Source organism: Narcine bancroftii, unplaced genomic scaffold (assembly GCF_036971445.1).
Source record: "Narcine bancroftii isolate sNarBan1 unplaced genomic scaffold, sNarBan1.hap1 Scaffold_163, whole genome shotgun sequence".
Taxonomy (NCBI): Eukaryota; Metazoa; Chordata; class Chondrichthyes; order Torpediniformes; family Narcinidae; genus Narcine; species Narcine bancroftii.
The window spans coordinates 1,387,957-1,676,314 of NW_027211898.1; the positions used below are offsets into that span (position 1 = coordinate 1,387,957).

At 49.1% G+C, this 288,358-nt stretch overlaps 1 protein-coding gene across 3 annotated transcripts; it reads right to left on the reverse strand.

Annotated features, from left to right (window-relative positions):
* Nucleotides 1-40,134: 40,134 nt before the first annotated feature.
* On the reverse strand, nucleotides 40,135-235,505 carry LOC138750525 (uncharacterized). 3 transcript variants are annotated; one of them, XM_069912607.1, is made up of 4 exons: nucleotides 235,340-235,505; nucleotides 223,608-223,736; nucleotides 43,596-43,738; nucleotides 40,135-41,183 (listed from the first exon to the last, which is right to left on the reverse strand). In XM_069912607.1, exons 3-4 carry the CDS (start codon nucleotides 43,630-43,632, stop codon nucleotides 40,528-40,530), a joined length of 693 nt encoding a protein of 230 aa, XP_069768708.1. In that variant the 5' UTR covers nucleotides 43,633-43,738; nucleotides 223,608-223,736; nucleotides 235,340-235,505; the 3' UTR covers nucleotides 40,135-40,527. The 3 variants fall into 3 exon arrangements, with proteins under 3 accessions (XP_069768708.1, XP_069768707.1, XP_069768710.1); XM_069912606.1 differs by having other exon boundaries at nucleotides 235,258-235,505; XM_069912609.1 differs by lacking the exon at nucleotides 223,608-223,736 and having other exon boundaries at nucleotides 235,258-235,505.
* Between the last annotated feature and the right edge of the window lie 52,853 nt (nucleotides 235,506-288,358).

The following is a 288,358-nucleotide window of genomic DNA, read 5'->3' on the forward strand; positions in this document are numbered from 1 at the left end:
GGGGGGAGGTCGGGTGGGAAAGCGGTGGGGTGTGGGGCGGTGGGGTGGGGGGATGTGGGGTGGTGGGCGGTGGCTTGGGGTGGCGGTTGTGGCTTGGGGGGTCGGTGGGGTGGGGTGGCAGGACGATGGGGAGGTGGTGTGGTGTGGGGGGGAGTGGGGAGTTCATTGTGTATGGGGATTGTGTGGGGGGCGGTGGGGTGGGGTGTTGGTGGCTTGAGGGGGAGGTGTGGTGGGGGGAAGTGGGGTGGTGGGCGGTGGCTTGGGGGGAGGTGGGGTGGGGTTGTGGCTTGGGGGGTTGGTGGGGTGGGGGGAGGTTGGGTGGGGAGGCGGTGGGGTGGGGGGCGGTGGGGTGGCAGGGCGGTGGGGTGGCAGGGCGGTGGGGTGGCGGGGTGGGGAGGCGGAGGTGATGTCGTGGAATGTGTGGGCGGTGCCGGGGGCGGTGCCGGGGGCGGTGCCGGGGGCGGTGCCGGGGGCGGTGCCGGGGGCGGTGCCGGGGGCGGTGCCGGGGGCGGTGCCGGGGGGCAGTGGTGAGTGCGGTGGGGAGGTGGTAGGGTGGGAGGTGGTGGGGTGGCGGGGCGGTGGGGTTGGGGGGCGGTGGGTTGGGGAGGTGGTGTGGTGTTGGGGGGAGTGGGGAGTTCATTGTGTAAGGGGATTGTGTGGGGGGCGGTGGGGTGGGGGGTTGGTGGCTTGAGGGGGAGGTGTGGTGGGGGGAAGTGGGGTGGTGGGCGGTGGCTTGGGGGGGAGGTGGGGTGGGGTTTGTGGATTGGGGGGTTGGTGGGGTGGGGGGAGGTTGGGTGGGGAGGCGGTGGGGTGGGGGGCAGTGGGGTGGAAGGGCGGTGGGGTGGTGGGGTGGGGAGGCAGAGATGATGTGGTGAAGTGTGGGGACGGTGCCGGGGGAGGTGCCGGGGGCGGCGCCGGGTGCGGCGCCGGGGGCGGCGCCGGGGGCGGTGCGAGGAGCGGTGCCGAGGGCGGTGGGGAGGGCGGTGGGGAGGTGGGAGGGTGGGAGGTGGTGGGGTGGCGCGGCGGTGGTGTTGGGGGGCAGTGGGGTGGGGAGGTGGTGTGGTGTTGGGGGGAGTGGGGAGTTCATTGTGTAAGGGGATTGTGTGGGGGGTGGTGGGGTGGGGGGTTGATGGCTTGAGGGGGAGGTGTGGTGGGGGGAAGTGGGGTGGTGGGCGGTGGCTTGGAGGGGAGGTGGGGTGGGGGTTGTGGCTTGGGGGGTTGGTGGGGTGGGGGGAGGTTGGGTGGGGGGAGGTCGGGTGGGGAAGCGGTGGGGTGTGGGGTGGCGGGGCAGTGGGGTTGGGGGGTGGTGGGTGGGGGGCGTTGGCGAGGTGGTTGGGTGTGGGGGGCAGTGGGGAGGGTAGTCGGTGGGGAGGTGGTGGGGTGTGGTGGGGAGGTGGTTGGGTGTGGGGGTGATGGGATGGGGAGGTGGTGTGGAGGGCGGTGGGGAGGCGGTGGTACGGGGAGGTGGTGGGGTGTGGGCACGGTACGGTGGGGCGGTGTGGATGTGGTTGGGTGTGGGGGTGGTGGGGTGGGAGGCGGTGGGGGGATGGTGGGGTGGGTTGTCGGTGGCTTGAGGGGGAGGTGGCCTGGGGGGAGGTGGGGTGGGGGGAGGTCGGGTGGGGAAGCGGTGGGGTGTGGGGTGGCGGGGCAGTGGGGTTGGGGGGTGGTGGGTGGGGGGCGTTGGCGAGGTGGTTGGGTGTGGGGGGCAGTGGGGAGGGTAGTCGGTGGGGAGGTGGTGGGGTGTGGTGGGGAGGTGGTTGGGTGTGGGGGGTGATGGGATGGGGAGGTGGTGTGGAGGGCGGTGGGGAGGCGGTGGTACGGGGATGTGGTGGGGTGTGGGCACGGTACGGGGGGGCGGTGTGGATGTGGTTGGGTGTGGGGGTGGTGGGGTGGGTTGTCGGTGGCTTGAGGGGGAGGTGGCCTGGGGGGAGGTGGGGTGGGGGGAGGTAGGGTGGGGAAGCGGTGGGGTGTGGGGTGGTGGTGTGGGGGTTTGGTGGGAAGGTGGTGGGGTGTGGGGGGCAGTGGGGTGGGGAGTCGGTGGGGAGGTGGTGGGGAGGTGGTTGGGTGTCGGCGCGGTGCAGGGGTTTGTGGGGAGATGGTTGGGTGTGGTGGGTGATGGGATGGGGAGGTGGTGTGGAGGGCGGTGGGGAGGCAGTGGTACGGGGAGGTGGTGGGGTGTGGGCACGGTACGGGGGGCGGTGGGGATGTGGTTGGGTGTGGGGGTGATGGGGTGGGAGGCGGTGGGGGGATGGTGGGGTTGGTTGTCGGTGGCTTGAGGGGGAGGTGGCCTGGGGGAGGTGGGGTTGGGGGATGGTGGGGTGGGGGTTTGGTGGGGAGGTGGTGGGGTGTGGGGGGCAGTGGGTTGATTGTGTGTGGGGGCGGTTGGGAGGTGGTTGGGTGTGGGGTGCAGTGGGGTGGGGAGTCTGGGGAGGTGGTGGGTTGTGGGGTGGTGGCGGGGAGGTGGTTGGGTGTCGGGGCGGTGCAGGGGTGTGGTGGGGAGATGGTTGGGTGTGAGGGGTGATGGGATGGGGAGGTGGTGTGGAGGGCGGTGGGGAGGCGGTGGGGTGTGGGCACGGTACGGGGGGCGGTGGGGATGTGGTTGGGTGTGGGGGTGGTGGTGTGGGGGTGGTGGGGTGGGAGGCTGTGGGGGGTTGGTGGGGTGGGTTGTCGGTGGCTTGAGGGAGAGGTGGCCTGGGGGGAGGTGGGGTGGGGGGAGGTAGGGTGGGGAAGCGGTGGGGTGTGGGGTGGTGGGTGGCAGGGCGGTGGGGTTGGGGGATGGTGGGGTGGGGGTTTGGTGGGGAGGTGGTGGGGTGTGGGGGGCAGTGGGTTGATTGTGTGTGGGGGCGGTGGGGAGGTGGTTGGGTGAGGGGTGCAATGGGGTGGGGAGTCAGTGGGGAGGTGGTGGGGTGTGGGGTGGTAGTGGGGAGGTGGTTGGTTGTCGGGGCGGTGCGGGGGGGTGGTGGGGAGATGGTTGGGTGTGGGGGGCGATGGGGTGGGGAGGTGGTGTGGAGGGCGGTGGGGTGGCGGTGGGGTGTGGGGTGGTGGGGTGGCAGGGCGGTGGGGTGGGGAGGTGGTGTGGTGTGGAGGGCAGTGGGGAGTTCATTGTGTGTGGGGGTTGTGTGGGGGTCAGTGGGGAGGTGGTTGGTTGTGGGAGGGGGAGGTGGGGTGGGGGGTCGATGGGCAGGAGGTGGGGTGTAGGGGTGGTGTGGATGTGGTTGGGTGTGGGGGCAGTTGGGAGGTGGTTGGGTGTGGGTGGCGGTGGGGTTGGGAGGTGGTGGGGTGGGAGGTGGCGGGGCGGTGGGGTTTGGGGGCGGTGGGGAGGTGGTGTGGTGTGGGGGCGGTGCGGAGGGGAGGTGGTGGGTTGGGAGGTGGTGGGGTGGCGCGGCGGTGGAGTTGGGGGCGGTGGGTTGGGGAGGTGGTGTGGTGTGGGGGGCAGTGGGGAGTTCATTGTGTGTGGGGGTTGTGTGGGGGTCGGTGGGGAAGTGGTTGGTTGTGGGAGGGGGTGGTGGGGTAGGGGGAAGTGGGGTGGTGGGCGGTGGCTTGGGGGGAGGTGGGGTGGGGGTTGTGGCTTGGGGGGTCGGTGGGGTGGGGGGATGTCGGGTGGGGAGGCGTTGGGTTTGGGGGTGGTGGGGTTGGGGGTGGTGGGGTGGCAGGGCGGTGGGGTGGCAGGGCCGTGGGGTGGCAAGGCGGTGGGGTGGCAGGGTGGTGGGGTGGCAGGGTGGTGGGGTGGCAGGGTGGTGGGGTGGCAGGGCGGTGGGGTGGCAGGGCGGTGGGGTGGCAGGGCGGTGGGGTGGGGGTGTGGTGGGGTGGGGAGGCGGAGGTGACGTGTGGAGTGTGGGAGCGGTGCGGAGGTGGTTGGGTGTGGGGGGTGGTGGGGTGGGAGGCGGTGGGGGGATGGTGGGGTGGGTTGTCGGTGGCTTGAGGGGGAGGTGGCCTGGGGGGAGGTGGGGTGGGGGGAGGTCGGGTGGGAAAGCGGTGGGGTGTGGGGCGGTGGGGTGGCGGGGCGGTGGGGTGGTGGTTTGGTGGGGAGGTGGTGGGGTGTGGGGGGCAATGGGTTTATTGTGTGTGGGGGTGGTGTGGGGGGCGGTGGGGAGGTGGTTGGGTATCGGGTGCAGTGGGGTGGGGAGTCAGTGGGGAGGTGGTGGGGTATGGGGGGTGGTGGGGAGGTGGTTGGGTGTCGGGATGGTGCGGGGGGTGGTGGGGAGATGTTTGGGTGTGGGGGGGCGATGGGGTGGGGAGGTGGTGTGTAGGGCGGTGGTGGGGTGTGGTGACGTTACGGGGAGGCGGTGGGGTGTGGGGTCGATGGGCAGGATGTGGGGTGTAGGGGGTGGTGTGGGGGTAGTTGGGTGTGGGGGCAGTTGGGAGGTGGTTGGGTGTGGGGGGCGGTGGGGTGGGGAGGCGGTGGGGAGGTGGTGGGGTGTTGAGGCGGTACGGGGGGTGGTGGGGGGGTGGTTGGGTGTGGGGGGTGGTGGGGAGGTGGTTGGGTGTGGGGGCGTTGCAGGGGGTGGTGGGGAGATGGTTGGGTGTGAGGGTCGGTGGGATGGGGAGGTGATGGTGTGTCGAGGTGGGGTGGGGAGGCGGTGGGGAGGCAGTGGGGTGGGGGGTCAATGGGCAGGAGGTGGGGTGTAGGGGGTGGTGTGGAGGTGGTTGGGTGTGGTGGAGGTGCGGGGGGCGGTGGGGTGGGGAGGCGGTGGGGTGGGGAGGCGGTGGGGTGGGGAGGCGGTGGGGTGGGGAGGCGGTGGGGTGTTGGGGCAGTGCGGGGGGTGGTGGGGAGGTGGTGGGGTGTGGGGGCGGTGGGGAGGTGGTTGTGTGTGGGGGGCGGTGGGGTGGGGAGGTGGTGGGGTGGGGAGGCGGTGGGGTGGAGGCGGTTGGGTGTGGGGGCGTTGCGGCGGGTGGTGGGGAGATGGTTGGGTGTGGGGGTCGGTGGTGTGTCGAGGTGGGGTGGGGAGGCAGTTGGGAGGGCGGTGGGGAGGCGGAGGCGTGGGGGGGTCGATGGGCAGGAGGAGGGGTGTAGGGTGTGGGGCCTTGCGGGGGGCGGTGGGGAGGTGGTGGAGTGTCGGGGGCGGTAGGGTGGGGAGGTGGTGGGGTAGGGAGGAGGTGGGTAGGAGAAGAAGGTGTGGGTGGATGGGGAACGGAATAAGCTGGGGGGAGGATAAGGAGGGTGGAAAAGGTTGGGGTTGGTTGGCAGGGATAAAAGTTGTGGGGAAAATGGGGAGGGAAGAGGGTCAGTAGTAGAATGGGGAAGGTAAGAGTGTGGGGTGTGGAATGGTAGGGGGAAGAAGGTGGAGGTGGAATGGGGAGGGGTAGATGTTGGGAGAATGGGAAGGGAAGAGAGTGGGGTGGAATGGGGAAGGGAAGAGGGTTGGGGGTAGAATGGGAAGGGAAGAAGTTGGGGTTGGAATGGGAGGGTAGAAGGTGGGGAGGGGAAGAAGTTCGGGTGGGACGATAGTGGGGGATGCGTGGGAGGGAAGGGATGATGGTGGTGGATGGGTGGGGAGGGAAGATGGTGGCATTTGGTAGGTAGGGAAGAAGGGGGGGGCTGGGTGTCGATTTGAATAGTTGTGTGGGTGGGGAGGGGATAAAGGTGGGAATTAGATGGGGAGGGGAAGAAGTTGGGGGTAGGTTGGGAGTGAAGTTGATAGGGGGTAGGTGGGGAGGGAAGTAGATGGTGGTGGGTGGCGAGGGGAGTAGTTGTTGGGTGGATGTGGAGAAGAACGTGGGGGGTGGATGGGTAGATAAGAATGTGGGTGCTGTGTGGGGAGGGAAAAATGTGGGGGTGGGTGTGTTGGGGATGAGAATGGGGAGAATGGGAAGGGGAAGAGGGTGGGTTGTAATGGGAGGGGAAGAAGTTGGGGTTAGATCGGGACGGGAAGAGGGTGGTGGTGGTGGGGAGTGTAAGAAGGGGATTATGGGGAGGGGAAGAAGGTGGGGTTTGAATGGCGAGGTGATAAAGTTGGTTGAATGGGTCGGGAAGATGGTGGCAGGTGGGTGGGTTGGGAAGAAGGTGGGCGTTCGGTTGGGAGGTAAAGTATGTAAGTGGATGGGGGAAGGAGATTGGGGTGGATGGGGAGGGGAATATGGTGGGTGGTGGGAAGTAGGTCAGGGGTGAATGCAGTGGGAAGAATGTGGGGATGGGTGGGGAGTGGGAAAAGGTGGGTGGTGGGTGGGGAGGGGAAGAGGTTGGAGGTGGATGGGGAGTGGAAGAAGGTGGGGGTGGATAGGGAGTAGAAGAAAGTTGGGGGTTAATGGGGTGGGGAAGAAGGTGGGCAGTGGAATGTGAGGGGAAGGAGGTGGGGTTGGGGAGGGAAGAAGGTGTGGGGTGGGTGGAGATGGGAAGAATGTGGGTTTTGACTGGAGAGGGGAAGAAGGTGGGGGAGGATGGGGAGGGGAAGAAAGTGGGGGGGAGGATGAGGAGGGGTGAAATGAGGGGGTGGTTGTGGAGGGTGAGATGTAGGGGGAAGATTGGGGAGGGGAAGAAGTTGGGGAAGAATGGGGAGGGGAAGAAGTTGGGGGAAGAATGGGGAGGGGCTGGGTGGAATCAGAAGGGAAGAAGGTGTGGGTGGAATGGGGTGGGGAAGAAGGTGGGAGTTGGTTGGGAGAGAAGAAGGTGGGGCGTTGATGGCGAGGGGAATAGTTGGGGGCTGGATCGGAAGGGAAGAAGGTGGTGGGTGGGGAGGGAAGAAGGTGGTGGGTGGGGAGGGAAGAAGGTGGTAGGTGGGGAAGGAAGAAGGTGGTGGGTGGGGAGGGTGAAAATGTGGGGGTGGGTATGGAGGGGAAGTGGGTGGTGGTGGAATGGGGAGGGGAAGAAGGTGGTGGGTGGAATAGGAGGGAAAGAAGTTGGGGGTGGGTGTGGAGGGGAAGAAGTGTGGGAGAGAATGGTGAGGGGAAGAGTGTAGGGATGGAATGGGAGGGGAAGAAGTTGGGAGGTGGAATTGGATGACAAAAAGGGGGTTGGATAGGGAGGGGAAGAAGGTGGGGGGTGGAATTGGTGGACAAAAAGATTGGGGTTGGATATGTAGAGGAAGAAGGTGGTGTAAGGGATACTGGAAAGTGAGGAGTAAAGTAAGTGCTAATTAAGAATGAAGTATGATGGGTATATCAGGGAGAAGGGATCATGGAATGTGAGGAAGGTTTAAACAAGTTTAAACAAAACAGGTTTAAACAAAATAGGGGTCTTCCAAACAGGATAGCAAGTAGATAGATTTAGCAAATCTTGGTGGTTGATTAACAAAGACATGATATTTCCTGTGAAACAAGTTTGCAGGAAGACACATAAACTGATAAGAAGTTAGAATACACGTAGACAGAATTACCTAATGCTAAACCAATACAGGAGGAAGAAGAATGTTAAGGGGGAAGGTACCTCTGTACTGAAATGAAATGTATAAAAAGTTGGGTAAGCCCCAATATCAGTGTGTATTCCCAGGGTAAGGGGAAGCACCCAACTTTGCATTGTTGTAAAATTATAATAAATGTTTTTTGTTCTCAATTTTTGTCTAAATTAAATCTGTGAAGGCAGCTCTGCTTCTCAGAACTGGGGTGGGGGTTGTCCAGGATTGCACTCCCTCCACTGACAAAGTGCCTGACTATGGGGGTAGGTGCACCCCGGCTGATTCAGCTGGACTCCCGGACGACGGGTAGCTGGTCAGTGGACAAAGTGAGTGATACCCAAGAAGAGGCATTGAGAAGAAATGACGGGAGGACGTTAAGGAAGCGCGCTAGGAATAGCTACTGGATTCCGGTAAGAGGAATTTTATTTTCCTGTCAATATGGGAGGAGGAAGTAGCAAGGGAAAAAGTCCTGAAGAAGCAAAGTGGAATAAGATACAAAAATATAGTCCGTTAGGATTAATGTTATCCAATTGGGGTGCGGGGAAAACCCGTGAGAAGGATAAGCAGACCATGGTCAGATATTGTTGTCAGGAATGGGTTATGAATCCCATAAAGGGGAGTGCGGTATATTGGCCAAAGTTTGGATCCGACGAGGACTGGATGTGTCAGGCATTGAACATCTGGCTCTACCAAAATCAAGGAGATAATACCGAGACTAGAGAATATGCAACCTGTTGTCTGAGTGGATTGTCTGATCAGATGATTTTGAGCGAGAAGGAATTTAGAAATAAGAAGATAAGGAACCTTCTGCCCCCGAAATAAAATGATGGGATGCGTTACATTCCCTTCCTCCACCTTATGTTTCCCCTGTGCCGGCTCCCATTCCTTCCCCCTCCCCTACGCTTTACCCTTCTTCACCTTCCCCTCCTCCACAGTTAAAGAAAGAAGGAAAAAGTAGGAGTGGTATGATGACTCGCTCACAGAGTGCAAGATTACCGCCTCAATTGACACGAGAGGGAGGAGACTTTGATTGTGAGGGTCATTCAGAAGAACAGTGTGAGGCCCTTCGGGAGGAAGGGGCAGGACTCTGATTTGTCTCCCTGAGGGCAGGAACCTAACCATCATAGAGGAGGAGATAAGCCAGAAACAAACTGGATGAGACCTTTACGAGAGGTTCCCTTGGGAGGGGATGCAGGGGGTCTCAGATTTGTGAATGTGCCTTTGACTAGTACTGAGGTGCGCAATTTTAAGAAGGAAATGACCTCTCGGATAGAAGACCCTCAGGGATGTGCAGAACAATTAGATCAATTTTTTGGACCTAATATATACCTGGGATGAATTAATGTCTATTTTTAAGGCTCTATTTACTTTGGACGAGCGTGGAATTATCCGCCAGGCAGGGATCAGAGTCTGGGATAGGGAACACCGGGGGGGGTGGGGGGGGGCCAGAGGCGATACCTGGAGAAGTTAAATTTCCCCTAGTAAACCCAAATTGGGATAAAACTACTAATGATGGTCGCACACGAATGGATGAGTTCAGGGTTAATCTAATAAGAGGAATAAAGGAGTCTGTTCCAAAAGGACAGAACTTTAAGAAGGCATTTGAGGTTCCCCAAGGTCCCGAGGTGAGCCCCAAGGTCCCGAGGAGAGCCCTTCTGCATTTCTGACTAGATTACGTGTGGCCATACAGCAATATGGGGGGTTGGATATAGAATCCCCAGCAGGTGAACAGTTGGTATTGACGGGTTTTATTACAAATTCAGCCCCAGATATCAGGAAGAAATTACAAAAAACAGAGAATTGGCATGAACAGGGAATATCTCAGCTTTTGCAGATCGCACGAAGGACATATGTCCAGAGGTCTGAAGAAAAACAGAAAGGGAAGGCTAAGATTTTGATGCAGGCAGTAAAGGAAGTTGTGGATGGAAAGCAAGGAAGTGTTAGGAGCCGTGTGTCAGCTCCTGGATGTTGGGAGGAGCACCGGGTGTGGGGAAGTAGAGACCAGGGCAGAAGTAGGGGTAGAGGAGAATTCCGGGGATGGCTACCATTCCTGGGACCCCGTGGAGACCCTGGCAGAAATTGGGAGACAGGAGCATTAGTTTGCTATTATTGTAAAAAGGAGGGACACTTTAAGAGGGAATGCCCAATGCGGGCCAGGGAGACGCGATCTTACGCATTGATGGAGGCAGATAATGAATAGGCGGTCACGGTTCTCAGTCAATGCACACCATGGGGCTGCACGGAGAACCATTGGTAAATTTAAGCGTAGGACCCCACGGTGACAAAATGACTTTCCTAGTAGACTCCGGGGCAGCTCGCTCTAATAATGTATGATGGCCCGAGGGTGTTACTACAGAAGGGACGGTGATGATTTTGGGAGTGGAGGGGAGAGATTTTGTGGTCCCTAAATTAAAGATGTAAAGATACAAATGGGATGAAAAATTGTAACAGAGGATATCTTGTTAGTTCCCCAAGCTGGGGTTTGCTTGTTGGGACGTGATTTACAGGACCAATTGGCTATCGGTAACAGACCACAGGGATCAGGTATCGGGGTTTAATTTTATGTACTGACGGAGGAGGACCGGGGACTAATAAATCCTAGGGTATGGGCAAAAAGAGGCAATAGAGGAGGGTTAGATGTTCCTCCCCTGCAAGTTAGTCTAAAGGACCCTGACCAGGTAGTTCGACAAAAACGGTATCCAATTCCTATGGCTGGCCGAAAGGGGCCGCAGCCAGTAATTGACCAGTTGGTGAAAGATGGTATACTCGAACCTTGTATGTCACCTTTTAATACCCCAATTTTACCTGTCCAAAAACCAGACGGTACATATCGATTAGTGCAGGACTTGAGGGAGCTGAACAAAATTATTCTCACCCGTCACCCGGTTGTACCTAATCCCTATACAATAATGGGTAAAATCGATCCCCATAGTAAATGGTTTAGTGTGATTGACCTGAAAGATGCTTTCTGGACCTGTCCGTTAGCAACAGAGAGCAGAGACATGTTTGCCTTTGAATGGGAAAATCCTTTTACTGGACGCAAGAATCAATATCGGTGGACGGTCCTTCCCCAGGGCTTTACAGAATCACCAAATTTTTTGGCCATGTTTTAGAACAAGTACTAGATGAGGCCCCTCGGAGAGAGGATTGTCAATTAGTACAATATGTTGAAGATTTATTAATCATGGGGGAAATGTATGATTTGGTTAACTGTTGATTTATTGAATTTTCTAGGGAATAAGGGTCTTAGAGTGAGTGAATCGAAGTTGAAAATTGTTCAATCCGAGGTTAAATACTTAGGTCATTTGGTTAGTCAAGGAATTAGGAAGATAAGTCCAGAGAGAATACGCGGTATTTTGCAGGTCCCGCTTCAAAAGAATGCTCAAGAACTTAGGAAATTCCTTGGTTTGGTGGGATTCTGTAGAATTTGGATTGAGAATTATTCTATCCTGGTCAAATTTTTTTATGATAAACTTGCGACTCTAGGGGGCGAAACTGTTGTCTGGACGGAGGAGGAGATTAAAGATTTTACCTTGGTGAAACAGCGTCTTGCTAGTGCCCCGGTTTTGGCCATACCTGACCTAAATAAGCCATTTGAACCTATATACAAATGTGAAAGACGGTGTGGCCATGGGAGTATTAACACAAGAACTGGCAGGCTTAAGACAACTAGTTGCCTTTCTATCAAAGATTTTAGATCTTGTTTGTCGTGGTTGACCAGAATGTGTGCAAGCAATTGCAGCCACTACTATTTTAGTAGAGGAAGGACGAAAAATTACGTTTGGTGCCCCGATGATACTTCACACCCCTCACACAGTTCACACCATTCTCTTAAACGTGCCGGAAGGTGGCTTACTGATTCCAGAATTTTGAAGTATGACGCAATCCTTATGGATAGGGATGATTTGACACTGGTTACAAATAAAGATCAGAATCCAGCCGCCTTCTTGGTTTCTCCAGATTCTGATAAAGTCCCCAATAATTTAGAGCATGTATGCACAGAAGTGATTTGCAGACTAAAATTAGAGATGATTTAAGCGATGAACCTTTACGAGAGGGTGAAAGATGGTTCATTAATGGATCTTCCGGCTGCATTGATGGCATTCGTTATAGCTGGTATAGTGTAGTGGACGGGAATGAAGGAGTTGTGATTAAGGCCGGTCGTCTCTCCGGTACTTGGTTGGAACAATCCTGTGAATTGTATGCCCTCTGTAGAGCTCTTCAGGGTCTAGAGGGAAATGTGGGCACAATCTATACTGACTCCAAGTATGCTTTTGGTGTAGTACACACCTTCAGAAAGATTTGGAAAGAGCGGGGAATGATAACCGGGAAAGGACAAAATTTGATCCATGAGAACTTAATTGTTCAATCCTGAGATGCTCTTATGTTACCTGAGGAGATAGCTGTAGTTCATGTACAAGACCATCAAATTATTGATAGCCCTGAACCCCAGGTAACAGATGGGCAGATGAAGCTGCCAAACAGGCTGCACTATCAAAAATCATAGAGATGCAGCTGTTACACCCACCCCACATGAGATTCAAAAGACTCCCATCTTTTCACAGGAAGAGGAGGTTTATATGAGAATCAGGGAATGCGTCAAACTGCGGGTTATGGTGGACGGTAGAGGGACGCCAAGTCCTGAATAAGGCCTTGGCTCGTCAAATTAATGATCAGCTCCACCAGCAGACACACTGGGGAATGCAGGCACTTGTTGATGCCTTTGTACGGTCCTTTAATTGTTCTGGAATATATACCATAGCCAAACAAAGTACACGGGGATGTCCAATTTGTCAGCGAGTGAATAAGAAAGTAATGCGCCATGTAATGCCTGGGGTTCACGATATGCCCCTACGCCCATTTCAACGAATACAGATTGACTTCACGGAATTACCTAAGATAGGGGTTGATCAATATCTCCTGGTGATGGTGGATTATTTTACTCGATGTGTTGAGGCTTTCCCGACCCCTAATGATCGTGCTAACACCGTTATCCGTATATTACTAGAGGCTATTGTTCAGTGTTATGGCATTGTTCAAACCATTGACTAAGATCAAGGTACACATTTTACCTCTCAGGTACTCCAGGGTGTGTGTAAAATCTTGGGGATAGATTGGCAGTAACACACCCCATGACACCCCAGAGTTCAGGCCGTGTTGTGCGGATGAATCAGACCCTGAAAAATCAACTCACTCGACTTCATGAGGAAACTGGCCTCTCCTGGGTTAAATACTTAATCAGGATTCGCACAGATCCTCGTAAGGACCTTGCTGTCTCACCATCTGAGATGATGTTCGGTCTTCCCTACATGGGCTTCCACACCGATTCCCCTACTCCTGAGGCTAACGACCTCTAAATATTTACAGGGGCTTTCCACTTCTTTGTATGACTTAAAACAGAAGGGATTATTCGCTCAAACCCCACCCTTGGACTATCCCATTCATTCCATTAAAGCAGGCAACACCATGAACTCTAACCTATATGGGACGGCCCTTATTGTGTACTTTTGATTACAGACACTGAAGTACGAACAAAAGAAAAGGGATGGACTCTCGTGCAATGTGTTAAGCGTGCTAATCCACAGACTAAAGACGTTGACAATATCCCCTCTCCCTGGCATGCAGTCTCGCATCCTTCTGGACTGAAAGTCACGCTCCACCGAAAAAAATTGTTATAATGTTATTTTTACTATTTGTGGTATTGTTTTCTTGCAGGTTCCCAATTTTTGGGAAACTACCCAATTGTACACAATGTATTAAGTCCTCCTGGAATAGGGGCAGCAGAGGTGATAGTTACTTTGAAGAATGGATAAGTTTACCTTTAGAATGCAAACGGGGCACAAGTAGGAAGTGCATTCACAGTGGGGTACCTTATTTAATATGGTTTAATTTAGGATCCAAACATGGACCAGGGAAGCAAAACTGTCCTAGGGGAGTGGCTTGGGTCTGCATCCTGGCCTCGACGAGTATTAAAATATGGTACAGAGGAGATGGTGGGAGAATTATAAGGCAAAACATCAGTCAGGGCTATAAATGGAGTAGGATTAAAGGGGATATATATGCTGGTGCTCGCAGACAGGTTGCTATTCACTGTTAGGTGACAATAAGTGGGTAGATTTGAGTCAACAAACAGCTGACTTGCTGGCGTTGAAGAATTGTTGGATTTGTGGAGGCCCAACTAGAGATGGTACCTGGCCCTGGCAAGGTGAGCCTTTGGATATATGGGAACTTCTACGCTTTAATGATACAACTAATAAAATTGAACTCCCCTCCCAAGCTTGGCATCTTGCAAATCATCCATTGGGTGACGAATGCATCCGGAAGGCTGAAGGCCGTCACTATAAGGGGAATTCCAGTTGTAAACGACTTAAGCTGCTCAAGAATACTACAGCGCCTGCCTCGCTCGACCAGGGCCGGGGCCGCCGCGTCCCCCTTGCCTCAGTCCGGGCACAGGGGGAGCAGCGGCGGCGGCCCCAATCCGGGCAGGAGCAGGGAGGAGGCGGCGGCCCCGGCCTCGGTCGGGTGGGGCAGGCGGAGGCCCCGATCCGGGTGGAGAGTTGTGGGTGGCGGCCCCGGTCCGGGCACAGGGAGAGCGGCGGCAGCCTCGGCCCTGGTCCGGGCAGTATGGACCAACCTAAGAGGGGAGGCAGACCCCTCCAGCCCGGGTAAGAAACCTGCATAGGAGAAGGTCACTCCGATATAAAACCTACGACCCAAGGACCTCGCTGCCACGTCCCAGCTTGCTTGGCCACGGCACACGAACCATGGGTGTAAAGGGTGGGGCCAGTACTGCGCACACTGCACTCCACCTAAAAGCTCCTTTGCGCAGGCTTGAGGACAGGTCCACGTCCTCCCCCTCCACGTCCTCCCCCTCCACGTCCTCCCCCTCCACGTCCTTTAAATCTTCGTCCACGAAGCCAAGCCAAAGAAGAAAAAGAAAGAACAAAGACATGATATTTCCTGGTAAACAAGTTTGCATAAACTGATAAGAAGTTAGAATACACGTAGACAGAATTACCTAACGCTAAACCAATCCAGGAGGCAGAAGAATGTTAAGGGGGAAGGTATATCTGTCTTGAAATGAAATGTATAAAAAGTTGGGTAAGCCCCAGTATCAGTGTGTATTCCCAGGGTAAGGGGAAGCACCCAACTTTGCATTGTTGTAAAATTATAATAAATGTTCTTTGTTCTCAATTTTTGTCTCGAGTTAAATCTGTGAAGGCACCTCTGCTTCTAACAGTGGGGAGGGAAGAAGGTGGTAGGGGGTGGGTGGGTGGGGAGGTAAGTTGATGGGGTGTGGTGTGGGTGGGGAGGGAAGATGGTGGTTGGTGGGTGGGGAGGGAAGATGTTGGTGGGTGGTTGTGGATGGAAGATGGTGGGGGTTGGTGGTGAGGGGAATAGTTGAAGGGTGGGTGGGGATGGAAGAAGGCGGGTGTGGGTGGGGAGGGGAATAGTTGCTGGGTTGTTGGGGAGAGGAAGGTGGGGGGTGGGTGGGGGAGTGGAAAGTTGGGGTGAATCGGGAGGGAAAGAGGGTGGGGTGTGTGTTGTGAGGGAAGATGGTGAGGGTTGGTAGGGAGGGAAGAAGGTGGGGGTGTTAAGCATGGGGAATAGCTGAGGGGTGGATGGGGAGGTAAGATTGTGGGAGGTGAATGGGTAGGTAAGGACGTGGGGGCTTGATGGGGAAGAGAAAAAGTTGGGGGTGTGTGTTGAGGGGAAGAAGTTGGGGGGAGAATGGGGATGGGAAGAGGGTGGGGGTTGGAATGGGAGGAGAAAGTGGGGGTGAAATAAGAGGGAAGAAGGTGGGGGTTGGATAGGGAGGGGAAGAAGGTGTGGGTGGAATGGAAGTTGGTGGAGGGTGGATGGGGAGGGGAAGAAGGTGGGTGTGGAATTGGAGGAGAAAAAAATGAGTGTTCAATAGGGAGGGGATGAAGGTGGGGAGGGAAGAAGGTGGGGGAAGGTAGTGGGGTGGTGTGTGGGGAGGGTAGATGGTGGGATGGGGTGTGGGTGGGGAGGGAAGATAGTGGGGTTTGGTAGGGAGGGAAGAAGGTGGGGATGGGTGGTGAGGGAAATAGTTGGGTGGTGGGTGGGGAGAGAAGAAGGCGGGATGGGGGAGGGGAATGAACTTAAGGCATGGATGTCCACATGGAAATAGGATATCGTGGCCATCAGTGAAACGGTTGCAGGAAGAGTATATTTGGCAGTTAAATATACCAGTATTTTGTTTTCGGCATGATAGAATGGTTGGGAGGGGTGGGGGGGATAAAAGGTGGAGGAGTTGCATTGCTTATTAGAGAGGACATTATAGCAGTGCTGTGGCAGGATGGTTTGGTGGGATTGTCCAGCTGGTTTATTTGGGTAGAATTGAGGAATGGCAGAGTCATAAGGACATTAATGGGAGTGTATTATAGACGACCAAATGGGCTGAGAGAATTAGAGGAGCAAATGTGTAAGCAGTTTGCATATATGTGTCATAAACATAAGGTGGTAGTTATGGAAGACTACATTAACTGGGATGCCCATACAGTAAGAGGGCTGGATGGGGCAGGGTTTGTTAAGTGTGTTCAGGAAAGTTTTTTTAATCAATATGTCGGAGAACTGACTTGAGAGGGGGGAGTATTGGATCTCCTATTAGGGAATGAGATAGGTCAGGTGACAGAGGTTTGCGTTGGGGAACACTTTGGGTCTAGTGATCACAATACTATTAGTTTTAGGTTAGTAATGGAAAAGAATAGAGGTGGGTCAAAGATTGAGATTCTTGATTGAAAGAAAGCAAATTTCAAGGGGATGTGAAATGATTTGGAGGGTGTGGATTGGGATATTCTCAGGGAAGAATGTAAAAGATAATTGGGGGATCTCAAAGGAGAAATTCTGAAGGCACAGAGTCTGTCTGTCCCTGTGAGGATTAAAGGAAAGGTTAGAAACTGTAGGATGTCTTTGTTTTCTAAAGATATTGGGAACCTGGTTTGGAGGAAGAGGGATGTGTACAACAGATATAAACAGCAGGCAGCGGATGAACTGCTTGAGGAATATAAGAAGTGTAAAAAAAAACAAGAAATCAATGAGATCGGCTAAAAGGAGAAACGTGGCTGCTTTGGCAGGAAAAGTAAATATAAATCCAAAGGGTTTCTTTATGTACATTAAAAGTAAAATAATAGTGAAGGATAAAATTGGACCCCTTGAAGATCAGGGGGGTAGCTCTGTGAGAAGCCAGAGGAGATGGGAGAAATTTTTAATGATTTTTTAAATTCCGTATTCACTAAGGAAAATAATATTGACCCAGATGAAGCGAAGAAATATGGTCGGGAGCTCATGGATAATGTAAGGATTAATGATTAATGTTGGCTATAATGAAAAATATCAAGGTGGATAAATCTCCAGGTCCTGGCAAAATAATCCCTAAGTCCCCGAGGGAGGTTAGTGAACAAATAATGGGGATGTTGACAGAAATATTTATAATGTCACTGGCCTCGGGGGAAGTGCCAGAGGACTGGAGGGTGGCTCATGTTGTTCCGCTGTTCAAATAAGCATCCAAAAGTATACCTGCTAATTATAGGCCTGTAAATCTAACAATGGTGGTGGGTAAATTAATGGGAAGCGTTCTTAGAGATGTTATATGCAACTATTTAGAAAGACGGGATTTGTTTCGGAGTAGTCAGCATGGATTTGTACGCGGTAATTCATGTTTAACAAATCTTGTAGAGTTTTTCGAGGAGGTTACTAAAAAGGTTGATGAGGGGAAGGTGGTGGATGTTGTCTATCTGGACTTTAGTAAGGCTTTTGACAAGGTTTCCCATGAGAGGTTAGTAAGTAAGGTAGAAGCATTAGGTATTAATGAAGTAGAGAAATGGATTCAGAAATTGTGGAAAATTGTTTATAGAATTGGAGGCCGGTCATGAGTGGAGTGCCTCAGGGATCAGTACTGGGTCCACTGCTGTTATATATATTAACGATCTAGATGATAGGGTGGTAAATTGGATTAGTAATTTTGCAGATGATACAAAAGTTGGTGGTGTTGTGGACCGTGAGGATGATTATCAAAGTTTACAGGGTGATATAGGACAGTTGGAAGAATGGGCTGAAAGATGGCAGATGGAGTTTAATACTGATAAATGTGAGTGCTACATTTTGGTAGGAATAATCAAAACTGGCCATACATGTTAAATGGTGGACAATTGAGGAGTGCAGTGGAACAAAGAGATTTGGGCATCATGGTACATAATTCCCTGAAAGTTGAATCACATTGGATAGGGTGGTGAAGAAGGCATTTATAAATCAGAGTATAGAACACGGGAGTTGGGATGTTATGTTGAAATTGTATGGCATTGATGAGGCCAAATTTGGAATATTGTGTGCAGTTTTGGTCACCAAATTGCAGGAAAGATATAAACAGAACAGAGAAGAGGTTTACGAGAATGTTGCCAGGATTTCAGGGTTTGAGATACAGGGAAAGGTTGGGCAGGCTTGGGCTTTATTCCCTGGAGCATGGAAGGTTGAGGGGTGATTTGATAGAGGTATTCAAAAGTATAAGGGGAAGAAGTGAGATCGATGGTAATATTCAAGGAAATGTTGGATAGATATATGGACAGGATAGGTGTGGAGGGTTATGGGCTGAATGCAGTTTAGTGGGACTGGGTGGGAGAAGATGTTCAGCATGGACTAGTAGGGCCGAACTGGCCTGTTTCTGTGCTGTAAATGGTTATATAGTTACTGCATTCCCCTATCTAGCCTGCTTGTCACATCATCAAAGAATTCCAACAGCTTTATCAAGCAAGATTTTCCCATAAGGAAACCATGCTGGCTTTGGCCTGTCTTGTCATGTGTCTCCAAGTACTCCATCGCCTCATCTTTGACAATCGATCCAACATCTTCTCAACCACTGACGTCAGGCTATAATTTCCTTTCTGCTGCCTGTGTTCCTTCTTGAATAGTGAAGTGACATTTCCAATTTTCCAGACCTCTGGGACCAAACCCGAATTTATTGATTCCTGAAAGACAATTTCCAGAACCTTCACAATCTCTACTGCTTTTTTCAGAACCAAGGGTGTAATCCATCTGGTCCAGGAGACTAATCCATGGAAAGGTGCAGCCAGTCAGAATTTTAATTTCATGGGAGTCCACATTTCAGAAGTCTTTCGCTGAAGCCGGAAAATTGACCCAACTGTGAAGGAAGCACACCAACACATGAAGGTTGCGCATAGTGTCGAAGGTTGCCGTAGGTTACCACAGGATATAGACAGGATGCAGAGTTGGTCAGAGAAGTGGCAGATAGAATTCAATCCAGATAAGTGTGAAGTGATGCATTTTTGTAGGTTGATCATATAGGTGAAGTGTTTGGTTAAAGACAGGACTCTTAACAGTGTGGAATATGAGATGGACCTTGGGGTCCAAATTATAGATCGTTCAATATTGCCACACATGTTGATAGAGTAGTTAAGAAGGTTCTGGAATACTGGCCTTCATTGGTCGGAAGATTGAGTTCAAGAAATGTGCGGTAATGTTGCAGCTCTATAAAACTGTTGAGGCCACTTTGGAATAATATATTCAGTTCTGGTTGCCTCATTACACAAAAGATGTGGAAGCTTTGGAAAGGGTGCAGAGAAGATGAACCAAGATGTTGCCTAGATTGGAGAACATGCCTTATGAGGAAAGTTAACAGACAGAGTTTTTATCTTAGGAGTATAAAGGGATTAGAGTTGACAATAGAGGTCTACAAGATTATGAGAGGCATAGATCATGGACCTTTTTCCTGGGGCAATAATGGAAAATACCAGCAGTCATGTGAAGAAGGTAAGGGGAGGAAAGTTTAGAGGAGACACTAGGAGTTAGGTTTTTACACAGTGTTAGAAATAGAAGTACCTTAACAGAAATTGCTCGAGACAAAAATTGAGAACAAAGAACATTTATTACAACAACAATGCAAAGTTGGGTGCTTCCCCTTACCCTGGGAATACACACATACACTGGGGCTCACCCAACTTTTATACAGTGAATTTCAGTATCAGAATTCCCTCCCCCTTACATTCTTCTGCCCCCTGGATGGGTTTGGCATAGGCAATCTTTCCTGCCTACGTGCAGTTTTTGGAGGACCAGGGGGTATCCTGTCGGTGTCCTCTCATGTCATTATCCCATTGTCCTTATTCACAACCTTGCCCTTGTCCCCATTCACACCTTTCCAACTCTCAGAGCTACAGTCCCTTCATTTGCAGAGTTCGCTAATCCTGTCTAGGGTTTACTAATTTAATATGCAATACTTGATAAATCTGTGTATGGCTTACTAATTATATATGTAGAACTTGGTACTTCTGTCTAGGGCTAGGAGACCCTTATCTCATCCAGACTATCTCAACTTCCTACATTCTATTATTCCTTACCTTTCCTTATCTTATTCATACGGTGGGCTCACTGATCCTGTCCAAAAGACTAGAAGATTCTAATCTTACATAGGCTGACTCTGTTTCCTGCATTCTAATTTCCATGCTTAGCCTGTTCTTACTGGTTTAATCCATCACTCCACATGTCTGCACTAGTTTCCCCATCTTTCATATTTTTATGTCAAGTTTCCTCATCTCTCACAATCCTCACTTCTCTTTTAGATCAGTGTCACTGATCTGTCAAATAAAATGTGCTATTGCTAAAGTTGGTCTTTCTCCCAGCGGGTCAATAAACGAATTGTAGTGTCATAAGCATCCATTTGGGAAACACACACCCCTTGAGTTATAGAAATAAGGGTCCGCAAAATCATGAAATGAATACCAGCCTTTAGGTAGGGGAGCACCACACTGACCAGAACAGTGAGTCCTGCTGCTATCAGGGCTGTGAGTATCAGGCTCCAGTTCTCAGTAAAAAGTCAAGTCCATCCCACATCAGTCCAAGGTTGCCAAGTCTGAACATGGGCATGGGAAGATTTTTGTCGAAGTCCTGAAGCAGTGTCTTTAACCGCCTGACTGTTGTAAGCATTGTCAGTCCTGATTCTCGCACAAACGCTGCCTCCAGCACCCAACGAGCAATAGAGAGCCAGGTGGTTTCGTTGAATCATTGCTTGTAGCTGTAGTCATTCTTCAGCCCCTACATTCAGGGCCATCGCCGTCCGTTCGGCGACGATCTCCAAAGCCGCCTGGAGTCTGAACAAACGATTTAAATGCCCAGCACCTTTAGTATTCTGGAGCTGTTTACTTCGTTGATAATTGGAACTCCCCTTACAGTGGTGGGTGGCATTTAACAGTTGGACTGGCTGTCCAACTGTTGGACAGTTGGACAACTGTTTAACAGTTGGATGCTTTAGAATAGCACAGGTTGGGGAGGGGTGTTTCTTGTAACTTAATCTATGAGTTGTAGCCTGCCTGCGAACATTAGCATATGTATCAACTCTCTCTCTAACACATGTACAATCCTGACAATTATCCTGTCTGCCTTTGTGCCCACATCTGCCTTGTGCTAAACCATTAAAACTGATGTTGTAAATATCTGCAGAGTCCAAAAACCCATTAAAATCATATTGAGAGGTGTTCTGTGCCCCTGGTCCACATTTGAAATCTACATTAACCCCTACCTTCCTATGATCGTACCCTATATCTATGTCCCGTCTACATTGTAAAGTAAAATAATGGCCATCTATGCTGCCCCTACTCCAGGAGGACTTAATACATTTTGAAAATTTCAGTGATGTCCCAGAATTTGGGAGGCAACTATTAAATAGTACAATAAAAATTAAAAACAACATTACAAGGCTGTTTCTCGGCGTAGTGTGACTTTCAAGTCAGGATGAAGGACTGCACCCCAGGTGGAGGGTGGATTTTCAAGATCTGTAGTCTGTGGTTCAGCAACTCGTTTGATTCGTTGGACGTGGCTCCAACCCTTTTCTTTCGTTCGTACAGCGGTGTCTGTAATCAAAAGTACACAGTAGGGGCCATCCCAGACAGGTTTTAGTTGTTTATCTTGCCAAGCTTTAACAAATACCCAATCACCAGGTTTAATAGAATGAATTGGATACTCCAGGGGGGGAGTTTGAGAAGTAAACACTTCTGTTTTAATTCAAGGAGCGAAGTAGACAGTTCCTGTAAATATTTATTGATATATTGGTCATTAGCCTCAGGGATGGGAGTATCAGTGTGGAATCCCATGTAAGGAAGACCAAACATCATCTCATATGGTGAGACAGCAAGGTCTTTACGAGGAGCTGTGTGAATCCTGATTAAAGCTAAGGGCAAGCATTTAATCCAGGAGAGGCCAGTTTCCTCATGAAGTCGAGTGAGCTGGTATTTCAAAGTCTGATTCATTTGCTCAACCCGGCCCGAACTCTGGGGGTACCATGGGGTTTGGAGCTGCCAGTCAATGCCCAATCTTTTACAAACCCCCTGGAGTACCCGAGAAGTGAAGTGTGTACCACGATCCGAGTCAATGGTCTTGATCATCCCATACCGTGGAATTACAGAATCCAGCAGTACTCTGATAACGGTACTGGCACGATCATTCGGGGTCGGGAAAGCCTCAACCCATCGTGTGAAATGATCTACCATCACCAACAAGTACTTGTAAATAACTATCTTAGGTAACTCTGTGAAGTCCACTTGTATGCGTTGGAAAGGGCGTACAGCGATATCGCGACCGCCAGGCATTACCTGGCGCATGACCTTCTTATTAATCCTTTGACAAATTTGGCACCTCTGGGTACTCTGCTTGGCTAGAGTGTAAACGCCTGAACAATGAAAGGAGCGAACAAAAGTGTCGACAAGTGCCTGGGCTCCCCAGTGTGTCTGTTGATGGAGCTGGTCAAACAGTTGCCGTGCCAAAGCTTTATTCAGCACTTGGTGTCCTTCGGCTGTCCACCACAACCCATCACTTGTTTGACGCATCCCCTGATCCCTCATATAAACCTCCTCCTCTTTTGAAAGGATGGGAGTCTTTTTAAGCTCCTGTGGGATGGGGAGGAACAGCTGCATGTCCACTTTCGCAGTGAGCGCTGCCTGTTTAGCAGCTGCATCTGCCTGTCTGTTGCCCTGTGCTTCAGGGCTGTCACCAGTTTGATGGCCCCGTACATGGACCACAGCTATTTCCTCAGGTAAAGTCAGAGCCTCCAAAGATTGGACAATTAGGTTCTCATGCATCAATTTCTGTCCTTTTCCCGTTATCATTCCCCGTTCCTTCCAGATTCTCCCAAAGGTGTGCACTACCCCAAAAGCGTATTTTGAATCTGTGTAGATTGTGCCCACCTTATTTTCCAGACCTTGGAGAGCTCGACAGAGGGCATATAATTCACAAGACTGGGCTGACCAGTGACCGGGAAGGCGACCGTCTTCAATAACTACCCCCTCATTCCCATCCACTATACTATATCCGCTATAGCGAGTGCCAACAATACAGCGGGAAGAGCCATCAATAAACCACCGTTCTCCCTCCTGTAAAGGCTTATCACTCAAATCTTCTCTAATCTTAGTCTGCAGGTCTATAACTTCCAAACATATATGCTCTAACTCATTGATTGTGTTGGGAGAGGTTGGAGTGACTAAAAAGGCTGCTGGATTATGTTCTCTACTTGTAGTCAGAGTTGGATCATCCCTATCCATCAAGATCGCTTCGTATTTCAAGATTCTAGAATCTGTAAGCCACCTACCAGCACGCTGTAACAGAATATTGCGAACGGTGTGAGCAGTGTGTACTATCATCGGGGCACCAAATGTAATTTTTCATGCTTCTTCAACTAAAATAGCAGTGGCTGCGATAGCTTGAACACATTCTGGCCAACCACGACAAAAAGATTCCAAAACTTTTGAGAGAAAAGCAACTGGCTGCCTGCTGCCTGCCCTTTCTTGTGTTAAAACACCAGTTGCTACACCCCCTTTTGTGTTAGTATAAAGGTCAAAAGACTTATTAAGGTTGGGTAAAGTCAACACTGGGGCACTAATAAGGCGCTGTTTCACCAAGTTAAAATTATTAATCTCTTCTTCCGTCCAAACTAGCGCTTTTCCCCCTAGAATCGCGAGTTTATCGTAAAGGAATCGAACTAGATTAGAATAATTTTCTATCCAAATTCTACAGTATCCCACTAGACCAAGGAATTTCCTGAGTTCTTGGGCATTCTTAGGAGGTGGGATCTGTAGAATACCTTGTATCCTTTCTGGACTGATCTTTCTGGTTCCCTGACTTACCAAGTGACCCAGGTATTTAACCTCTGGTTGTACGAATTGTAATTTGGATTCACTCACCCTGAGACCCTTCTTTTCGAGAAAATTCAAAAGTGCAATGGTATATAGTTTAGCTGATTCATACGTCCTTCCCGTAAATAATAAATCGTCTACATATTGAATTAACTGACAACTCTCTTCCCGAGGAGCCTCCTCTAATATTTGTTCTAGGACCTGGCCAAATAATTTTGGTGATTCCGTAAAGCCCTGAGGGAGTACGGTCCACCTGTATTGATTTTTACGTCCCGTAAAAGGATTCTTCCATTCAAAAGGAAACATATCTCTGCTCTCTGCTGCTAACGGGCAGGTCCAGAAAGCATCCTTGAGGTCAATTACGCTAAACCATTTACTGTGGGGATTAGGTACGACAGGGTGACGGGTGAGAATAATTTTGTTTAGTTCCCTCAAGTCCTGTACTAATCTATAGGTACCGTCTGGTTTTTGGATGGGTAAGATTGGGGTATTAAAAGGTGACATACAATGTTCTAGAATGCCATCTTTCACCAATTGGTCAGGTACTGGCTGCAGCCCCTTTCGGCCAGCCATTGGAACGGGATACTGCTTTCGCCTACTAATCAGCTCAGGATCTTTTAAGGTAACTCGTAGGGGAGGGATATGTAACACTCCTCTATTGCCTCTTCCTGCCCATACTCCAGGATTTATGAGTTCCCGATCCTCCTCACTTAATACATATAGTTGAACCCCAATACCTGATTCTTGTGGTCTGGTGCCGATAGCCAATTGATCTTGTAAATCACATCCCAGCAAACAAACTCCAGCTTGGGGAACAAGTAAGAGATCCTCCGTTATAACCTTTTCTCCCATCTGTATCCTAACATCTCTTAATACAGGGACCGGGAAATCTCTTCCCCCTACCCCCGAAATCATTATTCTCCCTTCTATCCTCACACCCTCGGGTGGGTGTAATATACTAGACCGGGCTGCCCCGGAATATACTAAGAATATCATCCTATCACTGTGGGGTCCTATGTTTAAATTTACCAATGGTACTCCGTGCAGCCCCACAGTGTGGATTAACTGAGAACCGTGACTCCCCTATTCATAGTCTGTTTCCATCAGGGCATACGATCGCGTCTCCCTGGCTCACATGGGGCACTCTCTCTTGAAGTGTCCCTCCTTGTTACAATAGTAGCAGACCATTGTTCCCACTTCCCAATTCCTAGTTGGGTCTCCTCGGGGACCCGGGAATGGTTGGCGTCCCCGAAATCCTCCTCTACTCCTTCCTCTAATCTGGACCCTATTTCCCCACCCCTGGCTCTCCTCTCAATGCCCAGGAGCTGGCACAAAGTCCCTACCTTTTCCTTGCTGTCCCTTAAATGCCTGCATTAAAATCTTAGCCTTTCCCTTCTGCTTATCCTCAGATCTCTGTACAAAGGCTTTTTGCGCAATTTGTAGAAGCTGGGTTATTCCCTGCTCATGTCAATTCTCAGTTTTCTGTAATTTCCTCCTTATGTCTGGGGCTGAATTTGTAATGAAACTCGTTAATATTAATTGTTCCCCTGCTGGGGATTCTATATCCAGACCCCCATATTGCTGTATACCCGTACGCAATCTATTCAAAAATACCGAGGGGGTCTCGTCGGGTCCCTGAGGAACTTCGAATGCCTTTTTAAAGTTCTGTCCCTTCGGAACAGATTCCCTGATTCCTTTAATCAGATTAGCCCTATACTCTTCCATTAATACCCGACCATCATTGGTATTTTTATCCCAATTAGGTCTAGCCAAGGGGAATTTAGCTTCTCCAGGTCCCCCTTGGTGATCCCGATCCCAGACTCTAATCCCTGCCTGGCGAATCATTCCATGCTCATCCAGGGTAAACAGAGTCCTAAATATAGCCGTTAATTCATCCCATGTATATATATTCGGTCCTAACAATTGATCTAATTGTTCAGCGCATCCCTGGGGATCCTCTATCAGGGAAATCATTTCCCTCTTAAAATTAGGCACCTCCGTACTGGTCAAGGGCACATTTACAAAACCAAGACCCCCTCCCACGGGAACCTCCCGCAGGGGTCTCTTCCAGCTAATTTCTAGCTTATACACTCTGCTCAAAACTAACCTTGCCTCTGTCTCTCGTAGGCAATCTAATACTTTGCGAATGGGTTAACATGCCACCCCTATTCTCTTCTCCTTTCGTTAGTTGCGGGGGAGGAGGGGAAGGTGCGGAAGGGTAGAGCACAGGAGGGGGGGATAGATAGGAACTAGTAAAGGAGGGGCATAGGGTGGAGGAAAGGAATGTAACACATCCCATCCTTGCGTCTCAGGTACAAGGGTTTCCTCATCCCTCTTGTCCTCACTTCTCTTTTCGTTCAGGACCAGTTGGTCAACCGATCCCCTGAGCCAGCAGGCGGCATATTCCCTGCTTTCAATGTTATCCCTTTGATTCTTATACAGCCAGATGTTAAGTTCCTGACACATCCAGTCATCCTCGTATCCGAGCCTCGGCCAATATACCGAGCTCCCTTTAATAGGGCTTTTAACCCATTCCAGACAACAGTATTTAATCATGATAAGTTTGTCTTTTCCCCGGGTTCTCCCCGAACCCCAGTCAGATAACATTACTCCTAACGGATTCTGATTGGTTATCTGATCATCCAATCCTTCACTAGGATTCTCTTTCTTACTGCCCATACCTCCCATACTGACAGGTATAAAAATTTCTCTTACCAGATCCAGTAGCTTCTCTTATCGCGCTTCCTTAACGTTCTCCCGTCGTTTGTTCTCAATGCCTTTTCTCGGATATCACTCACTTTTCCACTGAGTAGCCACCCGTCGTCCATGAGTCCAGCTGAATCAGCTGGGGTGCACCTACCACCGTCGTCGGGCACTCTGTCAGTGGAGGGAGTGTGATCCCGGACGAGCCCCCATTTGTTAGAAAAAGAAGTACCTTAACAGAAATTGCTCGAGACAAAAATTGAAAACAAAGAACATTTATTATAACAACAATGCAAAGTTGGGTGCTTCCCCTTACCCTGGGAATACACACATACACTGGGGCTCACCCAACATTTATACAGTGAATTTCAGTATCAGAATACCCTCCCCCTTACATTCTTCTGCCTCCAGGATGGGTTTGGCATAGGCAATCCTTCCTGCCTATGTGCAGTTTTTGTGAACTTGGAGGACCAGGGGATATCCTGTCAGTGTCTTCTCATGTCATTATCCTCATTGTCCTTATTCACAACCTTGCCCTTGTCCCCATTCACACCTTTCCAACTCTCAGAACTACAGTCTCTTCATCTGCAGAGTTCGCTAATCCTGTCTAGGGTTTACTAACTTAATATGCCTAACTTGATAAATCTGTGTATGGCTTACTAATTATATATGTAGAACTTGGTACTTCTGTCTAGGGCTAGGAGACCCTTATCTCATCCAGACTATCTCAACTTCCTACATTCTATTATTCCTTACCTCTCCTTATCTTATTCATACGGTGGGCTCACTGATCCTGTCGAAAAGACTAGAAGATTCTTATCTTACATAGGCTAACTCTGCTTCCTGCATTCTAATTTCCATGCTTAGCCTGTTCTTACTGGTTTAATCCATCACTCCACATGTCTGCACTAGTTTCCCCATCTTTCATATTTTTATGTCAAGTTTCCTCATCTCTCACAGTATGGAGTTTGACTGTGTGACATTGTTATGTGTGCGATTCCCACCGTGTAAACTTGTTATGTAAGTGAGTTTCACAGTGTTACCTTGTAATTTCACTAAATTCAATATTGAAAATGTTATGTTAGTGAGTTCTTCAGTGTAACCTATTTAGGTGAGTGAGTTCCACAGTATAACCTTGTTATGTGAGTGAATTCCACAGTGTTACCATGTTATGTGAGTCAGTTCCACAGTGTAAACGTCATGTGAGAGAGATGCACAGTATAATTTGTTTACTTTGTGAAACCCATATTCTAAACTATATGTTAGTGTGTCCCACAGTGTAAACTTGTTCTGTAATTTACACAGTGTGACCTTGTTATGCGAGTGAATCCCACCGTTTGACCTTGTTATATGAGAGAGTTTGAAAGTGTGATGTTGTTATGGAAGTGAATTCCACAGTGTCAACCTGTCTAGTTAGTGAGCCTCAGAGTGTAACATTGGTAGAGAGTGAGTTTGACTGTGTGACATTGTTGTGTGTGAGATTCCCACAGTGTAAACTTGTTATGTGGGTGAGGTTCACAGTGTAACCTTGTAATTTTGCTAAATTCGATATTGAACATGTTATGTTAGTGAGTTCCTCAATGAAACACGTTTAGGTGAGTGTGTTCCACAGTGTAACCGTGTTATTTTGGAGAGTTCCACAGTATAATTTTGGGTACTTAGGGCATCCCATATTGTAAACTTTATGTTAGTGAGTCCCACAGTGTAAATTTGTTATGTGAGTAATTTTCACAGTGTGACCTTATTATGTGAGTCCCACAAATTGACCTTATTATGTGAGAAATTCCCACAGAGTAAACTTGTAATGTCAATGAGTTTGAAAGTGTGACATTGTTATGGAAGTGATTTCCACAGTGTCAACCTTTCTACTTAGTGAGTCTCAGGGTGTAACATTGGTATGGAGTGTGTTTGACAGTGTGACATTGTTATATGTGAGATTCCCACTGTGTAAACTTGTTGTGTGGGTGAGTTTCACAGTGTTACCTTGTATTTCGCTAAATTCGACATTTAAAATGTCATGTTAGTGAATTCCTCAGTGTAACCTTTTTACGTGAGTGAGTCCCACACTGTAAACTCGCCGCTGTACCATTTCACATCTGGCATCTGGCACGAATTCCATTCCACATCCAGTATCTGTCTAGAAGATCATTCTACTCTGACAGCTCGCCGCTGTACCATTACACACCCAGCATCTGTCATGAAGTCCATTCCACATCCGGATTCTCACAGAAGGACCATTTCACCTCCGGCATCTGGCAGGTGGACCATTCCAGATCTGGCATCTGGCAGGTGGACCATTCCACATCTGGCATCTGGCAGGCAGACCATTCCGCATTTGGGCTTTTGCAGGTGGACAATTCCACCACCGGGATCTGGCAAGCATACAATTCCACATCTGGCATCTGGCACGAATTATATTGTAAATCCAGAGTCTCACATGAGGAACATTCCATCTCCGGCATCTGGCAGATGTACCATTCCACATCCGGAATGTGTCAGAGGAACATTCCACATCCTGCATCTGCCAGGTGGACAATTCCACATCCATCATCTGTTAGGCTGAGCAGTCCAATTCCAGCAAATGGCAGGAAGATGATACCAGATTCAGCATCTTACAGGCAGGCCATTCCACATCCAGCATCTGGCAAGTAGTGAATTCTAACTGCATCTCGCTGGCAGACCAGTCCACATCTGGCATCTATCAGGCAGACTAGTCAATATCTGGCATCAAGTGGGTTGACAATGCCACATCTGGCATCAGGCAGGCCGACCACTCCACATCCTGCATCTGGGAAAAAAAAAACATTCTACATCTGGCATCTGGCAGCAAACCATTCCCCATCCTGCAACTGGCAGGTGGTCTATTCCACTCCAGCATCAGCCAGGCAGACCATTCCATATCCAACATCTGGCAGAGGTCCATTCCACACCCTGCAACTGACAAGCATACCATTTCACATCTGGCATCTGGCACGAATTTCATTCCACATCCGGCATCCGTCCAGAAGATCATTCTACATCCGGCATCTCGCCGCTGTACCATTACACGTCCAGCATCTGGTACAAAGTCCATTCCACATCCGGATTCTCACAGAACGACCATTCCACCTCCGGCATCTGGCAGGTGGAACATTCCATATCTGGCATCTCGCAGGTGGACAATTATACCTCCGACATCTTGCAGGTGAACAATTCCACATCTAGCATCTGGCACGAATTATATTGTACATTCACATTCTCACATGAGGACCATCTGGCAGATGTACCATTCCAAATCCGGAATGTGTCAGAGGAACATTCCACATCCAGCATCTTCCAGATGGACAATTCCACATCTGGCATCTGTTAGGCAGAGCAGTCCATGTCCAGCAAATGGCAGGAAGATGATACCAGATTCAGCATCTTACAGGCAGACCATTCCACATCTAGCATCTGGCAGGTAGTCAATGCTAAATCCGGCATCTCACTGGCAGACCAGTCCAAATCTGGCATCTGGCAGGCCAACCATTCCACATTTAGTATCTGGCAGGAGTACCATTCCACATCTGGCATTTGGCAGCAAACAAATCCACATCCGGCGATGGACAGTATAAATTTGTTATGTGAGTGAGTTCCCCAGTGTAACCGTGTTATGTGAGTCAGTTCCACAGTGTAAACTTGTCATATGAGAGAGTTGCACAGTATAATTTTGTTTACTTAGTGAAACCCATATTCTAAACTATATGTTAGTGTGTCCCACAGTTTAAACTTCTGTGAGTAATTTACACAGTGTGACCTTGTTATGTGAGTGATTTCCACCATGTAAACTTGTCATGTGTCTGAGTTTCACAGTGTTACCTTGTAATTTTGCTAAATTCGATATTATAAAAGTTATGTTAGTGAGTTCCTCAGTGCAAATTTTTTAGGTTAGTGTGTTCCACAGTGTGAGTGTGTCCCACCATTTGACCTTGTAATATGAGAGTTTCAAAGTGTGACGATGTTATGGAAGTGAATTCCACAGTGTCAGCCTGTCCAGTTACTGAGCCTCAGAGTGTAACATTGGTATGGAGTGAGTTTGATAGTGTGACATTGTTATGTGCGGGTTTCCCACCATCTAAACTTGTTATGTGGGTGAGTTTCACAGTGTTACCTTGTAATTTTGCTAAATTCGATATTGAACATGTTATGTTGTGAGTTCCTCAGTGCAACTTTTTTAGGTGAGTAAGTTACACAGTATAACCTTGTTATTTGAGTGAGTTCCACAGTGTAACCGTGTTATGTGAATCAGTTCCACAGTGTAAATGTCATGTGAGAGAGTTGCACAGTATAATTTTGTTAACTTAGTGAAACTCATATTCTAAACTATATGTTAGTGTGTCCCACAGTGTAAACTTGTTATGTAATTTACACAGTGTGACCTTGTTTTGTGAGTGATTCCCACCATGTAAACTTGTTATGTGTCTGAGTTTCACAGTGTAATCTTGTAATTTTGCTAAATTCGATATTGAAAATGTTTGTTCGTGATTTCCTCAGTGGAACTTTTTTAGGTGAGTGAGTTCCACCGTGTAAACTTGTTATGTGAGTGAGTTTGAAAGTGTGACATTGTTATCGAAGTGATTTCCATAGTGTCAACCTTTCTACTTAGTGAGTATCAGGGTGTAACATTGGTATGGAGTGTGTTCGACAGTGTGACATTGTTATGTGTGAGATTCCCACAGTGTAAACTTGTTATGTGGGTGAGTTTCACAGTGTAACCTTGTATTTTCGCTAAATTCAATATTGAAAATATTATGTTATTGAGTTCCTAAGTGTAACCTTTTTAGGTGAGTAATTTACACAGTGTGACCTTGTTATGTCAGTGATTCCCACCATATGAACTTGTTATGTGTCTGAGTTTCACTGTGTAACCTTGTAATTTTGCTAAATTCGATATTGAAAATTTTATGTCAGTGAGTTCCTCAGTGAAACTTTTTTAGGTGAGAGTGATCCACAGTGTGAGTGAGTCCCACCATTTGACCTTGTTATATGAGAGAATTTGAAAGTGTGACGTTGTTATGTAAGTGAATTCCACAGTGTCAACCCGTCTAGTTAGTGAGCCTCAGGGTGTAACAATGGTATAGAGTGAGTTTGACAGTGTGACATTGTTATGTGTGAGATTCCCACTGTGTCAACTTGTTATGTAGTAAGTGAGTTTCACAGTGTTACCGTTTAATTTCGCTAAATTCGATATTGAAAATGTTATGTTAGTGAGTTCTTCAGTGCAACTTTTTTAGGTGAGTGAATTTTGTTCACTTAGTGAATCCCATATTGTAAACTTCATGTTAGTGAGTCCCACAGTGTAAACTTGTTTTGTTAGTAAATTACACATTGTGACCTTGTTTTGTGAGTGATTCCCACCATGTAAACTTGTTATGTGTCTGAGTTTCACAGTGCAACCTTGTAATTTTGCTATATTTGATGTTGAAAATGTCATGTTAGTGAGTTCTTCAGTGCAACTTTTTTAGGTGAGTGAATTTTGTTCACTTAGTGAATCCCATATTGTAAACTTCATGTTAGTGAGTCCCACAGTGTAAACTTGTTGTGTGAGTAATTTACACAGTGTGACCTTGTTTTTAGAGTGATTCCCACCATGTAAACTTGTTATGTGTCTGAGTTTCACAGTGCAACCTTGTAATTTTGCTATATTTGATGTTGAAAATGTCATGTTAGTGAGTTCCTCAGTGTAACCTTTTTAGGTGAGTGAGTTCCATAGTGTAAACGTCTTGTTAGAGAGTTGCATAGTATAATTTTGTTTACTTTGTGAAACCCAAATTCTAAACTATATGTTACTGTGTCCCACAGTGTAAACTTGTTATGTAATTTACACAGTGTGACCTTGTTATGTGAGTGAGTCCCACCATTTGACCTTGTTATATGAGAGAGTTTGAAAGTGTGACGTTGTTATGGAAGTGAATTCCACAGTGTCAGCCTGTCTAGTTAGTGAGCCTCAGAGAGTAACATTGGTAGAGAGTGAGTTTGATTGTGTGACATTGTTGTGTGAGATTCCCACAGTGTAAACTTGTTATGTAGAATGAGAGTTTCACAGTGTTACCTTTTAATTTCGCTAAATTCAACATTGAAAATGTTATGTTAGTGTGTCCTTCAGTGTAACCTATTTAGGTGAGTGAGTTCCACAGTATAACTTGTTACGTGAGTGAGTTCCACAGTGTAACCGTCATGTGAGAGAGTTGCACAGTATAATTTTGTTTACTTAGTGAAACCCATATTCTAAACTATATGTTAGTGTGTCCCACAGTGTAAACTTGTTGTGTGAGTAATTTACACAGTGTGACCTTGTTATATCAGTGAGTCCCACCGTTTGACCTTGTTATATGAGAGAGTTTGAAAGTGTGACGTTGTTATGGAAGTGAATTCCACAGTGTCAGCCTGTCTAGTTAGTGAGCCTCAGAGTGTAACATTGGTATAGAGTGAGTTTGACAATGTGATATTGTTATGTGTCAGATTGCAACGTGTAAGCTTGTTCTGTAGTAAGTGAGTTTCACAATGTTACCTTTTAATTTCGCTAAATTTGATATTGAAAATGTGTTGTTAGTGAGTTCCTCAGTGTAACCTTTTTAGGTGAGTGTGTCCCACAGTGTAAACTTGTTGTGTGAGTAATTTACACAGTGTAACCTTGTTATGTGAGCGATTTTCACCATGTAAACTGGTTATGTGTCGGAGTTTCACAGTGTAACCTTGTAATTTCGCTAAATTCGATATTGAAAATCTTATGTCAGTGAGTTCCTCAGTGCAACTTTTTTAGGTGAGTGAGTTCCACAGTGTAAACTTGTCATGTGAGAGATTTGCACAGTATAATTTTGGGTTCTTGGGGAATCCCATATTGTAAACTTTATGTTAGTGAGTCCCACAGTGTAAATTTGTTATGTGAGTAATTTTCACAGTGTGACCTTATTCTGTGAGTCCCACAAATTCACCTTATTATGTGAGAGATTCCCACAGTGTAAACTTATTTTGTGAGCGAGTTTGAAAGTGTTACATTGTTATCGAAGTGATTTCCACAGTGTCAACCTTTCTACTTTGTGAGTCTCAGGGTCTAACATTGGTATGGAGTGTGTTCGACAGTGTAACATTGTTATGTGTGAGATTCCCACCGTGTAAAGTTGTTATGTGAGTGAGTTCCACAGTGTAAACTTGTCATGTGAGAGAGTTCCACAGTATAATTTTGGGTACTTAGGGAATCCCATATTGTAAACTTTATGTTAGTGAGTCCCACATTGTAAATTTGTTATGCCAGTAAATTACACAGTTTGACCTTTTTATGTGAGTCCCACAAATTGACCTTATTATGTGAGAGATTCCGACTGTGTAAACTTGTTATGTGAGTGAGTTTGAAAGTTTGACATTGTTGTGGAAGTGATTTCCAGTGTCAACATTTCTACTTGGTGAGACTCAGGATGTAATATTGGTATGGAATGTGTTCGACAGTGTCACATTGTTATGTGTGAGATTCCCACCATGTAAACTTGTTATGTGTCTGAGTTTTACAGTGTAACCTTGTAATTTCGCTAAATTCGATATTGAAAATGTGATGTTAGTGAGTTCCTCAGTGCAACATTTTTAGGTGAGTGAGTTCCACAGTGTAACATTGTCATGTGAGAGAGTTGCACAGTATAATTTTGTTCACTTAGTGAATCCCATATTGTAAACTTCATATTAGTGACTCCCACAGTGTAAACTTGTTTTGTGCGTCATTTACACAGTGTGACCTTATTATGTGAGTCTCAAAATTTGACCTAGTTTCCTTCGTGAATCCCATATTCTAAACTATATGTTAGTGTGTCCCACAGTGTAAACTTGTGTGAGTAAATTACACAGTGTGACGTTGTTATGTGAGTGAGTCCCACCATTTGACCTTGTCATGTCAGTGAGTTTGAAAGTGTGACATTGTTATGGAAGTGAATTCCACAGTGTCAACCTGTCTAGTTAGTGGTCCTCAGAGTGTAACATTGGTATGGAGTGAGTTTGACAGTGTGACATTGTTATGTGTGAGATTCCCACCATGTGAACTTGTTACGTGGGTGAGTTTCACTAAATTCGCTAAATTCGATATTCAAAATGTTACGTTAGTGAGTTACTCAGTGTAACATTTTTAGGTGAGTGAGTTCCACAGTGTAAACTTGTCATGTGAGCAATTTACACAGTATGACCTTATTATGTGAGCGAGTCCCACAGTTTAACCTTCTCATTGAGGACATTTCATTAATTTAACTTTGTATGGTGAATGAGTTCTACAGAATGAACTGGTTATGGCAGTGAGTTCTACATTGAAAACATTATGTTCGTGAGTTCCACAGTGTTACCTTGTTATTTGAGATATTTCCACAGTGTAAACTTGTTATGTGAGAGAGTTGCACAGTATAATTTTGTTTCTTAGTGAATCCCATATTGTAAACTTCATGTTAGTGAGTCCCACAGTGTAAACCTTTTTTTTTTAAAACTTTATTTAAGATTTTATAACATGAATAACATGTAGGATTACATTTAAAAAAATTAAGAATAAAATAATAAAATTACAATACAATCTTTCTTTTTTTTTCTTTGGCTTGGCTTCGCGGACGAAGATTTGTGGAGCGGGTAAATGTCCACGTCAGCTGCAGGCTCGTTTGTGGCAGACAAGTCCGATGCGGGACAGGCAGACATGGTTGCAGCGGTTCCAGGGGAAAAGTGGTTGGTTGGAGTTGGGTGTTGGGTTTTTCCTCCTTTGTCTTTTGTCAGTGAGGTGGGCTCAGCGGTCTTCTTCAAAGGAGGTTGCTGCCCGCCAAACTGTGAGGTGCCAAGATGCACGGATTGAGGCGATATCAGCCCACTGGCGGTGGTCAATGTGGCAGGCACCAAGAGATTTCTTTAGGCAGTCCTTGTACCTCTTCTTTGGTGCACCTCTGTCATGGTGGCCAGTGGAGAGCTCGCCATATAACACATGACCCACCCAATGCAGCTGGAACTTCAGCAGCATGGATTCGATGCTGTTGGCCTCTGCCATCTCGAGTACAATATCAGTAATCTAAATAAAGTATACCCTCCCCAATAATTATTACACATTAATAACCCAACTCAAATTAGTCCAACCCCCCCCTTTCCCCCCCAAAATAAAGAGTGAAGAATTAATAAAGTTAATAATATATGTGAGAAAAAAACCCATTAACAAAAAAAAACTAAAACATAACCAATTAAAATACTAACAAATAGAAAAATAATTAATACTAAGATATCAGACTTAAAAAACATATTTAAAACAAACTTAAATGCATATATTTAACAAACGGAGTTAAGATGAAACATATATTTAACTCAAACTTAATATAAAAAATTAGTAAAGTTAGTAATTATCTATACTGAATAAACTTTACCAAAAAAAACCTCAATTTTTAGTTTTTTAAACAATCAAATACTTTTGTATGCTTTTTTTATAAACAAAAAAAACCCTTCACTCTTTAATCTAATAATACAAAAAAAAGGAAAAAAAACGGGTAGGAGGTTAAAAATACCCCCTCCCGTCTAAACCATGCCATGCGATAACTCCCAAAAAAAAATGGGTGTGAGATAACTCACACACAGCAGATGACTTTCAGGAAATAGTGCCTATCCAGTTCTCTTCCCCAACTCTCACTTCATCTTAAATTAACATCATCATTATTTAATATCCCTTTTTTAAAAAAAAAATTAGAAAAAAAAAAGGACAACTCTTCTTTTAATCAGCTCCAACTGCCGAGTCACCATTACAACCATTCCTTCTTGGAGCACGGCTCTTTTCTTCTATCTCTTGTCTCCTTAGAGATCACGGCGGACTGTCTCTGTTGAAACTGAGTAATTGGCATCTCTTGAGAAAATGCTATAGCTTCCTTTGGAGAATCAAAGAACTTTGGTTGGCAACCATCTTGAAAAACCTTCAAAACAGCTGGATATCTAAAGGTTGCCTTGTAACCTTTCTTCCACAACAACTCTTTAGCAGGATTGAATTCCCATTGTTGGAACATAACTTCTTGACTCAAATCCGCATAGAAGAAAACTCGATTATTTTGAATCATCAAGGGTGATTTTCTCTGTTGTGCATTTCTAATAGCCACTTGTAAAATTATTTCTCTGTCGTAATAATTCAAGCAACGAACCAAAACAGGTCTTGGACTTTGACCTGAAATAGGTCTTCTACGCAAGGCTCTGTGAGCACGTTCCAGTATTATACCTTCCGGGAAATGTTCTTGACCCAGCACCTGCAGAATCCATTCAGTAAAAAATTTTCTTGGGTCTGATCCCTCCATACCTTCCGGCAAACCAATAATCTTTATATTGTTCCGTCTGGATTGGTTTTCCAAATTATCAATCTTTTTCACCAAATTTTTATTTTGAGTTTGTAAGTCTTCGAACATTTTGGTCACATCAAAAACTTGATCCCGTACTTCATCTATCTCTTCTTCACACGAATTAAATTTATCTCTCACTTCAAGCTTAAAAAGCTCCAAACTCAGCCATCTGTTGAGAATGTATTTTCACCAAAGTATTAAACCTAGTACCAAGTTCAGTCATAATCTTGGATAATCCCTGCATTGTATAAGATAATTTAGATTAAAGATTCACAGAAATCTTTTCAATTGGAAGAGATTTTGGCTCAACAGATTCCTGCTTCTTCTCCAAAGGATCTTCTATTCCTTCCTTCATTCTGGTTGCCTTCCTTGTAGTATGACTGCGTGGGGAAACCCCAGCCACAGCCTCTCCAGCAATGACTGGAGGATGCTGGCCGGGGTTCCCCAGTCCATAATGTATTAAATTCTCCCAGTACATCAAGTTGTATAGGTTCTTGTATCTCAAGAGATGCAGTTTGAGCGCCACCTCTACAGTTGACAAATGCCTTTGAGTATCTCTTTGTTCTAAAGGCTGTTTGGCGCCCTCTTTAGGGGGCTCTACCGATGTAACATAGAGCTCTACATCCGAACACTGTACCTCTCTCCTGTGATCCATTTCACGCTGAGTCCCAGTGTCTTTCCTGAAGGTAGGCTCCAAAACTTGAACTTTTGGAAAATGTAGTTTTTTGATGATCTGTTGTTGTTTTTGTTTGCTCTTTTCCACCAATTGTACCATCATAAGTTAAATTAACAGCACTGAAATTATCTAAACTTTTAAAGAATTTTAACGGGCATTTCTAGACAAAACAATAAGATAGAGCCAGGAGAGGACTGGAAGGCACGTCTGATCCTTACGCCATGCCCCAGCCCACAGTGTAAACTTGTTATGTGAGTGAGTTTGAAAGTTTAATCTTGTAAGTTCACTAAATTCAAAATTGAAAATGTTATGTTACTGAGTTCCTCAGTGCAACTTTTTTAGGTGAGTGAGTTCCACAGTATAAACTTGTCATGTGAGAGATTTTCACAGTATAATTTTGTTTTCTTTGTGAAACCCATATTCTAAATTATATGATAATGTGTCCCACTGTGTAAACTTGTGTGAGTAATTTACACAGTGTGACCTTGTTATGTGAGTGATTCCCACCATGTAAACTGGTTATGTGTCTGAATTTCACAGTGTAACCTTGTAATTTTGCTAAATTCGATATTGAAAATGTTATGTTAGTGAGTTCTACAGTGTTATCTTGTTATGTGAGATAGTTCAATGGTGTAAACTTGTTATGTGAGAGAGTGGCACAGTATAATTTTGTTTAGTTAGTGAATCCCACATTGTAAATGTTATGTGAGTGAGTCCCACAGTTTCACCTTCTTATGTCAGTGAGTTCGAGATTGAAAATGTAATGTGAGTGGTTTTCACAGTTTCACCTTTTGATATTAACGACCTTCACAATGTGGACTGGTCATGTGAGTGAGGTCCTCATTCCAGCCATGTGATGTTAATGAGTCTCACAGTGTAACCTTGTGAAGTAAAGTGGAGCACAGTGTGAGATTGTTATGTTGGTGACGTTCACAGTGTGACCTTGTTATGTGAGTCAGTTCCACAGTGTAACCTTGTTATTTGAGGGATTCCCATAGTGTTATCATGTTATGTGAGCGAGTTCTACTGTGTAAACATTAAAGTGAGTTAGTCAAACAGGGTGAACTTGTTCTGTGAGTGAGTCCCACAGTTTCACCTTGTTATGTCAGTGAGTTCGAGATTGAAAATGTAAAGTGAGTGGTTTTTACAGTGTGACCTTTTGATATGAACGATTTTCACAATGTGGATGGTTATGTGTGTGAATTCCACATTCCAGCCATGTTATGTTAATGAGTTGCACTGTGTAACCTTGTTAAGTAAAGTGTACCAAAGTGTGAGATTGTTATGTTGGTGACTTTCACAGTGTGACCTTGCTATTTGAGTTAGTTCCACAGTGTGATATTGATGTGCTAGTGAGTTCCACATTGCAAACTTATTATATGAGAGATTCCCACAGTTTAATTTTCTTATTGAGGGGGATTACACAACTTAACTTTGTTATTTGAATGAGTTCCGCAGAAGGAACGTGATGTAATTTTTACCCACCGTCCTACCTTGTTGTGTGAGTGAGTCCCACATTCTGACCTTGTTATATCACTGGGTTCGACATTGAAAATGTTTTGTTAGTGAGTTCCACAGTGTAACCTTGTTACGTGAGTGAGTTCCACTGTATAATCATGTTTTCTTTGTAAATCCCATATTGTACATTTTATGTTACTGAGTCCCACAGTGTAAGCTTGTTATGTGAGTAATTTTATCAGTGTGACCTGGAGATGTGATATTGTACTTTGAATTCAGCTTCAGATTTAGTAATAAAGTTTTGTATAAACTAAAGTACTCTCAGTGTGTGTGTCTGTTTTCTTTCAGAAGCTCAAACATTGTGACCAATCTAAAACGAACAAAGTGAGAGGTACTACTTTACCCATTGCCGAGAGCACTTCAGGATGCCGGATGTGGAATAGTCCATCTGCAAGATGCTGGATGTGGAATGGTCCGCCTGCCATATACCGGATGTGGAAAGGACCACCTGCCAGATGCTGGATGTGAAATGGTCAAACTGCCAGATGCTGGATGTGGAATGGTCCGCCTGCCAGATGCCAGATGTAGAATGGTCTTATGGCCAGATGCCAGGTTTGGAAAGTTCCGCCTGCCGGATGCCTTAAATGGAATAGTCCTCCTGCCAAATGCTAGATGTGGAATGGTCTTCCTTAAAGATGTCAGATGTCAAACAGTCCAACTGGCAGTTGCCGGATGTGGAATGGTCCACCTGCCAGATGCCTTAAATGGAATAGTCCTCCTGCCAAATGCTAGATGTGGAATGGTCTTCCTTAAAGATGTCAGATGTCAAACAGTCCAACTGGCAGTTGCCGGATGTGGAATGGTCCACCTGCCAGATGCCGGAAGTGGAATGGTCCACTTGCCAGATGCTAGATGTGGAAAGATCTTCTGGTCAGATGCCAGATTTGGAAAGGACCTCCTGCCAGATGGCATGTGGAATAGTCCTCCTGCCAGATGCCACATGTGGAATGTTCCGCATGCCAGTTGCTGGATGTGGAATGGTCCACCAGCCAGATGCCGGAGGTGGAATGGTCTTCCTGCCACATGCCAGATGTTGAATGGTCTGCCTACCAGATGCCAGATGTAGAATGGACTGCTTGAGAGATGCCAGATGTGTAATGGTCTGGTCCGCCTCCCAGTTGCTAGATGTGGAATGATGGACCTGACTGATGAAAGATATCGAATGGTCCGCCTGGCTGATGCTGGAGTGGAATAGACCACGTTGCCAGATGAGGAATAGTTTGCTGGAGTGGAATAGACCACAGTTGCCGGATGAGGAATGGTTTGCTGTCAGATGCCAGATGTGGAATGGTGTTTTTCCTAGATGCAGGATGTGGAGTAGTTGTCTGGCCAGATGCCAGATGTGGCATTGTCCACCCACTTGAGGTCAGATATTGACTAGTCTCCCTGACAGATGCCAGATGTGCAATGGTCTACCTGTGAGACGCCGGATTTGGAATGGACCACTTGTCAGATGCCGGATGCAGAATGGTCTGCATGTCAGATGTCAAATGTCATATCAGCTTCCTGCCATTTGCTGGATATGGAAACGTCCACCTAACAGATGGCAGATATGGAAAGGTCCCCCTGCAAAATGCCAGATGTGGAATTGTCCACTTGCCAGTTGCCAGATGTGTAATGGTTCACCGGCCATATGCCAAATGTAGAATTATCTTCTGGACAGATGCTGGATGTGGAATGGAATTCATGCCAGATGCCAGATGTGGAATGGTCTGCGTGGCTGATGCTGGTGTGGAATAGTCCACCTGCCAGATGCTGGAAGTGGAATGGTCCACTTGCCAGATGCTAGATGTGGAAAGATCTTCTGGTCAGATGCCAGATTTGGAAAGGACTTCCTGCCAGATGGCATGTGGAATAGTCCTCCTGCCAGATGCCACATGTGGAATGGTCTGCCTGTCAGATGCTGAATCTAGTATCATCTTACTGCCATTTGCCGGCTGTGGACTGATCAGCCTAACAGATGTCGGATGTGGAATTGTCCACCTGGAAGATGCTGGATGTGGAATGTTCCTCTGCCAGATTCCGGATGTGGAATGGTACACCTGCCAAATGTTGGAGGTGGAATGGTCCTCATGTGAGAATCCGGATGTGGAATGGACTTCGTGCCAGTTTCTGGATGTGGAATGGACTGCTAGCAACTTACAGAATGTGGAATGGTCCTTTGCCAGATGCCGTATGTGGAATGTTCCGCCTGTCAGATTCATGATGTGGAATGGCCTTCCTGGAAAATGTCCAATGTGGAATGGTCCATCTGACATATGCTGGATGAGGAATAGTCTGCCTGCCAGAAGCCCGAAGGGGAATGGTCTTCCTGCCAGTTGCTGGATCTGGAATGGTTCTTCTTCAATATGTCGGATTTCCAATGGTCCACCTGCCAGATGCCAGATGTAGAATGGTCTTCCTGCCAGATGCAGTGACTCCAATTTGACAGTTAGGAGATGGTTTAATAGTGATGTACTGTAAACTGAAGCAGATATTATGATACCAGGTACACAGTTTTGAGAGGGTTTAACAGTGATGTACAATAAACTGTGCCAAATACAGTAACATGGGTCTCATAGTGGGGAGAAAGATTAACGGTGATGTTCAGTAGAGTTAGACAGATCCTGTGAGAAAGGTTTCACAGTGTTGAGAAGTTTAAATAGTGACGTACGATAAACTTTGGTGGATATGGTGACCGAGTTTAAAGTGGAGAGATGGTTTAATGGTGATATACGGTAGACTCAGGCATATTTTGTGACACTGTGTTCACAGTAGTGAAATGGTTAAAAAGTGATGTACGATAAACTGTGTCAGATACTGTAACACCAGGTTCACAGTAAGGAGAAGGTTTAATGGTGATCTACGGCAGACTGAGGCAGAGACCGTTACACTGGGTTCACAGTGGGGAGAAAGTTTACAGTTTTGTACAATAAACTGTGGCAGAAACTCTGACAAGAGGTTTCCAGTTGGCATAAGGTTTAACGGTGCTGTAAGATAAACTGTGACAGATACTGAGACACCAAGTTCACAGACGTGAGAATGTTCAATGGTGGTATATGGTTGACTGAGGCAGGTACTCAGACACTGGACTCACAGTAGTGAGAAGGTTTAACGGTGATGCATGGCAGACATAGGCAAATAATGTTACACCGGGTTCACAGTGGGCAGAAGGTTTAACGGTGATATACGGAAGAATGAGGAAGATACTGTGAGACAGGGTTCACAGCAGCAGTGAGAAGGTTTAACAGTGATGTCCAATATAATGTAGCAAATACTGTGACACTGGATTCACATTTGAGAGATAAAACAACAGTGATGTATGGAAGACTGAGGCAGATACTGTGACACCAGTTACACAGTGGGGAGAATGTTTAATGAGGATGTATGGTACACTTTGACAGATACTGTTCACACCAGGTACACAGTAGTGAGTAGGTTTAACAGTGATGTATGATAAATTATGGCAGATGCAGAGACACCAGGTTCACAGTGAGGAGAAGGTTTTATGATGTTTGTTAGAGTGAGACAGATACTGTGACATTGAGTTCACAGTGGTGGAAGATTTAACAGTACGATAAACAGTCCCAGGTTCTGTGACACCTGATAACCATTTGTTAGTGGATTTAACAGTGTAGGATTATGTGTAGCAGATATTTTGACAGAAGGTTCAAAGGGGAAAGAGGTTTAATGGCGATGTACGATAATCTGTGGCAGATAGAGAGACAATGGGTTTACAGTGGGGAGAAGGATGAACAGTGATGTATGATAAACTGTGGCAATACTGTGACATGATGTTCACAATATTATGAAGTTTTAATGGTGATGTATAATAAACTCTGGCATATACTATGACCCCGGTTTCACAGTGGGGAGAAGGTTCAACATTGATGTACAATAAACTATGTCAGATACTGTGACACCGGGTTCACAGTAATGAGAATGTTTAACAGTGATACACGATAAACAGTTCCAGATATTATGACACCGGGTTCACTGTGGAGAAATGGTTTAATGGTGATGTACGGCAGACTGAGACAGATACTATAAACTCCATGAGATACTGTGACACCGGATTCACTGTGGGGAGTGGTTTAATGGTGATGAACAGAAGACAGAGGCAGATACTGTGAAACCGGATTCACAATGGGGAGAAGGTCAATCACTGCTGGACGATAAACTGTGCAAGATACTTTGATCTTAGGTTCACAGTGCGAGAAGCTGTCACAGTAATGAACGATGAACTGTGTCAAATACTGTGACCCCAGGTTCACAGTGGGGAGAAAGTTTAATGGTGATGTACGGTAAATTGAGATGGATACTGTGACACTAGTTGAATAGAGGGAATGAGTTTAAACAGTGATGAACGATAAACTGTGTCAAATATTGTGACACTGGGTTCACATCCGTCATACGGTTGAACAGTAATGTACGATAAACTGTGTTTGATACTGTGACACCAAGTTCACAATAGGGAGAATGTTAATGGGAATGTAGGTAGATGGAGGCCGATACTGTGACACAGATTTCAGAGTATGGAGTAGATATAACAGTGATGTACAATAAACAGCGGGAGATACCGCATTCACAGTGGGGAGAAGGTTAATGGGGATGGATGGTACATTAAGGGAGATACTGTGGCACCAGGTTCACAGTGGGGAGAAGGTTTAACGTGATGTACGGTAGACTGAGGTAGAGACTATGACACAAGGCTCATTGTATTGTTAATTTCTCTTCATTACAACATCTAATTTATATGCTCCATTTTTCTTGTGGCAACTTCCAAACTTTCCATAAAGTTAAATTCTAATCAGATTTAGTTCATTTAAATAGGTCACCATTAAAAGCCCAAATCATTTGGTCTCTAAAGTACGCCTCACAAAATTAAATTCTTTACTTGGGTTTGGTTGCAACAGCTCTTCAGTTTGCTTCATTATTTTTTCAGTCCCTCGTTTTGTGTTTTCTTTTTTGCCTGTGCAGCTTCACCAAATGGGCATCCAACTCTCTCTTCTCAGCTTGACCCAACGTCTCCTCTGTAAACTTAAGCAAACCAAGGAGACCAAAGTTAAAATTTTCATATTTGCATTTTCAAAAACAAAAATGGTGCTGTGACTTGCAGTTTCACATCTTAATCCCACTTGCTAAACTTGCAAGCAACTGCACCTCATCCTACAGCTGGAAAATTGCAAGAGAACTGCTGGGTTAAAGCAAAGATTCCTCCCAGTCACCTCATTAAAGGCCTCCAAGTTAACAACAGATAGCAACCTGAAAGATAAATACAAAGATCTGTATCAGGAATATTAACGGGCTTTTAAAAAAAATCATTTCCACTATTGAAAGAAAACTCAGGCTTTTGTTGAACAATTCCTGTTGTATTCCTCAAAATGGTTTGAATCTTGATTTCAAGCAGAGTCATTTGGTGAGATTGTTGGTCCAGAACAAACCCTGCCCACACACTCCCTTAAATACCTCCAAAGTCCTGGCTCAGCTCTGCTCCATGCTAAAGCTATCAGAGCTTTTCTGAAGAGATATCAGAATTCAGATGCAGATACGACGAGTCAGAAACACCCTAATACTTCCCTGAACAACACACCTCTCTCTGAAAACCAGCAAGAACCTTCCTGAACTGTAATGTTTTTTTTACCTTTCGAGCACCAAAGCCTGGTGAATTTTACATATGTTAAATTCTGTGCACAGTATAAGAATGGCCTGCAACCAGTGAACTTTGAGGAATGAGAAGTGAGATTGGACTGTGAACCAAAGAACTTTTCTGAACTTACACACACATTACACACACGTGCACTTAGAATTAGAAGGGGGGTAAGTTAAGTAAAGTAATTTAAAGTAGTAAAACAGTCATAAGTTGAAGTGTAATTCCATATTCATATTTAAAGATAATTAAAATCAATGGCGAATCTGTCTGCCTCACAGCAGGAAAAAAGCAATTTTGTGTGATAAGACACTTTTTAATTATATGACAGTAAATAGAGAGAGAGGTTCAAGTTTCAAACTATTACAAACTCCAGTCACCAGAGCTACCTGGATTATACCTCTTCCCACTTTATTTTTTTGCAAGGACACCACATTGTATATTGATATGTTTTTGAAAGAGATTATTGTAGGAGTCGTGGAGGCCACAAACAAACACAAACACTTCACAAAACAGCTCTTATTTAAAATGCAAGAGCTTTGCTGATAGAGAGTCATTCAGGTGCCAAGAGCCTTTGCAAAGACAAAACAAGGAGACTGCTTTGCTGAAGAATTTCAAAAGCAGGTGTAAATGGATTATTGATTTTAAATCAACTGATGAATGGACTCAGAAGTTTGGGTCCAGTGCAGTAATCTGGCTGGTTGCAGTTTGCTGTTCTAAGAAGGTCATGTGCTTTTGCAAGCATAGAGGAGAGACCAAATATGCTTTTTCTAATAGAGAGATGGCAAGCTGAAGACGGTTTGTGAGTTCTCAGTTCAGCCTGTTGAAAAACTTTTAATCCAAACTATAGGAAATGGCTGGCCTGAGTGTTTCACCTGAAATAAGGAAAACAAAAGGAACTCTATGGTGACCTGCAGAAGAGGTGATCATTTGGAAAACCGTGACGGGTTTCATTGACAAGACCCCAAAGTGGCTGATCAGAGGGAATCAGTTTTTGTGTGTCCAATGAGCAAGAAATCCCTCTCTGAAACCAACAAGAGCCTTCCAGGAGGGGTAACCATTCACTTTTAAGCACCAGAGCTTGGTGCAAATTCATAAATGTTGAATTCTTTGCACAGTATAAGAATTGATAGACACCAGTGAACATGGAGTTGTGTCAAAGAACTTTATGCACATTAAATACACCTGCACTGAGAATTAGAACGGGGCAATGTAAGGCTGTTAAGTTAATAGTGATAAGTTAAAGTTTGATCCTGTTTTTTTGTTTAAAGAAAATTAAAAATGACGTTTGTTTAAGTATCTTTTGTCTTGGTGATTTTCTATTGCTGCGAGGTTTTGGGTCCTCTGGGCTTATAAAAGTCCCAAGGAGGTTTTCTACTCCAGAACACCCAAAATGTCTTATTTCTTCAATAAATGCAGATTCCCCCATAAAGCCTGCACCCATATCTCCAATTTTCTTTCTGCCCTTACCCCACCTCCTCTCCGGCAGAACAAGGACAGAATCCTCAGATTTCTCGCTTACCACCCATCAGCTGCCACATCTGACACATTATCCTTGAACACTTCCAACTTCAGCACCATTCTCTAACCTGCTACATCTAACCCACTCCACTCAGATCCTCTTTTCACAGGGGCACGTCTTTCTGTGACTCCCTCAAGAGCACTTCCCTCTCCCTTGACAGCACTTCCCTCTCCACCCACCACCACCTGACGCACTCCCCTTTGGAATTGCAGAAATTTCCAAACTTGTCCCTCCATTTCCTGCCACCTCCATCCAAGGCCACAATCAGACCTTCCAGGTGAGGCACTGTTTCACATGCACCCCATCCAACCTAATCTACTACATTTGGTCGACTCAGTTGACCTCGATATCACCAAGACCAAATACAGACTGGGTAGCCATTTTGCTAAACACCTGTGCTCTGTGGATCTAACCTTGAGCTTCCTGTGGCCTACCATATCATTTCTCAAACCCTTCCAGCAACATGACTGTTGGCCCCATCCTTTGCCAGGCTGAGGGCACACAAACTTAAAGAAAACATATTATATTCCTCCTGGGCAGCCTTAAACTCTATAGCATGAATACGAATGTTTCTAATTTTAACCAATCACTCACCTCTGTCTGATTTCAGTTTCCATCTCTTGATCTACTGCCCATTTGAATAAAATTACTCCTTTAAGGTAGAAGAGTTGACAGTGGTGTTTTCCCCATGTCGCTTGCCATTGAACAACTGGCAAAATTAAGTTGCGCTTGTTGCAAAATGAATGGTGTTATTGTTCAAAATCTCCCTGAGATTGAAAGTATTCTTGGACTGAATAGACATCTGGGCCAAATGGCTATTTAAGGACATTCTGTACCTGATTGTACGCCCTGAAGTACAATGAGTAATTCTCTCCACTAAAGATTGTTACATCTATACAGAACATGTATTAATACACAAAACAATCACACCTCCTTATTGGTCAGGAAGTGCCTAAACCACACAAGGAGACTGAGGAGGTCAAGGCCAACGGCTCTCATCCTGAGATTTTACAGGAGCGCAGTTGAGTCTCCTGTCTGGCTGCATCATTGGATGGTCTAGTAGCTGTAAAGCATCAGACAGGAATGATGCAAAGAGTTGTGAGGATCACTGGGGTCTCCCTTTCTTCTGTAGATGACATTTACTGGAAGTGTTGTTTAAATAGGGCTCAAGGAATTGTAAAAAGACCATTTCCATCCAGTGCACAGCATCTTTAACCACGTCCATCATCAAAATCAGGACTGCCAGGCTGGGGAATAGCTTCTTCCCACAGGCTGTGAGATGGAAGAAAAGTATCCTGTAAGTGGGATAATCATCCCAAATATTTATATATGTAGCGGCTACTTCGATAGGGCTACTAAAGCAACACACCCACACACACACACCAGGTTAGTCAACACAAGACTGCTTTATTCAGACTTTACAGGCTTCTTTGATTTAGTGTGTCCTGGGCTCCATGGGACATCATTATGAGTTTGCTTCTGAACCACAGGACCGCAGATTTAAATGAAGCCGTGTGAGTGTCCCGTGCCATCCGGCAGGAGAATCCACAGATCAACGTGCCGTTCCTCGCCACGAAGCACCACGCGTGGACAGTCAATTAAATGGATGAGTTCCCAACTGTCTGTCTTATATTTTCACTCGCGTGCCAAAGAACCTTACCCGCTCGGCCCACTACACAGCTGCTAAACCACCCAGTTCCCCCCCAGAACCTTCACAGAAACTAAAACATCAGCTGCATGCACCTGAGGTGGACCCCCCTCGCCGTCTGGGCTGGGGGCACTGAAATAGGTGAAGCGGGCTTCACATGGGCAGGCTTGAGTCTACACTAAACAGCTGTGAATGTCCCCTTATGTCCAAAGTATACACAAGCCCATCCTTCTTCACCACATGGAAAGGGCCCTCATACGTTAATTGTAATGGCGCTCCTGGGACCTGTCCGCGCACAAAAACAAAATCAGCGTCCAGGAATGGTGGGGCACATTCTGTTTAGGTGATCCATGCCAGTGGGTAGGAAAAAGTTTGCTGATCATGACTCCATGTCAAAGCTGTGAAGGAAATTCAGGTCAGAGTTGGTTGTGAAATGAATGTCCCATGAAACTGTAAGAACTGTACCATCAACCATCTCTGTGGACAATGCGGACATATCTTCCTTTGAAGAGATGTGCACTCCGAATAGAATCCATGGCAACTCATCGACCTAATTGGGACTGGTGAGTCAGGCCTTAAGTGCGGACTTCAGTTGCCAGTAGAAACGTGCTCAATGATCTGAAGTAATGTGTGTCGGAAAACCAAATCTAGCCATCCGATCGACAGTGAATGCTCTTGCCCTTGACTCAGTGTCACTGGATGGCAACGGGACAGCCTCTGACCAGCGTGTGAAACGTTCTATGACTGTTAGAATGTATTTCAAAATTTGAGATAATGGCAATGATCCAAGCAGGTCCACATGCACGTGTTCCAACCGCCTGTGTACCACCGGGAAATGTTGAAGAGGTGCCTTATTGTGCCGCTGAATTTTGGCAGTCTGGCAGGAGGTACCTGTGCAGACCCATTATGCAACACCCTTTTTTAGTCCATGCCATACATATTTATTTGACATGAGCTTGACAGATGTTCTGATGGACGGATGAGACAAGGTGTGTATCTGGTCAAAAATGTGTTGCCTCCAAGATGCCGGAATCACTGGTCTAATGTAGCCCAAAGACATGTCACAAAGTAAGGTTGGCTGCCCAGTTGTGATGCCACCTGCAGTATGTCCAAGTTAGTCATGGTCGTACTATATGGCTGACCATCGGGGTCCATTGCCTGGACACTGGCTAATTCAGGAATATCAGTCTCATCCTGAATATGATATACAGTCGGTCTGGACAGAATATTCATGACGCCATTGTTTTTACCAGATGTTTTCCAAGTAGATTTAAGGGAATTCTAAATCTCTGCCCTAAGTGCCAATAAGCTGCTGGCAGGTTTGAATAGCATTCTTCAACCCAAGTGGCATCCTAAGAAATTCAAAAAGCCCAGAAGGGGTAATAATTGCCATTTAAGGAATGTAATACTTATGGGCTGGGATAAATGGGGAACAGTGGGGAACAGATGGGGCAAAGTGGGGAACATTGTGAAGAATGGGCAACAGGGTGGAACAGATGTGGTACACCTGTTCCCCACTATTCCCCAGCTGTTCCCCACCAGTTCCCCACTATTCACCACCGTTCCCCATGATTCCCCACTCTTCCCCTCATTTCCCAATCTGTTCCCCACTGTTCCTCCCATTTGTCTCTGTTCCCCACTGTTCTCCATTGTTCCTCAGCGATCCCCACTTTTCCTCATCTCTTCCTTTCATTCCTCAATTTTCACCTCTGTTGCCCACTATACACCACTTTTCCCCACTGTTCCCTCACTGTTCCCCACCGTTCCTAAAAGAAGTCTGTAAAGTCTGAATAAAGCAGTCTTGTGTTGACTAACTTGGTGTGTGTGTGTTTGTGTGTGTATTACTTTAGTAGCTCTACCGAAGTCGCCGCTACGATTGGGGACCCCAAATGCAAGATTCAGGGAAGCTTGAATCTCCAGTTACCATGGACACAAGGACGGCAGCAGCTGTTGCCATCACGGCTGCAGTTAATGTGGTGGAACTTCATTTGCCTCCTTTCTGGACACATCAACCTCGGGTATGGCTTAATCAGGCTGAAACCCAGATTTGTCTTGTGGCATAATGGCAGAGGACATGAAATTCTGCCATGTAATAGGTGCATCGGACACTGCTGCAGCGTCTCAAGTAATAGAATATGTTGCCAATCCCCTGGCAGAAAACCAGTAAACCAGGTTCCGCCAATTTTTCCTGGACTCGCTGGAATTGACTAGACATGAGCACGACTTTTAAATACGGAGGACCTAGGTAACAGGAATCTATCCGATTTAATGAATGAGATGCTCGCATTAGCAGATGGTTATTCTCATTGTTTACTTTTTGAGACTCTATTCCTGTCCAAACTCCCATGTCGTGTCACAATACCAATCATTAACATGGATTTCCACCATCCCCATGACGTAGTGCAGGAGACTGACAGGCTGGATCACACTCCAACGCTAGAGTCTGCTCACGTACAGACTGTTTTCGCAGCAGATCCATATCCCGTGTCCTATGAGCCAACTATATCTTCAGTTCAGTCAAAGAAGGATGAACGTGTTGACAGGCGGTGAGAATGGTGTTTTTACCATGGCTGTTGGTGGAAAAAATGCCCATAAATGTGTCCCGACATGTACCTATTACAGAAAAAAGGCAGGAAACGATAAGGCTGGCTACCATTTATGGCCATGCCAGCTGGCACAAGCACGTCCCATTGTATCTTCCAAGACTGCGCTGGTAAGCACAAGTTTCTTGTAGACACGAGTGCTGAGGTCCGTTTGCTCCCACCAACCTATTTTGAAATAAAACCCACATAAACAACACCACCTGACTCTTCAAACACAAATGGGATGAAAATTCCCTGCTTTGGCACAGGATAGGTCACGATTGGGATAGGAGGTGTGACATTCCATTGGAATTGCCTATTGGCTTCCATTGCACAGCCTATTTTGGGTGCAGATTTTTTAAGGTCCCATGACTTGCCAGTAGATGTGAAGTGGAGGAAATTGGTTCCTGCTACCACTTTTCAAACATACCCTCTGGGATGCAGCAAAGGGAGAGTTTCCCACCTCGGGGTGCATACCTTGAACAAATGTGCACATGCTGCTCTGCTCAACGAATTTCCCTGTACTCTCTCACCTAATTTCAATATCTCCTAAACAGCCCAGGGTGTGTCCCATTACATAGACACTTCAGGCCCACCAAATGACGTCAGGGTTCGTCATCTTCCACCTGATAAACTGCGCAGGCAAGGGCAGAGTGAACTGCAATTGAGGAATTAGGTATCATTCAGCACTCCAACAGTCCTTGGGCATCACTGTTAAACATGGTACCCAAGAAAACAGGTGGATGGAGACCCTGCAGTGATTACTGTAGGATCAATAACTACAGCCGACAGATACCCTATACCTCATATGCAAGATGTCGCTGCCCATCTGCACAATTTCTGTGCTTTCTCCAAGGTAGATCTTGTCATGAGATCAAGTGTGGGGAAAAGTAGGGAATGGTGTGGAACCGTGGTGATCACTGCAGTAAAATGGAGAACACGGGAATATTGGGGAGCAGGGTGGAACAATGAGGAAAGGGGAACAGATGGGAAAGAGTGGGGAACACTGCAGAACAGAGGGGAACAAAAGGGAGCAGGGGAACAGATGGGGAACTGATGGGAATCAGTGGGGAACTGTGGGTAATAGGTGGGATACTGCTAGAAAACAGTTGGGATTGGTGGAGAACAGTGGGGAAAGTTGGGGAAGAGGTGAAGAACAATGGGCTACAGTGCAGAACTGTGGGAAACAGATGTGAAACAGTAGAGAACTGTTCGGGAACAGCTGGAGAACAGAGGGGAACTGATGGGGAACAGTGGGGAACCATGGGGAAACAGGTGGGAAACTGGTAGGAAACAGTTGGGATTGGTGGAGAAGAGTAGGGAACATTTGGGAACAGGTGAAGAACAGTGGGGGAGAGTGATGAACTGTGGAGTAAAGAGGTGGAACAGTAGGGTACAGTGGAAAAATTGGTGAACAGCTGGAAAACAGAGGCGAACTGTGGGGAGCAGGGGAACAGTGTGGAAGAGATGGTGAATGGTGGAGAATGGGGGAAAAGTGGGGAATTGGTGGGAGACAGTTGAGGAACAGTGGTGAACAGGTGTGGAATAGCTGGGGAACAGTGGGAACAGGTTTGGAACAGTAGGAAAACGGTGGGGAACAGTGGGGAAAAGATGAGGGACAGTGGGAAACAGTTTAGAACAGATGGGGAACTGATGTGGAACATTAGTGAACAGTGGATAAATGTGGGGAACTATGGGGAACATGCGTCGAACAGCTGTGGAACTGTGAGCAACTCTGGGAAACTTTGGTGAAAACTGGGGAACTGTTGAGGACAGTGGGGAGCAGTGGGGAACAGATGGTGAACATTGGAGAACTGCGGGAAACAGTGTGGAAATTTAGGTCACAGATGGGAAAAAGAGGAGCATCTGATGGGCAACAATGGGAAACATGGGGTGCAGTGGGTAACAGTTGGGATCTGTGGGGAACAGTCGGGAACAGTGAGGAACAATAGGGAAAAGTGGGAGAAATGGGGAACAGTTGGGAACAGAGGGGAAAAGTAAAGCACAGAGGGGAACAGTGGTGAACAGAGTGGAAGAGTAGGGAACAGTTTAGAATAGATGGAGAGAAGTGGGGAACAGTGAGGAACTGTGGGAGATAGTGGGAAAGAGGGGAAGAATGAGTAACAGTTGGGTATACAGGGTAATGGGGAGAGCAGTGGGGAACAGAATGCGAACATTGGAGAATGTGGGGAACAGTGGTCAAAAGTGTGTGTCAGATGGAGAACTGTGAAGAACAGTGGGAAACACGGGGCACAATTAGGGAACAGTGGTGTATAGTGGGCAACAGTGGGAAAATTGAGGTACAGAAGGAAGAGATGGGGAAAAGTAGGGATCACTGAGGAACAGTGGAGAACAGTGGAACAGAGACAAATAGGGGGGAGCAATGGGGAACAGATATTGAATTGTGGAGAATGTGGGAACAGTGGGGAACAGATTGGGAAATGAGGGGAAAAGTGGGGAACCATGTGGAACAGTGGTGAAAAGTGGGGAAGTGGTGGGAAACAGCTGGATAACAGTGGGGAACAGATGGGGAACTGATGGGGAACAGTGGGGAACCATGGGAACTGGTGGGAAACTGAGGGGTCAAAGGGAAGAATGAGTAACAGTGGGTAATAGATAGCGAACTGTGGAGAACGGGAGAACAGTGGAGAAAAGTGGGTAACTGATGGGTAATGAGGGGAACAGTGTGAAAATTGGGGAATAGGAGGAACAGTGGGGAACAGATGGGGGACTGATGGGGAATATAGGGGAATAGTGGGGAACAGTCAGTAATGGTGGTGAACAGATGTGGAACAGAGACAAAAATGGGAAACAGTGGGGAAAAGTGAGGAACTAAAGGGAACAGTTGGGATCAGTAGGGAACAGGTGGGGAACCAAAGGGAGCAGGGGGAACAGATTGGAAAAAGTGGGGAATCGTGGGGCACACTGCAGAACAGAGGTGAACCAAAGGAAGAAGGGGGAACGGATTGGAAAAAGTGGGGAACAGTGTGGAAAAATGCAGAACAGAGGGCAACCAGAGGTAGCAGGGGAAACAGATTGGAAAAAGTGGGGAACCGTGGGGAACACTGCAGAACAGAGGGGCACCAAAGGGAGCAGAGGGAACGCATTGGAAAACTGGGGAACCGTGGGGAACACTGCACGACAGAGGGGAACCAAAGGAAGCAGGGGGAACGGATTGTAAAACGTTGGGCCGATGGGGAACACTGTAGGACAGAGGGGAATCAAAGGGAGCAGGGGGAACTGATTGGAAAAAGTGGGGAACTGTGGGGAACACTGCAGAACAGAGGGCAAACAAACGGAGCAGGGGGAATGGATTGCAAAAAGTTGGGAACCGTGGAGGACAATGCAGGACAGAGGTGAAACAACCAGAGCAGGGGGAATGGATTGCAAAAAGTTGGTAAGCGTGGAGGACACTGCAGAACAGAGGGGAACCAAAGGGAGCAGGGCGAACAGATTGTAAAAAAGTGGGGAACCGTGGGGAAAGCTGCAGAACAGTATGAAAACAAAGCAAGCCGGGGGTATGGTTTGGAAAATGTGGGGAACCGTGGGGAAAACTGCAGAACAGAGGGAAACCAAAGTGATCAGAGGGAACAGATTGGAAAATGTGAGGAACCGTGGGGAACACTGCAGAACAGAGGGGCACCAAAGGGAGCAGAGGGAATGCATTGGAAAAAGTGGGGAACAGTGGGGAACACTGCACGACAGAGGGGAAACAAAGGAAGCAGGGGGAACTGAATGTAAAAAGTTGTGCCGATGGGGAACACTGTAGGACAGAGGGGAATCAATGGGAGCAGGGGGAACTGATTGGAAAAAGTGGGGAACTGTGGGGAACAATGCAGAACAGAGGGCAAACAAACGGAGCAGGAGGAATGGATTGCAAAATGTTGGGAACCGTGGAAGACAATGCAGGACAGAGGGGAAACAAACAGAGCAGGGGGAATGGATTGCAAAAAGTTGGGAACCGTGGAGGACAATGCTGGACAGAGGGGAAACAAACAGAGCAGGGGGAATAGATTGCAAAAAGTTGGTAAGCGTGCAGGACACTGCAGATAGAGGGGATCCAAAGGGAGCAGGACGAACAGATTGTAAAAAAGTGGGGAACCGTGGGGAACGCGCCAGAACAGTATGAAAACAATGCGAGCCGGGGGAATGGTTTGGAAAATGTGGGGAAACGTGTGGAAAATTACAGAACAGAGTGGAGCCAAAGGAGCAGGGGGAACAGATTGGAAAAAGTTGGGAACCGTGGGGAACACTGCAGAACAGAGGGGAACCAAACGGAGCAGGGGGAACGGATTGCAAAAAGATGATAAATGTGGAGAACACGGCAGGACAGAGGGGAACCAAAGGGAACAAGGAGAACAGGTTGGAAAAATTGTGGTGCCATGGGTAACACTTCAATGCAGAGGGGAACCATAGGGATCCCGGGGTACAGGATGGAAAAAATTTGGAGAATCGTGGGGAACACTGTAGAATAGAGGGGAACCAAAGGGAGCAGGGGGAACGGATTGGAAAAAGTGGGGAAGCGTCGGGAACACTGCAGAACAGAGGATAACCAAAGGGAGCAGGGGGAACGGATTGGAAAAAGTGGGGAACCGATTGGAAAAAGAAGGGAACCGTGTGGAAAAATACAGAAAGGTGGGGAACCAAAGGGAGCAGGGGGAACGAATTGGAAATGGTGGAGAACTGTGGGGAACACTGCAGAACAGAGGGGAACCAAAGGGAGCAGAGGGAACGGATTGGAAAATGTGGGGAACAGTGTGGAAAAATGCAGAACAGAGGGCAACCAGAGGTAGCAGGGGAAACAGATTGGAAAAAGTGGGGAACCGTGAGGAACACTGCAGAACAGAGTGGAGCCAAAGGAGCAGGGGGAACAGATTGGAAAAAGTGGGGAACAGTGTGGAAAAATGCAGAACAGAGGGCAACCAGAGGTAGCAGGGGAAAGAGATTGGAAAAAGTGGGGAACCGTGGGGAACACTGCACGACAGAGGGGAACCAAAGGAAGCAGGGGGAACGGATTGTAAAACGTTGGGCCGATGGGGAACACTGTAGGACAGAGGGGAATCAAAGGGAGCAGGGGGAACTGATTGGAAAAAGTGGGGAACTGTGGGGAACACTGCAGAACAGAGGGCAAACAAACGGAGCAGGGGGAATGGATTGCAAAAAGTTGGGAACCGTGGAGGACAATGCAGGACAGAGGTGAAACAACCAGAGCAGGGGGAATGGATTGCAAAAAGTTGGTAAGCGTGGAGGACACTGCAGAACAGAGGGGAACCAAAGGGAGCAGGGCGAACAGATTGTAAAAAAGTGGGGAACCGTGGGGAAAGCTGCAGAACAGTATGAAAACAAAGCAAGCCGGGGGTATGGTTTGGAAAATGTGGGGAACCGTGGGGAAAACTGCAGAACAGAGGGAAACCAAAGTGATCAGAGGGAACAGATTGGAAAATGTGAGGAACCGTGGGGAACACTGCAGAACAGAGGGGCACCAAAGGGAGCAGAGGGAATGCATTGGAAAAAGTGGGGAACAGTGGGGAACACTGCACGACAGAGGGGAAACAAAGGAAGCAGGGGGAACTGAATGTAAAAAGTTGTGCCGATGGGGAACACTGTAGGACAGAGGGGAATCAATGGGAGCAGGGGGAACTGATTGGAAAAAGTGGGGAACTGTGGGGAACAATGCAGAACAGAGGGCAAACAAACGGAGCAGGAGGAATGGATTGCAAAATGTTGGGAACCGTGGAAGACAATGCAGGACAGAGGGGAAACAAACAGAGCAGGGGGAATGGATTGCAAAAAGTTGGGAACCGTGGAGGACAATGCTGGACAGAGGGGAAACAAACAGAGCAGGGGGAATAGATTGCAAAAAGTTGGTAAGCGTGCAGGACACTGCAGATAGAGGGGATCCAAAGGGAGCAGGACGAACAGATTGTAAAAAAGTGGGGAACCGTGGGGAACGCGCCAGAACAGTATGAAAACAATGCGAGCCGGGGGAATGGTTTGGAAAATGTGGGGAAACGTGTGGAAAATTACAGAACAGAGTGGAGCCAAAGGAGCAGGGGGAACAGATTGGAAAAAGTTGGGAACCGTGGGGAACACTGCAGAACAGAGGGGAACCAAACGGAGCAGGGGGAACGGATTGCAAAAAGATGATAACTGTGGAGAACACGGCAGGACAGAGGGGAACCAAAGGGAACAAGGAGAACAGGTTGGAAAAAGTGTGGTGCCATGGGTAGCACTTCAATGCAGAGGGGAACCATAGGGATCCGGGGGTACAGGATGGAAAAAATTTGGAGAATCGTGGGGAACACTGTAGAATAGAGGGGAACCAAAGGGAGCAGGGGGAACGGATTGGAAAAAGTGGGGAAGCGTCGGGAACACTGCAGAACAGAGGATAACCAAAGGGAGCAGGGGGAACGGATTGGAAAAAGTGGGGAACCGATTGGAAAAAGAAGGGAACCGTGTGGAAAAATACAGAAAGGTGGGGAACCAAAGGGAGCAGGGGGAACGAATTGGAAATGGTGGAGAACTGTGGGGAACACTGCAGAACAGAGGGGAACCAAAGGGAGCAGAGGGAACGGATTGGGAAATGTGGGGAACAGTGTTGAAAAATGCAGAACACAGGGCAACCAGAGGTAGCAGGGGAAACAGATTGGAAAAAGTGGGGAACCGTGAGGAACACTGCAGAACAGAGTGGAGCCAAAGGAGCAGGGGGAACAGATTGGAAAAAGTGGGGAACCGTGCGGAACACTGCAGAACAGAGGGGAACCAAACGGAGCAGGGGGAACGGTTTGCAAAAAGTTGATAACTGTGGAGAACACGGCAGGACAGAGGGGAACCAAAGAGAACAAGGGGAACAGGTTGGAAAAAGTGTGGTGCCATGGATAACACTTCTATGCAGAGGGGAACAATAGGGATCCAGGGGCACAGGATGGAAAAAAATGTGGAGAATCGTGAGGAACACTGTAGAATAGAGGGGAACCAAAGGGAGCAGGGGGAACGGATTGGAAAAAGTGGGGAAGCGTCGGAAACACTGCAGAACAGAGGAGAACCAAAGGGAGCAGGGGGAACAGATTGCAAAATGTGGGGAACAGTGTGGAAAAATACAGAAAGGTAGGTAACCAAAGGGAGCAGGGGGAACGAATTGGAAATGGTGGAGAACTGTGGGGAACACTGCAGAACAGAGGGGAACCAAAGGGAGCAGAGGGAACGGATAGGAAAATGTGGGGAACAGTGTGGAAAAATGCAGAACAGAGGGCAAACAGAGGTAGCAGGGGAAACAGATTGGAAAAAGTGGGGAACCGTGAGGAACACTGCAGAACAGAGGGGCACCAAAGGGAGCAGGAGGTACAGGTTGGAAAAAGTGGGGAACCGTGGGGAACACTGCACGACAGAGGGGAACCAAAGGAAGCAGGGGAAACGGATTGTAAAAAGTTTGGCCGATGGGGAACACTGTAGGACAAAGGGGAATCAAAGGGAGCAGGGGGAACTGATTGGAAAAAGTGGGGAACTGTTGGGAACACTGCAGAACAGAGGGCAAACAAACGGAGCAGGTGGAATAGATTGCAAAAAGTTGGTAAGCGTGGAGGACACTGCAGAACAGAGGGGAACCAAAGGGAGAAGGCGAACAGATTGTAAAAAAGTGGGGAACCGTGGGGAATGGATAGTATGAAAACAAAGCAAGCCGGGGGAATGGTTTGGAAAATGTGGGGAACCGTGGGGAAAACTGCAGAACAGAGTGGAGACAAAGGAGCAGGGGGAACAGATTGGAAAAAGTGGGGAACCGTGGGGAACACTGCAGAACAGAGCAGAACCAAAGGGAGCAGGGGCAACGGATTGCAAAAAGTTGGGAACCGTGGAGAACACGGAAGGACAGAGGGGAACGAAAGGGAACAAGGGGAACAGGTTGGAAAAAGTGGTGTCCCATGGGTAACACTGCAAGGCAGAGGGGAACCAAAGGAAGCAGGGGGAACGGATTGTAAAAAGTTGCACCGATGGGGAGCACTGTAGGAGAGAGGGGAATCAAAGGGAGCAGGGGGAACGGATTGGAAAAAGTGGGGAAGCGTCGGGAACACTGCAGAACAGAGGAGAACCAAAGGGAGCAGGGGGAACAGATTGAAAAAAGTGGGGAACCGATTGGAAAAAGAAGGGAACCGTGTGGAAAAATACAGAAAGGTGGGGAACCAAAGGGAGCAGGGGGAACGAATTGGAAATGGTGGAGAACTGTGGGGAACACTGCAGAACAGAGGGGAACCAAAGGGAGCAGAGGGAACGGATTGGAAAATGTGGGGAACCGTGGGGAACACTGCAGAACAGAGGTGAACCAAAGGAAGCAGGGGGAACGGATTGGAAAAAGTGGGGAACAGTGTGGAAAAATGCAGAACAGAGGGCAACCAGAGGTAGCAGGGGAAACAGATTGGAAAAAGTGGGGAACCGTGGGGAACACTGCAGAACAGAGGGGCACCAAAGGGAGCAGGGGGAACGGTTTGCAAAAAGTTGATAACTGTGGAGAACACGGCAGGACAGAGGGGAACCAAAGAGAACAAGGGGAACAGGTTGGAAAAAGTGTGGTGCCATGGGTAACACTTCTATGCAGAGGGGAACCATAGGGATCCAGGGGTAAAGGATGGAAAAAAATGTGGAGAATCGTGAGGAACACTGTAGAATAGAGGGGAACCAAAGGGAGCAGGGGGAACGGATTGGAAAAAGTGGGGAAGCGTCGGAAACACTGCAGAACAGAGGAGAACCAAAGGGAGCAGGGGGAACAGATTGTAAAATGTGGGGAACAGTGTGGAAAAATACAGAAAGGTGGGTAACCAAAGGGAGCAGGGGGAACGAATTGGAAATGGTGGAGAACTGTGGGGAACACTGCAGAAGAGAGGGGAACCAAAGGGAGCAGAGGGAACGGATTGGAAAATGTGGGGAACAGTGTGGAAAAATGCAGAACAGAGGGCAAACAGAGGTAGCAGGGGAAACAGATTGGAAAAAGTGGGGAACCATGAGGAACACTGCAGAACAGAGGGGCACCAAAGGGAGCAGGAGGTACAGGTTGGAAAAAGTGGGGAACCGTGGGGAACACTGCACGACAGAGGGGAACCAAAGGAAGCAGGGGAAACGGATTGTAAAAAGTTTGGCCGATGGGGAACACTGTAGGACAAAGGGGAATCAAAGGGAGCAGGGGGAACTGATTGGAAAAAGTGGGGAACTGTTGGGAACACTGCAGAACAGAGGGCAAACAAACGGAGCAGGTGGAATGGATTGCAAAAAGTTGGTAAGCGTGGAGGACACTGCAGAACAGAGGGGAACCAAAGGGAGAAGGCGAACAGATTGTAAAAAAGTGGGGAACCGTGGGGAATGCTGCAGAATAGTATGAAAACAAAGCAAGCCGGGGGAATAGTTTGGAAAATGTGGGGAACCGTGGGGAAAACTGCAGAACAGAGTGGAGACAAAGGAGCAGGGGGAACAGATTGGAAAAAGTGGGGAACCGTGGGGAACACTGCAGAACAGAGCAGAACCAAAGGGAGCAGGGGCAACGGATTGCAAAATGTTGGGAACCGTGGAGAACACGGAAGGACAGAGAGGAACGAAAGGGAACAAGGGGAACAGGTTGGAAAAAGTGGTGTCCCATGGGTAACACTGCAAGGCAGAGGGGAACCAAAGGAAGCAGGGGGAACGGATTGTAAAAAGTTGCACCGATGGGGAGCACTGTAGGAGAGAGGGGAATCAAAGGGAGCAGGGGGAACGGATTGGAAAAAGTGGGGAAGCGTCGGGAACACTGCAGAACAGAGGAGAACCAAAGGGAGCAGGGGGAACAGATTGGAAAAAGTGGGGAACCGATTGGAAAAAGAAGGGAACCGTGTGGAAAAATACAGAAAGGTGGGGAACCAAAGGGAGCAGGGGGAACGAATTGGAAATGGTGGAGAACTGTGGGGAACACTGCAGAACAGAGGGGAACCAAAGGGAGCAGAGGGAACGGATTGGAAAATGTGGGGAACCGTGGGGAACACTGCAGAACAGAGGTGAACCAAAGGAAGCAGGGGGAACGGATTGGAAAAACTGGGGAACAGTGTGGAAAAATGCAGAACAGAGGGCAACCAGAGGTAGCAGGGGAAACAGATTGGAAAAAGTGGGGAACCGTGGGGAACACTGCAGAACAGAGGGGCACCAAAGGGAGCAGAGGGAACGCAATGGAAAACTGGGGAACTGTGGGGAACACTGCACGACAGAGGGGAACCAAAGGAAGCAGGGGGAACGAATTGTAAAACGTTGGGCCGATGGGGAACACTGTAGGACAGAGGGGAATCAAAGGGAGCAGGGGGAACTGATTGGAAAAAGTGGGGAACTGTGGGGAACACTGCAGAACAGAGGGCAAAAAAACGGAGCAGGGGGAATGGATTGCAAAAAGTTGGGAACCGTGGAGGACAATGCAGGACAGAGGGGAAACAAACAGAGCAGGGGGAATGGATTGCAAAAAGTTGGTAAGCGTGGAGGACACTGCAGAACAGAGGGGAACCAAAGGGAGCAGGGCGAACAGATTGTAAAAAAGTGGGGAACCGTGGGGAACGCTGCAAAACAGTATGAAAACAAAGCAAGCCGGGGGAATGGTTTGGAAAATGTGGGGAACCGTGGGGAAAACTGCAGAACAGAGGGGAACCAAAGGGATCAGTGGGAACAGATTGGAAAAAGTGGGGAACCGTTGTGAACACTGCAGAACAGAGGGGCACCAAAGGGAGCAGATGGAATGCATTGGAAAAAGTGGGGAACCGTGGGGAACACTGCATGACAGAGGGGAACCAAAGGAAGCAGGGGGAACGGATTGTAAAAAGTTGCACCGATGGGGAGCACTGTAGGAGAGAGGGGAATCAAAGGTAGCAGGGGAAACAGATTGGAAAAAGTGGGGAACCGTGGGGAACACTGCAGAACAGAGGGGCACCAAAGGGAGCAGGGCTAACTTATCGGAAAAAGTGGGGAACTGTGGGGAACACTGCAGAACAGAGGGCAAACAAACGGAGCAGTAGGAATGGATTGCAAATTGTTGGGAACCGTGGAAGACAATGCAGGACAGAGGGGAAACAAACAGATCAGGGGGAATGGATTGCAAAAAGTTGGGAACCGTGGAGGACAATGCAGGATAGAGGGGAAACAAACAGAGCAAGGGGAATGGATTTTAAAAAGTTGGTAAGCGTGGAGGACACTGCAGATAGAGGGGATCCAAAGGGAGGAGGACGAACAGATTGTAAAAAAGTGGGGAACCGTGGGGAACGCTCCGGAACAGTATGAAAACAATGCGAGCCGGGGGAATGGTTTGGAAAATGTGGGGAAACGTGTGGAAAATTGCAGAACAGAGTGGAGCCAAAGGAGCAGGGGGAATAGATTGGAAAAAGTTGGGAACCGTGGGGAACACTGCAGAACAGAGGGGAACCAAACGGAGCAGGGCGAACGGATTGCAAAAAGATGATAACTGTGGAGAACACGTCAGGACAGAGGGGAACCAAAGGGAAAAAGGGGAACAGGTTGGAAAAAGTGTGGTGCCATGGGTAACATAGGGATCCGGGGATACAGGATCGAAAAAAATGTGGAGAATCGTGGGGAACACTGTAGAATAGAGGGGAACCAAAGGGAGCAGGGGGAACGGATTGGAAAAAGTGGGGAAGCGTCGGGAACACTGCAGAACAGAGGAGAACCAAAGGGAGCAGGGGGAACGGATTGGAAAAAGTGGGGAACCGATTGGAAAAAGTAGTGAACCGTGTGGAAAAATACAGAAAGGTGGGGAACCAAAGGGAGCAGGGGGAACGAATTGGAAATGGTGGAGAACTGTGGGGAACACTGCAGAACAGAGGGGAACCAAAGGGAGCAGAGGGAACGGATTGGAAAATGTGGGGAACAGTGTGGAAAAATGCAGAACAGAGGGCAACCAAAGGTAGCAGGGGAAACAGATTGGAAAAAGTGGGGAACCGTGAGGAATACTGCAGAACAGAGGGGCACCAAAGGGATTAGAGGGAACGCATTGGAAAACTGGGGAACCGTGGGGAACACTGCACGACAGAGGGGAACCAAAGGAAGCAGGGTAAACGGATTGTAAAAGGTTTGGACGATGGGGAACACTGTAGGACAAAGGGGAATCAAAGGGAGCAGGGGGAACTGATTGGAAAAAGTGGGGAACTGTGGGGAACACTGCAGAACAGAGGGCAAACAAACGGAGCAGGGGGAATGGATTGCAAAAAGTTGGTAAGCGTGGAGGACACTGCAGAACAGAGGGGAACCAAAGGGAGCAGGGCGAACAGATTGTAAAAAAGTGGGGAACCGTGGGGAATGCTGCAGAACAGTATGAAAACAAAGCAAGCCGGGGGAATGGTTTGGAAAATGTGGGGAACCGTGGGGAACACTGCAGAACAGAGGGCAAACAAACGGAGCAGGGGGAATGGATTGCAAAAAGTTGGTAAGCGTGGAGGACACTGCAGAGCAGAGTGGAGCCAAAAGAGCAGGGGGAACAGAATGGAAAAAGGGGGAACCGTGGGGAACACTGCAAACAGAGGGGAACCAAACGGAGCAGGGGCAACGGATTGCAAAAAGTTGGGAACCATGGAGAACACGGAAGGACAGAGGGGAACCAAAGGGAACAAGGGGAACAGGTTGGAAAAAGTGGTGTCCCATGGGTAACACTGCAAGGCAGAGGGGAACCATAGGCATCAGGGGTTACAGGATAGAAAAAAATGTGGAGTATCGTGGGGAACACTGTACAATAGAGGGGAACCAAAGGGAGCAGGGGGAACGGATTGGAAAAAGTGGGGAAGCGTCGGGAACACTGCAGAACAGAGGAGAACCAAAGGGAGCAGGGGGATCAGATTGGAAAAAGTGGGGAACCGATTGGAAAAAGAAGGGAACCGTGTGGAAAAATACAGAAAGGTGGGGAACCAAAGGGAGCAGGAGGAACGAATTGGAAATGGTGGAGAACTGTGGGGAACACTGCAGAACAGAGGGGAACCAAAGGGAGCAGAGGGAACGGATTGGAAAATGTGGGGAACCGTGGGGCACACTGCGGAACAGAGGTGAACCAAAGGGATCAGTGGGAACAGATTGGAAAAAGTTGGGAACCGTTGTGAACACTGCAGAACAGAGGGGCACCAAAGGGAGCAGATGGAATGCATTGGAAAAAGTGGGGAACCGTGGGGAACACTGCATGACAGAGGGGAACCAAAGGAAGCAGGGGGAACGGATTGTAAAAAGTTGCACCGATGGGGAGCACTGTAGGAGAGAGGGGAATCAAAGGTAGCAGGGGAAACAGATTGGAAAAAGTGGGGAACCGTGGGGAACACTGCAGAACAGAGGGCAAACAAACGGAGCAGTAGGAATGGATTGCAAATTGTTGGGAACCGTGGAAGACAATGCAGGACAGAGGGGAAAGAAACAGAGCAGGGGGAATGGATTGCAAAAAGTTGGGAACCGTGGAGGACAATGCAGGATAGAGGGGAAACAAACAGAGCAAGGGGAATGGATTTTAAAAAGTTGGTAAGCGTGGAGGACACTGCAGATAGAGGGGATCCAAAGGGAGGAGGACGAACAGATTGTAAAAAAGTGGGGAACCGTGGGGAACGCTCCGGAACAGTATGAAAACAATGCGAGCCGGGGGAATGGTTTGGAAAATGTGGGGAAACGTGTGGAAAATAACAGAACAGAGTGGAGCCAAAGGAGCAGGGGGAATAGATTGGAAAAAGTTGGGAACCGTGGGGAACACTGCAGAACAGAGGGGAACCAAACGGAGCAGGGCGAACGGATTGCAAAAAGATGATAACTGTGGAGAACACGTCAGGACAGAGGGGAACCAAAGGGAAAAAGGGGAACAGGTTGGAAAAAGTGTGGTGCCATGGGTAACATAGGGATCCGGGGATACAGGATCGAAAAAAATGTGGAGAATCGTGGGGAACACTGTAGAATAGAGGGGAACCAAAGGGAGCAGGGGGAACGGATTGGAAAAAGTGGGGAAGCGTCGGGAACACTGCAGAACAGAGGAGAACCAAAGGGAGCAGGGGGAACGGATTGGAAAAAGTGGGGAACCGATTGGAAAAAGTAGTGAACCGTGTGGAAAAATACAGAAAGGTGGGGAACCAAAGGGAGCAGGGGGAACGGATTGGAAAATGTGGGGAACAGTGTGGAAAAATGCAGAACAGAGGGCAACCAAAGGTAGCAGGGGAAACAGATTGGAAAAAGTGGGGAACCGTGAGGAATACTGCAGAACAGAGGGGCACCAAAGGGATTAGAGGGAACGCATTGGAAAACTGGGGAACCGTGGGGAACACTGCACGACAGAGGGGAACCAAAGGAAGCAGGGTAAACGGATTGCAAAAGGTTTGGACGATGGGGAACACTGTAGGACAAAGGGGAATCAAAGGGAGCAGGGGGAACTGATTGGAAAAAGTGGGGAACTGTGGGGAACACTGCAGAACAGAGGGCAAACAAACGGAGCAGGGGGAATGGATTGCAAAAAGTTGGTAAGCGTGGAGGACACTGCAGAACAGAGGGGAACCAAAGGGAGCAGGGCGAACAGATTGTAAAAAAGTGGGGAACCGTGGGGAATGCTGCAGAACAGTATGAAAACAAAGCAAGCCGGGGGAATGGTTTGGAAAATGTGGGGAACCGTGGGGAAAACTGCAGAACAGAGTGGAGCCAAAAGAGCAGGGGGAACAGAATGGAAAAAGGGGGAACCGTGGGGAACACTGCAAACAGAGGGGAACCAAACGGAGCAGGGGCAACGGATTGCAAAAAGTTGGGAACCATGGAGAACACGGAAGGACAGAGGGGAACCAAAGGGAACAAGGGGAACAGGTTGGAAAAAGTGGTGTCCCATGGGTAACACTGAAAGGCAGAGGGGAACCATAGGCATCAGGGGTTACAGGATAGAAAAAAATGTGGAGTATCGTGGGGAACACTGTACAATAGAGGGGAACCAAAGGGAGCAGGGGGAACGGATTGGAAAAAGTGGGGAAGCGTCGGGAACACTGCAGAACAGAGGAGAACCAAAGGGAGCAGGGGGATCAGATTGGAAAAAGTGGGGAACCGATTGGAAAAAGAAGGGAACCGTGTGGAAAAATACAGAAAGGTGGGGAACCAAAGGGAGCAGGAGGAACGAATTGGAAATGGTGGAGAACTGTGGGGAACACTGCAGAACAGAGGGGAACCAAAGGGAGCAGAGGGAACAGATTGGAAAATGTGGGGAACCGTGGGGAACACTGCAGAACAGAGGGGCACCAAAGGGAGCAGAGGGAACGCATTGGAAAACTGGGGAATCGTGGGGAACACTGCACGACAGAGGGGAACCAAAGGAAGCAGGGGGAACGGATTGTAAAACGTTGGGCCGATGGGGAACACTGTAGGACAGAGGGGAATCAAAGGGAGCAGGGGGAACTAATTGGAAAAAGTGGGGAACTGTGGGGAACACTGCAGAACAGAGGGCAAACAAACGGAGCAGGGGGAATGGATTGCAAAAAGTTGGTAAGCGTGGAGGACACTGCAGAACAGAGTGGAACCAAAGGGAGCAGGGGGATTGGATTGCAAAAAGCTGGTAAGCGTGGAGGACACTGCAGAACAGAGGGGAACCAAAGGAGCAGGGCGAACAGATTGTAAAAAAGTGGGGAACCGTGGGGAACGCTGCAGAACAGTATGAAAACAAAGCAAGCCTGGGGAACTGGTTTGGAAAATGTGGGGAACCGTGGGGAAAACTGCAGAACAGAGGGGCACCAAAGGGAGCAGAGGGAATGCATTGGAAAAAGTGGGGAACCGTGGGGAACACTGCATGACAGAGGGGAACCAAAGAAAGCAGGGGGAACGGATTGTAAAAAGTTGCGCCGATGGGGAACACTGTAGGACAGAGGGGAATCAAAAGGAGCAGGGGGAACTGATTGGAAAAAGTGGGGAACCGTGTGGAAAAATGCAGAACATAGGGGAAACAGAGGTAGCAGGGAAACAGATTGGAAAAAGTGGGGAACCGTGGGGAACACTGCAGAACAGAGGGGCACCAAAGGGAGCAGAGGGAACACATTGGAAAAAGTGGGGAACCGTTGGGAATACTGCACGACAGAGGGGAACCAAAGGAAGCAGGGGGAACGGATTGTAAAAAGTTGGGCCCATGGGGAACACTGTAGGACAGAGGGGAATCAAAGGGAGCAGGGGGAACTGATTGGAAAAAGTGGGGAACTGTGGGGAACACTTCAGAACAGAGGGGAAACAAACGGAGCAGGAGGAATGGATTGCAAAATGTTGGGAACCGTGGAAGACAATGCAGGACAGAGGGGAAACAAACAGAGCAGGGGGAATGGATTGCAAAAAGTTGGGAACCGTGGAGGACAATGCAGGATAGACGGGAAACAAACAGAGCAGGGGGAATGGATTGCAAAAAGTTGGTAAGCGTGGAGGACACTGCAGATAGAGGGGATCCAAAGGGAGCAGGACGAACAGATTGTAAAAAAGTGGGGAACCGTGGGGAACGCACCAGAAAAGTATGAAAAAAATGCGAGCCGGCCGAATGGTTTGGAAAATGTGGGGAAACGTGTGGAAAATTGCAGAACAGAGTGGAGCCAAAGGAGCAGGGGGAACAGATTGGAACAAGTGGGGATCCGTGGGGAACACTGCAGAACAGAGGGGAACCAAACGGAGCAGGGGGAACAGATTGTAAAAAGTTTGGCCGATGGGGAACACTGTAGGACAAAGGGGAATCAAAGGGAGCAGGGGGAACTGATTGGAAAAAGTGGGGAACTGTGGGGAACACTGCAGAACAGAGGGCAAACAAACGGAGCAGGGGGAATGGATTGCAAAAAGTTGGTAAGCGTGGAGGACACTGCAGAACAGAGGGGAACCAAAGGGAGCAGGGCGAACAGATTGTAAAAAAGTGGGGAACCGTGGGGAACGCTGCAGAACAGTATGAAAACAAAGCAAGCCGGGGGAATGGTTTCGAAAATGTGGGGAACCGTGGGGAAAACTGCAGAACAGAGGGGAACCAAAGGGAGCAGAGGGAACAGATTGGAAAAAGTGGGGAACCGTGGGGAACACTGCAGAACAGAGGGGAACCAAAGAGAGCAGGGGGAACAGATTGGAAAAAGTGGGGAACCGATTGGAAAAAGTAGGGAACCGTGTGGAAAAATACAGAAAGGTGGGGAACCAAAGGGAGCAGGGGGAACGAATTGGAAATGGTGGAGAACTGTGGGGAACACTGCAGAACAGAGGGGAACCAAAGGGAGCAGAGGGAACACATTGGAAAATGTGGGGAACCGTGGGGCACACAACAGAACAGAGGTGAACCAAAGGAAGCAGGGGGAACGGATTGGAAAAAGTGGGGAACAGTGTGGAAAAATGCAGAACAGAGGGCAACCAGAGGTAGCAGGGGAAACAGATTGGAAAAAGTGGGGAACCGTGAGGAACACTGCAGAACAGAGGGGCACCAAAGGGAGCAGAAGGAACGCATTGGAAAACTGGGGAACCGTGGGGAACACTGCACGACAGAGGAGAACCAAAGGAAGCAGGGGAAACAGATTGTAAAAAGTTTGGCCGATGGGGAACACTGTAGGACAAAGGGGAATCAAAGGGAGCAGGGGGAACTGATTGGAAAAAGTGGGGAACTGTGGGGAACACTGCAGAACAGAGGGCAAACAAACGGAGCAGGGGGAATGGATTGCAAAAAGTTGGTAAGCGTGGAGGACACTGCAGAACAGAGGGGAACCAAAGGGAGCAGGGCGAACAGATTGTAAAAAAGTGGGGAACCGTGGGGAACGCTGCAGAACAGTATGAAAACAAAGCAAGCCGGGGGAATGGTTTCGAAAATGTGGGGAACCGTGGGGAAAACTGCGGAACAGAGGGGAACCAAAGGGAGCAGAGGGAACAGATTGGAAAAAGTGGGGAACCGTGGGGAACACTGCAGAACAGAGGGGCACCAAAGGGAGCAGAGGGAAAGCATTGGAAAAAGTGGGGAACCGTGGGGAACATTGCACGACAGAGGGGAACCAAAGGAAGCAGGGGGAACGGATTGTAAAAAGTTGTGCCGATGGGGAACACTGTAGGACAGAGGGGAATCAATGGGAGCAGGGGGAACTGATTGGAAAAAGTGGGGAACCGTGTGGAAAAATGCAGAACAGAGGGGAACCAGAGGTATCAGGGGAAACAGATTGGAAAAAGTGGGGAACCGTGGGGAACACTGCAGAACAGAGGGGCACCAAAGGGAGCAGAGGGAACACATTGCAAAACTGGGGAACCGTGGGGAACACTGCACGACAGAGGGGAACCAAAGGAAGCAGGGGGAACGGATTGTAAAACGTTGGGCCGATGGGGAACACTGTAGGACAGAGGGGAATCAAAGGGAGCAGGGGGAACTGATTGAAAAAAGTGGGGAACTGTGGGGAACACTGCAGAACAGAGGGCAAACAAACGGAGCAGGGGGAATGGATTGCAAAAAGGTGGGAACCGTGGAGGACAATGCAGGACAGAGGGGAAACAAACAGAGCAGGGGGAATGGATTGCAAAAAGTTGGTAAGCGTGGAGGACACTGCAGAACAGAGGGGAACCAAAGGGAGCAGAGGGAACGGATTGGAAAAAGTGGGGAAACGTGGGGAACACTGCACGACAGAGCGGAACCAAAGGGATCAGGGGGAACAGATAGGAAAAAATTTGGGAACTGTTAAAATACTGCATGACAGAGGGGAACCAAAGGGAGCAGGAGGTACAGGTTCGAAAAAGTGGGGAACCGTGGAGGACACGGCAGGACAGAGGGGAACCAAAGGGAGCAGGGCGAACAGATTGTAAAAAAGTGGGGAACCGTGGGGAACACTGCAGAACAGTATGAAACCAAAGCGAGCAGGGGGAACAGTTTGGAAAATGTGGGGAACCGTGGGGTTCACCTCAGAACAGAGGGGAACCAAAGGGAGCAGGGGAACGCATTGGAAAAAGTGGGGAACACTGCAGAACAGTGAGGAACCAAAGGGAGGAGGGGGAACAGACTGGAAAAAGTGGGGAACCGTGTGGAAAAATGCAGAACAGTGGGGAAACAAAGGGTGCAGGAGGAACAGATTAGAAGAAGTGGGGTACCGTGTGCAAAAATGCACAACAGTGGGGAACCAAAGGGAGCAGGGGGTAAAGGAAGGAAAAAAATGTGGAGAATCGTGGGGAACACTGCAGAATAGAGGGGAACCAAAGGGAGCAGGGGGAACGGATTGGAAAAAGTGGGGAAGCGTCGGGAACACTGCAGAACAAAGGCGAACCAAAGGGAACAGGGGAACGGATTGGAAAAAGTGGGGAACCATGGGGGAAACTGCAGGGCAGAGGGGAACCATAGGGAGCAGGGGTAGAGGTTGGAAAAATGTGGAGAACCGTGAGGAAAACTGCAGAACAGTGAGGAACCAAAGGGAGCAGGGGGAACAGATTTGAAAAAGTGGGGAACCGTGTGCAAAAATGCAGAACAGTGGGGAACCAAAGGGAGCAGGAGGAACAGATTGGAAAAAGTTGAAAACAGTAGGCAACACTGCAGATCAGAGGTGAATCAAAGGGTGCAGGGGGAACAGTTCGGAAAAGTGGGGAACCGTGGGGAACAATGCAGAACAGAGGGGAACCAGAGGTAGCAGGGGATACAGATTGGAAAAAGTGGGGAACAGTGGGGAACACTGCAGAACAGAGGGGCACCAAAGGGAGCAGAGGGAATGTATTGGAAAAAGTGGGGAGCCATGGGGAACACTGCACGACAGAGGGGAACAAAAGGAAGCAGGGGGAACGGATTGTAAAAAGTTGGGCAGATGGGGAACACTGTAGGACAGAGGGGAATCAAAGGGAGCAGGGGGAACTAATTGGAAAAAGTGGGGAACAGTGGGGAACACTGCAGAACAGAGGGCAAACAAACGGAATAGGGGGAATGGATTGCAAAAAGTTTGGAACCGTGGAGGACAATGCAGAACAGGGGAAACCAAAAGGAGCAGGGCAAACAATTTGTAAAAAAGTGGGGAACCGTGGGTAACGCTGCAGAACAGTATGAAACCAAAGCGAGCCGGGGGAATGGTTTCGAAAATGTGAGGAACCGTGGGGAAAACTGCAGAACAGAGTGGAGACAAAGGAGCAGGGGGAACAGATTGGAAAAAGTGGGGAACCGTGGGGAACACTGCAGAACAGAGGGGAAGCAAACGGAGCAGGGGCAACGGATTGCAAAAAGTTAGAAACCGTGGAGAACACGGAAGGACAGAGGGGAATCGAAGGGAACAAGGGGAACAGGTTGGAAAAAATGGTGTCCCATGGTTAACACTGCAAGGCAGAGGGGAACCATAGGGAGCAGGGGGTACAGTGTGTAAAAAAATGTGGAGAATCGTGGGGAACACTGTAGAATAGAGGGGAACCAAAGGGAGCAGTGGGAATGGATTGGAAAAAGTGGGGAAGCGTCGGGAACAATGCAGAACAGAGGAGAACCAAAGGGAGCAGGGGGAACAGATTGGAAAAAGTGGGGAACCGATTGGAAAAAGTAGGGAACCGTGTGGAAAAATGCAGAAAGGTGGGGAACCAAAGGGAGCAGGGGGAACGAATTGGAAAAGGTGGAGAACTGTGGGGAACACTGCAGAACAGAGGGGAACCAAAGGGAGCAGAGGGAACGGATTGGAAAAAGTGGGGAACCGTGGGGCACACTGCAGAACAGAGGGAAACCAAAGGTAGCAGGGGGAACGGATTGGAAAAAGTGGGGAACCATGGGGGCCACTGCAGGGCAGACGGGAACCAAAGGGAGCATGGGAACAGATTGGAAAAAGTGGGGAATCGTGGGGACTTCTGCAGAACAGTGGGGACCCAAAGGGAGCAGGGGGAAAGGATTCGAAAAAGTGGACCGTGGGGAACTCTGCAGAAAACAGGTGGACCAAAGGAAGCAGGGGGAACGGATTGGAAAAAAATGGGGAACCGTGTGGAACAATGCAGAACAGAGGGGAACCAAAGGGAGCAGGGGGAACAGATTGGAAAAAGTGGGGAATCGTGGGGAGTTCTGCAGAACAGAGGTGAACGAAAGAAAGCAGGGGGATCGGATTGGAAAAAGTTAGAAACCGTGGAGAACACGGAAGGACAGAGGGGAATCGAAGGGAACAAGGGGAACAGGTTGGAAAAAATGGTGTCCCATGGTTAACACTGCAAGGCAGAGGGGAACCATAGGGAGCAGGGGGTACAGTGTGTAAAAAAATGTGGAGAATCGTGGGGAACACTGTAGAATAGAGGGGAACCAAAGGGAGCAGTGGGAATGGATTGGAAAAAGTGGGGAAGCGTCGGGAACAATGCAGAACAGAGGAGAACCAAAGGGAGCAGGGGGAACAGATTGGAAAAAGTGGGGAACCGATTGGAAAAAGTAGGGAACCGTGTGGAAAAATGCAGAAAGGTGGGGAACCAAAGGGAGCAGGGGGAACGAATTGGAAAAGGTGGAGAACTGTGGGGAACACTGCAGAACAGAGGGGAACCAAAGGGAGCAGAGGGAACGGATTGGAAAAAGTGGGGAACCGTGGGGCACACTGCAGAACAGAGGGAAACCAAAGGTAGCAGGGGGAACGGATTGGAAAAAGTGGGGAACCATGGGGGCCACTGCAGGGCAGACGGGAACCAAAGGGAGCATGGGAACAGATTGGAAAAAGTGGGGAATCGTGGGGACTTCTGCAGAACAGTGGGGACCCAAAGGGAGCAGGGGGAAAGGATTCGAAAAAGTGGACCGTGGGGAACTCTGCAGAAAACAGGTGGACCAAAGGAAGCAGGGGGAACGGATTGGAAAAAAATGGGGAACCGTGTGGAACAATGCAGAACAGAGGGGAACCAAAGGGAGCAGGGGGAACAGATTGGAAAAAGTGGGGAATCGTGGGGAGTTCTGCAGAACAGAGGTGAACGAAAGAAAGCAGGGGGATCGGATTGGAAAAAGTGGGGAACAGTGTAGAAAAAAGCAGAACAGAGGAGAACCAGAGGTAGCAGGGGAAACAGATTGGAAAAAGTGGGGAACAGTGGGGAACACTGCAAACAGAGGGGAACCAAACGGAAGAGGGGCAACTGATTGGAAAAAGTGGGGAACTGTGGGGAACACTGCAGAACAGAGGGCAAACAAACGCAGCAGGGGGAATGCATTGCAAAATGTTGGTAAGCGTGGAGGACACTGCAGAACAGAGGGGAACCAAAGGGAGCAGGGCGAACAGATTGTAAAAAAGTGGGGAACCGTGGGGAACGCTGCAGAACAGTATGAAAACAAAGCAAGCCGGGGGAATGGTTTCGAAAATGTGGGGAACCGTGGGGAAAACTGCAGAACAGAGGGGAACCAAAGGGATCAGAGGGAACAGATTGGAAAAAGTGGGGAACCGTGGGGAACACTGCAGAACAGAGGGGCACCAAAGGGAGCAGAGGGAAAGCATTGGAAAAAGTGGGGAACCGTGGGGAACACTGCACGACAGAGGGGAACCAAAGGAAGCAGGGGGAACGGATTGTAAAAAGTTGCGCCGATGGGGAACACTGTAGGACAGAGGGGAATCAATGGGAGCAGGGGGAACTGATTGGAAGAAGTGGGGAACCGTGTGGAAAAATGCAGAACAGAGGGGAACCAGAGGTATCAGGGGAAACAGATTGGAAAAAGTGGGGAACCGTGGGGAACACTGCAGAACAGAGGGGCACCAAAGGGAGCAGAGGGAACACATTGCAAACTGGGGAACCGTGGGGAACACTGCACGACAGAGGGGAACCAAAGGAAGCAGGGGGAACGGATTGTAAAACGTTGGGCCGATGGGGAACACTGTAGGACAGAGGGGAATCAAAGGGAGCAGGGGGAACTGATTGAAAAAAGTGGGGAACTGTGGGGAACACTACAGAACAGAGGGCAAACAAACGGAGCAGGGGGAATGGATTGCAAAAAGGTGGGAACCGTGGAGGACAATGCAGGACAGAGGGGAAACAAACAGAGCAGGGGGAATGGATTGCAAAAAGTTGGTAAGCGTGGAGGACACTGCAGAACAGAGGGGAACCAAAGGGAGCAGAGGGAACGGATTGGAAAAAGTGGGGAAACGTGGGGAACACTGCATGACAGAGCGGAACCAAAGGGATCAGGGGGAACAGATAGGAAAAAATTTGGGAACTGTGAAAACACTGCATGACAGAGGGGAACCAAAGGGAGCAGGAGGTACAGGTTCGAAAAAGTGGGGAACCGTGGAGGACACTGCAGGACAGAGGGGAACCAAAGGGAGCAGGGCGAACAGATTGTAAAAAAGTGGGGAACCGTGCGGAACACTGCACGACAGAGGGGAACCAAAGGAAGCAGGGGGAACGGATTGTAAAACGTTGGGCCGATGGGGAACACTGTAGGACAGAGGGGAATCAAAGGGAACAAGGGGAACAGGTTGGAAAAAGTGTGGTGCCATGGGTAACACTTCAATGCAGAGGGGAACCATAGGGATCCAGGGGTACAGGATGGAAAAAAATGTGGAGAATCGTGAGGAACACTGTAGAATAGAGGGGAACCAAAGGGAGCAGGGGGAACGGATTGGAAAAAGTGGGGAAGCGTCGGGAACACTGCAGAACAGAGGAGAACCAAAGGGAGCAGGGGGAACAGATTGGAAAAAGTGGGGAACCGATTGGAAAAAGTAGGGAACCGTGTGGAAAAATACAGAAAGGTGGGGAACCAAAGGGAGCAGGGGGAACGAATTGGAAATGGTGGAGAACTGTGGGGAACACTGCAGAACAGAGGGGAACCAAAGGGAGCAGAGGGAACGGATTGGAAAATGTGGGGAACCGTGGGGCACACAGCAGAACAGAGGTGAACCAAAGGAAGCAGGGGGAACGGATTGGAAAAAGTGGGGAACTGTGGGGAACACTGCAGAACAGAGGGCAAACAAACGGAGCAGGGGGAATGGATTGCAAAAAGTTGGTAAGCGTGGAGGACACTGCAGAACAGAGGGGAACCAAATGGAGCAGGGCGAACAGATTGTAAAAAAGTGGGGAACCGTGGGGAACGCTGCAGAACAGTATGAAAACAAAGCAAGCCGGGGGAATGGTTTCGAAAATGTGGGGAACCGTGGGGAAAACTGCAGAACAGAGGGGAACCAAAGGGAGCAGAGGGAACAGATTGGAAAAAGTGGGGAACCGTGGGGAACACTGCAGAACAGAGGGGCACCAAAGGGAGCAGAGGGAAAGCATTGGAAAAAGTGGGGAACCGTGGGGAACATTGCACGACAGAGGGGAACCAAAGGAAGCAGGGGGAACGGATTGTAAAAAGTTGTGCCGATGGGGAACACTGTAGGACAGAGGGGAATCAATGGGAGCAGGGGGAACTGATTGGAAAAAGTGGGGAACCGTGTGGAAAAATGCAGAACAGAGGGGAACCAGAGGTATCAGGGGAAACAGATTGGAAAAAGTGGGGAACCGTGGGGAACACTGCAGAACAGAGGGGCACCAAAGGGAGCAGAGGGAACACATTGCAAAACTGGGGAACCGTGGGGAACACTGCACGACAGAGGGGAACCAAAGGAAGCAGGGGGAACGGATTGTAAAACGTTGGGCCGATGGGGAACACTGTAGGACAGAGGGGAATCAAAGGGAGCAGGGGGAACTGATTGAAAAAAGTGGGGAACTGTGGGGAACACTGCAGAACAGAGGGCAAACAAACGGAGCAGGGGGAATGGATTGCAAAAAGGTGGGAACCGTGGAGGACAATGCAGGACAGAGGGGAAACAAACAGAGCAGGGGGAATGGATTGCAAAAAGTTGGTAAGCGTGGAGGACACTGCAGAACAGAGGGGAACCAAAGGGAGCAGAGGGAACGGATTGGAAAAAGTGGGGAAACGTGGGGAACACTGCACGACAGAGCGGAACCAAAGGGATCAGGGGGAACAGATAGGAAAAAATTTGGGAACTGTTAAAATACTGCATGACAGAGGGGAACCAAAGGGAGCAGGAGGTACAGGTTCGAAAAAGTGGGGAACCGTGGAGGACACGGCAGGACAGAGGGGAACCAAAGGGAGCAGGGCGAACAGATTGTAAAAAAGTGGGGAACCGTGGGGAACACTGCAGAACAGTATGAAACCAAAGCGAGCAGGGGGAACAGTTTGGAAAATGTGGGGAACCGTGGGGTTCACCTCAGAACAGAGGGGAACCAAAGGGAGCAGGGGAACGCATTGGAAAAAGTGGGGAACACTGCAGAACAGTGAGGAACCAAAGGGAGGAGGGGGAACAGACTGGAAAAAGTGGGGAACCGTGTGGAAAAATGCAGAACAGTGGGGAAACAAAGGGTGCAGGAGGAACAGATTAGAAGAAGTGGGGTACCGTGTGCAAAAATGCACAACAGTGGGGAACCAAAGGGAGCAGGGGGTAAAGGAAGGAAAAAAATGTGGAGAATCGTGGGGAACACTGCAGAATAGAGGGGAACCAAAGGGAGCAGGGGGAACGGATTGGAAAAAGTGGGGAAGCGTCGGGAACACTGCAGAACAAAGGCGAACCAAAGGGAACAGGGGAACGGATTGGAAAAAGTGGGGAACCATGGGGGAAACTGCAGGGCAGAGGGGAACCATAGGGAGCAGGGGTAGAGGTTGGAAAAATGTGGAGAACCGTGAGGAAAACTGCAGAACAGTGAGGAACCAAAGGGAGCAGGGGGAACAGATTTGAAAAAGTGGGGAACCGTGTGCAAAAATGCAGAACAGTGGGGAACCAAAGGGAGCAGGAGGAACAGATTGGAAAAAGTTGAAAACAGTAGGCAACACTGCAGATCAGAGGTGAATCAAAGGGTGCAGGGGGAACAGTTCGGAAAAGTGGGGAACCGTGGGGAACAATGCAGAACAGAGGGGAACCAGAGGTAGCAGGGGATACAGATTGGAAAAAGTGGGGAACAGTGGGGAACACTGCAGAACAGAGGGGCACCAAAGGGAGCAGAGGGAATGTATTGGAAAAAGTGGGGAGCCATGGGGAACACTGCACGACAGAGGGGAACAAAAGGAAGCAGGGGGAACGGATTGTAAAAAGTTGGGCAGATGGGGAACACTGTAGGACAGAGGGGAATCAAAGGGAGCAGGGGGAACTAATTGGAAAAAGTGGGGAACAGTGGGGAACACTGCAGAACAGAGGGCAAACAAACGGAATAGGGGGAATGGATTGCAAAAAGTTTGGAACCGTGGAGGACAATGCAGAACAGGGGAAACCAAAAGGAGCAGGGCAAACAATTTGTAAAAAAGTGGGGAACCGTGGGTAACGCTGCAGAACAGTATGAAACCAAAGCGAGCCGGGGGAATGGTTTCGAAAATGTGAGGAACCGTGGGGAAAACTGCAGAACAGAGTGGAGACAAAGGAGCAGGGGGAACAGATTGGAAAAAGTGGGGAACCGTGGGGAACACTGCAGAACAGAGGGGAAGCAAACGGAGCAGGGGCAACGGATTGCAAAAAGTTAGAAACCGTGGAGAACACGGAAGGACAGAGGGGAATCGAAGGGAACAAGGGGAACAGGTTGGAAAAAATGGTGTCCCATGGTTAACACTGCAAGGCAGAGGGGAACCATAGGGAGCAGGGGGTACAGTGTGTAAAAAAATGTGGAGAATCGTGGGGAACACTGTAGAATAGAGGGGAACCAAAGGGAGCAGTGGGAATGGATTGGAAAAAGTGGGGAAGCGTCGGGAACAATGCAGAACAGAGGAGAACCAAAGGGAGCAGGGGGAACAGATTGGAAAAAGTGGGGAACCGATTGGAAAAAGTAGGGAACCGTGTGGAAAAATGCAGAAAGGTGGGGAACCAAAGGGAGCAGGGGGAACGAATTGGAAAAGGTGGAGAACTGTGGGGAACACTGCAGAACAGAGGGGAACCAAAGGGAGCAGAGGGAACGGATTGGAAAAAGTGGGGAACCGTGGGGCACACTGCAGAACAGAGGGAAACCAAAGGTAGCAGGGGGAACGGATTGGAAAAAGTGGGGAACCATGGGGGCCACTGCAGGGCAGACGGGAACCAAAGGGAGCATGGGAACAGATTGGAAAAAGTGGGGAATCGTGGGGACTTCTGCAGAACAGTGGGGACCCAAAGGGAGCAGGGGGAAAGGATTCGAAAAAGTGGACCGTGGGGAACTCTGCAGAAAACAGGTGGACCAAAGGAAGCAGGGGGAACGGATTGGAAAAAAATGGGGAACCGTGTGGAACAATGCAGAACAGAGGGGAACCAAAGGGAGCAGGGGGAACAGATTGGAAAAAGTGGGGAATCGTGGGGAGTTCTGCAGAACAGAGGTGAACGAAAGAAAGCAGGGGGATCGGATTGGAAAAAGTTAGAAACCGTGGAGAACACGGAAGGACAGAGGGGAATCGAAGGGAACAAGGGGAACAGGTTGGAAAAAATGGTGTCCCATGGTTAACACTGCAAGGCAGAGGGGAACCATAGGGAGCAGGGGGTACAGTGTGTAAAAAAATGTGGAGAATCGTGGGGAACACTGTAGAATAGAGGGGAACCAAAGGGAGCAGTGGGAATGGATTGGAAAAAGTGGGGAAGCGTCGGGAACAATGCAGAACAGAGGAGAACCAAAGGGAGCAGGGGGAACAGATTGGAAAAAGTGGGGAACCGATTGGAAAAAGTAGGGAACCGTGTGGAAAAATGCAGAAAGGTGGGGAACCAAAGGGAGCAGGGGGAACGAATTGGAAAAGGTGGAGAACTGTGGGGAACACTGCAGAACAGAGGGGAACCAAAGGGAGCAGAGGGAACGGATTGGAAAAAGTGGGGAACCGTGGGGCACACTGCAGAACAGAGGGAAACCAAAGGTAGCAGGGGGAACGGATTGGAAAAAGTGGGGAACCATGGGGGCCACTGCAGGGCAGACGGGAACCAAAGGGAGCATGGGAACAGATTGGAAAAAGTGGGGAATCGTGGGGACTTCTGCAGAACAGTGGGGACCCAAAGGGAGCAGGGGGAAAGGATTCGAAAAAGTGGACCGTGGGGAACTCTGCAGAAAACAGGTGGACCAAAGGAAGCAGGGGGAACGGATTGGAAAAAAATGGGGAACCGTGTGGAACAATGCAGAACAGAGGGGAACCAAAGGGAGCAGGGGGAACAGATTGGAAAAAGTGGGGAATCGTGGGGAGTTCTGCAGAACAGAGGTGAACGAAAGAAAGCAGGGGGATCGGATTGGAAAAAGTGGGGAACAGTGTAGAAAAAAGCAGAACAGAGGAGAACCAGAGGTAGCAGGGGAAACAGATTGGAAAAAGTGGGGAACAGTGGGGAACACTGCAAACAGAGGGGAACCAAACGGAGCAGGGGCAACTGATTGGAAAAAGTGGGGAACTGTGGGGAACACTGCAGAACAGAGGGCAAACAAACGCAGCAGGGGGAATGCATTGCAAAATGTTGGTAAGCGTGGAGGACACTGCAGAACAGAGGGGAACCAAAGGGAGCAGGGCGAACAGATTGTAAAAAAGTGGGGAACCGTGGGGAACGCTGCAGAACAGTATGAAAACAAAGCAAGCCGGGGGAATGGTTTCGAAAATGTGGGGAACCGTGGGGAAAACTGCAGAACAGAGGGGAACCAAAGGGATCAGAGGGAACAGATTGGAAAAAGTGGGGAACCGTGGGGAACACTGCAGAACAGAGGGGCACCAAAGGGAGCAGAGGGAAAGCATTGGAAAAAGTGGGGAACCGTGGGGAACACTGCACGACAGAGGGGAACCAAAGGAAGCAGGGGGAACGGATTGTAAAAAGTTGCGCCGATGGGGAACACTGTAGGACAGAGGGGAATCAATGGGAGCAGGGGGAACTGATTGGAAGAAGTGGGGAACCGTGTGGAAAAATGCAGAACAGAGGGGAACCAGAGGTATCAGGGGAAACAGATTGGAAAAAGTGGGGAACCGTGGGGAACACTGCAGAACAGAGGGGCACCAAAGGGAGCAGAGGGAACACATTGCAAACTGGGGAACCGTGGGGAACACTGCACGACAGAGGGGAACCAAAGGAAGCAGGGGGAACGGATTGTAAAACGTTGGGCCGATGGGGAACACTGTAGGACAGAGGGGAATCAAAGGGAGCAGGGGGAACTGATTGAAAAAAGTGGGGAACTGTGGGGAACACTACAGAACAGAGGGCAAACAAACGGAGCAGGGGGAATGGATTGCAAAAAGGTGGGAACCGTGGAGGACAATGCAGGACAGAGGGGAAACAAACAGAGCAGGGGGAATGGATTGCAAAAAGTTGGTAAGCGTGGAGGACACTGCAGAACAGAGGGGAACCAAAGGGAGCAGAGGGAACGGATTGGAAAAAGTGGGGAAACGTGGGGAACACTGCATGACAGAGCGGAACCAAAGGGATCAGGGGGAACAGATAGGAAAAAATTTGGGAACTGTGAAAACACTGCATGACAGAGGGGAACCAAAGGGAGCAGGAGGTACAGGTTCGAAAAAGTGGGGAACCGTGGAGGACACTGCAGGACAGAGGGGAACCAAAGGGAGCAGGGCGAACAGATTGTAAAAAAGTGGGGAACCGTGCGGAACACTGCACGACAGAGGGGAACCAAAGGAAGCAGGGGGAACGGATTGTAAAACGTTGGGCCGATGGGGAACACTGTAGGACAGAGGGGAATCAAAGGGAACAAGGGGAACAGGTTGGAAAAAGTGTGGTGCCATGGGTAACACTTCAATGCAGAGGGGAACCATAGGGATCCAGGGGTACAGGATGGAAAAAAATGTGGAGAATCGTGAGGAACACTGTAGAATAGAGGGGAACCAAAGGGAGCAGGGGGAACGGATTGGAAAAAGTGGGGAAGCGTCGGGAACACTGCAGAACAGAGGAGAACCAAAGGGAGCAGGGGGAACAGATTGGAAAAAGTGGGGAACCGATTGGAAAAAGTAGGGAACCGTGTGGAAAAATACAGAAAGGTGGGGAACCAAAGGGAGCAGGGGGAACGAATTGGAAATGGTGGAGAACTGTGGGGAACACTGCAGAACAGAGGGGAACCAAAGGGAGCAGAGGGAACGGATTGGAAAATGTGGGGAACCGTGGGGCACACAGCAGAACAGAGGTGAACCAAAGGAAGCAGGGGGAACGGATTGGAAAAAGTGGGGAACTGTGGGGAACACTGCAGAACAGAGGGCAAACAAACGGAGCAGGGGGAATGGATTGCAAAAAGTTGGTAAGCGTGGAGGACACTGCAGAACAGAGGGGAACCAAATGGAGCAGGGCGAACAGATTGTAAAAAAGTGGGGAACCGTGGGGAACGCTGCAGAACAGTATGAAAACAAAGCAAGCCGGGGGAATGGTTTCGAAAATGTGGGGAACCGTGGGGAAAACTGCAGAACAGAGGGGAACCAAAGGGAGCAGAGGGAACAGATTGGAAAAAGTGGGGAACCGTGGGGAAAAATGCAGAACAGAGGGGAACCAGAGGTATCAGGGGAAACAGATTGGAAAAAGTGGGGAACCGTGGGGAACACTGCAGAACAGAGGGGCACCAAAGGGAGCAGAGGGAACACATTGCAAACTGGGGAACCGTGGGGAACACTGCACGACAGAGGGGAACCAAAGGAAGCAGGGGGAACGGATTGTAAAACGTTGGGTTGATGGGGAACACTGTAGGACAGAGGGGAATCAAAGGGAGCAGGGGGAACTGATTGAAAAAAGTGGGGAACTGTGGGGAACACTACAGAACAGAGGGCAAACAAACGGAGCAGGGGGAATGGATTGCAAAAAGGTGGGAACCGTGGAGGACAATGCAGGACAGAGGGGAAACAAACAGAGCAGGGGGAATGGATTGCAAAAAGTTGGTAAGCGTGGAGGACACTGCAGAACAGAGGGGAACCAAAGGGAGCAGAGGGAACGGATTGGAAAAAGTGGGGAAACGTGGGGAACACTGCATGACAGAGCGGAACCAAAGGGATCAGGGGGAACAGATAGGAAAAAATTTGGGAACTGTGAAAACACTGCATGACAGAGGGGAACCAAAGGGAGCAGGAGGTACAGGTTCGAAAAAGTGGGGAACCGTGGAGGACACTGCAGGACAGAGGGGAACCAAAGGGAGCAGGGCGAACAGATTGTAAAAAAGTGGGGAACCGTGGGGAACACTGCACGACAGAGGGGAACCAAAGGAAGCAGGGGGAACGGATTGTAAAACGTTGGGCCGATGGGGAACACTGTAGGACAGAGGGGAATCAAAGGGAACAAGGGGAACAGGTTGGAAAAAGTGTGGTGCCATGGGTAACACTTCAATGCAGAGGGGAACCATAGGGATCCAGGGGTACAGGATGGAAAAAAATGTGGAGAATCGTGAGGAACACTTTAGAATAGAGGGGAACCAAAGGGAGCAGGGGGAACGGATTGGAAAAAGTGGGGAAGCGTCGGGAACACTGCAGAACAGAGGAGAACCAAAGGGAGCAGGGGGAACAGATTGGAAAAAGTGGGGAACCGATTGGAAAAAGTAGGGAACCGTGTGGAAAAATACAGAAAGGTGGGGAACCAAAGGGAGCAGGGGGAACGAATTGGAAATGGTGGAGAACTGTGGGGAACACTGCAGAACAGAGGGGAACCAAAGGAAGCAGAGGGAACGGATTGGAAAATGTGGGGAACCGTGGGGCACACAGCAGAACAGAGGTGAACCAAAGGAAGCAGGGGGAACGGATTGGAAAAAGTGGGGAACTGTGGGGAACACTGCAGAACAGAGGGCAAACAAACGGAGCAGGGGGAATGGATTGCAAAAAGTTGGTAAGCGTGGAGGACACTGCAGAACAGAGGGGAACCAAATGGAGCAGGGCGAACAGATTGTAAAAAAGTGGGGAACCGTGGGGAACGCTGCAGAACAGTATGAAAACAAAGCAAGCCGGGGGAATGGTTTCGAAAATGTGGGGAACCGTGGGGAAAACTGCAGAACAGAGGGGAACCAAAGGGAGCAGAGGGAACAGATTGGAAAAAGTGGGGAACCGTGGGGAACACTGCAGAACTGAGGGGCACCAAAGGGAGCAGAGGGAAAGCATTGGAAAAAGTGGGGAACCGTGGGGAACACTGCACGACAGAGTGGAACCAAAGGAAGCAGGGGGAACGGATTGTAAAAAGTTGCGCCGATGGGGAACACTGTAGGACATAGGGGAATCAATGGGAGCAGGGGGAACTGATTGGAAAAAGTGGGGAACCGTGTGGAAAAATGCAGAACAGAGGGGAACCAGAGGTATCAGGGGAAACAGATTGGAAAAAGTGGGGAACCGTGGGGAACACTGCAGAACAGAGGGGCACCAAAGGGAGCAGAGGGAACACATTGCAAAACTGGGGAACCGTGGGGAACACTGCACGACAGAGGGGAACCAAAGGAAGCAGGGGGTACGGATTGTAAAACGTTGGGCCGATGGGGAACACTGTAGGACAGAGGGGAATCAAAGGGAGCAGGGGGAACTGATTGAAAAAAGTGGGGAACTGTGGGGAACACTGCAGAACAGAGGGCAAACAAACGGAGCAGGGGGAATGGATTGCAAAAAGGTGGGAACCGTGGAGGACAATGCAGGACAGAGGGGAAACAAACAGAGCAGGGGGAATGGATTGCAAAAAGTTGGTAAGCGTGGAGGACACTGCAGAACAGAGGGGAACCAAAGGGAGCAGAGGGAACGGATTGGAAAAAGTGGGGAAACGTGGGGAACACTGCATGACAGAGCGGAACCAAAGGGATAAGGGGCAACAGATAGGAAAACATTTGGGAACTGTGAAAACAGTGCATGACAGAGGGGAACCAAAGGGAGCAGGAGGTACAGGTTCGAAAAAGTGGGGAACCGTGGAGGACACTGCAGGACAGAGGGGAACCAAAGGGAGCAGGGCGAACAGATTCTAAAAAAGTGGGGAACCGTGGGGAACACTGCAGAACAGTATGAAACCAAAGCGAGCAGGGGGAACAGTTTGGAAAATGTGGGGAACCGTGGGGATCACTGCAGAACAGAGGGGAACCAAAGGGAGAAGGGAACGCATTGGAAAAAGTGGGGAACACTGCAGAACAGTGAGGAACCAAAGGGAGCAGGGGGAACAGATTGGAAAAAGTGGGGAACCGTGTGGAAAAATGCAGAACAGTGGGGAAACAAAGGGTGCAGGAGGAACAGATTAGAAGAAGTGGGGTACCATGTGCAAAAATGCACAACAGTGGGGAACCAAAGGGAGCAGGGGGTAAAGGAAGGAAAAAAATGTGGAGAATCGTGGGGAACACTGCAGAATAGAGGGGAACCAAAGGGAGCAGAGGGAACGGATTGGAAAAAGTGGGGAAGCGTCGGGAACACTGCAGAAGAAAGGAGAAACAAAGGGAACAGGGGGAACGGATTGGAAAAAGTGGGGAACCATGGGGGAAACTGCAGGGCAGAGGGGAACCATAGGGAGCAGGGGTAGAGGTTGGAAAAATGTGGAGAACCGTGAGGAAAACTGCAGAACAGTGAGGAACCAAAGGGAGCAGGGGGAACAGATTTGAAAAAGTGGGGAACCGTGTGCAAAAATGCAGAACAGTGGGGAACCAAAGGGAGCAGGAGGAACATATTGGAAAAAGTTGAAAACAGTGGGCAACACTGCAGAACAGAGGTGAATCAAAGGGTGCAGGGGGAACAGATTGGAAAAAGTGGGGAACCATGAGGAACACTGCAGAACAGAGGTGAACCAAAGGGAGCAGGGGGTACAGTTCGGAAAAGTGGGGAACCGTGGGGAACAATGCAGAACAGAGGGGAACCAAAGGGAGCAGGGGGATCGGATTGGAAAAAGTGGGGAACAGTGTGGAAAAATGCAGAACAGAGGGGAACCAGAGGTAGCAGGGGATACAGATTGGAAAAAGTGGGGAACCGTGGGGAACACTGCAGAAGAGAGGGGCACCAAAGGGAGCAGAGGGAATGTATTGGAAAAAGTGGGGAACCGTGGGGAACACTGCACGACAGAGGGGAACAAAAGGAAGCAGGTGGAACTGATTGTAAAAAGTTGGGCCGATGGGGAACACTGTAGGACAGAGGGGAATCAAAGGGAGCAGGGGGAACTGACTGGAAAAAGTAAGGAACAGTGGGGAACACTGCAGAACAGAGGGCAAACAAACGGAACAGGGGGAATGGATTGCAAAAAGTTTGGAACCGTGGAGGACAATGCAGAACAGGGGAAACCAAAGGGAGCAGGGCAAACAGTTTGTAAAAAAGTGGGGAACCGTGGGGAACGCTGCAGAACAGTATGAAACCAAAGCGAGCCGGGGGAATGGTTTGGAAAATGTGAGGAACCGTGGGGAAAACTGCAGAACAGAGTGGAGACAAAGGTGCAGGGGGAACAGATTGGAAAAAGTGGGGAACCGTGGGGAACACTGCAGAACAGAGGGGAACCAAACGGAGCAGGGGCAACGGATTGCAAAAAGTTGGGAACCGTGGAGAACACGGAAGGACAGAGGGGAATCGAAGGGAACAAGGGGAACAGGTTGGAAAAAATGGTGTCCCATGGGTAACACTGCAAGGCAGAGGGGAACGAAAGGGAGCAGGGGGTACAGTATGTTAAAAAATGTGGAGAATCCTGGGGAACACGGTAGAATAGAGGGGAACCAAAGGGAGCAGGGGGAACGGATTGGAAAAAGTGGGGAAGCGTCGGGAACAATGCAGAACAGAGGAGAACCAAAGGGAGCAGGGGGAACAGATTGGAAAAAGTGGGGAACCGATTGGAAAAAGTAGGGAACCGTGTGGAAAAATGCAGAAAGGTGGGGAACCAAAGGGAGCAGGGGGAACGAATTGGAAAAGGTGGAGAACTGTGGGGAACACTGCAGAACAGAGGGGAACCAAAGGGAGCAGAGGGAACGGATTGGAAAAAGTGGGGAACCGTGGGGCACACTGCAGAACAGAGGGAAACCAAAGGTAGCAGGGGGAATGGATTGGAAAAAGTGGGGAACCATGGGGGCCACTGCAGGGCAGACAGGAACCAAAGGGAGCATGGGAACAGATTAGAAAAAATTTGGAGAACCGTGGGGAAAACTGCAGAACAAAGCAGAACCAAAGGGAGCAGGGGGGACAGCTCGGAAAAGTGCGGACCCGTGGGGAACAATGCAGAACAGAGAGGAACCAAAGGGAGGAGGGGGAACAGATTGGAAAAAGTGGGGAATCGTGGAGACTTCTGCAGAACAGTGGGGACTCAAAGGGAGCAGGGGGAAAGGATTCGAATAAGTGGACGGTGGGGAACTCTGCAGAAAACAGGTGGACCAAAGGAAGCAGGGGGAACGGATTGGAAAAAATGGGGAACCGTGTGTAACAATGCAGAACAGAGGGGAACCAAAGGGAGCAGGGGGAACAGATTGGAAAAAGTGGGGAATCGTGGGGAGTTCTGCAGAACAGAGGTGAACGAAAGGAAGCAGGGGGTTCGGATTGGAAAAAGTGGGGAACAGTGTAGAAAAATGCAGAACAGAGGGGAACCAGAGGTAGCAGGGGAAACAGATTGGAAAAAGTGGGGAACCGTGGGGAAAAATACAGAAAGGTGGGGAACCAAAGGGAGCAGGGGGAACGGATTGGAAAAAGTTGAGAACAGTGGGCAACACTGCAGAACAGAGGTGAATCAAAGGGTGCAGGGGGAACAGATTGGAAAAAGTGGGGAACCGTGAGGAACACTGCAGAACAGAGGTGAACCAAAGGGAGCAGGGGGTACAGTTCGGAAAAGTGGGGAACCGTGGGGAACAATGCAGAACAGAGGGGAACCAAAGGGAGCAGGGGGAACAGATTGGAAAAAGTGGGGAACAGTGTAGAAAAATGCAGAACAGAGGGGAACCAGAGGTAGCAGGGGAAACAGATTGGAAAAAGTGGGGAACCGTGGGGAAAAATACAGAAAGGTGGGGAACCAAAGGGAGCAGGGGGAACGGATTGGAAAAAGTTGAGAACAGTGGGCAACACTGCAGAACAGAGGTGAATCAAAGGGTGCAGGGGGAACAGATTGGAAAAAGTGGGGAACCGTGAGGAACACTGCAGAACAGAGGTGAACCAAAGGGAGCAGGGGGTACAGTTCGGAAAAGTGGGGAACCGTGGGGAACAATGCAGAACAGAGGGGAACCAAAGGGAGCAGGGGGAACAGATTGGAAAAAGTGGGGAATCGTGGGGAGTTCTGCAGAACAGAGGTGAACCAAAGGAAGCAGGGGGAATACATTGGAAAAAGTTTGGAACCGTGGAGGACAATGCAGAACAGGGGAAACCAAAGGGAGCAGGGCAAACAGTTTGTAAAAAAGTGGGGAACTGTGGGGAACGCTGCAGAACAGTATGAAACCAAAGCGAGCCGGGGGAATGGTTTGGAAAATGTGGGGAACCGTGGGGAAAACTGCAGAACAGAGTTGAGACAAAGGAGCAGGGGGAACAGATTGGAAAAAGTGGGGAACCGTGGGGAACACTGCAGAACAGAGGGGAACCAAACGAAGCAGGGGAAACGGATTGCAAAAAGTTGGGAACCGTGGAGAACACGGAAGGACAGAGGGGAACCAAAGGGAACAAGGGGAACAGGTTGGAAAAAGTGGTGTCCCATGGGTAACACTGCAAGGCAGAGGGGAACCATAGGGAGCAGGGGGTACAGTATGTAAAAAAATGTGGAGAATCGTGGGGAACACTGTAGAATAGAGGGGAACCAAAGGGAGCAGGGGGAACGGATTGGAAAAAGTTGAGAACAGTGGGCAACACTGCAGAACAGAGGTGAATCAAAGGGTGCAGGGGGAACAGATTGGAAAAAGTGGGGAACCGTGAGGAACACTTCAGAACAGAGGTGAACCAAAGGGAGCAGGGGGTACAGTTCGGAAAAGTGGGGAACCGTGGGGAAAAATGCAGAACAGAGGGGAACCAAAGGGAGCAGGGGGAACAGATTGGAAAAAGTGGGGAATCGTGGGGAGTTCTGCAGAACAGAGATGAACCAAAGGAAGCAGGGGGAATGCATTGGAAAAAGTGGGGAAACGTGGGGAACACTGCACGACAGAGGGGAACCAAAGGAAGCAGGGGGAACGGATTGTAAAATGTTGCGCCTATGGGGAACACTGTAGGACAGAGGGGAATCAAAGGGAGCAGGGGGAACTGATTGGAAAAAGTGGGGAACAGTGCAGAACAGAGGGCAAACAAACGGAACATGGGGAATGGATTGCAAAAAGTTTGGAACCGTGGAGGACAATGCAGAACAGGGGAAACCAAAGGGAGCAGGGCAAACAGTTTGTAAAAAAGTGGGGAACCGTGGTTAACGCTGCAGAACAGTATGAAACCAAAGCGAGCCGGGGGAATGGTTTGGAAAATGTGGGAAACCGTGGGCAAAACTGCAGAACAGAGTTGAGACAAAGGAGCAGGGGGAACAGATTGGAAAAAGTGGGGAACCGTGGGGAACACTGCAGAACAGAGGGAAACCAAACGGAGCAGGGGCAACGGATTGCAAAAAGTTGGGAACCGTGGAGAACACGGAAGGACAGAGGGGAACCAAAGGGAACAAGGGGAACAGGTTGGAAAAAGTGGTGTCCCATGGGTAACACTGCAAGGCAGAGGGGAACCATAGGGAGCAGGGGGTACAGTATGTAAAAAAATGTGGAGAATCGTGGGGAACACTGTAGAATAGAGGGGAACAAAAGGGAGTAGGGGGAACGGATTGGAAAAAGTGGGGAAGCGTCGGGAACACTGCAGAACAGAGGAGAACCAAAGGGAGCAGGGGGAACAGATTGGAAAAAGTGGGGAACCGATTGGAAAAAGTAGGGAACCGTGTGGAAAAATACAGAAAGGTGGGGAACCAAAGGGAGCAGGGGGAACGGATTGGAAAAAGTTGAGAACAGTGGGCAACACTGCAGAACAGAGGTGAATCAAAGGGTGCAGGGGGAACAGATTGGAAAAAGTGGGGAACCGTGAGGAACACTGCAGAACAGAGGTGAACCAAAGGGAGCAGGGGGTACAGTTCGGAAAAGTGGGGAACCGTGGGGAACAATGCAGAACAGAGGGGAACCAAAGGGAGCAGGGCGAACAGATTGTAAAAAAGTGGGGAACCGTGGGGAACACTGCAGAAGAGTATGAAACCAAAGCGAGCCGGGGGAACAGTTTGGAAAATGTGGGGAACCGTGGGGATCACTGCAGAACAGAGGGGAACCAAAGGGAGCAGGGGAACGGATTGGAAAAAGTGGGGAACCGTGGGGAACACTGAACAATAGAGGGGAACCAAATGGAGCAGGGGAAATGGATTGGAAAAAGTGGGGAACCGTGGGAAACACTGCAGAACCAAAGGGAGCAGGTGGAACAGTTTGGAAAAAATGTGGAGAACCATGGGGAAAACTGCAGAACAGAGTGGAGCGAAAGGAGCAGGGGGAACAGATTGGAAAAAGTGGGGTCCCATGGAAAACACTGCAAAGCAGAGGGGAACCATAGGGAGCAGGGTGTACAGGATGGAAAAAAATGTGGAGAAACGTGGGTAACAATGCAAAACAGAGGCAAACAAAAGGGAACAGGGGGAACGGATTGGAAAAAGTGGGGAACCATGGGGGACACTGCAGGGCAGAGGGGAACCATAGAGAGCAGGGGTTGCAGATTGGAAAAAATGTGGAGAACAGTGAGGAATCAAAGGGAGCAGGGGGAACATATTGGAAAAAGTGGGGAACCGTGTGGAAAAATGCAGAAAAGTAGGGAACCAAAGGGAGCAGGGGGAAAGAATTGGAAAAGGTGGAGAACTGTGGGGAACACTGCAGAACAGAGGGGAACCAAAGGGAGCAGAGGGAACAGATTGGAAAAAGTGGGGAACCGTGGGGCACACTGCATGACAGAGGGGAACCAAATGGATCAGGGGGAACAGATAGGAAAAAATTGGGGAACTGTGAAAACACTGCATGACAGTGGGGAACCAAAGGGAACAGGAGGTACAGGTTGAAAAAAGTGGGGAACCGTGGAGGACACTGCAGGACAGAGGGGAACCAAAGGAAGCAGGGGGAACGGATTGGAAAAAATGGGGAACCGTGTGGAACAATGCAGAACAGAGGGGAAACAAAGGGAGAATGTGGAACAGATTGGAAAAAGTGGGGAATCGTGGGGAGTTCTGCAGAACAGAGGTGAACGAAAGGAAGCAGGGGGATCGGATTGGAAAAACTGGGGAACAGTGTAGAAAAATGCAGAACAGAGGGGAAGCAGAGGTAGCAGGGGAAACAGATTGGAAAAAGTGGGGAACCGTGGGGAACACTGCACGACAGAGGGGAACCAAAGGAAGCAGGTGGAACGGATTGTAAAAAGTTGCACCGATGGGGCACATTGTCGGACAGAGGGGAATCAAAGGGAGCTGGGGGAAGTGATTGGAAAAAGTGGGGAACAGTGGGGGACACTGCAGAACAGAGGGCAAACAAACGGAACAGGGGGAATGGATTGCAAAAAGTTTGGAACCGTGGAGGACAATGCAGAACAGGGAAAACCAAAGGGAGCAGGGCAAACAGTTTGTAAAAAAGTGGGGAACCGTGGGGAATGCTGCAGAACAGTATGAAACCAAAGCGAGCCGGGGGAATGGTTTGGAAAATGTGGGGAACCGTGGGGAAAACTTCAGAACAGGGTGGAGACAAAGTAGCAGGGGGAACAGATTAGAAAAAGTGGGGAACCGTGGGGAACACTGCAGAACAGAGGGGAACCAAAGGAAGCAGGGGGAACCGATTGGCAAAAGTGGGGAACAGTGTGGAAAAATGCAGAACAGAGGGGAACCAGAGGTAGCAGGGGAAACAGATTGGAAAAAGTGGGGAACCGTGGGCAACACTGCAGAACAGAGGGGCACCAAAGGGAGCAGGAGGTACATGTTGGAAAAAGTGGGGAACCGTGGGGAACACTGCATGACAGAGGGGAACCAAAGGTAGCAGGAGGGACAGGTTGGAAAAAGTGGGGAACCGTGGAGAACACTGAAGCACAGATGGGAACAAAAGTGAGCAGGGGAAACGGATTGCAAAAAGTGGGGCCCATGGCGAACACTGCATGACAGAGGGTAATCAAAGGGAGCAGGGGGAACCGATTGGAAAAAGTTGGGAACTGTGGGGAACACTGCAGAACAGAGGGAAACCAAAGGTAGCAGGGGGAACGGATTGGAAAAAGTGGGGAACCATGGGGGCCACTGCAGGGCAGACGGGAACCAAAGGGAGCATGGGAACAGATTAGAAAAAATTTGGAGAACCGTGGGGAAAACTGCAGAACAAAGCAGAACCAAAGGGAGCAGGGGGAACAGCTCGGAAAAGTGCGGACCCGTGGGGAACAATGCAGAACAGAGAGGAACCAAAGGGAGAAGGGGGAACAGATTGGAAAAAGTGGGGAATCGTGGGGAGTTCTGCAGAACAGTGGGGACCCAAAGGGAGCAGGGGGAAAGGATTCGAAAAAGTGGACCGTGGGGAACTCTGCAGAAAACAGGTGGACCAAAGGAAGCAGGGGGATCGGATTGGAAAAAGTGGGGAACAGTGTAGAAAAATGCAGAACAGAGGGGAACCAGAGGTAGCAGGGGAAACAGATTGGAAAAAGTAGTGAACCGTGGGAAACGCTGCAGAACAGTATGAAACGAAAGCGAGCCGAGGGAATGATTTGGAAAATGTGGCGAACCGTGGGGAAAACTGCAGAACAGAGTGGAGCCAAAGGAGCAGGGGGAACAGATTGGAAAAAGTGGGGAACCATGGGGGCCACTGCAGGGCAGACGGGAACCAAAGGGAGCATGGGAACAGATTAGAAAAAATTTGGAGAACCGTGGGGAAAACTGCAGAACAAAGCACAACCAAAGGGAGCAGGGGGAACAGCTCGGAAAAGTGCGGACCCGTGGGCAACACTGCAGAACAGTGGTGAATCAAAGGGAGCAGGGGGTACAGTTCGGAAAAGTGGTGAACCGTGGGGAACAATGCAGAACAGAGGGGAACCAAAGGGAGCAGGGGGAACAGATTGGAAAAAGTGGGGAATAGTGGGGAGTTCTGCAGAACAGAGGTGAACCAAAGGAAGCAGGGGGATCGGATTGGAAAAAGTGGGGAACAGTGTTGAAAAATGCAGAACAGAGGGGAACCAGAGGTAGCAGGGGAAACGGATTGGAAAACGTGGGGAACCGTGGGGAACACTGCAGAACTGACGGGCACCAAAGGGAACAGTGGGAATGCATTGGAAAAAGTGGCGAAACGTGGGGAACACTGCACGACAGAGGGGAACCAAAGGAAGCAGGGGGGACGGATTGTAAAATGTTGCGCCGATGGGGAACACTGTAGGACAGAGGGGAATTAAAGGGAGCAGGGGGAACTGATTGGAAAAAGTGGGGAACAGTGGGGAACACTGCAGAACAGAGGGCAAACAAACGGAACAGGGGGAATGGATTGCAAAAAGTTTGGAACCGTGGAGGAAAATGCAGAACAGGGGAAGCCAAAGGGAGCAGGGCAAACAGTTTGTAAAAAAGTGGGGAACCGTGGGGAACGCTGCAGAACAGTATGAAACCAAAGCGAGCCGGGGGAATGGTTTGGAAAATGTGGGGAACCGTGGGGAAAACTGCAGAACAGAGTGGAGACAAAGGAGCAGGGGGAACAGATTGGAAAAAGTGGGGAACAGTGGGGAACACTGCAGAACAGAGGGGAACCAAACGGAGCAGGGGCAACGGATTGCAAAAAGTTGGGAACCGTGGAGAACACGGAAGGACAGAGGGGAACCAAAGGGAACAAGAGGAACAGGTTGGAAAAAGTGGGGAACCGTGGGGCACACTGCATGATAGAGGGGAACCAAAGGGATCAGGGGGAACAGATAGGAAAAAATTGGGGAACTGTGAAAACACTGCATGACAGAGGGGAACCAAAGGGAACAGGAGGAACAGGTTGGAAAAAGTGGGGAACCGTGGAGGACACTGCAGGACAGAGGAGAACCAAAGGGAGCAGGGCGAACAGATTGTAAAAAAGTGGGGAACCGTGGGGAACACTGCAGAAGAGTATGAAACCAAAGCGAGCCGGGGGAATGGTTTGGAAAATGTGGGGAACCGTGGGGAAAACTGCAGAACAGGGTGGAGACAAAGTAGCAGGGGGAACAGATTAGAAAAAGTGGGGAACCGTGGGGAACACTGCAGAACAGAGGGGAACCAAAGGAAGCAGGGGGAACGGATTGGCAAAAGTGGGGAACAGTGTGGAAAAATGCAGAACAGAGGGGAACCAGAGGTAGCAGGGGAAACAGATTGGAAAAAGTGGGGAACCGTGGGCAACACTGCAGAACAGAGGGGCACCAAAGGGAGCAGGAGGTACATGTTGGAAAAAGTGGGGAACCGTGGGGAACACTGCATGACAGAGGGGAACCAAAGGTAGCAGGAGGGACAGGTTGGAAAAAGTGGGGAACCGTGGAGAACACTGCAGCACAGATGGGAACAAAAGTGAGCAGGGGAAACGGATTGCAAAAAGTGGGGCCCATGGCGAACACTGCATGACAGAGGGTAATCAAAGGGAGCAGGGGGAACCGATTGGAAAAAGTTGGGAACTGTGGGGAACACTGCAGAACAGAGGGAAACCAAAGGTAGCAGGGGGAACGGATTGGAAAAAGTGGGGAACCATGGGGGCCACTGCAGGGCAGACGGGAACCAAAGGGAGCATGGGAACAGATTAGAAAAAATTTGGAGAACCGTGGGGAAAACTGCAGAACAAAGCAGAACCAAAGGGAGCAGGGGGAACAGCTCGGAAAAGTGCGGACCCGTGGGGAACAATGCAGAACAGAGAGGAACCAAAGGGAGAAGGGGGAACAGATTGGAAAAAGCGGGGAATCGTGGGGAGTTCTGCAGAACAGTGGGGACCCAAAGGGAGCAGGGGGAAAGGATTCGAAAAAGTGGACCGTGGGGAACTCTGCAGAAAACAGGTGGACCAAAGGAAGCAGGGGGATCGGATTGGAAAAAGTGGGGAACAGTGTAGAAAAATGCAGAACAGAGGGGAACCAGAGGTAGCAGGGGAAACAGATTGGAAAAAGTAGTGAACCGTGGGAAACGCTGCAGAACAGTATGAAACGAAAGCGAGCCGAGGGAATGATTTGGAAAATGTGGCGAACCGTGGGGAAAACTGCAGAACAGAGTGGAGCCAAAGGAGCAGGGGGAACAGATTGGAAAAAGTGGGGAACCATGGGGGCCACTGCAGGGCAGACGGGAACCAAAGGGAGCATGGGAACAGATTAGAAAAAATTTGGAGAACCGTGGGGAAAACTGCAGAACAAAGCAGAACCAAAGGGAGCAGGGGGAACAGCTCGGAAAAGTGCGGACCCGTGGGCAACACTGCAGAACAGTGGTGAATCAAAGGGAGCAGGGGGTACAGTTCGGAAAAGTGGTGAACCGTGGGGAACAATGCAGAACAGAGGGGAACCAAAGGGAGCAGGGGGAACAGATTGGAAAAAGTGGGGAATAGTGGGGAGTTCTGCAGAACAGAGGTGAACCAAAGGAAGCAGGGGGATCGGATTGGAAAAAGTGGGGAACAGTGTTGAAAAATGCAGAACAGAGGGGAACCAGAGGTAGCAGGGGAAACGGATTGGAAAACGTGGGGAACCGTGGGGAACACTGCAGAACTGAGGGGCACCAAAGGGAACAGTGGGAATGCATTGGAAAAAGTGGCGAAACGTGGGGAACACTGCACGACAGAGGGGAACCAAAGGAAGCAGGGGGGACGGATTGTAAAATGTTGCGCCGATGGGGAACACTGTAGGACAGAGGGGAATTAAAGGGAGCAGGGGGAACTGATTGGAAAAAGTGGGGAACAGTGGGGAACACTGCAGAACAGAGGGCAAACAAACGGAACAGGGGGAATGGATTGCAAAAAGTTTGGAACCGTGGAGGACAATGCAGAACAGGGGAAGCCAAAGGGAGCAGGGCAAACAGTTTGTAAAAAAGTGGGGAACCGTGGGGAACGCTGCAGAACAGTATGAAACCAAAGCGAGCCGGGGGAATGGTTTGGAAAATGTGGGGAACCGTGGGGAAAACTGCAGAACAGAGTGGAGACAAAGGAGCAGGGGGAACAGATTGGAAAAAGTGGGGAACAGTGGGGAACACTGCAGAACAGAGGGGAACCAAACGGAGCAGGGGCAACGGATTGCAAAAAGTTGGGAACCGTGGAGAACACGGAAGGACAGAGGGGAACCAAAGGGAACAAGAGGAACAGGTTGGAAAAAGTGGGGAACCGTGGGGCACACTGCATGATAGAGGGGAACCAAAGGGATCAGGGGGAACAGATAGGAAAAAATTGGGGAACTGTGAAAACACTGCATGACAGAGGGGAACCAAAGGGAACAGGAGGAACAGGTTGGAAAAAGTGGGGAACCGTGGAGGACACTGCAGGACAGAGGAGAACCAAAGGGAGCAGGGCGAACAGATTGTAAAAAAGTGGGGAACCGTGGGGAACACTGCAGAAGAGTATGAAACCAAAGCGAGCCGGGGGAACAGTTTGGAAAATGTGGGGAACCGTGGGGATCACTGCAGAACAGAGGGGAACCAAAGGGAGCAGGGAAACGGATTGGAAAAAGTTGGGAACCGTGGGGAACACTGCAGAACAGAGGGGAACCAAAGGTAGCAGGGGGAAAGGATTGGAAAAAGTGGGGAACCATGGGGGACACTGCATGGCAGACGGGAACCAAAGGGAGCATGGGAACAGATTAGAAAAAATTTGGAGAACCGTGGGGAAAACTGCAGAACAGAGCGGAACCAAAGGGAGCAGGGGGAACAGCTCGGAAAAGTGCGGACCCGTGGGGAACAATGCAGAACAGAGAGGAACCAAAGGGAGAAGGGGGAACAGAATGGAAAAAGTGGGGAATCGTGGGGAGTTCTGCAGAACAGTGGGGACCCAAAGGGAGCAGGGGGAAAGGATTCGAAAAAGTGGACCGTGGGGAACTCTGCAGAAAACAGGTGGACCAAAGGAAGCAGGGGGAACGGATTGGAAAAAATGGGGAATCTTGTGGAAAAATGTAGAACAGAGGCGAACCAGAGATAGAAGGGGGAACAGATTAGAAAAAATTTGGAGAACCGTGGGGAACACTGCAGAACAGTGAGGAACCAAAGGGAGCAGGGGGAATGGATTGGAAAAGATATAGAACTCTGGGGAACAATGCAGAACAGAGGGGAAGCAAAGGGAGCAGCGGGTAACAGATTGGAAAAAGTGGGGAACCGTGTGGAAAAATGCAGAACAGTGGGGAACCAAAGGGAGCAGGAAGAACAGATTGGAAAAAGTGGGGAACCATGAGGAACACTGCAGAACAGAGGGACACGAAAGGGAGCAGGGGGTACAGTTTGGAAAAGTGGGGAACCGTGGGGATCACTACAGAACAGAGGGGAACCAAAGGGAGCAGGGGAACACATTGGAAAAAGTGGGCAACCGTGGGGAACACTGCAGAACAGTGAGGAACCAAAGGGAGCAGGGGGAACAGATTGGAAAAAGTGGGGAACCGTGTGGAAAAATGCAGAACAGTGGGGAAACAAAGGGTGCAGGAGGAACAGATTTGAAGAAGTGGGGTACCGTGTGCAAAAATGCACAACAGTGGGGAACCAAAGGGAGCAGGGGGTACAGGAAGGAAAAGAATGTGGAGAATCGTGGGGAACACTGCAGAATAGAGGCGAACCAAAGGGAGCAGGGGGAATGGATTGGAAAAAGTGTGGAAGCGTCGGGAACACTGCAGAACAGAGGCGAACCAAAGGGAACACGGGGAACGGATTGGAATAAGTGGGGAACAATGGGGGACACTGCAGGGCAGAGGGGAACCATAGGGAGCAGGGGGTACAGGTTGGAAAAATGTGGGGAACAGTGGGGAACACTGCAGAACAGTATGAAACCAAAGCGAGCAGGGGGAACAGTTTGGAAAATGTGGGGAACCGTGTGGAAAAATGCAGAACAGTGGGGAACCAAAGGGAGCAGGAAGAACAGATTGGAAAAAGTGGGGAACCGTGAGGAACACTGCAGAACAGAGGGACACTAAAGGGAGCAGGGGGTACAGTTTGGAAAAGTGGGGAACCGTGGGGAACAATGCAGAACAGAGGGGAACCAAAGGGAGCAGGGGGAACAGAGTGGAAAAAGTGGGGCCAATGGGGAACACTGCAGGACAGAGTGGAATCAAAGGGAGCAGGGGGTAATGATTGGAAAAAGTGGGGAACTGTGGGTAACACTGCAGAACAGAGGGGAAACAAACGGAGCAGGGGGAATGGATTGCAAAATGTGGGGAACCATGGGGAAAACTGCAGAACAGAGTGGAGCCAAAGGAGCAGGGGGAACGGATTGCAAAAAGTGAGGCCCATGGGGAACACTGGAGGACAGAGCGGAATCAAAGGGAGCAGGGGGAACTGATTGGAAAAAGTGGGGAACGTGCAGAACACTGCAGGACAGAGGGGAACCAAAGGGAACAGGGGGAACGGATTGGAAAAAGTGGGGAAGCATGGGGAATACTGCAGGGCAGAGGGGAACCATAGGGAGCATGGGCTACAGGTTGGAAAAAATGTGGAGAACCGTGAGGAAGACTGCAGAACAGTGAGGAACCAAAGGGAGCAGGGGGAACAGATTGGAATAAGTGGGGAACCGTGTGGAAAAATGCAGAACAGTGGGGAAACAAACAGAGCAGGGGGAATGGATTGCAAAAATTTGGGACGCGTGGAGGACACTGCAGAACAGAGGGGAACCAAAGGGAGCAGGGCGAATAGATTGTAAAATAGTGGGGAACCGTGGGGAACGCTGCAGAACAGTATGAAACAAAAGCGAGCCGAGGGAATGGTTTGGAAAATGTGGGGAACCGTGGGGAAAACTGCAGAACAGAGTGGAGCCAAAGGAGCAGGGGGAACAGATTGGAAAAAGTGGGGAACTGTGGGGAACACTGCAGAACAGAGCAGAACCAAAGTGAGCAGGGGGAACAGATTGGAAAAAGTGGGGAACCGATTGGAAAAAGTAGGGAACCGTGTGGAAAAATGCAGAAAGGTGGGGAACCAAAGGGAGCAGGGGGAACGAATTGGAAAAGGTGGAGAACTGTGGGGAACACTGCAGAAAAGCGGGGAACCAAAGGGAGCAGAGGGAACGGATTGGAAAAAGTGGGGAACCGTGGGGAACACTGCACGACAGAGGGTAACCAAAGGGATCAGGGGGAACAGATAGGAAAAAATTGGGGAACTGTGAAAACACTGCATGACAGAGGGGAACCAAAGGGAGCAGGAGGTACAGGTTGGAAAAAGTGGGGAACCGTGGAGGACACTGCAGGACAGAGGGGAACCAAAGGGAGCAGGGCGAACAGATTGTAAAAAAGTGGGGAATTGTGGGGAACACTGCAGAACAGTATGAAACCAAAGCGAGCAGGGGGAACAGTTTGGAAAATGTGGGGAAACGTGGGGATCACTACAGAACAGAGGGGAACCAAAGGGAGCAGGGGAACACATTGGAAAAAGTGGGCAACCGTGGGGAACACTGCAGAACAGTGAGGAACCAAAGGGAGCAGGGGGAACAGATTGGAAAAAGTGGGGAACCGTGTGGAAAAATGCAGAACAGTGGGGAAACAAAGGGTGCAGGAGGAACAGATTTGAAGAAGTGGGGTACCGTGTGCAAAAATGCACAACAGTGGGGAACCAAAGGGAGCAGGGGGTACAGGAAGGAAAAGAATGTGGAGAATCGTGGGGAACACTGCAGAATAGAGGGGAACCAAAGGGAGCAGGGGGAATGGATTGGAAAAAGTGTGGAAGCGTCGGGAACACTGCAGAACAGAGGCGAACCAAAGGGAACACGGGGAACGGATTGGAATAAGTGGGGAACAATGGGGGACACTGCAGGGCAGAGGGGAACCATAGGGAGCAGGGGGTACAGGTTGGAAAAATTTGGGGAACTGTGGGGAACACTGCAGAACAGTATGAAACCAAAGCGAGCAGGGGGAACAGTTTGGAAAATGTGGGGAAACGTGGGGATCACTACAGAACAGAGGGGAACCAAAGGGAGCAGGGGAACACATTGGAAAAAGTGGGGTACCGTGTGCAAAAATGCACAACATTGGGGAACCAAAGGGAGCAGGGGGTACAGGAAGGAAAAGAATGTGGAGAATCGTGGGGAACACTGCAGAATAGAGGGGAACCAAAGGGAGCAGGGGGAATGGATTGGAAAAAGTGTGGAAGCGTCGGGAACACTGCAGAACAGAGGCGAACCAAAGGGAACAGGGGGAACGGATTGGAATAAGTGGGGAACAATGGGGGACACTGCAGGGCAGAGGGGAACCATAGGGAGCAGGGGGTACAGGTTGGAAAAATGTGGAGAACCGTGAGGAAAACTGCAGAACAGTGAGGAACCAAAGGGAGCAGGGGGAACAGTTTTGAAAAAGTGGGGAACCGTGTGCAAAAATGCAGAACAGTGGGGAACCAAAGGGTTCAGGGGGAACAGATTGGAAAAAGTGGGGAACCGTGAGGAACACTGCAGAACAGAGGTGAACCAAAGGGAGCAGGGGGTACAGTTCGGAAAAGTGGTGAACCGTGGGGAACAATGCAGAACAGAGGGGAACCAAAGGGAGCAGGGGGAACAGATTGGAAAAAGTGGGGAATCGTGGGGAGTTCTGCAGAACAGAGGTGAACCAAAGGAAGCAGGGGGATCGGATTGGAAAAAGTGGGGAACAGTGTAGAAAAATGCAGAACAGAGATGACCCGGAGGTAGCAGGGGAAACAGATTGGAAAAAGTGGGGAACCGTGGGGAACACTGCAGAACAGAGGGGCACCAAAGGGAGCAGTGGGAATGCATTGGAAAAAGTGGGGAAACGTGGGGAACACTACACGACAGAGGGGAACCAAAGGAAACAGGGGGAACGGATTGTAAAATGTTGCGCCAATGGGGAACACTGTAGGAGCGAGGGGAACCAAAGGAAGCAGGGGGAACGGATTGTAAAATGTTGCGCCAATGGGGAACACTGTAGTACAGAGGGGAATCAAAGGGAGCAGGGGGAACTGATTGGAAAAAGTGGGGAACAGTGGGGAACACTGCAGAACAGAGGGCAAACAATGGAACAGGGGGAATGGATTGCAAAAAGTTTGGAACTGTGGAGGACAATGCAGAACAGGGGAAGCCAAAGGGAGCAGGGCAAACAGTTTGTAAAAAAGTGGGGAACCGTGGGGAACGCTGCAGAACAGTATGAAACCAAAGCGAACCGGGGGAATGGTTTGGAAAATGTGGGGAACCGTGGGGAAACCTGCAGAACAGAGTTGAGACAAAGGAGCAGGGGGAACAGATTGGAAAAAGTGGGGAACCGTGGGGAACACTGCAGAACAGAGGGGAACCAAACGGAGCAGGGGCAACGGATTGCAAAAAGTTGGGAACCGTGGAGAACACGGAAGGACAGAGGGGAACCAAAGGGAACAAGGGGAACAGGTTGGAAAAAGTGGTGTCCCATGGGTAACACTGCAAGGCAGAGGGGAACCATAGGGAGCAGGGGGTACAGTATGTAAAAAAATGTGGAGAATCGTGGGGAACACTGTAGAATAGAGGGGAACCAAAGGGAGCAGGGGGAACGGATTGGAAAAAGTGGGGAAGCGTCGGGAACACTGCAGAACAGAGGAGAACCAAAGGGAGCAGGGGGAACAGATTGGAAAAAGTGGGGAACCGATTGGAAAAAGTAGGGAACCATGTGGAAAAATGCAGAAAGGTGGGGACTAAAGGGAGCAGGGGGAACGAATTGGAAAAGGTGGAGAACTGTGGGGCACACTGCATGATAGAGGGGAACCAAAGGGATCAGGGGGAACAGATAGGAAAAAATTGGGGAACTGTGAAAACACTGCATGACAGAGGGGAACCAAACGGAACAGGAGGTACAGGTTGGAAAAAGTGGGGAACCGTGGAGGACACTGCAGGACAGAGGGGAACCAAAGGGAGCAGGGCGAACAGATTGTAAAAAAAGTGGGGAACCGTGGGGAACACTGCAGAAGAGTATGAAACCAAAGCGAGCCGGGGGAACAGTTTGGAAAATGTTGGGAAACGTGGGGTTCACTGCAGAACAGAGGGGAACCAAAGGGAGCAGGGAAACGGATTGGAAAAAGTGGGGAACCGTGGGGAACACTGAACAATAGCGGGGAACCAAAGGGAGCAGGGGAAATGGATTGGAAAAAGTGGGGAACCGTGGGAAGCACTGCAGAACCAAAGGGAGCAGGTGGAACAGTTTGGAAAAAATGTGGAGAACCATGGGGAAAACTGCTGAACAGAGTGGAGCGAAAGGACCAGGGGGAACAGATTGGAAAAAGTGGGGTCCCATTGGGAACACTGCAAGGCAGAGGGGATTCATAGGGAGCAGGGGGTACAGGATGGAAAAAATGTGGAGAAATGTGGGTAACAATGCAGAATAGAGGGGAACCAAAGGGAGCAGGGGGAACGGATTGGAAAAAGTGGGGAAGCGTCCGGAACACTGCAGAACAGAGGCAAACAAAAGGGAACAGGGGGAACGGATTGGAAAAAGTGGGGAACCATGGGGGACACTGCAGGGCAGAGGGGAACCATAGAGAGCAGGGGGTGCAGGTTGGAAAAAATGTGGAGAACAGTGAGGAATCAAAGGGAGCAGGAGGAACATATTGGAAAAAGTGGGGAACTGTGTGGAAAAATGCAGAACAGTGGGGAACCAAAGGGAGCAGGGGGAACAGATTGGAAAAAGTGGGGAATCGTGGGGAATTCTGCAGAACAGAGGTGAACCAAAGGAAGCAGGGGAAACAGATTGGAAAAAGTGGGGAACACTGCAGAAAAGAGGGGCACCAAAGGGAGCACAGGGAACACATTGGAATAAGTGGGGAACCGTGGGGAATATTGCACGACAGAGGGGAACCAAAGGAAGCAGGGGGAACGGATTGTAAAAAGTTGGGCCCATGGGGAACACTGTAGGACAGAGGCGAATCAGAGGGAGCAGGGGAATATGATTCCAAAAAGTTGGGAACCGTGGTGGACAATGCAGGACAGAGGGGAAACAAACAGAGCAGGGGGAATGGATTGCAAAAAGTTGGTAAGCGTGGAGGACACTGCAGAACAGAGGGGAACCAAAGGGAGCAGGGTGAACAGATTGTAAAAAAGTAGGGAAACGTGGGGAACGCTGCAGAACAGTATGAAACCAAAGCGAGCCGGGGGAATGGTTTGGAAAATGTGGGGAAACGTGTGGAAAACTGCAGAACAGAGTGGAGCCAAAGGAGCAGGGGGACAGATTGGAAAAAGTGGGGAACCGTGGGGAACACTGCAGAACAGAGGGGAACCAAACGGAGCAGGGGGAACGGATTGCAAAAAGTTGATAACTGTGGAGAACACGGCAGGACAGAGGGGAACCAAAGGGAACAAGGGGAAAAGGTTGGAAAAAGTGTGGTCCCATGGGTAACATTGGAATGCAGAGGGAAATCATAGGGAGCCGGGGGTACAGGATGGAAAAAAATGTGGAGAATCGTGGGGAATACTGCAGAATAGAGGGGAACCAAAGGGAGCAGGGGGAACGGATTGGAAAAAGTGGGGAAGCGTCGGGAACACTGCAGAACAGAGGAGAACCAAAGGGAGCAGGGGAAACAGATTGGAAAAAGTGGGGAACCGATTGGAAAAAGTAGGGAAACGTGTGAAAAAATGCAGAAAGGTGGGGAACCAAAGGGAGCAGTGGGAACGAATTGGAAAAGGTGGAGAACTGTGGGGAACACTGCAGAACAGAGGGGAACCAAAGGGAGCAGAGAGAACGGATTGGAAAAAGTGGGGAACCGTGGGGATCACTGTAGGACAGAGGGGAATCAAAGGGAGCAGGGGGAACTGATTGGAAAAAGTGGGGAACTGTGGGGAACACTGCAGAACAGAGGGCAAACAAACGGAGCAGGAGGAATGGATTGCAAAATGTTTGGAACCGTGGAAGACAATGCAGGACAGAGGGGAAACAAACAGAGCAGGGGGAATGGATTGCAAAAAGTTGGGAACCGTGGAGGACAATGCAGGACAGAGGGGAAACAAACAGAGCAGGGGGAATGGATTGCAAAAAGTGGGGAACCATGGGGAATGCTGCAGAACAGTATGAAAACAAAGCAAGCCGGGGGAATGGTTTGGAAAATGTGGGGAACCGTGGGAAAAACTGCAGAACAGAGTGGAGCCAAAAGAGCAGGGGAAAGAGAATGGAAAAAGGGGGAACCGTGGGGAACACTGCAGAACAGAGGGGAACCATACGGAGCAGGGGCAATGGATTGCAAAAAGTTGGGAACCGTGGAGAACACGGAAGGACAGAGGGGAGCCAAAGGGAACAGGGGGTACAGGATGGAAAAAATGTGGAGAAATGTGGGTAACAATGCAGAATAGAGGGGAACCAAAGGGAGCAGGGGGAACGGATTGGAAAAAGTGGGGAAGCGTCGGGAACACTGCAGAACAGAGGCAAACAAAAGGGAACAGGGGGAACGGATTGGAAAAAGTGGGGAACCATGGGGGACACTGCAGGGCAGAGGGGAACCATAGAGAGCAGGGGGTGCAGGTTGGAAAAAATGTGGAGAACAGTGAGGAATCAAAGGGAGCAGGAGGAACATATTGGAAAAAGTGGGGAACTGTGTGGAAAAATGCAGAACAGTGGGGAACCAAAGGGAGCAGGGGGAACAGATTGGAAAAAGTGGGGAATCGTGGGGAATTCTGCAGAACAGAGGTGAACCAAAGGAAGCAGGGGAAACAGATTGGAAAAAGTGGGGAACACTGCAGAAAAGAGGGGCACCAAAGGGAGCACAGGGAACACATTGGAATAAGTGGGGAACCGTGGGGAATATTGCACGACAGAGGGGAACCAAAGGAAGCAGGGGGAACGGATTGTAAAAAGTTGGGCCCATGGGGAACACTGTAGGACAGAGGCGAATCAAAGGGAGCAGGGGAATATGATTCCAAAAAGTTGGGAACCGTGGTGGACAATGCAGGACAGAGGGGAAACAAACTGAGCAGGGGGAATGGATTGCAAAAAGTTGGTAAGCGTGGAGGACACTGCAGAACAGAGGGGAACCAAAGGGAGCAGGGTGAACAGATTGTAAAAAAGTAGGGAAACGTGGGGAACGCTGCAGAACAGTATGAAACCAAAGCGAGCCGGGGGAATGGTTTGGAAAATGTGGGGAAACGTGTGGAAAACTGCAGAACAGAGTGGAGCCAAAGGAGCAGGGGGACAGATTGGAAAAAGTGGGGAACCGTGGGGAACACTGCAGAACAGAGGGGAACCAAACGGAGCAGGGGGAACGGATTGAAAAAGTTGATAACTGTGGAGAACACGGCAGGACAGAGGGGAACCAAAGGGAACAAGGGGAAAAGGTTGGAAAAAGTGTGGTCCCATGGGTAACATTGGAATGCAGAGGGAAATCATAGGGAGCCGGGGGTACAGGATGGAAAAAAATGTGGAGAATCGTGGGGAATACTGCAGAATAGAGGGGAACCAAAGGGAGCAGTGGGAACGGATTGGAAAAAGTGGGGAAGCGTCGGGAACACTGCAGAACAGAGGAGAACAAAAGGGAGCAGGGGAAACAGATTGGAAAAAGTGGGGAACCGATTGGAAAAAGTAGGGAAACGTGTGAAAAAATGCAGAAAGGTGGGGAACCAAAGGGAGCAGTGGGAACGAATTGGAAAAGGTGGAGAACTGTGGGGAACACTGCAGAACAGAGGGGAACCAAAGGGAGCAGAGAGAACGGATTGGAAAAAGTGGGGAACCGTGGGGAACACTGTAGGACAGAGGGGAATCAAAGGGAGCAGGGGGAACTGATTGGAAAAAGTGGGGAACTGCGGGGAACACTGCAGAACAGAGGGCAAACAAACGGAGCAGGAGGAATGGATTGCAAAATGTTTGGAACCGTGGAAGACAATGCAGGACAGAGGGGAAACAAACAGAGCAGGGGGAATGGATTGCAAAAAGTTGGGAACCGTGGAGGACAATGCAGGACAGAGGGGAAACAAACAGAGCAGGGGGAATGGATTGCAAAAAGTGGGGAACCGTGGGGAATGCTGCAGAACAGTATGAAAACAAAGCAAGCCGGGGGAATGGTTTGGAAAATGTGGGGAACCGTGGGAAAAACTGCAGAACAGAGTGGAGCCAAAAGAGCAGGGGAAAGAGAATGGAAAAAGGGGGAACCGTGGGGAACACTGCAGAACAGAGGGGAACCATACGGAGCAGGGGCAATGGATTGCAAAAAGTTGGGAACCGTGGAGAACACGGAAGGACAGAGGGGAACCAAAGGGAACAGGGGGAACGGATTGGAAAAAATGTGGAGAACCATGAGGAACACTGCAGGGCAGAGGGGAACCATAGGGAGCAGGGGGAACAGATTGGAAAAAGTGGGGAACCGTGTGGAAAAATGCAGAACAGTGGGGAAACAAACAGAGCAGGGGGAATGGATGGCAAAAAGTTGGGAAGCGTGGAGGACACTGCAGAACACAGGGGAACCAAAGGGAGCAGGGCGAATAGATTGTAAAATAGTGGGGAACCGTGGGGAACGCTGCAGAACAGTATGAAACCAAAGCGAGCCGTGGGGATGGTTTGGAAAATGTGGGGAACCGTGGGGAAAACTGCAGAACGGAGTGGAGCTAAAGGAGCAGGGGGAACAGATTGGAAAAAGTGGGGAACTGTGGGGAACACTGCAGAACAGAGCAGAACCAAAGGGAGCAGGGGGAACAGATTGGAAAAAGTGGGGAACCGATTGGAAAAAGTAGGGAACCGTGTGGAAAAATGCAGAAAGGTGGGGAACCAAAGGGAGCAGGGGGAACGAATTGGAAAAGGTGGAGAACTGTGGGGAACACTGCAGAACAGAGGGGAACCAAAGGGAGCAGAGGGAACGGATTGGAAAAAGTGGGGAAACGTGGGGAACACTGCACGACAGAGGGGAACCAAAGGAAGCAGGGAGAACAGATTGTAAAAAAGTGGGGAACCCTGGGGAACACTGCAGAACAGTTTGAAACCAAAGCGAGCAGGGGGAACAGTTTGGAAAATGTGGGGAACCGTGGGGATCACTGCAGAACAGAGGGGAACCAAAGGGAGCAGGGGAACGATTTGGAAAAAGTGGGGAACCGTGGGGAACACTGCAGAACAGTGAGGAACCAAAGGGAGCAGGGGGAATAGATTGGAAAAAGTGGGGAACCGTGTGGAAAAATGCAGAACAGTGGGGAAACAAAGGGTGCAGGAGGAACAGATTAGAAGAAGTGGGGTACCGTGTACAAAAATGCACAACAGTGGGGAACCAAAGGGAGCAGGGGGTACAGGAAGGAAAAAAATGAGCAGAATCGTGGGGAACACTGCAGAATAGAGGGGAACCAGAGGGAGCAGGGGGAACGGATTGGAAAAAGTGGGGAAGCGTCGGGAAAACTGCAGAACAAAGGCGAACCAAAGGGAACAGGGTTAACGGATTGGAAAAAGTGGGGAACCATGGGGGAAACTGCAGGGCAGAGGGGATCCATAGGGAGCAGGGGGTAGAGGTTCGAAATATGTGGAGAACCGTGAGGAAAACTGCAGAACTGTGAGGAACCAAAGGGAGCAGAGGGAACAGTTTTGAAAAAGTGGGGAACCGTGTGCAAAAATGCAGAACAGTGGGGAACCAAAGGGAGCAGGAGGAACAGATTGGAAAAAGTTGAGAACAGTGGGCAACACTGCAGAACAGAGGTGAATCAAAGAGTGCAGGTGGAACAGATTGGAAAAAGTGGGGAACCGTGAGGAACACTGCAGAACAGAGGTGAACCAAAGGGAGCAGGGGGTAGAGTTCGGAAAAGTGGGGAACCATGGGGAACAATGCAGAACAGAGGGGAACCAAAGGGAGCAGGGGGAACAGATTGGAAAAAGTGGGGAATCGTGGGGAATTCTGCAGAACAGAGGTGAACCAGAGGTAGAGGGGATACAGATTGGAAAAAGTGGGGAACCGTGTGGAAAAATGCAGAACAGTGGGGAAACAAACAGAGCAGGGGGAATGGATGGCAAAAAGTTGGGAAGCGTGGAGGACACTGCAGAACACAGGGGAACCAAAGGGAGCAGGGCGAATAGATTGTAAAATAGTGGGGAACCGTGGGGAACGCTGCAGAACAGTATGAAACCAAAGCGAGCCGTGGGGATGGTTTGGAAAATGTGGGGAACCGTGGGGAAAACTGCAGAATGGAGTGGAGCTAAAGGAGCAGGGGGAACAGATTGGAAAAAGTGGGGAACTGTGGGGAACACTGCAGAACAGAGCAGAACCAAAGGGAGCAGGGGGAACAGATTGGAAAAAGTGGGGAACCGATTGGAAAAAGTAGGGAACCGTGTGGAAAAATGCAGAAAGGTGGGGAACCAAAGGGAGCAGGGGGAACGAATTGGAAAAGGTGGAGAACTGTGGGGAACACTGCAGAACAGAGGGGAACCAAAGGGAGCAGAGGGAACGGATTGGAAAAGGTGGGGAACCGTGGGGAACACTGCACGACAGAGGGGAACCAAAGGGATCAGGGCGAATAGATAGGAAAAAATTTGGGAACTGTGAAAACACTGCATGACAGAGGGGAACCAAAGGGAGCAGGAGGTACAGGTTGGAAAAAGTGGGGAACCGTGGAGGACACTGCAGGACAGAGGGGAACCAAAGGGAGCAGGGCGAACAGATTGTAAAAAAGTGGGGAACCCTGGGGAACACTGCAGAACAGTTTGAAACCAAAGCGAGCAGGGGGAACAGTTTGGAAAATGTGGGGAACCGTGGGGATCACTGCAGAACAGAGGGGAACCAAAGGGAGCAGGGGAACGATTTGGAAAAAGTGGGGAACCGTGGGGAACACTGCAGAACAGTGAGGAACCAAAGGGAGCAGGGGGAATAGATTGGAAAAAGTGGGGAACCGTGTGGAAAAATGCAGAACAGAGGGGAAACAAAGGGTGCAGGAGGAACAGATTAGAAGAAGTGGGGTACCGTGTACAAAAATGCACAACAGTGGGGAACCAAAGGGAGCAGGGGGTACAGGAAGGAAAAAAATGAGCAGAATCGTGGGGAACACTGCAGAATAGAGGGGAACCAGAGGGAGCAGGGGGAACGGATTGGAAAAAGTGGGGAAGCGTCGGGAACACTGCAGAACAAAGGCGAACCAAAGGGAACAGGGTTAACGGATTGGAAAAAGTGGGGAACCATGGGGGAAACTGCAGGGCAGAGGGGATCCATAGGGAGCAGGGGGTAGAGGTTCGAAATATGTGGAGAACCGTGAGGAAAACTGCAGAACTGTGAGGAACCAAAGGGAGCAGAGGGAACAGTTTTGAAAAAGTGGGGAACCGTGTGCAAAAATGCAGAACAGTGGGGAACCAAAGGGAGCAGGAGGAACAGATTGGAAAAAGTTGAGAACAGTGGGCAACACTGCAGAACAGAGGTGAATCAAAGGGTGCAGGTGGAACAGATTGGAAAAAGTGGGGAACCGTGAGGAACACTGCAGAACAGAGGTGAACCAAAGGGAGCAGGGGATAGAGTTCGGAAAAGTGGGGAACCATGGGGAACAATGCAGAACAGAGGGGAACCAAAGGGAGCAGGGGGAACAGATTGGAAAAAGTGGGGAATCGTGGGGAATTCTGCAGAACAGAGGTGAACCAGAGGTAGAGGGGATACAGATTGGAAAAAGTGGGGAACCGTGGGGAACACTGCAGAACAGAGGGACACCAAAGGGAGCAGAGGGAACGGATTGGAAAAAGTGGGGAACCGTGGGGCACACTGAATGGCAGAGGGGAACCAAAGGGATCAGGGGGAACAGACAGGAAAAAATTGGGGAACTGTGAAAACACTGCATGACAGAGGGGAACCAAAGGGAGCAGGGCGAACAGATTGTAAAAAAGTGGGGAACCGTGGGGAACACTGCAGAAGAGTATGAAACCAAAGCGAGCCGGGCGAACAGTTTGGAAAATGTGGGGAACCGTGAGGATCACTGCAGAACAGAGGGGAACCAAAGGGTGCAGGGAAACGGATTGGAAAAAGTGGGGAACCGTGGGGAACACTTAACAATAGAGGGGAACCAAAGAGAGCAGGGGAAATGGATTGGAAAAAGTGGGGAACCGTGGGAAACACTGCAGAACCAAAGGGAGCAGGTGGAACAGTTTGGAAAAAATGTGGAGATCCATGGGGAAAACTGCAGAACAGAGTGGAGCGAAAGGGCCAGGGGGAACGGATTGGAAAAAGTGGGGAAGCGTCGGGAACACTGCAGAACAGAGGGAAACTAAAGGGAACAGGGGGAACAGATTTGAAAAAGTGGGGAACCATGGGGAACACTGCAGGGCAAAGGGGAACCATAGAGAGCAGGGGGTGCAGGTTGGAAAAAATGTGGAGAACAGTGAGGAATCAAAGGGAGCAGGAGGAACATATTGGAAAAAGTGGGGAACTGTGTGGAAAAATGCAGAACAGTGGGGAACCAAACGGAGCAGGGGGAACAGATTTGAAAAAGTGGGGATTCGTGGAGAGATCTGCAGAACAGAGGTGAACCAGAGGACGCAGGGGGAACAGACTGGAAAAATTGGGGAACCGTGGGGAACACTGCAGAACAGAGGGGAACCAAACGGAGCAGGGGGAACGGATTGAAAAAGTTGATAACTGTGGAGAACACGGCAGGACAGAGGGGAACCAAAGGGAACAAGGGGAAGAGGTTGGAAAAAATGTGGTCCCATGGGTAACACTGGAATGCAGAAGGGAATCATAGGGAGCCGGGGGTACAGGACGGAAAAAAATGTGGAGAATCGTGGGGAACACTGCAGAATAGAGGGGAACCAAAGGGAGCAGGGGGAACGGATTGGAAAAAGTGGGGAAGTGTCGGGAACACTGCAGAACAGAGGAGAACCAAAGGGAGCAGGGGAAACAGATTGGAAAAAGTGGGGAACAGATTGGAAAAAGTAGGGAAACGTGTGGAAAAATGCAGAAAGGTGGGGAACCAAAGGGAGCAGGCGGAACGAATTGGAAAATGTGGAGAATTGTGGGGAACACTGCAGAACAGAGGGGAACCAAAGGGAGCAGAGGGAACGGATTGGAAAAAGTGGGGAACCGTGGGGAACACTGCATGACAGAGGGGAAACAAAGGGAGCAGGAGGTACAGGTTGGAAAAAGTGGGGAACCGTGGAGAAAACTGCAGCACAGAGGGGAACCAAAGGGAGCAGGGGGAACAGATTTGAAAAAGTGGGGATTCGTGGAGAGATCTGCAGAACAGAGGTGAACCAGAGGATGCAGGGGGAACGGATTGGCAAAAGTGGGGAAAAGTGTGGAAAAATGCAGAACAGAGGGCAACCAGAGGTAGCAGGGGAAACAGATTGGAAAAAGTGGGGAACCGTGGGGAACACTGCAGAACAGAGGGGCACCAAAGGGAGCAGAGGGAACGCATTGGAAAACAGGGGAACCGTGGGGAACACTGCACGACAGAGGGGAACCAAAGGAAGCAGGGGGAACGGATTGTAAAAAGTTGGGCCGATGGGGAACACTGTAGGGCAGAGGGGAATCAAAGGGAGCAGGAGGTACAGGTTGGAAAAAGTGGGGAACCGTGGTGGACACTGCAGGACAGAGGGGAACCAAAGGGAGCAGGGCGAACAGATTGGAAAAAGTGGGGAACCGTGGGGAACACTGCAGAACAGAGGGGCACCAAAGGGAGCAGAGGGAATGCATTGGAAAAAGTGGGGAACCGTGGGGAACACTGCAGAAAAGAGGTGGACCAAAGGAAGCAGGGGGAACGGATTGTAAAAAGTTGCGCCGATGGGGAACACTGTAGAACAGAGGGGAATCAAAGGGAGCAGGGGGAACTGATTGGAAAAAGTGGGGAACTGTGGGGAACACTGCAGAACAGAGGGCAAACAAAAGGAACAGGGGGAATGGATTCCAAAAAGTTGGGACCATGGAGGACAATGCAGAACAGGGGGGAACCAAAAGGAGCAGGGCAAACAGCTTGTAAAAATGTGGGGATCCGTGGGGAACGCTGCAGAACAGTATGAAACCAAAGCGAGCCGGGGGAATGTTTTGGAAAATGTGGGGAACCGTGGGGAAAACTGCAGAACAGAGTGGAGACAAAGGAGCAGGGGGAACAGATTGGAAAAAGTGGGGAACCGTGGGGAACACTACAAAACAGAGGGGAACCAAACGGAGCAGGAGCAACGGATTGCAAAAAGTTGGGATCCTGGAAAATACGGAAGGACAGAGGGGAACCAAAGGGAACAAGCGGAACAGGTTGGAAAAAGTGGTGTCCCATGGGTAACACTGCAAGGCAGAGGGGTACCATAGGGAGCGGGGGTACAGTATGTAAAAAAATGTGGAGAATCGTGGGGAACACTGTAGAATAGAGGGGAACCAAAGGGAGCAGGGGGAACGGATTGGAAAAAGTGGGGAAGCGTCGGGAACACTGCAGAAGAGAGGAGAACCAAAGGGAGCAGGGGGAACATATTTGAAAAATTGGGGAACCGATTGGAATAAAGTAGGGAATCGTGTGGAAAAATGCAGAAAGGTGGGGAACCAAAGGGAGCAGGGGGAACGAATTGGAAAAGGTGGAGAACTGTGGGGAACACTGCAGAACTGAGGGGAACCAAGGGGATCAGAGGGAACGGATTGGAAAAAGTGGGGAACCTTGGGGCACACTGCACGTCAGAGGGGAACCAAAGGGATCAGGGGGAACAGATAGGAAAAAAATTGGGGAACTGTGAAAATGCTGCATGACAGAGGGATACCAAAGGGAACAGGAGGTACATGTTGGAAAAAGTGGGGAACCGTGAAGGATACTGCAGGACAGAGGGGAACCAAAGGGAGCAGGGCGAACAGATTGTAAAAAAGTGGGGAACCGTGGGGAACACTGCAGAACAGTATGAAACCAAAGCGAGCCGGGGGAACAGTTTGCAAAATGTGGGGAACCGTGGGGATCACTGCAGAACAGAGGGGAACCAAAGGGAGCAGGGGAACGGATTGTAAAAAGTGGGGAACCGTGGGGAACACTGAACAATAGAGGGGAACCAAAGGGAGCAGGGGAAATGGATTGGAAAAAGTGGGGAACCGTGGGAAACACTACAGAACCAAAGGGTGCAGGTGGAACAGATTGGAAAAAATCTGGAGAACCATGGGGAAAACTGCAGAACAGAGTGGAGCCAAAGGAGCAGGGGGAACAGATTGCAAAAAGTGGGGTCCCATGGGGAACACTGCAAGGCAGAGGGGAACTATAGGGAGCAGTGGGTGCAGGTTGGAAAAAATGTGGAGACAGTGAGGAATCAAAGGGAGCAGGGGAACAGATTGGAAAAAGTGGGGAACCGTGGGGAACACTGCAGAACAGAGGGGCACCAAAGGGAGCAGAGGGAACACATTAGAAAAAGTGGGGAACCGTGGGGAATACTGCACGACAGAGGGGAACCAAAGGAAGAAGGGGGGACGGATTGTAAAAAGTTGGGCCCATGGGGAACACTGTAGGACAGAGGGGAATCAAAGGGAGCAGGGGGTACTGATTGGAAAAAGTGGGGAAGTGTGGGTAACACTGCAGAACAGAGGGCAAACAAACGGAGCAGGTGGAATGCATTGCAAAAAGCTGGGAACCGTGGAGGACAATGCAGGACAGAGGAGAAACAAACAGAGCAGGGGGAATGGATTGCAAAAAGTTGGTAAGCATGGAGGACACTGCAGATAGAGGGGAACCAAAGGGAGCAGGACGAACAGATTGTCAAAAAGTGGGGAACCGTTGGGAACGCGCCAGAACAGTATGAAAACAATGCGAGCCGGGGGAATGGTTTGGAAAATATGGGGAAACGTGTGGAAAACTGCAGAACAGAGTGGAGCCAAAGGAGCAGGGGGAACAGATTGGAAAAAGTGCGGAACCGTGGGGAACACTGCAGAACAGCGGGGAACCAGACGGAGCAGGGGGAATGGATTGCAAAAAGTTGATAACTGTGGAGAATATGGCAGGACAGAGGGGAACCAAAGGGAACAAGGGGAACAGGTTGGTAAAAGTGTGGTCCCATGGGTAGCACTTCAATGCAGAGGGGAACCATAGGGAGCCGGGGGTACAGGATGGAAAAAAATGTGGAGAATCGTGGGGAACACTGCAGAACAGAGGGGAACCAAAGGGAGCAGGGTGAACAGATTGTAAAAAAGTAGGGAAACGTGGGGAACGCTGCAGAACAGTATGAAACCAAAGCGAGCCGGGGGAATGGTTTGGAAAATGTGGGGAAACGTGTGGAAAACTGCAGAACAGAGTGGAGCCAAAGGAGCAGGGGGACAGATTGGAAAAAGTGGGGAACCGTGGGGAACACTGCAGAACAGAGGGGAACCAAACGGAGCAGGGGGAACGGATTGCAAAAAGTTGATAACTGTGGAGAACACGGCAGGACAGAGGGGAACCAAAGGGAACAAGGGGAAAAGGTTGGAAAAAGTGTGGTCCCATGGGTAACATTGGAATGCAGAGGGAAATCATAGGGAGCCGGGGGTACAGGATGGAAAAAAATGTGGAGAATCGTGGGGAATACTGCAGAATAGAGGGGAACCAAAGGGAGCAGGGGGAACGGATTGGAAAAAGGGTGGAAGCGTCAGGAACACTGCAGAACAGAGGCAAACAAAAGGGAACAGGGGGAACGGATTGGAAAAAGTGGGGAACCATGGGGGACTCTGCAGGGCAGAGGGGAACCATAGAGAGCAGGGGGTGCAGGTTGGAAAAAATGTGGAGAACAGTGAGGAATCAAAGGGAGCAGGAGGAACATATTGGAAAAAAGTGGGGAACTGTGTGGAAAAATGCAGAACAGTGGGGAACCAAAGGGAGCAGGGGGTACAGATTGGAAAAAGTGGGGAATCGTGGGGAATTCTGCAGAACAGAGGTGAACCAAAGGAAGCAGGGGAAACTGATTGGAAAAAGTGGGGAACACTGCAGAACAGAGGGGAACCAAAGGGAGCACAGGGAACACATTAGAATAAGTGGGGAACCGTGGGGAATATTGCACGACAGAGGGGAACCAAAGGAAGCAGGGGGAACGTATTGTAAAATGTTGGGCCCATGGGGAACACTGTAGGACAGAGGGGAATCAAAGGGAGCAGGGGAATATGATTCCAAAAAGTTGGGAACCGTGGTGGACAATGCAGGACAGAGGGGAAACAAACAGAGCAGGGGGAATGGATTGCAAAAAGTTGGTACGCGTGGAGGACACTGCAGAACAGAGGGGAACCAAAGGGAGCAGGGTGAACAGATTGTAAAAAAGTAGGGAAACGTGGGGAACGCTGCAGAACAGTATGAAACCAAAGCGAGCCGGGGGAATGGTTTGGAAAATGTGGGGAAACGTGTGGAAAACTGCAGAACAGAGTGGAGCCAAAGGAGCAGGGGGACAGATTGGAAAAAGTGGGGAACCGTGGGGAACACTGCAGAACAGAGGGGAACCAAACGGAGCAGGGGGAACGGATTGCAAAAAGTTGATAACTGTGGAGAACACGGCAGGACAGAGGGGAACCAAAGGGAACAAGGGGAAAAGGTTGGAAAAAGTGTGGTCCCATGGGTAACATTGGAATGCAGAGGGAAATCATAGGGAGCCGGGGGTACAGGATGGAAAAAAATGTGGAGAATCGTGGGGAATACTGCAGAATAGAGGGGAACCAAAGGGAGCAGGGGGAACGGATTGGAAAAAGTGGGGAAGCGTCAGGAACACTGCAGAACAGAGGAGAACCAAAGGGAGCAGGGGAAACAGATTGGAAAAAGTGGGGAACCGATTGGAAAAAGTAGGGAAACGTGTGAAAAAATGCAGAAAGGTGGGGAACCAAAGGGAGCAGTGGGAACGAATTGGAAAAGGTGGAGAACTGTGGGGAACACTGCAGAACAGAGGGGAACCAAAGGGAGCAGAGAGAACGGATTGGAAAAAGTGGAGAACCGTGGGGAACACTGTAGGACAGAGGGGAATCAAAGGGAGCAGGGGGAACTGATTGGAAAAAGTGGGGAACTGTGGGGAACACTGCAGAACAGAGGGCAAACAAACGGAGCAGGAGGAATGGATTGCAAAATGTTTGGAACCGTGGAAGACAATGCAGGACAGAGGGGAAACAAACAGAGCAGGGGGAATGGATTGCAAAAAGTTGGGAACCGTGGAGGACAATGCAGGACAGAGGGGAAACAAACAGAGCAGGGGGAATGGATTGCAAAAAGTGGGGAACCGTGGGGAATGCTGCAGAACAGTATGAAAACAAAGCAAGCCGGGGGAATGGTTTGGAAAATGTGGGGAACCGTGGGAAAAACTGCAGAACAGAGTGGAGCCAAAAGAGCAGGGGAAAGAGAATGGAAAAAGGGGGAACCGTGGGGAACACTGCAGAACAGAGGGGAACCATACGGAGCAGGGGCAATGGATTGCAAAAAGTTGGGAACCGTGGAGAACACGGAAGGACAGAGGGGAACCAAAGGGAACAGGGGGTACAGGATGGAAAAAATGTGGAGAAATGTGGGTAACAATGCAGAATAGAGGGGAACCAAAGGGAGCAGGGGGAACGGATTGGAAAAAGTGGGGAGGCGTCGGGAACACTGCAGAACAGAGGCAAACAAAAGGGAACAGGGGGAACGGATTGGAAAAAGTGGGGAACCATGGGGGACACTGCAGGGCAGAGGGGAACCATAGAGAGCAGGGGGTGCAGGTTGGAAAAAATGTGGAGAACAGTGAGGAATCAAAGGGAGCAGGAGGAACATATTGGAAAAAGTGGGGAACTGTGTGGAAAAATGCAGAACAGTGGGGAACCAAAGGGAGCAGGGGGAACAGATTGGAAAAAGTGGGGAATCGTGGGGAATTCTGCAGAACAGAGGTGAACCAAAGGAAGCAGGGGAAAGAGATTGGAAAAAGTGGGGAACACTGCAGAAAAGAGGGGCACCAAAGGGAGCACAGGGAACACATTGGAATAAGTGGGGAACCGTGGGGAATATTGCACGACAGAGGGGAACCAAAGGAAGCAGGGGGAACGGATTGTAAAAAGTTGGGCCCATGGAGAACACTGTAGGACAGAGGCGAATCAAAGGGAGCAGGGGAATATGATTCCAAAAAGTTGGGAAACGTGGTGGACAATGCAGGACAGAGGGGAAACAAACAGAGCAGGGGGAATGGATTGCAAAAAGTTGGTAAGCGTGGAGGACACTGCAGAACAGAGGGGAACCAAAGGGAGCAGGGTGAACAGATTGTAAAAAAGTAGGGAAACGTGGGGAACGCTGCAGAACAGTATGAAACCAAAGCGAGCCGGGGGAATGGTTTGGAAAATGTGGGGAAACGTGTGGAAAACAGCAGAACAGAGTGGAGCCAAAGGAGCAGGGGGACAGATTGGAAAAAGTGGGGAACCGTGGGGCACACTGAATGGCAGAGGGGAACCAAAGGGATCAGGGGGAACAGACAGGAAAAAATTGGGGAACTGTGAAAACACTGCATGACAGAGGGGAACCAAAGGGAACAGGAAGTCCAGGTTGGAAAAAGTGGGGAACCGTGGAGGACACTGCAGGACAGAGGGGAACCAAAGGGAGCAGGGCGAACAGATTGTAAAAAAGTGGGGAACCGTGGGGAACACTGCAGAAGAGTATGAAACCAAAGCGAGCCGGGCGAACAGTTTGGAAAATGTGGGGAACCGTGAGGATCACTGCAGAACAGAGGGGAACCAAAGGGTGCAGGGAAACGGATTGGAAAAAGTGGGGAACCGTGGGGAACACTTAACAATAGAGGGGAACCAAAGAGAGCAGGGGAAATGGATTGGAAAAAGTGGGGAACCGTGGGAAACACTGCAGAACCAAAGGGAGCAGGTGGAACAGTTTGGAAAAAATGTGGAGATCCATGGGGAAAACTGCAGAACAGAGTGGAGCGAAAGGACCAGGGGGAACGGATTGGAAAAAGTGGGGAAGCGTCGGGAACACTGCATGACAGAAGGGAAACAAAGGGAGCAGGAGGTACAGGTTGGAAAAAGTGGGGAACCGTGGAGAAAACTGCAGCACAGAGGGGAACCAAAGGGAGCAGGGGGAACAGATTTGAAAAAGTGGGGATTCGTGGAGAGATCTGCAGAACAGAGGTGAACCAGAGGACGCAGGGGGAACGGATTGGCAAAAGTGGGGAAAAGTGTGGAAAAATGCAGAACAGAGGGCAACCAGAGGTAGCAGGGGAAACAGATTGGAAAAAGTGGGGAACCGTGGGGAACACTGCAGAACAGAGGGGCACCAAAGGGAGCAGAGGGAACGCATTGGAAAACTGGGGAACCGTGGGGAACACTGCACGACAGAGGGGAACCAAAGGAAGCAGGGGGAACGGATTGTAAAAAGTTGGGCCGATGGGGAACACTGTAGGGCAGAGGGGTATCAAAGGGAGCAGGAGGTACAGGTTGGAAAAAGTGGGGAACCGTGGTGGACACTGCAGGACAGAGGGGAACCAAAGGGAGCAGGGCGAACAGATTGGAAAAAGTGGGGAACCGTGGGGAACACTGCAGAACAGAGGGGCACCAAAGGGAGCAGAGGGAATGCATTGGAAAAAGTGGGGAACCGTGGGGAACACTGCAGAAAAGAGGTGGACCAAAGGAAGCAGGGGGAACGGATTGTAAAAAGTTGCGCCGATGGGGAACACTGTAGAACAGAGGGGAATCAAAGGGAGCAGGGGGAACTGATTGGAAAAAGTGGGGAACTGTGGGGAACACTGCAGAACAGAGGGCAAACAAAAGGAACAGGGGGAATGGATTCCAAAAAGTTGGGACCATGGAGGACAATGCAGAACAGGGGGGAACCAAAAGGAGCAGGGCAAACAGCTTGTAAAAAAGTGGGGAACCGTGGGGAACGCTGCAGAACAGTATGAAACCAAAGCGAGCCGGGGGAATGTTTTGGAAAATGTGGGGAACCGTGGGGAAAACTGCAGAACAGAGTGGAGACAAAGGAGCAGGGGGAACAGATTGGAAAAAGTGGGGAACCGTGGGGAACACTACAAAACAGAGGGGAACCAAACGGAGCAGGAGCAACGGATTGCAAAAAGTTGGGACCCTGGAAAATACGGAAGGACAGAGGGGAACCAAAGGGAACAAGCGGAACAGGTTGGAAAAAGTGGTGTCCCATGGGTAACACTGCAAGGCAGAGGGGTACCATAGGGAGCGGGGGTACAGCATGTAAAAAAATGTGGAGAAACGTGGGGAACACTGTAGAATAGAGGGGAACCAAAGGGAGCAGGGGGAACGGATTGGAAAAAGTGGGGAAGCGTCGGGAACACTGCAGAAGAGAGGAGAACCAAAGGGAGCAGGGGGAACATATTTGAAAAATTGGGGAACCGATTGGAATAAAGTAGGGAATCGTGTGGAAAAATGCAGAAAGGTGGGGAACCAAAGGGAGCAGGGGGAACGAATTGGAAAAGGTGGAGAACTGTGGGGAACACTGCAGAACTGAGGGGAACCAAGGGGATCAGAGGGAACGGATTGGAAAAAGTGGGGAACCTTGGGGCACACTGCACGTCAGAGGGGAACCAAAGGGATCAGGGGGAACAGATAGGAAAAAAATTGGGGAACTGTGAAAATGCTGCATGACAGAGGGATACCAAAGGGAACAGGAGGTACATGTTGGAAAAAGTGGGGAACCGTGAAGGATACTGCAGGACAGAGGGGAACCAAAGGGAGCAGGGCGAACAGATTGTAAAAAAGTGGGGAACCGTGGGGAACACTGCAGAACAGTATGAAACCAAAGCGAGCCGGGGGAACAGTTTGCAAAATGTGGGGAACCGTGGGGATCACTGCAGAACAGAGGGGAACCAAAGGGAGCAGGGGAACGGATTGTAAAAAGTGGGGAACCGTGGGGAACACTGAACAATAGAGGGGAACCAAAGGGAGCAGGGGAAATGGATTGGAAAAAGTGGGGAACCGTGGGAAACACTACAGAACCAAAGGGTGCAGGTGGAACAGATTGGAAAAAATCTGGAGAACCATGGGGAAAACTGCAGAACAGAGTGGAGCCAAAGGAGCAGGGGGAACAGATTGCAAAAAGTGGGGTCCCATGGGGAACACTGCAAGGCAGAGGGGAACTATAGGGAGCAGTGGGTGCAGGTTGGAAAAAATGTGGAGACAGTGAGGAATCAAAGGGAGCAGGGGAACAGATTGGAAAAAGTGGGGAACAGTGTGGAAAAATGCAGAACAGAGGGGAAACAGAGGTAGCAGGGGAAACAGATTGGAAAAAGTGGGGAACCGTGGGGAACACTGCAGAACAGAGGGGCACCAAAGGGAGCATAGGGAACACATTAGAAAAAGTGGGGAACCGTGGGGAATACTGCACGACAGAGGGGAACCAAAGGAAGCAGGGGGGACGGATTGTAAAAAGTTGGGCCCATGGGGAACACTGTAGGACAGAGGGGAATCAAAGGGAGCAGGGGGTACTGATTGGAAAAAGTGGGGAACTGTGGGTAACACTGCAGAACAGAGGGCAAACAAACGGAGCAGGTGGAATGCATTGCAAAAAGTTGGGAACCGTGGAGGACAATGCAGGACAGAGGAGAAACAAACAGAGCAGGGGGAATGGATTGCAAAAAGTTGGTAAGCGTGGAGGACACTGCAGATAGAGGGGAACCAAAGGGAGCAGGACGAACAGATTGTCAAAAAGTGGGGAACCGTTGGGAACGCGCCAGAACAGTATGAAAACAATGCGAGCCGGGGGAATGGTTTGGAAAATATGGGGAAACGTGTGGAAAACTGCAGAACAGAGTGGAGCCAAAGGAGCAGGGGGAACAGATTGGAAAAAGTGCGGAACCGTGGGGAACACTGCAGAACAGCGGGGAACCAAACGGAGCAGGGGGAATGGATTGCAAAAAGTTGATAACTGTGGAGAATATAGCAGGACAGAGGGGAACCAAAGGGAACAAGGGGAACAGGTTGGTAAAAGTGTGGTCCCATGGGTAACACTTCAATGCAGAGGGGAACCATAGGGAGCCGGGGGTACAGGATGGAAAAAAATGTGGAGAATCGTGGGGAACACTGCAGAACAGAGGGGAACCAAAGGGAGCAGGGTGAACAGATTGTAAAAAAGTAGGGAAACGTGGGGAACGCTGCAGAACAGTATGAAACCAAAGCGAGCCGGGGTAATGGTTTGGAAAATGTGGGGAAACGTGTGGAAAACTGCAGAACAGAGTGGAGCCAAAGGAGCAGGGGGACAGATTGGAAAAAGTGGGGAACCGTGGGGAACACTGCAGGACAGAGGGGAACCAAACGGAGCAGGGGGAACGGATTGCAAAAAGTTGATAACTGTGGAGAACACGGCAGGACAGAGGGGAACCAAAGGGAACAAGGGGAAAAGGTTGGAAAAAGTGTGGTCCCATGGGTAACATTGGAATGCAGAGGGAAATCATAGGGAGCCGGGGGTACAGGATGGAAAAAAATGTGGAGAATCGTGGGGAATACTGCAGAATAGAGGGGAACCAAAGGGAGCAGGGGGAACGGATTGGAAAAAGTGGGGAAGCGTCAGGAACACTGCAGAACAGAGGAGAACCAAAGGGAGCAGGGGAAACAGATTGGAAAAAGTGGGGAACCGATTGGAAAAAGTAGGGAAACGTGTGAAAAAATGCAGAAAGGTGGGGAACCAAAGGGAGCAGTGGGAACGAATTGGAAAAGGTGGAGAACTGTGGGGAACACTGCAGAACAGAGGGGAACCAAAGGGAGCAGAGAGAACGGATTGGAAAAAGTGGAGAACCGTGGGGAACACTGTTGGACAGAGGGGAATCAAAGGGAGCAGGGGGAACTGATTGGAAAAAGTGGGGAACTGTGGTGAAAACTGCAGAACAGAGGGCAAACAAACGGAGCAGGAGGAATGGATTGCAAAATGTTTGGAACCGTGGAAGACAATGCAGGACAGAGGGGAAACAAACAGAGCAGGGGGAATGGATTGCAAAAAGTTGGGAACCGTGGAGGACAATGCAGGACAGAGGGGAAACAAACAGAGCAGGGGGAATGGATTGCAAAAAGTGGGGAACCGTGGGGAATGCTGCAGAACAGTATGAAAACAAAGCAAGCCGGGGGAATGGTTTGGAAAATGTGGGGAACCGTGGGAAAAACTGCAGAACAGAGTGGAGCCAAAAGAGCAGGGGAAAGAGAATGGAAAAAGGGGGAACCGTGGGGAACACTGCAGAACAGAGGGGAACCATACGGAGCAGGGGCAATGGATTGCAAAAAGTTGGGAACCGTGGAGAACACGGAAGGACAGAGGGGAACCAAAGGGAACAGGGGGTACAGGATGGAAAAAATGTGGAGAAATGTGGGTAACAATGCAGAATAGAGGGGAACCAAAGGGAGCAGGGGGAACGGAATGGAAAAAGTGGGGAAGCGTCCGGAACACTGCAGAACAGAGGCAAACAAAAGGGAACAGGGGGAACGGATTGGAAAAAGTGGGGAACCATGGGGGACACTGCAGGGCAGAGGGGAACCATAGAGAGCAGGGGGTGCAGGTTGGAAAAAATGTGGAGAACAGTGAGGAATCAAAGGGAGCAGGAGGAACATATTGGAAAAAGTGGGGAACTGTGTGGAAAAATGCAGAACAGTGGGGAACCAAAGGGAGCAGGGGGAACAGATTGGAAAAAGTGGGGAATCGTGGGGAATTCTGCAGAACAGAGGTGAACCAAAGGAAGCAGGGGAAACAGATTGGAAAAAGTGGGGAACACTGCAGAAAAGAGGGGCACCAAAGGGAGCACAGGGAACACATTGGAATAAGTGGGGAACCGTGGGGAATATTGCACGACAGAGGGGAACCAAAGGAAGCAGGGGGAACGGATTGTAAAAAGTTGGGCCCATGGGGAACACTGTAGGACAGAGGCGAATCAAAGGGAGCAGGGGAATATGATTCCAAAAAGTTGGGAAACGTGGTGGACAATGCAGGACAGAGGGGAAACAAACAGAGCAGGGGGAATGGATTGCAAAAAGTTGGTAAGCGTGGAGGACACTGCAGAACAGAGGGGAACCAAAGGGAGCAGGGTGAACAGATTGTAAAAAAGTAGGGAAACGTGGGGAACGCTGCAGAACAGTATGAAACCAAAGCGAGCCGGGGGAATGGTTTGGAAAATGTGGGGAAACGTGTGGAAAACTGCAGAACAGAGTGGAGCCAAAGGAGCAGGGGGACAGATTGGAAAAAGTGGGGAACCGTGGGGCACACTGAATGGCAGAGGGGAACCAAAGGGATCAGGGGGAACAGACAGGAAAAAATTGGGGAACTGTGAAAACACTGCATGACAGAGGGGAACCAAAGGGAACAGGAAGTCCAGGTTGGAAAAAGTGGGGAACCGTGGAGGACACTGCAGGACAGAGGGGAACCAAAGGGAGCAGGGCGAACAGATTGTAAAAAAGTGGGGAACCGTGGGGAACACTGCAGAAGAGTATGAAACCAAAGCGAGCCGGGCGAACAGTTTGGAAAATGTGGGGAACCGTGAGGATCACTGCAGAACAGAGGGGAACCAAAGGGTGCAGGGAAACGGATTGGAAAAAGTGGGGAACCGTGGGGAACACTTAACAATAGAGGGGAACCAAAGAGAGCAGGGGAAATGGATTGGAAAAAGTGGGGAACCGTGGGAAACACTGCAGAACCAAAGGGAGCAGGTGGAACAGTTTGGAAAAAATGTGGAGATCCATGGGGAAAACTGCAGAACAGAGTGGAGCGAAAGGACCAGGGGGAACGGATTGGAAAAAGTGGGGAAGCGTCGGGAACACTGTAGAACAGAGGGAAACTAAAGGGAACAGGGGGAACAGATTTGAAAAAGTGGGGAACCATGGGGAACACTGCAGGGCAAAGGGGAACCATAGAGAGCAGGGGGTGCAGGTTGGAAAAAAATGTGGAGAACAGTGAGGAATCAAAGGGAGCAGGAGGAACATATTGGAAAAAGTGGGGAACTGTGTGGAAAAATGCAGAACAGTGGGGAACCAAACGGAGCAGGGGGAACAGATTTGAACAAGTGGGGATTCGTGGAGAGATCTGCAGAACAGAGGTGAACCAGAGGACGCAGGGGGAACAGACTGGAAAAAGTGGGGAACCGTGGGGAACACTGCAGAACAGAGGGGAACCAAACGGAGCAGGGGGAACGGATTGAAAAAGTTGATAACTGTGGAGAACACGGCAGGACAGAGGGGAACCAAAGGGAACAAGGGGAACAGGTTGGAAAAAATGTGGTCCCATGGGTAACACTGGAATGCAGAAGGGAATCATAGGGAGCCGGGGGTACAGGACGGAAAAAAATGTGGAGAATCGTGGGGAACACTGCAGAATAGAGGGGAACCAAAGGGAGCAGGGGGAACGGATTGGAAAAAGTGGGGAAGTGTCGGGAACACTGCAGAACAGAGGAGAACCAAAGGGAGCAGGGGAAACAGATTGGAAAAAGTGGGGAACAGATTGGAAAAAGTAGGGAAACGTGTGGAAAAATGCAGAAAGGTGGGGAACCAAAGGGAGCAGGCGGAACGAATTGGAAAATGTGGAGAACTGTGGGGAACACTGCAGAACAGAGGGGAACCAAAGGGAGCAGAGGGAACGGATTGGAAAAAGTGGGGAACCGTGGGGAACACTGCATGACAGAAGGGAAACAAAGGGAGCAGGAGGTACAGGTTGGAAAAAGTGGGGAACCGTGGAGAAAACTGCAGCACAGAGGGGAACCAAAGGGAGCAGGGGGAACAGATTTGAAAAAGTGGGGATTCGTGGAGAGATCTGCAGAACAGAGGTGAACCAGAGGACGCAGGGGGAACGGATTGGCAAAAGTGGGGAAAAGTGTGGAAAAATGCAGAACAGAGGGCAACCAGAGGTAGCAGGGGAAACAGATTGGAAAAAGTGGGGAACCGTGGGGAACACTGCAGAACAGAGGGGCACCAAAGGGAGCAGAGGGAACGCATTGGAAAACTGGGGAACCGTGGGGAACACTGCACGACAGAGGGGAACCAAAGGAAGCAGGGGGAACAGATTGTAAAAAGTTGGGCCGATGGGGAACACTGTAGGGCAGAGGGGAATCAAAGGGAGCAGGAGGTACAGGTTGGAAAAAGTGGGGAACCGTGGTGGACACTGCAGGACAGAGGGGAACCAAAGGGAGCAGGGCGAACAGATTGGAAAAAGTGGGGAACCGTGGGGAACACTGCAGAACAGAGGGGCACCAAAGGGAGCAGAGGGAATGCATTGGAAAAAGTGGGGAACCGTGGGGAACACTGCAGAAAAGAGGTGGACCAAAGGAAGCAGGGGGAACGGATTGTAAAAAGTTGCGCCGATGGGGAACACTGTAGAACAGAGGGGAATCAAAGGGAGCAGGGGGAACTGATTGGAAAAAGTGGGGAACTGTGGGGAACACTGCAGAACAGAGGGCAAACAAAAGGAACAGGGGGAATGGATTCCAAAAAGTTGGGACCATGGAGGACAATGCAGAACAGGGGGGAACCAAAAGGAGCAGGGCAAACAGCTTGTAAAAAAGTGGGGAACCGTGGGGAACGCTGCAGAACAGTATGAAACCAAAGCGAGCCGGGGGAATGTTTTGGAAAATGTGGGGAACCGTGGGGAAAACTGCAGAACAGAGTGGAGACAAAGGAGCAGGGGGAACAGATTGGAAAAAGTGGGGAACCGTGGGGAACACTACAAAATAGAGGGGAACCAAACGGAGCAGGAGCAACGGATTGCAAAAAGTTGGGACCCTGGAAAATACGGAAGGACAGAGGGGAACCAAAGGGAACAAGCGGAACAGGTTGGAAAAAGTGGTGTCCCATGGGTAACACTGCAAGGCAGAGGGGTACCATAGGGAGCGGGGGTACAGCATGTAAAAAAATGTGGAGAAACGTGGGGAACACTGTAGAATAGAGGGGAACCAAAGGGAGCAGGGGGAACGGATTGGAAAAAGTGGGGAAGCGTCGGGAACACTGCAGAAGAGAGGAGAACCAAAGGGAGCAGGGGGAACATATTTGAAATATTGGGGAACCGATTGGAATAAAGTAGGGAATCGTGTGGAAAAATGCAGAAAGGTGGGGAACCAAAGGGAGCAGGGGGAACGAATTGGAAAAGGTGGAGAACTGTGGGGAACACTGCAGAACTGAGGGGAACCAAGGGGATCAGAGGGAACGGATTGGAAAAAGTGGGGAACCTTGGGGCACACTGCACGTCAGAGGGGAACCAAAGGGATCAGGGGGAACAGATAGGAAAAAAATTGGGGAACTGTGAAAATGCTGCATGACAGAGGGATACCAAAGGGAACAGGAGGTACATGTTGGAAAAAGTGGGGAACCGTGAAGGATACTGCAGGACAGAGGGGAACCAAAGGGAGCAGGGCGAACAGATTGTAAAAAAGTGGGGAACCGTGGGGAACACTGCAGAACAGTATGAAACCAAAGCGAGCCGGGGGAACAGTTTGCAAAATGTGGGGAACCGTGGGGATCACTGCAGAACAGAGGGGAACCAAAGGGAGCAGGGGAACGGATTGTAAAAAGTGGGGAACCGTGGGGAACACTGAACAATAGAGGGGAACCAAAGGGAGCAGGGGAAATGGATTGGAAAAAGTGGGGAACCGTGGGAAACACTACAGAACCAAAGGGTGCAGGTGGAACAGATTGGAAAAAATCTGGAGAACCATGGGGAAAACTGCAGAACAGAGTGGAGCCAAAGGAGCAGGGGGAACAGATTGCAAAAAGTGGGGTCCCATGGGGAACACTGCAAGGCAGAGGGGAACTATAGGGAGCAGTGGGTGCAGGTTGGAAAAAATGTGGAGACAGTGAGGAATCAAAGGGAGCAGGGGAACAGATTGGAAAAAGTGGGGAACAGTGTGGAAAAATGCAGAACAGAGGGGAAACAGAGGTAGCAGGGGAAACAGATTGGAAAAAGTGGGGAACCGTGGGGAACACTGCAGAACAGAGGGGCACCAAAGGGAGCAGAGGGAACACATTAGAAAAAGTGGGGAACCGTGGGGAATACTGCACGACAGAGGGGAACCAAAGGAAGCAGGGGGGACGGATTGTAAAAAGTTGGGCCCATGGGGAACACTGTAGGACAGAGGGGAATCAAAGGGAGCAGGGGGTACTGATTGGAAAAAGTGGGGAACTGTGGGTAACACTGCAGAACAGAGGGCAAACAAACGGAGCAGGTGGAATGCATTGCAAAAAGTTGGGAACCGTGGAGGACAATGCAGGACAGAGGAGAAACAAACAGAGCAGGGGGAATGGATTGCAAAAAGTTGGTAAGCGTGGAGGACACTGCAGATAGAGGGGAACCAAAGGGAGCAGGACGAACAGATTGTCAAAAAGTGGGGAACCGTTGGGAACGCGCCAGAACAGTATGAAAACAATGCGAGCCGGGGGAATGGTTTGGAAAATATGGGGAAACGTGTGGAAAACTGCAGAACAGAGTGGAGCCAAAGGAGCAGGGGGAACAGATTGGAAAAAGTGCGGAACCGTGGGGAACACTGCAGAACAGCGGGGAACCAAATGGAGCAGGGGGAATGGATTGCAAAAAGTTGATAACTGTGGAGAATATAGCAGGACAGAGGGGAACCAAAGGGAACAAGGGGAACAGGTTGGTAAAAGTGTGGTCCCATGGGTAACACTTCAATGCAGAGGGGAACCATAGGGAGCCGGGGGTACAGGATGGAAAAAAATGTGGAGAATCGTGGGGAACACTGCAGAACAGAGGGGAACCAAAGGGAGCAAGGTGAACAGATTGTAAAAAAGTAGGGAAACGTGGGGAACGCTGCAGAACAGTATGAAACCAAAGCGAGCCGGGGGAATGGTTTGGAAAATGTGGGGAAACGTGTGGAAAACTGCAGAACAGAGTGGAGCCAAAGGAGCAGGGGGACAGATTGGAAAAAGTGGGGAACCGTGGGGAACACTGCAGAACAGAGGGGAACCAAACGGAGCAGGGGGAACGGATTGCAAAAAGTTGATAACTGTGGAGAACATGGCAGGACAGAGGGGAACCAAAGGGAACAAGGGGAAAAGGTTGGAAAAAATGTGGTCCCATGGGTAACATTGGAATGCAGAGGGAAATCATAGGGAGCCGGGGGTACAGGATGGAAAAAAATGTGGAGAATCGTGGGGAATACTGCAGAATAGAGGGGAACCAAAGGGAGCAGGGGGAACGGATTGGAAAAAGTGGGGAAGCGTCGGGAACACTGCAGAACAGAGGAGAACCAAAGGGAGCAGGGGAAACAGATTGGAAAAAGTGGGGAACCGATTGGAAAAAGTAGGGAAACGTGTGAAAAAATGCAGAAAGGTGGGGAACCAAAGGGAGCAGTGGGAACGAATTGGAAAAGGTGGAGAACTGTGGGGAACACTGCAGAACAGAGGGGAACCAAAGGGAGCAGAGAGAACGGATTGGAAAAAGTGGGGAACCGTGGGGAACACTGTAGGACAGAGGGAAATCAAAGGGAGCAGGGGGAACTGATTGGAAAAAGTGGGGAACTGTGGGGAACACTGCAGAACAGAGGGCAAACAAACGGAGCAGGAGGAATGGATTGCAAAATGTTTGGAACCGTGGAAGACAATGCAGGACAGAGGGGAAACAAACAGAGCAGGGGGAATGGATTGCAAAAAGTTGGGAACCGTGGAGGACAATGCAGGACAGAGGGGAAACAAACAGAGCAGGGGGAATGGATTGCAAAAAGTGGGGAACAGTGGAGAATGCTGCAGAACAGTATGAAAACAAAGCAAGCCGGGGGAATGGTTTGGAAAATGTGGGGAACCGTGGGAAAAACTGCAGAACAGAGTGGAGCCAAAAGAGCAGGGGAAACAGAATGGAAAAAGGGGGAACCGTGGGGAACACTGCAGAACAGAGGGGAACCATACGGAGCAGGGGCAATGGATTGCAAAAAGTTGGGAACCGTGGAGAACACGGAAGGACAGAGGGGAACCAAATGGAACAGGGGGAACGGATTGAAAAAAATGTGGAGAACCATGAGGAACACTGCAGGGCAGAGGGGAACCATAGGGAGCAGGTGGAACAGATTGGAAAAAGTGGGGAACTGTGTGGAAAAGTGCAGAACAGTGGGGAAACAAACAGAGCAGGGGGAATGGATAGCAAAAAGTTGGGAAGCGTGGAGGACACTGCAGAACAGAGGGGAACCAAAGGGAGCAGAGCGAATAGATTGTAAAATAGTGGGGAACCGTGGGGAACGCTGCAGAACAGTATGAAACCAAAGCGAGCCGTGGGAATGGTTTGGAAAATGTGGGGAACCGTGGGGAAAACTGCAGAACGGAGTGGAGCTAAAGGAGCAGGGGGAACAGATTGGAAAAAGTGGGGAACTGTGGGGAACACTGCAGAACAGAGCAGAACCAAAGGGAGCAGGGGGAACAGATTGGAAAAAGTGGGGAACCGATTGGAAAAAGTAGGGAACCGTGTGGAAAAATGCAGAAAGGTGGGGAACCAAAGGGAGCAGGGGGAACGAATTGGAAAAGGTGGAGAACTGTGGGGAACACTGCAGAACAGAGGGGAACCAAAGGGAGCAGAGGGAACGGATTGGAAAAAGTGGGGAACCGTGGGGAACACTGCACGACAGAGGGGAACCAAAGGGATCAGGGCGAATAGATAGGAAAAAATTTGGGAACTGTGAAAACACTGCATGACAGAGGGGAACCAAAGGGAGCAGGAGGTACAGGTTGGAAAAAGTGGGGAACCGTGGAGGACACTGCAGGACAGAGGGGAACCAAAGGGAGCAGGGCGAACAGATTGTAAAAAAGTGGGGAACCCTGGGGAACACTGCAGAACAGTATGAAACAAAAGCGAGCAGGGGGAACAGTTTGGAAAATGTGGGGAACCGTGGGGATCACTGCAGAACAGTGAGGAACCAAAGGGAGCAGGGGGAATAGATTGGAAAAAGTGGGGAACCGTGTGGAAAAATGCAGAACAGTGGGGAAACAAAGGGTGCAGGAGGAACAGATTAGAAGAAGTGGGGTACCGTGTACAAAAATGCACAACAGTGGGGAACCAAAGGGAGCAGGGGGTACAGGAAGGAAAAAAATGTGCAGAATCGTGGGGAACACTGCAGAATAGAGGGGAACCAGAGGGAGCAGAGGGAACGGATTGGAAAAAGTGGGGAAGCGTCGGGAACACTGCAGAACAAAGGCGAACCAAAGGGAACAGGGGGAACGGATTGGAAAAAGTGGGGAACCATGGGGGAAACTGCAGGGCAGAGGGGATCCATAGGGAGCAGGGGGTAGAGGTTCGAAATATGTGGAGAACCGTGAGGAAAACTGCAGAACAGTGAGGAACCAAAGGGAGCAGAGGGAACAGTTTTGAAAAAGTGGGGAACCGTGTGCAAAAATGCAGAACAGTGGGGAACCAAAGGGAGCAGGAGGAACAGATTGGAAAAAGTTGAGAACAGTGGGCAACACTGCAGAACAGAGGTGAATCAAAGGGTGCAGGTGGAACAGATTGGAAAAATGGGGAACCGTGAGGAACACTGCAGAACAGAGGTGAACCAAAGGGAGCAGGGGGTACAGTTCGGAAAAGTGGGGAACCATGGGGAACAATGCAGGACAGAGGGGAACCAAAGGGAGCAGGGGGAACAGATTGGAAAAAGTGGGGAATCGTGGGGAATTCTGCAGAACAGAGGTGAACCAGAGGTAGCAGGGGATACAGATTGGAAAAAGTGGGGAACCGTGGGGAACACTGCAGCACAGAGGGACACCAAAGGGAGCAGAGGGAACGGATTGGAAAAAGTGGGGAACCGTGGGGCACACTGAATGGCAGAGGGGAACCAAAGGGATCAGGGGGAACAGACAGGAAAAAATTGGGGAACTGTGAAAACACTGCATGACAGAGGGGAACTAAAGGGAACAGGAGGTACAGGTTGGAAAAAGTGGGGAACCGTGGAGGACACTGCAGGACAGAGGGGAACCAAAGGGAGCAGGGCGAACAGATTGTAAAAAAGTGGGGAACCGTGGGGAACACTGCAGAAGAGTATGAAACCAAAGCGAGCCGGGCGAACAGTTTGGAAAATGTGGGGAACCGTGAGGATCACTGCAGAACAGAGGGGAACCAAAGGGTGCAGGGAAACGGATTGGAAAAAGTGGGGAACCGTGGGGAACACTTAACAATAGAGGGGAACCAAAGAGAGCAGGGGAAATGGATTGGAAAATGTGGGGAACCGTGGGAAACACGGCAGAACCAAAGGGAGCAGGTGGAACAGTTTGGAAAAAATGTGGAGATCCATGGGGAAAACTGCAGAACAGAGTGGAGCGAAAGGACCAGGGGGAACAGATTTGAAAAAGTGGGGAACCATGAGGAACACTGCAGGGCAAAGGGGAACCATAGAGAGCAGGGGGTGCAGGTTGGAAAAAATGTGGAGAACAGTGAGGAATCAAAGGGAGCAGGAGGAACATATTGGAAAAAGTGGGGAACTGTGTGGAAAAATGCAGAACAGTGGGGAACCAAAGGGAGCAGGGGGAACAGATTGGAAAAAGTGGGGAATCGTGGGGAATTCTGCAGAACAGATGTGAACCAAAGGAAGCAGGGGGGACGGAATGTAAAAAGTTGGGCCCATGGGGGACACTGTAGGACAGAGGGGAATCAAAGGGAGCAGGGGAATATGATTGCAAAAAGTTGGGAACCGTGGAGGACAATGCAGGACAGAGGGGAAACAAACAGAGCAGGGGGAATGGATTGCAAAAAGTTGGTAAGCGTGGAGGACACTGCAGAACAGAGTGGAACCAAAGGGAGCAGGGTGAACAGATTGTAAAAAAGTAGGGAAACGTGGGGAACGCTGCAGAACAGTATGAAAACTGCAGAACAGAGTGGAGCCAAAGGAGCAGGGGGAACAGACTGGAAAAAGTGGGGAACCGTGGGGAACACTGCAGAACAGAGGGGAACCAAACGGAGCAGGGGGAACGGATTGAAAAAGTTGATAACTGTGGAGAACACGGCAGGACAGAGGGGAACCAAAGGGAACAAGGGGAACAGGTTGGAAAAAATGTGGTCCCATGGGTAACACTGGAATGCAGAAGGGAATCATAGGGAGCCGGGGGTACAGGACGGAAAAAAATGTGGAGAATCGTGGGGAACACTGCAGAATAGAGGGGAACCAAAGGGAGCAGGGGAAACAGATTGGAAAAAGTGGGGAACAGATTGGAAAAAGTAGGGAAACGTGTGGAAAAATGCAGAAAGGTGGGGAACCAAAGGGAGCAGGCGGAACGAATTGGAAAAGGTGGAGAACTGTGGGGAACACTGCAGAACAGAGGGGAACCAAAGGGAGCAGAGGGAACGGATTGGAAAAAGTGGGGAACTGTGGGGAACACTGCATGACAGAGGGGAAACAAAGGGAGCAGGAGGTACAGGTTGGAAAAAGTGGGGAACCGTGGAGAAAACTGCAGCACAGAGGGGAACCAAAGGGAGCAGGGGGAACAGATTTGAAAAAGTGGGGATTCGTGGAGAGATCTGCAGAACAGAGGTGAACCAAAGGACGCAGGGGGAACGGATTGGCAAAAGTGGGGAAAAGTGTGGAAAAATGCAGAACAGAGGGCAACCAGAGGTAGCAGGGGAAACAGATTGGAAGAAGTGGGGAACCGTGGGGAACACTGCAGAACAGAGGGGCACCAAAGGGAGCAGAGGGAACGCATTGGAAAACTGGGGAACCGTGGGGAACACTGCACGACAGAGGGGAACCAAAGGAAGCAGGGGGAACGGATTGTAAAAAGTTGGGCCGATGGGGAACACTGTAGGACAGAGGGGAATCAAAGGGAGCAGGAGGTACAGGTTGGAAAAAGTGGGGAACCGTGGAGGACACTGCAGGACAGAGGGGAACCAAAGGGAGCAGGGCGAACAGATTGGAAAAAGTGGGGAACCGTGGGGAACACTGCAGAACAGAGGGGCACCAAAGGGAGCAGAGGGAATGCATTGGAAAAAGTGGGGAACCGTGGGGAACACTGCAGAAAAGAGGTGGACCAAAGGAATCAGGGGGAACGGATTGTAAAAAGTTGCGCCGATGGGGAACACTGTAGAACAGAGGGGAATCAAAGGGAGCAGGGGGAACTGATTGGAAAAAGTGGGGAACTGTGGGGAACACTGCAGAACAGAGGGCAAACAAACGGAACAGGGGGAATGGATTCCAAAAAGTTGGGACCATGGAGGACAATGCAGAACAGGGGGGAACCAAAAGGAGCAGGGCAAACAGCTTGTAAAAAAGTGGGGACCGTGGGGAACGCTACAGAACAGTATGAAACCAAAGCGAGCCGGGGGAATGGTTTGGAAAATGTGGGGAACCGTGGGGAAAACTGCAGAACAGAGTGGAGACAAAGGAGCAGGGGGAACAGATTGGAAAAAGTGGGGAACCGTGGGGAACACTACAAAACAGAGGGGAACCAAACGGAGCAGGGGCAACAGATTGCAAAAAGTTGGGACCCTGGAAAATACGGAAGGACAGAGGGGAACCAAAGGGAACAAGCGGAACAGGTTGGAAAAAGTGGTGTCCCATGGGTAACACTGCAAGGCAGAGGGGTACCATAGGGAGCGGGGGTACAGTATGTAAAAAATGTGGAGAATCGTGGGGAACACTGTAGAATAGAGGGGAACCAAAGGGAGCAGGGGGAACGGATTGGAAAAAGTGGGGAAGCGTCGGGAACACTGCAGAGGAGAGGAGAACCAAAGGGAGCAGGGGGAACATATTTGAAAAATTGGGGCACCGATTGGAAAAAAGTAGGGAATCGTGTGGAAAAATGCAGAAAGGTGGGGAACCAAAGGGAGCAGGGGGAACGAATTGGAAAAGGTGGAGAACTGTGGGGAACACTGCAGAACTGAGGGGAACCAAAGGGATCAGAGGGAACGGATTGGAAAAAGTGGGGAACCTTGGGGCACACTGCACGTCAGAGGGGAACCAAAGGGATCAGGGGGAACAGATAGGAAAAAATTGGGGAACTGTGAAAATGCTGCATGACAGAGGGATACCAAAGGGAACAGGAGGTACATGTTGGAAAAAGTGGGGAACCGTGAAGGATACTGCAGGACAGAGGGGAACCAAAGGGAGCAGGGCGAACAGATTGTAAAAAAGTGGGGAACCGTGGGGAACACTGCAGAACAGTATGAAACCAAAGCGAGCCGGGGGAACAGTTTGCAAAATGTGGGGAACCGTGGGGATCACTGCAGAACAGAGGGGAACCAAAGGGAGCAGGGGAACGGATTGGAAAAAGTGGGGAACCGTGGGGAACACTGAACAATAGAGGGGAACCAAAGGGAGCAGGGGAAATGGATTGGAAAAAGTGGGGAACCGTGGGAAACACTACAGAACCAAAGGGTGCAGGTGGAACAGATTGGAAAAAATCTGGAGAACCATGGGGAAAACTGCAGAACAGAGTGGAGCCAAAGGAGCAGGGGGAACAGATTGCAAAAAGTGGGGTCCCATGGGGAACACTGCAAGGCAGAGGGGAACTATAGGGAGCAGTGGGTGCAGGTGGGAAAAAATGTGGAGACAGTGAGGAATCAAAGGGAGCAGGGGAACAGATTGGAAAAAGTGGGGAACCGTGTGGAAAAATGCAGAACAGTGGGGAACCAAAGGGAGCAGGGGGAACAAATTGGCAAAAGTGGGGAATCGTGGGGAGTTCTGCATAACAGAGGTGAACCAAAGGAAGAAGGGGGACGGATTGGAAAAAGTGGGGAACAGTGTGGAAAAATGCAGAACAGAGGGGAAACAGAGGTAGCAGGGGAAACAGATTGGAAAAAGTGGGGAACCGTGGGGAACACTGCAGAACAGAGGGGCACCAAAGGGAGTAGAGGGAACACATTAGAAAAAGTGGGGAACCGTGGGGAATACTGCACGACAGAGGGGAACCAAAGGAAGCAGGGGGGACGGATTGTAAAAAGTTGGGCCCATGGGGAACACTGTAGGACAGAGGGGAATCAAAGGGAGCAGGGGGTACTGATTGGAAAAAGTGGGGAACTGTGGGTAACACTGCAGAACAGAGGGCAAACAAAAGGAGCAGGTGGAATGCATTGCAAAAAGTTGGGAACCGTGGAGGACAATGCAGGACAGAGGAGAAACAAACAGAGCAGGGGGAATGGATTGCAAAAAGTTGGTAAGCGTGGAGGACACTGCAGATAGAGGGGAACCAAAGGGAGCAGGACGAACAGATTGTCAAAAAGTGGGGAACCGTTGGGAACGCGCCAGAACAGTATGAAAACAATGCGAGCCGGGGGAATGGTTTCGAAAATGTGGGGAAACGTGTGGAAAACTGCAGAACAGAGTGGAGCCAAAGGAGCAGGGGGAACAGATTGGAAAATGTGGGGAACCGTGGGGAACACTGCAGAACAGCGGGGAACCAAACGGAACAGGGGGAATGGATTGCAAAAAGTTGATAACTGTGGAGAATATGGCAGGACAGAGGGGAACCAAAGGGAACAAGGGGAACAGGTTGGGAAAAGTGTGGTCCCATGGGTAACACTTCAATGCAGAGGGGAACCATAGGGAGCCGGGGATACAGGAAGGAAAAAAATGTGGAGAATCGTGGGGAACACTGCAGAATAGAGGGTAACCAAAGGGAGCAGGGGGAACGAATTGGAAAAGGTGGAGAACTGTGGGGCACACTACAGAACAGAGGGGAACCAAAGGGAGCAGAGGGAACGGATTGGAAAAAGTGGGGAACCGTGGGGAACACTGCATGACAGAGGGGAAGCAAAGGGAGCAGGAGGTACAGGTTGTAAAAAGTGGGGAACCGTGGTGAACACTGCAGCACAGAGGGGAACCAAAGGAAGCAGGGGAAACGGATTGCAAAAAGTGGGGCCCATGGCGAACACTGCATGACAGAGTGTAATCAAAGGGAGCAGGGGGAACCGATTGGAAAAAGTGGGGAACTGTGGGGAACACTGCAGAACAGAGGGGAACCAAAGGTAGCAGGGGGAACGGATTGGAAAAAGTAAGGAACCATGGGGGACACTGCAGGGCAGAGGGGAACCAAAGGGAGCATGGGAACAGATTAGAAAAAATTTGGAGAACCGTGGGGAAAACTGCAGAACAGAGAGGAACCAAAGGGAGAAGGGGGAACAGATTGGAAAAAGTGGGGAACCGTGTGGAAAAAGGCAGAACAGTGGGGATGCAAAGGAAGCAGGGGGAACAGATTGGAAAAAGTGGGGAACCGTGTGGAAAAATGCAGAACAGTGGGGAACCAAAGGGAGCAGGAAGAACAGATTGGAAAAAGTGGGGAACCGCGAGGAACACTGCAGAACAGAGGGGAACCAAAGAGAGCAGGGGGTACAGTTTGGAGAAGTGGGGAACCGTGGGGAACAATGCAGAACAGAGGGGAACCAAAGGGAGCAGGGGGAACAGATTGGAAAAAGTGGGGATTCTTGGAGAGATCTGCAGAACAGAGGTGAACCAAAGGAAGCAGGGGGAACGGATGGGCAAAAGTGGGAGAACAGTGTGGAAAAATGCAGAACAGAGGGCAACAAGAGGTAGCAGGGGAAACAGATTGGAAAAAATGGGGAAACGTGGGGAACACTGCAGAACAGAGGGGCACCAAAGGGAGCAGAGGGAACGCATTAGAAAACTGGGGAACCGTGGGGAACACTGCACGACAGAGGGGAACCAAAGGAAGCAGGGGGAACGGATTGTAAAAAGGTTGGCCGATGGGGAACACTGTAGGACAAAGGGGAATCAAAGGGAGCAGGGGCAACGGATTGCCCCACGGAAGGACAGAGGGGAACCAAAGGGAACAAGGGGAACAGGTTAGAAAAAGTGGTGTCCCATGGGTAACACTGCAAGGCAGAGGGGAACCATAGGGATCAGGGGTTACAGAATGGAAAAAAATGTGGAGTATCGTGGGGAACACTGCAGAACAGAGGAGAACCAAAGGGAGCAGGGGGAACAGATTGGAAAAAGTGGGGAACCGATTGGAAAAAGTAGGGAACAGTATGTAAAAATACAGAAAGGTGGGGAACCAAAGGGAGCAGGGGGAACAAATTGGAAATGGTGGAGAACTGTGGGGAACACTGCAGAACCGAGGGGAACCAAAGGGAGCAGAGGGAACGGATTGGAAAATGTGGGGAACCGTTGGGGCATACTGCAGAACAGAGGTGAACCAAAGGAAGCAGGGGGAACGGATTGGAAAAAGCGGGGAACAGTGTGGAAAAATGCAGAACAGTGGGGAAGCAAAGAAAGCAGGGGGAACAGATTGGAAAAAAGTGGGGAACCGTGTGGAAAAATGCAGAACAGTGGGGAACCAAAGGGAGCAGGAAGAACAGATTGGAAAAAGTGGGGAACCGTGAGGAACACTGCAGAACAGAGGGGAACCAAAGGAAGCAGGGGTACAGTTTGGAGAAGTGGGGAACCGTGGGGAACAATGCAGAACAGAGGGGAACCAAAGGGAGCAGGGGGAACAGATTGTAAAATGTGGGGAGTCGTGGAGAGATCTGCAGAACAGAGGGGAACCAAAGGAAGCAGGGGGAACGCATTGTAAAATATTTGGCCGATGGGAAACACTGTAGGACAAAGGGGAATCAAAGGGAGCAGGGGGAACTGATTGGAAAAAGTGGGGAACTGTGGGGAACACTGCAGAACAGAGGGCAAACAAACGGAGCAGGGGGAATGGATTGCAAAAAGTTGGTAAGCGTGGAGGACGCTGCAGAACAGAGGGGAACCAAAGGGAGCAGGGCGAACAGATTGTAAAAAAGTGGGGAACCGTGGGGAACGCTGCTGAACAGTATGAAAACAAAGCAAGCTGGGGGAATGGTTTGGAAAATGTGGGGAACCGTGGGGAAAACTGCAGAACAGAGTGGAGCCAAAGGAACAGGGGGAACAGATTGGAAAAAGTGGGGAACCGTGGGGAACACTACAAAACAGAGGGGAACCAAACGGAGCAGGGGCAACGGATTGCAAAAAGTTGGGAACACTGGAGAACACGGAAGGACAGAGGGGAACCAAAGGGAACAAGGGGAACAGGTTGGAAAAAGTGGTGTCCCATGGGTAACACTGCAAGGCAGAGGGGAACCTAAGGGAGAAGGGAGTACAGTATGTAAAAAAATGTGGAGAATCGTGGGGAACACTGTAGAATAGAGGGGAACCAAAGGGAGCAGGGGGAACGGAATCGGAAAAAGTGGGGAAGCGTCGGGAACACTGCAGAAGAGATGAGAACCAAAGGGAGCAGGGGGAACAGATTTGAAAAAGTGGGGAACCGATTGGACAAAAGTAGGGAACCGTGTGGAAAAATGCTGAGAGGTGGGGAACCAAAGGGAGCAGGGGGAACGAATTGGAAAAGGTGGAGAACTGTGGGGAACACTGCAGAACAGAGGGGAACCAAAGGGAGCAGAGGGAACGGATTGGAAAAAGTGGGGAACCTTGGGGCACACTGCACAACAGAGGGGAACCAAAGGGATCAGGGGGAACTGATAGGAAAAAATTGGGGAACTGTGAAAACACTGCATGACAGAGGGGAACCAAAGGGGACAGGAGGTACATGTTGGAAAAAGTTGGGAACCGTGAAGGACACTGCAGGACAGAGGGGAACCAAAGGGAGCAGGGCGAACAAATTGTAAAAAAGTGGGGAATCATGGGGAACACTGCAGAACAGTATGAAACCAAAGCGAGCCTGGGGAACAGTTTGGAAAATGTGGGGAACCGTGGGGATCCTGCAGAACAGAGGGGAACCAAAGTGAGCAGGGGAACGGATTGGAAAAAGTGGGGGACCGTGGGGAACACTGAACAATAGAGGGGAACAAAAGGGAGCAGGGGAAATGGATTGGAAAAAGTGGGGAACCGTGGGAAACACTGCAGAACCAAAGGGAGCAGGTGGAATAGATTGGAAAAAATGTGGAGAACCATGGGGAAAACTGCAGAACAGAGTGGAGCCAAAGGAGCAGGGGGAACAGATTGGAAAAAGTAGGGTCCCATGGGGAACACTGCAAGGCAGAGGGGAACCATAGGGAGCAGGGGCTGCAGGTTGGAAAAAATGTGGAGAACAGTGAGGAATCAAAGGGAGCAGGGGGAACAGAATGGAAAAAGTGGGGAACCGTGTGGAAAAATGCAGAACAGTGGGGAACCAAAGGGAGCAGGGGGAACAAATTGGAAAAAGTGGGGAATCGTGGGGAGTTCTGCAGAACAGAGGTGAACCAAAGGAAGAAGGAAGAACTGATTGGAAAAAGTGGGGAACAGTGTGGAAAAATACAGAACAGAGGGGAACCAGAGGAAGCAGGGGAAAGAGATTGGAAAAAGTGGGGAACCGTCGGGAACACTGCAGAACAGAGGGGCAGCATAGGGAGCAGAGGGAACACATTAGAAAAAGTGGGGAACCGTTGGGAACGCGCCAGAACAGTATGAAAACAATGCGAGCCGGGGGAATGGTTTCGAAAATGTGGGGAAACGTGTGGAAAACTGCAGAACAGAGTGGAGCCAAAGGAGCAGGGGGAACAGATTGGAAAATGTGGGGAACCGTGGGGAACACTGCAGAACAGCGGGGAACCAAACGGAACAGGGGGAATGGATTGCAAAAAGTTGATAACTGTGGAGAATATGGCAGGACAGAGGGGAACCAAAGGGAACAAGGGGAACAGGTTGGGAAAAGTGTGGTCCCATGGGTAACACTTCAATGCAGAGGGGAACCATAGGGAGCCGGGGATACAGGAAGGAAAAAAATGTGGAGAATCGTGGGGAACACTGCAGAATAGAGGGTAACCAAAGGGAGCAGGGGGAACGAATTGGAAAAGGTGGAGAACTGTGGGGCACACTACAGAACAGAGGGGAACCAAAGGGAGCAGAGGGAACGGATTGGAAAAAGTGGGGAACCGTGGGGAACACTGCATGACAGAGGGGAAGCAAAGGGAGCAGGAGGTACAGGTTGTAAAAAGTGGGGAACCGTGGTGAACACTGCAGCACAGAGGGGAACCAAAGGAAGCAGGGGAAACGGATTGCAAAAAGTGGGGCCCATGGCGAACACTGCATGACAGAGTGTAATCAAAGGGAGCAGGGGGAACCGATTGGAAAAAGTGGGGAACTGTGGGGAACACTGCAGAACAGAGGGGAACCAAAGGTAGCAGGGGGAACGGATTGGAAAAAGTAAGGAACCATGGGGGACACTGCAGGGCAGAGGGGAACCAAAGGGAGCATGGGAACAGATTAGAAAAAATTTGGAGAACCGTGGGGAAAACTGCAGAACAGAGAGGAACCAAAGGGAGAAGGGGGAACAGATTGGAAAAAGTGGGGAACCGTGTGGAAAAAGGCAGAACAGTGGGGATGCAAAGGAAGCAGGGGGAACAGATTGGAAAAAGTGGGGAACCGTGTGGAAAAATGCAGAACAGTGGGGAACCAAAGGGAGCAGGAAGAACAGATTGGAAAAAGTGGGGAACCGCGAGGAACACTGCAGAACAGAGGGGAACCAAAGAGAGCAGGGGGTACAGTTTGGAGAAGTGGGGAACCGTGGGGAACAATGCAGAACAGAGGGGAACCAAAGGGAGCAGGGGGAACAGATTGGAAAAAGTGGGGATTCTTGGAGAGATCTGCAGAACAGAGGTGAACCAAAGGAAGCAGGGGGAACGGATGGGCAAAAGTGGGAGAACAGTGTGGAAAAATGCAGAACAGAGGGCAACAAGAGGTAGCAGGGGAAACAGATTGGAAAAAATGGGGAAACGTGGGGAACACTGCAGAACAGAGGGGCACCAAAGGGAGCAGAGGGAACGCATTAGAAAACTGGGGAACCGTGGGGAACACTGCACGACAGAGGGGAACCAAAGGAAGCAGGGGGAACGGATTGTAAAAAGGTTGGCCGATGGGGAACACTGTAGGACAAAGGGGAATCAAAGGGAGCAGGGGCAACGGATTGCCCCACGGAAGGACAGAGGGGAACCAAAGGGAACAAGGGGAACAGGTTAGAAAAAGTGGTGTCCCATGGGTAACACTGCAAGGCAGAGGGGAACCATAGGGATCAGGGGTTACAGAATGGAAAAAAATGTGGAGTATCGTGGGGAACACTGCAGAACAGAGGAGAACCAAAGGGAGCAGGGGGAACAGATTGGAAAAAGTGGGGAACCGATTGGAAAAAGTAGGGAACAGTATGTAAAAATACAGAAAGGTGGGGAACCAAAGGGAGCAGGGGGAACAAATTGGAAATGGTGGAGAACTGTGGGGAACACTGCAGAACCGAGGGGAACCAAAGGGAGCAGAGGGAACGGATTGGAAAATGTGGGGAACCGTTGGGGCATACTGCAGAACAGAGGTGAACCAAAGGAAGCAGGGGGAACGGATTGGAAAAAGCGGGGAACAGTGTGGAAAAATGCAGAACAGTGGGGAAGCAAAGAAAGCAGGGGGAACAGATTGGAAAAAAGTGGGGAACCGTGTGGAAAAATGCAGAACAGTGGGGAACCAAAGGGAGCAGGAAGAACAGATTGGAAAAAGTGGGGAACCGTGGGGAACGCTGCTGAACAGTATGAAAACAAAGCAAGCTGGGGGAATGGTTTGGAAAATGTGGGGAACCGTGAGGAACACTGCAGAACAGAGGGGAACCAAAGGAAGCAGGGGTACAGTTTGGAGAAGTGGGGAACCGTGGGGAACAATGCAGAACAGAGGGGAACCAAAGGGAGCAGGGGGAACAGATTGTAAAATGTGGGGAGTCGTGGAGAGATCTGCAGAACAGAGGGGAACCAAAGGAAGCAGGGGGAACGCATTGTAAAATATTTGGCCGATGGGAAACACTGTAGGACAAAGGGGAATCAAAGGGAGCAGGGGGAACTGATTGGAAAAAGTGGGGAACTGTGGGGAACACTGCAGAACAGAGGGCAAACAAACGGAGCAGGGGGAATGGATTGCAAAAAGTTGGTAAGCGTGGAGGACGCTGCAGAACAGAGGGGAACCAAAGGGAGCAGGGCGAACAGATTGTAAAAAAGTGGGGAACCGTGGGGAACGCTGCTGAACAGTATGAAAACAAAGCAAGCTGGGGGAATGGTTTGGAAAATGTGGGGAACCGTGGGGAAAACTGCAGAACAGAGTGGAGCCAAAGGAACAGGGGGAACAGATTGGAAAAAGTGGGGAACCGTGGGGAACACTACAAAACAGAGGGGAACCAAACGGAGCAGGGGCAACGGATTGCAAAAAGTTGGGAACACTGGAGAACACGGAAGGACAGAGGGGAACCAAAGGGAACAAGGGGAACAGGTTGGAAAAAGTGGTGTCCCATGGGTAACACTGCAAGGCAGAGGGGAACCTAAGGGAGAAGGGAGTACAGTATGTAAAAAAATGTGGAGAATCGTGGGGAACACTGTAGAATAGAGGGGAACCAAAGGGAGCAGGGGGAACGGAATCGGAAAAAGTGGGGAAGCGTCGGGAACACTGCAGAAGAGATGAGAACCAAAGGGAGCAGGGGGAACAGATTTGAAAAAGTGGGGAACCGATTGGACAAAAGTAGGGAACCGTGTGGAAAAATGCTGAGAGGTGGGGAACCAAAGGGAGCAGGGGGAACGAATTGGAAAAGGTGGAGAACTGTGGGGAACACTGCAGAACAGAGGGGAACCAAAGGGAGCAGAGGGAACGGATTGGAAAAAGTGGGGAACCTTGGGGCACACTGCACAACAGAGGGGAACCAAAGGGATCAGGGGGAACTGATAGGAAAAAATTGGGGAACTGTGAAAACACTGCATGACAGAGGGGAACCAAAGGGGACAGGAGGTACATGTTGGAAAAAGTTGGGAACCGTGAAGGACACTGCAGGACAGAGGGGAACCAAAGGGAGCAGGGCGAACAAATTGTAAAAAAGTGGGGAATCATGGGGAACACTGCAGAACAGTATGAAACCAAAGCGAGCCTGGGGAACAGTTTGGAAAATGTGGGGAACCGTGGGGATCCTGCAGAACAGAGGGGAACCAAAGTGAGCAGGGGAACGGATTGGAAAAAGTGGGGGACCGTGGGGAACACTGAACAATAGAGGGGAACAAAAGGGAGCAGGGGAAATGGATTGGAAAAAGTGGGGAACCGTGGGAAACACTGCAGAACCAAAGGGAGCAGGTGGAATAGATTGGAAAAAATGTGGAGAACCATGGGGAAAACTGCAGAACAGAGTGGAGCCAAAGGAGCAGGGGGAACAGATTGGAAAAAGTAGGGTCCCATGGGGAACACTGCAAGGCAGAGGGGAACCATAGGGAGCAGGGGCTGCAGGTTGGAAAAAATGTGGAGAACAGTGAGGAATCAAAGGGAGCAGGGGGAACAGAATGGAAAAAGTGGGGAACCGTGTGGAAAAATGCAGAACAGTGGGGAACCAAAGGGAGCAGGGGGAACAAATTGGAAAAAGTGGGGAATCGTGGGGAGTTCTGCAGAACAGAGGTGAACCAAAGGAAGAAGGGGGAACTGATTGGAAAAAGTGGGGAACAGTGTGGAAAAATACAGAACAGAGGGGAACCAGAGGAAGCAGGGGAAAGAGATTGGAAAAAGTGGGGAACCGTCGGGAACACTGCAGAACAGAGGGGCAGCATAGGGAGCAGAGGGAACACATTAGAAAAAGTGGGGAACCGTGGGGAATACTGCACGACAGAGGGGAACCAAAGGAAGCAGGGGGAACTGATTGTAAAAAGGTGGGCCCATGGGGAACACTGTAGGACAGAGGGGAATCAAAGGGAGCAGGGGGAACTGATTGGAAAAAGTGGGGAACTGTGGGGAACACTGCAGAACAGAGGGCAAACAAACAGAGCAGGGGGAATGGATTGCAAAAAGTTGGGAACCGTGGAGGACAATGCAGGACAGAGGAGAAACAAACAGAGCAGGGGGAATGGATTGCAAAAAGTTGGTAAGCGTGGAGGACACTGCAGATAGAGGGGAACCAAAGGGAGCAGGACGAACAGATTGTCAAAAAGTGGGGAAGCGTGGGGAACGCGCCAGAACAGTATGAAAACAATGCGAGCCGGGGGAATGGTTTGGCAAATGTGGGGAAACGTGTTGAACACTGCAGAACAGAGTGGAGCCAAAGGAGCAGGGGGACAGATTGGAAAAAGTGGGGAACCGTGGGGAACACTGCAGAACAGAGGGGAACCAAACGGAGCAGGGGGAATGGATTGCAAAAAGTTGATAATTGTGGAGAACATGGCAGGACAGAGGGGAACCAAAGGGAACAAGTGGAACAGGTTGGGAAAAGTGTGGTCCCATGGGTAACACTTCAATGCAGAGGGGAACCATAGGGAGCCGGGGATACAGGATGGAAAAAAATGTGCAGAATCGTGGGGAACACTGCAGAATAGAGGGGAACCAAAGGGAACAGGGGGAACGGATTGGAAAAAGTGGGGAAGCGTCGGGAACATTGCAGAACAGAGGAGATGCAAAGGGAGCAGGGTGAACAGATTGGAAAAAGTGGGGAACCGATTGGAAAAAGTAGGGAAGCGTCGGGAACACTGCAGAACTGAGGAGAACCAAAGGGAACAGGGGGAACGGATTGGAATAAGTGGGGAACCGTGGTGAACACTGCAGCACAGAGGGGAACCAAAGGGAGCAGGGGAAACGGATTGCAAAAAGTGGGGCCCAAGGCGAACACTGCATGACAGAGGGTAATCAAAGGGAGCAGGGGGAACCGATTGGAAAAAGTGGGTAACTGTGGGGAACACTGCAGAACAGAGGGGAACCAAAGGTTGCAGGGGGAACGGATTGGAAAAAGTAAGGAACCATGGGGGATACTGCAGGGCAGAGGGGAACCAAAGGGAGCATGGGAACAGAATAGAAAAAATTTGTAGAACCGTGGGGAAAACTGCAGAACAGAGCGGAACCAAAGGGAGAAGGGGGAACAGCTCGGAAAAGTGGAGACCCGTGGGGAACAATGCAGAACAGAGAGGAACCAAAGGGAGAAGGGGGAACGGATTGGAAAAAGTGGGGAATCGTGGGGAGTTCTGCAGAACAGTGGGGACCCAAATGAAGCAGGGGGAACGGATTGGAAAAAGTGGGGAACCGTGTGGAAAAATGTTGAACAGAGGCGAACCAGAGGGAGAAGGGGGAAAAGATTAGAAAAAATTTGGAGAACCGTGAGGAACACTGCAGAACAGTGAGGAACCAAAGGGAGCAGGTGGAACAGATTGGAAAAAGTGGGGAACCATGTGGAAAAATGCAGAACAGTGGGGAAGCAAAGAAAGCAGGGGGAACAGATTGGAAAAATGTGGGGAACCGTGTGGAAAAATGCAGAACAGTGGGGAACCAAAGGGAGCAGGAAGAACAGATTGGAAAAAGTGGGGAACCGTGAGGAACACTGCAGAACAGAGGGGAACCAAAGGGAGCAGGGGTACAGTTTGGAGAAGTGGGGAACCGTGGGGAACAATGCAGAACAGAGGGGAACCAAAGGGAGCAGGGGGAACAGATTGTAAAATGTGGGGAGTCGTGGAGAGATCTGCAGAACAGAGGGGAACCAAAGGAAGCAGGGGGAACGCATTGTAAAATATTTGGCCGATGGGAAACACTGTAGGACAAAGGGGAATCAAAGGGAGCAGGGGGAACTGATTGGAAAAAGTGGGGAACTGTGGGGAACACTGCAGAACAGAGGGCAAACAAACGGAGCAGGGGGAATGGATTGCAAAAAGTTGGTAAGCGTGGAGGACGCTGCAGAACAGAGGGGAACCAAAGGGAGCAGGGCGAACAGATTGTAAAAAAGTGGGGAACCGTGGGGAACGCTGCTGAACAGTATGAAAACAAAGCAAGCTGGGGGAATGGTTTGGAAAATGTGGGGAACCGTGGGGAAAACTGCAGAACAGAGTGGAGCCAAAGGAACAGGGGGAACAGATTGGAAAAAGTGGGGAACTGTGGGGAACAGTGCAGAACAGAGCAGAACCAAAGGGAGCAGGTGGAACAGATTGGAAAAAGTGGGGAACCGATTGGAAAAAGTAGGGAACCGTGTGGAAAAATGCAGAAAGGTGGGGAACCAAAGGGAGCAGGGGGAACGAATTGGAAAAGGTGGAGAACTGTGGGGAACACTGCAGAACAGAGGGGAACCTAAGGGAGCAGAGGGACCGGATTGGAAAAAGTGGGGAACCATGGGGAACACTGCAGGGCAAAGGGGAACCATAGAGAGCAGGGGGTGCAGGTTGGAAAAAATGTGGAGAACAGTGAGGAATCAAAGGGAGCAGGAGGAACATATTGGAAAAAGTGGGGAACCTTGGGGCACACTGCACGTCAGAGGGGAACCAAAGGGATCAGGGGGAACAGATAGGAAAAAATTGGGAAACTGTTAAAACGCTGCATGACAGAGGGATACCAAAGGGAACAGGAGGTACATGTTGGAAAAAGTGGGGAACCGTGAAGGATACTGCAGGACAGAGGGGAACCAAAGGGAGCAGGGCGAACAGATTGTAAAAAAGTGGGGAATCGTGGGGAACACTGCAGAACAGTATGAAACCAAAGCGAGACGGGGGAACAGTTTGCAAAACGTGGGGAACCGTGGGGATCACTGCAGAACAGAGGGGAACCAAAGGGAGCAGGGGAACGGATTGGAAAAAGTTGGGAACCGTGGGGAACACTGAACAATAGAGGGGAACCAAAGGGAGCAGGGGAAATGGATTGGAAAAAGTGGGGAACCGTGGGAAACACTGCAGAACCAAAGGGAGCAGGAGGAACAGATTGGAAAAAATCTGGAGAACCATGGGGAAAACTGCAGAACAGAGTGGAGCCAAAGGAGCAGGGGGAACAGATTGCAAAAAGTGGGGTCCCATGGGGAACACTGCAAGGCAGAGGGGAACTATAGGGAGCAGTGGGTGCAGGTTGGAAAAAATGTGGAGACAGTGAGGAATCAAAGGGAGCAGGGGAACAGATTGGAAAAAGTGGGGAACCGTGTGGAAAAATGCAGAACAGTGGGGAACCAAAGGGAGCAGGGGGAACAAATTGGCAAAAGTGGGGAATCGTGGGGAGTTCTGCATAACAGAGGTGAACCAAAGGAAGAAGGGGGACGGATTGGAAAAAGTGGGGAACAGTGTGGAAAAATGCAGAACAGAGGGGAACCGGAGGTAGCAGAGGAAACAGATTGGAAAAAGTGGGGAACCGTGGGCAACACTGCAGAACAGAGGGGCACCAAAGGGAGCAGGAGGTACAGGTTGGAAAAAGTGGGGAACCGTGGGGAACACTGCATAACAGAGGGGAACCAAAGGGAGCAGGAGCTACAGGTTGTAAAAAGTGGGGAACCGTGGAGAACACGGAAGGACAGAGGGGAACCAAAGGGAACAAGGGGAACAGGTTGGAAAAAGTGGTGTCCCATGGGTAACACTGCAAGGTAGAGGGGAACCATAGGGAGCAGGGGGTACAGTATGAAAAAAAATGTGGAGAAACGTGGGGAACACTGTAGAATAGAGGGGAACCAAAGGGAGCAGGGGGAACGGATTGGAAAAAGTGGGGAAGGTCGGGAACACTGCAGAACAGAGGAGAACCAAAGGGAGCAGGGGGAACAGATTGGAAAAAGTGGGGAACCGATTGGAAAAATTAGGGAACCATGTGGAAAAATGCAGAAAGGTGGGGACCAAAGGGAGCAGGGGGAACGAATTGGAAAAGGTGGAGAACTGTGGGGAACACTGCAGAACAGAGGGGAACCAAAGGGAGCAGAGGGAACGGATTGGAAAAAGTGGGGAACCGTGGGAAACACTGCATGATAGAGGGGAACCAAAGGGATCAGGGGGAACAGATAGGAAAAAATTGGGGAACTTTGAAAACACTGCATGACAGAGGGGAACCAAAGGGAACAGGAAGTACAGGTTGGAAAAAGTGGGGAACCGTGGAGGACACTGCAGGACAGAGGGGAACCAAAGGGAGCAGGGCGAACAGATTGTAAAAAATTGGGGAACCGTGGGGAACACTGCAGAAGAGTATGAAACCAAAGCGAGCCGGGGGAACAGTTTGGAAAATGTTGGGAACCGTGGGGATCACTGCAGAACAGAGGGGAACCAAAGGGAGCAGGGAAACGGATTGGAAAAAGTGGGGAACCGTGGGGAACACTGAACAATAGAGGGGAACCAAAGGGAGCAGGGGAAATGCATTGGAAAAAGTGGGGAACCATGGGAATCACTGCAGAACAAAAGGGAGCAGGTGGAACAGTTTGGAAAAAATGTGGAGAACCATGGGGAAAACTGCAGAACAGAGTGGAGCGAAAGGACCAGGGGGAACAGATTGGAAAAAGTGGGGTCCCATTGGGAACACTGCAAGGCAGAGGGGATTCACAGGGAGCAGGGGGTACAGGATGGAAAAAATGTGGAGAAATGTGGGTAACAATGCAGAATAGAGGGGAACCAAAGGGAGCAGGGGGAACGGATTGGAAAAAGTGGGGAAGCGTCGGGAACACTGCAGAACAGAGGCAAACAAAAGGGAACAGGGGGAACGGATTGGAAAAAGTGGGGAACCATGGGGGACTCTGCAGGGCAGAGGGGAACCATAGAGAGCAGGGGGTGCAGGTTGGAAAAAATGTGGAGAACAGTGAGGAATCAAAGGGAGCAGGAGGAACATATTGGAAAAAAGTGGGGAACTGTGTGGAAAAATGCAGAACAGTGGGGAACCAAAGGGAGCAGGGGGTACAGATTGGAAAAAGTGGGGAATCGTGGGGAATTCTGCAGAACAGAGGTGAACCAAAGGAAGCAGGGGAAACAGATTGGAAAAAGTGGGGAACACTGCAGAACAGAGGGGAACCAAAGGGAGCACAGGGAACACATTAGAATAAGTGGGGAACCGTGGGGAATATTGCACGACAGAGGGGAACCAAAGGAAGCAGGGGGAACGTATTGTAAAAAGTTGGGCCCATGGGGAACACTGTAGGACAGAGGGGAATCAAAGGGAGCAGGGGAATATGATTCCAAAAAGTTGGGAACCGTGGTGGACAATGCAGGACAGAGGGGAAACAAACAGAGCAGGGGGAATGGATTGCAAAAAGTTGGTACGCGTGGAGGACACTGCAGAACAGAGGGGAACCAAAGGGAGCAGGGTGAACAGATTGTAAAAAAGTAGGGAAACGTGGGGAACGCTGCAGAACAGTATGAAACCAAAGCGAGCCGGGGGAATGGTTTGGAAAATGTGGGGAAACGTGTGGAAAACTGCAGAACAGAGTGGAGCCAAAGGAGCAGGGGGAACAGATTGGAAAAAGTGGGGAACCGATTGGAAAAAGTAGGGAACTGTGGGGAACACTGCAGAACAGAGGGGAACCAAAGGGAGCAGAGGGAACGGATTGGAAAAAGTGGGGAACCGTGGGGAACACTGCACGACAGAGGGGAACCAAAGGGATCAGGGCGAACAGATAGGAAAAAATTTGGGAACTGTGAAAACACTGTATGACAGAGGGGAACCAAAGGGAGCAGGAGGTACAGGTTGGAAAAAGTGGGGAACCGTGGAGGACACTGCAGGACAGAGGGGAACCAAAGGGAGCAGGGCGAACAGATTGTAAAAAAGTGGGGAACCGTGGGGAACACTGCAGAACAGTATGAAACCAAAGCGAGCAGGGAGAACAGTTTGGAAAATGTGGGGAACCGTGGGGATCACTGCAGAACAGAGCGGAACCAAAGGGAGCAGGGGAACGATTTGGAAAAAGTGGGGAACCGTGGGGAACACTGCAGAACAGTGAGGAACCAAAGGGAGCAGGGGGAATAGATTGGAAAAAGTGGGGAACCGTGTGGAAAAATGCAGAACAGTGGGGAAACAAAGTGTGCAGGAGGAACAGATTAGAAGAAGTGGGGTACCGTGTACAAAAATGCTCAACAGTGGGGAACCAAAGGGAGCAGGGGGTACAGGAAGGAAAAAAATGTGGAGAATCGTGGGGAACACTTCAGAATAGAGGGGAACCAGAGGGAGCACGGGGAACGGATTGGAAAAAGTGGGGAAGCGTCGGGAACACTGCAGAACAGAGGGGCACCAAAGGGAACAGGGGGAACGGATTGGAAAAAGTGGGGAACCGATTGGAAAAAGTAGGGAACCATGTGGAAAAATGCAGAAAGGTGGGGACCAAAGGGAGCAGGGGGAACGAATTGGAAAAGGTGGAGAACTGTGGGGAACACTGCAGAACAGAGGGGAACCAAAGGGAGCAGAGGGAACGGATTGGAAAAAGTGGGGAACCGTGGGGCACACTGCATGATAGAGGGGAACCAAAGGGATCAGGGGGAACAGATAGGAAAAAATTGGGGAACTTTGAAAACACTGCATGACAGAGGGGAACCAAAGGGAACAGGAAGTACAGGTTGGAAAAAGTGGGGAACCGTGGAGGACACTGCAGGACAGAGGGGAACCAAAGGGAGCAGGGCGAACAGATTGTAAAAAATTGGGGAACCGTGGGGAACACTGCAGAAGAGTATGAAACCAAAGCGAGCCGGGGGAACAGTTTGGAAAATGTTGGGAACCGTGGGGATCACTGCAGAACAGAGGGGAACCAAAGGGAGCAGGGAAACGGATTGGAAAAAGTGGGGAACCGTGGGGAACACTGAACAATAGAGGGGAACCAAAGGGAGCAGGGGAAATGCATTGGAAAAAGTGGGGAACCATGGGAATCACTGCAGAACAAAAGGGAGCAGGTGGAACAGTTTGGAAAAAATGTGGAGAACCATGGGGAAAACTGCAGAACAGAGTGGAGCGAAAGGACCAGGGGGAACAGATTGGAAAAAGTGGGGTCCCATTGGGAACACTGCAAGGCAGAGGGGATTCACAGGGAGCAGGGGGTACAGGATGGAAAAAATGTGGAGAAATGTGGGTAACAATGCAGAATAGAGGGGAACCAAAGGGAGCAGGGGGAACGGATTGGAAAAAGTGGGGAAGCGTCGGGAACACTGCAGAACAGAGGCAAACAAAAGGGAACAGGGGGAACGGATTGGAAAAAGTGGGGAACCATGGGGGACTCTGCAGGGCAGAGGGGAACCATAGAGAGCAGGGGGTGCAGGTTGGAAAAAATGTGGAGAACAGTGAGGAATCAAAGGGAGCAGGAGGAACATATTGGAAAAAAGTGGGGAACTGTGTGGAAAAATGCAGAACAGTGGGGAACCAAAGGGAGCAGGGGGTACAGATTGGAAAAAGTGGGGAATCGTGGGGAATTCTGCAGAACAGAGGTGAACCAAAGGAAGCAGGGGAAACAGATTGGAAAAAGTGGGGAACACTGCAGAACAGAGGGGAACCAAAGGGAGCACAGGGAACACATTAGAATAAGTGGGGAACCGTGGGGAATATTGCACGACAGAGGGGAACCAAAGGAAGCAGGGGGAACGGATTGTAAAAAGGTTGGCCGATGGGGAACACTGTAGGACAAAGGGGAATCAAAGGGAGCAGGGGCAACGGATTGCCCCACGGAAGGACAGAGGGGAACCAAAGGGAACAAGGGGAACAGGTTAGAAAAAGTGGTGTCCCATGGGTAACACTGCAAGGCAGAGGGGAACCATAGGGATCAGGGGTTACAGAATGGAAAAAAATGTGGAGTATCGTGGGGAACACTGCAGAACAGAGGAGAACCAAAGGGAGCAGGGGGAACAGATTGGAAAAAGTGGGGAACCGATTGGAAAAAGTAGGGAACAGTATGTAAAAATACAGAAAGGTGGGGAACCAAAGGGAGCAGGGGGAACAAATTGGAAATGGTGGAGAACTGTGGGGAACACTGCAGAACCGAGGGGAACCAAAGGGAGCAGAGGGAACGGATTGGAAAATGTGGGGAACCGTTGGGGCATACTGCAGAACAGAGGTGAACCAAAGGAAGCAGGGGGAACGGATTGGAAAAAGCGGGGAACAGTGTGGAAAAATGCAGAACAGTGGGGAAGCAAAGAAAGCAGGGGGAACAGATTGGAAAAAAGTGGGGAACCGTGTGGAAAAATGCAGAACAGTGGGGAACCAAAGGGAGCAGGAAGAACAGATTGGAAAAAGTGGGGAACCGTGAGGAACACTGCAGAACAGAGGGGAACCAAAGGAAGCAGGGGTACAGTTTGGAGAAGTGGGGAACCGTGGGGAACAATGCAGAACAGAGGGGAACCAAAGGGAGCAGGGGGAACAGATTGTAAAATGTGGGGAGTCGTGGAGAGATCTGCAGAACAGAGGGGAACCAAAGGAAGCAGGGGGAACGCATTGTAAAATATTTGGCCGATGGGAAACACTGTAGGACAAAGGGGAATCAAAGGGAGCAGGGGGAACTGATTGGAAAAAGTGGGGAACTGTGGGGAACACTGCAGAACAGAGGGCAAACAAACGGAGCAGGGGGAATGGATTGCAAAAAGTTGGTAAGCGTGGAGGACGCTGCAGAACAGAGGGGAACCAAAGGGAGCAGGGCGAACAGATTGTAAAAAAGTGGGGAACCGTGGGGAACGCTGCTGAACAGTATGAAAACAAAGCAAGCTGGGGGAATGGTTTGGAAAATGTGGGGAACCGTGGGGAAAACTGCAGAACAGAGTGGAGCCAAAGGAACAGGGGGAACAGATTGGAAAAAGTGGGGAACCGTGGGGAACACTACAAAACAGAGGGGAACCAAACGGAGCAGGGGCAACGGATTGCAAAATGTTGGGAACACTGGAGAACACGGAAGGACAGAGGGGAACCAAAGGGAACAAGGGGAACAGGTTGGAAAAAGTGGTGTCCCATGGGTAACACTGCAAGGCAGAGGGGAACCTAAGGGAGAAGGGAGTACAGTATGTAAAAAAATGTGGAGAATCGTGGGGAACACTGTAGAATAGAGGGGAACCAAAGGGAGCAGGGGGAACGGAATCGGAAAAAGTGGGGAAGCGTCGGGAACACTGCAGAAGAGATGAGAACCAAAGGGAGCAGGGGGAACAGATTTGAAAAAGTGGGGAACCGATTGGACAAAAGTAGGGAACCGTGTGGAAAAATGCTGAGAGGTGGGGAACCAAAGGGAGCAGGGGGAACGAATTGGAAAAGGTGGAGAACTGTGGGGAACACTGCAGAACAGAGGGGAACCAAAGGGAGCAGAGGGAACGGATTGGAAAAAGTGGGGAACCTTGGGGCACACTGCACAACAGAGGGGAACCAAAGGGATCAGGGGGAACTGATAGGAAAAAATTGGGGAACTGTGAAAACACTGCATGACAGAGGGGAACCAAAGGGGACAGGAGGTACATGTTGGAAAAAGTTGGGAACCGTGAAGGACACTGCAGGACAGAGGGGAACCAAAGGGAGCAGGGCGAACAAATTGTAAAAAAGTGGGGAATCATGGGGAACACTGCAGAACAGTATGAAACCAAAGCGAGCCTGGGGAACAGTTTGGAAAATGTGGGGAACCGTGGGGATCCTGCAGAACAGAGGGGAACCAAAGTGAGCAGGGGAACGGATTGGAAAAAGTGGGGGACCGTGGGGAACACTGAACAATAGAGGGGAACAAAAGGGAGCAGGGGAAATGGATTGGAAAAAGTGGGGAACCGTGGGAAACACTGCAGAACCAAAGGGAGCAGGTGGAATAGATTGGAAAAAATGTGGAGAACCATGGGGAAAACTGCAGAACAGAGTGGAGCCAAAGGAGCAGGGGGAACAGATTGGAAAAAGTAGGGTCCCATGGGGAACACTGCAAGGCAGAGGGGAACCATAGGGAGCAGGGGCTGCAGGTTGGAAAAAATGTGGAGAACAGTGAGGAATCAAAGGGAGCAGGGGGAACAGAATGGAAAAAGTGGGGAACCGTGTGGAAAAATGCAGAACAGTGGGGAACCAAAGGGAGCAGGGGGAACAAATTGGAAAAAGTGGGGAATCGTGGGGAGTTCTGCAGAACAGAGGTGAACCAAAGGAAGAAGGGGGAACTGATTGGAAAAAGTGGGGAACAGTGTGGAAAAATACAGAACAGAGGGGAACCAGAGGTAGCAGGGGAAAGAGATTGGAAAAAGTGGGGAACCGTCGGGAACACTGCAGAACAGAGGGGCAGCATAGGGAGCAGAGGGAACACATTAGAAAAAGTGGGGAACCGTGGGGAATACTGCACGACAGAGGGGAACCAAAGGAAGCAGGGGGAACTGATTGTAAAAAGGTGGGCCCATGGGGAACACTGTAGGACAGAGGGGAATCAAAGGGAGCAGGGGGAACTGATTGGAAAAAGTGGGGAACTGTGGGGAACACTGCAGAACAGAGGGCAAACAAACAGAGCAGGGGGAATGGATTGCAAAAAGTTGGGAACCGTGGAGGACAATGCAGGACAGAGGAGAAACAAACAGAGCAGGGGGAATGGATTGCAAAAAGTTGGTAAGCGTGGAGGAACTGCAGATAGAGGGGAACCAAAGGGAGCAGGACGAACAGATTGTCAAAAAGTGGGGAAGCGTGGGGAACGCGCCAGAACAGTATGAAAACAATGCGAGCCGGGGGAATGGTTTGGCAAATGTGGGGAAACGTGTTGAACACTGCAGAACAGAGTGGAGCCAAAGGAGCAGGGGGACAGATTGGAAAAAGTGGGGAACCGTGGGGAACACTGCAGAACAGAGGGGAACCAAACGGAGCAGGGGGAATGGATTGCAAAAAGTTGATAATTGTGGAGAACATGGCAGGACAGAGGGGAACCAAAGGGAACAAGTGGAACAGGTTGGGAAAAGTGTGGTCCCATGGGTAACACTTCAATGCAGAGGGGAACCATAGGGAGCCGGGGATACAGGATGGAAAAAAATGTGCAGAATCGTGGGGAACACTGCAGAATAGAGGGGAACCAAAGGGAACAGGGGGAACGGATTGGAAAAAGTGGGGAAGCGTCGGGAACATTGCAGAACAGAGGAGATGCAAAGGGAGCAGGGTGAACAGATTGGAAAAAGTGGGGAACCGATTGGAAAAAGTAGGGAAGCGTCGGGAACACTGCAGAACTGAGGAGAACCAAAGGGAACAGGGGGAACGGATTGGAATAAGTGGGGAACCGTGGTGAACACTGCAGCACAGAGGGGAACCAAAGGGAGCAGGGGAAACGGATTGCAAAAAGTGGGGCCCAAGGCGAACACTGCATGACAGAGGGTAATCAAAGGGAGCAGGGGGAACCGATTGGAAAAAGTGGGTAACTGTGGGGAACACTGCAGAACAGAGGGGAACCAAAGGTTGCAGGGGGAACGGATTGGAAAAAGTAAGGAACCATGGGGGATACTGCAGGGCAGAGGGGAACCAAAGGGAGCATGGGAACAGAATAGAAAAAATTTGTAGAACCGTGGGGAAAACTGCAGAACAGAGCGGAACCAAAGGGAGAAGGGGGAACGGATTGGAAAAAGTGGGGAATCGTGGGGAGTTCTGCAGAACAGTGGGGACCCAAATGAAGCAGGGGGAACGGATTGGAAAAAGTGGGGAACCGTGTGGAAAAATGTTGAACAGAGGCGAACCAGAGGGAGAAGGGGGAACAGATTAGAAAAAATTTGGAGAACCGTGAGGAACACTGCAGAACAGTGAGGAACCAAAGGGAGCAGGTGGAACAGATTGGAAAAAGTGGGGAACCATGTGGAAAAATGCAGAACAGTGGGGAAGCAAAGAAAGCAGGGGGAACAGATTGGAAAAAAGTGGGGAACCGTGTGGAAAAATGCAGAACAGTGGGGAACCAAAGGGAGCAGGAAGAACAGATTGGAAAAAGTGGGGAACCGTGAGGAACACTGCAGAACAGAGGGGAACCAAAGGGAGAAGGGGGAACGGATTGGAAAAAGTGGGGAATCGTGGGGAGTTCTGCAGAACAGTGGGGACCCAAATGAAGCAGGGGGAACGGATTGGAAAAAGTGGGGAACCGTGTGGAAAAATGTTGAACAGAGGCGAACCAGAGGGAGAAGGGGGAACAGATTAGAAAAAATTTGGAGAACCGTGAGGAACACTGCAGAACAGTGAGGAACCAAAGGGAGCAGGTGGAACAGATTGGAAAAAGTGGGGAACCATGTGGAAAAATGCAGAACAGTGGGGAAGCAAAGAAAGCAGGGGGAACAGATTGGAAAAAAGTGGGGAACCGTGTGGAAAAATGCAGAACAGTGGGGAACCAAAGGGAGCAGGAAGAACAGATTGGAAAAAGTGGGGAACCGTGAGGAACACTGCAGAACAGAGGGGAACCAAAGGGAGCAGGGGTACAGTTTGGAGAAGTGGGGAACCGTGGGGAACAATGCAGAACAGAGGGGAACCAAAGGGAGCAGGGGGAACAGATTGTAAAATGTGGGGAGTCGTGGAGAGATCTGCAGAACAGAGGGGAACCAAAGGAAGCAGGGGGAACGCATTGTAAAATATTTGGCCGATGGGAAACACTGTAGGACAAAGGGGAATCAAAGGGAGCAGGGGGAACTGATTGGAAAAAGTGGGGAACTGTGGGGAACACTGCAGAACAGAGGGCAAACAAACGGAGCAGGGGGAATGGATTGCAAAAAGTTGGTAAGCGTGGAGGACGCTGCAGAACAGAGGGGAACCAAAGGGAGCAGGGCGAACAGATTGTAAAAAAGTGGGGAACCGTGGGGAACGCTGCTGAACAGTATGAAAACAAAGCAAGCTGGGGGAATGGTTTGGAAAATGTGGGGAACCGTGGGGAAAACTGCAGAACAGAGTGGAGCCAAAGGAACAGGGGGAACAGATTGGAAAAAGTGGGGAACTGTGGGGAACAGTGCAGAACAGAGCAGAACCAAAGGGAGCAGGTGGAACAGATTGGAAAAAGTGGGGAACCGATTGGAAAAAGTAGGGAACCGTGTGGAAAAATGCAGAAAGGTGGGGAACCAAAGGGAGCAGGGGGAACGAATTGGAAAAGGTGGAGAACTGTGGGGAACACTGCAGAACAGAGGGGAACCTAAGGGAGCAGAGGGACCGGATTGGAAAAAGTGGGGAACCATGGGGAACACTGCAGGGCAAAGGGGAACCATAGAGAGCAGGGGGTGCAGGTTGGAAAAAATGTGGAGAACAGTGAGGAATCAAAGGGAGCAGGAGGAACATATTGGAAAAAGTGGGGAACCTTGGGGCACACTGCACGTCAGAGGGGAACCAAAGGGATCAGGGGGAACAGATAGGAAAAAATTGGGAAACTGTTAAAACGCTGCATGACAGAGGGATACCAAAGGGAACAGGAGGTACATGTTGGAAAAAGTGGGGAACCGTGAAGGATACTGCAGGACAGAGGGGAACCAAAGGGAGCAGGGCGAACAGATTGTAAAAAAGTGGGGAATCGTGGGGAACACTGCAGAACAGTATGAAACCAAAGCGAGACGGGGGAACAGTTTGCAAAACGTGGGGAACCGTGGGGATCACTGCAGAACAGAGGGGAACCAAAGGGAGCAGGGGAACGGATTGGAAAAAGTTGGGAACCGTGGGGAACACTGAACAATAGAGGGGAACCAAAGGGAGCAGGGGAAATGGATTGGAAAAAGTGGGGAACCGTGGGAAACACTGCAGAACCAAAGGGAGCAGGAGGAACAGATTGGAAAAAATCTGGAGAACCATGGGGAAAACTGCAGAACAGAGTGGAGCCAAAGGAGCAGGGGGAACAGATTGCAAAAAGTGGGGTCCCATGGGGAACACTGCAAGGCAGAGGGGAACTATAGGGAGCAGTGGGTGCAGGTTGGAAAAAATGTGGAGACAGTGAGGAATCAAAGGGAGCAGGGGAACAGATTGGAAAAAGTGGGGAACCGTGTGGAAAAATGCAGAACAGTGGGGAACCAAAGGGAGCAGGGGGAACAAATTGGCAAAAGTGGGGAATCGTGGGGAGTTCTGCATAACAGAGGTGAACCAAAGGAAGAAGGGGGACGGATTGGAAAAAGTGGGGAACAGTGTGGAAAAATGCAGAACAGAGGGGAACCGGAGGTAGCAGAGGAAACAGATTGGAAAAAGTGGGGAACCGTGGGCAACACTGCAGAACAGAGGGGCACCAAAGGGAGCAGGAGGTACAGGTTGGAAAAAGTGGGGAACCGTGGGGAACACTGCATAACAGAGGGGAACCAAAGGGAGCAGGAGCTACAGGTTGTAAAAAGTGGGGAACCGTGGAGAACACGGAAGGACAGAGGGGAACCAAAGGGAACAAGGGGAACAGGTTGGAAAAAGTGGTGTCCCATGGGTAACACTGCAAGGTAGAGGGGAACCATAGGGAGCAGGGGGTACAGTATGAAAAAAAATGTGGAGAAACGTGGGGAACACTGTAGAATAGAGGGGAACCAAAGGGAGCAGGGGGAACGGATTGGAAAAAGTGGGGAAGGTCGGGAACACTGCAGAACAGAGGAGAACCAAAGGGAGCAGGGGGAACAGATTGGAAAAAGTGGGGAACCGATTGGAAAAAGTAGGGAACCATGTGGAAAAATGCAGAAAGGTGGGGACCAAAGGGAGCAGGGGGAACGAATTGGAAAAGGTGGAGAACTGTGGGGAACACTGCAGAACAGAGGGGAACCAAAGGGAGCAGAGGGAACGGATTGGAAAAAGTGGGGAACCGTGGGAAACACTGCATGATAGAGGGGAACCAAAGGGATCAGGGGGAACAGATAGGAAAAAATTGGGGAACTTTGAAAACACTGCATGACAGAGGGGAACCAAAGGGAACAGGAAGTACAGGTTGGAAAAAGTGGGGAACCGTGGAGGACACTGCAGGACAGAGGGGAACCAAAGGGAGCAGGGCGAACAGATTGTAAAAAATTGGGGAACCGTGGGGAACACTGCAGAAGAGTATGAAACCAAAGCGAGCCGGGGGAACAGTTTGGAAAATGTTGGGAACCGTGGGGATCACTGCAGAACAGAGGGGAACCAAAGGGAGCAGGGAAACGGATTGGAAAAAGTGGGGAACCGTGGGGAACACTGAACAATAGAGGGGAACCAAAGGGAGCAGGGGAAATGCATTGGAAAAAGTGGGGAACCATGGGAATCACTGCAGAACAAAAGGGAGCAGGTGGAACAGTTTGGAAAAAATGTGGAGAACCATGGGGAAAACTGCAGAACAGAGTGGAGCGAAAGGACCAGGGGGAACAGATTGGAAAAAGTGGGGTCCCATTGGGAACACTGCAAGGCAGAGGGGATTCACAGGGAGCAGGGGGTACAGGATGGAAAAAATGTGGAGAAATGTGGGTAACAATGCAGAATAGAGGGGAACCAAAGGGAGCAGGGGGAACGGATTGGAAAAAGTGGGGAAGCGTCGGGAACACTGCAGAACAGAGGCAAACAAAAGGGAACAGGGGGAACGGATTGGAAAATGTTGGGAACACTGGAGAACACGGAAGGACAGAGGGGAACCAAAGGGAACAAGGGGAACAGGTTGGAAAAAGTGGTGTCCCATGGGTAACACTGCAAGGCAGAGGGGAACCTAAGGGAGAAGGGAGTACAGTATGTAAAAAAATGTGGAGAATCGTGGGGAACACTGTAGAATAGAGGGGAACCAAAGGGAGCAGGGGGAACGGAATCGGAAAAAGTGGGGAAGCGTCGGGAACACTGCAGAAGAGATGAGAACCAAAGGGAGCAGGGGGAACAGATTTGAAAAAGTGGGGAACCGATTGGACAAAAGTAGGGAACCGTGTGGAAAAATGCTGAGAGGTGGGGAACCAAAGGGAGCAGGGGGAACGAATTGGAAAAGGTGGAGAACTGTGGGGAACACTGCAGAACAGAGGGGAACCAAAGGGAGCAGAGGGAACGGATTGGAAAAAGTGGGGAACCTTGGGGCACACTGCACAACAGAGGGGAACCAAAGGGATCAGGGGGAACTGATAGGAAAAAATTGGGGAACTGTGAAAACACTGCATGACAGAGGGGAACCAAAGGGGACAGGAGGTACATGTTGGAAAAAGTTGGGAACCGTGAAGGACACTGCAGGACAGAGGGGAACCAAAGGGAGCAGGGCGAACAAATTGTAAAAAAGTGGGGAATCATGGGGAACACTGCAGAACAGTATGAAACCAAAGCGAGCCTGGGGAACAGTTTGGAAAATGTGGGGAACCGTGGGGATCCTGCAGAACAGAGGGGAACCAAAGTGAGCAGGGGAACGGATTGGAAAAAGTGGGGGACCGTGGGGAACACTGAACAATAGAGGGGAACAAAAGGGAGCAGGGGAAATGGATTGGAAAAAGTGGGGAACCGTGGGAAACACTGCAGAACCAAAGGGAGCAGGTGGAATAGATTGGAAAAAATGTGGAGAACCATGGGGAAAACTGCAGAACAGAGTGGAGCCAAAGGAGCAGGGGGAACAGATTGGAAAAAGTAGGGTCCCATGGGGAACACTGCAAGGCAGAGGGGAACCATAGGGAGCAGGGGCTGCAGGTTGGAAAAAATGTGGAGAACAGTGAGGAATCAAAGGGAGCAGGGGGAACAGAATGGAAAAAGTGGGGAACCGTGTGGAAAAATGCAGAACAGTGGGGAACCAAAGGGAGCAGGGGGAACAAATTGGAAAAAGTGGGGAATCGTGGGGAGTTCTGCAGAACAGAGGTGAACCAAAGGAAGAAGGGGGAACTGATTGGAAAAAGTGGGGAACAGTGTGGAAAAATACAGAACAGAGGGGAACCAGAGGTAGCAGGGGAAAGAGATTGGAAAAAGTGGGGAACCGTCGGGAACACTGCAGAACAGAGGGGCAGCATAGGGAGCAGAGGGAACACATTAGAAAAAGTGGGGAACCGTGGGGAATACTGCACGACAGAGGGGAACCAAAGGAAGCAGGGGGAACTGATTGTAAAAAGGTGGGCCCATGGGGAACACTGTAGGACAGAGGGGAATCAAAGGGAGCAGGGGGAACTGATTGGAAAAAGTGGGGAACTGTGGGGAACACTGCAGAACAGAGGGCAAACAAACAGAGCAGGGGGAATGGATTGCAAAAAGTTGGGAACCGTGGAGGACAATGCAGGACAGAGGAGAAACAAACAGAGCAGGGGGAATGGATTGCAAAAAGTTGGTAAGCGTGGAGGAACTGCAGATAGAGGGGAACCAAAGGGAGCAGGACGAACAGATTGTCAAAAAGTGGGGAAGCGTGGGGAACGCGCCAGAACAGTATGAAAACAATGCGAGCCGGGGGAATGGTTTGGCAAATGTGGGGAAACGTGTTGAACACTGCAGAACAGAGTGGAGCCAAAGGAGCAGGGGGACAGATTGGAAAAAGTGGGGAACCGTGGGGAACACTGCAGAACAGAGGGGAACCAAACGGAGCAGGGGGAATGGATTGCAAAAAGTTGATAATTGTGGAGAACATGGCAGGACAGAGGGGAACCAAAGGGAACAAGTGGAACAGGTTGGGAAAAGTGTGGTCCCATGGGTAACACTTCAATGCAGAGGGGAACCATAGGGAGCCGGGGATACAGGATGGAAAAAAATGTGCAGAATCGTGGGGAACACTGCAGAATAGAGGGGAACCAAAGGGAACAGGGGGAACGGATTGGAAAAAGTGGGGAAGCGTCGGGAACATTGCAGAACAGAGGAGATGCAAAGGGAGCAGGGTGAACAGATTGGAAAAAGTGGGGAACCGATTGGAAAAAGTAGGGAAGCGTCGGGAACACTGCAGAACTGAGGAGAACCAAAGGGAACAGGGGGAACGGATTGGAATAAGTGGGGAACCGTGGTGAACACTGCAGCACAGAGGGGAACCAAAGGGAGCAGGGGAAACGGATTGCAAAAAGTGGGGCCCAAGGCGAACACTGCATGACAGAGGGTAATCAAAGGGAGCAGGGGGAACCGATTGGAAAAAGTGGGTAACTGTGGGGAACACTGCAGAACAGAGGGGAACCAAAGGTTGCAGGGGGAACGGATTGGAAAAAGTAAGGAACCATGGGGGATACTGCAGGGCAGAGGGGAACCAAAGGGAGCATGGGAACAGAATAGAAAAAATTTGTAGAACCGTGGGGAAAACTGCAGAACAGAGCGGAACCAAAGGGAGAAGGGGGAACGGATTGGAAAAAGTGGGGAATCGTGGGGAGTTCTGCAGAACAGTGGGGACCCAAATGAAGCAGGGGGAACGGATTGGAAAAAGTGGGGAACCGTGTGGAAAAATGTTGAACAGAGGCGAACCAGAGGGAGAAGGGGGAACAGATTAGAAAAAATTTGGAGAACCGTGAGGAACACTGCAGAACAGTGAGGAACCAAAGGGAGCAGGTGGAACAGATTGGAAAAAGTGGGGAACCATGTGGAAAAATGCAGAACAGTGGGGAAGCAAAGAAAGCAGGGGGAACAGATTGGAAAAAAGTGGGGAACCGTGTGGAAAAATGCAGAACAGTGGGGAACCAAAGGGAGCAGGAAGAACAGATTGGAAAAAGTGGGGAACCGTGAGGAACACTGCAGAACAGAGGGGAACCAAAGGGAGAAGGGGGAACGGATTGGAAAAAGTGGGGAATCGTGGGGAGTTCTGCAGAACAGTGGGGACCCAAATGAAGCAGGGGGAACGGATTGGAAAAAGTGGGGAACCGTGTGGAAAAATGTTGAACAGAGGCGAACCAGAGGGAGAAGGGGGAACAGATTAGAAAAAATTTGGAGAACCGTGAGGAACACTGCAGAACAGTGAGGAACCAAAGGGAGCAGGTGGAACAGATTGGAAAAAGTGGGGAACCATGTGGAAAAATGCAGAACAGTGGGGAAGCAAAGAAAGCAGGGGGAACAGATTGGAAAAAAGTGGGGAACCGTGTGGAAAAATGCAGAACAGTGGGGAACCAAAGGGAGCAGGAAGAACAGATTGGAAAAAGTGGGGAACCGTGAGGAACACTGCAGAACAGAGGGGAACCAAAGGGAGCAGGGGTACAGTTTGGAGAAGTGGGGAACCGTGGGGAACAATGCAGAACAGAGGGGAACCAAAGGGAGCAGGGGGAACAGATTGTAAAATGTGGGGAGTCGTGGAGAGATCTGCAGAACAGAGGGGAACCAAAGGAAGCAGGGGGAACGCATTGTAAAATATTTGGCCGATGGGAAACACTGTAGGACAAAGGGGAATCAAAGGGAGCAGGGGGAACTGATTGGAAAAAGTGGGGAACTGTGGGGAACACTGCAGAACAGAGGGCAAACAAACGGAGCAGGGGGAATGGATTGCAAAAAGTTGGTAAGCGTGGAGGACGCTGCAGAACAGAGGGGAACCAAAGGGAGCAGGGCGAACAGATTGTAAAAAAGTGGGGAACCGTGGGGAACGCTGCTGAACAGTATGAAAACAAAGCAAGCTGGGGGAATGGTTTGGAAAATGTGGGGAACCGTGGGGAAAACTGCAGAACAGAGTGGAGCCAAAGGAACAGGGGGAACAGATTGGAAAAAGTGGGGAACTGTGGGGAACAGTGCAGAACAGAGCAGAACCAAAGGGAGCAGGTGGAACAGATTGGAAAAAGTGGGGAACCGATTGGAAAAAGTAGGGAACCGTGTGGAAAAATGCAGAAAGGTGGGGAACCAAAGGGAGCAGGGGGAACGAATTGGAAAAGGTGGAGAACTGTGGGGAACACTGCAGAACAGAGGGGAACCTAAGGGAGCAGAGGGACCGGATTGGAAAAAGTGGGGAACCATGGGGAACACTGCAGGGCAAAGGGGAACCATAGAGAGCAGGGGGTGCAGGTTGGAAAAAATGTGGAGAACAGTGAGGAATCAAAGGGAGCAGGAGGAACATATTGGAAAAAGTGGGGAACCTTGGGGCACACTGCACGTCAGAGGGGAACCAAAGGGATCAGGGGGAACAGATAGGAAAAAATTGGGAAACTGTTAAAACGCTGCATGACAGAGGGATACCAAAGGGAACAGGAGGTACATGTTGGAAAAAGTGGGGAACCGTGAAGGATACTGCAGGACAGAGGGGAACCAAAGGGAGCAGGGCGAACAGATTGTAAAAAAGTGGGGAATCGTGGGGAACACTGCAGAACAGTATGAAACCAAAGCGAGACGGGGGAACAGTTTGCAAAACGTGGGGAACCGTGGGGATCACTGCAGAACAGAGGGGAACCAAAGGGAGCAGGGGAACGGATTGGAAAAAGTTGGGAACCGTGGGGAACACTGAACAATAGAGGGGAACCAAAGGGAGCAGGGGAAATGGATTGGAAAAAGTGGGGAACCGTGGGAAACACTGCAGAACCAAAGGGAGCAGGAGGAACAGATTGGAAAAAATCTGGAGAACCATGGGGAAAACTGCAGAACAGAGTGGAGCCAAAGGAGCAGGGGGAACAGATTGCAAAAAGTGGGGTCCCATGGGGAACACTGCAAGGCAGAGGGGAACTCTAGGGAGCAGTGGGTGCAGGTTGGAAAAAATGTGGAGACAGTGAGGAATCAAAGGGAGCAGGGGAACAGATTGGAAAAAGTGGGGAACCGTGTGGAAAAATGCAGAACAGTGGGGAACCAAAGGGAGCAGGGGGAACAAATTGGCAAAAGTGGGGAATCGTGGGGAGTTCTGCATAACAGAGGTGAACCAAAGGAAGAAGGGGGACGGATTGGAAAAAGTGGGGAACAGTGTGGAAAAATGCAGAACAGAGGGGAACCGGAGGTAGCAGAGGAAACAGATTGGAAAAAGTGGGGAACCGTGGGCAACACTGCAGAACAGAGGGGCACCAAAGGGAGCAGGAGGTACAGGTTGGAAAAAGTGGGGAACCGTGGGGAACACTGCATAACAGAGGGGAACCAAAGGGAGCAGGAGCTACAGGTTGTAAAAAGTGGGGAACCGTGGAGAACACGGAAGGACAGAGGGGAACCAAAGGGAACAAGGGGAACAGGTTGGAAAAAGTGGTGTCCCATGGGTAACACTGCAAGGTAGAGGGGAACCATAGGGAGCAGGGGGTACAGTATGAAAAAAAATGTGGAGAAACGTGGGGAACACTGTAGAATAGAGGGGAACCAAAGGGAGCAGGGGGAACGGATTGGAAAAAGTGGGGAAGGTCGGGAACACTGCAGAACAGAGGAGAACCAAAGGGAGCAGGGGGAACAGATTGGAAAAAGTGGGGAACCGATTGGAAAAATTAGGGAACCATGTGGAAAAATGCAGAAAGGTGGGGACCAAAGGGAGCAGGGGGAACGAATTGGAAAAGGTGGAGAACTGTGGGGAACACTGCAGAACAGAGGGGAACCAAAGGGAGCAGAGGGAACGGATTGGAAAAAGTGGGGAACCGTGGGAAACACTGCATGATAGAGGGGAACCAAAGGGATCAGGGGGAACAGATAGGAAAAAATTGGGGAACTTTGAAAACACTGCATGACAGAGGGGAACCAAAGGGAACAGGAAGTACAGGTTGGAAAAAGTGGGGAACCGTGGAGGACACTGCAGGACAGAGGGGAACCAAAGGGAGCAGGGCGAACAGATTGTAAAAAATTGGGGAACCGTGGGGAACACTGCAGAAGAGTATGAAACCAAAGCGAGCCGGGGGAACAGTTTGGAAAATGTTGGGAACCGTGGGGATCACTGCAGAACAGAGGGGAACCAAAGGGAGCAGGGAAACGGATTGGAAAAAGTGGGGAACCGTGGGGAACACTGAACAATAGAGGGGAACCAAAGGGAGCAGGGGAAATGCATTGGAAAAAGTGGGGAACCATGGGAATCACTGCAGAACAAAAGGGAGCAGGTGGAACAGTTTGGAAAAAATGTGGAGAACCATGGGGAAAACTGCAGAACAGAGTGGAGCGAAAGGACCAGGGGGAACAGATTGGAAAAAGTGGGGTCCCATTGGGAACACTGCAAGGCAGAGGGGATTCACAGGGAGCAGGGGGTACAGGATGGAAAAAATGTGGAGAAATGTGGGTAACAATGCAGAATAGAGGGGAACCAAAGGGAGCAGGGGGAACGGATTGGAAAAAGTGGGGAAGCGTCGGGAACACTGCAGAACAGAGGCAAACAAAAGGGAACAGGGGGAACGGATTGGAAAAAGTGGGGAACCATGGGGGACTCTGCAGGGCAGAGGGGAACCATAGAGAGCAGGGGGTGCAGGTTGGAAAAAATGTGGAGAACAGTGAGGAATCAAAGGGAGCAGGAGGAACATATTGGAAAAAAGTGGGGAACTGTGTGGAAAAATGCAGAACAGTGGGGAACCAAAGGGAGCAGGGGGTACAGATTGGAAAAAGTGGGGAATCGTGGGGAATTCTGCAGAACAGAGGTGAACCAAAGGAAGCAGGGGAAACAGATTGGAAAAAGTGGGGAACACTGCAGAACAGAGGGGAACCAAAGGGAGCACAGGGAACACATTAGAATAAGTGGGGAACCGTGGGGAATATTGCACGACAGAGGGGAACCAAAGGAAGCAGGGGGAACGTATTGTAAAAAGTTGGGCCCATGGGGAACACTGTAGGACAGAGGGGAATCAAAGGGAGCAGGGGAATATGATTCCAAAAAGTTGGGAACCGTGGTGGACAATGCAGGACAGAGGGGAAACAAACAGAGCAGGGGGAATGGATTGCAAAAAGTTGGTACGCGTGGAGGACACTGCAGAACAGAGGGGAACCAAAGGGAGCAGGGTGAACAGATTGTAAAAAAGTAGGGAAACGTGGGGAACGCTGCAGAACAGTATGAAACCAAAGCGAGCCGGGGGAATGGTTTGGAAAATGTGGGGAAACGTGTGGAAAACTGCAGAACAGAGTGGAGCCAAAGGAGCAGGGGGAACAGATTGGAAAAAGTGGGGAACCGATTGGAAAAAGTAGGGAACTGTGGGGAACACTGCAGAACAGAGGGGAACCAAAGGGAGCAGAGGGAACGGATTGGAAAAAGTGGGGAACCGTGGGGAACACTGCACGACAGAGGGGAACCAAAGGGATCAGGGCGAACAGATAGGAAAAAATTTGGGAACTGTGAAAACACTGTATGACAGAGGGGAACCAAAGGGAGCAGGAGGTACAGGTTGGAAAAAGTGGGGAACCGTGGAGGACACTGCAGGACAGAGGGGAACCAAAGGGAGCAGGGCGAACAGATTGTAAAAAAGTGGGGAACCGTGGGGAACACTGCAGAACAGTATGAAACCAAAGCGAGCAGGGAGAACAGTTTGGAAAATGTGGGGAACCGTGGGGATCACTGCAGAACAGAGCGGAACCAAAGGGAGCAGGGGAACGATTTGGAAAAAGTGGGGAACCGTGGGGAACACTGCAGAACAGTGAGGAACCAAAGGGAGCAGGGGGAATAGATTGGAAAAAGTGGGGAACCGTGTGGAAAAATGCAGAACAGTGGGGAAACAAAGTGTGCAGGAGGAACAGATTAGAAGAAGTGGGGTACCGTGTACAAAAATGCTCAACAGTGGGGAACCAAAGGGAGCAGGGGGTACAGGAAGGAAAAAAATGTGGAGAATCGTGGGGAACACTTCAGAATAGAGGGGAACCAGAGGGAGCACGGGGAACGGATTGGAAAAAGTGGGGAAGCGTCGGGAACACTGCAGAACAGAGGGGCACCAAAGGGAACAGGGGGAACGGATTGGAAAAAGTGGGGAACCGATTGGAAAAAGTAGGGAACCATGTGGAAAAATGCAGAAAGGTGGGGACCAAAGGGAGCAGGGGGAACGAATTGGAAAAGGTGGAGAACTGTGGGGAACACTGCAGAACAGAGGGGAACCAAAGGGAGCAGAGGGAACGGATTGGAAAAAGTGGGGAACCGTGGGGCACACTGCATGATAGAGGGGAACCAAAGGGATCAGGGGGAACAGATAGGAAAAAATTGGGGAACTTTGAAAACACTGCATGACAGAGGGGAACCAAAGGGAACAGGAAGTACAGGTTGGAAAAAGTGGGGAACCGTGGAGGACACTGCAGGACAGAGGGGAACCAAAGGGAGCAGGGCGAACAGATTGTAAAAAATTGGGGAACCGTGGGGAACACTGCAGAAGAGTATGAAACCAAAGCGAGCCGGGGGAACAGTTTGGAAAATGTTGGGAACCGTGGGGATCACTGCAGAACAGAGGGGAACCAAAGGGAGCAGGGAAACGGATTGGAAAAAGTGGGGAACCGTGGGGAACACTGAACAATAGAGGGGAACCAAAGGGAGCAGGGGAAATGCATTGGAAAAAGTGGGGAACCATGGGAATCACTGCAGAACAAAAGGGAGCAGGTGGAACAGTTTGGAAAAAATGTGGAGAACCATGGGGAAAACTGCAGAACAGAGTGGAGCGAAAGGACCAGGGGGAACAGATTGGAAAAAGTGGGGTCCCATTGGGAACACTGCAAGGCAGAGGGGATTCACAGGGAGCAGGGGGTACAGGATGGAAAAAATGTGGAGAAATGTGGGTAACAATGCAGAATAGAGGGGAACCAAAGGGAGCAGGGGGAACGGATTGGAAAAAGTGGGGAAGCGTCGGGAACACTGCAGAACAGAGGCAAACAAAAGGGAACAGGGGGAACGGATTGGAAAAAGTGGGGAACCATGGGGGACTCTGCAGGGCAGAGGGGAACCATAGAGAGCAGGGGGTGCAGGTTGGAAAAAATGTGGAGAACAGTGAGGAATCAAAGGGAGCAGGAGGAACATATTGGAAAAAAGTGGGGAACTGTGTGGAAAAATGCAGAACAGTGGGGAACCAAAGGGAGCAGGGGGTACAGATTGGAAAAAGTGGGGAATCGTGGGGAATTCTGCAGAACAGAGGTGAACCAAAGGAAGCAGGGGAAACAGATTGGAAAAAGTGGGGAACACTGCAGAACAGAGGGGAACCAAAGGGAGCACAGGGAACACATTAGAATAAGTGGGGAACCGTGGGGAATATTGCACGACAGAGGGGAACCAAAGGAAGCAGGGGGAACGGATTGTAAAAAGGTTGGCCGATGGGGAACACTGTAGGACAAAGGGGAATCAAAGGGAGCAGGGGCAACGGATTGCCCCACGGAAGGACAGAGGGGAACCAAAGGGAACAAGGGGAACAGGTTAGAAAAAGTGGTGTCCCATGGGTAACACTGCAAGGCAGAGGGGAACCATAGGGATCAGGGGTTACAGAATGGAAAAAAATGTGGAGTATCGTGGGGAACACTGCAGAACAGAGGAGAACCAAAGGGAGCAGGGGGAACAGATTGGAAAAAGTGGGGAACCGATTGGAAAAAGTAGGGAACAGTATGTAAAAATACAGAAAGGTGGGGAACCAAAGGGAGCAGGGGGAACAAATTGGAAATGGTGGAGAACTGTGGGGAACACTGCAGAACCGAGGGGAACCAAAGGGAGCAGAGGGAACGGATTGGAAAATGTGGGGAACCGTTGGGGCATACTGCAGAACAGAGGTGAACCAAAGGAAGCAGGGGGAACGGATTGGAAAAAGCGGGGAACAGTGTGGAAAAATGCAGAACAGTGGGGAAGCAAAGAAAGCAGGGGGAACAGATTGGAAAAAAGTGGGGAACCGTGTGGAAAAATGCAGAACAGTGGGGAACCAAAGGGAGCAGGAAGAACAGATTGGAAAAAGTGGGGAACCGTGAGGAACACTGCAGAACAGAGGGGAACCAAAGGAAGCAGGGGTACAGTTTGGAGAAGTGGGGAACCGTGGGGAACAATGCAGAACAGAGGGGAACCAAAGGGAGCAGGGGGAACAGATTGTAAAATGTGGGGAGTCGTGGAGAGATCTGCAGAACAGAGGGGAACCAAAGGAAGCAGGGGGAACGCATTGTAAAATATTTGGCCGATGGGAAACACTGTAGGACAAAGGGGAATCAAAGGGAGCAGGGGGAACTGATTGGAAAAAGTGGGGAACTGTGGGGAACACTGCAGAACAGAGGGCAAACAAACGGAGCAGGGGGAATGGATTGCAAAAAGTTGGTAAGCGTGGAGGACGCTGCAGAACAGAGGGGAACCAAAGGGAGCAGGGCGAACAGATTGTAAAAAAGTGGGGAACCGTGGGGAACGCTGCTGAACAGTATGAAAACAAAGCAAGCTGGGGGAATGGTTTGGAAAATGTGGGGAACCGTGGGGAAAACTGCAGAACAGAGTGGAGCCAAAGGAACAGGGGGAACAGATTGGAAAAAGTGGGGAACCGTGGGGAACACTACAAAACAGAGGGGAACCAAACGGAGCAGGGGCAACGGATTGCAAAATGTTGGGAACACTGGAGAACACGGAAGGACAGAGGGGAACCAAAGGGAACAAGGGGAACAGGTTGGAAAAAGTGGTGTCCCATGGGTAACACTGCAAGGCAGAGGGGAACCTAAGGGAGAAGGGAGTACAGTATGTAAAAAAATGTGGAGAATCGTGGGGAACACTGTAGAATAGAGGGGAACCAAAGGGAGCAGGGGGAACGGAATCGGAAAAAGTGGGGAAGCGTCGGGAACACTGCAGAAGAGATGAGAACCAAAGGGAGCAGGGGGAACAGATTTGAAAAAGTGGGGAACCGATTGGACAAAAGTAGGGAACCGTGTGGAAAAATGCTGAGAGGTGGGGAACCAAAGGGAGCAGGGGGAACGAATTGGAAAAGGTGGAGAACTGTGGGGAACACTGCAGAACAGAGGGGAACCAAAGGGAGCAGAGGGAACGGATTGGAAAAAGTGGGGAACCTTGGGGCACACTGCACAACAGAGGGGAACCAAAGGGATCAGGGGGAACTGATAGGAAAAAATTGGGGAACTGTGAAAACACTGCATGACAGAGGGGAACCAAAGGGGACAGGAGGTACATGTTGGAAAAAGTTGGGAACCGTGAAGGACACTGCAGGACAGAGGGGAACCAAAGGGAGCAGGGCGAACAAATTGTAAAAAAGTGGGGAATCATGGGGAACACTGCAGAACAGTATGAAACCAAAGCGAGCCTGGGGAACAGTTTGGAAAATGTGGGGAACCGTGGGGATCCTGCAGAACAGAGGGGAACCAAAGTGAGCAGGGGAACGGATTGGAAAAAGTGGGGGACCGTGGGGAACACTGAACAATAGAGGGGAACAAAAGGGAGCAGGGGAAATGGATTGGAAAAAGTGGGGAACCGTGGGAAACACTGCAGAACCAAAGGGAGCAGGTGGAATAGATTGGAAAAAATGTGGAGAACCATGGGGAAAACTGCAGAACAGAGTGGAGCCAAAGGAGCAGGGGGAACAGATTGGAAAAAGTAGGGTCCCATGGGGAACACTGCAAGGCAGAGGGGAACCATAGGGAGCAGGGGCTGCAGGTTGGAAAAAATGTGGAGAACAGTGAGGAATCAAAGGGAGCAGGGGGAACAGAATGGAAAAAGTGGGGAACCGTGTGGAAAAATGCAGAACAGTGGGGAACCAAAGGGAGCAGGGGGAACAAATTGGAAAAAGTGGGGAATCGTGGGGAGTTCTGCAGAACAGAGGTGAACCAAAGGAAGAAGGGGGAACTGATTGGAAAAAGTGGGGAACAGTGTGGAAAAATACAGAACAGAGGGGAACCAGAGGTAGCAGGGGAAAGAGATTGGAAAAAGTGGGGAACCGTCGGGAACACTGCAGAACAGAGGGGCAGCATAGGGAGCAGAGGGAACACATTAGAAAAAGTGGGGAACCGTGGGGAATACTGCACGACAGAGGGGAACCAAAGGAAGCAGGGGGAACTGATTGTAAAAAGGTGGGCCCATGGGGAACACTGTAGGACAGAGGGGAATCAAAGGGAGCAGGGGGAACTGATTGGAAAAAGTGGGGAACTGTGGGGAACACTGCAGAACAGAGGGCAAACAAACAGAGCAGGGGGAATGGATTGCAAAAAGTTGGGAACCGTGGAGGACAATGCAGGACAGAGGAGAAACAAACAGAGCAGGGGGAATGGATTGCAAAAAGTTGGTAAGCGTGGAGGAACTGCAGATAGAGGGGAACCAAAGGGAGCAGGACGAACAGATTGTCAAAAAGTGGGGAAGCGTGGGGAACGCGCCAGAACAGTATGAAAACAATGCGAGCCGGGGGAATGGTTTGGCAAATGTGGGGAAACGTGTTGAACACTGCAGAACAGAGTGGAGCCAAAGGAGCAGGGGGACAGATTGGAAAAAGTGGGGAACCGTGGGGAACACTGCAGAACAGAGGGGAACCAAACGGAGCAGGGGGAATGGATTGCAAAAAGTTGATAATTGTGGAGAACATGGCAGGACAGAGGGGAACCAAAGGGAACAAGTGGAACAGGTTGGGAAAAGTGTGGTCCCATGGGTAACACTTCAATGCAGAGGGGAACCATAGGGAGCCGGGGATACAGGATGGAAAAAAATGTGCAGAATCGTGGGGAACACTGCAGAATAGAGGGGAACCAAAGGGAACAGGGGGAACGGATTGGAAAAAGTGGGGAAGCGTCGGGAACATTGCAGAACAGAGGAGATGCAAAGGGAGCAGGGTGAACAGATTGGAAAAAGTGGGGAACCGATTGGAAAAAGTAGGGAAGCGTCGGGAACACTGCAGAACTGAGGAGAACCAAAGGGAACAGGGGGAACGGATTGGAATAAGTGGGGAACCGTGGTGAACACTGCAGCACAGAGGGGAACCAAAGGGAGCAGGGGAAACGGATTGCAAAAAGTGGGGCCCAAGGCGAACACTGCATGACAGAGGGTAATCAAAGGGAGCAGGGGGAACCGATTGGAAAAAGTGGGTAACTGTGGGGAACACTGCAGAACAGAGGGGAACCAAAGGTTGCAGGGGGAACGGATTGGAAAAAGTAAGGAACCATGGGGGATACTGCAGGGCAGAGGGGAACCAAAGGGAGCATGGGAACAGAATAGAAAAAATTTGTAGAACCGTGGGGAAAACTGCAGAACAGAGCGGAACCAAAGGGAGAAGGGGGAACGGATTGGAAAAAGTGGGGAATCGTGGGGAGTTCTGCAGAACAGTGGGGACCCAAATGAAGCAGGGGGAACGGATTGGAAAAAGTGGGGAACCGTGTGGAAAAATGTTGAACAGAGGCGAACCAGAGGGAGAAGGGGGAACAGATTAGAAAAAATTTGGAGAACCGTGAGGAACACTGCAGAACAGTGAGGAACCAAAGGGAGCAGGTGGAACAGATTGGAAAAAGTGGGGAACCATGTGGAAAAATGCAGAACAGTGGGGAAGCAAAGAAAGCAGGGGGAACAGATTGGAAAAAAGTGGGGAACCGTGTGGAAAAATGCAGAACAGTGGGGAACCAAAGGGAGCAGGAAGAACAGATTGGAAAAAGTGGGGAACCGTGAGGAACACTGCAGAACAGAGGGGAACCAAAGGGAGAAGGGGGAACGGATTGGAAAAAGTGGGGAATCGTGGGGAGTTCTGCAGAACAGTGGGGACCCAAATGAAGCAGGGGGAACGGATTGGAAAAAGTGGGGAACCGTGTGGAAAAATGTTGAACAGAGGCGAACCAGAGGGAGAAGGGGGAACAGATTAGAAAAAATTTGGAGAACCGTGAGGAACACTGCAGAACAGTGAGGAACCAAAGGGAGCAGGTGGAACAGATTGGAAAAAGTGGGGAACCATGTGGAAAAATGCAGAACAGTGGGGAAGCAAAGAAAGCAGGGGGAACAGATTGGAAAAAAGTGGGGAACCGTGTGGAAAAATGCAGAACAGTGGGGAACCAAAGGGAGCAGGAAGAACAGATTGGAAAAAGTGGGGAACCGTGAGGAACACTGCAGAACAGAGGGGAACCAAAGGGAGCAGGGGTACAGTTTGGAGAAGTGGGGAACCGTGGGGAACAATGCAGAACAGAGGGGAACCAAAGGGAGCAGGGGGAACAGATTGTAAAATGTGGGGAGTCGTGGAGAGATCTGCAGAACAGAGGGGAACCAAAGGAAGCAGGGGGAACGCATTGTAAAATATTTGGCCGATGGGAAACACTGTAGGACAAAGGGGAATCAAAGGGAGCAGGGGGAACTGATTGGAAAAAGTGGGGAACTGTGGGGAACACTGCAGAACAGAGGGCAAACAAACGGAGCAGGGGGAATGGATTGCAAAAAGTTGGTAAGCGTGGAGGACGCTGCAGAACAGAGGGGAACCAAAGGGAGCAGGGCGAACAGATTGTAAAAAAGTGGGGAACCGTGGGGAACGCTGCTGAACAGTATGAAAACAAAGCAAGCTGGGGGAATGGTTTGGAAAATGTGGGGAACCGTGGGGAAAACTGCAGAACAGAGTGGAGCCAAAGGAACAGGGGGAACAGATTGGAAAAAGTGGGGAACTGTGGGGAACAGTGCAGAACAGAGCAGAACCAAAGGGAGCAGGTGGAACAGATTGGAAAAAGTGGGGAACCGATTGGAAAAAGTAGGGAACCGTGTGGAAAAATGCAGAAAGGTGGGGAACCAAAGGGAGCAGGGGGAACGAATTGGAAAAGGTGGAGAACTGTGGGGAACACTGCAGAACAGAGGGGAACCTAAGGGAGCAGAGGGACCGGATTGGAAAAAGTGGGGAACCATGGGGAACACTGCAGGGCAAAGGGGAACCATAGAGAGCAGGGGGTGCAGGTTGGAAAAAATGTGGAGAACAGTGAGGAATCAAAGGGAGCAGGAGGAACATATTGGAAAAAGTGGGGAACCTTGGGGCACACTGCACGTCAGAGGGGAACCAAAGGGATCAGGGGGAACAGATAGGAAAAAATTGGGAAACTGTTAAAACGCTGCATGACAGAGGGATACCAAAGGGAACAGGAGGTACATGTTGGAAAAAGTGGGGAACCGTGAAGGATACTGCAGGACAGAGGGGAACCAAAGGGAGCAGGGCGAACAGATTGTAAAAAAGTGGGGAATCGTGGGGAACACTGCAGAACAGTATGAAACCAAAGCGAGACGGGGGAACAGTTTGCAAAACGTGGGGAACCGTGGGGATCACTGCAGAACAGAGGGGAACCAAAGGGAGCAGGGGAACGGATTGGAAAAAGTTGGGAACCGTGGGGAACACTGAACAATAGAGGGGAACCAAAGGGAGCAGGGGAAATGGATTGGAAAAAGTGGGGAACCGTGGGAAACACTGCAGAACCAAAGGGAGCAGGAGGAACAGATTGGAAAAAATCTGGAGAACCATGGGGAAAACTGCAGAACAGAGTGGAGCCAAAGGAGCAGGGGGAACAGATTGCAAAAAGTGGGGTCCCATGGGGAACACTGCAAGGCAGAGGGGAACTATAGGGAGCAGTGGGTGCAGGTTGGAAAAAATGTGGAGACAGTGAGGAATCAAAGGGAGCAGGGGAACAGATTGGAAAAAGTGGGGAACCGTGTGGAAAAATGCAGAACAGTGGGGAACCAAAGGGAGCAGGGGGAACAAATTGGCAAAAGTGGGGAATCGTGGGGAGTTCTGCATAACAGAGGTGAACCAAAGGAAGAAGGGGGACGGATTGGAAAAAGTGGGGAACAGTGTGGAAAAATGCAGAACAGAGGGGAACCGGAGGTAGCAGAGGAAACAGATTGGAAAAAGTGGGGAACCGTGGGCAACACTGCAGAACAGAGGGGCACCAAAGGGAGCAGGAGGTACAGGTTGGAAAAAGTGGGGAACCGTGGGGAACACTGCATAACAGAGGGGAACCAAAGGGAGCAGGAGCTACAGGTTGTAAAAAGTGGGGAACCGTGGAGAACACGGAAGGACAGAGGGGAACCAAAGGGAACAAGGGGAACAGGTTGGAAAAAGTGGTGTCCCATGGGTAACACTGCAAGGTAGAGGGGAACCATAGGGAGCAGGGGGTACAGTATGAAAAAAAATGTGGAGAAACGTGGGGAACACTGTAGAATAGAGGGGAACCAAAGGGAGCAGGGGGAACGGATTGGAAAAAGTGGGGAAGGTCGGGAACACTGCAGAACAGAGGAGAACCAAAGGGAGCAGGGGGAACAGATTGGAAAAAGTGGGGAACCGATTGGAAAAAGTAGGGAACCATGTGGAAAAATGCAGAAAGGTGGGGACCAAAGGGAGCAGGGGGAACGAATTGGAAAAGGTGGAGAACTGTGGGGAACACTGCAGAACAGAGGGGAACCAAAGGGAGCAGAGGGAACGGATTGGAAAAAGTGGGGAACCGTGGGAAACACTGCATGATAGAGGGGAACCAAAGGGATCAGGGGGAACAGATAGGAAAAAATTGGGGAACTTTGAAAACACTGCATGACAGAGGGGAACCAAAGGGAACAGGAAGTACAGGTTGGAAAAAGTGGGGAACCGTGGAGGACACTGCAGGACAGAGGGGAACCAAAGGGAGCAGGGCGAACAGATTGTAAAAAATTGGGGAACCGTGGGGAACACTGCAGAAGAGTATGAAACCAAAGCGAGCCGGGGGAACAGTTTGGAAAATGTTGGGAACCGTGGGGATCACTGCAGAACAGAGGGGAACCAAAGGGAGCAGGGAAACGGATTGGAAAAAGTGGGGAACCGTGGGGAACACTGAACAATAGAGGGGAACCAAAGGGAGCAGGGGAAATGCATTGGAAAAAGTGGGGAACCATGGGAATCACTGCAGAACAAAAGGGAGCAGGTGGAACAGTTTGGAAAAAATGTGGAGAACCATGGGGAAAACTGCAGAACAGAGTGGAGCGAAAGGACCAGGGGGAACAGATTGGAAAAAGTGGGGTCCCATTGGGAACACTGCAAGGCAGAGGGGATTCACAGGGAGCAGGGGGTACAGGATGGAAAAAATGTGGAGAAATGTGGGTAACAATGCAGAATAGAGGGGAACCAAAGGGAGCAGGGGGAACGGATTGGAAAAAGTGGGGAAGCGTCGGGAACACTGCAGAACAGAGGCAAACAAAAGGGAACAGGGGGAACGGATTGGAAAAAGTGGGGAACCATGGGGGACTCTGCAGGGCAGAGGGGAACCATAGAGAGCAGGGGGTGCAGGTTGGAAAAAATGTGGAGAACAGTGAGGAATCAAAGGGAGCAGGAGGAACATATTGGAAAAAAGTGGGGAACTGTGTGGAAAAATGCAGAACAGTGGGGAACCAAAGGGAGCAGGGGGTACAGATTGGAAAAAGTGGGGAATCGTGGGGAATTCTGCAGAACAGAGGTGAACCAAAGGAAGCAGGGGAAACAGATTGGAAAAAGTGGGGAACACTGCAGAACAGAGGGGAACCAAAGGGAGCACAGCGAACACATTAGAATAAGTGGGGAACCGTGGGGAATATTGCACGACAGAGGGGAACCAAAGGAAGCAGGGGGAACGTATTGTAAAAAGTTGGGCCCATGGGGAACACTGTAGGACAGAGGGGAATCAAAGGGAGCAGGGGAATATGATTCCAAAAAGTTGGGAACCGTGGTGGACAATGCAGGACAGAGGGGAAACAAACAGAGCAGGGGGAATGGATTGCAAAAAGTTGGTACGCGTGGAGGACACTGCAGAACAGAGGGGAACCAAAGGGAGCAGGGTGAACAGATTGTAAAAAAGTAGGGAAACGTGGGGAACGCTGCAGAACAGTATGAAACCAAAGCGAGCCGGGGGAATGGTTTGGAAAATGTGGGGAAACGTGTGGAAAACTGCAGAACAGAGTGGAGCCAAAGGAGCAGGGGGAACAGATTGGAAAAAGTAGGGAACTGTGGGGAACACTGCAGAACAGAGGGGAACCAAAGGGAGCAGAGGGAACGGATTGGAAAAAGTGGGGAACCGTGGGGAACACTGCACGACAGAGGGGAACCAAAGGGATCAGGGCGAACAGATAGGAAAAAATTTGGGAACTGTGAAAACACTGTATGACAGAGGGGAACCAAAGGGAGCAGGAGGTACAGGTTGGAAAAAGTGGGGAACCGTGGAGGACACTGCAGGACAGAGGGGAACCAAAGGGAGCAGGGCGAACAGATTGTAAAAAAGTGGGGAACCGTGGGGAACACTGCAGAACAGTATGAATCCAAAGCGAGCAGGGAGAACAGTTTGGAAAATGTGGGGAACCGTGGGGATCACTGCAGAACAGAGCGGAACCAAAGGGAGCAGGGGAACGATTTGGAAAAAGTGGGGAACCGTGGGGAACACTGCAGAACAGTGAGGAACCAAAGGGAGCAGGGGGAATAGATTGGAAAAAGTGGGGAACCGTGTGGAAAAATGCAGAACAGTGGGGAAACAAAGTGTGCAGGAGGAACAGATTAGAAGAAGTGGGGTACCGTGTACAAAAATGCTCAACAGTGGGGAACCAAAGGGAGCAGGGGGTACAGGAAGGAAAAAAATGTGGAGAATCGTGGGGAACACTTCAGAATAGAGGGGAACCAGAGGGAGCACGGGGAACGGATTGGAAAAAGTGGGGAAGCGTCGGGAACACTACAGAACAGAGGGGCACCAAAGGGAACAGGGGGAACGGATTGGAAAAAGTGGGGAACCGATTGGAAAAAGTAGGGAACCATGTGGAAAAATGCAGAAAGGTGGGGACCAAAGGGAGCAGGGGGAACGAATTGGAAAAGGTGGAGAACTGTGGGGAACACTGCAGAACAGAGGGGAACCAAAGGGAGCAGAGGGAACGGATTGGAAAAAGTGGGGAACCGTGGGGCACACTGCATGATAGAGGGGAACCAAAGGGATCAGGGGGAACAGATAGGAAAAAATTGGGGAACTTTGAAAACACTGCATGACAGAGGGGAACCAAAGGGAACAGGAAGTACAGGTTGGAAAAAGTGGGGAACCGTGGAGGACACTGCAGGACAGAGGGGAACCAAAGGGAGCAGGGCGAACAGATTGTAAAAAATTGGGGAACCGTGGGGAACACTGCAGAAGAGTATGAAACCAAAGCGAGCCGGGGGAACAGTTTGGAAAATGTTGGGAACCGTGGGGATCACTGCAGAACAGAGGGGAACCAAAGGGAGCAGGGAAACGGATTGGAAAAAGTGGGGAACCGTGGGGAACACTGAACAATAGAGGGGAACCAAAGGGAGCAGGGGAAATGCATTGGAAAAAGTGGGGAACCATGGGAATCACTGCAGAACAAAAGGGAGCAGGTGGAACAGTTTGAAAAAAATGTGGAGAACCATGGGGAAAACTGCAGAACAGAGTGGAGCGAAAGGACCAGGGGGAACAGATTGGAAAAAGTGGGGTCCCATTGGGAACACTGCAAGGCAGAGGGGATTCACAGGGAGCAGGGGGTACAGGATGGAAAAAATGTGGAGAAATGTGGGTAACAATGCAGAATAGAGGGGAACCAAAGGGAGCAGGGGGAACGGATTGGAAAAAGTGGGGAAGCGTCGGGAACACTGCAGAACAGAGGCAAACAAAAGGGAACAGGGGGAACGGATTGGAAAAAGTGGGGAACCATGGGGGACTCTGCAGGGCAGAGGGGAACCATAGAGAGCAGGGGGTGCAGGTTGGAAAAAATGTGGAGAACAGTGAGGAATCAAAGGGAGCAGGAGGAACATATTGGAAAAAAGTGGGGAACTGTGTGGAAAAATGCAGAACAGTGGGGAACCAAAGGGAGCAGGGGGTACAGATTGGAAAAAGTGGGGAATCGTGGGGAATTCTGCAGAACAGAGGTGAACCAAAGGAAGCAGGGGAAACAGATTGGAAAAAGTGGGGAACACTGCAGAACAGAGGGGAACCAAAGGGAGCACAGGGAACACATTAGAATAAGTGGGGAACCGTGGGGAATATTGCACGACAGAGGGGAACCAAAGGAAGCAGGGGGAACGTATTGTAAAAAGTTGGGCCCATGGGGAACACTGTAGGACAGAGGGGAATCAAAGGGAGCAGGGGAATATGATTCCAAAAAGTTGGGAACCGTGGTGGACAATGCAGGACAGAGGGGAAACAAACAGAGCAGGGGGAATGGATTGCAAAAAGTTGGTACGCGTGGAGGACACTGCAGAACAGAGGGGAACCAAAGGGAGCAGGGTGAACAGATTGTAAGAAAGTAGGGAAACGTGGGGAACGCTGCAGAACAGTATGAAACCAAAGCGAGCCGGGGGAATGGTTTGGAAAATGTGGGGAAACGTGTGGAAAACTGCAGAACAGAGTGGAGCCAAAGGAGCAGGGGGAACAGATTGGAAAAAGTGGGGAACCGATTGGAAAAAGTAGGGAACTGTGGGGAACACTGCAGAACAGAGGGGAACCAAAGGGAGCAGAGGGAACGGATTGGAAAAAGTGGGGAACCGTGGGGAACACTGCACGACAGAGGGGAACCAAAGGGATCAGGGCGAACAGATAGGAAAAAATTTGGGAACTGTGAAAACACTGTATGACAGAGGGGAACCAAAGGGAGCAGGAGGTACAGGTTGGAAAAAGTGGGGAACCGTGGAGGACACTGCAGGACAGAGGGGAACCAAAGGGAGCAGGGCGAACAGATTGTAAAAAAGTGGGGAACCGTGGGGAACACTGCAGAACAGTATGAAACCAAAGCGAGCAGGAAGAACAGTTTGGAAAATGTGGGGAACCGTAGGGATCACTGCAGAACAGAGCGGAACCAAAGGGAGCAGGGGAACGATTTGGAAAAAGTGGGGAACCGTGGGGAACACTGCAGAACAGTGAGGAACCAAAGGGAGCAGGGGGAATAGATTGGAAAAAGTGGGGAACCGTGTGGAAAAATGCAGAACAGTGGGGAAACAAAGTGTGCAGGAGGAACAGATTAGAAGAAGTGGGGTACCGTGTACAAAAATGCTCAACAGTGGGGAACCAAAGGGAGCAGGGGGTACAGGAAGGAAAAAAATGTGGAGAATCGTGGGGAACACTTCAGAATAGAGGGGAACCAGAGGGAGCACGGGGAACGGATTGGAAAAAGTGGGGAAGCGTCGGGAACACTGCAGAACAGACGGGCACCAAAGGGAACAGGGGGAACGGATTGGAAAAAGTGGGGAACCGATTGGAAAAAGTAGGGAACCATGTGGAAAAATGCAGAAAGGTGGGGACCAAAGGGAGCAGGGGGAACGAATTGGAAAAGGTGGAGAACTGTGGGGAACACTGCAGAACAGAGGGGAACCAAAGGGAGCAGAGGGAACGGATTGGAAAAAGTGGGGAACCGTGGGGCACACTGCATGATAGAGGGGAACCAAAGGGATCAGGGGGAACAGATAGGAAAAAATTGGGGAACTTTGAAAAGACTGCATGACAGAGGGGAACCAAAGGGAACAGGAAGTACAGGTTGGAAAAAGTGGGGAACCGTGGAGGACACTGCAGGACAGAGGGGAACCAAAGGGAGCAGGGCGAACAGATTGTAAAAAATTGGGGAACCGTGGGGAACACTGCAGAAGAGTATGAAACCAAAGCGAGCCGGGGGAACAGTTTGGAAAATGTTGGGAACCGTGGGGATCACTGCAGAACAGAGGGGAACCAAAGGGAGCAGGGAAACGGATTGGAAAAAGTGGGGAACCGTGGGGAACACTGAACAATAGAGGGGAACCAAAGGGAGCAGGGGAAATGCATTGGAAAAAGTGGGGAACCATGGGAATCACTGCAGAACAAAAGGGAGCAGGTGGAACAGTTTGGAAAAAATGTGGAGAACCATGGGGAAAACTGCAGAACAGAGTGGAGCGAAAGGACCAGGGGGAACAGATTGGAAAAAGTGGGGTCCCATTGGGAACACTGCAAGGCAGAGGGGATTCATAGGGAGCAGGGGGTACAGGATGGAAAAAATGTGGAGAAATGTGGGTAACAATGCAGAATAGAGGGGAACCAAAGGGAGCAGGGGGAACGGATTGGAAAAAGTGGGGAAGCGTCGGGAACACTGCAGAACAGAGGACAACAAAAGGGAACAGGGGGAACGGATTGGAAAAAGTGGGGAACCATGGGGGACTCTGCAGGGCAGAGGGGAACCATAGAGAGCAGGGGGTGCAGGTTGGAAAAAATGTGGAGAACAGTGAGGAATCAAAGGGAGCAGGAGGAACATATTGGAAAAAAGTGGGAAACTGTCTGGAAAAATGCAGAACAGTGGGGAACCAAAGGGAGCAGGGGGTACAGATTGGAAAAAGTGGGGAATCGTGGGGAATTCTGCAGAACAGAGGTGAACCAAAGGAAGCAGGGGAAACAGATTGGAAAAAGTGGGGAACACTGCAGAACAGAGGGGAACCAAAGGGAGCACAGGGAACACATTAGAATAAGTGGGGAACCGTGGGGAATATTGCACGACAGAGGGGAACCAAAGGAAGCAGGGGGAACGTATTGTAAAAAGTTGGGCCCATGGGGAACACTGTAGGACAGAGGGGAATCAAAGGGAGCAGGGGAATATGATTCCAAAAAGTTGGGAACCGTGGTGGACAATGCAGGACAGAGGGGAAACAAACAGAGCAGGGGGAATGGATTGCAAAAAGTTGGTACGCGTGGAGGACACTGCAGAACAGAGGGGAACCAAAGGGAGCAGGGTGAACAGATTGTAAGAAAGTAGGGAAACGTGGGGAACGCTGCAGAACAGTATGAAACCAAAGCGAGCCGGGGGAATGGTTTGGAAAATGTGGGGAAACGTGTGGCAAACTGCAGAACAGAGTGGAGCCAAAGGAGCAGGGGGAACAGATTGGAAAAAGTGGGGAACCGATTGGAAAAAGTAGGGAACTGTGGGGAACACTGCAGAACAGAGGGGAACCAAAGGGAGCAGAGGGAACGGATTGGAAAAAGTGGGGAACCGTGGGGAACACTGCACGACAGAGGGGAACCAAAGGGATCAGGGCGAACAGATAGGAAAAAATTTGGGAACTGTGAAAACACTGTATGACAGAGGGGAACCAAAGGGAGCAGGAGGTACAGGTTGGAAAAAGTGGGGAACCGTGGAGGACACTGCAGGACAGAGGGGAACCAAAGGGAGCAGGGCGAACAGATTGTAAAAAGTGGGGAACCATGGGGGACTCTGCAGGGCAGAGGGGAACCATAGAGAGCAGGGGGTGCAGGTTGGAAAAAATGTGGAGAACAGTGAGGAATCAAAGGGAGCAGGAGGAACATATTGGAAAAAAGTGGGGAACTGTGTGGAAAAATGCAGAACAGTGGGGAACCAAAGGGAGCAGGGGGTACAGATTGGAAAAAGTGGGGAATCGTGGGGAATTCTGCAGAACAGAGGTGAACCAAAGGAAGCAGGGGAAACAGATTGGAAAAAGTGGGGAACACTGCAGAACAGAGGGGAACCAAAGGGAGCACAGCGAACACATTAGAATAAGTGGGGAACCGTGGGGAATATTGCACGACAGAGGGGAACCAAAGGAAGCAGGGGGAACGTATTGTAAAAAGTTGGGCCCATGGGGAACACTGTAGGACAGAGGGGAATCAAAGGGAGCAGGGGAATATGATTCCAAAAAGTTGGGAACCGTGGTGGACAATGCAGGACAGAGGGGAAACAAACAGAGCAGGGGGAATGGATTGCAAAAAGTTGGTACGCGTGGAGGACACTGCAGAACAGAGGGGAACCAAAGGGAGCAGGGTGAACAGATTGTAAGAAAGTAGGGAAACGTGGGGAACGCTGCAGAACAGTATGAAACCAAAGCGAGCCGGGGGAATGGTTTGGAAAATGTGGGGAAACGTGTGGAAAACTGCAGAACAGAGTGGAGCCAAAGGAGCAGGGGGAACAGATTGGAAAAAGTGGGGAACCGATTGGAAAAAGTAGGGAACTGTGGGGAACACTGCAGAACAGAGGGGAACCAAAGGGAGCAGAGGGAACGGATTGGAAAAAGTGGGGAACCGTGGGGAACACTGCACGACAGAGGGGAACCAAAGGGATCAGGGCGAACAGATAGGAAAAAATTTGGGAACTGTGAAAACACTGTATGACAGAGGGGAACCAAAGGGAGCAGGAGGTACAGGTTGGAAAAAGTGGGGAACCGTGGAGGACACTGCAGGACAGAGGGGAACCAAAGGGAGCAGGGCGAACAGATTGTAAAAAAGTGGGGAACCGTGGGGAACACTGCAGAACAGTATGAAACCAAAGCGAGCAGGGAGAACAGTTTGGAAAATGTGGGGAACCGTGGGGATCACTGCAGAACAGAGCGGAACCAAAGGGAGCAGGGGAACGATTTGGAAAAAGTGGGGAACCGTGGGGAACACTGCAGAACAGTGAGGAACCAAAGGGAGCAGGGGGAATAGATTGGAAAAAGTGGGGAACCGTGTGGAAAAATGCAGAACAGTGGGGAAACAAAGTGTGCAGGAGGAACAGATTAGAAGAAGTGGGGTACCGTGTACAAAAATGCTCAACAGTGGGGAACCAAAGGGAGCAGGGGGTACAGGAAGGAAAAAAATGTGGAGAATCGTGGGGAACACTTCAGAATAGAGGGGAACCAGAGGGAGCACGGGGAACGGATTGGAAAAAGTGGGGAAGCGTCGGGAACACTGCAGAACAGAGGGGCACCAAAGGGAACAGGGGGAACGGATTGGAAAAAGTGGGGAACCGATTGGAAAAAGTAGGGAACCATGTGGAAAAATGCAGAAAGGTGGGGACCAAAGGGAGCAGGGGGAACGAATTGGAAAAGGTGGAGAACTGTGGGGAACACTGCAGAACAGAGGGGAACCAAAGGGAGCAGAGGGAACGGATTGGAAAAAGTGGGGAACCGTGGGGCACACTGCATGATAGAGGGGAACCAAAGGGATCAGGGGGAACAGATAGGAAAAAATTGGGGAACTTTGAAAACACTGCATGACAGAGGGGAACCAAAGGGAACAGGAAGTACAGGTTGGAAAAAGTGGGGAACCGTGGAGGACACTGCAGGACAGAGGGGAACCAAAGGGAGCAGGGCGAACAGATTGTAAAAAATTGGGGAACCGTGGGGAACACTGCAGAAGAGTATGAAACCAAAGCGAGCCGGGGGAACAGTTTGGAAAATGTTGGGAACCGTGGGGATCACTGCAGAACAGAGGGGAACCAAAGGGAGCAGGGAAACGGATTGGAAAAAGTGGGGAACCGTGGGGAACACTGAACAATAGAGGGGAACCAAAGGGAGCAGGGGAAATGCATTGGAAAAAGTGGGGAACCATGGGAATCACTGCAGAACAAAAGGGAGCAGGTGGAACAGTTTGGAAAAAATGTGGAGAACCATGGGGAAAACTGCAGAACAGAGTGGAGCGAAAGGACCAGGGGGAACAGATTGGAAAAAGTGGGGTCCCATTGGGAACACTGCAAGGCAGAGGGGATTCATAGGGAGCAGGGGGTACAGGATGGAAAAAATGTGGAGAAACGTGGGTAACAATGCAGAATAGAGGGGAACCAAAGGGAGCAGGGGGAACGGATTGGAAAAAGTGGGGAAGCGTCGGGAACACTGCAGAACAGAGGCAAACAAAAGGGAACAGGGGGAACGGATTGGAAAAAGTGGGGAACCATGGGGGACTCTGCAGGGCAGAGGGGAACCATAGAGAGCAGGGGGTGCAGGTTGGAAAAAATGTGGAGAACAGTGAGGAATCAAAGGGAGCAGGAGGAACATATTGGAAAAAAGTGGGAAACTGTCTGGAAAAATGCAGAACAGTGGGGAACCAAAGGGAGCAGGGGGTACAGATTGGAAAAAGTGGGGAATCGTGGGGAATTCTGCAGAACAGAGGTGAACCAAAGGAAGCAGGGGAAACAGATTGGAAAAAGTGGGGAACACTGCAGAACAGAGGGGAACCAAAGGGAGCACAGGGAACACATTAGAATAAGTGGGGAACCGTGGGGAATATTGCACGACAGAGGGGAACCAAAGGAAGCAGGGGGAACGTATTGTAAAAAGTTGGGCCCATGGGGAACACTGTAGGACAGAGGGGAATCAAAGGGAGCAGGGGAATATGATTCCAAAAAGTTGGGAACCGTGGTGGACAATGCAGGACAGAGGGGAAACAAACAGAGCAGGGGGAATGGATTGCAAAAAGTTGGTACGCGTGGAGGACACTGCAGAACAGAGGGGAACCAAAGGGAGCAGGGTGAACAGATTGTAAGAAAGTAGGGAAACGTGGGGAACGCTGCAGAACAGTATGAAACCAAAGCGAGCCGGGGGAATGGTTTGGAAAATGTGGGGAAACGTGTGGAAAACTGCAGAACAGAGTGGAGCCAAAGGAGCAGGGGGAACAGATTGGAAAAAGTGGGGAACCGATTGGAAAAAGTAGGGAACTGTGGGGAACACTGCAGAACAGAGGGGAACCAAAGGGAGCAGAGGGAACGGATTGGAAAAAGTGGGGAACCGTGGGGAACACTGCACGACAGAGGGGAACCAAAGGGATCAGGGCGAACAGATAGGAAAAAATTTGGGAACTGTGAAAACACTGTATGACAGAGGGGAACCAAAGGGAGCAGGAGGTACAGGTTGGAAAAAGTGGGGAACCGTGGAGGACACTGCAGGACAGAGGGGAACCAAAGGGAGCAGGGCGAACAGATTGTAAAAAAGTGGGGAACCGTGGGGAACACTGCAGAACAGTATGAAACCAAAGCGAGCAGGGAGAACAGTTTGGAAAATGTGGGGAACCGTGGGGATCACTGCAGAACAGAGCGGAACCAAAGGGAGCAGGGGAACGATTTGGAAAAAGTGGGGAACCGTGGGGAACACTGCAGAACAGTGAGGAACCAAAGGGAGCAGGGGGAATAGATTGGAAAAAGTGGGGAACCGTGTGGAAAAATGCAGAACAGTGGGGAAACAAAGTGTGCAGGAGGAACAGATTAGAAGAAGTGGGGTACCGTGTACAAAAATGCTCAACAGTGGGGAACCAAAGGGAGCAGGGGGTACAGGAAGGAAAAAAATGTGGAGAATCGTGGGGAACACTTCAGAATAGAGGGGAACCAGAGGGAGCACGGGGAACGGATTGGAAAAAGTGGGGAAGCGTCGGGAACACTGCAGAACAGAGGGGCACCAAAGGGAACAGGGGGAACGGATTGGAAAAAGTGGGGAACCGATTGGAAAAAGTAGGGAACCATGTGGAAAAATGCAGAAAGGTGGGGACCAAAGGGAGCAGGGGGAACGAATTGGAAAAGGTGGAGAACTGTGGGGAACACTGCAGAACAGAGGGGAACCAAAGGGAGCAGAGGGAACGGATTGGAAAAAGTGGGGAACCGTGGGGCACACTGCATGATAGAGGGGAACCAAAGGGATCAGGGGGAACAGATAGGAAAAAATTGGGGAACTTTGAAAACACTGCATGACAGAGGGGAACCAAAGGGAACAGGAAGTACAGGTTGGAAAAAGTGGGGAACCGTGGAGGACACTGCAGGACAGAGGGGAACCAAAGGGAGCAGGGCGAACAGATTGTAAAAAATTGGGGAACCGTGGGGAACACTGCAGAAGAGTATGAAACCAAAGCGAGCCGGGGGAACAGTTTGGAAAATGTTGGGAACCGTGGGGATCACTGCAGAACAGAGGGGAACCAAAGGGAGCAGGGAAACGGATTGGAAAAAGTGGGGAACCGTGGGGAACACTGAACAATAGAGGGGAACCAAAGGGAGCAGGGGAAATGCATTGGAAAAAGTGGGGAACCATGGGAATCACTGCAGAACAAAAGGGAGCAGGTGGAACAGTTTGGAAAAAATGTGGAGAACCATGGGGAAAACTGCAGAACAGAGTGGAGCGAAAGGACCAGGGGGAACAGATTGGAAAAAGTGGGGTCCCATTGGGAACACTGCAAGGCAGAGGGGATTCATAGGGAGCAGGGGGTACAGGATGGAAAAAATGTGGAGAAATGTGGGTAACAATGCAGAATAGAGGGGAACCAAAGGGAGCAGGGGGAACGGATTGGAAAAAGTGGGGAAGCGTCGGGAACACTGCAGAACAGAGGCAAACAAAAGGGAACAGGGGGAACGGATTGGAAAAAGTGGGGAACCATGGGGGACTCTGCAGGGCAGAGGGGAACCATAGAGAGCAGGGGGTGCAGGTTGGAAAAAATGTGGAGAACAGTGAGGAATCAAAGGGAGCAGGAGGAACATATTGGAAAAAAGTGGGAAACTGTCTGGAAAAATGCAGAACAGTGGGGAACCAAAGGGAGCAGGGGGTACAGATTGGAAAAAGTGGGGAATCGTGGGGAATTCTGCAGAACAGAGGTGAACCAAAGGAAGCAGGGGAAACAGATTGGAAAAAGTGGGGAACACTGCAGAACAGAGGGGAACCAAAGGGAGCACAGGGAACACATTAGAATAAGTGGGGAACCGTGGGGAATATTGCACGACAGAGGGGAACCAAAGGAAGCAGGGGGAACGTATTGTAAAAAGTTGGGCCCATGGGGAACACTGTAGGACAGAGGGGAATCAAAGGGAGCAGGGGAATATGATTCCAAAAAGTTGGGAACCGTGGTGGACAATGCAGGACAGAGGGGAAACAAACAGAGCAGGGGGAATGGATTGCAAAAAGTTGGTACGCGTGGAGGACACTGCAGAACAGAGGGGAACCAAAGGGAGCAGGGTGAACAGATTGTAAGAAAGTAGGGAAACGTGGGGAACGCTGCAGAACAGTATGAAACCAAAGCGAGCCGGGGGAATGGTTTGGAAAATGTGGGGAAACGTGTGGAAAACTGCAGAACAGAGTGGAGCCAAAGGAGCAGGGGGAACAGATTGGAAAAAGTGGGGAACCGATTGGAAAAAGTAGGGAACTGTGGGGAACACTGCAGAACAGAGGGGAACCAAAGGGAGCAGAGGGAACGGATTGGAAAAAGTGGGGAACCGTGGGGAACACTGCACGACAGAGGGGAACCAAAGGGATCAGGGCGAACAGATAGGAAAAAATTTGGGAACTGTGAAAACACTGTATGACAGAGGGGAACCAAAGGGAGCAGGAGGTACAGGTTGGAAAAAGTGGGGAACCGTGGAGGACACTGCAGGACAGAGGGGAACCAAAGGGAGCAGGGCGAACAGATTGTAAAAAAGTGGGGAACCGTGGGGAACACTGCAGAACAGTATGAAACCAAAGCGAGCAGGGAGAACAGTTTGGAAAATGTGGGGAACCGTGGGGATCACTGCAGAACAGAGCGGAACCAAAGGGAGCAGGGGAACGATTTGGAAAAAGTGGGGAACCGTGGGGAACACTGCAGAACAGTGAGGAACCAAAGGGAGCAGGGGGAATAGATTGGAAAAAGTGGGGAACCGTGTGGAAAAATGCAGAACAGTGGGGAAACAAAGTGTGCAGGAGGAACAGATTAGAAGAAGTGGGGTACCGTGTACAAAAATGCTCAACAGTGGGGAACCAAAGGGAGCAGGGGGTACAGGAAGGAAAAAAATGTGGAGAATCGTGGGGAACACTTCAGAATAGAGGGGAACCAGAGGGAGCACGGGGAACGGATTGGAAAAAGTGGGGAAGCGTCGGGAACACTGCAGAACAGAGGGGCACCAAAGGGAACAGGGGGAACGGATTGGAAAAAGTGGGGAACCATGGGGGAAACTGCAGGGCAGAGGGGCACCAAAGGGAGCAGATGGAACACATTGGAATAAGTGGGGAACCGTGGGGAATATTGCACGACAGAGGTGAACCAAAGGAAGCAGGGGGAACGGATTGTAAAAAGTTGGGCCCATGGGGGACACTGCATGATAGAGGGGAACCAAAGGGATCAGGGGGAACTGATAGGAAAAAATTGGGGAACTTTGAAAACACTGCATGACAGAGGGGAACCAAAGGGAACAGGAAGTACAGGTTGGAAAAAGTGGGGAACCGTGGAGGACACTGCAGGACAGAGGGGAACCAAAGGGAGCAGGGCGAACAGATTGTAAAAAATTGGGGAACCGTGGGGAACACTGCAGAAGAGTATGAAACCAAAGCGAGCCGGGGGAACAGTTTGGAAAATGTTGGGAACCGTGGGGATCACTGCAGAACAGAGGGGAACCAAAGGGAGCAGGGAAACGGATTGGAAAAAGTGGGGAACCGTGGGGAACACTGAACAATAGAGGGGAACCAAAGGGAGCAGGGGAAATGCATTGGAAAAAGTGGGGAACCATGGGAATCACTGCAGAACAAAAGGGAGCAGGTGGAACAGTTTGGAAAAAATGTGGAGAACCATGGGGAAAACTGCAGAACAGAGTGGAGCGAAAGGACCAGGGGGAACAGATTGGAAAAAGTGGGGTCCCATTGGGAACACTGCAAGGCAGAGGGGATTCATAGGGAGCAGGGGGTACAGGATGGAAAAAATGTGGAGAAATGTGGGTAACAATGCAGAATAGAGGGGAACCAAAGGGAGCAGGGGGAACGGATTGGAAAAAGTGGGGAAGCGTCGGGAACACTGCAGAACAGAGGCAAACAAAAGGGAACAGGGGGAACGGATTGGAAAAAGTGGGGAACCATGGGGGACTCTGCAGGGCAGAGGGGAACCATAGAGAGCAGGGGGTGCAGGTTGGAAAAAATGTGGAGAACAGTGAGGAATCAAAGGGAGCAGGAGGAACATATTGGAAAAAAGTGGGAAACTGTCTGGAAAAATGCAGAACAGTGGGGAACCAAAGGGAGCAGGGGGTACAGATTGGAAAAAGTGGGGAATCGTGGGGAATTCTGCAGAACAGAGGTGAACCAAAGGAAGCAGGGGAAACAGATTGGAAAAAGTGGGGAACACTGCAGAACAGAGGGGAACCAAAGGGAGCACAGGGAACACATTAGAATAAGTGGGGAACCGTGGGGAATATTGCACGACAGAGGGGAACCAAAGGAAGCAGGGGGAACGTATTGTAAAAAGTTGGGCCCATGGGGAACACTGTAGGACAGAGGGGAATCAAAGGGAGCAGGGGAATATGATTCCAAAAAGTTGGGAACCGTGGTGGACAATGCAGGACAGAGGGGAAACAAACAGAGCAGGGGGAATGGATTGCAAAAAGTTGGTACGCGTGGAGGACACTGCAGAACAGAGGGGAACCAAAGGGAGCAGGGTGAACAGATTGTAAAAAAGTAGGGAAACGTGGGGAACGCTGCAGAACAGTATGAAACCAAAGCGAGCCGGGGGAATGGTTTGGAAAATGTGGGGAAACGTGTGGAAAACTGCAGAACAGAGTGGAGCCAAAGGAGCAGGGGGAACAGATTGGAAAAAGTGGGGAACCGATTGGAAAAAGTAGGGAACTGTGGGGAACACTGCAGGACAGAGGGGAACCAAAGGGAGCAGGGCGAACAGATTGTAAAAAAGTGGGGAACCGTGGGGAACACTGCAGAACAGTATGAAACCAAAGCGAGCAGGGAGAACAGTTTGGAAAATGTGGGGAACCGTGGGGATCACTGCAGAACAGAGCGGAACCAAAGGGAGCAGGGGAACGATTTGGAAAAAGTGGGGAACCGTGGGGAACACTGCAGAACAGTGAGGAACCAAAGGGAGCAGGGGGAATAGATTGGAAAAAGTGGGGAACCGTGTGGAAAAATGCAGAACAGTGGGGAAACAAAGTGTGCAGGAGGAACAGATTAGAAGAAGTGGGGTACCGTGTACAAAAATGCTCAACAGTGGGGAACCAAAGGGAGCAGGGGGTACAGGAAGGAAAAAAATGTGGAGAATCGTGGGGAACACTTCAGAATAGAGGGGAACCAGAGGGAGCACGGGGAACGGATTGGAAAAAGTGGGGAAGCGTCGGGAACACTGCAGAACAGAGGGGCACCAAAGGGAACAGGGGGAACGGATTGGAAAAAGTGGGGAACCATGGGGGAAACTGCAGGGCAGAGGGGCACCAAAGGGAGCAGATGGAACACATTGGAATAAGTGGGGAACCGTGGGGAATATTGCACGACAGAGGTGAACCAAAGGAAGCAGGGGGAACGGATTGTAAAAAGTTGGGCCCATGGGGGACACTGCATGATAGAGGGGAACCAAAGGGATCAGGGGGAACAGATAGGAAAAAATTGGGGAACTTTGAAAACACTGCATGACAGAGGGGAACCAAAGGGAACAGGAAGTACAGGTTGGAAAAAGTGGGGAACCGTGGAGGACACTGCAGGACAGAGGGGAACCAAAGGGAGCAGGGCGAACAGATTGTAAAAAATTGGGGAACCGTGGGGAACACTGCAGAAGAGTATGAAACCAAAGCGAGCCGGGGGAACAGTTTGGAAAATGTTGGGAACCGTGGGGATCACTGCAGAACAGAGGGGAACCAAAGGGAGCAGGGAAACGGATTGGAAAAAGTGGGGAACCGTGGGGAACACTGAACAATAGAGGGGAACCAAAGGGAGCAGGGGAAATGCATTGGAAAAAGTGGGGAACCATGGGAATCACTGCAGAACAAAAGGGAGCAGGTGGAACAGTTTGGAAAAAATGTGGAGAACCATGGGGAAAACTGCAGAACAGAGTGGAGCGAAAGGACCAGGGGGAACAGATTGGAAAAAGTGGGGTCCCATTGGGAACACTGCAAGGCAGAGGGGATTCATAGGGAGCAGGGGGTACAGGATGGAAAAAATGTGGAGAAATGTGGGTAACAATGCAGAATAGAGGGGAACCAAAGGGAGCAGGGGGAACGGATTGGAAAAAGTGGGGAAGCGTCGGGAACACTGCAGAACAGAGGCAAACAAAAGGGAACAGGGGGAACGGATTGGAAAAAGTGGGGAACCATGGGGGACTCTGCAGGGCAGAGGGGAACCATAGAGAGCAGGGGGTGCAGGTTGGAAAAAATGTGGAGAACAGTGAGGAATCAAAGGGAGCAGGAGGAACATATTGGAAAAAAGTGGGAAACTGTCTGGAAAAATGCAGAACAGTGGGGAACCAAAGGGAGCAGGGGGTACAGATTGGAAAAAGTGGGGAATCGTGGGGAATTCTGCAGAACAGAGGTGAACCAAAGGAAGCAGGGGAAACAGATTGGAAAAAGTGGGGAACACTGCAGAACAGAGGGGAACCAAAGGGAGCACAGGGAACACATTAGAATAAGTGGGGAACCGTGGGGAATATTGCACGACAGAGGGGAACCAAAGGAAGCAGGGGGAACGTATTGTAAAAAGTTGGGCCCATGGGGAACACTGTAGGACAGAGGGGAATCAAAGGGAGCAGGGGAATATGATTCCAAAAAGTTGGGAACCGTGGTGGACAATGCAGGACAGAGGGGAAACAAACAGAGCAGGGGGAATGGATTGCAAAAAGTTGGTACGCGTGGAGGACACTGCAGAACAGAGGGGAACCAAAGGGAGCAGGGTGAACAGATTGTAAAAAAGTAGGGAAACGTGGGGAACGCTGCAGAACAGTATGAAACCAAAGCGAGCCGGGGGAATGGTTTGGAAAATGTGGGGAAACGTGTGGAAAACTGCAGAACAGAGTGGAGCCAAAGGAGCAGGGGGAACAGATTGGAAAAAGTGGGGAACCGATTGGAAAAAGTAGGGAACTGTGGGGAACACTGCAGGACAGAGGGGAACCAAAGGGAGCAGGGCGAACAGATTGTAAAAAAGTGGGGAACCGTGGGGAACACTGCAGAACAGTATGAAACCAAAGCGAGCAGGGAGAACAGTTTGGAAAATGTGGGGAACCGTGGGGATCACTGCAGAACAGAGCGGAACCAAAGGGAGCAGGGGGAATAGATTGGAAAAAGTGGGGAACCGTGTGGAAAAATGCAGAACAGTGGGGAAACAAAGTGTGCAGGAGGAACAGATTAGAAGAAGTGGGGTACCGTGTACAAAAATGCTCAACAGTGGGGAACCAAAGGGAGCAGGGGGTACAGGAAGGAAAAAAATGTGGAGAATCGTGGGGAACACTTCAGAATAGAGGGGAACCAGAGGGAGCACGGGGAACGGATTGGAAAAAGTGGGGAAGCGTCGGGAACACTGCAGAACAGAGGGGCACCAAAGGGAACAGGGGGAACGGATTGGAAAAAGTGGGGAACCATGGGGGAAACTGCAGGGCAGAGGGGCACCAAAGGGAGCAGATGGAACACATTGGAATAAGTGGGGAACCGTGGGGAATATTGCACGACAGAGGTGAACCAAAGGAAGCAGGGGGAACGGATTGTAAAAAGTTGGGCCCATGGGGGACACTGTAGGACAGAGGGGAATCAAAGGGAGCAGGGGAATATGATTGCAAAAAGTTGGGAACCGTGGAGGACAATGCAGGACAGAGGGGAAACAAACAGAGCAGGGGGAATGGATTGCAAAAAGTTGGTAAGCGTGGAGGACACTGCAGAACAGAGGGGAACCAAAGGGAGCAGGGTGAACAGATTGTAAAAAAGTAGGGAAACGTGGGGAACGCTGCAGAACAGTATGAAAACTGCAGAACAGAGTGGAGCCAAAGGAGCAGGGGGAACAGACTGGAAAAAGTGGGGAACCGTGGGGAACACTGCAGAACAGAGGGGAACCAAACGGAGCATGGGGAACGGATTGAGAAAGTTGATAACTGTGGAGAACACGGCAGGACAGAGGGGAAACAAAGGGAACAAGGGGAACTGGTTGGAAAAAATGTGGTCCCATGGGTAACACTGGAATGCAGAAGGGAATCATAGGGAGCCGGGGGTACAGGATGGAAAAAAATGTGGAGAATCGTGGGGAACACTGCAGAATAGAGGGGAACCAAAGGGAGCAGGGGGAACGGATTGGAAAAAGTGGGGAAGTGTCGGGAACACTGCAGAACAGAGGGGAACCAAAGGGAGCAGGGGAAACAGATTGGAAAAAGTGGGGAACAGATTGGAAAAAGTAGGGAAACGTGTGGAAAAATGCAGAAAGGTGGGGAACCAAAGGGAGCAGGCGGAACGAATTGGAAAAGGTGGAGAACTGTGGGGAACACTGCAGAACAGAGGGGAACCAAAGGGAGCAGAGGGAACGGATTGGAAAAAGTGGGGAACCGTGGGGAACACTTCATGACAGAGGGGAACCAAAGGAAGCAGGAGGTACAGGTTGGAAAAAGTGGGGAACAGTGGAGAAAACTGCAGCACAGAGGGGAACCAAAGGGAGCAGGGGGAACAGATTTGAAAAAGTGGGGATTCGTGGAGAGATCTGCAGAACAGAGGTGAACCAAAGGACGCAGGGGGAACGGATTGGCAAAAGTGGGCAAAAGTGTGGAAAAATGCAGAACAGAGGGCAACCAGAGGTAGCAGGGGAAACAGATTGGAAAAAGTGGGGAACCGTGGGGAACACTGCAGAACAGAGGGGCACCAAAGGGAGCAGAGGGAACGCATTGGAAAACTGGGGAACCGTGGGGAACACTGCACGACAGAGGGGAACCAAAGGAAGCAGGGGGAACGAATTGTAAAAAGTTGGGCCGATGGGGAACACTGTAGGACAGAGGGGAATCAAAGGGAGCAGGAGGTACAGGTTGGAAAAAGTGGGGAACAGTGGAGGACACTGCAGGACAGAGGGGAACCAAAGGGAGCAGGGCGAACAGATTGGAAAAAGTGGGGAACCGTGGGGAACACTGCAGAACAGAGGGGCACCAAAGGGAGCAGAGGGAATGCATTGAAAAAAGTGGGGAACCGTGGGGAACACAGCAGAAAAGAGGTGGACCAAAGGAAGCAGGGGGAACGGATTGTAAAAAGTTGCGCCGATGGGGAACACTGTAGAACAGAGGGGAATCAAAGGGAGCAGGGGGAAGTGATTGGAAAAAGTGGGGAACTGTGGGGAACACTGCAGAACAGAGGGCAAACAAACGGAACAGGGGGAATGGATTCCAAAAAGTTGGGACCGTGGAGGACAATGCAGAACAGGGGGGAACCAAAAGGAGCAGGGCAAACAGCTTGTAAATAAGTGGGGAACCGTGGGGAACGCTGCAGAACAGTATGAAACAAAGCGAGCCGGGGGAATGGTTTGGAAAATGTGGGGAACCGTGGGGAAAACTGCAGAACAGAGTGGAGACAAAGGAGCAGGGGGAACAGATTGGAAAAAGTGGGGAACCGTGGGGAACACTACAAAACAGAGGGGAACCAAACGGAGCAGGGGCAACGGATTGCAAAAAGTTGGGAACCCTGGAAAATACGGAAGGACAGAGGGGAACCAAAGGGAACAAGCGGAACAGGTTGGAAAAAGTGGTGTCCCATGGATAACACTGCAAGGCAGAGGGGAACCATAGGGAGCGGGGGTACAGTAGGTAAAAAAATGTGGAGAATCGTGGGGAACACTGTAGAATAGAGGGGAACCAAAGGGAGCAGGGGGAACGGATTGGAAAAAGTGGGGAAGCGTCGGGAACACTGCAGAAGAGAGGAGGACCAAAGGGAGCAGGGGGAACAGATTTGAAAAATTGGGGAACCGATTGGAAAAAAGTAGGGAATCGTGTGGAAAAATGCAGAAAGGTGGGGAACCAAAGGGAGCAGGGGGAACGAATTGGAAAAGGTGGAGAACTGTGGGGAACACTGCAGAACAGAGGGGAACCAAAGGGAGCGGAGGGAACGGATTGGAAAAAGTGGGGAACCTTGGGGCACACTGCACATCAGAGGGGAACCAAAGGGAACAGGGGGAAAAGATAGGAAAAAATTGGGGAACTGTGAAAACGCTGCATGACAGAGGGATACCAAAGGGAACAGGAGGTACATGTTGGAAAAAGTGGGGAACCGTGAAGGATACTGCAGGACAGAGGGGAACCAAAGGGAGCAGGGCGAACAGATTGTAAAAAAGTGGGGAACCGTGGGGAACACTGCAGAACAGTATGAAACCAAAGCGAGCCGGGGGAACAGTTTGCAAAATGTGGGGAACCGTGGGGATCACTGCAGAACAGAGGGGAACCAAAGGGAGCAGGGGAACGGATTGGAAAAAGTGGGGAACCGTGGGGAACACTGAACAATAGAGGGGAACCAAAGGGAGCAGGGGAAATGGATTGGAAAAAGTGGGGAACCGTGGGAAACACTGCAGAACCAAAGGGAGCAGGTGGAACAGATTGGAAAAAATCTGGAGAACCATGGGGAAAACTGCAGAACAGAGTGGGGCCAAAGGAGCAGGGGGAACAGATTGCAAAAAGTGGGGTCCCATGGGGAACACTGCAAGGCAGAGGGGAACTATAGGGAGCAGTGGGTGCAGGTTGGAAAAAATGTGGAGACAGTGAGGAATCAAAGGAGCAGAGGAACAGATTGGAAAAAGTGGGGAACCGTGTGGATAAATGCAGAACAGTGGGGAACCAAAGGGAGCAGTGGGAACAAATTTGCAAAAGTGGGGAATCGTGGGGAGTTCTGCATAACTGAGGTGAACCAAAGGAAGAAGGGGGACGGATTGGAAAAAGTGGGGAACAGTGTGGAAAAATGCAGAACAGAGGGGAACCAGAGGTAGCAGGGGAAACAGATTGGAAAAAGTGGGGAACCGTGGGCAACACTGCAGAACAGAGGGGCACCAAAGGGAGCAGAGGGAACACATTAGAAAAAGTGGGGAACCGTGGGGAATACTGCACGACAGAGGGGAACCAAAGGAAGCAGGGGGGACGGATTGTAAAAAGTTGGGCCCATGGGGAACACTGTAGGACAGAGGGGAATCAAAGGGAGCAGGGGGAACTGATTGGAAAAAGTGGGGAACTGTGGGTAACACTGCAGAACAGAGGGCAAACAAACGGAGCAGGTGGAATGCATTACAAAAAGTTGGGAACCGTGGAGGACAATGCAGGACAGAGGAGAAACAAACAGAGCAGGTGGAATGGATTGCAAAAAGTTGGTAAGCGTGGAGGACACTGCAGATAGAGGGGAACCAAAGGGAGCAGGACGAACAGATTGTCAAAAAGTGGGGAACCGTTGGGAACGCGCCAGAACAGTATGAAAACAATGCGAGCCGGGGGAATGGTTTGGAAAATGTGGGGAAACGTGTGGAAAACTGCAGAACAGAGTGGAGCCAAAGGAGCAGGGGGAACAGATTGCAAAAAGTGGGGTCCCATGGGGAACACTGCAAGGCAGAGGGGAACTATAGGGAGCAGTGGGTGCAGGTTGGAAAAAATGTGGAGACAGTGAGGAATCAAAGGGAGCAGGGGAACAGATTGGAAAAAGTGGGGAACCGTGTGGAAAAATGCAGAACAGTGGGGAACCAAAGGGAGCAGGGGGAACAAATTGGCAAAAGTGGGGAATCGTGGGGAGTTCTGCATAACAGAGGTGAACCAGAGGTAGCAGGGGAAACAGATTGGAAAAAGTGGGTAACAGTGTGGAAAAATGCAGAACAGAGGGGAACCAGAGGTAGCAGGGGAAACAGATTGGAAAAAGTGGGGAACCGTGGGCAACACTGCAGAACAGAGGGGCACCAAAGGGAGCAGAGGGAACGGATTGGAAAAAGTGGGGAACCGTGGGGCACACTGCAGAACAGAGGTGAACCAAAGGAAGCAGGGGGAACGGATTGGAAAAAGTGGGGAACAGTGTGGAAAAACTCAGAACAGTGGGGAACCAAAGGGAGCAGGAGGAACAGATTGGAAAAAGTTGAGAACAGTGGGGAAAACTGCAGAACAGAGCGGAACCAAAGGGAGCAGGGGGAACAGCTCGGAAAAGTGGGGACCCGTGGGGAACAATGCAGAACAGAGAGGAACCAAAGGGAGCAGGGGGAAGAGATTGGAAAATGTGGGGAACCGTGTGGAAAAATGCAGAACAAAGGGGAACCAAAGGGAGCAGGGAGAACAGATTGGAAAATGTGGGGATTCGTGGAGAGATCTGCAGAACACAGGTGAACCAAAGGAAGCAGGGGGAACGGATTGGAAAAAGTGGGGAACAGTGTGGAAAAATGCAGAACAGAGGGGAAACAGAGGTAGCAGGGGAAACAGATTGGAAAAAGTGGGTAACAGTGTGGAAAAATGCAGAACAGAGGGGAACCAGAGGTAGCAGGGGAAACAGATTGGAAAAAGTGGGGAACCGTGGGCAACACTGCAGAACAGAGGGGCACCAAAGGGAGCAGAGGGAACGGATTGGAAAAAGTGGGGAACCGTGGGGCACACTGCAGAACAGAGGTGAACCAAAGGAAGCAGGGGGAACGGATTGGAAAAAGTGGGGAACAGTGTGGAAAAACTCAGAACAGTGGGGAACCAAAGGGAGCAGGGGGAACAAATTGGAAAAAGTGGGGAATCGTGGGGAGTTCTGCAGAACAGAGGTGAACCAAAGGAAGAAGGGGGAACTGATTGGAAAAAGTGGGGAACAGTGTGGAAAAATACAAAACAGAGGGGAACCAGAGGTAGCAGGGGAAACAGATTGGAAAAAGTGGGGAACCGTCGGGAACACTGCAGAACAGAGGGGCAGCAAAGGGAGCAGAGGGAACACATTGGAAAAAGTGGGGAACCGTGGGGAATACTGCACGACAGAAGGGAACCAAAGGAAGCAGGGGGAACGGATTGTAAAAAGGTGGGCCCATGGGGAACACTGTAGGACAGAGGGGAATCAAAGGGAGCAGGGGAAACAGATTGGAAAAAGTGGGGAACCGTCGGGAACACTGCAGAACAGAGGGGCAGCAAAGGGAGCAGAGGGAACACATTGCAAAAAGTGGGGAACCGTGGGGAATACTGCACGACAGAAGGGAACCAAAGGAAGCAGGGGGAACGGATTGTAAAAAGGTGGGCCCATGGGGAACACTGTAGGACAGAGGGCAAACAAACAGAGCAGGGGGAATGGATTGCAAAAAGTTGGGAACCGTGGAGGACAATGCAGGACAGAGGAGAAACAAACAGAGCAGGGGGAATGGATTGCAAAAAGTTGGTGAGCGTGGAGGACACTGCAGATAGAGGGGAACCAAAGGGAGCAGGACAAACAGATTGTCAAAAAGTGGGGAAGCGTGGGGAACGCGCCAGAACAGTATGAAAACAATGCGAGCCGGGGGAATGGTTTGGCAAATGTGGGGAAACGTGTTGAAAACTGCAGAACAGAGTGGAGCCAAAGCAGCAGGGGGAACAGATTGGAAAAAGTGGGGAACCGTGGGGAACACTGCAGAACAGAGGGGAACCAAACGGAGCAGGGGGAATGGATTGCAAAAAGTTGATAATTGTGGAGAACATGGCAGGACAGAGGGGAACCAAAGGGAACAAGCGCAACCGGTTGGGAAAAGTATGGTCCCATGGGTAACACTTCAATGCAGAGGGGAACCATAGGGAGCCGGGGATACAGGATGGAAAAAAATGTGGAGTATCGTGGGGAACACTGCAGAATAGAGGGGAACCAAAGGGAACGGGGGAACGGATTGGAAAAAGTGGGGAAGCGTCGGGAACATTGCAGAACAGAGGAGATGCAAAGGGAGCAGTGTGAACAGATTGGAAAAAGTGGGGAACCGATTGGAAAAAGTAGGGAAGCGTCGGGAACACTGCAGAACAGAGGAGAACCAAAGGGAACAGGGGGAACGGATTGGAATAAGTGGGGAACCATGGGGGACACTGCATTTTCAGAGGGGAACCAAAGGGAGCAGGAGGTACAGGTTGTAAAAAGTGGGGAACCGTGGTGAACACTGCAGCACAGAGGGGAACCAAAGGGAGCAGGGGAAACGGATTGCAAAAAGTGGGGCCCAAGGCGAACACTGCATGACAGAGGGTAATCAAAGGGAGCAGGGGGAACCGATTGGAAAAAGTGGGTAACTGTGGGGAACACTGCAGAACAGAGGGGAACCAAAGGTAGCAGGGGGAACGGATTGGAAAAAGTAAGGAACCATGGGGGATACTGCAGGGCAGAGGGGAACCAAAGGGAGGATGGGAACAGAATAGAAAAAATTTGTAGAACCGTGGGGAAAACTGCAGAACAGAGAGGAAACAAAGGGAGAAGGGGGAACAACTCGGAAAAGTGGCGACCCGTGGGGAACAATGCAGAACAGAGAGGAACCAAAGGGAGAAGGGGGAACAGATTGGAAAAAGTGGGGAATCGTGGGGAGTTCTGCAGAACAGTGGGGACCCAAATGAAGCAGGGGGAACGGATTGGAAAAAGTGGGGAACCGTGTGGAAAAATGTTGAACAGAGGCGAACCAGAGGGAGAAGGGGGAACAGATTAGAAAAAATTTGGAGAACCGTGAGGAACACTGCAGAACAGTGACGAACCAAAGGGAGCAGGTGGAACAGATTGGAAAAAGTGGGGAACCGTGTGGAAAAATGCAGAACAGTGGGGAATCAAAGGAAGCAGGGGGAACAGATTGGAAAAAAGTGGGGAACCGTGTGGAAAAATGCAGAACAGTGGGGAACCAAAGGGAGCAGGAAGAACAGATTGGAAAAAGTGGGGAACCGTGAGGAACACTGCAGAACAGAGGGGAACCAAAGGGAGCAGGGGGTACAGTTTGGAGAAGTGGGGAACCGTGGGGAACAATGCAGAACAGAGGGGAACCAAAGGGAGCAGGGGGAACAGATTGTAAAAAGTGGGGAGTCGTGGAGAGATCTGCAGAACAGAGGTGAACCAAAGGAAGCAGTGGGAACGGATTGGCAAAAGTGGGGAACAGTGTGGAAAAATGCAGAACAGAGGGCAACCAGAGGTAGCAGGGGAAACAGATTGGAAAAAGTGGGGAACCGTGGGGAACACTGCAGAACAGAGGGGCACCAAAGGGAGCAGAGGGAAAGCATTGGAAAACTGGGGAACCGTGGGGAACACTGCACGACAGAGGGGAACCAAAGGAAGCAGGGGGAACGCATTGTAAAATGTTTGGCCGATGGGAAACACTGTAGGACAAAGTGGAATCAAAGGGAGCAGGGGGAACTGAGTGGAAAAAGTGGGGAACTGTGGGGAACACTGCAGAACAGAGGGCAAACAAACGGAGCAGGGGGAATGGATTGCAAAAAGTTGGTAAGCGTGGAGGACGCTGCAGAACAGAGGGGAACCAAAGGGAGCAGGGCGAACAGATTGTAAAAAAGTGGGGAACCGTGGGGAACGCTGCTGAACAGTATGAAAACAAAGCAAGCTGGGGGAATGGTTTGGAAAATGTGGGGAACCGTGGGGAAAACTGCAGAACAGAGTGGAGCCAAAGAAACAGGGGGAACAGATTGGAAAAAGTGGGTAACTGTGGGGAACAGTGCAGAACAGAGCAGAACCAAAGGGAGCAGGTGGAACAGATTGGAAAAAGTGGGGAACCGATTGGAAAAAGTAAGGAACCGTGTGGAAAAATGCAGAAAGGTGGGGAACCAAAGGGAGCAGGGGGAACGAATTGGAAAAGGTGGAGAACTGTGGGGAACACTGCAGAACAGAGGGGAACCAAAGGGAGCAGAGGGACCGGATTGGAAAAAGTGGGGAACTGTGGGGAACACTGCACGACAGAGGAGAACCAAAGGTTTCAGGGGGAACAGATAGGAAAAAATTGGGGAACTGTGAAAACACTGCATGACAGAGGGGAACCAAAGGGATCAGGGGGAACAGATAGGAAAAAATTGGGGAACTGTGAAAACACTGCATGACAGAGGGCAACCAAAGGGAGCAGGAGGTACAGGTTGGAAAAAGTGGGGAACCGTGGAGGACACTGCAGGACAGAGGGGAACCAAAGGGAGCAGGGCGAACAGATTGTAAAAAAGTGGGGAACACTGCAGAACAGTATGAAACCAAAGCGAGCAGGGGGAACAGTTTGGAAAATGTGGGGAACCGTGAGGATCACTGCAGAACAGAGGGGAACCAAAGGGAGCAGGGGAATGCATTGGAAAAAGTGGGGAACCGTGGGGAACACTGCAGAACAGTGAGAAACCAAAGGGAGCAGGGGGAACAGATTGGAAAAAGTGGGGAACCGTGTGGAAAAATGCAGAACAGTGGGGAAACAAAGGGTGCAGGAGGAACACATTGGAAAAAGTTGAGAAGAGTGGGGAAAACTGCAGAACAGAGCGGAACCAAAGGGAGCAGGGGGAACAGCTCGGAAAATGGGGACCCGTGGGGAACAATGCAGAAAAGAGAGGAACCAAAGGGAGCAGGGGGAAGAGATTGGAAAATGTGGGGAACCGTGTGGAAAAATGCAGAACAAAGGGGAACCAAAGGGAGCAGGGAGAACAGATTGGAAAATGTGGGGATTCGTGGAGAGATCTGCAGAACAGAGGTGAACCAAAGGAAACAGGGGGAACGGATTGGAAAAAGTGGGGAACAGTGTGGAAAAATGCAGAACAGAGGGGAAACAGAGGTAGCAGGGGAAACAGATTGGAAAAAGTGGGGAACAGTGTGGAAAAATGCAGAACAGAGGGGAACCAGAGGTAGCAGGGGAAACAGATTGGAAAAAGTGGGGAACCGTGTGCAACACTGCAGAACAGAGGGGCACCAAAGGGAGCAGACGGAACGGATTGGAAAAAGTGGGGAACCGTGGGGCACACTGCAGAACAGAGGTGAACCAAAGGAAGCAGGGGGAACGGATTGGAAAAAGTGGGGAACAGTGTGGAAAAATGCAGAACAGAGGGCAACCAGAGGTAGCAGGGGAAACAGATTGGAAAAAGTGGGGAACCGTGGGGAACACTGCAGAACAGAGGGGCACCAAAGGGAGCAGAGGGAAGGCATTGGAAAACCGGGGAACCGTGGGGAATACTGCACGACAGAGGGGAACCAAAGGAAGCAGGGGGAACGGATTGTAAAAGGTTGGGCCGATGGGGAACACTGTAGGACAGAGGGGAATCAAAGGGAGCAGGGGGAACTGATTGGAAAAAGTGGGGAACTGTGGGGAACACTGCAGAACAGAGGGGAACCAAAGGGAGCAGGGGGAACTGATTGGAAAAAGTTGGGAATCGTGCAGAACACTGCGGGACAGAGGGGAACCAAAGGGAACAGGGGGAACGGATTGGAAAAAGTGGGGAACCATGGGGAATACTGCAGGGCATAGGGGAACCATAGGGAGCAGGGGCTACAGGTTGGAAAAAATGTGAACAACCGTGAGGAACACTGCAGAACAGTGAGGAACCAAAGGGAGCAGGGGGAACAGATTGGAAAAAGTGGGGAACCGTGTGGAAAAATGTAGAACAGTGGGGAAACAAACAGAGCAGGGGGAATGGATTGCAAAAAGTTGGGAAGCGTGGAGGACACTGCAGAACAGAGGGGAACTAAAGGGAGCAGGGCGAACAGATTATAAAATAGTGGGGAACCGTGGGGAACGCTGCAGAACAGTATGAAACCAAAGCGAGCCGGGGAAATGGTTTGGAAAATGTGGGGAACCGTGGGGGAAACTGCAGAATAGAGTGGAGCAAAAGGACAGGGGGAACAGATTGGAAAAAGTGGGGAACTGTGGGGAACACTGCAGAACAGAGCAGAACCAAAGGGAGCAGGGGGAACAGATTGGAAAAAGTGGGGAACCGAGGGGAACACTGCACGACAGAGGAGAACCAAAGGTTTCAGGGGGAACAGATAGGAAAAAATTGTGGAACTGTGAAAAAACTGCATGACAGAGGGGAACCAAAGGGAACAAGGGGAACAGGTTGGAAAAAGTGGGGTCCCATGGGTAACACTGCAAGGCAGAGGGGAACTATAGGGAGCAGGGGGTACAGGATGGAAAAAAATGTGGAGAATCGTGGGGAACACTGCAGAATAGAGGGGAACCAAAGGGAGCAGGGGGAATGGATTGAAAAAGTGGGGAAGCGTCGGGAACACGGCAGAACAGAGGAGATCCAAAGGGAGCAGGGGGAACAGATTGCAAAAAGTGGGAAACCGATTGGAAAAAGTAGGGAACCGTGTGGAAAAATGCAGAAAGGTGGGGAACCAAAGGGAGCAGGGGGAACGAATTGGAAAAGGTGGAGAACTGTGGGGAACACAGCAGAACAGAGGGGAACCAAAGGGAGCAGAGGGAACGGATTGGAAAAAGTGGGGAACCGTGGGGAACACTGCATGACAGAGGGGAACCAAAGGGAGCAGGAGGTACAGGTTGGAAAAAGTGGTGAACCGTGGAGAACACTGCAGCACAGAGGGGAACAAAAGTGAGCACGGGAAACGGATTGCAAAAAGTGGGGCCCATGGCGAACACTGAATGACAGAGGGTAATCAAAGGGAGCAGGGGGAACCGATTGGAAAAAGTGGGGAACAGTGGGGAACACTGCAGAACAGAGGGGAACCAAAGGGAGCATGGGAACAGATTACAAAAAATTTGGAGAACCGTGGGGAAAACTGCAGAACAGAGCGGAACCAAAGGGACCAGGGTGAACAGCTCGGAAAAGTGCAGACCCATGGGGAACAATGCAGAACAGAGAGGAACCAAAGGGAGAAGGGGGAACAGATTGGAAAAAGTGGGGAATCGTGGTGAGTCCTGCAGAACAGTGGGGACCCAAAGGGAGCAGGGGGAAAGGATTCGAAAAAGTGGACCGTGGGGAACTCTGCAGAAAAGAGGTGGACCAAAGGAAGCAGGGGGAACGGATTGGAAAAAATGGGGAACCGAGGGAAAAATGTAGAACAGAGGCGAACCAGAGGGAGAAGGGGGAACAGATAAGAAAAAATTTGGAGTTCCGTGGGGAACACTGCAGAACAGTGAGGAACCAAAAGGAGCAGGGGGAACGGATTGGAAATAGTAGGGAACAGTGTGGAAAAATGCAGAACAGAGGGGAAACCAGAGGGAGCAGGGGAAACGGATTGGAAAAAGTGGGGAAGCGTCGGGAACACTGCAGAACAGAGGCGAACCAAAGGTAACAGGGGGAACGGATTGGAAAAAGTGGGGAACCATGGGGGACACTGCAGGGCAGAGGGGAACCATAGGGGGCAGGGGGTACAGGTTGGAAAAATGTGGAGAACCGTGAGGAAAACAGCAGAACAGTGAAGAACCAAAGGGAGCAGGGGGAACAGTTTTGAAAAAGTGGGGAACCGTGTGCAAAAATGCAGAACAGTGGGGAAACAAAGGGAGCAAGAGGAAAAAATTGGAAAAAGTTGAGAACATTGGGGAAAACTGCAGAACAGAGCGGAACCAAAGGGAGCAGGGGGAACAGATCGGAAAAGTGCGGACCCGTGGGGAACAATGCAGAACAGAGAGGAACCAAAGGGAGAAGGGGGAACAGATTGGAAAAAGTGGGGAATCGTGGGGAGTTCTGCAGAACAGTGGGGACCCAAAGGGAGCAGGGGAAAAGGATTCGAAAAAGTGGACCGTGGGTAACTCTGCAGAAAAGAGGTGGACCAAAGGAAGTAGGGGGAACAGATTGGAAAATATGGGGAACCGTGTGGAAAAATGTAGAACAGAGGCGAACCAGAGGGAGAAGGGGGAACAGATTAGAAAAAATTTGGAGAACCGTGGGGAACACTGCAGAACAGTGAGGAACCAAAAGGAGCAGGGGGAACGGATTGGAAAAGGTAGAGAACTCTGGGGAACACTGCAGAACAGAGGGAAAGCAAAGGGAGCAGGGGGTACAGGTTGGAAAAAATGTGGAGAACCGTGAGGAACACTGCAGAACAGTGAGGAACCAAAAGGAGCAGGGGGAACAGCTTGGAAAAAGTGGGGAACCGTGTGGAAAAATGCAGAACAGTGGGGAACCAAAGGGAGCAGGGGGAATGGATTGGAAAAAGTGGGGAACACTGTGGAAAAATGCAGAACAGAGGGGAAACCAGAGGGAGCAGGAGGAACAGATTGCAAAAAGTGGGGAACCGTTTGGAACACTGCACGACAGAGGGGAACCAAAGGAAGCAGGGGGAACGGATTGTAAAAAGTGGGGAACCGTGGAGGACACTGCAGGACAGAGGAGAACCAAAGGGAGCAGGGCGAACAGATTGTAAAAAAGTTGGGAACCGTGGGGAACACTGCAGAACAGTATGAAACCAAAGCGAGCAGGGGGAACAGCTTGGAAAATGTGGGGAACCGTGGGGATCACTGCAGAATAGAGGGGAACCAAAGGGAGCAGGGGGTACAGTTTGAAAAAGTGGGGAACCGTGAGGAACAATGCAGAACAGAGGGGAACCAAAGGGAGCAGGGGGAACACTTTGAAAAAGTGGGGAACCGTGAGGAACAATGCAGAACAGAGGGGAACCAAAGGGAGCAGAGGGAACGCATTGGAAAATGTGGGGAACCGTTTGGAACACTACACGACAGAGGGGAACCAAAGGAAGCAGGGGGAACGGATTGTAAAAAGTGGGGCCCATGGGGAACACTGCAGGACAGAGGGGAATCAAAGGGAGCAGGGGGAACAGATTGGAAAAAGTGGGGAACTGTTGGGAACACTGCAGAGTAGAGGGGAACCAAAGGGAGCAGGGGGTACAGTTTGAAAAAGTGGGGAACCGTGAGGAACAATGCAGAACAGAGGGGAACCAAAGGGAGCAGGGGGAACACTTTGAAAAAGTGGGGAACCGTGAGGAACAATGCAGAACAGAGGGGAACCAAAGGGAGCAGGGGGAACAGATTGGAAAAAGTGGGGAACCGTGGGGAACACTGCAGAACAGAGGGGCACCAAAGGGAGCAGAGGGAACGCATTGGAAAATGTGGGGAACCGTTTGGAATACTACACGACAGAGGGGAACCAAAGGAAGCAGGGGGAACGGATTGTAAAAAGTGGGGCCCATGGGTAACACTGCAGGACAGAGGGGAATTAAAGGGAGCAGGGGGAACAGATTGGAAAAAGTGGGGAACACTGCAGAACAGAGGGGAAACAAATGGAGCAGGGGAAATGGATTGCAAAATGTGGGGAACCATGGGGAAAACTGCAGAACAGAGTGGAGCCAAAGGAGCAGGGGGAACGGATTGCAAAAAGTGGGGCCCATGGGGAACACTGCAGGACAGAGCGGAATCAAAATGAGCAGGGGGAACTGATTGGAAAAAGTGGGGATTAGTGCAGAACACAGCGGGACAGAGGGGAACCAAAGGGAACAGGGGGAACGGATTGGAAAAAGTGGGGAACCATGGGGAATACTGCAGGGCATAGGGGAATCATAGGGAGCAGGGGCTACAGGTTGGAAAAAATGTGGAGAATCGTGGGGAACACTGCAGAATAGAGGGGAACCAAAGGGAGCAGGGGGAATGGATTGGAAAAAGTGGGGAAGCGTCGGGAACACTGCAGAACAGAGGAGAACCAAAGGGAGCAGGGGGAACAGATTGCAAAATGTGGGAAACCGATTGGAAAAAGTAGGTAACCGTGTGGAAAAATGCAGAAAGGTGGGGAACCAAAGGGAGCAGGGGGAACGAATTGGAAAACGTGGAGAACTGTGGAGAAAACAGCAGAACAGAGGGGAACCAAAGGGAGCAGAGGGAACAGATTGGAAAAAGTGGGGAACCGTGGGGAACACTGCATGAGAGAGGGGAACCAAAGGGAGCAGGAGGTACAGGTTGGAAAAAGTGGTGAACCGTGGAGAACACTGCAGCACAGAGGGGAACAAAAGTGAGCACGGGAAACGGATTGCAAAAAGTGGGGCCCATGGCGAACACTGAATGACAGAAGGGTAATCAAAGGGAGCAGGGGGAACCGATTGGAAAAAGTGGGGAACTGTGGGGAACACTGCAGAGTAGAGGGGAACCAAAGGGAGCATGGGAACAGATTACAAAAAATTTGGAGAACCGTGGGGAAAACTGCAGTGCAGAGCGGAACGAAAGGGAGCAGGGGGTACAGCTCGGTAAAGTGCGGACCCATGGGGAGCAATGCAGAACAAAGAAGAACCAAAGGGAGAAGGGGGAACAGATTGGAAAAAGTGGGGAATCGTGGGGAGTTCTGCAGAACAGTGGGGACCCAAAGGGAGCAGGGGGAACGGATTGCAAAAAATGGGGCCCATGGGGAACACTGGAGGACAGAGCGGAATCAAAGGCAGCAGGGGGAACTGATTAGAAAAAGTGGGGAATCGTGCAGAACACTACGGGACAGAGGGGAACCAAAGGGAACAGGGGGAACGGATTGGAAAGAGTGGGGAACCATGGGGAATACTGCAGGGCAGAGGGGAACCATAGGGAGCAGGGGCTACAGGTTGGAAAAAATGTGGAGAACCGTGAGGAACACTGCAGAACAGTGAGGAACCAAAGGGAGCTGGGGGAACAGATTGGAAAAAGTGGGGAACCGTGTGGAAAATACAGAACAGTGGGGAAACAAACAGAGCAGGGGGAATGGATTGCAAATAGTTGGGAAGCGTGGAGGACACTGCAGAACAGAGGGGAACCAAAGGGAGCAGGACGAACAGATTGTAAAATAGTGGGGAACCGTGGGGAATGCTGAAGAACAGTATGAAACCAAAGCGAGCCGGGGGAATGGTTTGGAAAATGTGGGGAACCGTGGGGAAAACTGTAGAACAGAGTGGAGCCAAAGGAGCAGGGGGAACAGATTGGAAAAAGTGGGGAACTTGGGGAACACTGCAGAACAGAGCAGAACCAAAGGGAGCAGGGGGAACAGATTGGAAAAAGTGGGGAACCGATTGGAAAAAGTAGGGAACCGTGTGGAAAAATGCAGAAAGGTGGGGAACCAAAGGGAGCAGGGGGAACGAATTGGAAAAGGTGGAGAACTGTGGGGAACAATGTAGAACGGAGGGGAACCAAAGGGAGCAGAGGGAACGGTTTGGAAAAAGTGGGGAACCGTGGGGAACACTGCACGACAGAGGAGAACCAAAGGGATCAGGGGGAACAGATAGAAAAAAATTGGGGAACTGTGAAAACACTGCATGACAGAGGGGAACCAAAGGGAGCAGGAGGTACAGGTTGGAAAAAGTGGGGAACCGTGGAGGACACTGCAGGACAGAGGGGAACCAAAGGGAGCAGGGGGTACAGGATTTAAAAAAATGAGGAGAATCGTGGGGAACACTGCAGAATAAAGGGGAACCAAAGGGAGCAAGGGGAACTGTTTTGAAAAAGTGGGGAACCGTGTGCAAAAATGCGGAACAGTTGGTAACCAAAGGGAGCAGGAGGAACAGATTGGAAAAAGTTGAGAACAGTGGACAACACTGCAGAACAGAGGGGAATCAAAGGGTGCAGGGGGAACAGATTGAAAAAAGTGGGGAACCGTGTGGAACACTGCAGAACAGAGGTGAACCAAAGGGAGCAGGGGGTACAGTTCGGAAAAGTGGGGAACCGTGGGGAACAATGCAGAACAGAGGGGAACCAAAGGGAACAGGGGTAACAGATTGGAAAAAGTGGGGAATTGTGGGGAGTTCTGCAGAACAGAGGTGAACCAAAGGAAGCAGGGGGATCGGATTGGAAAAAGTGGGGAACATTGTGGAAAAATGCAGAACAGAGGGGAACCAGAGGTAGCAGGGGAAACAGATTGGAAAAAGTGGGGAACCGTGGGGAACACTGCAGAACAGAGGGGCACCAAAGGGAGCGGAGGGAATGCATTGGAAAAAGTGGGGAACCGTGGGGAACACTGCACGACAGAGGGGAACCAAAGGAAGCAGGGGGAACGGATTGGAAAAAGTTGCGCCGGTGGGGAACACTGTAGGACAGAGGGGAATCAAAGGGAGCAGGGGGAACTGATTGGAAAAAGTGGGGAACTGTGGGGAACACTGCAGAACAGAGGGCAAACAAACGGAACAAGGGGAATCAATTGCAAAAAGTTGGGAACCGTGGAGGACAATGCAGAACAGGGGAAACCAAAGGAAGCAGGGCAAACAGTTTGTAAAAAAGTGGGGAACCGTGGGGAATGCTGCAGAACAGTATGAAACCAAAGCGAGCCGGGGGAATGGTTTGGAAAATGTGGGGAACCGTGGGGAAAACTGCAGAACAGAGTGGAGACAAAGGAGCAGGGGGAACAGATTGGAAAAAGTGGGGAACCGTGGGGAACACTGCAGAACAGAGGGGAACCAAACGGAGCAGGGGCAACGGAATGCAAAAAGTTGGGAACTGTGGAGAACACGGAAGGACAGAGGGGAACCAAAGGGAACAAGGGGAACAGGTTGGAAAAAGTGGTGTCCCATGGGTAACACTGCAAGGCAGAGGGGAACGATAGGGAGCAGGGGGTACAGTATGTAAAAAAATGTGGAGAATCGTGAGGAACACTAGAATAGAGGGGAACCAAAGGGAGCAGGGGGAACGGATTGGAAAAAGTGGGGAAGCGTCGGGAACACTGCAGAACAGAGGAGAACCAAAGGGAGCAGCGGGAACAGATTGGAAAATGTGGGGAACCGATTGGAAAACGTAGGGAACCGTGTGGAAAAATGCAGAAATGTGGGGAACAAAAGGGAGCAAGGGGAACGAATTGGAAAAGGTGGAGAACTGTGGCGAACACTGCAGAACAGAGGGGAACCAAAGAGAGCAGAGGGAACGGATTGGAAAAAGTGGGGAACCGTGGTGCATGACAGAGGGGAACCAAAGGGATCAGGGGGAACAGATAAGAAAAAATTGGTGGAGCTGTGAAAACACTGCATGACAGAGGGGAACCAAAGGGAACAGGAGGTACAGGTTGGAAAAAGTGGGGAACCGTGGGGAACACTGCAGAACAGTATGAAACCAAAGCGAGCCGGGGGAACAGTTTGGAAAATGTGGGGAACCGTGGAGATCACTGCAGAACAGAGGGGACCCAAAGGGAGCAGGGGAACAGATTGGAAAAAGTGGGGAACCGTGGGGAACACTGAACAATAGAGGGGAACCAAAGGGAGCAGGGGAAATGGATTGGAAAAAGTGGGGAATCGTGGGAAACACTGCAGAACCAAAGGGAGCAGGTGGAACAGTTTGGAAAAAATGTGGAGAACCATGGGGAAAACTGCAGAACAGAGTGGAGCGAAAGGAGCAGGGGGAACAGATTGGAAAAAGTGGGGTCCCATGCGGAACACTGCAAGGCAGAGGGGAACCATAGGGAGCAGGGGGTACAGGATGGAAAAAAAAGGGAGAAATGTAGGGAACAATGCAGAATAGAGGGGAACCAAAGGGAGCAGGGGGAACGGATTGGAAAAAGTGGGGAAGCGTCGGGAACACTGCAGAACAGAGGGGAATCAAAGGGTGCAGGGGGAACAGATTGGAAAAAGTGGGGAACCGTGAGGAACACTGCAGAACAGAGGTGAACCAAAGGGAGCAGGGGGTACAGTTCGGAAAAGTGGGGAACCGTGGGGAACAATGCAGAACAGAGGGGAACCAAAGGGAACAGGGGTAACAGATTGGAAAAAGTGGGGAATCGTGGGGAGTTCTGCAGAACAGAGGTGAACCAAAGGAAGCAGGGGGATCGGATTGGAAAAAGTGGGGAACAGTGTGGAAAAATGCAGAACAGAGGGGAACCAGAGGTAGCAGGGGAAACAGATTGGAAAAAGTGGGGAATCGTGGGGAACACTGCACGACAGAGGGGAACCAAAGGGATCAGGAGGAACAGATAGGAAAAAATTGGGATCTGTGAAAACACTGCATGACAGAGGGGAACCAAAGGGAGCAGGAGGTACAGGTTGGAAAAAGTGGGGAACCGTGGAGGACACTGCAGGACAGAGGGGAACCAAAGGGAGCATGGCGAACAGATTGTAAAAAAGTGGGGAACCGTGGGGAACACTGCAGAACAGTATGAAACCAAAGCGAGCCGGGGGAACAGTTTGGAAAATGTGGGGAACCGTGGGGAACACTGCAGAATAGAGGGGAACCAAAGGGTGCAGGGGGAACGGATTGGAAAAAGTGGGGAACCGTGTGGAAAAATGCAGAACAAAGCGGAACCAAAGGGAGCAGGGGGAACAGATTGGAAAAAGTGGGGATTCGTGGAGAGATCTGCAGAACAGAGGTGAACCAAAGGAAGCAGGGGGAACGGATTGGAAAAATTGGGGAAAAGTGTGGAAAAATGCGGAATAGAGGGGAACCAAAGGGAGCAGGGGGTACAGGATGGAAAAAAATGTGGAGAATCGTGGGGAACACTGCGGGACAGAGGGGAACCAAAAAGAACAGCGGGAACGGATTGCAAAAAGTTGGGAACCGTGGAGAACACTGCTGAACAGTGAGGAACCAAAGGGAGCAGGGGGAACAGATTGGAAAAAGTGGGGAACCGTGTGGAAAAATGCAGAACAGTGGGGAAACAAAGGGTGCAGGAGGAACAGATTAGAAGAAGTGGGGTACCGTGTGGAAAAATGCACAACAGTGGGGAACCAAAGGGAGCAGGGGGTACAGGATGGAAAAAAATGTGGAGAATCGTGGGGAACACTGCAGAATAGAGGGGAACCAAATGGAGCAGGGGGAACGGATTGGAAAAAGTGGGGAAGCGTCGGGAACACTGCAGAACAGAGGCAAACCAAAGGGAACAGGGGGAACGGATTGGAAAAAGTGGGGAACCATGGGGGACACTGCAGGGCAGAGGGGATCCATAGGAAGCAGGGGGAACAGTTTTGAAAAAGTGGGGAACCGTGTGCAAAAATGCAAAACAGTGGGGAACCAAAGGGAGCAGGAGGAACAGATTGGAAAAAGTTGAGAACAGTGGGCAACACTGCAGAACAGAGGGGAACCAAAGGGAGCAGGGGAACGCATTGGAAAAAGTGGGGAAGTGTCGGGAACACTGCAGAACAGAGGAGAACCAAAGGGAGCAGGGGGAACGGATTGGAAAAAGTGGGGAACCGTGTGGAAAAATGCAGAACAGTGGGGAAACAAAGGGTGCAGGAGGAACAGATTAGAAGAAGTGGGGTACCGTGTGCAAAAATGCACAACAGTGGGGAACCAAAGGGAGCAGGGGGTACAGGATGGAAAAAAATGTGGAGAATCGTGGGGAACACTGCAGAATAGAGAGGCACCAAAGGGAGCAGGGGGAACGGATTGGAAAAAGTGGGGAAGCGTCGGGAACGCTGCAGAACAGAGGTGAACCAAAGTGAACAGGGGGAACGGTTTGGAAAAAGTGGGGAACCGTGTGGATCACTGCAGAACAGAGGGGAACCAAAGGGAGCAGGGGAACGCATTGGAAAAAGTGGGGAAGCGTCAGGAACACTGCAGAACAGAGGAGAACCAAAGGGAGCAGGGGGAACAGATTGGAAAAAGTGGGGAACCGTTTGGAAAAAGTAGGGAACCGTGTGGAAAAATGCAGAATAGTGGGGAACCAAAGGGAGCAGGGGGAACGAATTGGAAAAGGTGGAGAACTGTGGGGAACACTGCAGAACAGAGGGGAACCAAAGGGAGAAGGGGAAACGGATTGAAAAAGTGGGGCCCATGGCAAACACTGCATTCCAGAGGGGAATCAAAGGGAGCAGGGGGAACAGATTGGAAAAAGTGGGGAACCGTGGGGAACACTGCAGAACAGAGGGGAACCAAACGGAGCAGGGGCAACGGATTGCAAAAAGTTGGGAACTGTGGAGAACACGGAAGGACAGAGGGGAACCAAAGGGAACAAGGGGAACAGGTTGGAAAAAGTGGTGTCCCATGGTTAACACTGCAAGGCAGAGGGGAACGATAGGGAGCAGGGGGTACAGTATGTAAAAAAATGTGGTGAATCGTGAGGAACACTAGAATAGAGGGGAACCAAAGGGAGCAGGGGGAACGGATTGGAAAAAGTGGGGAAGCGTCGGGAACACTGCAGAACAGAGGAGAACCAAAGGGAGCAGCGGGAACAGATTGGAAAATGTGGGGAACCGATTGGAAAACGTAGGGAACCGTGTGGAAAAATGCAGAAATGTGGGGAACAAAAGGGAGCAAGGGGAACGAATTGGAAAAGGTGGAGAACTGTGGCGAACACTGCAGAACAGAGGGGAACCAAAGAGAGCAGAGGGAACGGATTGGAAAAAGTGGGGAACCGTGGTGCATGACAGAGGGGAACCAAAGGGATCAGGGGGAACAGATAAGAAAAAATTGGTGGAGCTGTGAAAACACTGCATGACAGAGGGGAACCAAAGGGAACAGGAGGTACAGGTTGGAAAAAGTGGGGAACCGTGGGGAACACTGCAGAACAGTATGAAACCAAAGCGAGCCGGGGGAACAGTTTGGAAAATGTGGGGAACCGTGGAGATCACTGCAGAACATAGGGGACCCAAAGGGAGCAGGGGAACAGATTGGAAAAAGTGGGGAACCGTGGGGAACACTGAACAATAGAGGGGAACCAAAGGGAGCAGGGGAAATGGATTGGAAAAAGTGGGGAATCGTGGGAAACACTGCAGAACCAAAGGGTGCAGGTGGAACAGTTTGGAAAAAATGTGGAGAACCATGGGGAAAACTGCAGAACAGAGTGGAGCGAAAGGAGCAGGGGGAACAGATTGGAAAAAGTGGGGTCCCATGCGGAACACTGCAAGGCAGAGGGGAACCATAGGGAGCAGGGGGTACAGGATGGAAAAAAAAGGGAGAAATGTAGGGAACAATGCAGAATAGAGGGGAACCAAAGGGAGCAGGGGGAACGGATTGGAAAAAGTGGGGAAGCGTCGGGAACACTGCAGAACAGAGGGGAATCAAAGGGTGCAGGGGGAACAGATTGGAAAAAGTGGGGAACCGTGAGGAACACTGCAGAACAGAGGTGAACCAAAGGGAGCAGGGGGTACAGTTCGGAAAAGTGGGGAACCGTGGGGAACAATGCAGAACAGAGGGTAACCAAAGGGAACAGGGGTAACAGATTGGAAAAAGTGGGGAATCGTGGGGAGTTCTGCAGAACAGAGGTGAACCAAAGGAAGCAGGGGGATCGGATTGGAAAAAGTGGGGAACAGTGTGGAAAAATGCAGAACAGAGGGGAACCAGAGGTAGCAGGGGAAACAGATTGGAAAAAGTGGGGAACCGTGGGGAACACTGCTGAACAGAGGGGAACCAAAGGGAGCAGGGGGTACAGATAGGAAAAAGTGGGGAATCGTGGGGAACACTGCACGACAGAGGGGAACCAAAGGGATCAGGAGGAACAGATAGGAAAAAATTGGGATCTGTGAAAACACTGCATGACAGAGGGGTACCAAAGGGAGCAGGAGGTACAGGTTGGAAAAAGTGGGGAACCGTGGAGGACACTGCAGGACAGAGGGGAACCAAAGGGAGCATGGCGAACAGATTGTAAAAAAGTGGGGAACCGTGGGGAACACTGCAGAACAGTATGAAACCAAAGCGAGCCGGGGGAACAGTTTGGAAAATGTGGGGAACCGTGGGGAACACTGCAGAATAGAGGGGAACCAAAGGGTGCAGGGGGAACGGATTGGAAAAAGTGGGGAACCGTGTGGAAAAATGCAGAACAAAGCGGAACCAAAGGGAGCAGGGGGAAGAGATTGGAAAAAGTGGGGATTCGTGGAGAGATCTGCAGAACAGAGGTGAACCAAAGGAAGCAGGGGGAGCGGATTGGAAAAATTGGGGAAAAGTGTGGAAAAATGCGGAATAGAGGGGAACCAAAGGGAGCAGGGGGTACAGGATGGAAAAAAATGTGGAGAATCGTGGGGAACACTGCGGGACAGAGGGGAACCAAAAAGAACAGCGGGAACGGATTGCAAAAAGTTGGGAACCATGGAGAACACTGCTGAACAGTGAGGAACCAAAGGGAGCAGGGGGAACAGATTGGAAAAAGTGGGGAACCGTGTGGAAAAATGCAGAACAGTGGGGAAACAAAGGGTGCAGGAGGAACAGATTAGAAGAAGTGGGGTACCGTGTGCAAAAATGCACAACAGTGGGGAACCAAAGGGAGCAGGGGGTACAGGATGGAAAAAAATGTGGAGAATCGTGGGGAACACTGCAGAATAGAGGGGAACCAAAGGGAGCAGGGGGAACGGATTGGAAAAAGTGGGGAAGCGTCGGGAACACTGCAGAACAGAGGCGAACCAAAGGGAACAGGGGGAACGGATTGGAAAAAGTGGGGAACCATGGGGGACACTGCAGGGCAGAGGGGATCCATAGGGAGCAGGGGGAACAGTTTTGAAAAAGTGGGGAACCGTGTGCAAAAATGCAAAACAGTGGGGAACCAAAGGGAGCAGGAGGAACAGATTGGAAAAAGTTGTGAACAGTGGGCAACACTGCAGAACAGAGGGGAACCAAAGGGAGCAGGGGAACGCATTGGAAAAAGTGGGGAAGCGTCGGGAACACTGCAGAACAGAGGAGAACCAAAGGGAGCAGGGGGAACGGATTGGAAAAAGTGGGGAACCGTGTGGAAAAATGCAGAACAGTGGGGAAACAAAGGGTGCAGGAGGAACAGATTAGAAGAAGTGGGGTACCGTGTGCAAAAATGCACAACAGTGGGGAACCAAAGGGAGCAGGGGGTACAGGATGGAAAAAAATGTGGAGAATCGTGGGGAACACTGCAGAATAGAGAGGCACCAAAGGGAGCAGGGGGAACGGATTGGAAAAAGTGGGGAAGCGTCGGGAACGCTGCAGAACAGAGGTGAACCAAAGTGAACAGGGGGAACGGTTTGGAAAAAGTGGGGAACCGTGTGGATCACTGCAGAACAGAGGGGAACCAAAGGGAGCAGGGGAACGCATTGGAAAAAGTGGGGAAGCGTCAGGAACACTGCAGAACAGAGGAGAACCAAAGGGAGCAGGGGGAACAGATTGGAAAAAGTGGGGAACCGTTTGGAAAAAGAAGGGAACCGTGTGGAAAAATGCAGAATAGTGGGGAACCAAAGGGAGCAGGGGGAACGAATTGGAAAAGGTGGAGAACTGTGGGGAACACTGAGAACAGAGGGGAACCAAAGGGAGAAGGGGAAACGGATTGAAAAAGTGGGGCCCATGGCAAACACTGCATTCCAGAGGGGAATCAAAGGGAGCAGGGGGAACAGATTGGAAAAATTGGGGAACTGTGGGGAACACTGCAGTACAGAAGGGAAACAAACGGAGCAGGGGGAACGGATTGCAAAAAGTTGATAACTGTGGAGAACACGGCAGGACAGAGGGGAACCAAAGGGAACAAGGGGAACAGGTTGGAAAAAGTGGGGTCCTATGGGTAACACTGCAAGGCAGAGGGGAACCATAGGGAGCAGGGGGTACAGGATGGAAAAAAATGTGGAGAATCGTGGGGAACACTGCAGAATAGAGGGGAACCAAAGGGAGCAGGGGGAATGGATTGGAAAAAGTGGGGAAGCGTCGGGAACACTGCAGAACAGAGGAGAACCAAAGAGAGCAGGGGGAACAGATTGCATAAAGAGGGGATCCGATTGGAAAAAGTAGGGAACCGTGTGGAAAATTGGAGAAAGGTGGGGAACCAAAGGGAGCAGGGGGATCGAATTGGAAAAGGTGGAGAACTGTGGGGAACACAGCAGAACAGAGGGGAACCAAAGGGAGCAGAGGGAACGGATTGGAAAAAGTGGGGACTGTGGGGAACACTGCATGACAGTGGGGAACCAAAGGGAGCAGGAGGTACAGGTTGGAAAAAGTGGGGAACCGTGGAGAACACTGCAGCACAGAGGGGAACAAAAGTGAGCAGGGGGTACAGGATGGAAAAAAATGTGGAGAATCGTGGGGAACACTGCAGAATAGAGGGGAACCAAAGGGAGCAGGGGGAACGGATTGGAAAAAGTGGGGAAGCGTCGGGAACACTGCAGAACAGAGGCGAACCAAAGGGAACAGGGGGAACGGATTGGAAAAAGTGGGGAACCATGGGGGACACTGCAGGGCAGAGGGGATCCATAGGGAGCAGGGGGAACAGTTTTGAAAAAGTGGGGAACCGTGTGCAAAAATGCAAAACAGTGGGGAACCAAAGGGAGCAGGAGGAACAGATTGGAAAAAGTTGTGAACAGTGGGCAACACTGCAGAACAGAGGGGAACCAAAGGGAGCAGGGGAACGCATTGGAAAAAGTGGGGAAGCGTCGGGAACACTGCAGAACAGAGGAGAACCAAAGGGAGCAGGGGGAACGGATTGGAAAAAGTGGGGAACCGTGTGGAAAAATGCAGAACAGTGGGGAAACAAAGGGTGCAGGAGGAACAGATTAGAAGAAGTGGGGTACCGTGTGCAAAAATGCACAACAGTGGGGAACCAAAGGGAGCAGGGGGTACAGGATGGAAAAAAATGTGGAGAATCGTGGGGAACACTGCAGAATATAGAGGCACCAAAGGGAGCAGGGGGAACGGATTGGAAAAAGTGGGGAAGCGTCGGGAACGCTGCAGAACAGAGGTGAACCAAAGTGAACAGGGGGAACGGTTTGGAAAAAGTGGGGAACCGTGTGGATCACTGCAGAACAGAGGGGAACCAAAGGGAGCAGGGGAACGCATTGGAAAAAGTGGGGAAGCGTCAGGAACACTGCAGAACAGAGGAGAACCAAAGGGAGCAGGGGGAACAGATTGGAAAAAGTGGGGAACCGTTTGGAAAAAGAAGGGAACCGTGTGGAAAAATGCAGAATAGTGGGGAACCAAAGGGAGCAGGGGGAACGAATTGGAAAAGGTGGAGAACTGTGGGGAACACTGCAGAACAGAGGGGAACCAAAGGGAGAAGGGGAAACGGATTGAAAAAGTGGGGCCCATGGCAAACACTGCATTCCAGAGGGGAATCAAAGGGAGCAGGGGGAACAGATTGGAAAAATTGGGGAACTGTGGGGAACACTGCAGTACAGAAGGGAAACAAACGGAGCAGGGGGAACGGATTGCAAAAAGTTGATAACTGTGGAGAACACGGCAGGACAGAGGGGAACCAAAGGGAACAAGGGGAACAGGTTGGAAAAAGTGGGGTCCTATGGGTAATACTGCAAGGCAGAGGGGAACCATAGGGAACAGGGGGTACAGGATGGAAAAAAATGTGGAGAATCGTGGGGAACACTGCAGAATAGAGGGGAACCAAAGGGAGCAGGGGGAATGGATTGGAAAAAGTGGGGAAGCGTCGGGAACACTGCAGAACAGAGGAGAACCAAAGAGAGCAGGGGGAACAGATTGCATAAAGAGGGGATCCGATTGGAAAAAGTAGGGAACCGTGTGGAAAATTGGAGAAAGGTGGGGAACCAAAGGGAGCAGGGGGATCGAATTGGAAAAGGTGGAGAACTGTGGGGAACACAGCAGAACAGAGGGGAACCAAAGGGAGCAGAGGGAACGGATTGGAAAAAGTGGGGACTGTGGGGAACACTGCATGACAGTGGGGAACCAAAGGGAGCAGGAGGTACAGGTTGGAAAAAGTGGGGAACCGTGGAGAACACTGCAGCACAGAGGGGAACAAAAGTGAGCAGGGGAAACGGATTGCAAAAAGTGGGGCCCATGGCGAACACTGCATGACAGAGGGTAATCAAAGGGAGCAGGGGGAACCGATTGGAAAAAGTGGGGAACTGTGGGAAACACTGCAGAACAGAGGGGAACCAAAGGTAGCAGGGGGAACGGATTGGAAAAGGTGGGGAACCATGGGGGACACTGCAGGGCAGAGGGAAACCAAAGGGAGCATGGGAACAGATTAGAAAAAATTTGGAGAACCGTGGGGAAAACTGCAGAACAGAGCGGAACCAAAGGGAGCAGGGGGAACAGATCGGAAAAGTGCGGACCCGTGGGGAACAATGCAGAACAGAGAGGAACCAAAGGGAGAAGGGGGAACAGATTGGAAAAAGTGGGGAATCGTGGGGAGTTCTGCAGAACAGTGGGGACCCAAAGAGAGCAGGGGAAAGGATTCGAAAAAGTGGACCGTGGGGAACTCTGCAGAAAAGAGGTGGACCAAAGGAAGCAGGGGGAACGGATTGGAAAAAATGGGGAACAGTGTGGAAAAATGTAGAACAGAGGCGAACCAGAGGGAGAAGGGGGAACAGATTAGAAAAAATTTGGAGAACCGTGGGGAACACTGCAGAACAGTGAGGAACCAAAGGGAGCAGGGGGAACGAATTGGAAAAGGTGGAGAACTGTGGGGAACAATGTAGAACAGAGGGGAACCAAAGGGAGCAGAGGGAACGGTTTGGAAAAAGTGGGGAACTGTGGGGAACACTGCACGACAGAGGAGAACCAAAGGGATCAGGGGGAACAGATAGAAAAAAATTGGGGAACTGTGAAAACACTGCATGACAGAGGGGAACCAAAGGGAGCAGGAGGTACAGGTTGGAAAAAGTGGGGAACCGTGGAGGACACTGCAGGACAGAGGGGAACCAAAGGGAGCAGGGGGTACAGGATTTAAAAAAATGAGGAGAATCGTGGGGAACACTGCAGAATAAAGGGGAACCAAAGGGAGCAAGGGGAACTGTTTTGAAAAAGTGGGGAACCGTGTGCAAAAATGCGGAACAGTTGGTAACCAAAGGGAGCAGGAGGAACAGATTGGAAAAAGTTGAGAACAGTGGACAACACTGCAGAACAGAGGGGAATCAAAGGGTGCAGGGGGAACAGATTGAAAAAAGTGGGGAACCGTGTGGAACACTGCAGAACAGAGGTGAACCAAAGGGAGCAGGGGGTACAGTTCGGAAAAGTGGGGAACCGTGGGGAACAATGCAGAACAGAGGGGAACCAAAGGGAACAGGGGTAACAGATTGGAAAAAGTGGGGAATTGTGGGGAGTTCTGCAGAACAGAGGTGAACCAAAGGAAGCAGGGGGATCGGATTGGAAAAAGTGGGGAACATTGTGGAAAAATGCAGAACAGAGGGGAACCAGAGGTAGCAGGGGAAACAGATTGGAAAAAGTGGGGAACCGTGGGGAACACTGCAGAACAGAGGGGCACCAAAGGGAGCAGAGGGAATGCATTGGAAAAAGTGGGGAACCGTGGGGAACACTGCACGACAGAGGGGAACCAAAGGAAGCAGGGGGAACGGATTGGAAAAAGTTGCGCCGGTGGGGAACACTGTAGGACAGAGGGGAATCAAAGGGAGCAGGGGGAACTGATTGGAAAAAGTGGGGAACTGTGGGGAACACTGCAGAACAGAGGACAAACAAACGGAACAAGGGGAATCAATTGCAAAAAGTTGGGAACCGTGGAGGACAATGCAGAACAGGGGAAACCAAAGGAAGCAGGGCAAACAGTTTGTAAAAAAGTGGGGAACCGTGGGGAATGCTGCAGAACAGTATGAAACCAAAGCGAGCCGGGGGAATGGTTTGGAAAATGTGGGGAACCGTGGGGAAAACTGCAGAACAGAGTGGAGACAAAGGAGCAGGGGGAACAGATTGGAAAAAGTGGGGAACCGTGGGGAACACTGCAGAACAGAGGGGAACCAAACGGAGCAGGGGCAACGGATTGCAAAAAGTTGGGAACTGTGGAGAACACGGAAGGACAGAGGGGAACCAAAGGGAACAAGGGGAACAGGTTGGAAAAAGTGGTGTCCCATGGGTAACACTGCAAGGCAGAGGGGAACGATAGGGAGCAGGGGGTACAGTATGTAAAAAAATGTGGAGAATCGTGAGGACCACTAGAATAGAGGGGAACCAAAGGGAGCAGGGGGAACGGATTGGAAAAAGTGGGGAAGCGTCGGGAACACTGCAGAACAGAGGAGAACCAAAGGGAGCAGCGGGAACAGATTGGAAAATGTGGGGAACCGATTGGAAAACGTAGGGAACCGTGTGGAAAAATGCAGAAATGTGGGGAACAAAAGGGAGCAAGGGGAACGAATTGGAAAAGGTGGAGAACTGTGGCGAACACTGCAGAACAGAGGGGAACCAAAGAGAGCAGAGGGAACGGATTGGAAAAAGTGGGGAACCGTGGTGCATGACAGAGGGGAACCAAAGGGATCAGGGGGAACAGATAAGAAAAAATTGGTGGAGCTGTGAAAACACTGCATGACAGAGGGGAACCAAAGGGAACAGGAGGTACAGGTTGGAAAAAGTGGGGAACCGTGGGGAACACTGCAGAACAGTATGAAACCAAAGCGAGCCGGGGGAACAGTTTGGAAAATGTGGGGAACCGTGGAGATCACTGCAGAACAGAGGGGACCCAAAGGGAGCAGGGGAACAGATTGGAAAAAGTGGGGAACCGTGGGGAACACTGAACAATAGAGGGGAACCAAAGGGAGCAGGGGAAATGGATTGGAAAAAGTGGGGAATCGTGGGAAACACTGCAGAACCAAAGGGAGCAGGTGGAACAGTTTGGAAAAAATGTGGAGAACCATGGGGAAAACTGCAGAACAGAGTGGAGCGAAAGGAGCAGGGGGAACAGATTGGAAAAAGTGGGGTCCCATGCGGAACACTGCAAGGCAGAGGGGAACCATAGGGAGCAGGGGGTACAGGATGGAAAAAAAAGGGAGAAATGTAGGGAACAATGCAGAATAGAGGGGAACCAAAGGGAGCAGGGGGAACGGATTGGAAAAAGTGGGGAAGCGTCGGGAACACTGCAGAACAGAGGGGAATCAAAGGGTGCAGGGGGAACAGATTGGAAAAAGTGGGGAACCGTGAGGAACACTGCAGAACAGAGGTGAACCAAAGGGAGCAGGGGGTACAGTTCGGAAAAGTGGGGAACCGTGGGGAACAATGCAGAACAGAGGGGAACCAAAGGGAACAGGAAGAACAGATTGGAAAAAGTTGAGAACAGTGGGCAACACTGCAGAACAGAGGGGAATCAAAGGGTGCAGGGGGAACAGATTGGAAAAAGTGGGGAACCGTGAGGAACACTGCAGAACAGAGGTGAACCAAAGGGAGCAGGGGGTACAGTTCGGAAAAGTGGGGAACCGTGGGGAACAATGCAGAACAGAGGTGAACCAAAGGAAGCAGGGGGAACGGATTGGAAAAAGTGGGGAACAGTGTGGAAAAATGCAGAACAGAGGGGAACCAGAGGTAGCAGGGGAAACAGATTGGAAAAAGTGGGGAACCGTTGGGAACACTGCAGAACAGAGGGGCACCAAAGGGAGCAAAGGGAACGCATTGGAAAAAGTGGGGAACCGTGGGGAACACTGCAGAACAGAGGGGAACCAAACGGAGCAGGGGGAACGGATTGCAAAAAGTTGGGAACCGTGGAGAACACGGCAGGACAGGGGGGAACCAAAGGGAACAAGGGGAACAGGTTGGAAAAAGTGGGGTCCCATGGGTAACACTGCAAGGCAGAGGGGAACCATAGGGAGCAGGGGGTACAGGATGGAAAAAAATGTATAGAATCATGGGGAACACTGTAGAATAGAGGGGAACTAAAGGGAGCAGGAGGAATGGTTTGGAAAAAGTGGGGAACCGATTGGAAAAAGTTGGGAACCATGTGGAAAAATGCAGAAAGGTGGGGAACCAAAGGGAGCAGGGGGAACGAATTGGAAAAGGTGGAGAACTGTGGGGAACACTGCAGAACACAGGGGAACCAAAGGGAGCAGAGGGAACGGATTGGAAAAAGTGGGGAACCGTGGAGAACACTGCAGAACAGTATGAAACCAAAGAGAGCCGGGGGAACAGTTTGGAAAATGTGGGGAGCCGTGGGGATCACTGCAGAACAGAGGGGAACCAAAGGGAGCAGGGGAACACATTGGAAAAAGTGGGGAACCGTAGAGAACACTGCAGCTCAGAGGGGAACCAAATAGAGCAGGGGGTAATGTGGGTAATAATTGGGGAACAGTGAGGAACAATGGGGAACAGTTGGGGATCAGTGGGGAACAGAGGGAAAAAGTCGGGAACAGTTGTGGAACAGTGGAGAACAAATGGGAAACAGTGGGATAAATGGGGAACAGTACGGAGCATTGGGAAAAATGGGGAACAGGTTGGAACAGATGCAGAACAGTGGGGAACTGTGGAGAAAAGTAGGGTACAGTGTGGAACCCAGGGGTACACTGCAGAATAATGGGGAATGGAGGGATTATTGGGAAGTGGGGGGAACAATGAGGAAAAGGGAACAGTGGGGAACACTGCAGAACAGACGGGAACAAAGGGGAACAGTGGGGAACAGATGGGTAACAGTGGGGAACAGATGGGTAACAGCTTGAGAATAATGGGGAACATATGGGGAACTAACGGTGAATAGTGGGGAACCTTGTAGACCAGGTGTGAAAATGCTGGGAAACAGATGGGATTGATGGGGAACAGGTGAAGAATAGTGGGGAACAGTGAAGAACTGTGGGGACCAGATGTGGAATATTAGGGTACAGTGGGAAAAATGGGGGAAAGTGGGGAACAAAGGGGTACAGTGCAGAACAGTTCAGGAACAGCTGGAAAATAGAGAGGAACATTGGGGAGCAGGAGTAATAGTGTGGAACAGACGGTAAACAGTGGAGAAAGGGGGTAACAGTGAGGTACAGATGGAAAAGAGATGGGGAAGTGATGGGGAACAGTGAAGATCCATGGGGACCAGGTGGGTAACTGCTGGGAAACAGTGAGGAACAGTGGAGAACCATTTGGGAACAATGAAGAACTGTGGGGAACTGTGAAGGACAGTGGGGAATAGTGGGGAACAGTTAGTACAGTGGGGAACATAGAGTCACATTGGGGAAGAGTGGGGAACACTGGGGAAATGTTGAAGACTGTGGGGAGCTGTGGATAATTCTGGGGGGCAGTGGGAAACAAATGGTGAACAGTGGAGATCTGTGGAAAACAGTGTGGAAAAGTGGGGCACAGATGGGAAAGAGTTGAACATTTTGTGGGCAAAAATGTGGTACAGTGGGTTACGGTGGGGGGATTGTTGGAGAACAGTGCAGAACATTGGGGAATATGGGGAACATTGGGGAACAGATGGTGACTGATGTGGAATATAGGGGAACAGTTGGGAACATTGTTGAACAGTAGGGAATAGTGGGAAAATGGGGAAAAGTGGGGAAAAGGAGGAACTGTGGGGAACAGTCTGGGAATTGAGGGTAACAGGTGTGAAACAGTAGAGAACAGTGGGAAAAATGGGAAACAGTGTGGAACAGAGGGAGAAGAGTGTGGAATAATGGGGTATACTGCAGAACAATGGGCAATGGAGGGGAATATTGGGGAGAAGGGGGGAACAATGAGGAAAGGGGAGCAGATGGGAACAGTGGGGAACACTGCAGGAGAGATGAGAACAGAGAAAACAAAAGGGAGCAGGGGGAACAATGGGGAACGGATGGGGAACAGTGGGGAACCATGGGGAATAGGTGGGAAACTGCTGGGAAACACTTGGGATTGGTGGGGAACAGTGGGAAAAAGTTGGGGAACAGGTGAAGAACAGTGGGGAACAGAGGTGAACTGTGGAGAACAGATGTGGAAGAGTGGGGATTAGTAGGAAAAATGGGGAACAGTTGGAGAACAGTGGGACACTGATGGGGAACAGTAGGGAAACATGGGGAAGAGGTGGGAAACTGCTGGGAAACAGTTGAGATTGGTAGAAACATTGGGGAACAGGTAAGGAACAGTGGGGAACAGTGAAGAGTTGTGGTGAACAGATGTGGAACAATAGGGTACAGTGGGAAAATGGGGTACAGTGAGGAAAATTGGGATAAATGGGCAAGAGTGGGGAACAGTTTGGAAACAGCTGGAAAACAGTGAAGAACTGTGGGGAACAGATGTGGAACAGTAGGGAACAGTGAGAAAAATGGGTAACTTTGGGGAACAGTTTGGGAACAGCTGGAGAACAGTGGGGAACAGTGAAGAACTGTGGGGGAACAATGGGGAACAGAGGGGAAGAATGAGTAACAGTGGGGAACAGAGGGTAACAGTGGAGAGCAGTGGGGAACATTTGGCGAACATTGGAGAATGTGGGGAACAGTGTTAAAAAGTGTTTGACAGGTGGGGAACAGTGGGGAACCGTGGGGAACACGTAAAATTGTTGGGGAACTGTACTATGGAGGGCAACAGCTGGGAAAATTGAGGAATGTAAGGAAGGAAAGGGGAACAGTGGAGATCTCTGCGGAACAGTGGGCAACAGAGGGGAATAGTGGGGAGCAGTGGGGAACGGATAGCGAACTGTGGAAAATGGGAGAACAGTGGAGAAAAGTGGGGAACAGATTGGGAAATGAGGGGAACAGTGGGGGACCATGGAGAACAGTGGTGAAACGTGGGGAACTGGTGGGAAACAGCAGGCAGAACAATGGAGAACAGGTGTGGAATAGGTGACGAACAGTGGGAAACAGTTTAGAACAGATAGGGAACTGATGGGGAACTCTGGGGACTTGTGGGGACTGTTGGGAGGGCAGAAAGGTACATATATACAGATTTGAAATATGCATTTGGAGTGGTACACACATTTAGGAAAATTTGGAAAGAACGAGGGATGATAACAACAAGATGAAAAGAACTGGCTCATGAGCAACTAACTGAAAAGACTTTGGAAGCATTAATCAAACCAGAAAGAATTGCCACAGTACATGTACCAGGTCATCAGAAGGGGAACTCACCAAAAGCACGAGGAAATCGGATGGCTGATGAACTGGCCCGACAAGCGGCACGATCAGGAAAAGTACATCCACCTGATGGCTCTGATACCTCTCAGAGAAGGGCTGAAGAAGGTCCTATCTTTTCCCTCCCTGAAGAAGAAAAAAATGGAAAAGATGGGAGCAAAGAAGACGGAAAATGGTGGCTCCCCAATGGAAGACAATTGTTAAATAAAGAAATCACCCAGCAGATACTAGGGGAACTGCACTCATGCTCCCACCGGGAGTGCAAGCACTGTGTGATGCATTCTTACAAACTTATGCCTGCAGAGGAGTCTATATCCTAGCAAGACAGGCAGTGAACCGCTGTGTGATCTGTTTAAAGGTTAATAAGAAAGTTATAAGAAAGTTATGAAAGCTATGCCTGGAGGAGTACCACCTTTAGCAATCTGGCCATTTCAGCGGATACAAGTGGATTTCACCAAACTCCCTAAGGTCCAGCGATGGAAATTTCTACTAGCAGTAGTGGACCATTTCACGAGATGGGTTGAAGCGTTCCCCACCGTCAATGCCACTGAACAAGCATATAATTCTGGAAAAAATTGTACCCCGATATGGAATAGCCGAATCCATCAATTCAGATCAGGGAAAGCACTTCGCTTCTAAAATTTACAGCCTGGTCTGTGAAACCTTAGGGATAAAATGGAAGCTGCATACTCCAAGGCATCAAAGTGGAACAAATGAATGCCACTTTAAAAATGCAAATTACATAACTAAAAGAAGAGACTAAATTACCCTGGACCAAGTGCTAACCAATAACTCTTCTCAGAATTCGGACAGCCCCATGACAAAACATTAATATCCCCTTACGAGATGTTATTTGGACTCCCATATTTGGGGCGGATAGAAGGAATACCTACAGTCAAAAATAATGATGTGTTTTTAAGGAATTATCGACTGGCAGTTTCTCGTTCTCTTGCAGATTTAAAAGCTAAGCGTCTGCTGGTGCAGAGCCCTCCTCTGCATTTCTCTATCCACTCTGTGAATGCTGGTGACTGGGTCCTGATCAATTCGTGGAAAGAAGAAAAGCTTCAGCCCTGGTGGAACAGACCATATCTAGTACTATTGACCACAGAAAAATCAGACTGAACAAAGGAAAAGGGGTGGACACATGCTAAAAGTTAAATAAATGGGCCCCAACAGTATCAGATAGATGTTTTCGCTGTAAGAAGGAAACGGGAACAACAGTATATTTCAATTTGGGCATGTGAGAAAGTGGAAAAGTTTTGGGAAGATCTAAATCAGGTATTAAATAAAATCACAAAAAATAACATATCAAAAAATCCAGAGATTTTTCTTCTAAATAATATAAGAAGTAAAGAACGTGGCCTCGATTTGTATGAAGCGCAAAAAAGATTTATTACGATAGCCTTAGCTGTAGCAAAAAAATGTACAATGTCAACCTGGAAATCAGAAGATAGCCTGGGAATACAGCAATGATACATGGAAATGAATAAATGTATTGAATTGGAAAAATAACATATAATTTAAGAAATAACATCACAGTATTCGAACAAATTTGGGAACCGTACATGGAACACAAAAGAGAGGTCCTACCGCAGACCACCACCTCTTGAAATGACAGAATGAGAAGTAGACGAAATGAACTGACCCAGTGTGTAAAAGTAGATGACACAATTTTCTTGTCTATTCCATTGTGTGATAACATTGTTTAATGGGTTTATTGTATTGTATATGTTGAATGTTTAGTGGGTGGGGAGGGGGGTGGGACACTATATATTCAAGAGGGAAACGTTTGTGGGTATTTTGGTGAATATGGCTCATAGTGCGAAGAAAAAAAACTTTAAAAAAAGAATAAAGGGACCTGTGGTCCCACCACCAGCCACAGAAAGAAGGAAAGAGGAGTAAAAAGGAACAGAAAAGAAAACTACAATAATGAAACTTTTGCGCTTACTATTTCAATTTGACTTATACATATCATAACTTTGCGTGTTAAACCTAAAAATTATTTTATCTCTCTATGTACTAATTATGCTAAGAACCAAAATCAAACAGATTGTTGGGTTTCTGCGAAAATACCACACCATGGCAAGTCAGGAGTCCCCTTAGTAGCAATCCCTCTCTCCCTACACAAATTATTTGATATATAGATCTTGCCGAGCAACAGTGATCCAACCATTGAAGATAAATACAAAGGGTGGTCGATACGACCAAAACCAACAAAGTCACCAACTCCTCAGTCTGGAGAGATGCTTCCTTTTGAGAAACCAACTAGGAGTTTCCAATTTCATGAAGAATTAGACCGTCACACGACTGTGAATCCCACACCCGGTGAATGGCACATATTGGGTGTGTGGACGTAAAATTTATTCATGGTTACCTGGAGAAAAGGAATGTTGGAATCGGACAAAAGGATTTATATTGACCTGTACACCTAAAGGTTGGAGTGGATGTTATTACCTGGCTTACTTAATTCCCCATGTCCGTGAACTTAATCAGCTACCTGTACTAGGCTTGTCCCATGGGAAAAGCAAAAGGGTGACTGAAGGAGATCGTCTCATGTGGAGGTTTTTCCCAACATATGGAGCTGCACAAAGTGCGGTTGAGATTCAAAAATAGCAGCCACCCTAGATGAACTAGTAAATAATACGAACCTGGTACTTGGGGAAGTCCAATCCCAAGTCTGGGCAATAAATACAGAAATGGCCACCATGCAACTTACAGTCCTCCAAAAATGCATGGCCCTTGATTTTATTTTGACAGAGAAAGGGCTTTAATTGGTTCTGAATGTTACACATACATCCTGGATGAATCAGCTAATATCTCGGATTTGGTGGTCCATATTAAAAAGTGTAGAGAGAAGATCCAGGAGACTAGAGATAAATATAAAAAAGGAGGTGATTGGACATGGGGAGATTGGAATTTCGGAGGTTGGCGGCCATAGTTAATGAACTTTGCTATATCTGGCTGAATGATTCTAGTGGGCTTATTGATTGGATCAGCCATCCTACGATGTTTTATCATGAGATCCATTTGCTCAGCTATTGGAGCGAAGCAGGTGGTATTAAAAAATCCCATGGCAGATGAACAACGACAAATTCAACTCGTACAATTTGAGGAAACAAAAGGTGAACAATAATGCAGTTTAATCAGAAATACATGATAACGAGAAAAAAGGAGGAATTGTGAAAAACGGTTGAATATGATTAAACTCGCACCATTCTGTGAAAAATGATGGAATGCAAAGTATGTAGATAAGAGCTTGAGAGTAGACAGTACTAGCCAGTGGGCCCCTTCTTATCTCAAGCCCCAAGGATGCAAGGAACTGGTTCAGGTTGGTACAGTGACCTAAGATAGTCTATAGCTCGTACTGCGATTGCCTCATAGAGACATGAACAGGCAAAGTATGAAGAGGGAAGAACTGAGTGATACCTGGATTGATGGAAGGGAGAAGGAGAATGTTGTAATGTATTGGGATTCTGATTGGAAGAAGGTAAATGAAGGTGGGGTGATGTTGAGCGCGGGACTGTACAAAAGAGTGATGATTCTGAACTTCCAGTGTGTCCCCAGACCAGGGACACCCGACTCTGCAGACTCGAAATAAAGATGAACCTGTTCTTCAAAACTTTTATCTCCAGAGTAAGGATTGTGAACACTTTATATTTCATGGTGGGGAATGGATGGTGAACAGTGGCGTAGTGTGAGAAACAGTGTGGAAAAGTGGGGCACAAGTGGAAACAGATGAGCTTCTGCTGGTCAACAATGGGGAACCAGGGTGTACGTTGGGGAACAGTGCGGAACATTGTTCCCCACTGTTCTCCTTTCCTCGTTCCCTCCCACTCCCCACTATTCCCCTCCGATCCCCATTTTTCTACAGTGTTCCCCACGCTTCCACAATCTTCTCCAGCTGTCCCCCCGGTTCCATACTTTTCCCCATGGTTCCCTACTTTTCCCCACTCTTCTGCATTATTCCCACTGTTCCCCACTTTTGCCCTCTGTTCCCCATTTAACCCACTGGTCCCCATGAACTGTTCTGCACTGTTGCCCATTTTTCCCAATGTTCTCCACTGTACCCCATCTGTTCCCCATATATACCTGTTCCCCAGAGGTTCACACCTGTTCCTGACTATTCCCCACAGTTCCCCACTTTTCCTTTCTGTTCTCCACTGTGCTCCTCTGTTCCCCAACAGGGGGACAGTGGGGAGCAGTTGAGAACAGGTGACGAACAGTGGAGAACTAACGAGTAACAGTGGACAAATGTTGGTAACAGATGGGGAACAGAAGGGAAAAGTCAGGAACAGTGGGGAATAGTTGTGGAACAATGGGATAAATGTGGAACGGAGACAGCTGGAGAACAGTGGGGAACAGGGTGGAACAGATGCAGAATAGTGGGGAAAAATAGGGAATAGTGTGGAGCAGGGGGTTCAAATGGAGAACAGTGGGGAACTGTGGGGAACAGTGGGAAGCAGATTAGGAAATGATGGGGAACACTATGGACCCATGGGGAACAATGTGAACACTATGGAACAGTGGGGAACAGTGAAGAACTAAGGGAAGAGGGGAAGAATGAGGAACAGAGGGGCACAGTGGAGAGCAGTGTAAAACAGAGGGGAAGATTGGGGAAAATGGGCAACAGGGCAGAAACATAGAAGATCAGAGCAGGAGTAGGTCATTCGGCCCTTCGAGCCTTCTCCGCCATTCAATGAGATCATGGCTGATCTTAAATTTCAGTACCCCGTCCCTGCCTTCTCTCCGTAACCCCTAATTCCCTTATACTGAAGAAATATATCTAATTCCCTCTAAATATATTCAATGAACCTGCCTCTACTGCTCTGTGTGGCAATGAATTCCACAGATTCACCAGCCTCTGGGTAAAGAAATTCCTCCTCATCTCGGTTCATAATGGTTTGCCTATTATCCTCGAACCATGGCCCCGGGTTATGGACTCCCCCACCATTGGAAACATCCCTTCCTCATCCATTCTGTCCAGTCCTGCCAGAACTTTATATGTCTCTATGAGATCCCCTCTCAATCTTCTAAACTCCAGCGAGTACAATCCCAAATTGTGCAATCTTTCCTCAGAAGTTATTCCTGTCATTCCAGGTATAAAGCCTGGTGAATCACCTTTGCACTCCATTGCAAGAACAGAAAAGGCGACCAAACGTGCACACAATACTCCAGGTGTGCTCTCACCAGGGCTCTGTACAATTGCAGTAAGGTATCCTTATTCCTATACTCAAATCCTCTTGATGTGAAGGCGAACATAGCACTTGCCTTTTTAACCGCATGCTGTACCTGCATGCTCGCCTTCAGTGACTGGTGCACAAGAACCCCTAGGTCTCTCTGCACTTCCCCATCTCCCAATCTATTGCCATTCAAATTGTAATCTGCCCTCTGGTTTGTGTTACCAAGGTGGATAACCTCACATTTATCCACATTGTAGTGCATTTGCCATGTATCTACCCAGTCCCCCAATTTATCCAAATCACACTGGAGCTTCCTGACCCCCTCTTCAGTGCACACAACCTCTCCTAGCTTAGTGTCGTCTGCAAATTTGGAGGTATTACATCCAATCCCCTCATCCAGATCATTAATGTAAATTGTGAACAGCTGGGGTCCCAGTACAGATCCCTGTGGCACCCCACTGGTCACCGCCTGCCACTCAGAAAATTAGCCGTTTATCCCAACTCTCTGTCTTCTATCTGCCAGCCAGTTATCAATCCACATAAATACCTTCCCCCCACAATCCCATGAGCCTTGATTTTGCATGCCAGTCATTTATGTGGAACCTTATCGAAGGCCTTTTGGAAATCCAGGTACAACACATCCACTGGCTCTCCCTCATCTATTTTACCTCTCACCATCTCAAAGAATTTCAATAGATTTGTCAAGCACAATTTACCTTTTGTAAATCCATGTTGATTCTCTCCGATCCCTTCTCTGCTAGTCATATGCTCCGCTATTACATCCTTAATAATGGATTTCATCATTTTGCCCCTTACTGATGTAAGGCTCACCAGCCTATAATTCCCCTCTTTTTCTCTACCCCTTTTTTAAATAGTGGGGTAATATTAGCTACCCTCCAATCCATGGGTACCGATCCTGAGTCTATTGAGTTCTGGAAAATAATTTTTAAAGCATCTGCTATCTGAAGGTCCACTAGAATGTAGATTATCAGGCCCTTGGGATTTATCGGCCTTCAATCCCTTCAATTTTCCCAAGACCATGTCCTTAGAGATACTGATTTCTTTCAGCTCCTCCCTTGCATTAGTGTCTATGTTTCCCAACATCCTTGGGAGGTTACTGTATCCTCTCTTGTAAAAACGGAACTAAAGTAAGAATTTAATTGGTCTGCCATTTCCTTATTCCCCATTATATATTCCCCTGATTCTGCCTGCAAGAGACCTACTCTGGATTTCACCAATCTTTTCCTCTTGACATATCTATAAAATCTTTTGCAATTGGTTTTTATGTTTGCCGCAAGCTTACTTTCATAATTTATTTTTGCCCTCTTGATTAATCCCTTCGTCCTCCTTTGCTGCATCTTGAACTGTTCCCAGTCTTCGGATTTGGTACTTTTTTTGCCCAATTGATATGTTCTCCCTTTGGACCTAATGCTGTCTCTAATTTCCCTTGTTATCACCAGTTGAGTCACTTTTCTTGGTTTATTTTTATGCAATTCTTCCATTAGATCTTTGAATGCTTTCCATTGTCTATCCACCGTCAACACCCCCCCCCCACCCCATAAACCACCCAATCAATCTTACTCACCTCCCGTCTCATACCATCATAATTCTCTTTATTTAAATTCAGGACCTTAGTCTCGGTGATAATTTCTTCACTCTCCATGTCGAGTGAGAATTCGATCATATTGTGGTCGCTCCTACCCAAAGGGCCTTGTACAACAAGTTTGCTGATTAGGCCCTTTTCATTGCATAATACCCAGTCTAAAATGGCCTGCTCCCAAGTTGGTTCCTCGACATATTGGTCTAGATAACCGTCCCGTAAACATTCAAGGAATTCCTCCTCCTCAGTATTTTTACTAATTTGACTAGTCCAATCGATATGTAAATTAAAGTCTCCCATAATGACAGCTGTTCCCTTATTGCACGTTTCTCTAATTTCCCTTATTATGCCTTCCCTCACCTCTACATTACTATTTGGAGGCCGATATACCACCCCCACTAACATTTTCCGCCCCTTGCTATTCCTCAGTTTTACCCATATAGATTCCGTATCTTCCGAGTTAATAACCTTCCTGTCAATTGTGTCGGTTCCTTCTCTCACCATCAAAGCTACCCCACCCCCTTTTCTTTCTTGTCTACCCCTCCCAAATATTGTATACCCCGGGATGTTAAGTTCCCAGGCTTGCCCACCTTGCAGCCATGTTTTGTAATCCCAATCAAATCGTATTTGTTTGTCTCAATTTCCACAGCCAATTCATCTACCTTGTTCCGAATGCTTCTTGCATTAAGATATAAAGCCTTCAGATTTGATTTTTTCACCCTCCTTGCTCTTTCTGATTTTTACTTTCGCTGCCTAACCCAACTTTTCCTATTTTATCCTTCCTGTCCTTTGCTTATCATACAGGTTCCCATCCCAGTGCCAAATTAGTTTAAACCGCATCCGACGGCTGCACCAAACCTAGCTGCCAATACATTGATCCCTTTTGAGTTTAGGTGTAACCCATTCTTTTTGTAAAGGTCATGCCTTCCCCAAAAGATAGCCCAATGGTCCAAGAAGCCAAAACCCTGTCTTTTACACCAGCCCCTCAGCCACACATTCACTTGTCTTCACCTTGCATTTTTGTCCTCACTTGCACTTGGCAGAACAGATGCAGAACAGTGGAGAAAAGAACGGAACAGTGTGGAACAGGGGGTCAGCTGGAGAACTGTGGGGACAGATGGGGAACAGAGTGGACCCATGGGGAACAGTGGGTAATTTTGGGGAGCAGTGGGGAACAGATGGTGAACAGTGGAGAACTGTGAGAAACAGTGTGGAAAAATGGGGCACAGATTGGAAACAGAGGAGCATCTGATGGGCAACAATGGGGAACCATGGGGTACAGTTGGTAACAGTTGGGATCTGTGGGGAACAGTGGGGAAGAAATGTGGAACAGTAGGTTAAAGTGGGAGAAATGGAGAACAGTAGGGAACAGAGGGCAACAGTGGGGAATAGATTGGGAACAGCTGGAGAAAAGTGGGGAACAGTGAAGAACTGTGGGGAACACAGGGTAACAGGGGAGAGCAATGGGGAACAAAAGGCGAACATTGGAGAACGTGTGGAACATTGGTCAAAAGTGTGTGACAGGTGGGGAACAGTGAGGAACAGTGGGGAACAGTTGGGGAACAATGGTGTATTGAGGGCAACAGTGGGAAAAATTGATGAATGGATGGAAGAGATGGGAAAAAGTGGGGATCACTAAGGAACAGTGGGGAAAAGTGGGGATCACTAAGGAACAGTGGAGAACAGGGGTGAATAGTGGGGAGCAGTGGAGAACAGATAGCAAACTGTGGAGAATGGGGGAACAGATTGGGAAATGAGTGGAAGAGTGGGGAACCTTGGGGAAAAGTGGGGAATGGTGGAAAATAGCTGAGGAACAGTGGGGAACTGATGGGAAACGGTGGGGATCCGTGGGAGACAGCTTTAACAATGATGTATGGCGCACTGAGACAGAAACTGTGACACCGGATTCAGATCAATGAGAAGGTTTATCAGTGATGAAGGATAAACTGTGTCAGATACTGTGAAAACCAGGTTCACAGTGGGGAGAAAGTTTATCGGTGATACAAAATAAACTCTGGCATATACTGTTATAACGGATTCACAGTGGGTAGAAGGTTTAACAGTGATGTATTGTAGACTGAGGCGGATACCGTGAAACTGGGTTCACATTAGTGAGATGGTTTAACGTTGAGGTTCAATGAACTGTGACAAGTACTGTGACACCAGGTTCACAGTGTGGAAGAGGTTTAAACGTGAAACGCAATACATTGTTGCAGATACCGTGACACAGAGTTAACAGTGGGGAGACATTTTAATGGTGATGTTCGGTAGACTGAGGCATATACTCTGACTCCGGGTACAGAGTGGGTAGGAGGTGACAACGGTGATTTGCAGGAGTCTGAGACAGATACCGTGACACCGGGTTTACAATGCGAAAAAGTTTATAGGGTGATGAAAAATGTTTACACTGTTAGCCCGTAATGTGTCAGTTAAGTCTAGGAACTGACGGTGGCAATTCGTAATACCACGCTGTGCACTCGCTATATCATGCCCCCCCCAAATTCGTCACTGTAACTTAAGATACCAGATATGCTTGAGTTAGGCAGACGTTCATGTCGCCTGGGTTGATAGCACTGAACTGGTGAAGTAGGGTCCATATGGCAGGTTTAAGTCTGTCCACGCTGAATAGCTGTGGATGCCCTCCGATGTCCAATGTATATACCACTCCATATCTCTTAATCAAACAAAATGGTCCTTCATGTGGTTTTAGTAATGGTGCCCCTGGAACCTGTCTTCGTACAAATACAAATTCAGTGTTTAATAGTGATTGGGGGACTTGTTGTCTAGTTTTGCCATGCCAGTTGGTAGAGGATGGTTTGCTGTTAGCAATACCCTTGCGGAGTTGTTGAAGGATGTCCATGTCTGAATTGTTCCTGAAGTGAATATCTTCTGGAACCATAAGGGCCGGACGAAACATCAATTCTACAGATGATGCAGACAGATTTTCTTTTGGAGCTGTTCATACTCCTAATAGAACCCAAGGCAGTTCATCGACCCAGTTGCTCCTTACGTGATATTGTAATGAATAAATATATTTGGAGAATTTGGTAATATTTGCGATTTTGGTAAGATTTAGTGTAGGTTACAAACATACATACATACCTTTTAAAACAGATTTTATTTGAAAGACTGAAGAAATATTGATGCACATACACAAGTAGGTGTTAACTGAACTGATGTAATAAAATGAATGACCATTGTTTGGAAATGGAGCCAGGATGACTACAAGTACCTTTCTGCAGGGTGCTTACAGGAAAGTCACTCACCGGTTTTGTTTACCTAACCACAGCTTGAGCAGAAGAAAGAACTCCTGTTGTTTGGAATAAGAGAAATGGAACTCTGTGGTCACTGAAAGAAAGAAGTTATCATCTGGAAAACCCTGAAGGGGCAAGTTTCATCAGCGAGACATTGACGTGACTAATGGTGGTACCTCAGTTGTGGAAATCCTGGAACAACAAATCACTCTCTGCAAACCCTACAAGAACCTTCCTGAGCGGTAAACATTTACCTTTCGAGCACCAAAACCTGGTGAAATTTATACATGATCAATTATGTGCACAGCAGAAGAATTGCCTGCATCCAGAGAACTTGGAAGAAGGAGAAGTGAGATTGAACTGTGAACCAAACAACTTTTCATAAAATTTAAACACATTACAAACATGTGTGCTTAGAATTAGAAGGGGGTTAATTTGGGTTAGTTAAGTTAAAGTTTCATTCTATTTTCATGTTTAAAGTTGATTAAAAATAACTTCTGTTTTAAAAACCACCTGTCTTGGTGAATGTCTATTGCTGCTGGGTTTTGGGGTCCTTTGGGCTCGTAACAATATCTGCTTAGATAATGACATTGGGCCTGTTCAAAGTAGGAAATGGCTTCTACCAGCAGGAGTTTCTATTTGAGAAAAAATACTGATAGGTGGCTGAACACATATGTTTCCTAAAAATTAATACCCTCTCCCTCCCTAAACCACATTCAGCCCTGTGACATCTTTCTCCATTGCATTACTGGGACCACCAAGGACCTGACCCATTTCCCATCTTTCCTTGCAATGCCAATATGGCAGCTGCCATTAAGAACAGACAAATCACATTTTAATTCAGCAAGCAAGATGAAAATCATCTGGACATCCTGCTTTAAAAGAAGGGTAAACAAGCCTTCCTAAGTTTGTCACTTCATTTTTATTTCAATTCACATGGGGCATTAGCAAAAAGTGTCCCATCCATTTCGTCATCAAATTATGAGTAAAATCATGATTGCTGTTCATGAAAACCCATAACCTTCAATGTTACACAGATAATCTAGGAAGAATTATGTAACAAAAGTAAATGAAACATTAAAAGAATTTCCCCCTTATAAACACTGAGATTGTAGCACGCCAAGCGACCGGGCGAGCAAAAAAAAGTGAAATCGGAGCAACACTCGGACAGTCCAAGACGGCCCTCCCCGACCTGCGACCGTCATGGAGACTGAAGGATCAGTCAGATCTCACAATGGTCGCAAGTCGGAGTTTTCCCCGTGTGCGGTGCCTGAAGTATTAGAGCCTATTTTTAAAATCAAATGATTTGACAAACGAGAACAGAGACACAGGGAACGAAAGACCCAAAATGTGCGGATTGAATTTGTGACTCAGTGTCTCGGGGTCCATCGGCTGGGGGAAGCCATCTTAATTTCTGTGCGCATGCGCGAGTCATCAGTTGGCGCTTGCCCAAAGGGTTCGCTTAGGGCCGTCATTTGGCACATGCGTATCAATCGTACATGCGCGAACCGAACGCCAAGTGGCGAACCCATCGCGCATGCGCCAACCAAAGACGTGCAAATCTCCTTCTTGCCCCTCCCCTCCCCCCCCCCCCCCCCCCCGCTGCCAGTTACCCCGCGGCCTCCGGCCTCGCCCTGTTGGCGCCATCAGGCCTCGCACCGACGCCTCGGCTCCACCCAAACACCACGTCGGTACCGGCCGCTCAACGGTGGGGCCCATCGGGCTGCGGGTCGCTCGCTCTCTCTGGACCGCGCGGCTGAGGAAGGTCCCGGCGCCGCTGCCAACTTCTTCCCGTTAGCGCCCTCGGCGACGCGACGGACCCCGAGCTGACGACGCCACCGCCAACGTCCCGCCTCCTCACAGCAAGAGCCAATCAGCCCGCGAATCCGCCCATCAATCTAACCCTACTTCAGCGTCCAATCCAAAAGCGGCCTCACCGAATCAGTCCATTGGCTCGTGCAATTGAAGCAACTCATCAGCGAGCGATGGAACACACAGTCGCACCCAATCAGCATCGCAAGACAGAAAAGAGAGGCAGTCGAAGGAGCAGTAAACCCTTCGGCCCTTCCACTTCCTACTACCCCAACTATCAAATCCTTGGGAAACACAGGATCACTCTGTCCTGGCTCCTGGATTCCTCTGATCTCAAGAAATACATTGCACCCAAACTACAAGGGAGACTATATATTATCAATCACTCCTTCATATTTATTACTGCTTCCAATTTAATGGAGGACACAAGTGGTTGTGTCAGACAGCTGGACCTCCTCGGTGAACCTCATGGAGCAGGCAATCATGGTGAGAAGATAACTTGCCCCGCGGGAGGCTAGTAGTGACCCTACAATGTTAATGTAGACATGGCTGAACCTACGTGGTGCTGACTTGAATGTCTGGGGATGGTGCCTTCACGTATTCTGCATTTTGGTCATCTGGCAGAGTGTGCAGATCTTGGCCCCGTGACAACCTGTTTCCGGAGGCTCAGCAAGACAATCCTACTGACCACCATTTTGAAAGTTCTGATGGCTGGGTGCGTCAGGTTGTGCAACTCATCGAAAACCTGCCATCTCCATGTGGTCAGCACGATGAGGCAGGGTTTCCATTGGAATGTCACAGAGGAGCATCTACTTACCAGGGTCGAGGTCAACATCCTCCAGCCTGAGCCTGGAAACTGCTGTCCTGAATGCAAGTATCTCAGGGTCTTCCTGCTGTCCCCTGCCTTGCGCTAAATAGTCGATTCCCTGGGACAGGGCCTGGACAGACTTGGTTGTGGGGTGGGGCAGTGCATCACACAAAATGTGTTGAATGTCTGTAGTGAACTCAGATTCATGAGAGGAGCTGCTGCTGCCTGGCTGATCAAGGGTCCAACACCTTATGGAAGGCAAAAGTTAATGACTTCTGGTCCATGAACATCCTGAATTGTCTACCTTCCAAAAATACCTGAAGTGCCTGACTGCCAGGTACAGTACCAATTGCTCTCAGTCAAAGACGCTGTAGTTGAGTTCGGGTGGCCAGAGGTGTCTGCTAAAGAAGCAAAGGGGCTGCCATTGCCCTTCGATGAATTGCTCCAGTGCACCCCCTACTGCTGTGCTGGAAGAGTCTACTGTGAGAGTGGTGGGTGTCTTTGGCCTGGCGTCTAATGGAAGAGTGATGTTGGCCAGTGCGTTCTTGGCCTTCTGGAACACCTCCAAATCCTCATTGTCCAAGGTAATGTCTTCACGCATGTCTGCATTTTGGTCATCTGGCAGTGTGCAGGTCTGTGTCATCTGCTGACGTACCCACCCTTCCACTCATCATCATTCATAAAAATCACAAAGAGCTGGGGTCCCAGAGTAGATCACCTTGGAGCGCCGCTAGTCATTGTTCCATCTACTACTACCCTCTGTTTTCTGCAGACAAGCCAATTCTGAATCCACACAGCCAAGGCTCCATGGATCCCATGCCTCCCGACATTCTGAATGAGGCCACCGTGGGAACCTTACTAAAATCCATGTGCAGCCCATATACACCTTTACCTTCATCTATTTCCTTTGACACCTCCTCGAAAAACTCAATTTGACTCATGAAGCAAGACCTGCTCCTCACAAAACTATCCATGAGTTTCCACAGCATGTTTGTGCATTGCCCTCGGCCCCAGAATCTGCAGACTTCCTGGCCAGTCCCTCCCTTACCCCTTCCCAGAGCTTCCGCATCCATTATAACATCAACCATTGTTGCCCAGTACAGGCCCTTTATCCCATAAAGGCTGTACTGACCTTTGTAAATGTTCTCCACAACAAACTAACCCTTACCTGTACCACACCCCTTGCCTTCTGTTCTCTTACATCCACATGCCCGTTGTCTTGGGTAAACTTATTCCTCTCATTTTGTTCTTTTTAGATTGGTCACAGTGTTTGAGGTACCGAAAGAAAATAGACACATACACACACATACACACATACACACCGAGAGCAGTTCAGTTTATACAAGTCTTTATTATTAAATAGCTAGCTGAATTCACACTACCAAATGCAAGCCCTTCCCAATTATACTTATCAATGCCTGGACTGGTCCCAACTGCCAAAGCGAGGCGACGACTGCACACTTGTAGTAGGTTGTCTGGGCGCCGGTAGCAGCTTCTCCACCTCCCCGGACCGGGACGTTGGTTGGAATCTTGAAGTTCTTCTTCTTGCTGAGAGATGTTGCCACCTCTTGGAGAGTCTCAAAGAGGGACTCTTTAAGCAGTGGGACCATGGCTTATATTACCCAAAAGTTGTTTACTTCAGATCTTATCTCTTCGAACAAATGATTTAATTGTCTTCAAGGTCTCCTGACAGTCTGCGACCAACAAAAGACAACTGCATCTCTGGGCCTCATGGTGGAAGTTGGATAATGTCTACTGATTCATATGCATCCCTGGGCCCCATAGTGTAAATTTAGATAATGTCTACTAATTCATATGCAACAAGCTGGTTCTCTGCCTTGCAGGAGCAAAGGCTGCAAAAATAAAAAACATGGTTTAAATCTTCCATTACATTCCACCCCTTGGTCGCAGCCTGTCACTTATGAGACCTTACAAGCATTTGAGTACAGAAGGAGTGAAAAAGAGAAACTAAAACTATGATAATCACAAAAACAAGCAAAAATGCGACAACCAACGGAGAATAATGTGGCCCAATCCACCAAATGGACCAGCTCACCATGAAAAAGGGTTCCAATCAAGCTCAAACTATCCTTGTGGGCCACAAGACCCAGACGCTGAAGCTCACCAACAGATTTTGAAACATGCTTAACAATATCCGATATATTAGTGGATATATCGGGCCGTGTCCCCCACAGGCAACTCCCTCGGAACGTCCTCGACATTACAAATCCAATTGCTGGCATCAAAGCACCGGTTAAGCCAGATCAGCAGGAGCACAAGATGGAGGACCTGGAACAAAGAAGCCTGACATATGTCACTCACAGTGCCATAAGCTTTCGGTATTTAAACAAACTAAACCATCCTGTCCCTCAATAGCTATCCACTGAGTGTTACCCTGGGCAGGTGTCACTATTTCTCCTTTTACAGGAGGGACACTGTCAGAAATAAAACTTCTCACACATGAGTCTCTTTAAAACTGATGACACGACAAGCTTTATTTACAAGTCTGCAGAGTTGGACTTAACTGGCTTCTCACCAGTTAAGCCCCGATACATACAGTGCATTGATTTTTATACCCTTATTGTTTGCCCTTCCCCTTCTTATTAATACTGTTTTAATTGGTTAGTATTACAAAAGCATTCTAAGTATAACTGCATTTTTAATTATCACGTTCGTTACGTACGCTGTGAACTCTACATACACTAAATTCTGTTTCTCACCCTTCTTATCAATCCTTTGTCTCCTGCATGTCTCTCACTATGACCATGAAAAGATAGGTTTTTAAAAAAACATATTCAGCTGAACCTTTTGTCCTTGGCTGCTAGTAAGCTCCCTGTCCGTTCTGGCTTCCCTTTTTATGATTAATCATCACATTTTAACTTAAGTCATTTTAACCTAAATTCTCTATATAACAATCCACCCCTTTCTCTCTTTAAAATGTGTGTAATATATATAGATATGAATTCATCCGTGGACCCCCGCAGACCCAACAATTGGTTACATTAAAAGTTCCTGCAATTTTAGTTGCAAGATCTACAAAAAGGTTATTTCCCCCAACTGCATGACCGAAACTTTCATGGTTATTTGGATGGACTCGAACTAAGTCCGGCTGTCTTAAAGGGGCAGGCACTTTCGAGTGTGGAGTGGAACTTTTCATTGGAACAGTACGCTGGTGTATGCAAAACCAGAGTCCATCAGGGCATGGTGGGCCTGAGTCACCCTTCCAACCGTTAAGAGGGAAAGGAGTGGTATTAGGAATCTGTATATAATGACCCATATTATTTCCTTCTTTTTCCACACAAGGGGTATATGGATGTTGGGTGGTATTTTCTGCCCAGCATTTCTCAGGAACTGAGGTATGGGAAATGAAATTACCTTCCTTTCTTCCCCAAATGTGGTCCTGAAACAGGACCACTGTGTCTCTGCATTTCTTACATTTCACACCTGATAAAGACATAGGCAAACTAAGAAAAATCAAAGAACATAACAATAACATTGTGAATCAAGTCTTTCTGCGAAATCGTAAAGTAAGAGGTTTTTCTCCAGGAACACAAGTCCAGTCTGAGTTCGTATCAGGGTCCTGAGGCGCCTCTACAGGTCCCTTAAATCTGGATGCGTGTGTCCACCCCTTCTCTCTTGTTCGTGCTGCAGCTTCTGTAGTTAAGAGAACTTGGTATGGACCTTCCCACTGGGGCTGGAGTTTTTCAGTCTTCCAGGTCTTGATAAGAATCCAGTCTCCTGGTTCCACTTTGTGTAAAGAAAAGTCTAGAGGCGGTGTTTGTGCCAATAGTCCTCTCTTTCGTAAATCTGTAAGAGAGCGTGACAGTGCCTGTAAATAGTTCCTAACAAATATATCCCCTTCCCCCAAGGTGGGACACCCCTCAACTGTACTCCAGAAGGGAAGCCCAAACATCATTTCATAAGGGGACAGCCCTACATCTTTTCGTGGGGCAGTACGAATTCTCAATAAGGCTAGGGGCAGACACTTTATCCAAGGCATTTTAGTTTCCACCATTAACTTTGTCAATTGGATTTTTAGTGTTCCATTCATACGCTCGACCTTCCCTGAGCTTTGTGGATGCCAAGGGGTATGTAATTTCCAAGAGACCTGTAATGCATCACAAATCAATTGCTGGATTTTTGAAGAAAAATGTGGACCCCTGTCTGAGTCTATAGAATCCATTATACCATATCTGGGGATTATCTGCTCTAGGAGGAGGCGAGCTACTGTAGAGGCTGTAGTATTTATTGTTGGGAAGGCTTCTACCCATCGGGTAAAGTGATCTATTATCACCAACAGATATTTCCATCTTTGAACTTGAGGTAACTCTGTGAAGTCGATCTGGATACGTTGAAAAGGGCGTATGGCTAATGGTTGACCTCCCATGGTCCCTGTCCTCATTATCTTCTTATTAATTTTTGTGCATAGGTAACAATTTTGCACCTCTTGTTGGGCCAAGGTGTAGATTCCCTTACACACATATTCTCGAAGCACTGTGTCACATAAGGCTTGGGTGCCCCAGTGGCTCTGTTGATGCAGGTGTTTTAAAATATTGCGAGTTATTTCTTTATTTAGAACCATTCTTCCATCTGGTGTCTTCCATGTTCCATCAGGCAGCTGGCTTGCGCCCAGCTGAGCCATGTCCTTTTCTTCCTTAGCAGTGAAAATGGGAGCCTTCTTTATGCCTTGCCTTATTGGAATTAAGGTCAGCAAACGGACTTCTTGTTGCATGGCTGCCCTTTTGGCTTCTTCATCAGCCAGTCTGTTTCCAATTGCTGTCGGGGTATCTCCCCTCTGATGGCTTGGTATCTAGACCACTGCTATTTCCTGGGGTAATGTCAAGGCTTCTAAAGTCAGAGTAATCATTTGTTCGTGTGCCAATTCCTTTCCTCTTGATGTAATTAGACCACGCTCCTTCCAGATCTTACCAAAGGTATGCACTACCCCGTATGCGTATTTGGAATCAGTGTAAATCGTTCCAATTTTCTTTGCCAGTATTCTGAGGGCTCTCTGCAAGGCATATAGTTCACAGGATTGTGCTGACCAGCTTCCGGGTAGTCTCGTGGATTCTACTACTTTCCAAGTATTTCCTTCTATTATAGCATACCCACTTCTTCTCATTCCGTCAACGCATCTGGCGGAGCCATCAATGTAGAATTCATATCCTTCTCCCAGCGGAGTATCGCAAAGGTCTTCTCGGGTCTTGGTCTGAAGATCTGTCAACTCGACACAGTCATGCTCCACCTCTTTCTCTGTTTCACTGCCGTATAAAAATTGAGCTGGGTTGCAGCTATTAATTTTTGCAAACTGTAAATCTTCTCCAACCATTAAAATGGTTTCATACTTTAATATGCGAGAATCAGTCAGCCATCGATGGGCAGTTTGTGTTAATAAAACACTCACAGAATGGGAGGTGTACACAGTCATCTTTCCTCCAAAAGTAAGTTTACGTGCTTCCTCTACCAACAGAGCAGCAGCCGCTACTCCCTGGATACACGTCGGCCATCCGCGAGACACTGGGTCCATCATTTTGGAAAGGAAAGCTACTGGGTGTCGCTGACCGCCTTTTTCTTGTGTTAAAACTCCCACAGCTGTTCCTTGGTTATGAGTGACAAATAGCTGGAAGGGCTGTTTTAAAGAGGGCAGAGTGAGCACTGGGGCTCGTGTTAGGCGATGTTTCAAGTCCTCGAACCATCCCTCCTCCTCCTGGGTCCATTTCAATGGATAGTCATTTTCATTTGTCAGTTTATCATACATAAACTTCACCAAAACTGAGTAGTCCTCTATCCATAACCTACAGTATCCTAAGAGTCCCAGGAATTGTCTTATTTCCTTCTTATTACGGGGTAACGGCATTCTAGTGATTCCCGCAATCCGTTCAGGGGTAATCCGTTTCTGTCCTTTACTTATCTGGTGTCCCAGATATACCACAGTTCTCTCAACGAACTGTAACTTGTTCCTGGACACCCGTAGACCCTTTTTCCCCAGATAATTCAAGTCTAATTGTATCTCCCCTCATTTCTTGTTCCTTGGGTCCTGATAATAGTAAATCGTCCACATACTGCATTAGTTGGGAATCATCAGATTGTGGATAGTCCACCAGGATTTGTTCTAGCATTTGTCCAAACAGGTTCGGAGATTCAGTGAACCCTTGGGGCAATACAGTCCACCGAAGCTGTCTCCGTCTACCTGTCCATGGATTTTCCCATTCAAACGCAAACATATCTCTACTTTCCTCTTCTAATGGACACGTCCAGAAGGCATCCTTCAAGTCGATAACACTAAACCACTCATGGTCTGGGGGAATCCGACTCATAATAGTATAGGGATTAGGCACCACTGGGTGGCGGGTCTGAACAATAGCATTCAAACTTCTTAGATCCTGAACTAGGCGATAGGATCCATCTGACTTTTTCACTGGGAGTATAGGGGTGTTATAAGGTGACATGCATTCTTCTAATAGTCCGTCTCGTATTAGAGTCTCCTTTTCTCCCTTCCAAAGAAATAGGATACTGACGTTTCCTTACCGGCTGATGACCTGGTATTAATGTGACATGTAAAGGTGGGATGTCCAGACCTCCTCGATTTCCCTCCTTATACCAGACTCTCTCGTCAATCTGCCGTTCATCCTCTTCCTTTAGAGCACAGAGGTGGACTCGCACTTCTCCGTCCATAGGGAGAGCACCCAAACCTAGGAGAGCCTGTAAGTCCCTTCCTAGGAGGTTAAATCCAGCCGACGGTAACAACAAGAGGTCTTGTACCCCTTCTCTTTCTTCCAGTTTCACTGTTACTTGGGGAATTATTGATACCATTCTGGGAGCTCCTTCTATCCCAGAAATTGTCAAATTACTTTTTATAGGCTCAGTTCCGATTGGCACAGTTATTACACTACTTCGTTCCGCTCCTGTGTCCACCATAAACACCACCTCTTCTCCCTTGGGACCAATTTTTAGTTTTACCAGGGGTTCCCTCTTATATTTGGTCCCTAACATTTGGAACCCCTGACACCCCTAATCTTCTTCCATAAGTTCGAGGGCACGCAATTCCCTCTTGTATCGGGGGCATTCCCTCTTAAAGTGTCCTTCCTCATTGCAGTAATAGCACTTAACGAATCTCCGGGGTCTTCCCTCTCTTGGATATTTTGGATTGTTTAGAGGAAGGTTTTGTTTTCTTTCCCCTCTGGATTCAGCATTCATCTGTCGGATAGTCTGTACCATAACCTTTGTCGCCTTCTTTTGATCTTCTTCTTCTCTCTGCACATATACTTTTTGTGCCTTTTTTAACAGTTCACTTAGGGGTTTTTCACTCCAGTCCTCCTCCTTTTCTAGTTTCTTTCTAATGTCCTGCCATGATTTGGAAACAAATTCAATTCGAATAAGCTGTTCACCCATTGGTGTACTAGGGTCCACGCCAGCATACTGTTGGACATTCTTTCTCACCCTCTCCAAAAAATCAGTAGGGGACTCGTCTTTCCCCTGGTGGTTCCCAAATGCCTTGGTAAAATTGTGACCCTTTGGCACAGCCTCCCGTATCCCTTTAATTGTCCACTCTCTATATTGTCTCATACTTTTCAATCCCTCGGGTGTTCATTTGTCCCACCTGGGTTCTTTTAAGGGATATTTTTGTTCATGGGGTCTGGGGTCCCCAGGTTGTTCATATTCCCACATGAGGAGGGCAGAATAATGTTCCCATTATTGCCTGCATCTCTTCCCACGTATATGTGTTTGGTCCCAGGAATTGGTCGAGCTGTTCAGCCAGTCCTATAGGATCTTCCAATAACTTTTTCATTTCTTTCTTAAATCCCCGCACCTCTGTACTAGTTAGGGGAACATTCACATATCCCGTTCCCCCTCCCGGTCCTCCCATAGGAATTTCTCTCAGGGGATTTAGGTTTATTGAAAACTTTGATGGTCCTGGACCAGTCTGGGATCTTGTCCAGGGTCGGTTTACCGGTGGAAGTTTAGGGTCCGACTCCCTTAATTCATCCTTTTTATCCCGGCCCCCTTCGGGGCAATCAGATTCATCACCTTTCCCCTCCGGTAATAAGCTTTCCTCGGGCGCAGTAGGCACCGGGGGAATATAAGGAGGGGGAAGGTTGTCCAGAGGTTCCCATTTCTTTTCTCCTGCCACTCTCAATTTAAAACATTCTGTTAAGGATCCTGGCCAGGGAACCCAACAAAATGCATATGCTGACTCTTCTTGATTCACCTTTGGTCTCGAATTTACATATATGTTTAATGTTTGTCTAACCCAATCCTCATCAGATCCAAATTTCGGCCACCAGACCGAGGAACCTTTAATAGGTTGTTTTGACCAAAGGAGACAATATTGGACCATCTTTTTCTTGTTTTTGTCCCGATATCTATTACTATCCCAATTTTCAAACATTCTCCCCAAAGGGCTGTCAAGGGGTACTCCCAGGAATTGTCCTGAATTTTCAGACGAGCCCTTAGATTTTGATCCTCCCATTTTCCCACCTAGATCTGTTTATCGTTGCTGAGGACCCTCTCGTTCTGGACCCTACTCCCTTCTTCTCAGACGCCTCGTCGGAGGTACTGTCCCTCCTTCGGTTACCGCTGAGGTTTCCCTGGGGTTGACCCCTCTCTTCTCGGCACTTCGTCAGAGGTGCTGTCCCTCCTTCGGTTACCGCCGAGGTTTCCCTGGGGTCTATCCTAGAGTCCCACGACAGGGTCCTCACGCCACGACAAAAGCTCTATACCTGATCTATTATGTTAGGTTTTTTTATCCAAACAGGTGTATCCCGTTACACCTGTTACCCAATCCCCACACCACAATCGTAAGTCGTCACTTACCGGTGTCTTCCCGGGGATTGAACCGTCACCCTTCTCCTCTCCGTCTTGTCGTGTCACCTTGTCCGGATACCACTCGCTCAAGCCGCCCGAAGCGACGAGCAAGGGACTAGGAGCCGCTGAACTCAGCGGCGTGCACCACCTCCGATGTCCCTCTTCTCGCCTCCCCTCACGGCCGGAGTGTAGATCCCGGACGAGCCCCCATTTGTCAGAAATAAAACTTCTCACACATGAGTCTCTTTAAAACTGATGACACGACAAGCTTTATTTACAAGTCTGCAGAGTTGGACTTAACTGGCTTCTCACCAGTTAAGCCCCGATACATACAGTGCATTGATTTTTATACCCTTATTGTTTGCCCTTCCCCTTCTTATTAATACTGTTTTAATTGGTTAGTATTACAAAAGCATTCTAAGTATAACTGCATTTTTAATTATCACGTTCGTTACGTACGCTGTGAACTCTACATACACTAAATTCTGTTTCTCACCCTTCTTATCAATCCTTTGTCTCCTGCATGTCTCTCACTATGACCATGAAAAGATAGGTTTTTAAAAAAACATATTCAGCTGAACCTTTTGTCCTTGGCTGCTAGTAAGCTCCCTGTCCGTTCTGGCTTCCCTTTTTATGATTAATCATCACATTTTAACTTAAGTCATTTTAACCTAAATTCTCTATATAACAGACACTACCTGATGGTGTCACCCATACCTTTTGTCCGACATTCTCTAGCTCGGGAATGGGGGGCAATGACTGTTTTTCCTCTGGAATAGGCTGTAGTTCAGAAGCGTGAAGAAGTCGGTGGAAAGGCGATGATTCAAATTATGGACGGCCTGCTGCAGCACATGGCACCACCCCTTCAGGGTCCCCAGTGGTGTTAACAAACTAATTTGTTCCTTCAGTAAACCATGCATTCATTCAACTAACCCGGCATCCTGTGAGTAATAAGGAATATGGTGGACCCATAAGTTATCCAACTGCACGAAAACCAACAAGGTCGGGTCAGATACAGCAAAGAGCTCTCTGAACCCTTCTCCATTAACAAGGCTGCGTTCTGGCACCAACCCTCTTTTCAATCTTCTTCAGCATGATGCTGAAACAAGCCATGAAAGACCTCAACAATGAAGACGCTGTTTACATCTGGTACCGCACGGATAGCAGTCTCTTCAATCTGAGGCGCCTGCAAGCTCACACCAAGACACAAGAGCAACATGTCCGTGAACTACTCTTCGCAGACGATGCCAATTTAGTTGCCCATTCAGAGCCAGCTCTTCAGCGCTTGATGTCCTGTTTTGCGGAAACTGCCAAAATGTTTGGCCTGGAAGTCAGCCTGAAGAAAACTGAGATCCTCCATCAGCCAGCTTCCCACCATGACTACCAGCCCCCCCACATCTCCATCGGGCACACAAAACTCAAAACGGTCAACCAGTTTACCTATCTCGGCTGCACCATTTCATCGGATGCAAGGATCGACAACGAGATAGACAACAGACTCGCCAAGGCAAATAGCGCCTTTGGAAGACTACACAAAAGAGTCTGGAAAAACAACCAACTGAAAAACCTCACAAAGATTAGTGTATACAGAGCCGTTGTCATACCCACACTCCTGTTCGGCTCCTAATAATGGGTCCTCTACCGGCATAACCTACGGCTCCTAGAATGCTTCCACCAGCGTTGTCTCCGCTCCATCCTCAACATTCATTGGAGCGACTTCATCTCCAACATCAATGTACTCGAGATGGCAGAGGCCAACAGCATCAAATCCACGCTGCTGAAGATCCAACTGCACTGGTTAGGTCACGTCTCCAGAATGGAGGACCATCGCGTTCCCAAGATCATGTTATATGGCAATCTCTCCACTGGCCACTGAGACAGAGGTGCAGCAAAGAAGAGGTACAAGGACTGCCTAAAGAAATCTCTTAGTGCCTGCCACATGACCACCACCAGTGGGATAATATTGCCTCAAACCCTGCATCTTGGCGCCTCACAGTTCGGCGGACAGCAACCTCCTTTGAAGAAGACCGCAGAGTCCACCTCACTGACAAAAGACAAAGGAGGAAAAACCCAACACCCAACCCCAACCAACCAATTTTCCTTTGCAACCGCTGCAACCGTGTCTGCCTGTCCCGCATCAGACTTGTCAGCCACAAATGAGCCTGCAGCTGACGTGGACACTACCCCTCCATAAATCTTCATCCGCGAAGCCAAGCCAAAGAAAGAAGGACCCATAAGATACTGTTGTCAGCTGCCCAATCACAGATTGCCTTCCCGGAGAAGTGCGAGCCATTATCAGACTGAATTACTTCTGGTACATCATAACAAGAAATTTAATGGTTTAGTCCTTGGATAGTGCTAGCTTGGTCAGCCGTCTTGGTGGGAAAAGCAAAAAAGTGTCAATCATTACTAGGACGTAACGTTTACCCATACAATCTGGCATTGGGCCTATGTAATCAATTTGCCAGACTGCAGGTGAGTGAGCTCCCTGTCTTATTCGACCATGCAGACGAGGAGGAACAGTGCGGGACTTCAAAAGCTGGCAGGCTGGGCATGTCCGCTCGACCATGCGGACATTGTTCTGATGGATGGGTAAGGCATGTGTACAGGCCACATAGCTGATCCCTTCTCCCCCAAATAGCTACTCTGTTCATGTGCCCATCGAGCCAGGGGGACGGTATCGGCGTGGCTGATAGTGGCAAGCTGATCTGATACTGCATTATGTTGTGCCATGTTCGTCGTCGCATTGGTATGGGCGTCAACGTGATATACGGTTATCTCACGATGATGGGAAGCGTCCCACAACAGCTGCCACAACTGTTTTCCCCATACTGAGCGGTCATGTACCAGCCAGTCATTCTTTTGCCAATCAGACATCCATACCACTAGTCCATTAGCCATAGCCCAGGAATCAGTGAACAAGCGAAGAGGGTGATCATGGGGGTCTAGTGGTAAAGTGACCGCCTTCAACTCAGCATATTGACTGGAGCCACCATCCCCCTCCTCCAATAAGTGAGTTCCTGACCAGGGATAGTAAGCCACCGCCTTCCACTTCTGCTTTCCTTTCACCCAGCGGCTGCTACCATCAGTAAACCAGGCGTCCTCTTGTAATGCTTTCTGTACCATTTCTTCCGTGGCCCCTTGGATCATAACATCATTAATATAATGGTGAATTGAGAGGGAAGGCGATACTGGCACCGTCTCCAAATCACGGACAATTAGGCTGTGGCAAGTAGTGGGAGAGTGTACATCGCCCTGAGGGAGGTGGGTGAAGGTATACTGACGTTCCCTCCAGGTAAAGGTGAACTGATCCTGTGAGACCTCGTCTATAAGAATACTGAAGAAGACGTTAGCGAGATCAATGACAGCATAACATATTCCTGAGTTCCTAGTAGCAATGTTTTCAATAAGGGTGACAATGTCCGGAACTGCCGAAGCAAGTGGTGGGGCATGTTTGTTCAAGAAACAATAATCAACTGTCATCCTCCAGGAGCCATCCGACTTCTGCACTGGCCAAACAGGGCTATTAAAGGGCAATGTTGAGGGCCTCACTACTCCTTCTTCTTGCAAAGCATTGATGGTGGCAGTAATCTCTTCCTGCCCTCCAGCGATACGATATTGTGGAATGCATACTGGTTTTAGGGGGGGGGAGGCACCATCACAGGATCCCACTTAGCCCGACCCACCACTAGTCTTTAAGTAATAGTCCGAATTCCAAATGCAAATCCCCATTGGCAAATATTAAGGGCTGTCCCGGCCAACATTGGATACACTCGTCAGTGGCAGCCACCAGGGCATGTAACCATATAGGGGAAGGGCCAATGTGGCGCGGAATTGCGGAGGTGTAATTGTCCACCTGCAAAATGCTGGATGTGGAATCGTCCTCCTGCGAGATGCCAGATGTGGAATGGTCCACCTGCCAGATGCCGGAGGTGGAATGGTCCTTCTGTGAGAATCCGGATGTGGAATGGACTTCGTGCCAGATGTGTAATGGTACACCGACGAGATGCAGGATGTAGAATGATCTTCTGGACAGATGCCCAATGTGGAATGGAATTCGTGCCAGATGCCAGATGTGAAATGGTATGTTTGTCAGTTGCAGGATGTGGAATGATCCTCTGCCAGATGATGGATATGGAATGGTTTACCTGGCTGATGCTGGAGTGGAATAGACCACCTGCCAGATGCCAGATGTGGAATGTTTCTTTTTCCCCAGATGTAGGATGTGGAGTGTCGGCCTGCCAGATGTGGTAATATCCACCCACTTGATGCCAGATATTGACTAGTCTGCCTGACAGATGCCAGATGTGGAATTGTCTACCTGCGAGATGCCGGATTTGGAATGGACCACTTGCCAGATGCCGGATGTGGAATGGTCTGCCTGTCAGATGTCAAATGTCGTATCAGCTTCCTGCCATTTGCTGGATATGGAAACGTCCACCTAACAGATGCCAGATATGCAATGGTCCCCCTGTAAAATGCCAGACGTGAAATGGTCCATCTGCCAGCTGCTGGATGTGTAATGGTTCACCGGCCAGATGCCGGATGTAGAATGAACTTCTGGACAGATGCCAGATGTGGAATGGAATTCGTGCCGGATGCTGGAAGTTGAATGGACTTCGTGTCAGATGCTGGATATGGAATGGTCCACCTGCCAGTTGCCAGATGTGGAATGGTTTTCTGCCAGATGTGGAATAGTAGTCCTGTCAGATGCTGGATGTGGAGTAGTCAACCTGCCTGATGCCAGATTTGAACTGGTCCACCTGACAGGTGCCAGATGGGGTATGGTAAACTTGCTAGAGGCTGGATGTGGAATGGTCCAGCTGCAAGATACAGCATGTGGAATGGTATGCGAACTATATGCTGGATGTGGAATGGTCCTCATGCCAGATGCCAGCTGTGTAGTGGTCTTCAGGCAGTTGCCAGATGTGGAATGTTCCCCCTGTCAGATGTGGAATGGTCTTTCTGGCAAATGCCATATGTGGAATGGTCTACCTGCTAGATGCCAGATTTTGAAAGCTCCACCAGGAATATGCCATTTGTGGAATGGGCTGCCTGCCTGATGGCAGATGTAAAATGTTCCGTCTGCAAGATGCCGCATGTGGAATTAGCTTCATGACATTTGGCAGATGTGATATTGTCCACCTGCCAGATTCCGGATGTCAAATGGTCACCCTGCCAGAAGCCAGATGTGGAATGTTCTGCCTGTCAGATTCATGTTGTGGAATGGCCTTCCTGGAAAATGCCTGATGTGGAATGGTCTGTCTGTCATATGCCGAATGTGGAATAGTCCGCCTGTTAAAAGCCAGAAGTGGAATGGTCTTCCTGCCAGATACAGTGACTCCAATTTGACAGTTGGTTTAACAGTGATGTACTGTAGAGTGAAGCAGATATTATGATACCAGGTACACAGTGTTGAGAGGGTTTAAGTGATGTACAATAACTGTGCCAAATACAGTAACAAGGGTCTCATAGTGGGGAGAAGGATTAACGGTGATGTTCAGTAGAGTTAGACAGATCCTGTGACAAAGGTTTCACAGTGGTGAGAAGTTTTAATGGTGATGTGCGATAAACTTTGGTGGATACGGTGACTTCGAGTTTAAAGTGGAGAAATGGTTTAATGGTGATAGACGGTAGACTCAGGCATATTTTGTGACACTGGGTTCACAGTAGCGAAATGGTTAAAAAGTGATGTACAATAAACTGTGTCAGATACTGTAACACCAGGTACAAGGCGGGGAGAAAGTTTAAAAGTGCTGTATGATAAACTGTGTCAGGTACTGTAAAACCAGGTTCACAGTAAGGAGAAGGTTTAATGGTGATGTATGGCAGACTGAGGCAGATACTGTGACACCAGTTACACAGTGGGGAGAATGTTTAATGAGGATGTATGGTACACTTTGACAGATACTTTTCACACCAGGTACACAGTAGTGAGTAGGTTTAACAGTGATATATGATACATTATGGCAGATGCAGAGACACCAGGTTCACAGTGAGGAGAAGGTTTTATGATGTTCGTTAGAGTGAGGCAGATACTATGACATTGAGTTCACAGTGGTGGAAGATTTAACAGTACGATAAACAGTCCCAGGTACTGTGACACCTGATATCCATTTGTTATGGATTTAAGAGTGTAGGATTATGTGTAGCAGATATTTTGACAGAAGGTTCAAAGGGGAAAGAGGTTTAATGGCGATGTACGATAATCTGTGGCAGATAGAGAGACAATGGGTTTACAGTGGGGAGAAGGATGAACAGTGATGTATGATAAACTGTGGCAATACTGTGACACGATGTTCACAATATTATGAAGTTTTAATGGTGATATATAATAAACTCTGGCATATACTATGACACCAGGTTCACAGTGGGGAGAAGGTTCAACATTGATGTACAATAAACTATGTCAGATACTGTGACACTGGGTTCACAGTAATGAGAATGTTTAACAGTGATACACGATAAACAGTTCCAGATATTATGACACCGGGTTCACTGTGTGGAGATGGTTTAATGATGATGTATGGCAGATTGAGACAAATAGTATAAACTCCATGAGATACTGTGACACCGGATTCACTGTGGGGAGTGGTTTAATGGTGATGAACAGAAGACAGAGGCAGATACTGTGAAACCGGATTCACAATGGGGAGAAGGTCAATCACTACTGCACCATAAACTGTGCAAGATACTTTGACCCTAGGTTCACAGTGCGAGAAGGTTTCACAGTAATGAACGATAAACTGTGTCAAATACTGTGACCCCAGGTTCACAGTGGGGAGAAGGATGAACGGTGATGTATGGTAAATTGAGATGGATACTGTGACACCAGGTGAACAGAGGGAATAAGTTTTAACAGTGATGAACGATAAACTGTGTCAAATATTGGGACACTGGGTTCACATCCGTCATACAGTTGAACAGTAATGTACGATAAACTGTGTTTGATACTGTGACACCAAGTTCACAATAGGGAGAATGTTAATGGGAATGTACGGTAGATGGAGACCGATACTGTGACACAGATTTCAGAGTATGGAGTAGGTTTAAAAGTGATGTACAATAAACAGCGGGAGATACCGCATTCACAGTGGGGAGAAGGTTTAACGTGATGTACGGTAGACTGAGGTAGATACTATGACACAAGGCTCATTGTATTGTTCATTTCTCTTCATTACAACATCTAATTTATATGCTCCGTTTTTTTTGTGGCAACTTCCAAACTTTCCATAAACAAATTCTAATCAGATTTTGTTCATTTAAATAGGTCACCATTAAAAGCCCAAATATTTGGTCTCTAAAGTACGCCTCACAAAATTAAATTAATCTAAGGGGGACCTCAGAGGCATTTGAAATGCTGGAAGGCCTGGACAGAGTACATATGGCAAAGAAGTTTCCCATGGTAGGAGATTTGAGGACAAGAGAGCATAATTTCAGGATAAAAGGGTGCCACTATGAAACAGATGTGGAAAAAATTATTTTGTCAGTGGGTCGTGAATCGTGGAACTGAGGTCATTGCGTGTATTTCATTCAGAGATTGAGAGGTATTTGATTAGTCAAGGAATCAAGGGTTATGGAGAGAAAGCTGGGCAGTGGGGCTGTGGAAAAATGGTGGAACACACTCAATGGGCCTACATCTTGTGATCTTTATCTTGCGGAAGACCTAGACAACCCTCCTCTGGTATTCTATTCTTAGAAAACAGTCTGCATAGTGGTTTTATGTTACATTAACCCATTTCTAATTGAATCCCATGTTATTGAACCAATGCAAATTCTGCATTGAGAGGACCACAGCTTCCTAATTTTAAAAAAATTGTCATTGAGCAGCTCAAATGAGATATTTTGCTTCTTTTTTTGAAAGGGAAAAATTACCATCAAATAAAATAAGATAGAGAAAAGCAGAAGAATTTATATACAAGTGGGAATCGAAATTAATGGTTGGTGATAGAGATACACCATTTTTGATACATATATGGAATTAAATAAATGATGAAATTGGTGTAAGTGGATGTACAGCACCCAGAATAGCTTTGATTCAAAATCCTCATATCTTTTTCAAAGGATCATCAATTTTTGGATAGATGGTTTGTAAGGGGATTATGAATGTTGAAGATAATAATGAAAGGGATCAATTAATGTAATTTGAGCAACTGAGAAATAAATATATAACTCATAGCATTCTTTTTTGCTATTTCCAAATAAGAGCATATTTGAAGGATAAGTTAGGGCCAACCATGTTGTACTGAAATAGAAATTCCTTATAAAGAGGAATTGTTAAAAAATTTACTTCGATGATGTCCTCTTTATTACAAGGAGGAACTTTTAAATGAGGAGTTCTTAAGATGAGACAAAGGTGGGAAATGGTTCTGAATATTGTAATCGATTGGCAAATATGGGAAGATCCATATAATGATCTCAATGTAAGATATAAATTAGTTCAGTATAATTATTTTTACATCAGTCATGAAGCAGATGTCAGTAAGGATTTTATTGAAAGCTGCACCGGGAGTCAGGTGACTCAAGCAATTGGATTTGAAAAGCTCTACAAGGAGCTGATTTGGCAATAGAGATCACGTGATCCAGGGGAGTTGTATTAATTCACTTCAACTCAGCATTTTGGATCTATTGACCAGAGTTCCACACTGCAGCAGTGATGAAGGAATTCACAACTAGTTTTTCTTCTACAGTTACTTCTTACACTAGAGAAATTGTATAGAATAAAATCAGACTGATCAGATGAATGTTTTAGGTGTGGTGAAGATGTCGCAATTTTCTTGCATTCAACTTAGCTTTGTCCAAAAAGATGCAAGATCTTTTTGGGGAGAATTACAAATTTTTTGGAACAAGTTACAGGAGTTGTTTTCTGCAAAATCCAACCTTACTTTTATTGGGAAATACTGAAGGAACAAGGCCCAAATTAAAACTATTAATATATCAATTGAAATTTGTTAAATAAGTATTAGCGGAGATGAGGAAATATATTGCACTTACTTGGAAATCAGATATACTTTTAGGGTTGCCAAGATGACATGCAAAAATTTCGAAGTTGTATTCATTTAGAAAAAATTGCATATAGCTTGAGAAATATATACTCTATGCTTTTGCAAATTTGACACCTGAATATTCAAATATTAGGCTTCAATTTGTAATAATGCTCTTTTCATCCCTCTAGACATGCGAGATTATCCTCTAAGTTGTAACATTTTTATTTAGATGTGTTAGATTTCCTCACCACCATGATCTCTGGGTAAGCGGAGGACTAACAAAGGGCATCAGAAAACAGGAAGACCACACACCATCAACATCTGAGTAGCAGAGGATTCAATCCATGGGTGAGTGACCATGGAAGCAGACCAGTGAGGGGTTCTGCAACTGAACGACCCACATAGGTGACAGGCTGTTGGTAATTTGAGGAGAGGAACCCAGGCTGTGAGCTTCTGGAGAAAGCAGTCAAGGGACTCACATTAGGTTATGGATTGCTGGAGGCTGGTTCGAAACTGGCTAAAAGGATATCAGGTATCAGACTTGGGATATGATTGGATGTTAAATGGTTCCTAATCATGTCAGAGGTTAAAAACAGGAGCTCACATTGCCAATGGCTTGGATTGGTCTGTGAGCATTGAAAGAGAATCCTCAAACCCTCAATGACTTGGCCCAGGGTTCAGGGTGGTGGGGGTGAGTGGGGGGAGAGCACGACTCTCTTTTGCTTCTTTCTCTGACTGCAAGAGGCATTTCAGGAAATTTCTGCCAATGGCGAATCTGTCTGCCTCACAGCAGGAAAAAAGCAATTTTGTGTGATATGACACTTTTTAATTACATGACAGCAAATTGTCTCCTGAAATAGAGCGAGGTTCAAGTTTCAAACTATTACACACTCCACTCACCAGAGCTACCTGGATTATACCTCTTCCCACTTAATTTTTTTGCAAGGACACCACATTGCATATTGATATGTTTTTGAAAGAGATGGATTGTAGGAGTCGTGTAGGTCACAAACAAACACAAACACTTCACAAAACAGCTCTTATTTAAAATGCAAGAGCTTTGCTGATAGTGAGTCATTCAGGTGCCAAGAGCTTTTGCAAAGACAAAACAAGGAGACTGCTTTGCTAAAGAATTTCAAAAGCAGGGGTAAATGGATTATTGATTTTAAAGCAACTGATGAAAGGACTCAGAAGTTTGGGTCCGGTGCAGTAATCTGGCTGGTTGCAGTTTGCTGTTCTAAGAAGGTCATGTGCTTTTGCAAGCAGAGAGGAGAGACCAAATTGGCTTTTTCTAAGAGAGAGAGATGGCAAGCTGGCATCTTGTTGAAACCCCATTTTGAAGATGGTTTGTGAGTTCTCAGTTCAGCCTGTTGAAAAACTTTGTTGTCCAAAAAAAGAGGAAATGGCTGGCAAGAGTGTTTCACCTCAAATAAGGGAAATAAAAGGAACTCTATGGTGACCTGCAGAAGAGGTGATCATTTGGAAAACCCTGATGGGCTTCATTGACAAGACCCCAAAGTGGTTGATCAGAGGGAATCAGTTTTTGTGTGTCCAATGAGCAAGAAATCCCTCTCTGAAACCAACAAGAGCCTTCCTGGAGGGGTAACCATTTACCTTTAAGTACCAGAGCTTGGTGCAAATTCATAAATGTTGAATTCTGTGCACAGTATAAGAATTGATAGACACTGATGAACTTGGAGTTGCATCAAAGAACTTTATGCACATTAAATACACCTGCACTTAGAATGAGAAAGGGGTAATGTAAGACTGTTAAGTTAATAGTGATAAGTTAAAATTTGATCCTTTTTTTGTTTAAAGAAAATTTAAAATGACCTTTGTTTAAGTATCCTTTGTCTTGGTGATTTTCTATTGCTGCTAGGTTTTGTGGTCGTCTGGGCCTGTAACAGTCCCAAGATGAGATCGTCTACTCCAGAACACCCAGAATATCTTATTTCTTCAATAAATGCAGATTTTCCCACACTGTCATTGAAAAATCCTGCACCCATATCTCCAATTCTCTTTCTGCCCTTACCCCACCTCCTCTCCAGCAGAACAAGTACAGAATCCCTCAAATTTCTCACTTACCACCCATCAGCTGCCACATCTGACACATTATCCTTGAACACTTCCAACTTCAGCACCATCCTCTAACCTGCTACATTTAACCCACTCCACTCAGATCCTCTTTTCACAGGGGCACGTCTTTCTGTGACTCCCTCGACGGCACTTCCCTCTCCACCCACCACCACCCGACGCACTCCCCATTGGAACTGCAGAAATTGCCAAAATTGTCCCTCCATTTCTTGCCACCTCCATCCAAGGCCACAATCAGACCTTCCAGGTGAGGCAGTGTTTCACATGCACCCCATCCAACCTAATCTACTACATTTGGTCGACTCAGTTGACGTCGATATCAGCAAGACCAAATACAGACCGGGTGGCCATTGTGCTAAACATCTGTGCTCTGTGGATCTAAACTTGAGCTTCCTGTGGGCTACCATATCAATTCTCTCACCCTTCCAGCAACATGTCTGTTGGCATCATCCATCTCCAGAGTGAGGGCACTCAAACTTAAAGAAAATATATTATATTCCTCCTGGGCAGCCTTAAACTCTATAGCATGAACACAAATGTTTCTAATTTTAAGCAGTCACTCACCTCTGTCTGATTTCACTGTTTCCAGCACTTGATCTACTGCCCATTTGAATAAAATTACTCCTTTAAGGTAGAAGAGTTGATAGTGGTGTTTTCCCCATGTTGCTTGCCATTGAACAACTGGCAAAATTAAGTTGCGGTTGTTGCAAAATGAATGGTGTTATTGTTCAAAATCTGCCTGAGATTGAAAGTATTCTTGTACTGAATAGACATCTGGGCCAAATGGCTATTTAAGGAGAATCTGTACATGGTTGTACATCCTGAAGTACAATAACTACTTCTATCCACTAAAGAGTGTTAAAGAGCAAGGATAGACAATGCAATCACATAAAATTCACATTCATGCAGCACACGTATTAATACACAAAACAAACACACATCTTTATTGGTCAGAAAGCGCCTAAACTTCCCAAGGAGACTGAGAAGGTCAAGGCCAACGGCTCTCATCATGAGATTTTACAGGAGCGCAGTTGAGTCTCCTGTCTGGATGCATCATTGGATGGTCTAGTAGCTGTAGAGCATCAGACAGGAATGATGCAAAGAGTTGTGAGGATCACTGGGGTCTCCCTTTCTTCTGTAGATGACATTTACTGGGAGTGTTGTTTAAACAGGGCTCAAGGAATTGTAAAAAGACCATTTCCATCCAGTGCACAGCATCTTTAACCACGTCTATCATCAAAATCAGGACTGCCAGGCTGGGGAATAGCTTCTTCCCACAGGCTGTGAGATGGAAGAAAAGTATCCAGTAAGTGGGATAATCATCCCAAAAATTTATATATGTAGTGGCTACTTCGATAGAGCTACTAAAGCAACACACACACACACACACACACACACACACACACACACACACACACACACACACACACTCACACACACACACACACACACTCACACACACACACACACACACACTCACACACACTCACACACACGCACACACACACGCACACACACACACACACACACACACACACTCACACACACACACACACACACACACACAAGGTTAGTCAACACAGACTGCTTTATTCAGACTTTACAGGCTTCTTTTATTTAGTGTGTCCCAGGCTCCATGGGACATCATTATGAGTTTGCTTCTGAACCACGGGATCGCAGATTGAAATTAAGCCCTGTGAGTGTCCAGTGCCATCCGGCAGGAGAATCCACACATCAACGTGCCGTTCCTCGCCATGCAGCACCACACGTGGACAGTCAATTAAATGGGTGAGTTCCCCGCTGTCTATCTTACGATTTCACATGCCCGCCAAAGTACCTTGCCCCCTCGGCCTACTACTCAGCTGCTACACCACCCAGTTCCCTCCCCAGAACCTTTGCAGAAACTAAAACATCAGCTACATGCACCTGAGGTGGACCCACTCACCGTCTGGGCTGGGGGCACTGAAATAGGTGAAGCGGAATTCTCATGGGCAGGCTTGAGTCCACACTAAAGAGCTGTGAATGTCCCCTAATGTCCAAAGTATACACAAGCCCATCCTTCTTCGCCACATGGAAAGGGCCCTCATATGATAATTCTAACAGCGCTCCTGGGACCTATCTGTGCACAAAAACAAAATCAGCGTCCAGGAATGGTGGGGCACATTCTGTTTAGGTGATCCATGCCAGTGGGTAGGAAAAGGTTTGCTAATCGTGACTCCATGTCAAAGCTATGAAGAAAATTCAGGTCAAAATTGGTTGTGAAATGAATGTGCCATGAAACTGTAAGGACCGTACCATCAACCATCTCTGTGGACAATGCAGGCATATCTTCCTTTGAAGAGATGTGCACTCCCAATAGAATCCATGGCAACTCATCAACCTAATTGAGACCGGTGAGTCGGGCCTTAAGTGCGGACTTCAGTTGCTAGTAGAAACATTCCACAAGTCCGTTGGACTGTGGATGAATTGTGCTCCACGGTCTGAAGTAATGTGTGTCGGAAAACCAAATCTAGCCATCCAATCGACAATGAATGCTCTTGCCCTTGTCTCAGTGTCACTGGATGGCAACGGGACAGCCTCTGACCAGCGTGTGAAACGTTCTTTGACTGTTAGAATGTATCTCAAAATTTGAGATAATGGCAATGATCCAAGCAGGTCCACATGCACGTGTTCCAACCGCCTGTGTACCACCGGGAAAGGTTGAAGAGGTGCCTTAGTGTGCCACTGAATTTTGGCAGTCTGGCAGGAGGTACCTGTGCAGACCCATTATGCGACAGCTTTTTTTAGTCCATGCTATACATATTTATTTGACATGTGCTTGACAGATGTTCTGATGGATGGATGAGACAAGGTGTGTATCTGGTCAAAAAGGTGTTGCCTCCAAGATGCCGGAATCACTGGTCTAATGTAGCCCAAAGACATGTCACAAAGTAAGGTTGGCCGCCCAGTTGTGGTGCCACCTGCTGTATGTCCAAGTTAGTCATGGTCGTACTTATGGGCTGGGATAAATGGGGAACAGTGGGGGAACAGATGGGGAAAAGTGGGGAACATTGTGAAAAATGGGCAACAGGGTGGAACAGATGTGGTACACCTGTTCCGCACTGTTCTCCAGCTGTTCCCCATCTGTTCACCACTATTATCCAGCTGTTCCCGAATTGTCCCTCACTGTTCTCCAGCTGTTCCAGAACTGTTCCCACTGTTTGACACATGTTCACCGGCTGTTCTAAACTTTTTCCCACTGTTCCCCACCTGCTCCCCACTGTTCCCCAGTTGTTTTCCACTAGTTCCCCACTTTTGACCACTGTTCCACATGGTTCCCCACATTTCCCCAATCTGTTCCCCACTGTTCCCACATTCTCCGCAGTTCAATATCTGTTCCCCACTGCCCCCCCTATTCATCTCTGTTCCACTGTTCTCCACTGTTCTTCAGTGATCCCCACTGTTCCCCATCTCTTCCTCACCGTAGAGAACACTGCAGAATAATGGGGAATGGGGGGGATTATTGGAGAGCAGGGGGGAAACACTGAGGAATGTTAAACTGATGGGGAACCGTAGGGAAAAGTGGAGAGATGGTGGAGAACTGCTGGGGACATGTGTCGAACAGGTGGGGAACATTGCGGGATCAGCTGGAGAATAGTGGGTATTAGATGGGAAACTGATGGGGAACAGTGGAGAGATTGTGGGGAACTGCAGGTGAAAAATGGGGACTTGTGGGGAACATGTATCTAACAGGTGGGAAAAAGTGAGGAAAAGATGGGAGGAGTGGGGAACCTTGGGGAACACTGCCAAGCAGTGGGTAACAGAGGGGAATAGTGGGGAGCAGGGGTGAACAATGAGGAAAGGGGAACAGATGGGGAACAGTGGAGAATGGGGGGAACAGTGGGTAACAGATGGAGAAGAAATGGAAAACAGCTGGGGAACAGTTAGGAACAGAGGGGAATGAGGAACAGTGGGGAACTGTCGGGAAAACTGCAGAATAGTGGGGAACATTGAAAACATGGTGTGGAACTGCTGGGTTACAGTTGGGACTTGTGGGGAACATGTGTCAAACATGTGGGTAACATATGTCGAACATGTAAGTAATAGTGAGGAACAAATGGGGAACAGTGTGGAACTGTGGTGAACACTGCATAATAATGGGGAATGAAGGGGAATAGTGGGGAGTAGCGGAGAACAGTGCGGAACTGAGGGAACATATGGGGAACAGTTTGGAAAACTGTGGAACAGTGGGGAATAGTGGGGAGCGGTGGAGAACAGATAGCGAACTGTGGAAAATGGGGGAACAGTTGGGAAAAATTGGAAACAGATTGGGAAATGAGGGGAACAGTGGGGAACATAGAGTCTCCGTGGTGAATAGTGGGGAACCGGTGGTAAACAGCTACAGAACAGGTGGGGAACAGTTGGGGAACAGGTGAGGAGCAGTGGGAAACAGTGGAGAACAATTGGGGCACAGTTGAAAAATGGTGGGGAACTGCAGCGGAACAGTGGGGACTTCTGGTGAACCTGTTTTGAACAGGTGGGAAACAGTGAGGAACAAATGGGGTACAGTGTGGAACCATGAGGATCACTGCAGAACAATGGGGAACAGAGGGGAATAGTGGGGAGCTGGTGGGAACAATTAGGAAAGGGGAACAGTGGGGAACACTGCTGAACAGATGAGAACAGAGGGGAACAGATGAGGAACTGATGGGAACAGTGGGGAAAAAAGAGGAATATTGTGAAGCAGATGGCAAACCGTGGAGAACGTAGTGGTCAAAAGTGTGTGACAAATGGGGAACAGTTGGAAACACTTGGGGAACAGCTGTGGAATAGGGGGAAACAGAGGGGAACATTGAGGAATGGAGGAAAAAGATGGGGAACAAAACTGGAACAGTGATGAACAGAGGGGAATAGTGGGGAGCAGTGGGGAACAGAGTTGAACAGTGGGGAGCAGATGTCCAACAGTGGAGAATGCGGGGAACAGTGGGTAACAGTGGTCAAAAGTGTGTAACAGGTGGGGAACAGAGAGGTACAATGGGGAACAGCTGGGGAACAGTGTGGAACCATGGAGAACAGAGTGGTAAAATGGGGAAGAGAGGGGAACCCCTGCACAATAGTGGAGAACAGAGAGGAACAGTGGTAAAAAGATGAGGAACAGTGGAGAATGGGGGAACAGAGGGAAACAGTTTGGGACTTGCTGGAGAACAGCAGGGAACAGTGAAGTAATGTGGGGATCAGTGGGGAATTGAGAGGAACAGTGGGAAACAGATTGGGAATTGATGGGGAACAGTGTGGACCCATGGGGAACAGCGGGGAACAATGGTGAAAAGTAGGGCACAGTGGGGAACAGAGTGGAATAATGAGGAACAGTGGGGAACAGAGGGTATCAGAGGAGAGCAGTAGGAAACAAATGGTGAACCTTGGGGAACAGTGGGCAAAAGTGTGTGACAAGTGGTGAACAGTGAAGAACAGTGGGAAACTCTTGGAGAACAGCTGGGGAACATTGGGGAATAGTGGACAATAGAGGGGAACAATGAGGAATGGGGGGAACAAATGGGGAACTGTGGGGAAAACTGCAGAACAGTGGAGAACAGTGGGAAACGGGACCAGTGGGGAGTAGTGGGGAACAGATTTGAAAATCATGGGGAACATAGGTGAACCATGCGGAACAGTGGGGAATAGTGGTGAAAGTGGGGAACTGCTGTGGAACAGTGTAGACTTGTGGGGAACATGTGTTGAACAGGTGGGGAACAGTGAGGAACAGATGGGGAACAATGGAGAACTGTGGGGACCATTGCTGAACAGTGGGGAGCAGGGGGAAACAGTGGAGAATAGATGGGGAATAGTGGGGAATGGGGGAACAGATGGAAAAGATGGAGGAACCGTGGGGACCAGGTCGGAAATTGCTGGGAAACAGTGGGGAATAGGTGAGGAACAGTGCAAAACAGAGGAGAACAGATGAGGAACTGTGGGAAAGAGTGGAGAAATGGCGGGGAACTGCTGGGGAAAGGTGGAGACCTGTGGGGAATGTATTGAACAGGTGGGGAACAGTGAGGAACAGATGGTGAACAGCAGGGAGCATGGGAAACACTGCAGAGTGGTGGGGAACAGACGGGAATAGTGGGAGCAGGGGCAAACAATGAGGAAAGGGGAACAGATGGGGAAATGTAGAGAACACTGCAGAACAGTGGGGAACAGAGGGAAGCATGGGGAACAATGGAGAACAGTGGAGAATTGGGGTACAGTGGGCAACCGATGGAAAAGTGATGGAGAACAACTGGGGAACAGTTAGGAACTTTGGGGAACAGAAGGGAACATTGAGGAAAAGTGGGGAGCAGTGTGCAACAGATGGTGAATGGGGTGAACTGTGGACAAATGTGGGTAAGAGGAGGGGAACAGTGAGGAACAGTGGGGAATAGTGGAGAATAGTGGGTAACTGTGGGGAATAGTGGGTAACAGTGGGAAAATAATGTGGAACTGCTGGGGAACATTGATGACTTCTGGGGAACCTGTTGGGAGCAGTGAGGAACAAATGGTGAACAGTGTGGAACCATGGGGAACACTGCATTATAATGGGGAATGGAAGGGTATAATGGGGAGCAGGGGGGAACTATGAGGAAAGGGTAACAGTGGGAACACTGCAGAATACTGGAGAACAGAAGGGAACATTAAGGAACAGAGGGAACAGATGGGCAACTGTGGGGAAAACTGGAGCCGTGGGGAACAGAGGGGAATAGTGGGGAGCAGGGGGGCACTATGAGGAAAGGGGAACAGTGGGGAACACTGCAGAATACTGGAGAACAGAGGGGAACATTAAGGAACAGAGGGAACAGATGAGGAACTGTGGGGAAAACTGGAGCAGTGGGGAACAGAGGGGAATAGTGGGGAGCTGGGGGGAACTATGAGGAAAGGGGAACAGTGGGGAACACTGAAGAATACTGGAGAACAGAGGGGAACATTAAGGAACAGAGAGAACAGATGAGGAACTGTGGGGAACACTGGAGCAGTGGGGAACAGAGGGGAATAGTGGGGAGCAGGGGGGCACTATGAGGAAAGGGGAACAGTGGGGAACACTGCAGAACACTGGAGAACAGAGAGTAACATGAGGGAGCAGCTGGGAAACTGCTGGGAAACAGTAGTGATTGGTGTGAAACAGTGGGGAAGAGTGGGGAAATGTAGGGAATAGTGGTGAACCTTTTGGGAACAGCTGGAGAACAGTGGGGAACTATGGAAATCAGAGGGAAACTGTGGGGATATGTGGGCAACAGTTGAGAATGGGGCTAATAGTGGGTAACAGTGGTGAAAAGAGTGTAACAGGTGGGCAACAGAGTGGAACAGTGGGAAACAGTTTGGGAACAGCTGGAGAACAGTGGGGAACAGGGAGGAACTGTGGGGAACAGTAGGCAACTAAGAGGAATTGTGGGGAACAGTGGGAAACAGATTTGGAACTGATGGGGAACAGTGTGGACCAATGGGGAACAGTGGGGAACAATGATGAACACTGGAGAATAGTGGGGAACAGTGAAGAACTGTGGGGAACAGTGGATAACAGAGGGGAATAATGAGGAACGGTGGGTACCAGTGGGGAACAGATGGTGAACCGTGGAGAACTGTGGTCTAAAGTGTATCACAGATAGGGAAGAGTGGGTAGCACTTGGGGAACAACTGGGGAACAGTGGTTCATAATGGGTAAACAGAGGGGAATATTGAGGAATGGAGGGAAAAGATGGGGAACAGTAGTGAAAACTGCAGAAAAGTGGAGAACTGTGGAGAACAGAGTGGAACATTAGCAGCAGTAGGGATAGATGGCGAACTGTGGAGAATGGGGGGAACATTGGGTAACAGTTGTCAAAATTATGTAACAGGTAGGGAACAGTGAGGAACAGTTGGGGAAAACTGCGCAACAGTAGAGAAAAGTTGGGAACAGTAAAGAACTGGGGAACAGTGGGAAACAGATGGCGAACAGTGAGAAACAGTTCAGGAACAGCTGGAGAACAGTGGGGAGCAGTGAAGAAATGTGGGAAACAGTGGGAAAACAGATTGGGAACTGATGGGGGACAGTGTGGAACCATGGAGAACAGTGGGAAACAATGTTGAACACTGGGGAACATTGAAGAACTGTGGGGAACAGAAAGGAATAATGAGGAGCAGTGGGCAACAGAGGGTAACAGGGGAGAGCTGTGGGGAACAGATGGTGAACCATGGAGAATGTGGGGAACAGTGGTCAAAACTGTGTGACAGGTGGGGAACAGTGAGAAACATTTGGGGAACAGTGGGAAACCATAGGCACCACTGCTGAACAGTGGGGAACAGAGGGGAATGGTGGGAAACTTGGGGGATCAATGTGGAAAAGGGACCAGGTGGGAAACAGTGGGGAACATAGCAGATCATTTGGAGAAAAGAGGGTAACAGGGGGAACAGATGGAAAAGAGATGGGGAACGGATGGGGAAGAGTGAGGAACCATGGGGACCATGTGGGAAATTGCTGGGAAAGAGTTGGGATTGGTGGGGAACAGATGTTGTACAGGTGTGGAGCAGATGGGGACAGTGGGGAACAGGTGAGGGACTGGGGAAGAGTGAAGAAATAGTGGGGAACTGCTGGGGAAAACTGGGGAATTGTGGGGAACAGATGGAGAAAAGTGGGGAACACTGCAGAGCAGTGGTGAACAAAGGGGAATAGTGAGGAAGAATGTGAACGGGGGGACAGTGGGGAACAGATGGAAAAGAGATGGAGAACAGCTGGGGAACAGTTAGTAACACTGTGGAACAGATGAGGAACAGTAGAGAACAGTTCTGAATAGTGCAGAACAGTGCAGAACAGAGGGTGAGAGTGGGGAGCAGAGGTGAACAATGAGGAAAGGGGAACAAATGAAGAACGGTGGAGAATGGGGGATAACAGTGGGTAACATGGAAAAGAGATGGAGAACAACTGGGGAACAGTTAGAAACTGTGGGAAAAAGTGGGAAATAGAGGGGGATATTGAGGAACAGAGGGGAACAGTAGAGAAAACTGTGGAATAGTAGGGAATAGTGGAGACGTGGTGTAGAACTGCTGGGGAACAGTGGGGATTTGTGGGGAACATGTGTCGAACATGAGGGTAACAGTGAAGAATAAATGGGGAACAGTGTGGAACTGTGGTGAACACTGCATAATAATGGGGGACGGAGCGAAATAGTGGGGAGTAGTGGAGAACAATGAGGAACTGAGGGAACATATGGGGAACGGTGGGGAAAACTGCAGAACAGTGAAGAACTGTGGGCAACAGATGGGAATAGTGGGGAGTGGTGGAGAACAGAGAGCGAACTGTGGAGAATGGGGGAACAGTGGGGAACAAGTTGGAAAATGAGGGGAACAGTGGGGAAGCATGGGAAACAGTGGTGAAAAATGGGGAACTGGTGGGAAACATCTGGGGAACAGTGGGGATCCATGGGGAACAGTGGGGAACATAGGGTCTAAGTGGAGAAAAGTATGGAAATGGTGGGAAACAGCTGCAGAACAGTAAGGAACAGATGGGGAACAGGTGAGGAGCAGTGGGAAACAGTGAAGAAGAGACTGGGAGCTGATGGGGAATAGTGTGGACAGATGGCGAACAGTGGAGTACCTAGGGAAATGTGGGTAACAGTGGGTAAAGTGGGGAACAGATTGTGAAATGAGGGAACTGAGGTGAACACTAGCAAACTTGTGGAAATCTCCTGGGGTACAGTGGGGAACAGTGTGGAACAGTGGAGAACAGATAGGGAACTGATGGTGAACAGTGGAGAACAGATGGGGAACTGATGGTGAACAGTGGAGAACTGTGGGGAACAGTGGTGAAATGGTGGGGAACTGCTGGGGAACAGTGGGAACTTCTGATGAACCTGTTTTGACCAGGTGGGGAACTGTGAGGAAAAAATGGGGAACAGTTTGGAACCGTGAGGAACACTGAAGAACAATGGGGAATGGAGGAGAATAGTGGGGAACAATGAGGAAAGGGGAACAGTGGGGAACACTGCAGAATGGTGGAGGAAAGAGGAAAACAGTAGGGAGCAGGGGGAAAGATGAGGAACTGATGGGAAGCAAAGGGAATCTGTGGGAACAGGTGGTAAACTGCTGGTAAACAGTAGGGATTGGTAGGGATCAGTGGGGAACAGTTGCGGAACAGGTGAAGAACAGTGGGGAAGAGTGGTCAAAGAGTGGCAGGTGGGGAACAGTGAGGAACAGTGGGAAACATTTCAAGAACAGCTGGGGAATAAGGGGCAACAGGGAAGCCTTGAGGAACAGAGGGAAAAGATGGGGAACAGTATGGAAAACTGCAGAAAAGTGGAGAACAGTGGGGAATGGGAATAATGGGGAGAAGTGGGGAACAGAGTGAAACAGTGGGGAAAAGATGTTGAACAGTGGAGAATGCAGGGAACAACGTCTTTTTTTCAAAATCCTCGTATCTTTTTCAAAGGATCATCCATTCTGGATAGCTGGTTTCGTAAGGGGATTATAAATGTGGATGATTGTTATGAAATGCGTAAATTAATGTCATTTGAGCAACTGAGAAATAAATATCATAAAACATAGCAATCTTTTGTGCTATTTCCAAATAAGAGCATATTTGAAGGATAAGTTAGGACCAACCATGTTGTACTGAAATAGAAATTCCTTCTCGAGGAATTGTTTAAAAATTTACTTCGATGATGTCCTCTTTATTAGAAGTAGGAACTTTTAAATGAGGAGTTCATAAGTTGAGACAAAGGTAGGAAATGGATCTGAACATTGTAATCGATTGGCAAATATGGGCAGATTAATATAAGGATCTCAATGTAAGATATAAATTAGTTCAGTATAATTATTTTAACATCAGTCATGGAGCACATGTCAGCAAGGATTTTACATGAAAGCTGCACCTGGAGTCAGGTGGCTCAAACAGTTGGATTTGAAAAGCTCTACAAGAAGCTGATTTGGCAACAGAGATCACATGATCCAGGGGAGTTGTATTAATTCACTTCAACTCAGCATTTTGGATCTATTGACCAGAGTTCCACACTGCAGAAGTGAGGAAGGAATTCACAACTAATTTTTTTTCTACAGTTACTTCTTCCACCAGAGAAATTGAATAGAATAAAATCAGAATAATCAGATCAATGTTTTAGGTGTGGTGAAGATGTAGCAACTTTCTTGCATTTTACTTAGATTTGTCCTAATGCAAGATCTTTTTGGGGAGAATTACAAATTTTTTGGAACAAGTTACAGGAGTTGTTTTTTCCGCAAAATCCAACCTTACTTTATTAGGAAATATTGAAGGAACAAGGCCCAAATGAAATCTCTTAATGTATCAATTGAAATGTGTTAAATTAATGATAGTGGAGATGAGAAAATGTATTGCACTTACTCGGAAATCAGATATATTTTTTAGGGATGCCAAGATGACATGCAAAAATTTCAAAGTTGTATTCCTTTAGAAAAAAATGACCTATAGCTTGAGAAATATATACTCTATGCTTTTGTAAATTTGACACCTGAATATTCAAATATGAGGCTTCAATTTGTAATAATGCTCTTTCTGTCCCTCTAGACATGCGAATATTCTACTCTAAGTTTTAACATTTTTATTTAGGTTTATTAGATTTCCTCACCACCTTGAACTCTGGGGAAATGGAGGACTAACACAGGGCACCAGAAAACAGGAAGACCACACACCCTCAGCATCTGAGAAGAAGAGGATTCAATCCATGGGTCAATGACCATGGAGGCAGACCAGTGAGGGGTTCCGCAGCTGAAGGACCCACATAGGTGACAGGCTGTTGGTAATTTGAGGAGAGGAAATCATGCAGGCTGTGAGCTTCTGGAGAAAATAGTCAAGGAACTCACATTAGGCCGTGGATTGCTAGAGGCTGGTTTGAAACTGGCTAAAAGGGTATCAGATATTAGACTTGAGATATGAGTGGATGTTAAGTGGTTCCTAATCGTGTCAGAGGTTAAAAACAGGAGCTTGCATTGCCAATGGCTTGGATTGGTCTGTGAGAATTGAAAGAGAATCCACAAACCCTCAGTGACTTGGCCCAGGGTTCAGGGTGGTGGGGGTGAGTGGGGGGAGAGCACAACTCTCTTTTGCTCTTTCTCTGAGTGCAAGAGGCATTTCAGGCAATTTCTGCCAATGGCGAATCTGTCTGCCTCACAGCAGGAAAAAAGCAATTTTGTGTGATTTGACATTTTAAATTACCTGACAGTAAATTGTCTCCTGAAATAGAGAGAGAGGTTCAAGTTTCAAACTATTACAAACTCCACTCACCAGAGCTACCTGGATTATATCTCTTCCCACTTTTTATTTTTGCAAGGACACCATTGATTTTATCACAACTCCTCTGCTGCATCTGTCCTGTGACAGATTATATATTTTACATTGTTTATAGATATGTTTTTGAAGGATAGATTGTAGGAGTCGTGTAGGTCACAAACAAACACAAACACTTCACAAAACAGCTCTTACTTAAAATGCAAGTGCCTTGATGAGAGTGAGTCATGCAGATGCCGAGAACCTTTGCAAAGACAAAACAAAGAGACTGCTTTGCTAAAGAATTTCAAAAGCAGGTGTAAATTGAATATTGTTTTTAAAGCAACAGATGAATAGACTCAGAAGTTTGAGTCCAGTGCAGTAATCTGGCTGGTTGCAGTTTGCTGTTCTAAGAAGGTCATGTGGTTTTGCAAGCAGAGAGGAGAGACCAAATAGGTTTTTTTCTAAAAGAGTGAGAGAGAGAGAGAGAGAGAGAGAGAGAGAGAAAGAGAGAGAGAGAGAGATGGCAAGCTGGCATCTTGTTGAAACCCCATTTTTAAAACGGGTTGTGAGTTCAGTTCAGCCAGTTGAAAAATCTTGTTGTCCATACAAGAGGAAATGGCTGGCTAGAAATGCTGTTTCACCTGAAATAAGGGAAACAAAAGGAACTCAATGGTGACCTGCAGAAGAGGTGATCATTTGGAAAACCCTGATGGGGAAAGTTACTTTGGCAAGATACCAAAGTGGCTGATCAGAGGGAATCAGTTTTTGTATGTCCAATGAGCAAGAAATCCCTCTCTGAAACCGACAAGAGCCTTCCTGGAGGGTAACCATTTACCTTTCAGCACCAGAGCTTGGTGAGAATTCATAAATGTTGAATTCAGTGCATAGTATAAGAATTGATAGACACCGATGAACTTGGAGTTGTGTCAAAGAACTTTATACACATTAAATACACCTGCACTGAGAATTAGAATGGGGCAATGTAAGGCTGTTAAATTAATAGTGATAAGTTAAAATTTGATCCTGTTTTTCAGTTTAAAGAAAATTAAAAATGACATTTGTTTAAGTATCCTTTGTCTTGGTGATTTTCTATTGCTGCTATGTTTTGGGGTCCTCTGGGCCTGTAACAGTCCCAAGATGAGGTCTTCTACTCCAGGATATCCAAAATGTCTTATTTCAATAAATGCAGATTCTCCCATACTGACTTTGATAAAGTCTGCACCCATATCTCTAATTCTATTTCTGCCCTTACCCCATCTCCTCTCCGGCAGAACAAGGACAGAATCCCTCAGGTTTCTCACTTATCACCCAACAGCTGCCACATCTGACATGATTTCCTTGGGCATTTCCAACTTCAGCACCATCCTCTAACCTGCTACACCTAACCCTCTCCACTCATATCCTCTTTTCACAGGGGCACGTCCTTATTGGTCAGGAAGCACCTACACTTTCCAAGGAGATTGAGGAGGTCAAGGCCAATGGCTCTCATCCTGAGATTTTACAGGAGCTCAGTTGAGTCTCCTGTCTGGCTGCATCATTGGATGGTCTAGTAGCTGTAAAGCATCAGACAGGAATGATTCACAGAGTTGTGAGGATCACTGAGGTCTCCCTTTCTTCTGTAGATGACATTTACTAGGAGTTTTGTTCAAATAGGGCTCAAGGAATTGTAAAAAGACCATTTCCATCCAGTGCACAGCATCTTTAACCAAGTCCATCATCAAAATCATGACTGCCAGGCTGGGGAATAGCTTCTTCCCACATGAGATGGAAGAAAAGTATCCTTTATGTGCAATAATCATCCCAAATATTTATATGTGTAATAGCTACTTCAATAGAGTTACCAAAGCAACACAAACACACACACACACACACACACACACACACTCACACACACACACACACACTCACACACACACACACACACACTCACACACACACACACACACACACACACACACACACACACACACACACACACACACACACACACCAGGTTAGTCAACAGAAGACTGCTTTATTCAGACTTTACAAGGTTCTTTTATTTACTGCGTGTCCCATGCTCCATGGGACATGGTGGGACATCATTATGAGTTTGCTACTGATCCACAGGACCATAGGTTTAAATTATGCCCTGTGAGTGTCCCGTACCTTCCGGCAGGAGAATTCACAGATTAATGTGCCGTTCCTCGGCATGCAGCACCATGTATGTGTGGTCAATTGAATGGATGAGTACCCAGCTGTCTGTCTTATGAATTCACGCGCCCGCCAAAGAACTGTGCCCGCCCACCCCACTGCGCAGCTGCTACACCCCCCTCCCAGAACTGTCACCAGAAACTAAAGCACCAGCTATATGCACCTTAGGTGGATGCCCTCGCCATCTGGGCTGGGGACACTGAATAGGTGAAGTGGGATCCACATTGGCAGGCTTGAGTCTGTCCACACTAAACAGCTGTGAATGTCCCCAATGTCCAAAGTATACACAACCCCATCCTTCTTCACCACGCGGAAATGGCCCTCATACGGTCATTGTAATGACCCTCCTGGGACCTGTGTGCGCGCATAAAAGCAAAATCAGCGTACAGGAATGGTGGGGGGACATTCTGTTTAGGGGATCCATGCCAGTGGGTAGGAAAATGTTTGCTGATCGGGACACCACGTCGAAGCTTCTGAAGGACGTTCAGATCAGAGTTGGTTGTGAAATGAATGTCCCATGAAACTGTAAGGACCGTACCATAAACCATCCCTTCGGACAATGCAGACATCTCTTTATTTGGAGCCGTGCGCACTCCCAATCGAACCCATGGCAGTTCATCGACCTAATTGGGACCGGTGAGTCGGGTCTTCAGTTGCCAGTGGAAACATTCAACAAGGCCGTTGGACTGTGGATGAATTGTGTTCTGCGGTCTGAAGTAATGTGGGTCGGGAAACCAAATCTAGCCATCCAATTGATGATGAATGCTCTGGCCCTTGTCTGTGTCACTGGATGGCAACGGGACAGCCTCTGGCCAGCGCATCAAACATTCTATGACTGTTAGAATGTATCTCATGTTTTGAGATACTGGCAATGGTGTGAGCCGGTCCACATGGATGTGTTCCATCAACCTGTGTACAGCCAGGAATGTTGAAGAGATGCCTTAGTGTGGCGCTGAATTTTGGAAGTCTGGCAGGAGGTACATGTGCAGACCTATTGCATGATGCATTTTCTCAGCCTATGCCATACATATTTATTTGACATGAGCTTGACAGATGTTCTGAAGGACGGATGAGACAAGCTGATTATCTGGTCAATAAAGCATTGCCTGCAAGATGGCGGAATCACTGGTCTATTGGAGCCCAAAGACGTCACAAAGTAAGGTTGGCCGCCTAGTTGTGGTGCCACCTGCTGTATGTTCATGGCCATACTGTATGCCTGAACATCGGGGTCCATTGCCTGGACACTGGCTAATTCAGGAATATCAATCTAACCCTGAATATGATATACAGTCGGTCTGGACAGCATATTCGTGATGAGATTGTTTTTACCAGAAATATAGCGCACGTCCGTGGTAAATTCTGAAATGTATGTTAATGTCTTGCCGACCATGGATCCATTATTTTGCTGAAGGAAAACACGAGTGGCTTGTGCTCTGTGAACACAGTGAAATGCCGACCCTCCAAAACAAATCAGAAGTGCTGTGTGGCTCGATACAATACACTATATTTCATCTCTGATGGCCCTAGATGTTGCCTAAAGAATGTGAGGAGTTGGCAATGGCCATCGACATACTGTTTTGGAGGTATTAAAATTAGGAGAGATAATACTGGGAAATTCATTGATCAGGGCAGCATATGCATCTTTGTGCAGGGTATGCACCCTGAGATGGGAAACTCTCCCTTTGCTGCATACCAGTGGGTATGTTTGAAAAGTGGTTGCATGAACCAATTTCCTCCACTTCACATCTTCTGGCAAGTCATGGGACCTTAAAAAATCTGCACCCATAATGGGCTGAGCAAAGGAAGCCAACAGGCAATTCCAATGGAATGTCGCACCTCCTATCCCAATCATGACCCTTCCTGTGCCAAAGCAGGGAATTATCCTCCCATTTGCTGTTTGAAGAGCCAGGTGTTGTTATTTATGTGTTATTTTCAAAATAGGTTGGCGGGAGCAAATGGACCACAGCACTCGTGTCTAAAAGAAATGTGCTTACCAGAATCGTCTTGAAGATACAATAGACCCATACTTGTGCCAGTTGCCGAGGCCATTAATGGTAGCCGGCTTTTTCGTTTCCTGCCTTTTTTCTCTAATAGAGGGACACATTTATGGGCATTTTTTCCGCAATGGTAAAAACACCATTCTCGCCGCCTATTAGCGCATTCATCCTTCTTTGACTGAACTGCAGATATAGGAGTGTCATAGGACACGGGATATGGATCCACTGTGAAAACAGACTGTACGTGAGCAGACTCACGTTGAAGTATGATCGAGCCTGTCAGCCTCCCGTGCTATGTCATGGGGATGGCGGAAATCCATGTTAATGATTGGTATTGCGACATGACCTTGGAGTTTAGACAGGAATAGAGTCTCAAAAAGGAAACAATGAGAATGTCCATCTGCTAATGCGAGCATGTCATTCATTAGATCAGATGGATCTCTGTCACCCAGGCCCTCCATATTTAAAAGCTCATGTCTAGTCAATTCCAGCGTGTCCAGGAGAAATAGGCGGAACCTGGTTTTATTGGGTCACCAATTGTAGCGGTGACTTCGGTGGAGCTACGAAAATAATACACACACACACACACACACACACACACACACACACACACACACACACACACACACACACACACACACACACACACACACACACACACACACACACACTAGGTTAGTCAACACTAGACTGCTTTATTCAGACTTTACAGGCCTCTTTTATATACCACATTACTTGTCAGGGAAGATATTACAGCGGAGCAGAGGCAATAGAAACTAGAGGGCTCATCGAGGGAGGCAGTATGGGTAAAACTAAAAAATAAGAAGGGTGTGGTTACTATTATAGATTAAGGAGACTGCGACTTTTATTCATTGGAATGTAGATGGTTGAAGGGGGTTATGATAGAGGTATTTAAAATTATGAAGGGAATAGATAGACTAGTCGTGAGCTGTCTCTTTCCACTGAGGGTAGGGGAGGTTGGAACAAGAGGGCATAAGTTAAGGGTAAGGTGGAAAAACTTCAGGAGAAATGTTAGAAGATGCTTCTTCACTCAGAGAATGGTGGCAGAATGGAATGATCTTCCAGAAGAGATAGTTGCGGCAGGGTCCTATCTGTCATTTAAAAGAAGGTTGGATGTGTACATGAATATGAGGGGGTTGAGGGATATGGGCAGAGTGTGGGAGGGGAAAACTAATGGAGTGGTTCATGTGAACCAGCATGGACTCAAAGTGCCGATATGGCCTGTTTCCATGCTGTAAACTGTCATTTGGTTATATGTGCCGGGCTCCATGTGACAAGGTGGGACATCATTAAGAGTTTGCTGCCAGCAGATTTAAATTAAGCCCCGTGAGTATCCTGCGCTTTCTGGCAGGAGACTCCACAGATCAACGTGCCATTCCTCGGCATGCTGCACCATGTGCGGTCCATTACATGGGTGAGTACCCAGCTGTCTGGCTTATGGTTTTGCACTCCCACTGAAGAACTCTTATTCTGCCTCATCTCACTGACCAGCATCCATTCCATAGCCCTCCATCCCTCTCGTATCCCTGAACTTGTCCAAATTCTTCAATGCTAACATTGAGCTCATATTTCCTCATGCAGCTGGCAGCTTGTTCCACTCTCCCACCACCTTGTGTGGAGAAGTTTCCCCTAATGTTTCCACTAAACTTTTCCCCTTTCATCCTTAGCCCATGTATTAAGGACTTCTCCAAGAGGCGGAGTCTCAAAAAAACAACCTCTATCCTCAAGGACCCTCACCACCCAGGCCGGGCGTTATTCACCCTGCAATCATCAGGGAAACAGCTCCAGGAGCCTGAAGACAAGTATCCAATGGTACAAACACAGATTCTCCCCCTCTGCCATCAGATTTCTGAATGGACAAGGAACAACAGTCTCTCCATCACTTACTCTTCATTTTGCACAAAGGATTTCTTTCTTTTAAAATGTAATTTAGAATATTTGTACCTGTACTGTTGCCATAAAAATGACAAATTTGGTGACATGTTCATCACAATAAATTTTTAATTCTGAAAACTGTGTGTACATCAGAAAATAATCATAGCTCAAAAAACAATTTGAAAAGATTAATTAACTATTGCCATGCACCCTCCCCTTTTACGTCTATTTTTCTAAATCCACTCCATAATCTAGACATCTCTACTTAACGCAACCCACGTTTCTTCTCCCATTCAAAGCACTCAGTAATATACCAAGGCAGTAAAATAAAAATTCAATGCTAGAAATACTTAGCAGGTCATCTACTGGAAAAATAATCGGAGTTAAAACCTTCAGGTCGATAACCTTTCACTGGGATTCAGAAAGATGTTCAAACAAACCTGAGAAAAAGAAGAGGAGAAATAACTAAATGAATACGTGGGATGAAAAGCCCGAGCACCAGAAATGGCACCAGAAATGGCAGTGGTTCTGGATGAGTGGAGTCGACTCATCTATCTGGATGGAGGGGTAGAGGATAAACAAGACAAACATGATGCCGTCACTGTGAGGTACAATACGACAGACAGCTGCAGAGAATCTGAAATGAAGAAATGCTGAAAATACTTGTTTTTGGATCAATGTGACAAAATTTGACCTGACAAAAGAAAACAAAATTGCTTTGCTCTGCCAGAACTCTCCAGATCAAGGGGCACAATAAAATAGTCCAGAAGCCAACGTTATAAAATTGAACAGCCAAGTTGTAGAAATCAACAATAAGAGATAAAACACAGTTACATAATTCCATGAAAGTGGTGTCATAGGAAGACAGGGTTCAAAAGACAGCTTTTGTCATCTTGGCCTTCATTAATTAACATATTGAAAATAGGAGTTGGGAAGTTATGGTGAGGTTATATAGGATGTGGGTCAGGCCAAATTTGGAGAATTTTGTGCCTCGTTCTGATCGCCTAGTGACAGGAAGGGTATTAGTAAGATTGAAAGAGGGCAGAGAAGATTTACTAAGACGCTGCCAGATCTTCAGGAGTTGAGCTACAGGGAAAGGTTGACCAGGATGGGACTTAATTCTTTGGAGTGTCGAAAAATGAGTAAGAGGTGGCTTAAAGTGACATATGAATGAGAAAAAAGGCTGAGAAAGACTGCTGAAGACCCAATAGTGAAGGAAAAATTTTGCTTGAGAAAAATTGTCATTGGCCCATTTCCTCTGGAGTTATGAAACCACGCACAGAACAAGTCAATGAGGTACGATTAAAACAGTGGTTTTCAAACCTTTTTTTCCCAATCACATACCACCTTAAGTGGTCCTTTACTAACAGAACACTTCTGGCACAGGGATTAAATGGAATATGAGCCGAGGGGTTGGTTGGGGGGCGTGGTGGGGTAAGAGGAGAAGTTTGAAAATTACTGCTCAAGATTAAAGGTTTTCTCCATCTCCGTTTTAAGCAGACATCCTTTTATTCTGAGGTTGTGCCCACTGGTCCTAAACTCTCCCACTACTGCCAAAATCCTCTCTATCCAGCCCTTTGACTATTCATCAGATTTCATTAGTCCTGCCTCATCCTTCTAAACTCGGGCGAGTACAGGCCCAAAGCCATCAAGTGCTCCTCAAAACATTATTCCTCTCATCCGTGGATTGGATGGTGTTCAAAGAGTCAGCTGAAGGGGGTGTCGTGGAAAGTTGGCGTAGGAAAAAGACGTGAGGAGACACCTCTCCCTGATTGAACTAATCAATACTCGAACTGTAGTGACTTTTTTTGACTTTATCAATGTTTTGAACAGTAATTTACGACTGTAGGATTCTGGAAATGAAGGAAGGAAAAAAGCTGTGTTGGGCAGTACATCACAGAGACAAAGACTGAGGGGAATGATAGGCTTTATTACACACAAGACTGCAGGCCCGGGTCCAAGTGAGGGAAGTGAAGGGAAGGAAGAGGTGGCTCGACCTTTATGGCCTAGGTCACAGGGGAGGAGTCCAGGGAGGAGTCTAGGAGAGGATTTCATCAGGAGGGTAGGCCAGCCCATGCCTGTACTGGTCAGTACAGGCATGAAAAGTACAGAAAAGTACAGAAGCAAGGCCGACCTTCCAGAAGGAAACTCGGGAGCAGTTAGAGATGGATCCGAAGCCTCAACATGGAAGTCGGGAGCAGCTGGAGAAAACGTCGGCATCCTCAGCGCATCTGAAGATGCAAGATGGTGCCGAGATCTTTAGCCTGGCGTCGGGCCAGATGGAACACGAGCGTGGAATCCGACATGAGCCGGGCTTGACTAAGGAGAGTGGGGGTTGGGTGCCTGAATGTGAGCGCGATTTAGCAGGGAGGGGGGCTGCCTGTATGCAGTGGTGCATCTGGAGATGCTCACCTGCAGGCTACTGAGCTTCTCAGCATGCGTGGAAGTTCTCGCATGAACAAAATTCTGGATCCCATCCACAGTAGGTGTAAGGTCTGCTTTGTTCATGAATGAGTGAGTCAGACAACAGACTGAGTCGAAATCAAGGTTCTTTGTTCTTTATTACCGGATTGTAACACTTGCAACTAACAGTGTTAGTTGGAGAAGGCGCATTCTGCCGTTATCAGCAAGTGGTGTTCTTTATATACCTTAGGATACGTACTTAGTAAATTATCATACCATGACATTGTCCAATGAATAAACTGTTGCTGTCCCTCTCTGCTAGCCTCCTGCACATCAATTTGTCATCCCCACTCTTATCTTGAGAGTACAAGGTCACAACTGCATCTTGTTATGGCCCAGCAATGGGTGACTCCCTCTACATTCCCAGCTCATGATGTTTTTACCTAACATAGGGCTGCCAGGTATGTGGTGGAAGAGAAGAGGTGGAGGAGGACAACTCAGAAGTTCTAGAAGAAGAGCAAGAATTAGTGCAGCTGGACTCATTGAAGGGAGGCCTAAGGCTTTTAGAAAATCTCCTTCTCCAATGAAAGCTGTTATTTCACCAAAGACACATTCCCCAGTCTTCAAGGCCCCTATAACAGGGATGGAAGTCAACCTCATGTCTATAGAACTTATCCAACGATATGAAAAGATGATGTATTCTATGGCCTAAGGTTTTGAAACTTTAAATGATCAATTTGCTGGTTATGAAGGAAAAAATGGCTGGTATGTGTGTAGAAATTACATCTATTCAAGTTGATATTAATAAGTGTTTAACAGCAGTGGACACTGGACAAGATCAATTTAAGAAGATACAAGAAGTTTGATTGGCTGTAAGGACTGTGTGGATGATTATGCAGAGAGAATGGATCATATTGAGGATTTGTTTACAGGCTTTGATGTCCAGAAGAGAGATTTGTTACAAAACATTGATTCATTGGAAAATCGAAGTTGTCGTAATAATAAGATAGTTGGTCTGCCAGAAGATATTGAAGGTTCAGATCCTGTAAAATTATTTTTGGAAATGGATTCCAGAGATGTTGGGAGTCAAGTTTTTTAGATCGGGTTCATAGGACATTGAGGAGAAAACCTTTCCTGGGTCAAATGCCAAGAGCGGTTCTTTTAAGATGTTTGCGATATCAGGACAGAGAAATGATTTTGCAGCTTTCGGTTCAGAAAGTCGCCTTGATCAAAGTCCTACGATGGTTCAAGGGAATTGGGTTTTATTTTATGCTGATTTAAGTCAGACTATTAAGTGATGGAAAGAGTTTAATCTGGTCAAAGCAGTGCTGTGGAAGAAAGGGTATAAGTTTACTTTTCGATATCTGACGATATTTAAGGTGATTTATGGGTCAGATCAGTCTCAATGTTTTGAGAGTCCTTATGGTGCATTAACTTTTGCAAATTCCTTCCCAGATTTGAAGGAACCGATGGGGAAAATGCCCGAAGTTAAGATTGGGAAGGGAACGGGAAAAAGAAGTTGGAATCAGAATCGGTGAGTGATGTTGAAGATGAAGCTCAAGCTCAATGTGGGTGTTATCACTGGGATGACTGATGGGTTTAATGTTCGGTTGGGGGGTGGTGGTTAACTCTGCTACTTCTAAAGTCATCTGCCACTTGTGGTATTGACTGCACCTGGTCCACAGTGGGGGTGGGTCCGACTCTTGTACTTATAGGTTTTTTACAGGGTTTATTATTGTTTGAAAGGGGGGTGGGGGTTGGGTATTTTTTATATATATAATTGTAATTGCTGTGTGAAGTGTCAATCTCAGGAGGAAATTAAGTGATGCCTCATTTAAATTTTGTGATCTTTAATGTTTAAGGACTTAATAATCCGATTAAAAAGAAGGGAATATTGGCATATATAAAGAAAATGAAGGTTGATCTTGCTTTATAGCAAGAAACTCATTTGTCTGAGAAAGAACATCTGAAATTAAAAAGAGATTGGGTCGGACATGTTTTGGCATCTTCATTTAATTCGAATGCTAGAGGTGTTGCTATTTCGGCTCATAAGGAGATACTGTTTCAGTTGGGATCATTCTCTGCCACATCGGGTAGAGAGCTGTTGGTGAATTGTAAAATCTTTGCTGAAGGATGGATTTTGATGAATGTTTATCCACCCAATGAAGATGATGAAGAAGTTATTTCTGAAACTTTTTTTTGAATCTGGGTCAAGCTAATGAAAATATTTTGGTTGGTGGGGATTTTAATTGTGCGTTGGATAAATCTCCAAAAACTGTACAAAGAACCAAAATGGCTAAATGGAGGTTAGAGTCCATGAAAGATTTGAATTTGATGGAAATCTGGAGGACATTAAATCTGACAGAAAAAGACTTTTTTTTTCACCCAGACATGATCCTTTTTCTAGAATCGACTTTTGCTTAACGTCAGCCCAATTACAGTGTAGATTTATACATGCAGAATATAAGAGTAGGATTTTGTCTGATCATTCCTCATTGTTAAGTAGAACTACACAATCCTTTGTATCGACATCTAAAATCCGGAAAGCTCCAAACACCAGCAAGTGGGGAGTGAGATGGAAGCGCGAGTCAGGCGGGCGAGGGATGGGGGGAAAATGGCAGCGTGACTGGAAGGGAGTGGAGGTGGATACAGCAGCACAATTTGGGTGGGCATAAATCTGGCTTTCCGAAATCCAGAAAAATCTGAAATTCGAAACACAGTGAAACCCCCCCCCCCCCTCCCCACAAGGGTTCTGGATAAAGGATTGTATACCTGCATATCTTCTGGTTTGCATAATGTAGAGACCCCTTATCGGTGAACATTTAATGGGATGTTATTGAAGCAACCAATGTTGGAAATGCTCAAAGAAGCTGTTGGCCTGAAACACTTAGCTGTAATTCAGGTCGTGCCCAGAGGATCAGTGAGAGCTCAGACCAATGCTGACTCGAACTGAGACCCTCGAGCTATTGTAATAGTGCCTGGACACCAAAAGATGGAATCCAATGATCCACAAAAGCCCAAGGAATCGTCTCTGCAGAGATACCAACGATAGAAATTTCAACCTGTCAACTGGTAGTTCAGTCCTCACACGTGAGCAAATAAGTATATTGTCAAGATGGCGGAAGTGGACCTTCCAAGCCACAAGGTGCACTTGCTGGAAATGGGAATCCAAAACAACAAAATCCCCCAGATTGAATTTCATGTGCCTGGAGACTTTAAGGCTTTGACCCAGCAAGCGAGTCTTTGCCCATAATCCAACATTCTGTTTAACACGAAGCCAGCTAAAATGTTCCTTAACCAGTTTGATTGATGCTCTTTTCAAGAAAGAGATAGATTGTGAAGAGAAAATTTCCTACCTCACAGCCACCCACACAAATGGCCTAGTCCTTCCTGTTGGGGGAAAAAAAATCACAAACCAACTTTTCACCCAGTTCATCCAGGGTCCCATCTTGAAGATGGAGACCAGAGTTGATCTGGTTACACCAGATGAAATCAGGATCAGTGTGTCGTGCATGAGCCATGGCAGTGAAATCGATGGCAGGAGTTGCATGTAATGTCACAACTGGATAGGGCACCAGCGACAGCATTTGCCTTTCCTCAGATGTGTGTGTGTCCAATGAAAATTGTAGGATGAAGTCCAAGTGCTGAATCTCTCTGGGCAAGTCGAGATGTGTGCTTGCACTTGCAGTATGCAGAAGAGGGTGGTGCTCTGTACAAATGGTCAAAGGATGACCTTCCAATAAAAAGCTAAAATTTTGGATGGAGATTGGGATTCATGAGGGAATTACAAAGAAACTTGTTTCCAAATTGTATCTTCGACATCAAGAGGAAACTCCAAACCCAGACTTGAATAAATCAAAAGAAAGATGGGAATTAGATTTGGGAACTGAAATTGACCCATTTTGCTGGTCTGACATTTGTTGGGACAGTAATTAATGTTTTCGATAGATTAGTTAATGATAAATTTCTTCATCAATTATATTTAATGCCACATCAATTAATTTATTCCAAATATTTCACATTTATGTTTTAAATGTGGCACAGACATTGGTACGTTTATAGATTCTCTGTGATCATGTCTCAAGGTGACATCATTTTGGAAAGATGTGGGCAATTTTTTGGAACAAATTATAAAACTGTTTACCATTAACACCCGAGCTTTTACTTTTGGGAAATGTATATGATTCGGAAGCCTAATTCAAGTTCTCAAAAAACCAATTAATTATTTTAATAAATCGCATTGGCAGGGCCAGGAGATAAAAAGCAATTCCATGGAAATCTGAATCCCATCTTAAAATTGATTGTGGGGAAATGCAAACTTGTATTTCCTTAGCAAAGGTGACTTATAATATTAGAACTGGGTACGATACATACTTCAAACTATGGAAACCATATTTAGATATGGGTTTGGATATCTAATGTTTTCACTTCTCCACCCCACCACCACTTTTCATTAATCTTAATGGTTGAACCTTATCATGTTGGTTTAATTCTACTATTTTATTAATATCCTGCCTTTCGTTTTGGGAGGGAATAGTTATCACAGTAGCTTTGCACCTAGATGTGTATTTTTTTTAACTTTTTACTCTTCTCACTTTTATGTACAGTACAATATTTATTTTTTGATCAATGTAAGTATCATTTGGATACAATTATATTATTATATTGTACCATATACAAAACTATAAATATTTTTTTAAACTGAAATGTTTCACTGCGAGATAGATAGCTAAGAGTTCTTGCCCAAATTTTCTATACTTTACCAGTTTCCATTTGCCCACAGACTAGTTGTTTTAACACTGCTCCAACAGCACTGACAGATGCATCTGTGGTAAGAGAGCAAGGCCTTGGGCATTTGATGTACAAGCTTAGTGGCATTTGGAAGAACAGTGTTCACATCATGGAAAGCATACACAGCATCGTCTCCCAAAGTTAAGGTCTTTTTGGAAAAAGACATCAGATCCTTTGAGTCGTTCAGAAAGAGGTAATAGAGATGCTGCGGCATTCACCAGGAAACAGCAATAAAAATTCCTCATGCCTAAAAACCATCACAACTGGCCAAACATAATGGGGGGAGGAAATTCTCAAATTCCACACACTTTACATTCATCAGGCAAAATACCATGTTGCATAAATCTCAGTCCCAAAAATACAAGATCAGTAGCACCAGAAACACTTTCCTGGGATTGATCACGATGCCACATTCCTCAAGCCTCGGAAACAATGAGATAAGGTGGCTCTTGTGCTCCTCTTCAACCACACTTACAACCAGAATCTCCTCGATCAACACAAGCACCAAAAAAACCCAAGGCCAGTGAGTTCGTGGTCCATGAACCACTGGAATGTCTGAGCTGCATTCCATAGACCGAATGGTATTCTCAGAAACTCAAACATGCTGAACGGGAGCATCTCCGGTGAGTCTGGAGACTCAAATGGAATCTAATAGTGAGCACGTACTAGATCTATTTTGGAAAATGCATATTTGCCGTGGAGGTTTGCTGAGAAGTCTTGTAAATTTGGAATATTGTATCAGTAAGGCATGGTGGAATTGTTCAGGGCACGATCATCTCTGCAACGCCGCCAATCCCTAGTTTTTTTTCAGAACCATATATAACTGTGAAGCCGAGCAGCTGTCAGATCTATGGACTACGCACAACTCTGGCCATTCCAATTTTGCGATTTTAAGATAATCCAGGTGTATTACGAGCCTGCGTCTCATAGACACTGTCTTTATATGGTGGCTTATTGTCACCGTTATGATGTGGTCACGAGGTGAGGGAACACTTGAGCAAGGCTTGGAAAGGGCAGGACCCAGCTTGAAGGCTCGTCAGACAGCAGATGGCATTGGAAGGACAACAAATGAAGTTCACTTGCATTCAAGAACTGCAGTCCACACAACATCATTTTTTTCCAAATACATCACTGAAAAATGTGACAAGAAACCACTCCCAAAATGGAATTTGCCACATTTACAACTGAAAAACCACTAAAAACGATTGTGAGACTGAAATGAAATACGAGTGACCTCTGGCCATGTTTGAATAAGAGAATCATTTGTAGCTGAAAGAACACATGACGTATTAGAAAGTCTATGTTCCTCAGGCATTAGAGGGACCAGCACCGCTCCAAAGTGACAGATAGTTTTGGAGTTTTACATAGAGATGCCAAACTAATAACCTACTCTAACAACCGCCTAGAATTTTTACATTTTTCTCAGTTGCCTTCAATAATGTCTCTCAAATGAGAACAAGATCACAGACAAAGGACAGAACCAGGCCACTAGGCCCATCGAGTCTGCTCCATAAACTGACACTAAGCTACTCTACACTCCTTCCAATTTCCAGCCTTTTCCCCATATCCCTTCATGCCCTCGCTAACGACAAACTTGTCTATTTCTTGTTTAAATACTCCCAATGATCTGGCATCCACTGCTGTATGCGGCAGCGAGTTCCACAGGTCCATGACCCTCTGGCTAAAGAAGTTCTTCCTAATCTCTGTTTCATATGATTAACCTCTAATTTTCTTGTCCTCGATTCACCCACCAAGGGAGACATCCATGCCCCATAGAGCCCTCATCAACACCTCTTTACTCTTGTACACTACTCCTCTTGAAATGAATGCCAACATAGCATTCGCTTTCTTCATTACCAATATCACCTGGTCATTCACTTTTAGGTTTCCTTGCACAAGGACACCCAGGTCCCTTTGCACATCCAAGGTCTGAATTTTCATCCCATCCAAATAGTATGCTTCCTGTTTATTTCCACTGCCAAAGGTGTTCAATCTCATCTGCCATAATTTTGCCCAGTTTCCTAATCTGTCTGTATCCTTCTGCAACTTTACGGTTTCTACATTTCCTACTCTGTCATCTATCTTGGTGACCTTTGAAAATTTGGCCACAAAACCATTTAAACCACAATCCAAATCATTCATTTCTTTTTCCTTGGAATATATCTATCCTTCATTCCTTTTATTCCTGCCACATGACATTCCAGAATCGATCATTTCTGAACCTAAACATGTTTATTGTGATGAACATCTTCTAATAAATGTTCTGGGTTTAATTTTTTAAAATCTTGTTGTCGTTCCTTTTCATCACCTCTTTGCAAGTTGAATTCACAAAATGTTCCAAATATTTTTTCAGAAATAATTCTGTGGTACAGAGGATTACTAATCTTTCCTAGAGGTTAAAAGCTGCATTTTGTTTTTCTGGTCTCAATTGAACATTGTCCAAGGTGAAGGCTGATTAAAATGGATTCAGTAATGATGGCCTTCAAATTTTGCATTATTGTTGTGGCTACACAGCTTGAATTATAAATTGCTGTTTCTACAGGGAATTAACTAATGGAAATGTTCTAAATACATTCATTGGAGATAGATCTCTGTGAAAAGTTTACTGCCCATCGGCAACAATCCTTGAAAACAGGTGAATCATCCCACAACAGTGGAGCTCAGGAATAGGCCATTTGGCAAACATTGTCTGTGGTGAACAAGAAGCGCATTTAAATTAATCCCATCTGTCAGCACATGGTCCATAAACATCACCCATTCCCTCTTGTTCATGTGCCCAACCAAATGCCTCTTAAATCGTGGCGATTTCACCATTATCCTGGCAGCGTGGGCCAGACCCCCACTGCACTGTACAAAAACCTGCCTCATTTCTCTCCTTTACCCCTCTCATGTTCAATATAGGCATCGTAGTATTTTTACATTTCCCATGGGGGCAGGGGAAGAAGACAGCGACCATCTCCAGGACTACAATGATTGTATAAATTTCAACCAAGTCATCTCTCAGCCTCCAATCCTCCAGAGAAAACTATCCAAATTTGTCCAACCTCTCCTCAGAGCCAATGCTCTAACCCAAGCAACCTCCTGATAAACTCCTTTTGGCATACAGCAACTAGAATTGCGGAAAACACTTGAAATGTGGCCTAACTACATTGATACTTCATGCCCTGCTCAATGAAGAATACTTTCTTTAACGCCCTACACTTGTGTTGCCACTTTCAAGGAGCTAGCGCTTGCACCCCAAGATCCCTCTTTGCAACACGACTACAAGTCCTCTCAAAGTGCAAGACACTTGTCCAGATTAAACTCCATCTGCCATTTCTCTGCCCACATTTATAAGTCATCTGGTTTGGAAGGGAGAATACGAGGGGAACTGGGTGAATCAGCAGGAGAGAGAGTGAAACCTGGTTGGGGGGGTGGGGGGGGTGATGGTCAGGTTACAAGAACTTGGAAAATTCCATATTCATACCATCGAGTATTAAACTACAGAAATGCAATAAGAGATGGTTCCTCTGGATTTGACCTCACCCTGACAATGGAGGAGGCAGAAGACAAGGGTCAGTGTAGGAATGGAATGGAACTTAAAACGGCTTGTGACCATGAGCCAAGATGGCCATTGTGATTAACGTCCAGGTGCTCAGCCAATCTGTCATTTACTCTGCATTGGGTTTCCTGCCATAGAGGGTACGGACATGGTTGGAGGAGGGGCATGTGAAACTTTACCCTGCATGAAAATGGCTGTTTAGGTCCCTGGATGGAGGTGACTGATGCAAATTGCAGGAGAAAATCCCCGAGGACAGGGAGGAATGTGTGGGGAGAGATGAGTGAACTAGAACGTCAGGATGAAAGCAGTTCCTGGCAAAAGTAGAAAATGGGGAGGGGAAGGTGGGACTCCATCATGTCGAAGGTGGGAGAAATGATAAAGTTACTGGGGATTGCATGTGGTAATTAGGAGTCTGTCATTAGTTGAAAGATCTTACTGCAAAATTCATCACCAATGAGTAGGAAAGCAGCTTCAGTCTATTCTCCCTCTCAGAAAAATTTAGTTAATAAACAAAACAATCTTTTAGCACAGCCAGGGGCAAAAGGGCTCTTAATTTAGTTTTACAATCAATAGACTGAAGTTACCCACCATAAATGACACAAAATTCAATTCTAGATTCACGTCTGGTGGAAGTATAAGAGCCAGTGGCTTACCTAATCAGATTAGCCTTATTCTGAGTATCCATATCAACTTTCACACCATCAATCGCAAGCCCCAGTTGTTGATCCCCAACTATTTTCTATCCTTACCCACTTTGCAACCACACCTACTTGAAATTGGAACAAACAACAGCTAATTTGTCCATGTATAAATCATATACAAAATAATTTACCCACATTTTCACATCACTGTAGCCACTGAGGGATAACTTCTTCCCATCAGGAAACTGCACCAGCCACTACAGGGTGCTATTTACCTTGGTGTTACTGAGTCTTTCCAATGTTACTTGCAGACATAATGACATATTTAACATGCACGATACTTCTTTTCTTACTGACCAGAACAATAAAGCATTGTGTACAAAAGAGAAAAGCTCAAGTCAACCAGGAGATACAAACTCCTGACTGCAATGTTGCTGTGCTCATTATTGAAGTCTCACACTGCCTACTACAGATATTCAAAGTCAAGAAATGACAGAATATTACAGCACGGTACAAGCCCTTTGGCCCACGATGTTATGTTGATCTAGATATTTCTGACAAAAAAATAATACCGTGTAGCAGCTACTGCTGTAGATGCTACTAAATAAAGGCAAACACACACAAAGGTAGTCAACTCAATAGTACTTTATTGCAGACATGCACAGACCTTTTATACCCTGCCTGTTAATGAGCTCGTTAGTGAACACCTTCCGGTCCACAGAACCAGCAGGTTAAAGCTACGAGCCATTAGCGCCCTGAGCCTTTAGGCAGGTGCTTCATCTGATCCACTCGCTGTACTTTGGTGCCCAGCACTGTTAGCCCGCGATGTGTCATGTAAGTCTGTGAACTGACGGACGCGGTTCATAATACCGCGCTGTGCGCCTGCTACAACCTTGTTTTTCTTTCACCCATGTATGCCTGTCTAGGAGTCTCTTAAATGCTCCTTACGTGATATTGTAATGGATAAATATATTTGGAGAATTTGGTAAGATTTGAAATTTAGTGTAGGTTACATACATACACACACATTTTAAAACAGATCTTATTTGAAAGACTGAAGAAAGATTAAAGCTCTCTGGAGAATATTATGCACATTCACAAGTAGGTGTTAATCGAACTGATGTCATAAAATGAATGACCATTGTTTGGAAATGGAGCCAGGATGACTACAAGTACCTTTCTGCAGGGTGCTTACAGGAAAGTCACTCCCCGGTTCTGTTTATCTAACAACAGCTTGAGCAGAAGAAAGAACTCCTGTTGTATGGAGTAAGAGGAATGGGACTCTGTGGTAGCTTGAAGAAAGAAGTTACCATCTGGAAAACCCTGACGGGGCAAGTTTCATCAGTGAGACATTGAGGTGACTAATGGTGGTACCTCAGTTGTGGAGATCCTGGAACAACAAATCTCTCTCTAAAATCCCTACAAGAACCGTCCTGAGTGGTAAACATTTACCTTTCAAGCACCAAAGCCTGGTGAAATTTATATACAACATAAGAATTGCGTGCATCCAGAGAACTTGGAAGAAGGAGAAGTGAGATTGAACTGTGAACCAAAGAAGGCAAATACGATACACTCAAGGAGTGATTAACCCCCATCTTTGGGTTCCCACAGACAGAGTCCCATCCACCCTCCTGAGCCAAATGGTCGCCCTTGCCGAGGGACACAGGCCTTGTCTGCACAATGACAGGCTGCAGACATTGCATGAGTCCCTCTGCCATTCGGGTGTCACCAGGTTGTACTACGTCATTAAGTCCCAGAACCTGCCATATACCATCAGGGACGTCAGGGACATGACTGAGTCCTGCTGGGTCTGCATGGAGTATCAAACCCATTTCTTCTGTATGCCACAGGCCCATGTTGTATCTTGAGCATCTTGGCATGGACTTCAAAAGGCCCCTGCCTTCCAGGAACCGAAACGTCTACTTCCTCACAGTAGTGAACGAGTACTCAGGCTTCACTTTCGCTATCCCTTGAACAGACACCTCTACAGCCACCGTCAGCAGGGCCCTGGGGCAGATCTTCACCATGTTTGGCTACACCGCTTTCATCCACAGTGACTGGGGGTCTAGTTTCATGAGTGACGAGCTGCGAAAGTACCTGACAGCGAAGGGTATCGCGACCAGACGCATGACAAGTTATAACCTAAGAGGTAATGGGCAAGTTGAACACAAAAATGGGATGCTCTGGAAGGAAATCCTCCTGGCTCTCGTCGAAAGGGTGGGCCATTGAGTACTGTCAGGATGCCCAGACTGAGATGCCCCACATAATTCGGTCGATGCTGTGTACGGCTACCAATGAGACCCCTCATGAACCCCTCTCCATTACAAACACACACATGTGAATACACAAACGTGCACACACATACAATCACACAGATGTAAACATGCATACATGCACACACTCACCCACTCGTGCACACACTCGCACACAGGCATGCTGGCTTATTGCACACATGCACCCACATGCACACATGCACACACACGTTCATGTGCACACACAAATGGACATACACACACACACACA

Bases quoted from the DNA above. Each gene is read 5' to 3' on its own strand.
- LOC138750525 (XM_069912607.1), bottom strand. From the start codon at position 43,632: ATGAAGCAAACTGAAGAGCTGTTGCAACCAAACCCAA. The intron at 41,184-43,595 runs GTAAAGAATTTA...TATCTGCTTCAG, and splicing joins GCTGTTGCAACCAAACCCAA to TTTACAGTACATCACTATTA.